This window comes from Setaria viridis, chromosome 5 (genome assembly GCF_005286985.2).
Source record: "Setaria viridis chromosome 5, Setaria_viridis_v4.0, whole genome shotgun sequence".
NCBI lineage: Eukaryota > Viridiplantae > Streptophyta > Magnoliopsida > Poales > Poaceae > Setaria > Setaria viridis.
The window spans coordinates 23,788,478-24,075,477 of NC_048267.2; the positions used below are offsets into that span (position 1 = coordinate 23,788,478).

The 287,000-nt window shown below is 44.9% G+C and overlaps 13 protein-coding genes, 2 long non-coding RNA genes, 1 other non-coding gene and 2 pseudogenes across 26 annotated transcripts; 11 read left to right on the top strand and 7 right to left on the bottom strand.

Annotated features, from left to right (window-relative positions):
* Nucleotides 1–10,435: 10,435 nt before the first annotated feature.
* Nucleotides 10,436–12,724, bottom strand: LOC117858540 (DNA damage-repair/toleration protein DRT102). Of its 2 annotated transcripts, none has more exons than XM_072293538.1 (2): nt 11,700–12,724; nt 10,436–10,687 (listed from the first exon to the last, which is right to left on the bottom strand). In XM_072293538.1, the coding sequence occupies exon 1, from the start codon at nt 12,628–12,630 to the stop codon at nt 11,701–11,703; it is 930 nt and encodes a 309-aa protein (XP_072149639.1). In that variant the 5' UTR covers nt 12,631–12,724; the 3' UTR covers nt 10,436–10,687; nt 11,700. The 2 variants fall into 2 exon arrangements, with proteins under 2 accessions (XP_072149639.1, XP_034597513.1); XM_034741622.2 differs by having other exon boundaries at nt 10,436–10,692.
* A 30,405-nt stretch (nt 12,725–43,129) lies between these two features.
* Nucleotides 43,130–51,593, top strand: LOC117855728 (protein kinase and PP2C-like domain-containing protein). Of its 2 annotated transcripts, XM_034738105.2 has the most exons (12): nt 43,136–43,434; nt 43,516–43,633; nt 44,167–44,333; nt 45,309–45,376; nt 45,483–45,706; nt 46,368–46,419; nt 47,660–48,185; nt 48,267–48,336; nt 48,411–48,630; nt 48,730–48,834; nt 49,706–49,801; nt 51,081–51,593. In XM_034738105.2, the coding sequence occupies exons 1-12, from the start codon at nt 43,314–43,316 to the stop codon at nt 51,273–51,275; spliced, it is 1,962 nt and encodes a 653-aa protein (XP_034593996.1). In that variant the 5' UTR covers nt 43,136–43,313; the 3' UTR covers nt 51,276–51,593. The 2 variants fall into 2 exon arrangements, with proteins under 2 accessions (XP_034593997.1, XP_034593996.1); XM_034738106.2 differs by lacking the exons at nt 49,706–49,801; nt 51,081–51,593 and adding an exon at nt 48,984–49,396 and having other exon boundaries at nt 43,130–43,434.
* Nucleotides 51,594–51,729: 136 nt separating this feature from the next.
* LOC117855729 (bidirectional sugar transporter SWEET2a) lies at nt 51,730–54,769 on the bottom strand. The gene is made up of 7 exons (XM_034738108.2): nt 54,377–54,769; nt 54,023–54,059; nt 53,676–53,892; nt 53,422–53,580; nt 53,137–53,256; nt 52,901–53,031; nt 51,730–52,153 (listed from the first exon to the last, which is right to left on the bottom strand). The coding sequence occupies exons 1-6, from the start codon at nt 54,459–54,461 to the stop codon at nt 52,918–52,920; spliced, it is 732 nt and encodes a 243-aa protein (XP_034593999.1). The 5' UTR covers nt 54,462–54,769; the 3' UTR covers nt 51,730–52,153; nt 52,901–52,917.
* Nucleotides 54,770–61,453: 6,684 nt separating this feature from the next.
* LOC140222969 (uncharacterized) lies at nt 61,454–77,112 on the top strand (annotated as a pseudogene).
* A 6-nt stretch (nt 77,113–77,118) lies between these two features.
* LOC117854981 (uncharacterized) lies at nt 77,119–80,011 on the top strand. The gene is made up of 5 exons (XM_072293965.1): nt 77,119–77,263; nt 77,360–77,667; nt 77,752–77,830; nt 77,926–78,038; nt 80,000–80,011. The coding sequence occupies exons 1-5, from the start codon at nt 77,119–77,121 to the stop codon at nt 80,009–80,011; spliced, it is 657 nt and encodes a 218-aa protein (XP_072150066.1).
* A 15,456-nt stretch (nt 80,012–95,467) lies between these two features.
* On the top strand, nt 95,468–98,299 carry LOC117854441 (uncharacterized). Its single transcript, XR_004640309.2, has 3 exons — nt 95,468–95,874; nt 97,425–97,495; nt 98,025–98,299. It is a non-coding gene; the product is annotated as an uncharacterized lncRNA (long non-coding RNA).
* A 10,949-nt stretch (nt 98,300–109,248) lies between these two features.
* On the top strand, nt 109,249–110,850 carry LOC117854468 (bZIP transcription factor 44). Its single transcript, XM_034736668.2, has one exon. The coding sequence runs from the start codon at nt 110,113–110,115 to the stop codon at nt 110,533–110,535; it is 423 nt and encodes a 140-aa protein (XP_034592559.1). The 5' UTR covers nt 109,249–110,112; the 3' UTR covers nt 110,536–110,850.
* A 19,197-nt stretch (nt 110,851–130,047) lies between these two features.
* On the bottom strand, nt 130,048–133,242 carry LOC117855760 (FBD-associated F-box protein At5g38590). Of its 3 annotated transcripts, none has more exons than XM_034738133.2 (3): nt 132,216–133,240; nt 131,933–132,118; nt 130,048–130,365 (listed from the first exon to the last, which is right to left on the bottom strand). In XM_034738133.2, exons 1-3 carry the CDS (start codon nt 133,197–133,199, stop codon nt 130,240–130,242), a joined length of 1,296 nt encoding a protein of 431 aa, XP_034594024.1. In that variant the 5' UTR covers nt 133,200–133,240; the 3' UTR covers nt 130,048–130,239. The 3 variants fall into 3 exon arrangements, with proteins under 3 accessions (XP_034594024.1, XP_034594023.1, XP_034594025.1); XM_034738132.2 differs by having other exon boundaries at nt 130,048–130,405; nt 132,216–133,233; XM_034738134.2 differs by lacking the exon at nt 130,048–130,365 and adding an exon at nt 131,652–131,836 and having other exon boundaries at nt 132,216–133,242.
* An 8,737-nt stretch (nt 133,243–141,979) lies between these two features.
* LOC140222842 (uncharacterized) lies at nt 141,980–145,362 on the bottom strand (annotated as a pseudogene).
* Nucleotides 145,363–148,021: 2,659 nt separating this feature from the next.
* On the bottom strand, nt 148,022–149,879 carry LOC117859354 (uncharacterized). Of its 4 annotated transcripts, XR_004641156.2 has the most exons (4): nt 149,444–149,786; nt 149,306–149,331; nt 148,753–148,832; nt 148,022–148,546 (listed from the first exon to the last, which is right to left on the bottom strand). It is a non-coding gene; the product is annotated as an uncharacterized lncRNA (long non-coding RNA). The 4 variants fall into 4 exon arrangements; XR_011898116.1 differs by having other exon boundaries at nt 148,022–148,832; nt 149,444–149,879; XR_004641154.2 differs by having other exon boundaries at nt 149,306–149,444.
* A 5,416-nt stretch (nt 149,880–155,295) lies between these two features.
* LOC117859327 (peroxidase 72) lies at nt 155,296–158,483 on the top strand. The gene is made up of 4 exons (XM_034742559.2): nt 155,296–155,821; nt 155,932–156,123; nt 157,106–157,271; nt 157,751–158,483. Exons 1-4 carry the CDS (start codon nt 155,582–155,584, stop codon nt 158,164–158,166), a joined length of 1,014 nt encoding a protein of 337 aa, XP_034598450.1. The 5' UTR covers nt 155,296–155,581; the 3' UTR covers nt 158,167–158,483.
* Nucleotides 158,484–164,595: 6,112 nt separating this feature from the next.
* LOC117859372 (small nucleolar RNA R71) lies at nt 164,596–164,702 on the top strand. The gene has a single exon (XR_004641170.1). It is a non-coding gene; the product is annotated as a small nucleolar RNA R71 (small nucleolar RNA).
* Nucleotides 164,703–184,521: 19,819 nt separating this feature from the next.
* Nucleotides 184,522–185,976, top strand: LOC117855647 (SPX domain-containing protein 6). Its single transcript, XM_034738031.2, has 2 exons — nt 184,522–185,102; nt 185,225–185,976. The coding sequence occupies exons 1-2, from the start codon at nt 184,715–184,717 to the stop codon at nt 185,596–185,598; spliced, it is 762 nt and encodes a 253-aa protein (XP_034593922.1). The 5' UTR covers nt 184,522–184,714; the 3' UTR covers nt 185,599–185,976.
* A 2,128-nt stretch (nt 185,977–188,104) lies between these two features.
* LOC117858658 (DNA replication licensing factor MCM4) lies at nt 188,105–193,429 on the top strand. Its single transcript, XM_034741763.2, has 18 exons — nt 188,105–188,256; nt 188,373–189,086; nt 189,187–189,315; nt 190,004–190,085; nt 190,183–190,315; nt 190,416–190,487; nt 190,620–190,739; nt 190,817–190,930; nt 191,016–191,228; nt 191,329–191,427; nt 191,509–191,669; nt 191,787–191,883; nt 192,037–192,198; nt 192,277–192,357; nt 192,446–192,524; nt 192,620–192,756; nt 192,853–192,903; nt 192,991–193,429. The coding sequence occupies exons 1-18, from the start codon at nt 188,223–188,225 to the stop codon at nt 193,063–193,065; spliced, it is 2,553 nt and encodes an 850-aa protein (XP_034597654.1). The 5' UTR covers nt 188,105–188,222; the 3' UTR covers nt 193,066–193,429.
* A 35,973-nt stretch (nt 193,430–229,402) lies between these two features.
* On the bottom strand, nt 229,403–231,558 carry LOC117855193 (myb-related protein Hv33). Of its 2 annotated transcripts, XM_034737489.2 has the most exons (4): nt 231,364–231,558; nt 230,860–231,269; nt 230,607–230,736; nt 229,403–230,395 (listed from the first exon to the last, which is right to left on the bottom strand). In XM_034737489.2, exons 2-4 carry the CDS (start codon nt 230,990–230,992, stop codon nt 229,675–229,677), a joined length of 984 nt encoding a protein of 327 aa, XP_034593380.1. In that variant the 5' UTR covers nt 230,993–231,269; nt 231,364–231,558; the 3' UTR covers nt 229,403–229,674. The 2 variants fall into 2 exon arrangements, with proteins under 2 accessions (XP_034593380.1, XP_034593381.1); XM_034737490.2 differs by having other exon boundaries at nt 230,860–231,558.
* Nucleotides 231,559–241,869: 10,311 nt separating this feature from the next.
* LOC117857965 (putative pentatricopeptide repeat-containing protein At1g64310) lies at nt 241,870–243,738 on the top strand. Its single transcript, XM_034740910.2, has one exon. The coding sequence runs from the start codon at nt 241,968–241,970 to the stop codon at nt 243,657–243,659; it is 1,692 nt and encodes a 563-aa protein (XP_034596801.1). The 5' UTR covers nt 241,870–241,967; the 3' UTR covers nt 243,660–243,738.
* On the top strand, nt 243,557–249,867 carry LOC117857964 (lysM domain receptor-like kinase 3). 2 transcript variants are annotated; one of them, XM_072293539.1, is made up of 12 exons: nt 243,557–243,698; nt 245,733–245,976; nt 246,096–246,730; nt 246,978–247,181; nt 247,410–247,549; nt 247,629–247,718; nt 247,822–247,927; nt 248,494–248,645; nt 248,721–248,818; nt 248,904–249,042; nt 249,165–249,263; nt 249,346–249,867. In XM_072293539.1, exons 2-12 carry the CDS (start codon nt 245,855–245,857, stop codon nt 249,508–249,510), a joined length of 1,950 nt encoding a protein of 649 aa, XP_072149640.1. In that variant the 5' UTR covers nt 243,557–243,698; nt 245,733–245,854; the 3' UTR covers nt 249,511–249,867. The 2 variants fall into 2 exon arrangements, with proteins under 2 accessions (XP_072149640.1, XP_072149641.1); XM_072293540.1 differs by lacking the exon at nt 243,557–243,698 and having other exon boundaries at nt 243,872–246,730.
* A 13,018-nt stretch (nt 249,868–262,885) lies between these two features.
* LOC117855372 (WAT1-related protein At5g64700) lies at nt 262,886–269,318 on the bottom strand. Of its 2 annotated transcripts, XM_034737713.2 has the most exons (7): nt 269,066–269,314; nt 268,927–268,989; nt 267,727–267,843; nt 266,851–267,103; nt 266,571–266,729; nt 263,345–263,493; nt 262,886–263,228 (listed from the first exon to the last, which is right to left on the bottom strand). In XM_034737713.2, exons 1-7 carry the CDS (start codon nt 269,236–269,238, stop codon nt 263,108–263,110), a joined length of 1,035 nt encoding a protein of 344 aa, XP_034593604.1. In that variant the 5' UTR covers nt 269,239–269,314; the 3' UTR covers nt 262,886–263,107. The 2 variants fall into 2 exon arrangements, with proteins under 2 accessions (XP_034593604.1, XP_034593605.1); XM_034737714.2 differs by lacking the exon at nt 267,727–267,843 and having other exon boundaries at nt 269,066–269,318.
* Between the last annotated feature and the right edge of the window lie 17,682 nt (nt 269,319–287,000).

The following is a 287,000-nucleotide window of genomic DNA, read 5'->3' on the forward strand; positions in this document are numbered from 1 at the left end:
AACTCTACAAAAATTACCAAAGAACACACGACTATGTACCTTGGTACTCTGCGACCTGTCAGGGGTCAAACTCGAGGTCGAAACAGACTTCACAGCAGCCCTCTTTCGAACTACTCGCTGCTTTTTTGCAGGAGGAGAAGGCTCATCTTCAGAGTCAGCCACAACTAACTCTTCCTCCTCAGACTGCGCCAGATAGCCAAAAAGAACCAAAGACTGCAAACGAATTGTTACTCGAAGATATCCTAACATCTCAAAAAATACAAGTCAAGCAAAAGAACATACCTCTTGCGACCCATACCAACTGTCAAATTGAAGAAGGACTCCTAGAATAACCGGTACTCCCTGATAATTCCTGAAGAACTTTGCCAGCAGCGCCTCCACATCATCATAAGATATATCATCAGAGGACATACGCGATAGGTCATCAAAACCTGAGTACTCCGAGCCTGAGTGAGCCCGCTCCTGCAAAGGCTGAACTCTCCGCTTGAGAAAACTGGCAGCCACATTGATGCCAGTCAAGCCCAACAACTTCAACTCGGCAATTTGAGACAGCAAGTTGGAAATCTCAGGGGTGTCTTCAGGCTCGCTCACCTAGTTCTCCGCATGCTTTGGGGCATGTCCAGTGACTACCGGCAAAGCAGGGTCATGATTCCCAATATAAAACCGCCTCCTCTTCCAGTCACCATACGAGTCGGTCAAGTTGTAGTCAAGATAAGCACCCGAGTTCCTAAGTTGGAACCAAGCACCTCCAAAAACTTCTGTCCTAATCGCACTAGGCTGCGGCTTACAGCGAAACAGCTTCCTAAAAAGCTCAAGACTAGGAGGAACACCCAGGTATACTTCACACAAGTGTACAAAGATAGACATATGAAGCACACCATTGGGGTTCAAGTGCACCAACTGAAGTTTGTAGTTCTCGAGGATACATCTAAAGAAGTCGGAAGCAGGCACTGCTAGTCCTCTCTTGACAAAGTGTGCAAGCATGACAGTCTCGTTCGGGTGCTTCTCGAACTGCCACGCATTGCCAAAAGCAGGCCTCCACACGAGTTCAAGCTTCGACTGCAGAATCTTAGCATCAACCAAAGCCTGAACAGCCGCTTCCCTCATCACAGAATTCTGCTAGGTGATCCCAGGCGGTGGCGGCGCAGTTTGGTTCATTAGACCACACTTTGGCCCGGCAGCACAAGCTCCTTCCCCTTTTTCAATTTGGATCTCACCTTACCGGCTGCCGCGGCCTGACCTTGACTTTTCTCGGGCTTCTTCCCCATCTTCTTGATGCGCATCAATCGGCCTCGCAGACAGCAATGAGGGGAAGAATCAACCTCTGATCTCTCTCAAAAGCAAGAAGAAAGCAGCAATGGCGGTGGCGGCACTAGAAATCACGACGGCTCAATGATGAACAGGAAAAAGGGTGGGAGAAGACAAAATAAATCTGCTAAAAAAGAAACGTAACCCTAACCATAAGGGCCCCACCCCGTTATATCTCCATCACCTCCGGATTCCAAGCGTCAGTTACGCAACGGTCAGATATAAACTAGATTTATCACCATAATATCCAACGACTACTCAAATCAAGAGGTTTGACCACTTCATCGACTACGGAAAAATCGACTAAGTGTTCAGGGGCTGCGGATACTGTACCCGCCAGACAAAGTTTTCTTTTCTTCGAATACTACTGAAGACAAATAACCAGAACACGGGATTGACCCTCAGCCTGATTCTGCGATTCAAACTAAGGCTCGGGGGCTACTCCATATGGAGTGCGATTGTCATCGCACTACCATATAATTTCTCAAGATAGAAGCAACTCGAAGCAAAAAAACAAAAGAAGAGTACCTTCCAGCCACACGACAGTATTCGAGTACTCGAAGACACTACAACCACTGCTAGGAACTACTCGGATAGTGGCTTCTGAGTACTCAGAACTGTACCGCTCGACTACAAAGTACTCGGGGGCTTGTCGGGCATGCTTCCCAGACCCACGAGTAGACCCTGTGCGGCCCACTAAGGGACGTACTCGGACGTAATCAAGACTAGGGGGCTACGTGGCAAGGAAGCGTATCCCACTAGGACTCCCGAAGACTAGTTAGGTATGCATATGGAAACTACTCTGTCTACACCGAGTAGAACACTGTAATCATACCCGACTAGGATTCTAGCTTCTAACCCTGCTGCCCCGACTATATAAGGGCGAGCAGGGACCCCCTCAAAGATAACCCTCTCAACTCACTCGAGTTCAATAGAATCAACTCACAAGACGTAGGGTATTACACGATCTAGCGGCCCGAACCTGTCTAAATCGTGTTCCTTGCGTCACCATCGACTCCTTGATTCTCGACGACACCCACCGCACAAAAGACCACCTAGGGTACCCCCTATGCGGGTTGCCGGTCTAAAACACCGACAGACAGTGAATAGTAATTTCTAGTCAACCACTTTAACTCTGAGTTTGGGATACTTATTACTTGAATTGAACTTCAAACTTGATTCCTTTGAATTCTAAATACCTTCAAAGCTTGATTCCACATTTTTTGTCAAATTTTTCCAAATTTGAACCTTGAATTTGAATTTTTAGTCAAATTTGACCCAATTTGACTTTGGCACATAATACTTCTTTTTACTCCAAATTTCACCACTAACATCTTAATGACCATTCTTAGGCTTTTAACAACCCTAGTTGTTACAACGGATAAACGCTCCATGGAGTATATTAATGGCTTACGTGGTTTTCTTGATCTGGTAGAGTCCAACAAGCCGCCGTCTGGTTTCATTTGTATCCATGCCGAATTTGCAAAAACAAGAAGGATTACTCATCCAGAAAGACTATTCACGCCCACATATACAGTTTGGGATTCAAGCCTAACTATTTGGTTTGGACCAAGCATGGGGAAAGAGGAATTATGATGGAAGATGATGATGATGAAGAACATGGTATCTACATTCCTCACTGGACTCAAGAAGGAGCCTTTGCAGATGCTGCGATGGGCGAGGCTGAAGAAGAGATGGTTGCAGAAGAAAGTCCTACCGATGATATATGTTAGGTGTTGCGAGATGCAAAGGAAGACTGCGAGAATGTGAAGGAGTCAAAAAAGTTCGAGCGTATGTTAGATGATCGTAAAAAATTGTTGTACCCAAATTGCAAACAGGGGCACAAAAAGTTGGGTACCACACTGAAAATGTTGCAATGGAAAATAAAAAATGGAGTTTCTGATACTTCCTTGAACGCAACAAATATTTTATAACTTCTTTTGCCATATATAGTGTTTGAGACAGAATTCGGGGAATAATTTATGCAGATACTACATATGTGAGATCATCCATGGCTTTGTAGATCCCAAGCGTATAACCGACCACGAATTCAGAGTACGTATACAAATTTCTTAACAATAAATTAGTTCTAATTGTGTAGATCCATTGATCTACTATATAATAACCTTTTCCAATGACACAGATGAGGGATATGAAGAAAGCACTCCTTGAGACGGAAAAAATCAGGGCAATTCAAGAACAACTTAGTAGATTTCTTCTGGATGAGGTAGTAAATCCAGCAGAGGAGTTCCATAATGATGGATCAAATATGCATCACCGTCAGGACTCGGGTTCAAAATAGTTAATCCAAATGTTGAACTTCAAGTGTTGATGCAATGTAATATTATTCATAAATATGAATGCAGAAAATGCTTATATATATAATATTATATCAAATGTAATATTATAGATAAATATAACTTTATATATATTAGCGTATTAGAACTAGTATACGTAAAGGAAACAAATACGAATTACTAATATAGAATAAAGAAATAGAAAAGAAAATGAGAAAGAAACATAAAAGAAACGACCTTTAGTACCAGTTATTTGACCCGGCACTAAAGGCCCCCCCTTTAGTACCGAAGTAGCAATACCGGATGCACAACTGGTACTAAAGGGGGGTTAAGAACCAGTACTGAAGGCGCTTTCCCCAGCAATGTGTTTACATCCCTTCAAATATTGGAGGCATCACATTTGCGCGAGGCAAGTTGTCTAGTTAGTTAGAGTGTTGTTAGAGTTGGACAAACTCAAAACCATCCAAAACAATCTATCATTTAACATGTTTTTACGGAGTTTCATGGACCCATACGCACAGAAAATTATTGAGCTAAACGGAGCTAAATGTAGTGGTCGATGGGAAATCAAGAAGATTGAATAGTAACCATGCACATACACATACAATCCAAAAATAGTAGAGGAGATGAGACAATATGAGAGTTGGCCTCGAGCGATGAGATCAATCCTGGCTTATGCTGCTAGCTATCGGTCCATTCATGATTGGCCTGTGTAATGAAAATGGCCTTAGGCCATAATAATTTTTGTGATTAATGACAACATAGTTATTGGGACTAATGTGTTTGCAAGATGTACCTTTGTAGATGTTTTATAGATCCAAGGATGAATTACAAAACCATCAAAATGAGAAGAAAAAGAAAGACTAAGAAGAATTCTACGGCATCAAAATGATAGTAAAAGATCCAGAGATAGTCTTATTCTAAGGCTTAGAAATGATGGTAATGAAGCCGGGATAAAGACACGCGAAGATTTGAAGCAAATCCTACTGAAAATATGCACCGACACATTCCACCGACTCATACTCTGGTAACAGTAACCGTCACCGAATCCGTCGGTAACCACAGGACCAAGGTAGGCGCGTGTACTGTTACCACCGATTTATACTCTGGTAACAGTAACCGTCACCGAATCAGTCGGTGACCACAGGCAGGGCCAAGGTAGGCACGTGCATACCACTGATTCATACTTTGGTAACAGTAACCATCACCGAATCAGTCGGTGACCACAGGCAGGGCCAAGGTAGGCGCGTGCACTATTACCATTGATTCATGCTCTGGTAACAGTAACCATCACCGAATCAGTCGGTGATCGTCGGCTCGGCTCAAAATCGGCTCTGGAAATTTTGGAGTATAATTGGGCCTCACCGATTCATACGGTGGCTACGATGACCATAGCATTGAATGAGCGGTGATGCGCAGAAAGTTGCAACGGCTAGTTTCTTGGCTTGGGGCTATAAATACCCCTTCGCTCGGCCATTTCAACTGTGTTAGAGCTTGGAGAAGCTATAGTTTTGGTTCTCACATACTCACAAGTGCTCTATCCACCAAAGTGCTCAAGAGAAGATTAAGGCAATTAGCATAAGGTTTAGGTCTTGATTAGTGCTAGTTTAGGCCTATCAGCGCATTGCTTTAGGGTTTAGCCTAGAGTTAGGCGAGGTTTGCACACCTCCTTTGTGTCGATGCTTATGCACACCAAGAGTTGTAAATCTGGAGCTTGTAAGTCTTGCGAGACCCTCCAACCGCGTTTGTGGAGTGGCCGCCAGTGCTTGTGATAGGGAGGAGAGGCCCTAGGCGTTTTGCCGAAGCTCTACCAAGTGAAGAGCGGCAAGGAGCATCCGAGAGAGCCTAGGTGGAGACCCACTTACGCGTGGGGAAGGCCCGTCAGCTATCCTACGAAGTTACTTGACAGGGAGGTTTATGCCCTTGCGCGGGCATTCCCTTTGAGAGGGGCTCCAACAACGAGAACCAGTGGAAAGCCTTGCTTTCCGATACATTAGTAGAAATTGCCTTGTCATCACGTTGGGAGTTTGCCTTCTCTACCTCATTTAGGTCCTGATTGTTTGAGCTTTTGCTTTTCGAAAGTGAGCTTTTGGCTTCTTGTCCTGGAATGCTGCCTTTCTGAAAGCCGGGGTCCGTTTGGCAACCCAGCTTCTCTGAGGATGAGAGTGACCGGAAGAGATGTACAATGTCTCTATTACCCCTATGTGTACGTACTGATTGTATTTGTTTCGTGTACAATTATTCATAGACTTTGTTGGCAATATAATTATAATAATTTGCATGTGTCATGATCCATGCATTTATAAGTCTGAGTTCAAGTGACATTACACTACTCTCTCATGACCATCAAAGCATCGGCAATACTATCATAGAAAGCATTCATGTTGCTCTCTTCATGTCCATGTGCTTGCGGCTAAGATGATGTTGCTTGACCAACACTTGGAATAAAGTCTTCATTTTGATCACACATGTCAAAAAGTTCATCAGTTAAAGCACTTTCTCTAATAAAGTTGTGTAGGGCCATACATGCAATTATAATCCTTGTTTGCTTTTCCATTGGATAACTTGATTTTTTTTTAATATTCTCCACTTCATTTTGAGAACACCAAATGCCCTTTCAATCACATTCCGTAGTGATGAATGCAAGTGATTGAATACTTCTTTTTTACCTCTTGGCTCAGGACCATGTCGAAACTCTGGTAGATGATATTTCTCTCCTTTATATGGTGAAAGAAAACCCTTCCAGTTAGGATAACCCGAGTAAACAAGGTAGTACTTTCCTACACATATTTCAAAGATGTTAGCAATAATATATGGTCCATATAATAAAAAAATTGTAGCTGCCATATTGTTGTACCTTATGGAGGAAAAGGAAATTTGTCAGCATAGTTCTGCAATGCTTCATTAAAAACCCTTGTGTCATGCACTGAACCGGGACATGTAAATCTCATATCGAAGCCAATACATTCTGAGTGGTACATCGGTACCGACCAAAATGCGTAATCTGTTCAATAGAAGGCACAACAATAGGGATATGAGATCCATCAATTGCTCCAATAGCACCATGAAAATGAGGTGAAAACCGATCCTCTTGTAGTTTAGGATGAACTAAGAAAAATCTGGATCTTTTGGTTTAATAATGTTTACAACCATTTTGTTCAAGCAATTCAACATTCAAGTGAACTTTCTATTCATGGTCTTTGTAGATCTCTGAAATCTATCCTCAACTTGGCTAAAAGGTTGAGAACCACCTACTGTCCATAAAAACAAGGCCAAACTTTCAATGGAATGCATACCCGTAGTTGATTTCAACCCATAGATGGTAACTAATGTTTCATGCAAACTATCAAAAACTGCCCTTGTCATCGTGAACATTCTATAACATGATCTATGTTTGTTCAAAGTGGTAGTAACCCATTGATAACCTATCACCTCAAGTTGTCTCCTTGCTAACTTGTTTAGGTAAGTTTGATCATAATACATACCAAACATGTTTGCAGCATTGATCAACCGATTCATCTTTTTCTGTTGCCCAACTGCAATTTCCAACAACTTGGAATATTCATCACCACTTGATTCATCACTTGCAGAACTCATCTACATAAAGATACATGGAGAACAACATCACAAGTCTGGTACAACTAGATAGATAGGATACAGAAATAATTCTTCCGTGGCTGACTACTTCTTCCTTTCTTCATAGCATCTCTTCAGCCAATTGAACCTTCCTTCATTGGTGTCAAAGCTAGACAAAAAAATTTCACGATTTGCAAAATGCTTGAACAACTATGTTGCAATGTAATGCTCATCACTCCCTTCTATAGCTCCACATTCTTTAACCAATGCCCTAACCTCTCTAACCAACTCACGTGTGAAGTCACTAGTCAATGCTTTGGAGGTCACAGAGTTGGAACTAATCACATCATCCACCATGCGTGACATCACCCTCACCATAGGATTCTTCCCTTTCTTCCTTGGGCTAATTTTCCTAGGGCTACTAGATTTCCCCTTCCTCTTCAGTTCGGTGCGTGCAGATGATGTGGGTGTAAATTGATCACTCCATATTTCATGAATTGGATCATCGTCCCCCTCTACTTCTTTGGGAATGTTGTCCCCACCACCTTCTTCACCAGGAATGCATGTAGAGTGGCATGAGACATGACTCTTCTCGAACATAATTTCCCATGTTTCAAACATGGTGGAGGAGCATAACGGAATGCCTTTTTCTCCCTCTTTAGGTGTCCCTATACCAAAAAAGATAGAGAAAATACAAACTGATTAGTCAATTCCATATAGTACAAAGAATTCCAATGAACATACACATGACAGATTGCTAACCTTTGTGTTTGTCTCCCACCATTCATCACTTGCTGTAGGTATCCCCAAAACATGCTGCCTTCCAAAGCCATAATTGCTCCAAAGCGATTTCCAAAACCCATACAAGGTCTTCAAATTATCCTAACGGTTTTTCAGCTGCTTTTGGGTATAATTTTTTCCTGTTTGAGCAAAAAACTTGTCCCCCAAGTTCTTATAGCCTCTTGCATTTAGTGTACCTAGAGGCCTATTCCCAGCTTCAATCTCCTCAAAAATAATGTTACAAAAAATTATAGTCATTTTAGGATTGTCCCAATCTGCTTGGCGTACAATCTTTTTAGTTTCGTTGCTCTTTCCCTTGCCCTTTCCTTTGTTCTCCATCTAGACAAAGAGTTGTTTGTTCATAATTGCATACAAAGATTTCATTTAACATATTAGTGATTCCAAATCCTAATCAAATTCAAAGCTCCTAAACCATGATTCTAGGCTACAATAGTTCATTTAACCATGATTGCATAATCTAGATTCTAGGCTACCATGATTCTAGGGGATGTAGTGCTCACCTTGCTGCAAATCTTGCGCAGGGAAGAGGATAGGAGCCGGGTGACGAGGATGAGCAGGGGCCGGGCGACGAGCAGGGGCTTCGGAGGATAGCGGCGGGCGACAAGGATGAGCAGGGGCAGGTGACGAGGACCACAGCTCGACGCGGGATGCGGAGGGAGGCGGAAGAGGATAGGGTTTGATGGGGAGAAGGGTACTGAGAGGAAAAAGAAACGTACCGATTCGCAACATTACCAATGGCAGACGGGTAAATAACGCCAGAAGCTTGTTTTTCTCTCCTTTCGAGTTTTCCATTGAACCGTGGCTTTCCAGAGCTTTTGGTCCATGAAAAGCTAGGCTTGAAAGCTTGCCGTTTGTTTGGGCTTTCAGCTTCTAGGGGACGAGAAGTTGGCTGAAAGCCCAAACAAATAGGGACTTACTTCCGCATTTGTTATTGCACTTACTTTCCGCGTTTATCTTTCCTAGAATTGCCATGTGTAGTTTATAGGGTTGGAACTTAGGGTGCAAAACTCTTTTACAGTAGAGATAGCAATGCATAGAAAAATCTAGTGGACATGTAGATAGAAATTGGAATAGATTTTTATATGTGCTTGGAGTGTTAGTTATTAGAACACCCAATTCACCCACTTTTAGGGTGTCACGGTCCCTTCAGCCTGCTACCTTGATCAGTTGGTCGTGGCAGGGTGGTAAAGGACCCTCTAATTTAGCCTAACAAGGATCGGACTCAATAAGGATCGGACTATAATATTATATAATTTTGAACTTAAAAATAGATAGTGCTGAGTTGGATTGTGAAGGAGATATGAGAGCCATGATCCATTACCACCCTTAGCCGTGGGTGCATAGATTTAGCTGAGTGGGTGCCGAAGTCCGTATTTGCGTAGGATACGCCGGCCGTACCGCGCGCGCTGCAATTTGATCATGACAATATAATGGACACGCACCTCCGCACCTTCCTCCCTGCAGAACAACAGACGCCTAAAACGATGGACAGCAGAAATATACCCTTGTCGCTGTCGTATGATGGCATGATAAATTTTCCCATCAACGATTTCTGGATGAAAGTCTTCACCATCGTGCTAATAGTAGTATAGTACCAATGATCTTCCTCATGCCTTTTGTGGTCTTCAAGGTTCTCCAGGAGATCGGAAGGATCAAGTTCTCCATGGAACCCGTCGTCTACACCGGGCTCGACTTGGCCTTGGCCGGTGCCAGCCCCGCCGCGACACCGTCCTTCAACCTGACTTTGCACGCCAAGAGCACCTACGGCCTGATCAAGCTCTGCACCAGCGGACGGCCTGCCATGGAGGTATCCTATTCTGGCACGACCATTGCCATGGCGGATATCGAGCCATTCTGCTTGGAACCAAGAGAGGAGAGGATCATCATCGCGACCGCATCACCGGGGTGGGCAGTTCTGCCCGTCGTCCTCCAGGAGCTCATGGCGAGCGACCGGCGGCACGGCGGGGTTCAGCTGGAGGTGGGCTTCGGCTTCGAGGATGAACAAGCGGCACGGTGGGTGCGGTGCAGCACCACGTTGGATGACAAGAAGGCTTCCCGGTGCAATGTTTACGTTACCTAGTTCCATCTCATTTATGGACCGAAGGGGGCTGGTATTTTTCCAACAAATCTCTAGCCAACCTTCCCCCAAGACGTTTTTCTTAACACCAACGAATTATATTAGTGCTAGAGGAAAATGACAGCTCCAAGGGGTTGCTAGTCATAGCAGAATATATTTGTACTGCGCCATTGAATTACCTGCTGTGTGCTTAAAGATTAATTACTTTATTAAGAAAATGATATAAATTAGCCACTTCTGCAATTCTGTGACGATCCTTGTCATGTTTTGCATGGCAAGTTTTCTCAAAGCCGATTGTTCCACCATATCAATGGCAGAATGGAGTCCAAAACAGGAGCTGGAGGCTAAACTTTTAAATTCTAAAGATATGATCGTCTATCATGAATTTTAATCTCAATAGATAATTTCACCACCAAGGTTAACAACAGGGCAAAGTAGGGGTTCCAAAGTATGACGCTATCATCCTCTCCAAAAAAGAGAGGAGCAAATAGCGGCTCTACCATTCAATTAATAATTGCCGGATAAGGTCTCTAGTGCTCTCACATTCATACATTTTCTTAGTACAGAAAAAAACTATGCCTGTCGAGTGTCTTTCACTATTTCTTCAGTTGAACTTGAATGTTACTTCCTGCACTATGGAAATTTAGAAATTATATCACTGACTTCAAATAGACAGTGATGTGGCTTTCATGCAATGATAACAAATTCAACTGGGTTCGGAGGTTTGCAAACATTGAGGTTTAGAGAACCAAATAGACTTCGAGCATAAGCACTATGTAACAAGCTTTTACAGAAAAGAAATTTGGGTTTTATGCATACAGACAACTTGGATCTCCTCTGAGAAAGGCAGCAATATTCCATATTTCCACATAGTATTGATAACCATGGATTTAATGCACTCAAAGTGTTCAACCATGTCGAGCAAATGCTAACGGATATAATCCAATTAAAAATTGTAAGTTGAAGGATATCGGAGAGAACAATAAGACATTGTAATTTCAGAGATACAGAAATCTCTGGTCTTCGCTACTTAACGGTTGAGATCAGATTTATTAAACTGCAGTGCTTCAACATCTTTTAACCAGATTTGATAAATTATAGCAGCCTTAAGGGGAAAAAAAAATCAGACAGCACATGAGTAAGGCTAGATTTGAGGAAGCACACCGCACACAACAAAACAAAATGAAGAACTGCGCCAACAAGAATGGTTCAGATAAGGTTGTGCTCCAAGTGGTGGTTGTTTTCCATTAATCATGTTGATCTTCTTTCTTAGGGACAGAATCGCCAGTATTAAACACATCTTGGATGTTGAAAGTCACAGAATAACACAGCTAATGAAGTTAGCACATCACAGGGTGACTCAAAAACAATGACATAAAACTCATAGCTTCCATAAACATGAAATTAGTTCAAAGAACAAAGATCAGCAACCTTGCATTTGTAGTTTTATTCAGTAATCATATTGTATTGTTTGCTATCATCGTTGTCGATAAGCATAATGCACAACATTGCAAGACAAGATGATCACACCAACATGGCAACATGATGACAAAAACAATTATAACAACCAAGATCGCAAGACAAGAGGAGGGCATGTAACTTCAGAAGCATTTGCCATTGCCACACATAGATGCAGTTACCTCACTTGCTGGCTGCTCCAAGCTCCGCATCAATTGCACTGCGTGCGGTGTCGAGATCCTCGTCGAGGAAGATGTCCCAGTGCCCATCCCATCGGATGAAGAACTCCGTGTCCTCGAAGTACTTCACCCTGTGCACGTCCCCGGCCGGAGTGAAGAGGAAATCTCCGTCCACCAGGTCGTAGCTCTCCTTCTTGGTGAGGTTCCAGACCTTCTTCTTGCCCTTGACGACCACCAGGTCGTGGCCAAAGGTGTGGTGGTGCGCCGGCTCCACGCTGCCGGCCTTGAACCGGACGTACGCCGAGGTGGGGCTCTCCCGCACGATCCGCATCTCGCCCCCGGGCATAATCCCCACCGGCTCGAACTCCATCCCGTTCCTGAGGCAGCAGATGGCGCAGGCAGAGTTGGGGGGCACCTCGGCCTCGGGGATGGCGGCCATCTCGTCCGGCGCGGTGTCGAGGAACCGCTGGATGTCCTCCGGCCAGGGCGCGTCGCCGGAGGCCGGGCAGGGGGCGCGGAATGGCGTGGCGAGCCAGGTGTCCGCGATGGCGGCGGCGGCGTCGGGCGGCGTGGCCATCCCCGAGAGCGCGAGGACGTTGCAGGCGTTGATGGAGCGGGTGTTGACGGCGTCGGCGGGGGAGGCGCAGTGGGTGGCGTAGACGCGCGGGTACTTGTTGGCGAAGATGCAGACGCCGGCGCCGGTGCCGCAGACGACGACGCCGCGGACCTCGGGGGCGTCGGGCGCCGAATCGGAGGAGGGGGAGGAGACTTGGCGAGCGACGGCTGCTGCGGCGGCGTAGTACTTGTCAACGCCGAGGTCGACGACCTCGGCGACGGCGGGGTGCGCGCGGAGGTGCGCGACGACGGCGTCCTTGAGCGGCTGACCGAAGCCGTCGGCGGCCGCGAAGATCTTGAAGCGGCGGTCGGCGGCCATGGGGCTGGCGAGTGATGTGATCTGAGGCGAGAGAGCAGCAGGGGCTACTGGCTAGTGGCCAAGCGAGTGAAGACGACCGTGAGGCGAGGAATCAGGCCTGGATGGATGCGGATGAGACGGTGCGTGGACTTCGCACGGCGGGAAAGCGCTTTCGCTTACATGCGGGACCCAGTGTGCAGTCCCTGATTCAGCAGCAGTGATGGATGCAACAATTTCATCAGTAAAGAACTGGATTGGAGGACACCCAGATCAGATCAAGATAGCTATACATTGCCAAATAAACTGAGGGGGCGTTTGGATATGAGGTGTTAAACTTTAACAGTGTTCATCGGATATTCGGATGCTAATTAGGAGGACTAAACATGAGCTAATTATAAAACTAATTGCAGAACCCTGTGCTAATTCGCGAGACGAATCTATTAAGCCTAATTAATCCATCATTAGCAATGGTTACTGTAGCACCACATTGTCAAATCATGGACTAATTAGGCTTAATAGATTCATCTCGCGAATTACACTCCATCTGTGCAATTAGTTTTGTAATTAGACTATATTTAATACTCCTAATTAGCATCCAAACATCTGATGTGACGGGTGTTAAATTTTAACACAAACAGCCCCTAATTCACGAGAGGGCAATTGGAAGAGACAATTCTATAGCTCATGGGATCAGTAAATAGCACGGAGAGGTCCAATGAGATGGCGACAAAGGTAAATGTGGAACATGACCAAGGTGTGTTGTAGTGTGCTAATTCTACTCGCTTAATTTTTTTTTGGATGCCGATATATCTTATAAAATCTTATGATCTTGCTGAATCATCGTGGTGTTGATCCCACCATTTATCTTAATTCGTAGTAATATGACATAGGTGAGAATTCTAGTTTTGCAAAGCCCAATCAATCTCTCAATCTAGCAAGAGAGTTTCCTCTCATAAGCTGACCACTCCAGGAGAGCTCCCACCCCCATTGCCGCACCCGCCCCCCACCACCGGTGACCACTCCGGTCCCGGCGTCCATAGCCTCTTGGCGGTGGCCCCAGCGCCGCTGGCCAATAACTCCTAGCCCCCCTCTCTTGTCTAAACCCTCTTCCCCAACCCATTCTCCTACCATGGTGGAGGTAGATCTAGATCCATCGGAGTCGCCCGTCGCCACACACCTCCCTACGCGACCCCTTCCTCCGGCGTGCGGCAGGTGCTGGAGCCTGGCTCTTCCGAGGCGGGGCCTCCCATCCCTTCGGCTGGGGAGCTCTAGGCCTTCGCCGCCTCGGGCTCTATGTCGTCTGCCTCGTCCTCATCGGTGGTGGGAAGATCCCCCTCCACCCTCATTCAGCAACGTCCTCCGCGAATCCGGGGTGCCAATCACGGAGCAGAGTCCACCCCCCTCGTTGATGCTCCTTCAGCATCCGGTGGCCGCAGCTTCCCAGTCAACTGTAGCGCCCGTTCCGCTCAAGGACTTCCACCCGAGGTCTTCCTCTTACTTCGGGCCAGGTGCGTGGCTCCCACTCCCCAGCGACCCCTCCCCTCCCCTCAGCTTCGCTTCTCCGTGGGCAGGCGCGCCTGCTGGAGATGGGGTGGGCCGGCGGCAAGCTACCTACTTTCTAGCTGCTGCGTCAGCCTCTCCCTTGTCTGGTCGCTCAACCACCGCAAACTGCCCTCTCGAGGCACCGCATCTCCGCCGCTGCCGCGTCGGGTCGCTGATCCTCATCCTCTGCCACCTCCTTCGTGCCGTGTAGCACAACCACCACCGCTGCCAGCCCATGGGGGTTTGGTCGCAGATCCACCACCGCCGCCACCTTCCCGAGGCTTCATGGCGAACGCCAGGCGCAGCGACACGGCGACGGTCAGTCGAATCACGGAGGATGGCTAGGAAGTAGTGGGGCCACGTAGGTGTCGGTAGTCCAACTCCTCCCCCCCCCCGTCCCCCTCACGGCCGCGCCACCAGGTCCTAGAAGATTTTGTCGGTCTGTGCTTCAGGTGCCATGTGATTGGTCACTGAACGGAGGATTGTCATTGCTTGAGAGTCGGGGGGTGGCACAAGAGGGTCGCTTGCTCACTGCGTGTGGCCGTGTGGAGACACATGCCGCGTCGATCACTGGCAGTAGGGGCATGGGGCCACGACAGCCTCCACCCATGTCTGCTTTGGCTTGGGCCTCTAGTCCGCCGCCTGTGACGCAGCGTGGGAAGCAGCAGGGTCGCCAGGAGCCGCACGTTGCCAGTCCTACATCTTGCTCTACGGCGACAGGTTCAGCGGCGGACTGCTCCACACCCTGGGAGGCATCTTCTGCTCGGGTAGACAATCCGGCAGGGACGAAACCTACCACGACCGCCTCCTCCCCCTCCCGCTTGTGCGCCGTGCAGGCGACCAAGGGTGGAGCTCTACGTTATCCCACGCATGGTGGAGGTGGCCACCAATGAGGTCGCTCTAGAACGTGCTCTGGTCACTGTGGTCGTAGGGATACGGCCGGACTTGACTTTGTTCGATGTCCAGGATTACATCATGGGCCACTTTGGAGTTGAGCCTGGCTTGTTCATGGTGCATCTGTCTTACCTAGAGGTCTTCCTGGTGCTATTTAGGGATGCCGACGTGATGATGTGGGTGCTAAACGCTCAGTGCCATTGGGCGCCGTCAGAATCATCTTCCGGCGTCGTGAGAACTGGGCAAGCACGGCCACGATGGATTTTCACCTCAAGGTTGGACTGGTTAGGGTGCCCACCCACTAGTGGCTCATGAGCACCGCACAAGAGATTCTTGGATCTTCCTGTAGCATAATGATCGCAATGGCACCAGAGATGGAGTTCAAGGCAAATCTGAAGAAATTCTTTGTCATGGTAGGGTGTATCCACCTTGATCTCCTGCCGATGGAGAAGGTCATGGTGGCCCCAATCCCTGCTGAATGGCTGGATGTGCAGCTCTATCTCCGATATCAAGCAGTCATCAACATTTTGGAGGTGTCGGATCTGCGTTCAAACGGTGGGGCGCCTCCTGGCGACAGCGGGACTGGACCGCGTTGGCCGGCGGCACCCGGCGGCCACCGGGGTTCGGGCCCCAGCTCCATCAATGGATCTTCTGAGTGGCCGATTGGAGGGCCGGTGGCACGTCCTTCCATGGGGCTAGTCGGTCGTCCTGCTGGGACTTCTAGCGCATCGAGCGGGGGTCGCTGCCGGACTAACCACCTAGTGATGGCCACGTCTGGCACCTCGGCTCACGCCCTTCCACCACAGCCGCACCCACGATCGTTCCCTGAGTGGGGCTTTCAGGGTATCCACCGCCCCGTGTCACACCTGTCTCATCGGCCTAGTTGCAGTGGGCTCTCCACCTCTGCTCAGCCCTTCCACCCCACTTTCGTTGTGGCTTCTGCGGCAACCGCCAGACCTTCTGCCAGGTCCAGGTTGATGGAGCCGGCCCGGACGTGTTGAGGACCTTTGGGTTCTCCTTTGCATCACGCCGCCCGCCTGGGCCTACAGTGCTTGAGCTGGCCATGTTGCGGCGCAGTGAGCTAGTCGCGGAGCAACAGATGGAGGATCCTTTGCGGTGGGAGGCTGCCACCGCCCAGCCGCCTTGTGTTGAATCACGGAGGCTGAAGGGTGCTCTGTCTGTCCCTTCCCACACGGTGTTTGCCAAGATCACGACAGCTCTGTCGGTGCCAGTCGTCGGCCACCTATCCACTGCCGGGCCAGCACTCGAGACAATGTCGTTCTCGGAGGTGGGTATGCCACAAGGCATCCTAGACAGGGCAGTTGGTTATCAGTTGCCGCTGCCCAAGGTGGAGGACGCTTGTCTCGTGCCCGTCCCTCTGGTTGCCTTCACGTCCTCACCGATGGGACCTGCCATAATTGACATGGTTGCTATGCTTTCCCCGGTCGTGCACCCCCTGTCCCCTGGGGCTCCTTTGTCCACTTTGCACCTGGGGCGCCCTCTCCACAGGTGGCTGGCTCTCCTCCTCTTGTAGTTGACCTCACTAATGTCACTACCAGGAGGGGTTCCTCCCCGGGTAGCCTAGGAGCATTGGTCGCTGACTTCTACTCTTCTTTGCAGAAATGGACGCAGGTACAGCAGCAGCTTATCTTGAAGAAGCCTCAGGGTCGTCATGCTAAGGCCCCGCCGCCTAGGGCATCCTACCTTCACCGTAGCAGCCAAATTGTTGCTCTGTCTAGGGGTCATGGGCCTAGCCCAATCACCGCGGACCAGAACATAATCATGCGGCGGCTTGGTCTGGTCGCTATGGACGAGGCCCCAGACACTGCTGCATTTCAAGAGTACATCCGTCTATTTGCGGTCGGGTTATCTGATGATCATTGCAGAGCCATTTAGGAGTTTTTCGAGGGCAGGTTGGGCGCTGCACTCCAGAGCTGCATCATCGAGGATGACGAGTTCCTTGCGGCCACAAAGGAGTTGTTCCCCGAGGACCAAGGAGGAGAGGGAGGTTAGTTCGACTAGGTAGTCCATGTCTAGGTCGCTTGGGTCGCATCCAGTTGTTGTAATGAGTGAACATTTAGCAGTTTGGAACGTGAGGGCCTGAACTGTCGCACAAGGCGCACAGCAATCCGGGAGTTAGTGCAGTCAATAAAGATTTCCCTTCTCTGTCTTCAAGAAACTAAACTTCATGATGTAAACAGATCACTGATTTTGGATATGCTAGGTCTTGATTTTGATTATTTTGCTCTCCCTGCCGTTCATACTCGAGGTGGCATTTTGGTTGATTGGGATATTAATGTTTGGAGTGTCTCATCTCCAACATTGGGTTCCCACTCACTTTCAGTCAAGGTCGCCTAGCTGAACTCCCATCTGCCACACTGGTGGCTCACGATGGTATACGGATCTAAGGAGGATGAGCATAAGGTTGCTTTCCATCAGAAGCTCTGCAGCACACGTGCTTCTCTGGTTGGCCCCTGTGTACTATGTGGAGACTTTAATCTAATTTATCAAGCTCAGGATAAAAATAATGACCGGCTGTCAAGAAGAATGATGGGGAGGTTTAGGAGGTTCCTCAACAACTTGGAGCTTGAGGAACTCCACCTTCATGGTCGCCTCTTCACTTGGAGCAATGAAAGAACACATCCCACTTTGGAACGTATTGATCGGGTGTTCGTTTCTACATAGTGGTAGGGACTGTTTCCGCGCTGCTCTCTGCAGGCCCTCGCCACTAGGTGCTCCGACCATGCGCCATTGCTGCTACAGTTGGATGACGGGTCCACCTGAAGCATCGTTTTCACTTTGAAGCTTTCTAGCCAAAGTTTGAGGGGTACCTCCAGGAGGTCTAATTAGCTTGGAGGGGGCCACGGTTGGACGCAGACTCGTTGAGGATGGTCGACAACCTGCTACACAAAACGGCGAAAGTGTTGAAGCAATGGAGTGCTAAGGCAGTCAGCAGCATTTGGACCCAAATTCAGGTCTCTAAGGAGGTCATTTTCCATCTTGAGTCCGCTCAGGACCAGCAATCGCTATCATCGGCAGAGCAAGTGTAACGACTCAGGATCATCAGCTGAGTTAATCTTAAGACAAGTTCCCAAATCCGCAGTTCTAATCAGCCCCGACCCCTGAAACCCAACCAAAACCGCCGGTTCTGTCTAAGTCCAAAAGCCAGTGTTCTTCCAAACTTTGGAGCTGTGGGAGAGCCAGACTCTGGAAGTTGGACCCACAACCAGATCCCACGGATCTCTCAGGTCAAGCGCGCCAGAGCAAGCGTGCGCCCTGCGTCAGAATCTCTCCGCTGCGTGGCTTAACCTCCCCGACGAGCCCCGCCTCGTCCAGTCGCCGGTCACGACTAGACGGATCAACGCGCCTCCTTCCCAATCGCGCGCAAAAGCGCCCTGCAGACTCTCTGCCTCGCCTCGTCTCGCTCGCAACCTCGTTGGTCGTGCCAGGCGCCCTGTCGCTGCTGCAACCAGAGATTGACCACTGTTGCGCCAGACCGCCTCGCCTCCCGCGCTCATCATCTCACCCGGATCCCCGGCCGCGCGCGCCCCTCGATGATGCCGCCTTCGCCAACCACGGCTCCAACAGTGACAACTCCTTTTCCCGCCTCGCCAGTAGCGTGCCCCGGCAAAGCCGCTAGTCTGCGCTTGCTAGCGTCACCGCTCGCCTTGTCACCTCGCATGCAGCGCTCTCGCCTGCAGTGCCCCTTCCTTCTTTCCTGTCACACGCTAGCCGAGTCGCCGCCCCCAATCCGCCTCTTGATGCGACCAGACCCGCGCTCGCCCCCACCAATCCTTTTCTCCGGCAAAATCGCGCCTGCATAAGCCTTGTCTCCAGTGCCCAATGGCCGAAGACGCTATCCCCGAAGCTCTGTTCCGCCACCCATCGCCGCTCAATCGCCGCCATGGCAGCGCACTCCATCTTTTTCTTCCCGATCTTCGTGCTGATCAACTCTCTCTCTTCCACACAGCTATAAAAAGGAGTACCAGAGCCCTACCGGAGTTCCCTTTGCCATCGTTGCCTTGCCGCATCTTCCTCTGTTTCGTGCTCAAGCGCTGCCACCTAAGTTCTTGAGGAACTCTCCTCTCCGCTCAACACCCGCCTTTCCCAACCCACCGGCCGCTTGTCTCCTCCGCACGGTGCTAGAGCTTACTTGTGTCAACAAGAAGCACCGCCACCGCCGGAGCACCGCCGGACATCGCCGCCGCCCAAGCCTTAGCACCTTTCATCGCTCCGCTTGAGCCTGTTCTTTCCGACCCCAAGACTTCACCAGTAGGCCTAAAGGTAAACGGCCGACCCCCTTCCCGGTTCGCCCGACCCCTTTTTCCGTCTCGCCCGACCTTGTCTGTTTCGCCCGACTTTGTCTGTTTCGCCCGACCCCTTTTTCCATCTCACCCGACCCTATCTATTTCGCCCGACTTTGTCTGTTTCGCCCGACCCCTTTTTCCGTCTCGCCCAACCCTGTCTGTTTCGCCGACCCTTATCCGCTTCACCCGAGGGCTCAGCTGTATCTTTTTCTTTGACCCAAAGGTATCTGTGTCAAATTTTGGGGACTTCTCTGTGATAAGTCTGAGGACCCCGGTACAGTATTCCTTAGGTCGGAGGGTCAGATCATAAGTTTCTTCCAAATCCGACCCTTTGTCTTGTTCTCTATCAACTAAAGCTTGAACCTCCACAGTTTTTCCGTAGCTTTGCTACAAGTTTCTGGGCTAAAGCTTGCAAGTGTTGTTGAAATAACCGTCTAAGTGTTAACTCATGCTTTTGCATTCGTGTAGAGCTAAATCTTGCCGACCGCACATACAAGCTGCATCTGGTGCCAGAAGACGGAGCAGTAGCTGAGCCGCCGACCGCAGGAGCTGAAGCAGAACCCTCAGAGGACCAGTTCGCCTCCACCCCGCTCGAAGGCAAGCCCCGGAGCATGAACCCAACTTTCTAAACTTACACATGCCTTCCTTCGTTTGTATGTGCATTTACGTAACAAGAGTTGTTTGAAACCCTAGATGCATGACTTAGTTTTCCTTGATCTGAACACTAGTCTGATGAGTCCGAGTAGTTGCATTGCTTAATAGGACTCGGTAAAAGTCGAGTAATTTCCTGTCACTCGCGAGTTATAGGAGTTGGTTGTTCTCCTTCTGGTTACAACTATAAGGATGATGGACGGGGCAGGGCCTGGTGAACTCTTTTGGTGGTCGGTGGATCGCCCTGTCTGTCTATATGAAATTGCTTAAGGTCGGAAAGTGTTGGTGTTCGTGATCAAGTGTTTGAAAGTACTAATCTCATACCTAGTATGGGATGGGGAAGCCTAGTACCTGATTGAACTAGGGCGTGGCTTATACCCCTGCTGTCCTTGGAATGAGGTTCCCATGGTGCATCATGTGGGTGCAAGTGCAGTCACAGTATGATGAGAGGTTGGGACTGTGGAGCATTGCATGCCAAGGGAAGTTTGGACCTGACATGTGCCTGGGAATTGATGGGGACGGCCGACACAGGAAGCGACCCTTTGTGGTGCGCGGATGTCGTGAGGTTAGGTTCACCATGCATGGTTAAGAAACTCGAATCGATTCGTCTGCCTCTCACAGTTTGAGACTGCTTGATCGCTATGCTACACTGAGTAAATATGGAACATGATGATGATATGAACTCGATGCTTGTTCTATACAAATTTGTTGGAAACTGTGGTTGTTTAGCATAAGTTGCCAACATAGACTGGTTAATGAACTTAGAATCTAAGCTAAAATATTGAAAGTAAGGAATCACTGTGGTCGCTTTTGGCAAAACAAACCCCTCAGCCAAAGAGTCTTGCATGTCTAGAAGTGGTGGAGTAGTTCTTCCCACCGGTCGGTTAAGTCTTGTTGAGCTTAGAAGCTCAGCCTTGTTGGTGGCTCTCTTTTCAGGTGAAGTTGCAGCTTCTGAGTTTGCTGCTGTTGGCACTTGGCCGCCCCAGCTTCCTCCTGGGTAGACGGTCGAGTGGGATCCCTCCTCGGACGGTGAGGAAAGGGATCATTGATGTCCTGATCGGCCTCATCATGGACATCCAACTCCGGCGCTAGCTTCCGCTATTTTATCTTTCCGCTTCTTTTGAATCTTGTAAAACTCTGAATTTCGAACCAATGTTGAAATAAATCGTCGAACTTGTTTAACTTGGTTGATCTATTGTATTCTCTGGAACCACTCACCTTCGTGTGGGTTATGCTAACCCGGTCCTGTTAAGTGGTTAAATCGGATGAAATCCGATGGCACTTCGAGTTAACTTGACTAAGGCATGAGTGTCGCGTGTCAAGCGGCTTAACCGTGCTTTAATTAAGTTAATCCGAGGTGGTTCCGCCACAGCGAGCCCTATGACGATTCCTTAAAATGTGATATCTGGGCCTCACCTCTCTGGAGTGCACTATTGCTTGGCAGCACTTCAGCATGCGCCGGCTACATGAGAGAGATGCAAACACGAAGTTTTCCATTTGCAATCCAACCACTGGCATAGGAAGAACCACATTACTACCCTAGAGGTCGAGGGGGCTACCCTGGTCGCTGAAGCAGATAAAGCAGAGGTCGCTTTTAACTACTACAATGCGATCTTGGGAAGTAGACATGATAGAGAATGTGAACTAGACTTCGCGGAGCTCAACATCCAGTGATGGGACCTCTCCTCCTTGGGTCACCCATTTACAGAGGAGGAAATTTGGGAGGTTATCAAGGACCTCCCGCTTGACAAGTCCCTGGGCCCATATGGCTTCACAGGTCACTTCTATCGATCAGCTTGGTCAATTATCAAGGGGGACATCATTAGGGCTTTCGATGCCCTCTCCTCGATGGATTGTAGGAGCTTCCATCATCTTAACGATGCCCTGCTAACTCTGTTGCCGAAAAAACCCGACCCCACTACGCTAGGGGACTACCGTCCAATCAGCCTAATTCACAACTTCGGGAAGATTTTCTCCAAAGTGCTGGCTAACCGCTTCGCCCCTCTCTTACATCCACTCATATCCCTAAATCAAAGCGCTTTCATTAAAGGTCGACAGATTCAAGATAACTTCCACTACATCCTGAGACGGCGAAGGTGCTAGCGTCCAAGAAGATCCCAAGAGTCATGCTTAAAATTGATCTAGCTAAGGCCTTCGACTCAATTGGTTGGGTATTTCTTCTGGAGCTCCTTTCAGCAATTGATTGCTCGAGAACTTGGACTAACTAGATTTCGACAATCCTTTCGACCTCTAGCACCAAAGTTCTCATGAATGGGATACCGGGGAAAGGATATGTCATGGCCGCGGGCTCAGACAGGGCGACCCTCTGTCACCGATGCTTTCGTCCTCATTATGGAATGCTTCAACGCAATGATCAGCACGGCGGAGAACAGAGGCATGTTCCAGCCTTTAGGAGGGTTGGCAATCAAACACTGGATTTCCTTTTATGCAGATGATGTAGTCATTTTCGTGTCACCAGTCACTCAAGATTTGGTCAACCTTCCACAAGGCGACAAGGTTGGCGACGAACTATTCCAAAAGCCAAGCCTTCCCTGTACGTTGTTCTACGGAACATATTGACCTTATTAAAAACATCCTCCTTTGTACAGTGTCCAAGTTCCCTTGTACATACTTAGGAGTACCCCTCTCCCCGGGCAAACTCCCAAAGGCAGCCATGCAGCCGCTGGTCGATAAGGTCGCTAAGCGTCTCCCAGATGTGGTCACTTAATTCTAGCTAGGTCCACCCTTTGTGCTCTTTCGGTACACATCTCGATGGCCCTAAAGATCAGCCTTGGGTAGTCAAGGCTATTGATACACTAATAAGGGGCTTCTTTTGGTGTGGGACGGAAATAGCCTCAAGTGGAAAATGTGCGGTCGCATGGATTAATGCCTGCTATCCTAAAGATCTAGGTGGTCTTGGCATCCCTAATCTACAATTGATGGGGATGGCCCTGCGGATGCGCTGGATGTGGCTCACCCACACAGATCCACATAAGACTTGGTTGAGGTTCAAATTCCCTTATGGGACGCAGGTAGAGAGTTTCTTCGATGCTTCGGTCTCTGTTGTGGTGGGTGATGGTCGCATAGCCCTATTTTGTTCGGACAAATGGATCAATGGGTGTTCCATTCAGTCGTTGGCGCCCAATTTATGGGCAGCGGTACCAGCTCTAATTAGCAACTCACGCAAGGTGAGAGATGGCCTCCTGGATAGACGTTGGGTCCGCAATATCTCACGAGCATGGACAGTGCAGGTAATAGTGCAATACATTAGAATCTGAGACCTTTTCTGAGATTGGATGCTAAACCCAGTCCTAGACAGGTTCATTTGGAAATGGTCGAGGTTGGGCGAGTTTTCTTCGGCATCTGCCTATTATGCTCTCTTCAGAGGTTGGTCACCGCTGTTGGGTGCTAAGCAAATTTGGAAGGTGCAGGCACTAGGCAAATGCTACTTTTTTGGATGGTTGGTCCGTAATGGCCGTTGCTGGACTTCAAACCGGCTACAGCGTCATGGTTTAAGCGACAGGGATGATTGCTCTCTATATGCGCAGGAAGTGGAAACGCTAGACCACTTGTTGAGCGGCTGTGTACATAGTCGTAAGACTTGGTTCTGCGTCCTCGGGTATGTTGGTCTCGGTGGGCTAACACTGCATATGGAATCACCGCTAGCTGCTTGGTGGCTACAAGCACGGAAATCGGTCGCGAAGATTCGTGAGAAGGGCTTCGTCTCCGTTGTTTGGCTGGTCGCTTGGTCGCTATGGAAGGAAAGGAACCGCGGAGTGCACGAGCACTCAGCACTACAGCTGGTAGCTTTGGCACCGCTGATCCTAGAGGAGGCAAGACTTTGGGCACAAGCGAGCTTTGTTGGCCTTAGGCATGTTCTGAACCCTAGATTGCTCTAGGTGGTAGTTTTCTGGTAGTCGCTGGCCGTTTCATTTTGTTGTTCCTTCTTTCTCTTTTGGCTCTGTTGTGCCTTTATATTCGGTTGTTTACCTATGTATGACTCTTTCTCTCTTTTCTTAATGAAAAACATGCTATGCACGTTTTTAAAAAAGCCCAATCAACCATCTTTTTTCCTTTATTATTTCTTTTTTATTTTACATATTACAAGATTGCATATAAATATAGGTTGAAACGGTACACTGGAACGCTCTGTTACGAATATGTTACGTCTCAAATACAAAACCGGAATTCCTACTAGAATGAAATTAATACCTATGCTCAGTGGCAGATGCGGCCCTTGAGCTTAGGAGCAGCTCCCTCTTCTTCCTCTTTCTTCCATCCCTTCTCTTCTTCTTCATTCTTCCTAAAAATCATGAAGGGGCTTAAGGGGGTTCCATTATCCGAGCGGCGGTAGGGGGCTTGAGCCCCGCCCGTCCCACCGCTAGATCCGTCCCTACCTATGCTATCAACCTTTATCTTGATACCAAAACACAATCTAACAAACCACGCAATGGAAATAGTTAGTTCCTTACATTGTTATTAATAAAAAAATTTACCATAACACAGGTCTAGATCATTCAGCTAGATGCTTACATACGTGCAGATAGACACACCAGTATGAATATATGCACGCACGCCTTAAACCTAGGCCCTAGTGTCTTATACATAGTACTTCCACCATTACACTTTGGATGTTGACGTAGCCACAAATATAATTTAAACCACCAGTTTTTGTTTAGCACATTAGTAACAAATAGCAAAAGTCTACTATTATGAAAACTACTCTTTGACACAAATCTACCTGTACCATTTTCAAATCTATAAACTTAAAAATAAAAATTAATTTGTAATATAAGTATTTGTCATTTTTTATGAATAGAATTTGCCAACATTTAATCCAATTTAATCAAGAATTGAAGTTCCCTTTAAACTTCTTCCATCTCTTGAATATTGAGAGTATAAAAATATATAAAATAAATTTCTCCCATATATGTAAATTGTGGCTAAGTATGATAATAGTTCAAAATAACTAATCAGTAGCAGGAACCGCCTCAGCATGATATATATCAAGAAGACAAATTTAATGACCGTTGGTTTATTTTACTCTTACTTTCTTCATCCCAAATAGAATGTTTATCTAGATTTGTTCTAAGTAAATTCATCAAAGCTTAACTAAATTTATTAAAAAAGTACCAACATTTATGGTATCAAATAAGTACCATTTTCAAAGTATACATGTTTGATGTTATAAATGTTGTTAGTCTCTATAAACTTTCTCAAATAGAATGGTCTAAGTAAATTAAAATGGTAAGTAGGACTTGAAGACTGAAATAGAAGCTTATGCTTGGACATCCTATTTGGGTGTAAGCAATCTGTCAATAGTCTGATCTTGCTAGGAGCTCTAGCTTGAGAAAATTCCAACCACCACGATATGTGCATTATGTTGCTCCCAATATTTAACATAAGAATTCTGATATGAGCACTTCAAACAAATTAGAAGACGTTATAAGAAAACACATGCCAAGATGTTATTAAAAGATACTGATACAGAGATGGACCGATGGACCGATCTTCTCGGCGTAGGATCGTTGAACCACATGTAGTGGTAGAAAGATAACTGTTGTACCCTCTGATCTCCATGGACCAGCAAGCACAATCTTGATAAGTTGCTATCGAACCATCAATTCCTAGCGAAAAAGCAAGCACGATCTTCGACGGAGCGCTCGATTTCCCTTCAATGATATGCATAGGACGAACAAACATGAGACCCTCATCACGGAGAAGCACATAGCTAAATTAATTCATAATTCGAGTCCCTAACTTATATAGTACCTAAGGGAACCTAAAACCTAAAAACTGGACTCTCAGAAACTTTGCTCAATTTGTCATCGTCTTCCCTTCTGAATTGAAGCGCATATTTAAGGAACCTTGGCTTGGGACTCCATCCATCGCATGGGAAATAAAATTAGCTTTCCAAAGAGTAGACAAATGTCCAAAACAAACTCCATACGTAGGAGATATGGATATCTTAATCCAGGGTTATCGGGCTGTGACGTGGCAATTCGAATTGAATTGAAATCTTCCAATCTTCGAACTCCTTAATTCCAAACAAAATCCTTGCCAAACTTGAAGAATGAAGTCTTTAAATCCCTTTTAAATTTATGATAGAGTCGGATACGATAAATAAGGACTTCTAGAACAGAGACTCCATGTTTTACAATCCACTTTCATCAACGTGACAGCCTGCATAGCCTTAAATGAAATTGCCATAATTCTTGGTACAAAACTCCAAATCTTGTAAGGTTTGATCCGTTGGAAAGAAAACTTGATACTATTTCTGAATCTCACCTTTTAAATCCTTGGAATCTTTTGTATTGGTGTGCACAACTCAAGAGAGATGACTGTTAGAACAGATGACCCTGTAACTTGCATTCCTGATCCTCATCATTCTCCCCTTCTTCAAAACGAGTCTTCCTCGACTCGTGCTAGTTGTTGAAGCTTTGGTCAATGACGAAGATTATGACTAACACACTGTTTTGAATAACCATGCTGCCATCCCAACATAGATTCAGCCACAAACATGACTTAAAAAAATACTGACTCGATGACACAACTTGTCAGATTTATAAGCCCGGCAGTCCACCAGGGGGTTACCCAAGTGGTTGATTTACAGGTGAGGGTGATTGTGAGACCAAGAACTCGATGGTGATCACGAGAACACAAGGGACACGGGAGATTTAGACATGTTCGGGCCTATTGAGAGTAATACCCTACATCCTGTATTTTGGTGGATTGTATTGCTCAATGGTTCGATGCCCTCGGGGGGCTCCCTCGACCGCCTTATATAGACTGACAACCTAGGGTTACAAGTCAATTTGAATCTAATCTACTCGGTAGTTACATGGAAGGTAATCTGGGTCGGACTACAACACACCTTCCACGATATCCAGGTAGATTTGGATTGTCTCGTTGCCTTGACGTGTACTCCAAGTATCTTCATGTCCTTAGCCCACACGCCCTGGTCAGGTGGGCCCATTTGTCAGGTCCAACCAGTATCCTGGTCGGTAGGGACCCATGGGGTACCCATATCCCTCAAGTACTCGAGCGATGTGTAGGCGAATAGGAACTTGAGATCCTCACAGCAAGACTTAAAATGAAGTCGGCTGAAGCTGCGATGATGTCATGGTGACGTAGAGGCTGCACAGTGCTCAAAAAAGAAGAAAATCCGAGTGAACGCAGAGCGAAGATGAGTATCGAGTTGATGGAGGTCAGGCATCCAATAAAGTCGAACCGAAGGTTATGAAGAGCGTCGCAAGACACACTCTGTAGGAGTAGCCCCCAAGCATTGAAGCGATTAGGGTAATTGGTCCAATGATCAAGAAAAAAGAATATTCAGCCCATCAGCAAGTCCAAGTTCCTGAACACAAAGACAAGCAAAACCATGGAGGTATGCTGACCAGAATAAGGCGGCCAGCCTTCACAAACGATGACTAGCAGAGCCACTGAGGCATGCCGACCTGAAGTGAACGCCTAACCCTAGAGGATAAGGACTAGTGTGATGACAGATACACGACAAAGATGCCTGTTCACGGGAGTGCTGCACCATCTGAGCAACTGCAAGATTTCTAGCAGTATTTGTGGATTAGGCCGAGCATCACGTGAACTCTGTAGAACCATAGCAATATGGGAGAGCCTTGTCGTGAACCCTCACGAGCCCACTGTAGCACCTTGGATGTAAGCTAGCGACCAGGCTATAAATAGTCCAACTTTTAGCACGAAGAGCCATGGCTCAAATGACAGCGCTTGTAGGCTTGAAACTTGTATTGTTTGATAGGAGTAGCACCCACCTAGAAGCATGGTGCTAGAAGAATTCTCGTGAGGAAATCCTAGATGCTCCTTCCCTTCGCAGTCTCTTCGATGAATCTTGGAGGTAACGATGCTAGAAGAATCCTCGTGACAAGGCTGTATCGTGAATCCCGTAGGTTCTCTAAGGCACTGCTAGGGGAGGTGTTTCGTGTAGCTTTCTTGTATTGTACTTTTTTCTTTTTCTGTGTTGTAGCTTCTTATCCTAGGATGTCAGCTATCTTTGAGGTGCTAGAGGCATTTGTAAGATATATTGCTAGTAATCTTTCCAAGGAATATGATTGTAGCCGAGTAAAAATATGCCCCTGCATCCAGATATGGGGATTTATGGGGCCACGGAGGCGCACCAACTTGAAACGGGGCATCTGGCCCCTGAGGACGAGGGCTAGCGGAGCCGTGGAGGCACGCCGACTGGAATTAGGTGCCCAGCCCCCAAGGACGATAACTGGCGAAGCCGTGGAGGCACGCCGACTAGAATTAGGTGCCTAGCCCCCAAGGATGAGGACTGGCGGAGCTGCGGAGGCACGCAAACTAGAATTAGGTGTCCAGCCCCATGGTTGAGGACTAGCAGAGCCGTGGAGGCACACCGACTAGAATTAGGTGCCCAGCACCTGAGGACGAGGACTGGCGAAGCCGCGGAGGCATGCTGACTGGAATTAGGCGCCCAGCCCCCGAGGACGAGGACCGGCGGAGCCACGGAGGTACGCCGTTAAAAGCGCAACGGAAAATCCGCAGATTCCATCCCACGCACACCGTGCTAATGAAAAAACCCGCATATTTCGCCCAGCACGTTGCCCCGTAATAATGGGAGGCCTGCAATTTTTGTCCATAAGTTACGCCGTCACACCTCTCAAAACCGTGAGGGGTCACATGGTCATTGCATTCCCATCTGAAACACTCGTAGCACCGCTGCCACAATCCACTGAGCTTCCTTGCCACCACGCTCGCAAACCCTTGGCCACGCCACCGCAAGTCACAAAGCTACTCGTGCGCATTTTGCCACCACCGCCCGAGACGCCGTGCCACCGTCACCTGAGCCGCCGCACCGCCGCATGCGTGTCAAAACCCTAACCACCATTAGATCTAAATCTCAAGGCGTAGAGAAGGATGTTCTGGCTTCACACATGAAAGGTAGGTTAGGCCAACCTGTTTACTTTAGCTTTTGACCTCGTAATCTTGATATTGATGTACACCTGTTTGTGTAAGCAGAGACTACAGCGGTATCTCAAGGAGTGCAAGGACTCCAATGTGTGCCTTCAGCAAGAGCATGACACAACGGTCAAGTGTGAGTATGCAGTTTCGCAGAAGCTGGCTTGTGAAGCCAACGCGCACAAGGAAATTGAGTGCTGCTTAGAGGCTGCTGTGAGTAATCTTCAGAATGACCAATGTGTGATTGCAGTGCTAGAGTTAGAGCTGGAGGATCTACGGAAGGCGGCTGACTATGTGATGGACATGGTCTACCCAGAGGCTGACCCAACTGCGCCAGCATTGTTGCTCAATCGTCTGAAAGCTGCACCTGTTCAGCTGAAGGCTCTGCTTAAGGACACCATGGTGGAGTGCGTGAAGAACATCTTCGCGTTGGTGGTGACATACTTCGCACGGCTAGCCCCGAATTGTGCTGCAACAGGAGTTGCAGCCAACTTTAATGCAAACTTGCTCCCAGATTTGGCTGACCAGTATCAAGACATAGCGGAGAGCATTGTAAATAATCTGGACCTGTAAAACCTGAACTTTGAGGTGTATTAGACTATTTCAAAAGACAAATCATGTGATTCACTTAATCATAAGTGGAGAAAAAGAGTCTCCAACCCTCTCTTGGTGTATATGACAGGATAGCATGTAGCTGAGGCCTGCAGCCGCTTAGTGCCTAGCCTTTCCTGACCAGCGTCCTGCTGAGACCGGATCTCGAGCTTGTAGGAGGGGTGAATGCAAGGTTTTCTAGGTTTTGCAGGCTGGGACGCTGACCACATGATGTAGTCGTATTGCCTTGAGAGGGGGAGGAGGAGCATGCGGGACTCGGAGGTCGGCGCCTGGGGGTAGCCCCCGAGTTTAAGAGCGAGCAGGCTGTTGAATAGGTCGGACAGCCCCCCGAGCATGAGGAACAGCTCGAGCAAGAAAGGACATAACGGTAGTAGGTACGCAAAGAACCATAAGGGTTTTATTTATTCAATAACAAAGGGAAACAGAGTACATAGCTTTTAAATCTAGGGGTAGAAATGCCGTAGATGCTCGATGTTCCACGGATTAGGGATGCTGGAGCTATCTGCCCCATGTAGTCGATAGGTGCCTAGCTGGATCACCTCTTTGACGATGAAGGGGTCCTCCTAGGGGGCAGCCAGTTTGTGCATGCCCTTGGTGGACTGGACCTGGCGCAGCACCAAGTCACCAATGTTGAAGGAGCGTTCCCTGACATTCCGATCGTGGTAGCGTCGTATCTGCTATTCATGGCGTGCATGCTGGATGAGGGCCGCTATGGCGGAACACCCCAGATTAACTTAGCTAAAGCACATTTAAGTCGCCTAACATGCGATCATATACTTTAATCAAGTTAACTCGACGATCCGTCGGATTTCATCCGATAAAACCACTTGTACAGGACCGAGTTAGCATAGCTCACACGAAGGTGAGTGGTTCCAGAGAATACAACAGATCATCCAGATTAAACAAGTTCAACAATTTATTTCAATACTGGTTCAAAAATCAGAGTTTTACAAGTTCAAGAGTAGCAGAAAAGGTAAAACAGAATGGCGGAAGCTAGCGTCGAGTCAGATATCCCTGATGAGGCCGATCAGGACATCAGTGATCCCTTTCCTCACCGTCCGAGGAGGGATCCCACTTGACCATCCACCTAGGAGGAAACTGGGGCGGCCAAGTGCCAACAGTAGTGCACTCAGGAGCTTCAACTTCACCTGAAAAAAATGCCACAAACAAGGCTGAGCTACTAAGCTCAACAAGACTTAACCGACCAGTGGGAAAACTACTCCACCAACTTCTTGACATGCAAGGCCTTTTGGCTGAGGGGTTTGTTTTGCCAAAAGCAACTACAGTAGGTCCTTACTTTCAATATTTTAGCTCCGGTTCTAAGTTCATTAACCAGTCTAGTTTTGCAACTTATGCTAAGCAAACACAGCTTCCAAATAATATATTATATATATTTATCAAGCATCAAGTTCATATATCATCATCATGTTTCATCTTTACTCAGTGTAGCATAGCGATCAAGCAGTCTCAAACTGTGAGAGGCAGACGAATCGATTTGGGTTTCTTAACCATGCATGGCGAACCTAATCTCACGACATCCGCGCACCACCAAGGGTCACTTCCTGTGTCGGCCGTCCCCAGCAATCCCCTGACCCGTGTCGAGCCCACTTCTCTTGGTGCAATGTTCCACAGACCCGGCATCTGCCGTTCTGTGACCACACTTGCCACCACATGCGGCCGCAGGGGAAACTCTATTCCAGAGACAGTGGATCGAACCGCTCACGTCCAGGTTCAATCAAGTACTAGGCTACCCCATCCCATACTAGGTATGAGATTAGTACTTTCAAACACTTGATCACGAACACCACCACTTTCAGACCTTAATCACATTCAAGTAGACAGACGGGGCGCTTCACCGACCACCAAAAAGAGTTCACAAGGCCCTGCCCCGTCCACCGTCCTTATAGTTGTAACCAGAAGGAGAACAACAAACACCTATAACTCGCGAGTGACAGGAAATCACTCGACTTTTACCGAGTCCTATTAAGCATTGCAACTACTCGGACTTATCGGACTAGTGTTCAGATCAAGGGAACTAAGTCATGCATCTATGGTTTCAAATAACTCCTATAGCGTAAATGCACATACATACGAAAGAAGGCATGCACAAGTTTAGAAAGTTGGGGTCATGCTCCGGGGCTTGCCTTCGAGCGGGGCGGAGGTAAACTGGTCTTCTGCGGGTTCTGCTTCAGCTCCTGCGGTCGGCGGCTCAGCTATTGCTCCGTCTTCTGGCACCGGATGCAGCTCGTATGTGCCGTCGGCGAGATTTAGTTCTACACGGAAGTGCAAATGCAGGGGTTAAACATTTAGATGGTTATTTCAATAACACTTGCACGCTTTAGCTCAGAAACTTGTAGCAAAGCTACGGAAAAAGGTGTGGAATTCCAACTTCAGTTGATAGAGACCAAGACAAAAGGGTCAGATTGTGAGAAACTTATGATTTGACCCTCAGACATCAGCAATAACTGTACCGGGGTCCTCAGACTTAACATAGAGAATTCCCCAAAATTTTACACAGATACCCTCGGGTCAAAGAAAAAGATACAGCCGAGCCCTCGGGCGAGGCAGACAAGGGTCGGCGAAACAGACAGGGTCGGGCAAGATGGAAAAAGGGGTTGGGCGAACCGGAAAGGGGTCGACAGCTTACCTTTAGGCCTACTGGTGAAGTCTTGGGGTCGGGAAGGAACAGAGTCAGGCGGAAGGACTTGAGGCGCTAAGGCTTGGGCGGCGGCGGGGTTCGGCAGTGCTCCAGCGGCGGCGGTGCTTCTTGTGGACAACAAGCAAGCTCTAGCACCGTGCGGAGGAAACAGGCGGGTGGTGGGTTGGGAAAAGTGGGTTTGAGCGGAGAGGGGAAGTTCCTTAAGAGCTTATGCGACAGCGCTTGAGTGCAAACAGAGGAAGGTGCGGCGAGGCAATGATGGCGAAGGGAACTCCGGTAGAGGCTCTGTACTCCCTTTTATAGCTGCGTAGAAGAGAAAGAGTTCGAACAGCACGAAGATCAGGTCGAAGAGGGTAGAGTGCTCTGCCATGGCAGCGATTGGGCGAGGCCTCCATTGGTCGGCGAAGCGGAGCTTCGAGGATGGGGTCTTCGGCCATTGGGCACTAGAGACAGAGCTTGTGCAGGCACGGTTTTGCCAGAATGAAGGGTTAGCTAGGGCGAGCACGGGTCTGGTCACGTCAAGCGGTGGATTGGGTGCGGCGGCTCGACTAGCGTGTGACAGGAAGGAAGGAAGAGGCACTGTAGGTGAGGGCGCTGCAGGCGAGGTGACAGGGCGAGCGGCGACGCTAGCAAGCGTAGACCAGCAGCTTTGCCGGGGCACGTTACTGGCGAGGCGGGAAAAAGGAGCTGTCTCTACCGGAGCCGTGGTTGGCGAGGGTGGTATCGTCGCGGGGCGCGCGCGTGGGCAGCGCGACTGTGGGGGAGACGGACAAGCCGGAACGCATCGGGGCACGCGGTCGGGGATCCGGGTGAGATGATGAGCACGGGAAGCGAGGCGGTCTAGCGCGGCAGCGGCCAATCCTTTGTCGCAGCGATGACAGGGCGCCTGGCGCGACCGGCGAGGTTGCGGGTGAGACGAGACGAGATGGAAAGGGCTGCAAGGAACTTCCACGCGCGATTGGGAAGGAGGCGCGCTGATCTATCTTGTCGTGGCCGGCGACTGGGCGAGGCGTCGCTCGCTGGGGAGGTTGAGCCACGCGGCGGCGGGACTCTGAAGCAGGGCGCACGCTGGCCCTGGTGCGTTTGACTCGAGAGATCCATGGGATCTGTTTTTTGGGTCCACCATCCAGTCCTTGGCTCTCCCACAGCTCCAAGATTTGGAGGAACACTTGTTTCGGGACATAGAGAAGAGCTTCCGTTTTCTGGGTTGGTGCGGTTTTGTTGGGTTTCAGGGGTCGGGCTGATGGAAACTGCAGATTTGGGGTTTGTCTTGAGATTAACTCGGCTGATTAAACCGGGGTCGTTACAGCCGCCATGCAATGCTCTTCAAGACTATCGATGTCGACCCACTGACTTGTTTCTGCCTCACCTTCCTCGTAGTATTGGATGTGTGGGGCGCCAAAGGCCACATTGGATGGTAGGATGGCCTAAGAGCCGTACACCATAAAGAAAGGGGTGTAGCCAGAAGCCCGGCTCTTCTGTGTTCATAGGCCCCATATGACATGGGGTAGCTCGTGTAGCCACTTGGTGGCATACTTGGATGCGTCGTCGAAGATGCGTGACTTGAGGGACTAGAGATCATCCCGTTTGCGCGTTCAACCTGGCCGTTGCAGCGCGGATGCGCTACTGAGGAGTAATGCACATCGATGAGGTTGTCTTGACAAAAATCCCAGATCTCGGAGCTTGTTAATTATTTTCCAAGGTCGATGATCATTCTGTTTGGCACTCCAAAGCGATGTGTGATATTCTCCACGAACTAAGCGGCTTTGGCCGACTCGATGCTAATGACAGCCTTGACCTCAATCCACTTGGTGAATTTGTCAACTGCCACAAAGATATGCATGTAACCGACCGAAGCGGTCTTAAAGGGTTTGACCATGTCCAGCCCCCAGCATGCAAAGGGCGAGGATGGTGGGATGGTGCGTAGGGCCTAAGCCGGTAGATGTTGCTGCTTGGAGAAGAATTGACACCCTTTACACATTTGGACGAGCTCCTTTGCATCGGATACCGTTGTTGGCCAGTAAAAGCCAGAGCTAAAGGCTTTGCCGACCAAAGTGCCTAAAGCAGCGTGGTTGCCACACGTCCCCAAGTGGATCTTATGCAGTAGGTCAAGGCCCTCGTTGCGTCAAATGCACTTCATCAGGATTCCTGTGGATGCAACTTTCCTGTAGAGCTCCTTGCCGATGACGACGTAGTTTGCACTGCGCCGAGCTAATTTTTCATGCTCTATCTTGTCCTTTGGCACCATCTGGTTAGTGATCAAGGCTATGAACAGGGCGTGCCAGTCATCTTCTGCCTCGATCATCATGACATGAGTGGGTTTTGGGTTGGCCGGGGCCTGAGCACCAGCGTCGTTGACCTGGTCCGGGTCCAGGAATTTAATAGAAGGTTTTCGAAGGTCTTGTACGAAGACGCCAGCCGGTATGTGCGGGCACTTGGAGCCGAGCATGGATAAGACATCCGCGGCGACGTTGTGGTCCTTGGGGATGTAGTAGAACTCAAGTCCATCGAAGTGAGCCACGAGCTTGTGGATTTCCGTACAGTAAGCGTGCATGGACTCCTTGGTGTAGTCCCAATTCTTGTTGACTTGCTCGATGATGACCTTTGAGTCATCATAAGCAAGGATGAGAGCTTCATACTCGGCGCCACTGTTGGTGGCCTTTTTATGGATTTGGAGCATCTACTTGAGTTGCTCGCCTTTGAGGGATATGAAGAGGACCCCCACGCCAGCTCCTTTAAGGTTAAGGGCGCCGTCAAAGTACATAGTCCAGTGTTCTGGCCTCTCCAGGGAGGGCGGCTTCTGGATTTCTGTCCACTCAGCCATGAAGTCAGCCAGGATCTGTGACTTGATCGTATGACATGGGCAGAAATCGAGGTCGAATTCACCACGCTCCACGAACCACTTGACAACTCAGCCATTGACATCCCTGTTATGGAGGATTTCGCCGATGGGGTATGAGGATACCACGTGGATCTTGAGCACCTAGAAGTAGTGGCACAACTTTCTTGACGATATCAAAACTACGTAGAGCAATTTCTGAACCTGGGTGTAGTGGGTCTTGGAGTCGCTGAGGACTTCGCTGACGTAATACACTAGGCGTTGCACCATGTGAACATGGCCCGCCTCTTGGAGCTCCACAACTAGCACGGTGCTAACAACATGCGTCGTTGCAGAGATGTAAAGGTACAACGTTTCTTGATCAGCCTAGGCCATCATGACGGTAGGAGTGGTGAGGAAAGCCTTGAGCTCTTCGCACTACTAGAAAAATGACCTCTCGTCCATGACCTCAGTACTGGTCACATTTGAATACAGTACTAATGCTAACATTAGTACCGGGTCCAAATTTAAGATCCTCCGGAGGCCCTTTAGTACCGGGAGGGGGCACCACCCAGTACTAAAGCTCCAACTACTGGCCCCTCCCCCCTCTCTCCCTCTCTCTCATCAATAATTCTTATCCTACTGCTCCCATCCGCAAATTCTCTATCTCTCTCTCTCCCGTCTGCTCCCCTCCCCTCTCCTCCCCACACTTCATCTCATCTCTCGCAGTAGCGTGGCACACCGCTGCCCACTGCCGCCCCTCCCCTCCCCCCTCCACGCACCCCTCACCGGCGGTGAGGAGCAGCAGCGGGACGAGGTGAGGTGGTGGCGGCCATCGGGGCGGCGGGGAGTGGCCGGCAAATCGGCAGCGAGCGGGAGCGGTTTCGGGTGGGCGGGAGCGGCCGGTGGAGCGGCGGCGGGCGGCTGGGAGCGGGCGTGGAGGCCGGGGGCGGGGGCGGAGGAGGCGGAGGGGGCAGAGGAAGGGCGGAGGAGGCCGACGGAGGCGGAGGAGGTGGAGGAGGGGCGGAGGCAGGGTGGAGGAGGAGGAGGAGCGGACGGGGTGGAGGAGGGGGAGGAGGAGGAGGCGGAGGGGGCCGGTGGTGGGCGGAGGGAGGCCGGGGTCGGCGGGGGCCAGTGTCGGGTGGAGGAGGAGGAGGAGGGGGCTCGCGGCGGGCGGAGGGAGGCTGGGGCTGGCGGGGGTCGGTGGCAGGCAGAGGGCGGGGCCGATGGCGGCAGGAGGCCAAGGCCGGCGGGGGGATTTGTTTTTTTAAATTTTTTAATACCCTTTGCTAGTACCAGTTGCACAACCGGTACTAGAGGGGGGTTACAGACCGGTACTAAAGGCGATTTCTCTAGTAGTGTCGAGTGCCTTGATGGCCTCATCATCCCACTTGAACTTGACCGCCTTTTGAGGAGCTTGAAGAAGGGCAGGCCTTTTTCTCCAAGTTTACTTATGAAGCGGCTGAGGGCTGCCATCATGCTGGTAAGTTTCATGACATCCTTCCTGTTAGATGGTTTTGCCATGTTTCTAATCTCATCTACCTTGACGGGGTTGGCCTCGATGCCACGCTGGCTAACCATGAAGCCCAGGAGTTTTCCAGATGGGACACAGAAGGCACACTTGCTAGGGTTGAGTTTCAAGCGGTAAGCCCAAAGGCTCTTGAAGGTCAATGCGAGGTTGACTATGAAGCTTTCCTCGTCCTTTATCTTGACAACCACATCATCAACATAGGCCTCGACATTCCTGTGCAGCTGTGTCACGAGGCAACCCTGGATTGCCTTCTGGTAGGTGGCGTTGGTATTTTTCAACCCGAAGGTCATGGTGTTGTAGCAGTAGATGCCGAAGGCCGTTATGAACGTCATCTTTTCTTGGTCGGCATGATTAAGGGCAATCTGGTGATAGCCCGAGTAGTAGTCGAGGAAACATAGTAGGATGCTGACCGCCATAGAGCCTACAACTTGGTCGATGCGCGGAAGAGGGAAGGGGTCCTTAGGGCAGTGCTTTGTTCAGGTCGGTTTAATCAATGCATATTTTCCATTCACCGGTTTTCTTTTTTACAAGGACTGGGTTTGCTAACCAGTCGGGATGCTTACACTCACGGATGAATCTGGCAGCTAAGAGCTTATTTAGTTCTACCCTATTGGCCTCCTTGCGATCTTGGGCAAAGTGACAGAGTTTTTGCTTGACCGGCCATGCAGTCTTGCTCAAGTCCAAGGAGTGCTCAGCCAGCTCCCTAGGGACACTAGGCATATCGGATGGCTTCCACGTGAATATGTCTGAGTTTTCCCGGAGGAAACTGGTGAGCGCGAGTTCCTATTTCTCTGAGAGGTCAGCCCCTATGAGGGTCATCTTGGTTGGGTCTTCTAGGACAAGGCAGATCTTCTTGACCCTGGGGGCTAGTTGCAGCGCCATGGGCATCGGCTCTGTCTCAGGGATTACGAGCTGGTCCTTGCTTATCTTCTAGGCCTCGGTTACCATGGCGATGGCCTTACCTGGTAACTCTAGGGCTTCTGCGAGCTGAACTACCTCAGTGTCTCATTTGTACGACGTCTCCATATCACCATAGACGGAGAGGACTCCGTTTGGGGCCAGCATCTTGAGGTCGAGGTAGGTGTGGTGCGGGATCACCACAAACCTCGCTAGCATGGGTCTGCCAAAGATGGCATGGAAGGAAGTCTTGAAGTTCGCCACCTCAAATGTGAGGTACTCCGTGAGGTAGTTGGCCTACCGTCAAAACAACTCGGCCAATCGGCTGGGACCCTTTGCCGGGGATGATGCCGTACAAGGGCTCTTCACAAGGCTGGAGCCGCTCGAAGTCAAAGTCCATGCACTTCAAGGTCTTGGTGAAGATGATGTTGAGGCTGCTACCACCGTCAATCAGCACCTTGGGGAGTATGACCCAATCTATGGTCGGGCAAACCACTAGCGGGTAGGACCCAGGATCTGGGATGTGGATCCAGTGATCTTGCCTGGAGAAGTTTATGGACTGCTCTGACCAGCACAAATACTGGACTGGCTGTACGGAGACAAAATGCACCTTTTGCTGGCGTAACTTCTGCTTGCGGTTGCTGCAAAAGGCGTTGTGTCCACCCACGATGATGTTGATTTGGCACTCCGGTCGCTGGAAATCCCCATTCTAGTCAGCACCGGGCCTCTGGGCGTTTGTGTGTGACTAGTCATGGCGCTCCTCTCGGTGTTGGTTCTCACGATCATTGCGCCTGCGGTTGTCATGGTCATCACGACCATCGCGGTCGTCGTGATGGTGGTCATCGCTGTAGCGATCGTCATGACGGTGGTAGTCGCGCCTATTGTTGTCCTGACGGTACTCATTGCGGTGGGATCACTTGTACTGCATCGAGGCGCCGAGCTCTTTCTTGAGGACTGTGCAGTCCCGGAGATTATGACATGCATCCTTGTGGAAGGGGCACGGAGCGTTGAGAGTGCCATCAAAATCTTCCCGGAGGAAAGTGGTCAGCCTAACGGGGTCGCCTTCAACAGCGAAGACCTCGGGGGCCTGTTTTTTATGTCGAGACTTCGGACGTGCTTGGGCTACATCATGGATTGGATGATCGTAGTCGTCAGCCGGGCGGTGCTTGATGTTCTGGAACTGAACTTTCACCGCCTCCTCAATGTCTACTTGCTTGTTCAACTTCCATCATCTACCCGACCGTCTTGGGGGCAGCCTCGTACATCTTACAGAACATTGTGTGGTTCATCAAGCTGGAATGAAAGCACATGATGACGTCGCAGTCTTCAACACTGGCCAACCTGTTGCGGTTCTCGAAGAAGCGGTTGGCGTACTCCTGGATGGTTTCGCCTATCCTCTAGCGGACTTGGCTGAGTTTCTCCATGTTGCCCGGTCTATTATAGGTAGCCTGGTAGTTTCGGGTGAAAGCTCTAGCGAGCTGACTCCAGCTATCGATGCTGTTCTGAGAGAGATTCTCCAGTCACAGAAGCGGAAAGGGACCCATCACCATCGGGAAGTAGGCGGTCATCTGGTCGTAGGTGTCATTCGCAGTTTTCACCGCAGTACTGTACGTCTTGAGCTAGATCGTGGGGTCGGAACGACCATCCTACTTTTTGTTGATGGCCGGCTTGAATGTGGCTGGCCAATCAACAGCCCTGAGGCGTGGGGTGAAGGCGGCGAAGCCATCGATTGCCGTGTTATCATCATCGTTGTCGAGGTAGTACTGGACGGGTGGAGCCCTAGGGCATCCGCCATAATCGCACCTGGGCGGGTTGTAAGCATCTTCAGGGGTGCCGTATACGTGGTTGTAGTTGGCACGGCGGCACATCTCATCTTCCTAGCGACGGCGGTCCTCGCGCTTTGCATCGCGGTTGGGCATAGGAGCGCCATAGTCGCAGTCGTACTCGGCGCGGCAGCGGAGCTTGGCCTCTTCACGCTCGTGGTGGCTATTGTTGAGGTTGGGACGGATGTCGCAGTGCTGATGGAGGTCACGCAACTCATCACGGAGATCTCATTGTCGTCTTGGTCGGCTGCGGTACTCATCATCGCCTCTCCCGCCGCAGCGGCGGTTGTCGTTGTTGTTGCGTTGTCGGTCTTTGTTAGCATTGTTTTTGACGGGTGGGTTGGCGTTCTTATCCACCTTTTCTTCACGTATTGGCGTCATCTAACCTCCCACGCGGTCGCCTTGACGGTGGTCGGATCTACTATGCCCGGATTGGCTTCGGGAGTACCGGGTAGCTGTAGACCGATAGTGTGCGAGCCGGCTGTTGGCCTACTCCTCGATCTGGGCATTGGCGACTTGGAGTCACGCCCGAATCCGCCGGATTTGGTCTGACTTTGGAAAATTTTCCAGGTCGGCAAACACAACCCCCAGGTTGGCCTAGTGTGTAGTGAAGATGTTATGGTTGGCCTGCTCGAGTTCGGCTAGTAGATTGTGGGCGTCTGTCCTGAGCAAGTTGGTCAGCATTATCGCAGTCATTGCACGACGGTTGGCGCTGGTCGCCTGCTGCCTCTGTGATAGCAGCAGGTTGCAGTTGGGCATTAGCTTGCTCCTGTTGGCGCCATGCCACGCGGTTCTGGTCTTGGCGTTACGACCTTCTTCCTGAGATTCCGTTTCGCCATCCCGGGACGGTTCATCAGCGGAGACCATGAAAGTTTCGCGATCGGACGTGGAGAAGTTGCTCTCATCGTTGCTTCCGTAGGGATTTGGTGTCAGGACGATGCGGGGCACCTGGAATTCACCATAGTCTAGAAACTGGGCGGGTTCGGGCGGGTCTCCAGATTGAATCTGGAAAACTTGGTCGAGCTTGGCGGAGTACACAGCAGCTGAGTTCCACAGACCAAAGGGACACACGGGATGGACCCTGTGCCGACCTTGTTGAGCATAGCGCCGCCTCAGACAGATCTATGCACTCAGTAATAGTGTTGCTGATGTGATCCAACCCCGCGATCAAATCAGAGGACGTGGGTGGGCGGGCAGCAGCTAGGATGCTTGGAATCCTCTTAGAGAGGGAGAGATTGTCGACTTGCTAGGCAAGCGGCGTGACGATCCTCGGATGGAGGACGTCCCCCATTGGAGCAGATTCGACAAAAGCCGAGCTGGAGCTGGATGCCGAGTCGACGGAGGACGCCGAGTCGACAAGAGAAGCGGTCGGATCAGAATCCGTCAGCATTGTCTCGAAATGAATCTGGATCGAGTTAGCGAGGAAGAGTTTCATGCTCTTGGGGAAAACAACACCGGAGCAGGATGCCATTGAGGTCGCTAGGAGGATCTCGCGATCACCCCTACATGGAGTGCCAACTGTCGGATTTATAAGCCCGGCAGTCCACCAGGGGGTTACCCAAGTGGTTGATTTGTAGGTGAGGGCGATTGCGAGACCAAGAACTCGATGGTGATCACGAGAACACAAGGGACACGGGATATTTAGACAAGTTCGGGCCTCCGGAGAGTAACACCCTGCGTCTTGTATTTTGGTGGATTGTATTGCTCAATGGTTCGATGCCCTCAGGGGCTCCCTTGGCCACCTTATATAGGCTGACAACCTAGGGTTACAAGTCGGTTTGGATCTAATCTACTTGGTAGTTACATGAAAGGTAATATGGGTTAAACTACAACACGCGTTCCACGATATCCGGGTAGATTCGGACTGTCTTGTTGCCTTGACGTGTACTCCAAGTATCTTTATATCCATGGCCCGCACGTCCTGATCGGGCGGGCCCACTTGTTAGGTCTGACCGTTATCCTGGTCAGCAGGAACCCATGGGGTACCCATATCCCTCACAACTGATAACTACAAACAATCATTACAAATTAGAAACAATTCCATCTAATGTGAAACAAATCCAATGACAATAGCACCTGATGAGAATAAACAAAAGTTCGGAGCTCATCCAATTCTATTCTACAACATCGGCATCTGCTCAACACCAACCTAAAACTGAATCTTCAATTGCAAACAAGCTTGCGAAGGATAAAGATTCTACCGAGTCAACCCAGAAAACTAATACCAAATGATATGGAGATGGCCTGATCTTCTCGACGTAGGATTGTTGAGCCACATGTAGTGGTAGAAAGATAACTATTGTACCCTCTGATCTCCATGGACTAGCAAGCACAATCTTGATAAGTTGCCATCAAACCCTCAATTCCCAGCAGAAAAGTAAGCACAATCTTCGACGGAGCGTCCGATTCCCCTTCTATGATATGCACAGGAAGAACAAGCATGAGACCCTCATCATGGAGAAGCACATAGCTAAATCAATTCATAATTCGAGTTTAAGGTTATATGGACGCACACCCTAACTTATATATTAGCTAGGGAACCTAAAACCTAAAAATTGGACTCTCAGAAACTTTGGACTCAATCTGCCATCGTCTTCCCTTCTGAATTGCGGCGCATATTTAAGGAACTTTGGCTTCGGACTCCATCCATCACATGGGAAATCAAATTAGCTTTCGAAAGATTACTCAAACGTCCAAAACAGACTCCATACGTAGGAGATATGGATATCTTAATCCAGAGTTGTCGAGCTGTGACGTGGCAATCCGAATTGAATTCAAATCTTCCAATCTTCGAACTTATTCTTAATTCCGAATAAAATCCTTGCCAGACTTAAAAGAACGAAGTCTTTAAATTCCTTCTAAATTTATGGTAGAGTCGGATACGAAAAACAAGGATTTTTAGAACAGAGACTCTCCATATTTTACAATCCACGCTCGTCAACGTGACAGCCTGATAGCCTTTAATGAAATTGCCATAACTCTTGATACAGAACTCCAAATCTTATAATGTTGGAATCGTTAAAAAGAAGACTTGATATTCTTTCTAAATCTCACCTTTTAAATCCATGAAATCTTTTGTATTGGTATGCATAACTTAAGAGAAATGACTTGTCAGAACAGATAACCTGTAACTTACGTTCCTGGTGCTCACCGGATACAATTGAAAAACACACCGTTTTATGCCATGTTGCCTGCAAAAATTCTGACACGGCATCTAAGATCAAAATCAAGTAGGAGCGTACACACCACAACATGATAACCATGGATAACATTTGCAACAGAACATTTACGTATCTTGCAGCAAAGTTAAATATTTTTAGAAAAATTCACAACAAACTCTTACACCATTAAATTTTATGAATGAATCAATACAACATATGAAAGGCCGCAACGACAGCAACAATTGAAAAATGTATATGCAATATACACATATCAAGATCAAGAAGACGAAACCTTGTGAAACAATTTCAGCGTGCGCTTTCAGCAAACACTGACAAAATAACACTTGCCCCATTGACCAATAATGTTTGGACTAAAAATGTTTTTTTGCAACATCTCAAGTCGTATTTTAGGATTTTTTATAATTGCAATATTAAAAACATACTAGTCCCTAACAGTTTGAATTACCACGACATAAATAGAAATTTAGAATGGGCAAATGCAACAAATTGCAAGGCCTAACGTTACAATTATCAACTTACATTCTTGTGGCCTTTGGGATGAAGATTTGCTTCTTCGTGTCCCTTGTTCTTTCCAAAACAAATTACCGGAGAAGTCGTCTGATTCGCCTCGTTGTAAGCAAAGGGGTACTCGGCGTAATAAGGAGGAAAAAGAGAGCGAGCCAGTCAACGGATTCTCCTACGGATTAATCGATTGATCACCCCGGGTCGTCCCTTGCTCGACTCGCGTTCCTTGGTTCATCCCCTCCACCAAACCAAGGCAAGAGCGAAGCCGCCGGCCGCACCGATCGCCCCCCTCCCTCGCGGCGGCGGCGGCGGCGGCGGTGGCGGAGGAGGAGATGGGGCTGGAGGTGCCACCGGAGGAGACCAACCGGTGCGTGCGCGGGTGCTGCCGCAGCGCTGCCATCCCGCTCCATCTCCCGCCCGCCTCCTTCTCCCTCGTCTCCCCAATCGCGCGAGGTATCCCCACGCCTCCCGTGTTCCTCTTGGGGTGGTGATTTCTTCAGAGGAGGGACGGCGTAACGGTGAAATGCTATGCAGGGTCCGAGAGCACGGTGTACGAGGCTCGGCTGGGCGGCAAACGCGTCGCGGCCAAGAAGCCCGTGCTTGCCACGTCCGAGGACCTCGACAAGTTCCACTACCAGCTGCAGCTCCTCTGGTCGGTTTCATGCTCTCTGTCGCACAATTCAGTATTTATTTATCGTGTTCCCATAGTTACTACCCAATTACTTAAAAAGGGAAAGATGGTTCCGATGTTCTGGTTGGGGTCGTGCCATTGGGGATAATAAGGAGGGCTGACATTCTTTGACAGCTTGATGGGGTAACCATTTGTCCCCAAAGAAAACATGAATTGGATAGAAGAATGTTAGTTCTTATGTGGTCCACTGAGTTACAGCTTCATGGTAGCAGCAGGAAATTCCAGCGAACAGAAACAATTTTCTTTTGTTAAGACTTATAAGACTAGGAGTAATGCTGCTTGCCCACAGCTGCTGTAGGCATTTATCTCATGAGGAAAGCATGGTGGGTTTACTTTTCAGGATGCACTCTGACACTTTGTCATTGTGGCAAATGATACCTTTCCTGCATGAGAAGTTCGTTGGAACTTGGAACAGGCGTTCGCATCATGAATAAACCACAAAGTTCCTTGCCTTGTTTATTTGATTAATTTTGGGATTTCTTATGTGTATGCAGTGAGTTGGATCACCCAGGGTTGGCAAAACTGATCGCAGCACATGCAAGCCCTCCGAATTACTTGATGTTCTTTGATTTCTTCGAGCCTCCAAACCTTGCAGACAAGATTCATGTCGAGGAATGGAGCCCTTCTGTCCAGCAAGTGGTCGCCATTGCCAGTGATCTAGGTCCAAGTTTGCTAATATCTTTTGATGCTCCTAATATCAAAACAAGTATAGACCTTAGGGGGTTACTCAGGGGTGGTTCCAGGCAATTTTGTCACTTGACAGCAATGGATTTTTTAAATCCAAGGCTAGATTATTGTTGATCTAATTAGGAAAAAAAAGACCAATAACCATGCTATCAACACATGTTTCTCTATTCTGGATCTGCCTCTGGGCTCATTATAGGGTGCATTATATTGAACTGGAGAGTGCTCTAGTTTGAGGATATAATTTAACAGATTTGCATGAATGGTACTTTGGAACATGCTTCAAGCAGAATGTCTTAACTAAAAATCATTTATTAGCATGAAACAAGGATATTCTGTTGAAATATGGTCTCCTGGCTTTATGCTTTTGAGTTTTGATCTACTTCAACCTTGCCCAGTTCTCTGTAAACATTTACCTTTTATTTATTCACTTGATTATGCAGACAAGCAAGCATACAAGTTGTACCCAAGGTCCCGTTATTTGTCTGGATATTTGTGGTTGTAGTTTCACCTGTTATTTCTGACCCACACAATATCATTCTTACCCTTATATGTTTTGGAAGGTTTTTCTTGTTTTGCTGTGATCAACTAAAACTTTCACACTGATAATTGCCTAATTCATTTTGTTCTGTGAACAAGACAAAGTGCTTCTAATGTCAAGGTGATGCATAAACATATTACTAAAACTTGTACTGTTAAATGAATAGCCAAGGAAAAAAGTGTGCCTAAAAGTTTGGGTATAAAGACAATAATATGGTCAGAATAAAATCCATGGGTCAAGAATCGTTGCTAATCCAAAGAAGCATCAGTTGTCATCTAATTGAAAATAACAGCACGCACACAAATATTGTTTGCCCTTGTTAGGTGGCAATAGCATGCTATATGATATTTGAGTTTCATATCTGTTTTTGCAAATACTAGTTTGACACCGTTTTGCATGATACCTTTTCAGCAAAGGCTCTTCAGTACCTGCACATCCTTGGGGTAGTTCACAGAGATATAAAACCTGCAAATATTTTGGTATGTGCCTGCATTTTTCTTATATCTGTTTAGAATCACATACTTCCGTGCACAACAGATTTCCACCTTTTTTCATACATTAATTGAAGCTTATAACTCTGTGCAGCTAGACAAAGACCTCCATCCACATCTAGCAGATTTTGGCTTAGCCATGTTTCAGAAGGATATTAAGTGTGTCTCAGTTGAGAACTGGAAATCATCTGGCAAGCCCACTGGTGGTTTCCATAAAAGGAATATGGTTGGGACACTAATTTACATGGCACCAGAAATTTTGAGAAAGGATATACATACAGAAAAATCTGATGTATATAGCTTTGCAGTATCTATCAAGTAAGGCCTCTTTCCTTTATATTATTAAATGTAAAATGACACCATCCACTTCAGTAACTTTATCATAACATTACAGTATAAACTATTTCTCCATAGTGTTTCTGTTGATGGTACATGTTATGTAGCAGCAGTAGTTTCACCTGATTGTAGGAAAATGGTTGTTCCGACACAGATGCCATATATGTAGGATAATTTTTCTGATTGCGTTTGGACACTTGATTTCTAGATTTATGTAAATAAGTGGTGCTACCATGGTTTGTCAGAATAAATTAACTACAGTGGTACTAGTGTATCAGTGATTCTGTAGAACTCCTTCGCCTGCCCCTAGCATGCAACCAGGTTGCATGCATTCGTATTGTCATTGCCCATTCTACTAATGGTGAATTGCTCTGATGTAACTGGGTCTACCAGTGATGCAAATAGGCAAGGGACGTGGAATTGGAATTGCAATTGCAAGCTAGAGCATAGCTGGATACTTCAGATAGAGAATCCATTGAAACCATTAGTTATGCTGTGATGGGCAAGGGTTTTGCTAGCATATTCAACTAAGTTGTGTCGTTTCTTTGTACATGTGAAATTTGTTAAGTACAAGGCAATGTATTTTGCGAGCATCATTATTCGTGACGCTTTAACACTTGCACTCTGTTTCACTAATTTACAGTGAGCTTCTTACTGGTGTGGTGCCTTACACAGATCTGCGAGCAGAAGCACAGGTATTTTATTGTTCTTTTATCTTCTTTGCTGGTTTGTGAATGCCAACTATGCTACCATGTTCTCTTGTTTATTGCAATTTTGTTGTAAAATTCATCTGACTACGGGCACCGATCATTCTACAGCATATAACGTATTCCATGATGCCCACAGAAAAGGTTTTTTTTCTCGAATACACAGGAGAGCTGCGTATCATTTTATTAATAGGAGAAGAAAGAGCCATACAGAGACTCACCCCCCCCCCCCCCCCCCCCCCCCCCCACACACACACACTCCTGGTGAATGTCCTCATCTTCCTGGTGACATAATGGGCATCGCTCCGGGTGGGGGAGAGCACGACGAGCCAATCGGTCTGCTGTCCAGCATCTCTTGTGGGCCACAAGCCACATGAAGACACGGCATTTAGGAGGAGCCCAAGACTTCCAAATCCGTTTATATGGCTCAAAAAGGATGGCACCCTGGAAGAGAGCATCATAGGCAGATTTGGATGTTTATTGGCCTGAGGAGGACAGCCTCCAAACATGTTTATCAGGAATATCCTGGTGAAGCACAACACCAGCTATGATGTCCCAAAGTTTCAGATACTCCATCAAAGCATCCACAGTTAAGTTTCCTTGAATATCTTGGAACCATTGTTTATTAGTCAGGGCCTCACGCACTGTACGCCTATTAACTCTTCGTTTAGATACAAAAATATACAGCCGGGGAGCAAGATCTTGGATGCTTTTTCCAGCCAGCCATCTATCCTTCCAAAATAGCGTGTTCGCACCATCCCCAATTTCTGTATACACTGCCAGAGAGAGGAGGGATTCAACTTCTTTACTAACTTGTAGCGGCAGACTTGCCCACGGCCTGTTTGGTTCCAACTTCTTCAGCCACGGCCATCTCACCCTTAATGCGAAACTTGGTGACTTTAGATCTGAAATTCCAAGTCCACCTAGTTCCTTGGATCGACACACTTTTGGCCATGCGATGAGGCAGTGGTTCCAATTCTGCCGCACCGCCGCACTTAGTATTTTTCTTTTAGTGGTTATAATGATTAATGAATAGTTCCAATTATAAGTTATTGATTGTTCTATTCAGTATTGAAATTTATAATATTAGCTTCAGATTTGTATTATTGGGAGTCACGCATTTATTCCTTTATTAGTTCTGTACAAATGTTTATATTGCAGTTCTCTGTATTTAACATGAAAGACCCATTTATTTTTCTACAAGCATCATTAACCATATTTTCTATAGGCACACACTGTTCTTGAAATGACTTACACTGAACAACAACTTACAGCAGCAGTCGTTTCTCAAGGATTGCGCCCTGCACTTGCCCTTCCGAAATCTGGTGTTCCACCGACTCTATTGTCACTTATCCAACGTTGCTGGGATCGTGATCCTGAAAAGAGACCATCATTTGAAAATATAATTGATGAGCTAAATATTATCCAAAAGCATTTAGTTTCAAGTGCTTGTCTTCCACCATCTCCTGTGAGCAAGAGTCAAAGTGGCAGTATAGAAGCACACCATTATCAAGAAGCATTAAACTGGTTCAACCAAGGGGAGCTTTTTGTTAAGAGATCAGAAAAATCTTATCTTACAGAGAATCTTTGGTCTGGCTCTTCCAATCAGTCCTCAGAGTATCATCCGACATTAAGTTGGGGCTCTTTTGCAACATGTGGTCGAAGGGAAACTATGGAAGATACCCATTTTATGCTTCCCAATGTGAGTGAAGAAAAGGATGTTTTTGCCTTCGGAATTTTTGATGGCCACAGAGGTTTGCTAGTCAAAGAAACATAGTTTGGTTTATCTTTACTAGCTTTTCACATTAAGATATCTTACACAACACTTTCCACAGGTTCAGCAGCTGCTGAGTTCTCTGTCCGTGCAGTCCCTGGATTTCTCAAGCAATTTGGTCGGGATACAAGGTTTGTGTTGAACACAAAACATCGGAAATGTTTTGCCATGCTAAAATTTCGATCTGAGTTCTGGCATTATGCAGCCCAACCGATGCCCTTGCAGAAGCATTTGTAAGGACTGACATAGCATTTAGAGAAGAACTAATTCTTCACCAAAAGTCAAAAAGGATAATCCGAAAAGACTGGCATCCTGGTTGCACAGCTGTGACAGCCCTGGTAGTGAGCAACAAGCTTTTTGTAGCAAATGCTGGTGATTGCCGAGCAATCTTGAGCCGTGCTGGTAAACCATTTCCCATGACCAAGGTTGGGCCTAATTGTTCTATATGATATTATGATTACTATATATTTTTTTGGGAATTGTGGCATCTCTGGCTCAAATTTATTTTCATTTTGTTGTTATAGGATCATGTTGCTAGCTGTCCGAAGGAAAGAGAACGCGTAACAAAGGCTGGAACTGAAGTAAAATGGCAGATAGATACGTGGCGTGTGGGTGCAGCTGCTCTTCAGGTGCTCAAATTGACTCCTTTTAGCAAGTATTGACTAGATCATTCATTGCAATGGCCAATGACTGGCAAGAAACTCCTTTTAGCAAGTATTGACTAGATCATGCTATTGGCTTCTAATACGTTTTATCGGCAATTTACTTGTTCCTTCAGGCTATAAGATGGTGCTTGACTGCTTGTTCACTACCTTACAATTTATTTGGGCATAAATATCGAATTATCTGTGTGCTTTTGCCAACAAGGAAAACTATCTAATCATTGTGCTGCCTACTGGTGCACATGGCTAGTTGCTATACGGCAATTACGTATGGAACTATACTTCTTGCACAGTGAAACCTGAGCTCACAAAAGAAATATCAGACATAGAAAAGAATTGCCATACAAGATTATTTGGATACAGGAAGACTTTCAAATAATCACATCACATGCTCAGCAAAGTCATAAAGTTTTATTACGTCCAGGGTGTTTACTGCAGCTATAAGAATCTTTAATGGTAAATATAAAAAAAAAAGAATCTTTAATGTTGCCTTGGACTTTCAGTTTGAATAAATTTTGCTTTAACAGTCCATACGCACCTCTTCAATTTCGTCATATCAGCATTCTGGTAGTTTTGCTTTATGCTGTATTATTAGGAATATAGTCCTCGCATTCATATAACTTCCGTGGATCCATAAAATAGAAACTAAGTGATGATTAGGTTGGAACCAAGGCCATAAGAAAACCACCTCTTTCTATATTACTTTTATGGCTTGTGATAATAAGTTGTACAAATGTTGAGGCGTTGGAGTTTGCATTCCTACAAATGATGATTGAGGATTTTATGTGGAAATTTGCATTCATAGCCCATAGGAATGTGGTGTGGTTTTAACTAACAGGTTACAAGGTCAATTGGTGATGATGATCTCAAGCCAGCAGTCACAGCACAACCTGAGGTTATTGAAACTGCTTTGTCAGATGATGATGAATTCCTGGTAGGTTTTCTTCTATTATGTTGCTTTCTGTAGTTTTTCATTGTAAATCAATGTGATACATTGAACTTCATTTATTTATTTAGTTGGCATCTACCTATTGCCTTGTATTGAATTGGAACAGCAGCATTTTTCTTATTTCAGAACGGAGAGTGTTTTCCTACCCCTGGTTTTGTTGCCTAAGAATAGAGTATATAGAGATGAATTACCTCTGTACACAATGCTGTATGGAAGGTATAGGTTATTTTTCCATAGTAGATGCTATCTAATAAAGGAAGTGATGAGGCCTGAATGCATCCTTTGGATAGCCCCGTGTTAAGTACATATGGTACTGGGGAACTTGCTTAGTTCTGATGATGATGTCCAGCCTGGCATTGTTCTATTAATTTGATCCAGTTGAGTGACTCAACACTGTAGGGCACTAATTTTTGTTAGTTAGCAGGTTAGTTTGCCTCTGTTAATCTTCTTCTTCAATAAAACTATAATTTATAATACAAAATGCAGTTATGGATATGCCACATCATCCCAAAATCCACTTGGCCTTGGATGGACCATGGCTGTTGTAAAATGGGAGCTGGCTTAGAAGTCTGCTTTCGCAAAAAATCTTGGACCCAAGGTGCTATTGGACCCAGGGTTTTGATTAGTCCATCTTCAATTCTAATTTTGAATCTGGTGGGGTCCTCATGAAATGACTGGAACCCGCCAGTTCCTACCTGAAATCACGTTTTGTCATAAACCAAAACTTGTGAAACTAATTTAAATGGTGCCGGCGTGTTGCCAACCAGACTGGTTCTGGTTCTCCTGGCACAGACTTGAGACCCCAGATCTAGAGGATATAAAGTCGAATGGCCAAACACACCCACACACTAACACATTTGTGACCTGTATTTTGATTGAGATAAAATTGAATACTGGGTAATAATTAATAAAGAACACCTGTCAAATCGTCAGCCAAAACATAGTGGTTAATCCAAGCATTTGGATTTGCATTTTAAGTTTTCAGAAATATCAAGCACTGCTTACTCTGCTTAACCTACGATATGCATTCAAGGGACATGCACACTTCTCTTGATGTTAGTTACTATGAAAGATGTTCATTGGGTAAGATGCTCCTAACATTCTGTTGCTTGTTTGCATCAACAAAGCCTTTGTTGAATGTAATGGTTTGCATGAAATCATTATCACAGAATTCCTACCGCACTTGATGATTAAGCAAATATCAACAGATCTACTGAAATGAAGTATCTAAAGCTTCACAATCACTCCATTCGGTGTCCTGTAGGTGATGGCAAGTGATGGCCTGTGGGATGTGGTAAGCAACGAGGATGTGCTGTCAATAATCAAGGACACGGTAAAAGAGCCTGGAATGTGCTCTAAGAGGCTGGCTACGGAGGCTGCAGAGCGTGGCAGCAAAGACAACATCACTGTCATTGTTGTGTTCCTTCGCCCGGTCTCCACAGCCGAGCGAATATACTGAGTGACCACCAAAAGTCCAAAACCCTTGCTCATGCTATCAGCTCACAACTTTTTAATTAAATTTACATCGGTACAAAAGAAAAGAAGCTACACATTCATTCTTGTGTTCATATATAATTTTTACCCTGTGGAGGCTAAAAAGAACAAAACATGTCAAGATAGCTGCCTCAGTTGCATTTTTTTTCTTGTTCTTTTGCAATACCTCATTTGTAAACGAGCCAAATAGATGAGCATACAAAAGCTTTTTTCCTTTTTCTGTTGTAAAGCAGAACGCAGCGAATAATCTCTTTGATAGAAATAAGTATACTAGCTGAGTACATTCGAAGTGTGCACATTCGAGGATATTTTATTTCTCTTGAAAACCATGGAACAGGCAAATCATTATCCTATATTGTATTAATAAAGTGCCGGTATAAATCAACTCTAGCCTGTCGTGTCGAAACAAGATGAAGAGATGACGAAACAATCTTTTATTAGCATCTCCTGTTTTTTAGTGTATACAAGAGGCTCCATCCATTGATGAATTCCACGCAACAATGCTGTACAAAACCTCATTCACTTTATGTGTATATATATTTAAACAAATGACTCCAACAATTTGTAGCATCTACCTTGTGGAATATACAGCGAAACTATGGACTCGTGTTGTTTGTACACGTAACAAAAAAACAGCGTACTTTTAACAGAAACCAAATGACTTGGACAACCACGGCAATTGGTGTCTTCTATCTTCAGATAACCTCGGCCTGGACTCCATCAATGTGACGCCTGAACTCCATCTTCAGATAGGCCGCCCATTAGGCACTGACAGGCATACAAAAGCAGAATACAGCAACGACTGTGCACGCCTGAAGAGTTTCAACAACTTCGACAATGAACCTGAAATTTGGGAGAAAATAACTAGATTATTTTGGTGCCAGCTCAGACCTAGCAACTTCAATGATTCTCAGTTGGAAATCGGAATGATATAAAATTGAACTGGGGCCATATTTTGCGTTCAAGAAAATGAAACGTGCAAGCCGTACCCAGACAGCAATATCTTGCAAGAAAGTGACACCAATTAAAAGCTACATCATCTTCATTGACCGGACATTTATATTTAATTGAGCAACATGTATAAACTTGAACTTGCTTCTTGTCTGTCTTTGGCAAAGTTTTGCGTCTATCTATGGAACCACCAAGTCGTTAAAATACACATGGGGGCATGGGGTTGCTTGCAGACAGACTTTTGTACTCCATATAAGCAACATTGCTTAATTGATGAATTAGTATGTGATGATATGATATGTTCTCTTTTTAATGGTTTAGACTTAGTCACTTCAGCATATGCTACGAGAACACGCCATTTACCTTTACAAAAAGAAATCCAGTTTTGCTTGTGTTAATGGTCACTTTCAGTAGAGAACAAATCTCTATGATGGATAGCTAGCGACAGAACTAGAGTGTTCCATTCACCAAATCCAAGTCCGTCTCCCTCTCTCTCTCCTAGTATTTGTTTGAATTTTAAACACCACCACAAATCATACAACCACTAGAACATCACTTAAAAGTTGTGGTACAGAGGTAGCCACAAGCCAGCCAAAAAAGAGAGGACAATACAAGATAACAGTAGATCATTTGTCGAACCTTGTTCTTTGGTATGCTCATGTGTGTGTAACTAGCAATGGCAGCCTGGCTTCCCCTCTTGATCCTTTTCTGAAGTAGGCATACAACAACAGCTGTATGATACCCAATATGGTTCCAATCCCATTTGGAATCTGAAATTGAGAAACAAACCAAGATGAGCACTAACAGACATACAGTTAGACACCCTTCCAAGCAAAAGCTACAACCAAACCAACAATAGGAAACTTGAACCGTACATATATGAAGAAATCATGCAGAAGCACCCCGTATACGAAGAACGATACACTCATCAGGAACATAGATAATGACAAATAGAAGGGCATGTACTCCACACTCTTTGTCCTGATGACTAGATTCTGTCAAACAAGAGTGGGAGAGAACAGGGAATAAGCATAATTGAAATGTCCTCAAAGAAACGTGGTCAAATCACAACTGCATTTGTATCAGTGAAATTATGAAACGCAATTAGGACTAGCAAATTAGGATACACGGAATAATCATGTCAATCTGCAAGAACTCACAATGATCGACAAGGGGGACGCAAACATGAATATGAGGGATGCGACGCTGAGATATCCAACGAATGTCTGCCGTGTATTGTGATCAAGCAACGCCAAACTAACATACATGATCATGCCAAAGACCACAAAGACGGCAGCCAGGAGACCAGAGACCTTCAACTGCAACAAGGATATCCCCATTCTCAGAAATTCAGTATGTGAATGTGCAGAAGGTTGCCGAAAAGGCAGTTGAGGAACAAGTGCCCGGCACCCACCCTCTCCTTTGCGTTGGCAAAGGCGATGAATACGGCTGTGTAGGCGAGCTGGAAGGCGGCGCCGATGGAGTTGACGGTGACGACGAGGACGACCCCGTAGGAGACGAAGGGGAGGCCGTACCACATGCAGATGAGGCAGTTGAGCAGCGAGTAGATGTATGGCATGGCCGAGAACTGCTCCGTGGATCCATTCCGAACGATCCGCCTGAATGTTGGCCTGCGAGACGGGCATTACAGCTTCTTCAGCATTGGATCGGTTGAGGATAGAAACAAGGGGAAAACTTGTGTTGTCGAGATTAATTTGACCAAGGAAATCCGCTTAATAATCAAGAAAAGGGGGAACTTACAGTGGGGAGATGAAGAGCACGAATGCGAAGACGTTCCCTGAAACGGATTGCAATCAAGAAGATTCTAAGATGAGATTAGACGAGGAACGACCAAGAAAGAACTCTGGCAATCAAATTCAGCCGTCTTCTTCTCGCCACCGTCCAGCATCCAATCCCATACCCAAGGAACCCAATAAAAGCTGACCCAGGAGTCCCGTCCCAGAACCAGAAGGGGAAGACGAACAAGAAGTCAGAGAAGAATGCTTCGCTTTCTCTCCGGACGGGTAACAGGGAGACAGGAACAGAGAATGGCTGGTAGCATGTGCTGATGTCCTACTTACTATCTACGGATAAGGATGGATATTAACTACTGACCTGCGATTCCGGCCCCGTAGCAGCAGAGGTCCCGGTGGGACGGGCCGGCTGCGGAGCTCATCAATGCCGGAGCACCCCAATCCATGGTGCTCCCAGCCTCCCACTACGGCACTACCGGTGCCTTTCGCTCTCTCGACGAGGGAAGATACGCTTTGCCGTAGTACTGATCTGCTCTGCCCTGCTCGGTTCGGCACGGCAATGAATATATTAGCAGGGGCGGCGGCAGGCCCGCATGCCGCAGGAGGCAGCGGCGGCCATGACAGGCTCGGTGGGATCTGGAGACGGAGGCGGGGGTGTTTGATTTGTTTCTGCTTGGTGGGTAGCGGCCTCGTTTCCTTTTCTTCCCGATCGGGGTCCTCGTCAGGGCAGGGTAAGCAGCACATGTGGGATTTGTTTTGTGGATATCCTCTCTCTCTCTCTCTCTCTCTCTCTCTCTCTCTCTCTCTTCGCCGCGATTGATCGGGCCGGTCGGCCTCTCGCGCCTCATGGAGGTGGCGCTGATGGCGACAGGAAGCGGCGAGTCGCGGTCCACGGCTCCATCCAGGCGTGCAAGAATATGATTCGTTCACGGACTAGTTACGTAATTTTAGGGGAAAGGTTCTCGAATTTTACCGCTTTCGTATCGTAACCATGATTACTATTTTAGCGAATGTAGTAAACCATGGGTTTTGAGAATCCGATTGAAACAAAATTAAGGTTCATGTATGCCTGTCTTTGTTTTTCAAAAAAAGATGTTAGTATTTCACCTCACAAAGCTGTTTCAAGACAGAATAATCAGACAAAGCAAGAGAACGCTACATAAATCTTTGGTTGGATACAAGTAAAGGGCTGGTTCAATTTAGCGCGTCTATAATGTTTGACAAAACTTAAAACTGGTGCAAAAGGAATACTAATTTTTTTTAAAAAAAGTGTATTTTTTATTCTTAAACCTTAAGTAGTGTAAAAGTGTAACATTAATTCCTCATGTTTCATTTGGTGCAAATAGCCCCCTTAACTACTGCATTTATCATCAATCTTAGTTTAACAATAGTTTAGTATCATATGACAACAGTTTTGGTCATGTAATCATCTCGCTAATCACTACTTATCCATATTTATGTTGAGTCAATTGCTATAACAGTTCGGTGGGAATCAGTTGCGTTAATTTTTCTTGGGTAGCTATTTTAGATGATTTACTGAAATGTTTTTGTGGGTTTATATTTTTGAATCATTGCATCGCTAAGCAGTGATTAGTTCATTAAATGGCACTAACCATTATGAAGTCGAGGTGAGGAGCTTAATGCACATATATAATTAGTAAGGGATCAATTTGTGCTAACTAAAATACGAGGGATTAATGTCACACTTTGAAAATACTTAAACCATGAAAAAAAACATTTTTTCCATAATATTATATTTTTATCCATAAGTTGCAATCAGAATTTCCGAGCCTCCGAGGGGTCTCTTGTCTTGTTTGAATGTTGGTTAGTCCTGCACTCCTGCTCAAGGTTTCGGTTTTTCAGGGTAGTTGTTTGCAGGTTTAGCTTGATGTCTGTCCGCTGCCTCTGGACTCTAGTGAGGGAGAGCGAAGTTCTATGCGCGGCTGGTGGGTTGTCAGACCTGGATTTGCAGTTTTGGGATGGCATGTTTCAACTCTCAAGATCAAACGCAACAATATTTTATCGAAACTCATCGTGCCATTTTCAGCGAGAAGCTAGATTGCCATCCAACAAGCGCCATCTTGTTATCTAATTACTGAATAATTTAGTAGTGAAGTAATGCGGTCAAAGTGGCAAATCTGAAGTTAATTGCGTACGCGCTTATTTAATGCTTGAATATTACAATTGAAGAGTGAATGTTCAAGATTTCAAACTTTCTAGTACAAAGTTCATAGGTCAATTAATTTAAAATGTTAGTAGGACTATTTGAGGGTTGGAACTTTTTGAACCTAGCCCTTGTTTACTTTGCGAATTTGGGAGGTGCCAAATTACTGTAGCAACACTGTAGCGTTTCGTTTGTATTTGTGAATTATTGTCCAAATATTGACTAATTAGGCTCAAAAGATTCGTCTCGCAAAGTACAATAAAACTGTGCAATTAGTTTTTGATTTCGTCTACATTTAGTACTCCATGCATGTACCGTAAGTTTGATGTGATGGGGAATCTTCTTTTTGCATAGTGCCAAAGTTGGGAGTTTTGTAGGAAGTGAACAAGGGCTAAAGATCAAAATTCCAAGCTCCGGCCATTCCCTTGTCCACATCTCCATCACGCGCGGCGAAGGTGCCGCTCTGCCACACCGTACGACGACGCCCCTCCGCCCCCACCACGCGACGGCTCCTCCCTTCCCGAGCGACGCCCACCCGACCCCTCCACCGGTAGCACCCCTCATCCCTACGAGCCTCCGGCCTCCCTCAGGCCGGCGCCCTCCAAGCCGGCGTGCCCAGGCGGCCAAGCCGGTGCCCCTGGACCGACTCCCTTCAGACCGACGTGGGCAGGCCATCGCTGGCGTCCACAGACGCCCCGCGTGCCTTTAGCCAAGCAGAGGAAACTTGGTTTAGCACGTGGTGCTCGATCAGATTCTTCTGTACATGCTTCTCCCAAATTTAATTGCAAGCAACACGGGAGGAGGAAGGTACCAACTGGCTTTGATGGGCAAGCGGAACAGCAAGACCGCGTGAGGCCTTGCCTGCTGGCGCACAACCTGATGGCGTCGGATGAGTGTGTGCAAAAATCAGAGGTAGAAGATGTACGGTTTGGGGTACTTTTGTCCGAGTTAGTAGAGGTGCTGGCAAATTCTAACGGAATGGTAGTTTCACTTAGAGTTTGCGTCTTTTCGTGGTATTTTACGTGGGCTAGGTGGGCGTGCTTTTTCAGTGGTACTTTCCAGAAGTCGTAATATAGAACTAATTTTTCCTTCCAGATTTCGTTCGAGAGCCACTATTTAATTGGACATTTATTGATAAGGGATTAGCTAGCTTCATCAGCTTTTCTACGGAAAATTGTACATACATAAGATTTAATAAGAGCTGATCGATACGTATATGCACTGCACGTGTTAATTTGAGTATTTGACCGATGACTCTAACTATTAAGAACTTCTTTGGTAGGGTTCCGGATGTTCCTAAAATGAGGAGCTACTTTTTTTTTCTACGGCTTCTCTCAAAACGGCTCCGACTCCTTGATCTATTGCTCCAGGTGTGGAGCTATTTTTGACCAAACTATTTGGTAAAGCTCCAACCGGAGCAGGAGAAGTTGGAGCTGGAGCATTGCTAAAGGGGCAATAAGTAGAGATATATTTTCTCTTATAAAAAATATAAGTTCATCTCTAGATTTATTCTAAATCAAACATCTTTTGTAATATTTTACTGTAAATGTAAGAAATATAGATTAGTATTACTATATTCACTATAAAAATACTTTCATAATATAGAACTCATCTATTTAAGATAATGTATTTTCTATAAATATTATTAGCCAAAGTGTTCTATCGAAGACTGTACTTAATATCCAATAGACCTATATTTCAGACAGGATCGGAAGGAAAAGTATTTAGGTCCCGTTTGGATCCTTGGAATTGAATTCCATTCTAATAATCATAATTTAGAAATAAATTAATTAAGCTAATATAATTGTATGTGGAATATATTTGTATATTATTGTTGGTCATATGAGAGAGATACTTATGTGCTGCATTTCTGCTACATGGAAGCGAGTCGAAGAGCGTGCTATAAGAATTAAATTCCATTCTAATAATCATAATCTATAGAATCAATTTCCATCTCCCACTCTATGAATTTAACATAAGCTTATATCTAAACTTTGGAAAGTTATGGAATCCCACATTCCAAAATAAATTAGTCTACTCCATTAAATAGATTCCAATTCCTTCAAAATGAAGGGTTCCAAACGGGGCCTTAATGAAATACTGTCCGCGGAAACTCAAAAGGCCGTCTGTATTCAAACCAAAACAAAGATGTTTTAGAAAACATAATCCAAGACGCCACGGAATCATTACATCGCCAGGTGGGGCCCCCACCTCATGATGCTGACTCGGACAAGTCGGAACAAGCGGATGATGATCCACTGCTCCGCGTGTTCAAAGTCCCAACTCCCAAATACCGATCAAAAGATCTGGGTCGTATGTAAGTTGTGGTATTTGTGGACAACGCTCCTTAGGCTCTGGTTAACCTATGGATTTGGGAAGAAACCTCATAAAGAAATGATGCAACTTGGTCTTGCGCAGGAAAATGAAAAAGAGCCCGAGGCAGGCAGGGAGGAGGAGTGGACTTTTGGGGAAGAATACTGTTCCCGGTTGGTCCAGAAGACGTGAACCAAGAACCAAGTCCTAATGTATGATCGTGCTACGTGGAGTACTTCTCTAGAATAGGACTATCAGGCATTTTCTGCAAAGCGTTATCCCTATCAACTTCGTTGATGTCATTTCTTTTTTGAAAGTTTATTATTAAGACATAGCATTTGTTTTATGTCTTCCAACGTGATTGGCGCGAATTTGTTATTATTATAATAATATTAATCGAGTGCTTCAGCAATGAGCACCTGATACCTGTTTGGCGGGACAAAGCTGTTTCAGGTGTTTGGATTTCTTTATGATTCGGTCGCCGTGACTGCATCAATCGTTCAGCAGTTTTGTAAATGTCTCGTGATGGCATGCGGGTGGTGACTAGGACAGCTGACGAGGCGCACTTGCTCCCACCGTGTCGCCTACCGGCCGAGCTGCTTCTGCGCCAAAAGTCATCCAGGCCTGCCCTCCCTCTAGTGCACACGTGGACGCTCCCTCTGCTTTTGCCGGCACTTCCAACGAATTTCCTTTAATTTCAACGGGTAGCTGTACGCCAGGTTGTTCTGCTCGTGCATGCCACGCGCCCTCGTCACCTTTTTATCCGAGCATGCCTTTTACCGGGTTCACACATCGTGCCTCTCTCGGGTCACAGTAGCTAACTTGATCAGGTTTACTGTTTCGCCTTTGCTTGCAACGTTAAAATCTGTTTCAATTAGGCCTCGTTCGTTTTGGTTGGAACGGCTCGGAACGTGGCCTGTTCCACCCGGATCGAATATGCCCGGTTTGAAGTCAGGTCGGATCAAGGATGGTCGTTCGGTTAGGTATGGCTCGGAACGAAAACGGTCCGGAATGAACTTTCCACCCTCTCCATAGCCCGGAACGCTTCCACTGGTCTCACCCCTAGTTCCGATCCAGGCGACGGATGTACGAGGCGACGCGAGGTAGCGGCGTGCGAGGCGACACGGCGGCGGCGTGAGGTGACGGCGGCGTGAGGTGACGGCGTCGTGGCGTGGGACATCTTCGACGGCCACCACCGCGACGACGGCTGCCGCCTTCTCGCCGGTATGCCACTGCCTTTTCCTCTTCTCTCCCTCTCGCCCTAGCAGATCGATCTGGCGCTCGATCGATGGTGCTTGATAGGGGTCAGCTTGCCGCCTCTGGATCTTGGCCAGCAGGTAGGGGTAGCACCATGGCGCTGCTCCCCTTCCTATCTAGCGAGTAGCGACCACCCCTGTTTCTTCTTTGCTACGGGTATCATCGGGGCTCGCCGGCTTTTCTTGTGGGGGTGAAGTTTCAGTTCTCGCATGCTTCTTTGCTCCGTCTCTTCCTGGGTTTTGCTGCAAGGATTAGTCCAACTATTCCGCGAATTTCGGCATCCTTTACGTGTTCTTGCTTAGAAAATAATAACGGGAGGGATGCACATGGTTTTTCTTGTTTCGTCAGGTGGTGTTTTTGTTGCAAGTTCAGGGCTGAAATAAATACAGGATGATTCTTGGTTTCTTGGGCTTCGCCTTGTTTGCTTCACCTTCAGTTCTGAGTGATCGATTCTACTGAGCATTTATTTACTAGTATATCATGTCTTTTTTCTTCATTGCTTATGAACTAGATGTACTCTGAGTAACAACTTGTTGCATAGCTGTATGCTTTGCTAAACAAGGAACATAATGTTTGTTGTTTAAGCCTCCTAAGATTCCAAAGGAAGAAATAATCTTTAGATCACAATACTGTGCCTCTTGAGAGCTTCAATTTTGGATTCAATTGGTTATCTGTCATTCAAATTTAACTGTTAAATCAACCTAGGAATGCATCAAAAATGAACCCCTATTGGCTACCAACCATGGATTTCCAGGGATCTTGGGTCCGCTTGCTCACAAATTGCATATAAGTATCTTGTGCAATAGTTTGTGACCCAGTGAGATCCCAGCTAACTGAAACTTGATAGCATTTCTTGTTTGATGTGGTTCTTGTTTGATAGTATTAGTTGAGGTGAAAAAGGATCAGGTAGATCTGCAGGGACACATGGAGTGCCCTCTACAGTTTCAGCTTCAGTGGCTGCTCCATCTAAATGTGCCCATTTAGTTCTAACACGGTCACACAACAGCTCTTTTTTCTAGAGTTTGTGAGGAAATCAGGCATGCAAGATCACTTGTACATTTTCTCACATGATGTATCATGTTAATCACAAAACTATAGAAATTTGGTTGTATGCTGTGTGGATAGTGAGAGAAAAATGATGCACGCCTTGCGACAGATAAGTGCCACATTGGATGTGATTCATAATGAGTAAACTAAGAGCTGGGTTATCTTGATTAATCAGTGGTTGCAGTGTCATGCACCTTTCAGTTATGCCACATTGTTGTATGAAGTAAAACTGAAGAGAAAACTGAAGGTGATGTCGCCATTAGCCTACCCTGAAATGAATAGCCCAGCTGCACACTTCACATGATCTTGGATTGTTGTAGTAAAGGCCAGTAGCTGCAAGCCTGCAAGTGCAACCTGCAACATCCTATATGAGTTTCTTTGCTATCAGGTAATTGATGCGTTTGAACAGTTGGTAGTAGGACCAATGCAGAGAGACAGCTTCTGCATGTTTGTTAGATTCTCCAGGTTCAGTATAACTGAGTATAGTGTCTTTAAAAAACTTCTAGGAACAATATGCTTGCTTTGTCAATCAAATTGCTCTTGAAGCAAAGATTATAGTCAGTTATTGCAGCCTTGTGCTATTTCGTCAGGTGCTTTCCCTTTATACATAACAATGACATGCCAAACTCACATCCACTTTGCTGCTTAGGGAATGTTTAGTGCAGCAAACACCTGACCTGTCATTTATATTTGTGCTGACTTGTAGATCCCACCAGCACCATTAAGAGTTGGGGAAGGTGAACCACCCCCTTCTTAGGATCCGGTATCAACTCCAGCAAGTACAGAATTCTATCTATCTTTAAGTCTTTCATTTTTTCTATTGCAATGAGTAAAATTGCCATGACAACCTGTTTAGCCTTCCATTTTATCTATTTAGCTTCTATTTGACTATAAATTTATATGCTTTAGTTCTACAATGAATATCTCATTGAGAGATCGTGTTAGAAAGAGGAGGGAGGAAGAAGATGATGACATGATGATGTTTCTATTCCCTGCCATATATCTGATGGGTTCTGCTAGAGAAGGGGGAGTAAAGAAGAAACGTCATACATCAGAAGAAACAGGAGGGGTTAAGGTTCGTCGACTCCTTGAGGGACATATCAAGAACTGTCAAGTTACATTTAGGATGGAACCCCACATCTTCAAAGAGTTGGCGACTTATCTTAGAAGGAAAAGGCTCGTTGTTGATACAAGGATTACGATGGAGGAGAAGTTGGGTTTCTTCCTATACATGTTAAGTCGCAACGCCTCATATGAGGATCTTGCAGTGACCTTTGGGCACAGCTGTAACAACTCTACCTAAATTAAGTGCTTTTAACTATAAACCAGTGATAAATCCCTAATTAAAGAAGTGAAATGACCTTTATAACCCTAAGAAGCTCTTTTTGGAGTTTGAAATAAATCTTGAATTTTTATATACAAACTTAAGTTTCTGCCCAAATAAGAGTTTTAAAACTTTTTAATTCAAACAACTTTTGTTAAAGACACTTTGACTAATTCGGAGCGAAAGGGAGTCAAAAACAGCAATCCAAAACCGGTTTACTAAGGAACCCTAAAAGCCTCTCGAGTCCTGGAATTCGAGTTTTCCTTCATCTTTGCAAGCTTTTATCTCACAAATTCCTATCTAAACTCAAGTCAGGGCCTGAATGAAAGTTGTAGTACCTAGAGTGTGTTCCAACTTTGTTACACAAACCCATATCCAAATCGGGCCCGAACCTGTTCAAAACCCCGGTCGAAGTGAGGTAAAACAATCAACTCACCCCTAATGCCTTAAAATCCTAAGTCTGGGATTCCAGATTTCTGACTAACTTTGGCATGAAATATCTTCAAATCCTTTCGCAATCTAAACCGACACCTCAAACAAAGTTCGAAGGACGTCCAGAGTTGTGCAAGTTTGTTTAAAGGAGTTTTGGAGGACGTGTTAAAAAAAATCGGGAGAAAGATCTCCCCAAAGCTGGTCGGGCTTGCTACCCGAAGGGAGCCTCGCACCCGTGTGCCAGAGCACGTTTGCTCGCGCGCCGCGTGGCCGCCGGCCACCGGCAGCTCGCCGGCGCCCTATTACTAGCGCGACAGCAACGGGACGAGAGCCACGGCGCCCAACCCGCGCCCGTGACAGGACGGGGCGAACGCCGGGCTCGCCAACCGCCGGCCGCGCGCGTGTCGCCTTCCGCATGCCACGGCTCTGCTCTGCCAACCCCGTTCCGCCCGTCCGCCAAGAAAGCTGCCACACCCACGGCGTCCCGCGCCTCCGCCTGCTCGCCCAATCCCCACGGTAGCCCTCCGCCTCGCCCGCCTGACAGACCGGAAGCCCCAGACGCGCGCCGCCCAAGGCCAATCGCCGCCGAAGACCACCCGGAGCTCCGCCTCCTCTGCCCAATGGCGCCGCTGGCCAATGGCCGCCTTGCCCGTGCACTCACCGCTCCCGGCCTTATCCCTTCCCCACCGGAGCCCCGCCTCGACCCTTCGCCCTACCACGGCTCTATAAAAGGGACCCCCTCACCGGCAATGCCACCCCTTGCCACCGCCCGCACCCGCGCCACCGCTTTCTCCTCTGCGCCGCCGCTGAGCTTCCGTGGAGCTCACCCCTTTGCGCCACCCCACACTCCGGCGACTTTGCCACCACACTCTTGAGGAAGTTCCCCTCTCCGCTCAAGCCGCTTCTCCCAACCCACTAGTTGCCTGTTCCTACGCACGGTGCTAGAGCTTGCTAGTTGTCCATAAGAAGCTCCGCCACCGCTGGAGAACCGTCGAAGCCTCGCCGCCGCCCAAGCCTTAGTGCGTACGACCTTCCACCCAAGTCTACTCCTTTTCGACCCCAAGGCTTCACCGGTAGACCTAGAGGTAAGCCGCGGACCCCTTTTGTTTCGGTTCGCCCGACCCTTTCTGTTCGGTACGCCCGACCCCTTTTTTTTTCGGTTCGCCCGACCCTTTTTGTTTTGGTTCGCCCGACCCCTTTCTGTTCGGTTCGCCCGACCCCTTTCTGTTCGGTTCGCCCGACCCCTTTTGTTTTGGTTCGCCCGACCCCTTTCTGTTCGGTTCGCCCGACCCCTTTCTGTTCGGTCGCCCGACCCCTTTTCTTTTCGTGTCACCCGATCCCTTTTCTTTTCGTCTGGCCCGACCGTGTCAGTTTCGCCGACCTTTCTCCGCCTCGCCCGAGGGCTCGGCTGTATCTTTTTCTTTGACCCAAGGGTATCAGTGAAATATTTTCGGGGATTTCTCTGTGTTGAGTCTAAGGATCTCGATATGGTTTTTCCTTAAATCTGAGGGTCAGACCATCAGTTTCTCCAAATCCAACCCTTTTATCCTGTTCTCCACCAACTGAAGTTGGACTCCCCCACCTTTCCTGTAGCTTTGCTACAAGTGTCTGAGTTAAAACATGCGAGTGTGTTGAAATAACCATCTAAAATGTTTAACCCCTACATTGCATTTCCGTGTAGAGTTAAATCTCGCCGACGGAACTTACGAGCTCCACCCGGCACCGGAAGAAGACCCCGCTGAGGAGCTTCACCCCTTCGAAGACGAGACCGAACCGAAGCAAGACCTCGAGGACCCACTAACTTTTCCTGAAGGCAAGCCCCGGTGCATGAATTCCCTGTTTTACTTTTATGCCACTTATTGATGCTTATGATTGTGCATTTACGTTGGTAGGAGTTGATTGGAACCGTAGATGCATGAACTTAGTACCTTGATTTGAATACTAGTTGCTAAGGTTGAGTAGTTGCAATGCTTAATAGGTCCCGGTAAAAGTCTAGTGATTTCCTGTCACTCGCGAGTTATAGGAGTTGAATGTTTCAGTTATGTCGCAACTATAAGGATGACGGACAGGGTCAGGCTTATGTTCGATACTTGGTGGATTGCCCCGTCTGTCTAAATGAAAATGGACTAAGGTCGAAACGTGTCGGCGTTTGTGATCAAGTGTTTGAAAGTACTAATCTCATACCTAGAATGGGATGGGGAAGCCTAGTACCTGATTGAACTGGGATGTGGCATACCCTCCGGCTGTCCTTGGAACGTCGTTCCCATGGTGCATCATGTGGGTGCAAGTGCGGTCACAGTGCAGCAATAGGCCGGGACTGTGGAGCATTGCACGCCAAAGGCAGTTGGCCCTGACACGTGCCTAAGGGATCGATGGGGACGGCTGACAAATGAAGTGACCCTTCGTGGTGCACAGATGTCGTGAGATTAGGTTTGCCATGCATGGTTAATAAATTCGAATCGATTCGTCTGCCTCTCACAGTTTGGGACTACTTGATCGCTATTCTGCACTGAGTAACGATGAAACATGATTATGAGATTAAGTTGATGCTTGTTAAGTAATTGCTTGGAAATCATGCTTGTTTAGTATAAGTTGCTAATCTAGACTGGATAAAGAACGTAGAACATGAGCTAAAATGTTGAAAGTAAGGACTGACTTTAGACGCTTTTGGCAAAGAAAACCCCAGAGCCAGAAAGCCTTGCATGTCTAGGTCTTGGTCGTGTTTTTCCCCCGACGGGTCAGTCTTGCTGAGTATTAGTTGCTCAGCCTTGTTGTGGCTAATCTTTTTGAGGTAATGTCAATAGTTTGGTTGCTGGTACCACTTGGCCTACCCAGCTCCCTCCAGGCTGGACAGTCGAGTGGGATCCCTCCTCGGACGGCAAAGGAAGGAATTTTTGATGTCATGATCGGCTCCGTCGTGATGTCACGTATCGACGTATTGCTTCCGCTGGTTTTATTTGACTTTCGAACCTCGCATTTCGGTCTGAATTTTGAAAACTCCGATGTAATAAAATGTTGAACTATATTGTCGTGATGGAATGTTGTAACCTCTGTGCTACTTACCTTCGCGTGAGCGATGCTTCTCGATCCTGTTTATGTGGTTAATCGGATGAAATCCGATGGTCGACCAAGTTGACTTGCTTAAAGTGCATAATCGCGTGTCAGGCGACTTCAATGCATTTTAGTCAGGTTAATTTGGGCGGTTCCGCCACAGCTGGCATCAGAGCTCGAAGCACGATACGGAGAACAACAAACCTTAAAACACTATTTTCTGACTAAAATTTGCAAGAAGTAAATCGAGAAGTTCGTAAGTTCGTTAAGGATGAGTTTAGTTCGAGGAGCCCTAGGGGATTTTGGGGTTGTTTTTAAGGTGGCTAATAGTTATAGGTTATCTTCTAACTTGCAGCACTTGTTGCCACGTCTATCATACGTGTGCCGAAATCCGCATCGCGAGTATGCGAAGGGTTATAGGAATTCGATTCCAACGAGCCTATCATCACGGTTGTTTCGCCCACGTCTATTATACGTGCGCAGGTACTACCATTTGGGTTGAGAGTTGTGATCAGTTTTGTAAGTTGTGTTAAATCTCCCAAGTAAACTGCTGAAAAATTTTCACAAGGTACTACCATTTGGGTTGAGAGTTGTGATCAGTTTTGTGACCCCCTGTTGGCTGTTAGCCCTAAGTGCACACTAGCGGAGTTTCTGCTGTTTTGACCACCTTAAGGACCTTTTCTGTGAGGAGTCCTTTAAGAAAAGTTTTTTAGAACTTAGTAAAGGACTTACTGGTAGAATTTCAGTTTTTTTAGGTCTCTGGTTTGGAAGATATGTTCAGTTTATCTTGACTTGGTCTGAAAAATTCCAGCATGTACACTTAATGGGAATCTGAGATTATCACCTTGTTAGGTTCTGTTCTAGCCCTACCTTTGAATACCAAACTTGTTACACACTATCTAAAGAACATGCTGGTAAAATTTAAGAAATTTTGGAGGAATACTTGCTGAGTTATGAGCTTTTCTCTAACTGCCAGAAATCTGTTTGATTTCCAAGTGTTAACTCCGTTTCTCACTTGACCTTCGGTTACAGATGGCGCAGCCCGTGCACGTTGCAGTCGGTACGGATGGCACCACCTACTCATGGTGCCTTCACTACGAAGGTTTTCCAGCCGTGTTGTGGGACACCCTGCGCTCTTTCGGGTACCAGTCGCCGCCGGTCTATGCGGGACGTGCGTACCAGGACCGAGGGATTCCACGGAGCCGCGTGCACGTGCGGGTACCCCCGCCTCCGGATCAGCCACAGTGGCCGCTGTTGGAGGTGGTGGCCGAGGGACACACGCTCCACGATACCTGGGAGTTTGCAGCCTTGCAGACCTTGACACATTTCTGCCGGGCACACCCTCTTGAGATCGCGCTGGACCCGATTGGGTTGTTCCCTGCCCGGGATACGAGGGACCCGGACTGGTTGGATCGTATGGATCATATGGACTTGCTCGGGCTTATGGATCCACAGCGCACGATTTTTTTTTTCAGCTCGTTGCCTGAACGTGTTCTACAGGATGGTTGAGCTGCAGAGCCGAGCGATGGCTACGGTGATCGGGATGGCAGTGGCTAACTAGGTTGCCTTGTCTACCGTGCAGAGTGGCATGGTGGACCAGTCGCTCGAGCTGGTACAGAAGGATGTCTAGATTGCTGAGATGCAGGACAAGATTACTCGTTTGGAGGAGAAGATTGTGAGTATGGAACACGATATGGAGATCTTGGCTGACCAGTTCTATGATGTGAACATGGAGCTGGCGAACGCCAATGAGCACCTACAGGAGCATCACGATGAGCTTAATGCCATCCACACCTTAGAGGTGCAGCAGGATGAGCCGATGGCCCAGGAGGAGGAGCCCGAGGAGATCGAAGGCTTTTCGAGCATGGACTATGAGGATGCCTCTCCGCAGCCTCCAGTGGGTGATGCTCACTCTCCGGTCCTTAGCTTTGCCTCCGTGGGCAACCTCGACGACTTCTAGTTGTGTTGGCTGGTTGTTGAGCGGTTCTCTGTTGTTTTTACTCCTCGGCGACCTATATTTTGGCCAGTGATGGAATAGGTTAGCTTGAGTTGAGTATTTGGGATGTTGAAACTGATGCTATGTAGGATTGTCATTGCTACCTCTGGTGTAATGTCTGAAAATTATGGCAGAATTGCAGTGACCATTTCTCCTTAGTTTTACCCCTGTCTCCACTCATTTTTGAGCCCAAGTTCGTGTACCAAAGTTGTGCGAAAACTTCTATCCTAGCTACTCGTAAAGTTTCAACTCCTTCGGTTTTGTCAAACGCCCGCTAGAGCCAAAATTCCACTGCTCAGCTTGCTGAAAAATCAGCTGGACAGCAACCTGCTAGAACATCTAAACGACCTCTTTCCCTTCCTTTTCGGTCAACAAGCGTAACATGAAAGTGGTTGTGAACGACATATGCTAACCCTCGCTTAAGGATGAGAACCATGTGCCCTTCAAAGAAGAGATATGCACCTGCTCAATAAAGTAGATTGTTGCTTTTGCACCATCGGCAAGAATAGCGTTATCCTTTCCGCACATAATGTTCCTTATGGTTAAACAAGGTTTTGGGGGCTATGTGGCTAATGGAAAGGTGGATCTTGCAGATGGCGCATCGCACACGCTCCGGCTCCGTTCCCAGTGGCAGCGAGGTGCCTCCCCCACCTCCGCCTCCGACCACCCTCGAGTCGATCTTGGCAGCTCAAACCGAGCTGTTGAGGCACATCGCTCAGGGGCAGCAGCAGCCGCCCCAGGGAGGAAGGGCCCATCAACAGCCCCATGTTGCTCGCTGCTAGGATTTTCTGGGGACCCAGCCTCCTTTGTTTCACAAGACGGAGGACCCACTTGACGCCGATGCCTGGATTCGCGCTATCGAGTCCAAGTTCTCCCTTCTCACCGCCCATTGCCCGGATGAGAACAAGGTTCGGTTCGCCGCGCAACAATTGTGTGGTTCTGCTCTCCTGTGGTGGGAACACTACCACGCCATGTAGCCGGCCGACCACGTCGTCGGTTGGGAGGAATTCAAGACGGCGTTCAGGGGCCATCACATCCGTGAGGGTCTTCTGGAGCGCAAGCTCAACGAGTTCCTGGCTCTCACTCAGGGAGGTCGCGATGTCCTGCACTATGCGCAGGCTTTCAATGACTTGTGTCGCTATGCAGCTATCATGCGGACTCCGATGAGAAGAAGAGGGACCGTTTCCGTAGAGGCTTGAGTTTGGAGCTCAAGGAAAGGCTGAATCCCATCAAAGTGGATTCCTACAATGAACTGGTGAACCTGGCAATTTCCCAGGAAGATTGCATGAGGGCCCTCAAGGCCGACATGAAGAGGAAGGCCCCAATGCCGGCACCCGGCCCGCCTGCCCAAAAATACAGAATGGTTCCCCCACAAGCGCCTCGCAGGCCCGCACAGCCTGGGAGATGGGTTGCTCGACCTCCACTGCAGGCAGCACCTCGTTTCCCCGGATTCCAGCCGCAAGGGCCCCGACCTGCTCTTCCGATGCTGCCGCGCCCAGTCACTGGAAACCGCTGTTTCACCTACGGGAACCCAGGACACTTTGCCAAGGACTGCCCCCGCAACAAGAATCAACGACCCGGTTAGAGCAATACACTAGGCAACAAAGGGGAAGAAGCCGAAGGTTCAGGTCCGACAAGGCCGGCTAAACTTCACCACCCTTGCTGAACTTCCAGAGGGCGCACCAGTGATGACGGGTACCTTTTCTATCTATGACCAACCCGTCCTTATTCTGTTTGATTCAGGAGCATCTCATAGTTTCATTGGGACTAGAATCAGTGCTAAGTGTGGGTTAGATTTCTGTCACACCAAAGGTACCTACATAATCTCTACCCCGGGTGGAAAGGTAGCTTCACACCAAGTGAGCCGCAGAGTACCTATCCAGTTAGGGAGAACCCTTCTTAAGGAAGACCTACTTACCCTTGGGATAGAAGGAATAGATGTTATCTTGGGTATGGATTGGATGACCCGACACCGAGTGACCCTAGATATCCCTGCCAGGGCAATCCATATAAATTCACCCAAGTATGGTAGCTCAACTATACACTTACCTCACCGAGAGTGCCAAACTTCTTGTGCCTATCTCGTGTCTGAAGCCCGATTGGAAGATATCCCAGTAGTGTGCGAGTATCCGGATGTGTTTCCAGATGATTTGTCGGGTATGCCGCCTGAGAGAGATATCGAGTTTGCCATCGAGTTGCAATCAGGTACCGCCCCAATTTCAAAGAGACCATACCGGATGCCACCAGCCAAACTGGCAGAAATGAAAACTCAGTTGCATGATTTGTTGGAAAAAGGTTTTATTCGCCCAAGTACATCACCTTGGGGTTGCCCCGCCTTGTTTGTGAAAAAGAAGGACGATAGTCTGCGTATGTGTGTGGACTACCGACCTCTCAATGCGGTGACGATAAAGAACAAGTACCCACTACCCCGCATTGATGTTCTGTTCGATCAGTTAGCTGGAGCTAGAGTGTTTTCCAAAATTGACCTCCGTTCTGGCTACCATCAAATCAAGATCCGCCCGTGCGACATTCCAAAGACTGCCTTTTCTACACGATATGGACTCTACGAGTACTTAGTCATGTCATTTGGGCTTACTAATGCACCGGCTTATTTCATGTACCTCATGAATTCGGTGTTTATGCCTGAACTCGACAAATTCGTCATGGTATTCATTGACGATATCTTGATGTACTCGAAGAATGAGGAAGAACATGCAGAGCACCTACATACTGTACTCCAACATTTAAGAGACCACCAACTCTATGCCAAATTCTCTAAGTGTGACTTCTGGCTGGACAGTGTTAAATTCTTGGGACACAACATATCCAGAGATGGTATAGCAGTAGATCCAAGCAAAGTGCAAGAAGTAATGGATTGGAAGCCGCACACTTCAATTCATCAGATTCGAAGTTTTCTTGGTTTAGCCGGTTACTACCGTCGCTTCATCCCTGACTTCTCAAAAATAGCTAAGCCAATGACGGAACTGCTGAAGAAAGGAAGTAAGTTTGTGTGGAGCGACAAATGTGAAGAAGCTTTCCACACCTTGAGACAATTATTGACTTCTGCGCCAGTTTTAGCTCAGCCCGACACCACTAGGCCATTTGACGTGTATTGCGATGCCTCTGGCACTGGACTTGGTTGTGTTCTTATGCAAGATAGCCGAGTCATTGCCTATGCCTCGCGAGCGTTACAGCCACATGAGTTGAATTACCCTACTCATGATCTCGAGTTAGCAGCAGTCATTCATGCTCTGAAAATCTAGAGGCATTATCTCATGGCAACCCGATGCAACATCTACACAGATCACAAGAGCCTTAAGTATATATTCACGCAAGCAGACCTCAACATGCGTCAGAGGAGATGGCTAGAATTAATCAAGGATTATGACCTAGAAGTGCTTTATCACCCAGGTAAAGCCAACGTAGTTGCAGATGCCCTCAGCCGCAAGATTCATTGTAACTGCTTATCGGCGGTTAATTATGCCGAGACCCTGTGTCACGAAATGGCTAAACTCAACTTGGAAATTGTTCCCCACGGCACCTTAAGTCATATTTCTCTGGAGCCCACCCTGCTTGACCAAATAATTCTAGCACAGCTAGAGGACAAAGAGATAAACCTTATCAAAGGGAAACTTGCACATGAGGATGAGGGATATAAACGTTTCCGACAGGATTGGAAAGGAGTGGTACATTATGAAGCTCGACTTGTAGTTCCAAATGATCCCGAGCTTAAGAAACAAATTCTGGATGAAGCACACCTTTCCAAGTTCTCGATTCACCCCGGTAGTACCAAGATGTATCACGACCTCCGACAAAATTTCTAGTGAAGTGGGATGAAACCCGACATTGCACGATATGTTTCAGAGTGTGATACCTATCAGCGAGTTAAGGCAAGCCACTTGAGGGTAGCTGGCCCCTTGCAGCCGCTGCCTATTCCCTTCCAGCACATTTCCTTATAGTCGGACTACCCAATACCTCCCGCAAGCATGACTCCATATGGGTTATAGTGGACCGACTAACCAAAACAACACATTTCCTTCCAGTACACACCACCCACGCCATACAGAAATATGCAGAACCGTACCTTGATCGGATTGTTTCCTTGCATGGTGTACCTAAAACGATCATCTCTGATCGAGGTAGTCAGTTTGTAGCACGCTTTTGGGAGCAGTTGCAGTTTTCACTTGGCACTAAATTGATCCGTAGTTCCACATATCATCCTCAGACCGATGGGCAAACTGAAAGGGTTAATCAGATTTTGGAAGATGTGTTACGCGCCTGTGCTATTCATTATGACAAGAATTAGGACAAGTGTTTGCCATTAGCAGAATTTTCCTACAACAATAGTTACCAAGCTAGACTGAAAATGGCACCTTTCGAGGCCTTGTATGGACGTAGATGCCGAACCCCACTAAGCTGGTCGCAACCCGGAGAGCGAACGGTGTATGGACCTGACCTGGTCATGGAGGCCGAAGAAAAAGTGAGAGTTATCCGCGAAAATCTCAAGGCCGCCCAATCTCGACAGAAGAGCTATTCCGATCAAAGAAGAAGACCCATCCAATTTAAGGTTGGGGATTTTGTATACCTACGGGTTTCACTGACCAAAGGCGTACAACGTTTTGGAGTAAAGGGAAAGTTAGCTCCGCGCTATATTGGTCCCTATGAGATCATAGAGGTGTGTGGACCCGTAGCGTATCGAGTTAAACTTCCAGAGAAGATCGTAGTGATACACGATTCCATGTCTCGCAACTCAAGAAGTGCATCCGGGTTCCAACTGAAATCATTGCCCCGGAAGAATTGGAGATCGAACCCGATTTATCATATAAGGAGTATCCTGTTAAGATCCTCGACCGGAAGGAAAGGCATACTCGTCGGCAGATGGTAAAAATGTACAAAATCCAGTGGAGTAAGCATACGGAAGATGAAGCGACATGGGAGACGGAAGAGTATCTCAACGCTAACTTCCGCGGTTTTCTTTTCGATCAGGGAGGTACGTTGCACCAGCCACACTAGTTCCTTCTGCACTTGAATCTCGGGGCGAGATTCCCTTAAGGGGGGTAGGCTGTAACAACTCTACCTAAATTAAGTGCTTTTAACTATAAACCAGTGATAAATCCCTAATTAAAGAAGTGAAATGACCTTTATAACCCTAAGAAGCTCTTTTTGGAGTTTGAAATAAAGCTTGAATTTTTATATACAAACTTAAGTTTCTGCCCAAATAAGAGTTTTAAAACTTTTTAATTCAAACAACTTTTGTTAAAGACACTTTGACTAATTCGGAGCGGAAGGGAGTCAAAAACAGCAATCCAAAACCGGTTTACTAAGGAACCCTAAAAGCCTCTCGAGTCCTGGAATTCGAGTTTTCCTTCATCTTTGTAAGCTTTTATCTCACAAATTCCTATTTAAACTCAAGTCAGGGCCTGAATGAAAGTTGTAGTACCTAGAGTGTGTTCCAACTTTGTTACACAAACCCATGTCCAAATCGGGCCCGAACCTGGAAGTGAGGTAAAACAGTCAACTCACCCCTAATGCCTTAAAATCCTAACTCTGGGATTCCAGATTTTTGGCTAATTTTGGCATGAAATATCTTCAAATCCTTTCGCAATCTAAACCGACACCTCAAACAAAGTTCGAAGGACGTCCAGAGTTGTGCAAGTTTGTTTAAAGGAGTTTTGGAGGTTGTATTAAAAAAAATCGGGAGAAAGATCTCCCCAAAGCTGGTCGGGCATGCTGCCCGAAGGGAACCTCGACGCCCGCGCGCCAGAGCACATTCGCTCGCGCGCCGCGCGCTGCGTGGCCGCCGGCCACCGGCAGCTCACCGGCGCCCTATTACCAGCGCGACAGCAACGGGACGAGAGCCACAGCGCCCAACCCGCGCCCGCGACAGGACGGGGCGAACGCCGGGCTCGCCAACCGCCGGTCGCGCGCGTGTCGCCTTCCGCCTGCCACAGCTCTGCTCCGCCAACCCCGTTCCGCCCGTCCGCCGAGAAAGCTGCCACGCCTACGGCGTCCCGCGCCTCCGCCTGCTCGCCCAATCCCCACGGTAGCCCTCCGCCTCGCCCGCCTGACAGACCGGAAGCCCCAGACGCGCGCCGCCCAAGGCCAATCACCGCCGAAGACCACCCGAAGCTCCGCCTCCTCTGCCCAATGGCGCCGCTGGCCAATGGCCGCCTTGCCCGCACACTCACCGCTCCCAGCCTTATCCCTTCCCCACCGGAGCCCCGCCTCGACCCTCCGCCCCACCACGGCTCTATAAAAGGGACCCCCTCACCGGCAATGCCACCCCTTGCCACCGCCCGCACCCGCGCCACCGCTTTCTCCGCTGAGCTTCCGTGGAGCTCACCCTTTTGCGCCACCCCACACTCTGGTGACTTTGCCGCCACACTCTTGAGGAAGTTCCCCTCTCCGCTCAAGCCGCTTCTCCCAACCCACCAGCTGCCTGTTCCTACGCACGGTGCTAGAGCTTGCTAGTTGTCCACAAGAAGCTCCGCCACCGCCGGAGCAACGTCGAAGCCTCGCCACCGCCCAAGCCTTAGTGCGTACAACCTTCCACCCAAGTCTACTCCTTTTCGACCCCAAGGCTTCACCGGTAGACCTAGAGGTAAGCCGCGGACCCCTTTTGTTTCGGTTCGCCGGACCCCTTTCTGTTCGGTTCACCCGACCCTTTCTGTTCAGTTCGCCCGACCTCTTTTCTTTCGGTTCGCCCGACCCCTTTTGTTTTGGTTCGCCCGACCCCTTTCTGTTCGGTTCGCCCGACCCCTTTTGTTTCGGTTCGCCCGACCCCTTTCTGTTCGGTTTGCCCGACCCCTTTCTGTTCGGTCGCCCGACCCCTTTTCTTTTCGTGTCACCCGATCCCTTTTCTTTTCGTCTGGCCCGACCCTGTCAGTTTCGCCGACCTTTCTCCGCCTCGCCCGAGGGCTCGGCTGTATCTTTTTCTTTGACCCAAGGGTATCGGTGAAATATTTTCGGGGATTTCTCTGTGTTGAGTCTGAGGACCTCGGTATGGTTTTTCCTTAAATCTGAGGGTCAGACCATCAGTTTCTCCAAATATGACCCTTTTATGCTGTTCTCCACCTACTGAAGTTGGACTCCCCCACCTTTCCTGTAGCTTTGCTACAAGTGTCTGAGTTAAAACATGCGAGTGTGTTGAAATAACCATCTAAAATGTTTAACCCCTGCATTGCATTTCCATGTAGAGTTAAATCTCGCCGACGGAACTTACGAGCTCCACCCGGCACCGGAAGAAGACCCCGCTGAGGAGCTTCACCCCTTCGAAGACGAGACCGAACCGGAGCAAGACCCCGAGGACCCACTAAATTTTCCTGAAGGCAAGCCTCGGTGCATGAATTCCCTGTTTTACTTTTATGCCACTTATTAATGCTTATGATTGCGCATTTATGTTGGTAGGAGTTGATTGGAACCGTAGATGCATGAACTTAGTACCTTGATTTGAATACTAGTTGCTAAGGTCGAGTAGTTGCAATGCTTAATAGGTCCGTAGATGCATGAACTTAGTACCTTGTGCGTTCGTGATCAAGTGTTTGAAAGTACTAATCTCATACCTAGAATGGGATGGGGAAGCCTAGTACCTGATTGAACTGGGACGTGGCATACCCTCCGGCTGTCCTTGGAACGTCGTTCCCATGGTGCATCATGTGGGTGCAAGTGCGGTCACAGTGCAGCAATAGGCCGGGACTGTGGAGCATTGCACGCCAAAGGCAGTTGGCCCTGACACGTGCCTAAGGGATCGATGGGGACGACTGACAAATGAAGTGACCGTTCGTGGTGCACAGATGTCGTGAGATTAGGTTTGCCATACATGGTTAATAAATTCGAATCGATTCGTCTGCCTCTCACAGTTTAGGACTACTTGATCGCTATTCTGCACTGAGTAACGATGAAACATGATGATGAGATTAAGTTGATGCTTGTTAAGTAATTGCTTGGAAATCATGCTTGTTTAGTATAAGTTGCTAATCTAGACTGGATAAAGAACGTAGAACATGAGCTAAAATGTTGAAAGTAAGGACTGACTTTAGACGCTTTTGGCAAAGAAATCCCCAGAGCTAGAAAGCCTTGCATGTCTAGGTCTTGGTCGTATTTTTCCCCCGACGGGTCAGTCTTGCTGAGTATTAGTTGCTCAGCCTTGTTGTGGCTAATCTTTTTGAGGTAATGTCAATAGTTTGGTTGCTGGTACCACTTGGCCTACCCAGCTCCCTCCAGGCTGGACAGTCGAGTGGGATCCCTCCTCGGACGGCAAAGGAAGGAATTTTTGATGTCATGATCGGCTCCGTCGTGATGTCACGTATCGACGTATTGCTTCCGCTGGTTTTATTTGACTTTCGAACCTCGCATTTCGGTCTGAATTTTGAAAACTTCGATGTAATAAAATGTTGAACTATATTGTCGTGACGGAATGTTGTAACCTCTGTGCTACTCACCTTCGCGTGAGCGATGCTTCTCGATCCTATTTATGTGGTTAATCGGATGAAATCCGACGGTCTACCAAGTTGACTTGCTTAAAGTGCATAATTGCGTGTCAGGCGACTTCAATGCATTTTAGTCAGGTTAATTTAGGTGGTTCCGCCACAACAGCAACGACACCTTCCATCATCACATCAACCACTTCTTCAAGAAGGTCATTCCCACACTTTCTCATCGTTTCCTCTAGTGCCCCGATCCTAATCAAGTGCATCCGAAAATCCAAGATAATCCTAGATTCTATCCATTCTTCAAGAATTGTCTTGGTGCCATTGATGGAACTCATATCCCCGTTTCCATATCCCCTGAGAAGCATTCTCCTTTTAGGAATAGAAAGGGCACACTAAGCATTAATGTGATGGTGGCATGTGATTTCGATCTCAACATCACTTTTATTTGTAGTGGATGGGAGGGATCAGCTAGAGATTCCAGAGTACTAAGATCGGCTATGAGCAAGGGCTTCCAGGTACCTCCAGGTAAATTCTATCTGGTTGATGGAGGGTATGCAAATACTCCATCTTTCCTCGCTCCATATCGAGGGGTTCGATACCATTTGAAAGAATTTGGAGCTGGACATCAAAGACCACAAAACTCAAAGGAGCTCTTCAACCACCGCCACGCACTACTGAGAAACCATGTCGAAAGGACTTTGGGAGTGCTTAAGAAGCGCTTCCCCATTCTCAAAGTTGCCACATTCCATACATTGGAAAATCAAGTGAAAATACCTATATGTGCAGCCATCTTCCACAATCTAATCCGATTACTTCATGGAGATGAGGAATGGTTGGATCATCAACCAGATAATATCGATCCAACACACTTTGTTTCTTTACCCAATGGCGATCAAAACAATGACTCAGGCATTGCACAAGGCAATGCTTTGAGAGATACCATCACCCAAGAAATGTGGGTTTAGTACCAACAACATGTAAATTAGTCTTCATGAATTAATAAGCTTGTATCATGAATAAGTTGATGAATAAGTTAATAAGCTTGTATCATGAATAAGTTGATGAATAAGTTTTTTCTTTGAAAAGGATGGTTGGAAAAGGCTCCCCAAAGCTCAATGTGATTGCAAGGGGGTCGCCAAAGTTGAGTAGATTCCTGCCTACGACAAGTACTACAAAAAAGAAGCCTTCTCCTAAATGCAGTGGGTCAAAAAGGAATGGAGGTTCACCACGAGGTACGGTGTTTAATGTTTCTTCATGCTTTCTTGTCAATTTTGTATTATTGATGCTATGAAATTTCTATTACTAATGCTTGACCATTGTTTATGTAGGAAAACAAAGAGCGGACTGGAACCCAACTCTTAAGAAATCACTTGTTGAAATTCTGCATGAGTATAAAGATAGTGGCTATAGAAGTGACAACGGTTGGAACACTGAAGGGTGGAACAAGATGGTGAAGGAGTTCCATCTGAGAAACAAGTCTGTCTCGTACACAAAGGCACAAATTCAAGATAAAGAATGTCAGCTTAAGAGAGACTACAAGATGCTCAAAGCGGCAAGAATGCAAAGTGGGTCAAAATGGAATGAACAAAGAAATATGGTTGAAGGATCAACAGCAATGTGGGAGAACCTCATGGTGGTAAGTTAATTTCTTGAAGTAATTCTATGGATAACCTCATAGTGATAACTTTGTATTTGATCAATGTTTTTTTCAAATATGCAGACTTTCTCCAAAATCAAGAAGTTTCAAAACAACAAGGCAAGCTTTCCGCTCTTTGATGCTTTGGGAGAACTCTATGATGGTAAGTTCTGTATAGTAAGCTCTTTCCTAGTCAGATCTCTATGATGTAAAATAGGTGCTGGTCCTATTTCTCTGAATGCATTGTGCCAAATGTAGGTCATCTGGCTGAAGGGACATACAATTTTACTTCTATTGAGTCACAACATGTGGAAGAGCCCCTTCAACAAATTGATGTTGTAGAGGAAGAAGCCCTACAGGAAATTCATAAGGTACATGATGAAGAGGATGAAGAAAAGGATGCAAGAGATAAAGAAGAGGAGGCAAGAAGTGGACAACGAAGAATGGCTGCATCAAGAAAGAAACCAGAAAAGGAAGGACAAAGGCCTAGAAAGAGTGCAAAAATTGAAGCTATGATGGAGAGATTCCTTGAAATGAGGACAAAGCAAACAGAAGATGAAGCTCAACAGCTAGCAAGAGAAAATGAGACAAAAGATAAGGAGGCTGCTAAAGGTGATGAATACTCCATCAAAAGGTGCATATCGATTATCAACACAATGGAAGTGACCAAACAGGAAAAGGCCAAAGCTTATGCAATCTTCACCAAGAGCAAAGAAAACAGAGAGACTTTTATTTGTGCTAGTGAAGAAGATGAAGAATCCGCTTTGATTTGGCTTAGGAATGTTATGCATTTATATTACTAGTGTGAATAGAACATAGAATAATAGTCTCCATTGGAAGGCCATTGGTGGTTTAGTTTGTCCTTGCTCAGATGAACTAAAAATAAAATTGCTGCGGAGCTATGCTTTTGCTAGTGATCTTTGGAATTGGCTGTGTGGTTATGCCTGTTAGTAGTGTGTAATTGCTACCTGTAGCAATATGTGCTTTTGATTGTCAACTACTAGACATTTACAAAGGATGTGATCCATCTTGTTTTATTCTATTCTGATGTGTAGTCGAAGAAGAATCGTCTGCTGTATTGTGGCGTAGGCTTCTCAGGATGATCACCCTGATGTGCTTCGGTGTAGATGCAGGAGATGTTTACCTTCTTGGGTTCTAATTTAATTTTCAACTCATCAAGACTCTGGTCATGTTCATACATGTAATTTAATTTTTAGCTCATCAAGCATGGTTTTATGTAATGTGAGGATAATCATATGTTGATTTGTGATTGAGATTTTTGGCACTAAAGGTTTATTCCCTGTATTAATTCCTGTCCAACCGAACAACCAATCCCTAGATTAAATCCAGTCGGATTAATCCCATGCCTGGATTGAGGGACACGCCTGGATTCACCCAATCCCGACCTGAACTAGATACAGAGCTGAAATTAATCCAGGCCAACCGAACGAGGCCTTAGGGGCCATTCGGTTTGGCCGGAATGGCCTGGATTGCAGTCTAATCCAAGCGGATTGCAATAGCCCGGAACGAATACGACCCAATACAAAAATTGTTGTTCGGTTGGCCTGGCCCGGAACCAAACCTAGGCCGGAATGATTTCAATCCTTCCTTCCTTGGCCTAGAATCAATCCCCACCTTATCCCTCCCGGATTGGTTCCTGGCCATGGATGCGAGGAGACAGATGCTCCGCTGGCGGCGCGTGAGGTGACGAGGTGGCGGCGCGAGGTGGCGGCATGGCGGCGTGGCACATCTTTGACGGCCACCACCACGACGGCGGTCGTCGCCTTCTTGCCAGTAAGCCGCCGCCTTTTCCTCTTCTCTCCCTCTCGCCCTAGGTTTCTTGCTTCTCATTTCCTCCGCTCGATCTAGCGCTTGACCTAGGTTTGGACTACGGTATTGTGCTGGATGTGCTAGTGATTTGGTTTGCTGGATGTGCTCACGATTAGGTTTTCAATACGAACTTGTTCTCCGTCCAAAAGAAGAGCCTCTAGTTCTCTTGTTCTTGAGGTTGCCGAGCCTAGGGTGTAGTGGTGGCGACGGCGGCTGCGCGCGGAAGGGTTTGTCTTACCTGGAACAGGGAGGCTCTGGCGGGAGTGTGTACGGCCGCTTCGTGCTGGGGGCAGGCACTGCGCGAGATCCGGACCGGAGGATGCGGGGGGTCTCGAGGGTGGTGTCGTGGCATCGGCGTGATCTGAAATGAGATTAGGCCCGGCGGCACGGTATTCGCAGCGAAGGTGCCGGCCATGACCACCAACACCAAGCGTGCGTACAAGCTCCATATCCTTGTCAATTTGTTCTGCTATTTCACTAACTTTTTTGAATTTCTTGTCAGGGTGGTGCATAGCTGGGAAATTGCTGGCATTTAACTAGGAAATTGCTAGGAATTTCTTCTCAGGATCTTTCATGAGCATGTCGCTCTTATTGATGGAAGAATTCTTTATTTTCTAGATAATGTGAATCTCCGGTTCTTGCCACATTGCCTTACTTGCTATTATGCTTTAGCTGTTAGCTGTTGTTGATCTGGAGACAGCTAAGTTGATCTAAAATGATAGGTGAATGCAGCTGGGTACTGTTTATTGCACATTGAGTTTGGTGCAATTGTAAACTGTCATTCTGTTAGTTGTGATTTAAATATATTTTATGTTATGTTTTATGATAGTTGTTAATTTCTCTCATCATGATAATAGATAGTTGTTCTTTTCTCCAATGGCCTAGGCTGAATATAAGTTACAGAATGGTTGCAACTAGGCTTGGTTGTGACATAGTAGTGACAGTCACAGTTGCTAAAGCAGTCACTATTTTTTTCTTTCTTGCTTGCTCGAAACTATTATCAATCTGTTGGACCTGCCTAACAGAGTGATGCTCTTGCCAATTTTCCATGCAATATATAAGCTGAATCCTTGTAGTAAGTCTTGTTAGTTGTTCCATCTCTTGTTCCATCTCTTTTTCTTTGAAGTTCAAAGCAGTTGATTAGTATCCCCCAAAGAAAATATGTTTCCAAACAGCACCAAGACAATGAGCTTCTATGACCTCACAAACTCTTCATTCTTGCAAGTTCTCCATCAGGTGGTGGCAGGCTAGCAGCACCTCTAGATATGTTTGTTTGATCCCACAGTAGATGATTTGCTATGATGTTTCTGAGATGGTGATCCTACGGCTATCATGATACACTCTATTCTGGCAGCAATGTACTTGTGTTAGATATCATGGTGCTATGACTATGCTTTTGTAGATCACATTCGCCTGCCGTGGTGTTATGAAGATGCGTTTGTTGTTCTTGCCGTGGTGTAAGTTACCTTGGGGACAAATTTTGTGTTTGTTCTGGATAGCAACAAGGTTGTTTACTATTCACTTTTTCTGGTATTTCTATGTAATAGGCGTGTACTTTGGTCATGGATTGTAGACGCAAGCTGACCTAGAAGTGGTGTGATATTTCTATGTTTTCTTTGCTAGCTTGATCTAAATTGATTCCACTTGTGCATGTTCGGTTTGAATGGATTGGCAGAATTAAATTCTGGCCGAATTAAGTGATACAGGTAGAATCACTTAAACTGGGCCTGAAAGTAATCCTGATCCGGACCAATCCGACCAAAATCAACTAGACCTTAATTTCGAGGAGTTAAGGTGACAAAAGATTATTAGACCAACAAACCATAAGACACGTTCTCAGTCCCTCGTCCTTATCCTCTGCCGCTACAGTAGACAGCGGAGAAAAGGTGACAGAGGAGGTGGAAGCTTTGCCGGTGCGATTCCACCGGCCCCTTTCCTCTCCGGCGGCCGGTTCGGCGCCGGAGAGGGAGGAGGGCCACGGGATCGACGTGCGGGCATGTATAGGGTAAGTAGTGTAGCATCTACTTCTAGGGTTGCTTGCCGTCAGCGTCGATGGTGGAGCTAGGGTGTCCGGGAGCGGCGGATGTGGCGGAGCTGCTTCGACTGCGAATAAGGTTTGCCGGAGGATTGCTGTTGGAGTTTCCGTTTGATTTTGGTCTGATCAAGGAGACGACAACGAATCCTATGCGGCTTCTCTTCCTTCTACTGGCTGCTGTTGGTGGTGGCGCGCGGTGGAGTGGACTTCTTGGTGTATTCGAGCTGTGTTTGGATGTCATCTTTGTTGTTTGGGTTTGGATTTTGGGTTGTCGGCTTTCACTCTATTTTTGCTTCAGTTGTGCGCTGTGGCATCTGGGTAGTGGTGGTTTACTTCCTTCGTGGAGGCAGGAGGGAGTAAGTCCAGATCGAAGAGACCAATGGCTGATGGTCTTTTACCGAGGATCTCTTGCAGCTTTCCAATGTTTGCAGTCCGTTCTTTGGTTTGGATAGGAGAGAAGGTAGGTTCGATGCTTTGGTGTGCACCTCGGCCAACTGGTGGGCAGCGACGGCAGCTCAGTCCAAGGAGGAAGAAGAACAGTAGGGATCTTGTTGTAATTTTAGTGTTGCCTAGGGTCCTTTCTGTAAGCATGGGATGTACTGTGCTAACTTTTTTCTTTTAGTACATGTTATATCCCTTCTCGTAGAAAAAAAAAGACCTGCAAACCATGGCCTAGATTTTTCTTTTATTTCGCTTTGCATGTAGTTGCCAGCAGAAACAACAAGCTCTGGAGAAGCTATTAAGATTAGAAGCTATACGTCTTTGGCAACTAGCTTTTCTACAGTCTTTTCATGAGCGAGGACTTGTGGGACTGACATGTAGCGGAAGTAATAGAGGAGCAGCAGTAGCCGGAGCTGCCTGATGATCAGCAGTGCCCTCGAAGCCGTCACAACATCGCGCCTCACCAGCCGTATCACATTAGGGAACTTGTGTGTTCCCTTCGGATGACCATCCTCATCGAGTCTCCGGATCGGAGCACAACTTCCTCGCCATGCGCCGACGCAGCCCATAACGAGCACGACATGGACGACGTGCAGCAGCGGCATGATGATCAGGGAATTGTATGTATAATAATTGTGAGGATCAACATCTTCGCTCAACTGGCTCTAACCATAGCTAAATTTTGTTAGGCTGAAATGCTAGCCAAGACCCAAGATGTATGAGCATCATATACGCGGCTCGTTATATAGCACATTGGCAATTTGGCATGATACGTCTGTCTCTCCTCCCTCCACCCCTTTTGGTTCAGACGTATCCGACAACTGGACGTGTGTGTGGCTATTTTGTTTACACGTAATGTTGATTGAGGCCCTATTTGGATAGCAAGTGCTAAACTTTAGCATAATTTAGCACTCTTAAATGTAGTGCTAAAGTTTAGCACTTGGGGCTATTTGGATTCTGTAAGTTTAGCACCTTTGGTGGGAAATGACTACATTGCCCTCATTTATTGCTCCTCTTCAATCCTATTCAAGGCTGGCACGTTTCACGATGGAGAGAGAGGGGGGGCAACCAGGGAAAATGTGGAGTTGGGGACCACTTTTAGCACTATTAGTAGGTTTTAGCACCCCTTGAGTGTGCTAATGAAAATGGGTGTGCTAAACTTTAGCACTCACCTTTTAGCACACCTGTTTGGGAGGACAAGTGCTAAAATGGTGCTAAAAAAGGAGTGCTAAACTTTAGCACCCCTCATCCAAACATGCCTTGAATAATAATTGTTTTGAGTCTGGTCCCGTACAATTATCATGCGATTCACGGTGAGTTCAGTACGTTTGGCCTTTTTTTAAGGACATGCAATGCACGTGCTTTGTTAATATTAGAATCAGTACGCCCTTGTTACGCGCTGCAGCTCTCGAATCTTGAAAGGATATTATGAGTACGACACGAGCTTGCACTGTATCAAGAACAACGTAGAAAGCTGTAGATAACGGTGTTGAAGCAACCACGACAAGAGAATAGGATTTTGACGATGCCGACCGCAAATTATTTAAACACAACTCCAAAAGAGTGATTGTCGCTCTCTCATAACCCTACTTGACCCTCTAAGACCCTCTGGTTCTTGCCCTGTACAAGAATTTAGTGCTATAGAACTGTCTATCTTATCCCTCTTGAACACTCCTAATTGCCTCTCACAAGCCTTGGATGAGACCTTGGTGTGTTGTCTTTGGCTGATTGATTCTTAGAGGCTCCACCCCTTGTTTATATAGTCCCCTCTAAGGCCCTCATACATGCAAGCAGAAGTCTTACACCTAGTATGATTCAACGCTCAAAATCCTAGTAAAAATAGAAGTCCTAATAGCACACGCCTATAGAGTCCTAATCCAAGTAGGATTTGTCATCGTACAACAATCTCCACCTTAACTATAATCCTTTAAAGTCATTATGCTCCTTCAAGAATTCCTCCCAAATTGACTTCTTTTTTTATACTCCCACCACAGGGCCTCATGCACATCGTGATGTGCGTGTTAGTGTTCAGGCTTGAGTGCCCGAACCATCCATCTAAGAGCTCCTTCATTGTGTAGTTTGGTTAACCACACCGCCTTCTCCTACATCCCTTCATGCCATAGGTTTGTACCACCTTCGAGCTCCACCGGCTCGATGGTACTGCGTGGTTGGTCCCACTACATCTTCCTCCTTCCAACAGCTCGCAACTTTGCCTCTACGACTTTTAGATTTTGCAACTACCTTTGCAGCCTTGCACTTTGATCGCAAATGAGATTTGAGTACTAATCGTTGACGAGATGACTTCCTTTTCCTGATCAGGATTTTTACCAAATCTTCCAATGGTTGCACCACTAAGGTTTCCTATCACTCGGTATCCTCCATTAATCCAGATACTTTTCATGATTACTTGCCCTTTGCAAGTAACTCGCGTAACTCCACCTTGAAGCGATAAGCCACAACTTTGGAGTTCTAGTGACCTCAAAGATATTAGATTCATTTTCAAACCCAGGATATACCGAACTCCCGCCAGTGTGCAATGTGTTCCATTATGCATCTCCAATGTAGCTGTTCCCACCTCAGTGACCGCATACTCCTTGCAATCCGCAAAGTGAACAATTCCATTCGCCGGGCATAGAGATCCTTCGTCAAACATCTCCCTCGCCAAAGATATATGGAAGCAACTCCCCAAATCTAATATCCATTCATGAGTAGTATCTGGTTGACTGACGATAGGTACATCACTTTCATTCTCACCTGCCACTGAGCATACTCATCTCATAGTCTTCAAATTTAGATAGTCCTTTATCATGTCAGTCTCTTTATCACAAAGATAGCATGCACGGCTCCACTTGCTCTTGCCTTTCTTCTTCCCGTGATTCTTGACTTTGCCTACTCCTCGTGAAATAGTCACTGCTTGATCATCTAAGGATGAAGAGTAGTTTTTTCGATGAGAATATTCATCACCAATTGCTCCCACGATGACGGTAAGGATGAAACCAGTATGATGACCTTATCGTTCTCCTCAATGTTCTCATCCACACTAATCATCTGCGTGACAAGCTTGTTGAAGATATTCATATGGTCAACGAATCGTGTGCCTTCCTACATGCGCAACCTGAATAGTTGACACTTCAGCACTCACCGATTTGTTAGCGACTTTGCCATATACAAGTCTTCTAATCTCTTCCATAATTTCTTGGATGAATTCTCCTTGATTACTGAGTACTTTACCTCATCGGAGAGATATAGTCGAATTGTACTGGCAGCCTTCCACTCCATCACCTTCCATTCTTCAGCAGTTGTGCTCTCTGATTTGATCCTCTCAAGAGCATCAATCAACCATTGCTGGACAAGCACATCTATCGCCACGCACTTCCACACATTGAAATTCCCTTTTCCATCAAATTTATCTACTTGATTCCACATCCCTGACATTGTCTTGATTTTGTGCTTTTTAGCACTGCTGACCTTCTCACAAAATCAAATCAATCCGACCTCAGCTCTGGTAACACTAGTTATAATTTGATACCCCTTGTTATGCGCAGCAACCCCCAGATATTGAAAGGGTATTGCGAGTACGACACGAGGTTGCACCGTATCAAGAACAATGTATATGAATCTCGTAGAAAATTGTAGATGACGACATTGAAGCAACCATGACAAGAGAATAGGATTTTGGCGAAGCTGACCGCAAATTTATTTAAGCGCAACTCCAAAAGAGTTCAAGTGATTGTCACTCCCTCAAGACCCTACTTGACCCTCTAGAATCCTCTGATTCTTACCCTATATACAAGAATCTAGTGCTATAGAACTGTCTAGCCTATCCCTCTTAAGCGCTCCTAATTACCTCTCACAAACCTTGGATGAGACCTTGGTGTTTGCCTTTAGCTTGATTGATTCTTAGAGGCTCCACCCCTTGTTTATATAGTACCCTCCAAGGCCCTCATACATGCAAGTAGGAGTCATATACCTAGTAGGATTCAATGCTCAAATCATAGTAGAAATAGAAGTCCTAATAGCACACCGAGTCTTAATCAAGTAGGATTTTGAGTCACCATGCAACATACAATAGTTGAGAAGAGTATATCCCAACCTATGCAATAAGATAGCCGAATTGCGTACTTAACACCCGTTGGTAAGTAACCAAACCAAATGTCCTGTACTTCCGACCCTACTGGCGCATACCTATTGTTATTTCAAAAATCGTGCTTGAGTACGTACCAATTGATCATGTTTATGTACATGTTCAAAAAGTTGATATCGTATCAATTATAAGAAGAAAAAAATCAAGAATCCAGCTAGCATGTGGTTTTTATTAATTGGAACAAGAAATAGGTAGCGCGGAGAAGATTGGCGTCTACATCATGCGGATTGGATAGTATACAATGTCTTTTCTCTCAGCTGGTGTGACAGTAGTGGATCTTTTCAATGGTGGAAAACTCACCTTTAGTTCCGGTTGGTAATGGATATAGATCCCGAAAAATCAACCGGGACTAACTATTCGGGAGGTCCCTTCTCTTTAGTCCCAGGTCATTCACCCGAGACTAAAGGGGGACTAAAAAGGTTAAAAAAATAAAAAAAAATGGCCGCACGCCGGCTGCCGTTTGCCCGATCGCGCCGCGCCCACCTGCAGTCGCCGCTCGACCAGCTGGCCCTAGCCGGCTGCCTGCCCGCCTGCTCCAGCGCGCCCGCACCGGCCGCGCCAGTTCGCCCGCCGCTCCGCCTAAAAGAAATTAAAGGGAGAGGAGGAGGAGAGAAGGTAGGAAGAAGAGAAAGAGGCATTGGTGAGGAGAAAGGGAGAGAGGAGGCCTGCGCGAGGAGAAGATAAGGGAGTGTTGCCTGCCACCGGTGGAGAGAGAGCGCTTTTGTCCCAGTTGGCCTAGTCCCGCTGGTAATTCCAACCGTGACTAGCTCAGATTTTTTTCAGCTCACTAGCCGTTACAACTAGGACTAAACGGGGGGCTTTAGTCCCGTTTGGTCTTTCCAACCGGGACTAAAGCTCCCCCCGTCGGTAGCTGTCGGTGGTTATTTTTGACCCGGGACTAAAGGTCCTTTAGTCCCAGGTCCAAAGATAACCCCGACAAAAATGTTGGATGGAAGGTGAGTTCTCTACCAGCATTTTTTTGAAATCAGTGAAGGACGGGACGCCAGGTGTAACATCCCAGAATTTCTCTGGAATGTTAATTTGTGCAAACATCAGAATTTCAAATACTTTCCGTGCCACATTTGAAAACTAGATAGCACACTCTTAGCACACCCTTAGAGTGTCTTCATTGCTTCTCTAATATCTTAGAATTTATTTAAATAATAAATTCGCTTGTTAAGGTCAATATATGTTAGTGTGAAATTGGAGTTTATTCAAATTTTGTTTGGATCTTATTTGAGTGTGGTTTGAATTTGAACTTAGAATTCAAATTCAAAATCCAAAACTAAATCTAACCTAACCCTTAGTTGAACCAGACCCACCTAGTTTGATGGTTGTCTAATCCATCATGCATGCGGTTGTTCACGTAAACCAAATCCCTTCCTTTCTTTTCTTTCTACACAAACACCAGAGGCACACACAGCTCGGCCTGCCTGCCCTTGCGTGTTGTACAACAGCAACGACGGGCCCAGAAACTATCCGGCCCAGCTTCCTTCACGTAAATGTCAACCCAACCCACCAGCCCCGACGTTGTAGCCGCGTCGTCTTCGCTGGCCACTCACACGCACCGTGCGTGCCTCGCGACAGCGACGTGCGCGGAGGGCACGACCGCCTGCGAGGAGAGCTCGCTTTTGCGTTGGCACTGGTGGAGCAGTCCATGCGCCCCTGCTCGAGCCCCATCGACTGCTGGCCATCCATATGCCCCGCGCCGCAGCCTTGCCAAACCCTAGCTCACGGGCATAAAAGCCCCGGCGCAGCACATCCCTGCCTAGCCGCCTCTTTGGGGTTTTCCCCATCAGCACCGCCACGCTAGGGAAGAAAAGAGAGAACCTGGGGGGAGGGGATATTACTATGGAATGGACCCCTCATCTTGAGACTCACTACCGGTCATTTTTTGCCCTTTTTTGCCCGGTATTAATAATAGTATTAGTACCGGGCCTAAAGAATAATCCCTTGTGAGCCCCTTTAGTACCGGATGGGGGCTCCACCAGGTACTAAAGGTCACCCTTTACTACTGCGTGGAGCCTCCACACAGTACTAAAGGGTTCCCTCCGTCCCCTCCACCTTTTTAATTATTGCACCGGCCCTCCGCTACCTTATCCAGTCCCTCCGCTCTCTCCTCACTGGCTCACTCTTCTTCTCTCCACCGCTCTCTCCTCGCACCTCCCTCAGCTTCCTCCACCGTCCCCCTCCCTCCCTCTCCCCAGCCTCCCCTTTCCTCCCCCTCTGCTCGCCTCTCACCTCGTGCCTGAGGCGAGAAGCGACGGTGGGGCGAGGCGCGGCGGCGGCCATCAGGCGGAGGGGCGTGCGGCAGAGGCGGGACGGGGCGGAGGGGCAGGCGACGGAGGCGAGGAGGGGACGGACGGGGCGGCGGCGGCCCTGGGCGGCGGGGGCGGGGGCATGGGCGGGGCGGGGTGGAGGGGTGGGGCGGCGGTGGCGGTGGCGGCGGTGGAGGGGCGTGGGTGGAGGGGTGGCAGCAGAGGGGTGGCGGCAGGTGGGGGCGGGCCGGGAGGTGTGCAGGCTGGCAGCGAGGATTCTTTTTTTTTAATTTTTTAATAGCCTTTAGTACCGGTTATCTCAACCAGCACTAAAGGGTCCCCCCTCTAGTACCGAATTCCCAGTACCAGTTGCGGAACCGGTACTAGGAGGGTTCCCAATCGGTACTAGACATGGATTCCCTAGTAGTGGGAAGAAGGAGAAGGGAGGGAGGAGCTCGGCGAGGAGAAGAAGGACGACACCGAGGCTGCCGCCGTGGAGCTGAGTATGCCGCGGGGCGCCACAAGGAAGAAGCTGGTCGCACCAATGACGACCGTGAGCCGAAGTTGCTGCCACCTACCTCTACGCCACAACGACAACGTCTACAAGGGGGTCGGATGAGGGACATGAGGAGATCGATGACGACGTCTATGACCGCGAGCTCGAGTCGCCCGTCTTCACCACGTTCTGCACCGAGCTGGCACCGTGTCACCTCGCCACGGCCCTGATGCCTCCCTGCATCACCTTGAACCCCCACGAGCCCACCGATGAGCAGCGCATCCCGAGACCCCACCTTTCATCCCTCACGTTGCTGTCCGGCATCACGGGCATGACCCGCGCGCTGATGAGCCACCAAGCCATCACCCTGCACCGCATCGCCGCTGGCCCGCTACTGTCCGGCCTTCGAGCCATGGTTTTAGTGCAGGTGATACCCCGCCATCGCTGTAGCCCCCCGCGCATGCCATGGCCATGCCGCCAACGTTGGCATCAACGAGCCAGCGTGTACCACTTGAAAACCGATAGTTAGTCCCGATTGGTAAGCCATATATGTCTTCAAGGACCAACTAGGACTAATCATTCGGGACAAAAGGTCCCACTCTTTAGTCCTGGGTCATTCACTCGGGACTAAAGACCCCCTTTAGTCCCAGTTGGTATTACCAACAGTAATACCAACTGGGACTAAAAAGGTCAAAAAAAAGTGCCCGCTCTGCCACGCCGGGCCCATGCTCGCCGTCGCCGCGCACGCCCGCCGGGCGACGCCGCCCCGCCCTGCGCCGGGCCCGCGCCGCTCGTGCCCCTCGCGCGGCGCTCCGCCTGCGCCTGCGCGAGATAAGGAACGAAGGGAAGAGGAGGAGAGAAAATAAGGGAGGGGAGAGGAGACTAAGGTCCTGTTTGGCACAGCTCCACTCTTAAACTCCAGCAACTCCATCAAAAAATTCAGCAAAACATCCCAACTCCAAAACTCCATGGAGTTGCCAACTCCATGGAGCTGTAGTGCAAATGGAGGTGGAGTTTTGGAGCACCTCTTTTGCTGCTCCAGAAACCATTCTTTTGAACGTCCTCGTGGAGTTGGTGGATAATTACCCACCAATGCCACTGGTTACATAGAAAAAACGGTTCGTTCTATTTTTCTCCGAGACTCCACGCGCTCGTCTCCATCGCGCTAGCGCCGCCCGTCGCTCCCGCCACCGGCCGCCGTGGCCCCTCCGTCCCGCGCGCTCCGGCCTTGGAGCCCCGCCGCTGACCGTCCCCACCGCCGCCCACCCTAGCCTCGCCGCCGGCCGCACCCCACGCCGCTCGCCCGAGCCCCCCCCCCCCCCCCCCCCCCGCCCGAGCCCCGCCACCGGCGGCACCCCCCGCCGCCCACCCGAGCCCCGCCGCTGGCCGCACCCCCCGCCGCCCGCACTAGCCCCGCCGCCGGCCGCACCACCCACCTACTAACGGTGCCTTCCCCTCCTCTTCCTTCGGGTGATCTCGGACAGCTTCGGTTGGAGGGAGATGGAGGGAGGAGGAGGGACGGAGGCAAAGGCGGCGCGGGTGGAGGAGCTCTCGTCAGCGGCGGCGTTCGTGGAGGGCGGCGCGGGTGGAGGAGCTCTCGTCAGCGGCGGCGTTCGTGGAGGGCGGCGTCCAGGACGCCTGCGATGATGCCTGCAGCATCTGCCTCGAGGCTTTCTCCGACAGCGACCCCTTCGCGGTACTAGCTCCTGCTTCCTTTGAGTTTTGCTTCTGCCTTGCTCGGCCTAACACGCTTGCTCTTTCTTGTTTCTGCTTTGGCGCAGGTGACCAGTTGCAAGCACGAGTTCCACCTCCAGTGCTCAGAAATGTTTTGTTGTCAGTTGCCAGCATTGGTGTATCACTCGTGGGCAACGGCAGAGAGAGGAAAAAGAAAGGAGGAAGAAAGGAGGGGGAGAGGATGACAAGTGGGGCCTGAATTGGGGGTAACAATGGCAATTAACACTGAAATCGATTTTTTTTGGAGCTGAGAGTACCCATCTAGCCAAACACCCCATTTTATTTCTGGAGTTCTGGAGTGGAGCTGACTCTACCTGGAGTTTTGGAGTAGAACAGCTCCACCCAGAGCTGGAGCCATGCCAAACAGGACCTAAAGGCCCCGGGGAGGCGTTTAATCCCGGTTAAAAATACAACCGGGACTAAAGCCCCCCTAGTCACGGTTGGTAATTCCAACCGGGACTAGGGGTCCGTTAGTCCCGGTTGTTGTTTTCAACCGGGATAAAAAAAAACCCTCGTCCCACTAGCTGTTACAACCAGGACTAAAGGGGGCTCTTTAGTCCCGATTGATATTACCAACCGGGACTAAAGTGTCCCCTGTTGGTGACCATCGGTGGTGGATTTTTGACCCGGGACTAAATTCCCTTTGGTCCCGGATCTAAAACAACCGAGATAAAAAAATGTTAGATGGAAGGTGAGTTCTAGTTTATCCTGACCCAAGCTGAGCCTTTAGCCATCGCCAGGTTGCCGTCTTCTCGGTTCGCCACCAAAAGCCACACCTTGAGCTCGCCGCGCGCCCTTGCTGCCGAGAGCCGTTGCCTTGATCTGCCACCTCGCGACACCGTGACATTCCCTTCTGCAGAGGGCGAAGTCTGTCTGGGACAATCGTCGGGCACCCTGCGTGCACCCGACGCCGCTTATCACTGGCCAACCCTTGAACCTTAACCCTTGCCCATGCCTTGTTGTGGCTGCCTGACCGGCCGTCGAACCACACGCGCATTCCTACAACCCAAGCCGCGACCTTTGGCTGCCTGTGTCGCTGAGCACCCTGCAAGCAAGCCTGGGAGCAGCTCTTGCTGAACCCGTAGTGCCAGTGCGTGCCACAACCATGCAAGTAGTGCTGCCTGCGAACCCAAGTGTCAAGACCCTGGCTTGCAAGCCCATCGTCGTTGCCAATCCAGCCACGGACACGGCCATGCCGCTGCTCCATGTGCTTGAACCTAGCTTGCCGCCGCCTTGCCCGGTCACCGCGCATGCCGCCACCGCTAACTGTCCAGCCATCACCTAGACCCGTGCGCGACACCGGAATGCCGGAGTGCCGCGCCGCCGCCCTCGTCGCCACGCCCTTGCCCTTGCCAAATCGCTGCCTTGGGACATCCGCAAGCTGCTCGCCGCCTTTGCCTCAGCCACCTGTGAACCCCACCTGGCCGCCAGCGCCACGATGCCGCGGGCGCAAGGCAAGGAATGCCTCTGCAGCATTTGATCGAACACCTAGTGTGCAGCCTTGCCTCGCCACCAAACACATCGAACCACCACCCTTGTTGCCACATCAGATCCAGACCTGCCGCAGCCGATCCCATAGACCCGTTGCACGTGTCTCTGTTTTCCTTTTCTTTTTCGAAATTAAATAAAATCCAGAAATTGATTTACATATTTGAAAATCCATAATAAATCAACCGTAGCTTAGAAAAATATGAAACCAGTTTTAGTATTTTTCTAAAATCATGGAGCACCTGTTAGTGTAGTATTTGGAGTTATTTGGTTCTTTATTGCTTCTCTTTTGGGCTTCATTTGGTATTAGAATATCATTATTTATTTATAATTCGTATAATAATAGGATTCACGGAAGACCCCGGAAGACTTTGACGACCTTGGATGACTTCGACTTCGACTGCGTTGAAGTGGAGGATGCCTTATATCCTTGATTGACCTACTACTTTACTATATATATATATATATATATATATATATATATATATATATATATATATATATATGTATGTATGTATGTGTATGTATGTATGTATACACGTTGTGTGATGCTCGTATGTGTATGGGATATCGTGATTAGGATTCTTGGCGTGAGTTGGGTAAAAACTGGCAGGAGAAGGTGATTTTGGGAAACTCGGTGGGGGTGAGCTTTACTTAACCCAATCCTCGGATGGCTTAGGGTTCGTTCTTGGTGTTCCCTACGGAGTACCTGTTGCAGGTACATTGGTATGGTTTGGAGCACAGGAGTTGGTGGTGATACCTGTTATGGGTGCAATTGCGGACCACGGTGGTGGTACGCCTTTGGGAGACAAAAACTCATCCCGGTCTGAAACCGAGTGGATCAACATGCTTCATGGGACTATGTTAAACGTGCACACCACTTACCTTTATGGGAAGGTTCCAACCATTCCCTAGCTAGATGGTACCAGGATTGTAGTAGTAGTGTGATAGGAGAGGGTAGGCCGGACACGCCCATGGAGGATTCGAGGTGCGCCGGGCCTGCTCGTTTATCGACCCTTGTTTTCGAGACTCTCAACACCAGTTGGCCAGACTAGAGAATCACAGTCCCGGGTCCTTTGGCTTGCCGAGGATCCCCAAGCCTAGGAAAACAGGATGGTACCGTACTAGTTAGATAGTTATGGTTGCTCAAGACGGCGGCCACCATCTGCAGCTCGAGTGGGTCCAGGTGTACACACTCTGCAGAGTTAAAACTATACGTATAGCTGCGTCCTCGGTCATGGACACCCATATGATTCATTATTCCTCATGTTTTGGGAAATCCCTACCTCCCCCTTTTAGCTACATTTTAGTGTTGTGAGCAACAATTGCGGTCGGGAAGAGGGGAAGTTGCTCCTTTTCCCTTTAGGATCCGGCTGTAATTGTTGAGATGCGAAAGGAAGGAGTCTTCGCATCGACCCTAATGATAGAGATAGGTTGAAGGTGATAGGGACCCTGGTGTGCCAGGTGCTCCCGATGTGATGAGTGATTGGTTGATGGATATGGAGTTTTATTCTTTATGCTTGCTGTTGCATAGGAAACCCGAGCCTATTCCTTGACTACTTTTGAATACTAGTATTAGGCCACTTAAAGCTTGCATACGGATGGTGACGTGGACCTATCCCATTCCTTGGGGATAGTTCGTGAGTGTGCAGGTCTGTACTTGAAGTGAAAGTCCGATCATGAAGAATTCATGAAAGAAGGGTTGCGTTGCTTCGCTCAAGGATGCCTGTGGTGAAGACCGGAGATGAAGACTTGAAGCCCTAGCTACCGCTTCATAGGATTTCTACTCGTCGTTTAGCCCAAGAGGCTTGTACTATACTCGTACTCCGAGTTGTTTCGGATGTAAATATTCAGTTTTGTACTCTGATTTCATTGTATGGAAATGATATTATGTTGAAATGAGTTATGTATGTGATAGCTAGGGACTATCACAAGGGTACAGAGAGTCGAATTCTCAGAAATGAAAATCCAAGAACTATCACAAGGGTACAGGGAGTCGGATTCTCAGAAATAAAAATCCAGTTCGTTTCACCACGACGCCAGCACCACGTCATTGGCCGCAGCTAGAGCCACATCACCGGCCACCGCCAGCCTATCTGTCATTCTGTTAGGACCCGTCACCATGTTTTACTGTTTTATTAGAATTGACGTGAAAAGAGCAAAAAAAAAAAGTTGTGGCTAAGGGAATCAAACCCGAGATCTCGAACTAAAGCTAAGCACACCATACCACTGCACCACTTCATTGTTTGTGACTTGCTTTGGCATACATTGTTCTTATCATATTTTCTGCATCAGAATATCTTGGCACACGGCAACGAGCTATTGGTTGAGCGGCTTCGCCACGGATCCTGCCTAGGGCGATCCGCGTGCCTCCTTCATGGCGACTTCAAATTTGATGATTCTTTTTTGTGAATTTTTCTAAAAATCACACTCTTTCATTTAATGGTGGTTGTTTATATGCTAATTGCTATTTCTTGGATTTTTTATATGGCTTGTTTTCTTCCACCTAAGTACAAATTAGAAAAATATTATTTTAACAACAATTGCTAATGTAATTTCATATTTTCTCATTCTAAGGTAATAATAAAATTGTGTCCAAATTCGAGGTCCATCTGAATTCGAAAATATTATGAGGTATGAAAAACTTCAATATTTAAGTTGAGTTATATAAAAGTAAGTGAGAGATATATCCATTTGTGAATAATGTATTGTACCAAGTATGTATATATATTACTTTACTATGTACACTGAGATGAAGAACATATAAAATGAGTCCATCCTAAATCGCATAATTTTTAGACCACTTTTAGATATTATTATTTTTATTTTCAATAAAGTTGTGCATCGAAGTTTGAATTATCCCTAACAAACATTTCAATCGTTAATATATTTTAGGATCTTTTTAGATACTATTTGAGATACTTGTAGTTCAAATTGTAATTACTTTCAACAAGCATGCAGAAATTCATTTAAATGGTAGAAAATACCAAATATGTTTGAAAATATTTGAAACTCTTACCTGACAACTTAGATGTTGTCTATTACATGTAAAAAATATATTGGAATCTATAAGATAGTTTTGCAATTTACTTCACAAGGTTGTCTTAATTAGTTATTTAAAAAAATAGAAAAACAACTTCTTTGCACAACAAGGGGCAATGTAAAATCTGCAAATGTTAATAGGAGGGTAAAGGTAGGATTGTGTCAACATTTTGGGCATATATGAGTAAGAAAATATTTTAGGGTGTATAAATTTCAAAATTTGAGTTGAGTTGTATGAAATAATACGAGAGATCCATCCATTTTGTCAACGTATGATCCAGTTTTTGCAAAATCTAATGAAACTTTTATGTCAAGCTTAAACATCAATAAAAGAATTCTATGGCAATTTTCAGGATGTCCTAGGCAGCGCACGGGTGCTGGCTGCTGGCCGGCGACAGATCCGGCCGCCGCGAACGCAGACGGCTCGGTGCTGCGGCCTGCGGCCACCCTCCCAGCCTCGCCGCGGCTGCCCTCTCCCGTCATGGAGACCTCGCGGCAGCGTCTGCTCGAGGAGGGAGGCCGGTCGTCCGGCGTCGGCGGCCGGCCTGGATCTGCTGCAATGGCCCCATGCTGCGCGGCCGGCCCGGGGCTGTGGCTACGCACCCTGCGCTGGTAGCCGACTTGGATCTGCGGTGGCGGATCTGCAACGTCGAGAGCCACGCCGGCGACCGCGGCGCCCTCGCACGCTGCTCGGGCGACTACGCCGTCGTCATCAGCCAGAACACAACGGCACCACCAGGTTAACTAGTACCATGACGCGTTCATTGCTTGTATGCGTGTGTGCAAATTAAGTCATTGATTAAATATCCGATAGATCCCTTCTAAAGTATTGCTTATTTAGTCGATTTGCTGCTCGATGCTTTGTTTTGGTATGTACTAGCCTGCAAGGTAGTTTCAGTAATGCTCTGTTCTATATTTAGCATGTCGTTCTGCCTGCGTTGTCTCTGCTAAATGATAGTAGTTTTGTTCCTCAGTGCTTGTGGTAGTAGCTACCTACTATTGATTAGTACTAGTAACTGCAACTTGTAAACCTTGGTGTATATGAGACATGAAGGTATTTTACTGAGCATGAGCTCATTGCAAAATTAATTATGCAACACATGTGCTCTCTGCAAATTTCTTCTGCTGCTGCCTTTCTAGTTCCTAACTCAGATATTTCATTGTGAGCTGTGATGCAGGATGTTGTCAGTTGCATCTGTTCATTTCTGAATGTCAATTTGAATACTACTGTGTAGTACATAACTTTCATCAGGCATGCTACTCAAAGAGTTTATCAATTTGAACTTTACTGGGATCAAATCTGGTTCTTTATCTATGCTTAGAAATAATTGAAATATGTTAAAACTTTACATATCTAAATTGTTAGTTTTTTTTTTGTCAGGAAATAGTACTTTGTCCCATGATGCTCTATTAATTTTGGTTTAGTATTTGGCAGAATAAGAAAACTGCTAACTTGCTTTCTCAGTATTTGCATAGTTCAGGAAATAGTTCAATTTGTTGCTATAGTTTCTTGCACTGTGCAGTGACTTGTACCTTGGTGTGTATGAGACATGAAGGTATTTCACTGAGCATGAGGTCATTGCAAAAGTAATTATGCAATACATGTGCTCTTTGTTTTAAGTGAGAGTCTGAGATAGTAGGACTATGTACACTTTGTTTTGCTACATGCATCTGTTCATTTCTGAATGTCAATTTGAATGCTACTGTGTAGGACATAACTTCTCATCAGGTATGCTACTCAAAGAGTCTATCAATTTCCTATGTTGACTACAGCTTGCTGATCTCTTTTTCTGTTTTTACTTAGCTTGTATCCTCTTCAGTTCGGTCTCTGTTTTGTTCTGCAGTGAACTGTTTGTTAAAAATATTTCATTTATATCTGGGAAGCAAATTGGTAGCTGCCGGGTACCTTGCAGTAAATAAATTCCAATTTATACTGATTGTTTGTTTGCATTGCTTGATAGAAAAAAAAATAGCCAAACAGCTCACTTATCCTTGCTGCAGTAATGTTAGTTAATCCTATTCAACTATTTGCTGCTGTGGCTGCCGTGCACCAGGATAGTTAATCCTATTCAGTACTGTTAGAGCACAATATATATGCATGTCTAGTATCCTTGCTATTGCTTTGTCATTAGGTATCCTTGCCGTTAAATTATTTAACATAAACAGCTCCTGCTATTCAGCATACAGATGATATATATTGTTTATTCAGTACATGACCTTAGTTTATTCAGTACTATGCTGGGTCTTATGGAAGTAAAATGTTAAATTAATTTTCATTTTCCTATACAGTTCCGAGAGGACCTAATTTGCTGGGAGAAGGTAGCCATGTGCATATTGATTCTGTTTAAAGCATTGCCCAGGTCAGTATTTTTCTTAGTGCCTTTTTTTGGTTGGTGTTCTCATCAAGGAGCACAGCATAATCTTAGTTTAGGTTGTGAATCGTGATTACTTTCTTATCCTGGTTGCTTTCTAGGTGAATACAGTTTTGGGAAGTTAAGACCGTGTTAGCTGTTGCTTAGTACCCACATTTCTTGCTAAAAAGTAATGGCAGCTTGTTTACCTAGTAGTACAAATGTTCTTGAACAGTTCATAGCTGTGAGATTAATCTCCAGACTTTGTTAACTATTCTATATGTGCATGTGTATTTTATTGATGATCTATTGCAGAATCACTTCTATGCTCTTCAGCATAAACATTTTAGCACTAGTGCACAGTATATTTAATCGAAACTATTTTATTTAATATAAAACTAGCTTGTTAACTAGGTTTGTATGTTGTATGCCATCACCAAATACCACGTGTATAGTTTACCTATGTCATAGAGCATTTTAGTACTTTCCATCCCAAATGTTTCCTGCTGATAAGTATTTGGTGATGTGCTCTTTTCAGGTTGAGGATCAGATGCAGCTAGGAACAAGCAGTTGGAACAGATAGGGAATTTGAATGACTAATAGTTTTGGTTGCTTGAGAACTCTATTTTTCCCTTCTGAAATGGCTTGTATCTGATTTGATTCCGTAAGTGGGTTGGCTTCTCTGAATTCTGAAAAATGGGTTGAAAATGGGCTGAAAACCGGCCCAACTTTGGTGGGCTGAATTTTTATGGGCTGCTAGTGGTCTAGAATTTGAATTGATATGATTAAAATTAATAGTGGTTGTTTGATCCATGACGAATATTTTCGTCACTAAAGTTGGTTTGGGCTGGGTTGCACGGGCCTAAGGGCGTTTTATGACGGTTAAGAAACGTCATAGATTGTGCTGATCTGTGACGATTATGAGGATGATCCATGACGAATATTTTCGTCACTAAAGTTGGTTTGGGCTGGGTTGCACGGGCCTAAGGGCGTTTTATGACGGTAGATTGTGTTGATTTGTGATGATTATGAGGAAACGTCGAGCGATTTAATCTGTGATACTCCATACATGACGTTATCTGAAATCGTCATAGATACTGCTTTAGATGGTTTTTCGGCGATTTGTGATAAATTTATTCTCTTACAGATTAAATAGTTTCTTATAGTGTTAATTATAATGTTTTTAGTAATGATAGAGGTTTAGTAATTTAAATTCAGGTTTATGTGTTACTGTAAATTATTTTTTATGATGACAATTTCTTATAGTGTTAATTATAATGTTTTTAGTAATGATAAAGGTTTAGTAGTTTAAATTCAGGTGTAGGTATTACTGTAAATTATTTTTTATGATGACAATGGTAAGTATTTCATGATTTTTAAGGTTTCCATAGGTTACTCTCGTAATGGTAGAGGCAATTAGCTTAGGGGCAAATGAGGTACAAAACTATTATATTGTTAATGATGACTAAGTCTACACAATACATGAGGAAATGTGCTCTTCTTTTTGCGGAAGCTTTTGTGATTTCTCTCCTTTCCTAGTACATCCTATTAGCAATAATAGTAATACTCCCTTCATTTCAAATAGTTGGTCATTTTGACTTTTCTAGTTCACCTGTACACTATATCTAGACGTATAATAATATCTATATATTAAAAAAATTAAAACAACCTACAATTTTGGAAGGGAGTACTTTAGTTCTATGATAAATACAGCTTGCATTTAAAACATTATACTTTTATTAATGGATAGTACAATTATTCTAATTGACACACAAAAGAGTTCAACAGAATGCGACGACAACACGATTTGTGCATGCTATTCGACTGGGCCTACGGACAATAAGGAAATGCCAAAGACATGGCTATGCAAATACATATGTTGTAGACAACGTGTAGGGTTTAGCTGTGTTAAGAGAGACTGACAGCTGTTTCCTCTCGGCTGTGCTGAGGATGATGGTTTCTGGGTGTCTCTTATGGGTGTTTGGATATGAGGTGCTAAACTTTAGCAGGGTTACATCGGATGTTCGGATACTAATTAGGACTAAATATGAGCTAATTACAAAACTAATTGCACAGATGGAGTCTAATTCGCGAGATGAATCTACAGTAACCATTTGCTAATGATGGATTAATTAGCCTTAATAGATTCATCTCGCGAATTAGACTCCATCTGTGCAATTAGTTTTGTAATTAGACTATGTTTAATACTCCTAATTAGTATCCAAACATCCGATGTGACAGGTGCTAAAGTTTAGCAGGGGGTATCCAAACACCCCCTTATATGCACCGGTGCGCTGGCTTCTTTTCAGGGTGGCTAGAACCTCGCTCCTCTCTTGTAGGCACATTTTTACACATGTGACATGCCATTACAAACCGAGTGCCTACAATTATTGGAGGCAGGTACTGTGTTAGGGAAGTGATTGGAAATGAATCTACTAGAAAACTGACCTCTCATCCCTAGTCTTAGTACCGATTATTTTTGAATCCGGTACTAATATTAGCATTAGTACCGGTTCCAAATTTGAAAGCCCTCGGAGGCCCTCTAGTACCGGATGCCGGTTGAAACCTCCACCCGGTACTAAAAGATTTAGTACCGGGTGGAGGCTCCAACCGGTACCAGAGGGTACCCAATCCGGTACTAGAGGCTCCATCCCGCGTGCCCCCACTAAGACTTAGATTTTTTCGGAGCATAGAAGCATACAGATCGAGCAGAGCACAGGCGCGGCGCCCCCTTATCTCCTCTCATCCTCTCCTTCTCTCCTCTCTCTTCCTCTCCTCTCCTCTCCTCTCTTCCTCTCCTCAACAAAGCCCAGCAGCGGAGGCGGTCGGAGGGGGGGGGGGGTGGTGTGGGGCTGGCGGGGGTCGACGGCGTGGGGAGGAGGAGGGGTGGCGCAGGCGGGGTCGGCGGTGGGGAGCCGGGGAGGTAGGGAGCCAGCGGAGGAGGCGGGGGCCGCCGACGGCGGGGAGGCGGGGAGCCGGGGAGGGAGCTAGGGAGGTGGGGGCCTCTGGCGGCAAGGGAGGCGGAGGGGTGGGGGGGACGCGGGCGGGGATGGTGGGAGGGTCGGTCGGGTGGGGGATTTTTCTTTTTCTTTTAATTTTTTAACACCTCTAGTACCGGTTGTTTCAACCGGTACTAGAGGACCCCCTCTAGTACCGGATTGTCAGTACCGGTTGGGCAACTGGTACTAGAGGGGTTCCCAACCGGTAGTAGATCCACTTTTTCTAGTAGTGAATTTTGAAACTCCAAGGGATGTAACGCCAAATTAAAGTGAGGGTTTCCTATTGTCCTGCCGTTAGTTCATGAATTCTTCGTGGACAAACAGATTCTTCACAGCAGTGCATGTCGATAGCATAGGGCAATGCGAGGCATGGGATGCTGTCATTCTGATGATTCATTCATTGCATTCTAGCTCTGACATGGCTACTACGAGACTTACTGTACCATGAAATTGTTCAAATGTTGACAATTTATCATGTTTCCTTTTTAATTTAAAGTCTATGATCTTTGCTGTGTGAGCGTGTAACCGTGAAATTGAGCAAGAGTGGGTTTAAACGGATGCTGTAAACGCTAAACATTTTGTCCTATGCAATGCAATGAGATCCCTAGAATTTAAAACGACTTACTGTTACCTGAAATCTGTCTGAAGAGAGAAACTGCTGTAGTTATTTGTGGCGTGGCATTGGATGGTGAGGAAGAAGGAACACCGAACACGAAGCATTAATTTTCATGCCCTACGTAATTTTCCAGGCTCGGGATATGGCGTTTGATTTGTGACAAATCTTGCACTTTCATAGCATCTCCATCAGACCATCCGTCTCTCCATATGCCTTTTCATCTCTATCTATGCCGCTTACCACTCACAAAAGACCCACCTATCATGGCAAAATGAGGTAAAATGGACGATGAAGGGGAGGGGAGAGACCGCATGTTCCCAGCATCCATTGAATATTGCTGCTCTCCGAAACCCTTCCAATTATGACCCCATGGTTCCACCAATCAAATTGATTGATTGACGATCAATCACAGTTAATCCGGAACAATCTGATCACCAATCAAGTCGAGTCCCTTCCTATTACATTGAAACACTTCCAATTACAAGCTCATTATCCCACCAATCAATTGACGATCGATCGCGGTCAATCCGGAATAATTAGATCATCATCATGTCAAGTCCCATCCAATTATATGAAAACCTTCTAATTATGAGTTCAATAACCTTATCAATCAAATTGATTGATTGATTGAAGCATGGATACTTTCCTTTCTGGTCTCTATCTCATGTATATAAGGTGCTTGTCGACCACCCAAACTAAATTCATCCCACAACCCACTACTCAAAAGAGCACAGACATTTGCGTTTATTTGTTGCTACATGCTGGTTTCGTATCTCTTAAGGTTGCTACGGCACAACCTCATGGGTCATAGGTTGACGTAGTAGTAGAGGTTGGTTTTGTTGCTTCGACATATCGTAGTTTACTTAATCTACGTGGAATAAGGGAATTATATTTGTGCGACGTTTGGTCAGTTATTTTCCATTCACTAATAATAAAATTGATTTTTTTATTCTAGCGTTTCTCTTCCTCTATCTATTATAATAACCTAGCATTTACCCATCTCATGATTCACAATTTAAACGTTATTTTTTGGATATCTTTGATATGTAAATAATAATAGCTTTATGTGTTTATCATATGTGTATTTGATATCATAAATTATAAATAATAATAGGTTTCAATCAATTTATTTTTTCTAAACCCGTACCTGTGCCACAGGTATCTCCACTAATTTCAATAGAAAAGGGACAGGACTATACTCCAGCGGATTCTCCAAAATTGCCAGCCTCATTTTCATCTCGTGGACAAGCTCGCTCTCGGTCCTTTCATGCAAGTGCAACACAAATGCGTGAACGGCCCGACAAATAGCCCCATGGCCAAAAGAAAGGGAATTTTTTTACTTCTATATTTTTTTGATTTTGCAGAAATATATAGTCGGATGGAAAAATTGCAAATCTAGGCTATTGCCGCCGGCCTAGGTGACGGAAGGGCCTTACCGCCACCTCAGCCGGTGGTAAGACCCTCCCGCCAACCGTCAGCAGCCGTCGTAACTGCGGCGCGCGAGTCGAGGCGTCACCGCCGCCCCAGGCGGCGGTAAGGCCCTGAGCCGGCGGTAAGGCCCTTCTACCGCCTGGGCCGGCGACAGTCGGCCCCTTTATAACCCGCCCGCGCCCCTCCCCTCCCCCCGCACCAGTGCGCACCAGCAGCGAGCCAGAGAAGGAAGAGGGAAGAGAAAGAGGAAAGGAGGGAAGGAAAAAAAAGAAAGAGAGGAGAGGAGGAGGAGGGAAGAAAAAAAAAGAAAGGAGGAGGAGGGGGAAGAGGGAAGGAATTTCTTCCGTCTTTCTCAGGTAAATTTTTTTTTTCAATCTCGTAGTTTAGTATAGTATACTATACTATAGTTTAGTTTAGTTTAGATCTAGATTTAAAAATATTAGTGGATCTGAGATTTAGAAATATTAGTAGATCTAGATTTAGAAGTAATAGTGGATCTAGATCTAGACTTAGAAACTTTTAGCTATTTTTAGATAGGAAAAGGTAGCTTAGTTAGTATAACTGATTTAGCTTATACAGTAAAATAGATCAACATTATTAGATTTATTTGTTATGGTAAATGGCTAGAATAAATGTAGTTAGTAAATTCTGATTTTTTGTTAGGTATTCGAATATAGTTTTTCGGTAACAATATTAGATTTGTTTGTTCTGGTAAATCACTGTGATAAATGTAGTTACTAAATTATGATTTTTTGGTTAGGTATTACAATATAATTTTTCGGTAACATTATTAGATTTATTTGTTGTGGTGCATGGCTATGATAAAGTTAGTTAGTAAGCTTGGTTTAGTGTTACATAGTTGTTTGTTTATTCAATTGAGGTCATTATTGTAGTTAACTTATGTATAGTGGTGAGAATAATTTGGACTGCCCGTTTCATGTATGTTGCCAGGCATGTCGGATAGTGTCAATATTCAAGTGTACTATGGGCCGGGGGAGGTTAGATATGGTCCAGAAGGGGTAGATTTGAGTGGATTCCCTTATATCACCAAGTGTGTTCCAAGAGCAAGAGAGAGAACTTTGGGGGGCATATGCAAGTGGCTCTGTAGGAACTTAGGTGTTGATAGAGATCAAGCGGATGTGTATGTGAGGGTTGCAGTGCAAAGACCGCCGGACATAAACTTTTGGGAGTTAGTTCCCCTTGAAGGAACTTTGAGATATCGGGCTTACATAGATGGTTTTACGAGAAGAGGTTTACCAATCATATGGTATGTCCAATTTTTCATGAGGGGTGGACCTAGCACTCATATTGAAGAACAAGTCGGAGGTGATGAAGTTGAAGCAGAAGAAGATGTGCAGAGTCCTGCGGGTGGAAACGAAGAATTTAATTATGAAGAACAAGAACGTGAAGATGCAGAACATGATGTAGCATCTCGGGAACCAAATGGAGAGGCTGATGAGGGCGAAGAAATTCCTGAGTTAGTAGAGCAGATGGAGATGGAAGGAGGGGAGGCCAATGGTGTCGTGGAGGAAGACTCGTCGGATGAGGAAGATGATTATCCTGTACCGCAAAATTGGTCAAATTACGACCATTCCACCCTACAGGTCAATGTTGGGGAAAATATTCCTTGGAGTACAGGGAGAATGAGGTATGCGTGGGGGCTGTGTACCAAAGTGGGGATGAAGTGAAGGTGGCTATTAAGAGATGGTCCACTTTGTGTTTGCAGTGTCAGTTCAGGGTGGAAAAGAGTAGCCTGAAGGTGTATGATGTCCAGTGTGTGCGAAATGATTGTCCATTCAGGGTGCATGCATACAAGGGCAAATGGAAGGATTACTGGGAGGTGACTAAAGTGGTTGAGCACCAATGCTTGCTGGCTGAATTGGAAGGAACATACTGCAACCTCACTGCTGAATTTGTTGCTCAATACATGTACCCTCAGATAGTGGAGAATCCAAGCTTTGAGCCCAAGTCCATTATCTGTGCCATAGAGGAGAAGTTTAAGTACAAGATCAGCTACAACAAAGCTTACCGTGCTAAGCAAAAGCCGCTTGAGATGAAGTAGGGTACGTTCGAAGCATCCTACGACAACCTCCCTGCCTTGTTGCATACCATTTGCTAGAGAAATCCTGGAAGCTTCTACGACTTGAAATCATATCCAGTTCTTCAGTTTCCAGGCAAACAGGTCCTACAGCGGTCATTCCTCGCGTTGGGTCCTTGCATTCAGGCTTTTCGGCTTTGTCAATCAGTCATTTGCATTGATGGCACATTTCTGACTGGAAGATACAAAGGGACAATGTTGACAGCTATTGGAACCGATGGCAACAATCAGGTGTTGCCGCTTGCGATCGCTTTTGTGGAGAAGGAGTCTGGAGATAGCTGGTACTGGTTCCTCGAGAGGGTAAATAACATGATTGTGTTGGACATCGAGGGGGTTGTCTCATTCACGATTGGCACAAAGGCATTATACAAGCAATCGACGACCTACAGAATGGAAGTCAAGAGCGTTTCAGGGCGCCAATATGGCCAGACTTGAGTAGGTGGTGCATGAGGCATATGGGTGCAAACTTTCACAGCCAATTCAAGAACAAGACCCTTACGAAATTGTTCAAGCGCCTGTGCAGCCAGAATCAGGAGAGGAAGTTCAACCTGATGTGGAAGAAACTTGAGGACGTCACAAAGAAGCAATGCGAGGAACTAGTGAAGAGGGCGGTCAATAGTGAGGCCGACCAACCTGTGTCTCTGGAGGACGTCGGGCTCGACGGGCCAAACGTCAGGCGAAGACGGGGAAGATCCATCAAGTCCTTCTCATAGTGGATTGAGAATGAACCGAAGGAAAAGTGGACATTACTCTTTGATGAAGGAGGTGCACGGTGGGGTATAATGATGAGAAACGTCAGGAGAATGACTTCTTATTTTTTATCATTTGTAGGATTATGATGTGTACAATTATCTTTATGTGCGAGGAATGCTCTATCTAGATAAGAAGTTAAATGCTTTTCATTGTTCGTGTGCGTTCACTATACAAGTCTAAACATTTCCCAATTAAGAATTAAAAGCACACAATTAAAATAATCGATCACTACGAATGAAAATCGTGCGGCAAATAACGGAGTACATGGCCTAAGCACAACACAATGAAAGGTCCAACAGCACACAACATTATTCATGAATAAACCATGGACACACAACGAAAGGTCCAACCGCACACAACGGAGTACTAGCCAATAACAGAGCCTACTGAGTACAACGAGGCCACTTTCCCTTCCTGAGGGCATCGGGGTTCTCCTCCATCGCTGCTTTCGCTCGGCGTGCACGCTCAAGCTTCCTCTCCCTCTCCTCCCTCTCCGCAGCAAGACGCCTCATTTCCTCCTCTTCCTTGTGCTCCTTCTCTGCAGCCTCCTTTGTGAGCCTCTTCTCCATCCTCTCCTTGTTCTCTGCCGTCCAACGCAACATGTACTACATCTCCTCCTTTTCCTCAGGCTTGATCTCAGTGTCAATCCACTGCTCAAAATCACAGAGCGGTGGAGGGGTCTGCAACAAATGTAATTATTACAAAATAAAAAAATCATGCAAAATATCATATGACACAAAATAATTATTGCACAACATCAATTCCTCACCATCTTGTTAAGCGGCGTGATGAAGTGTAGGCTCAAACGCAAAATTGGAGCACATCCAATACCTCTGCCTATACGTGTCCTCTTCATCGGACTTGGCTACCTTGCAAGGATCGTCGCAAAAGCACATGGGCACTAGAACACCACTAGGCAGAGGCAAAGGGTCGAAGGCATTTCCGGTCAACCGAACACCACTCCACCTTTACCATTTTCGTTGTAAGAACCGGAAGAACTAAGATTAAATCATACGACTACCAGTTAACATAATAACGTGCACTGAGATTACCTTGCTTTTCCACACCTTGGTATCCTACGGTTGTATAATAAAAATATTAAAATTTCATGAAACTATAATAGTAAATACTTCTAGATCTAAATACTAAACTATGAACTGAAAACCAAATCTACTATACTAACTAAACTACATTTTTAACATCTAAAAGCACACAACATATCTGTAGATCTAAATACTAAACTACGAACTAAATACCGAATCTACTGTACAAACTAAGCTAGATTTTTAGCATCTAAAAGCACAAGATATTTTTAGATTTACTATACTACGATATTGAAAAACTTACCTGATGACTAGGAGGTTTCTTCCCCTTCTTTCCTCTCTTTCTTTCTTCCTTCCCTTCCTTCTCTCCCTCTCTTGTTCTCCTCTCAAAAACAACAGGAGAGCTGGGTGGCCTGAGGCCTGGCTGCGGGGGGTTTTTGTAGGGGGAACCCCCGCCGGCCCAGGTGGCGGCAAGGGTCCTTACCGCCAGCCCAGGTGGCGGCAAGGATCCTTACCGCTAGCCCAGGCGGCGGTAGGGAGTTATCGCCGGCTGGGCCGGCGGTAATGACATACATGGGCCGACGGGGTTGGCGCTTTACCGCCGGCTAAGGTGACGGTAAGGCCCTTCCGCCGCCTGGGCCGGCGGCAATAGCCTAGATTTGCAATTTTTCCATCCCACTATATATTTCTGCAAAATCGAAAAAAAAATATAAAAATAAAAAAAATTCGCCGACGATGATGAAGCTTGGCCCACATGCGATATAATATGGCCCATACGCGCCAGAGAGCACACACTGGAAATGCATGCACTTTACCACATCTAACCTTGGGGCAAGTTTAACAAGTTGGCAAGTATTTGGTTGGACAACTAATCTTTAGCAAGATTCTTTAGGTTCCATATGTCATATGGCAAGATTCTTTGGGTTCCATATGTCATAGAGACAAAAAGTGTGGCAACATTCTCTTTGCCGTGGCTTCAAATTTATTTTCCATACTTTTTTTGACTTGCCATACTTGCCAAAGGTTAGGTGTGGCAAATGGTAGCTAGCAATCACCCACACGTGGAAAATTGGAAGACTGCAGAATTGACTGAGAAGCACGAGTGATTGTTGACTGAGAAGCACTAGTGATTGTTGGGCAATGTCTAAGATAACAACCAAATGATTTTTGTTTGAGCTCATCCAACCCCACATGCATTTATTTATTTCGTAGTTGGAAATTTTGATCGTCAAGCATGTGGGCATCAAGCCATCAAAATAGTTAAAGAAGAAGACTTATTTAAAGAGCAGGTCGAAGAGTTGCATGTTTGGATAGATATTCTTGTTCCTCGTTGAGGGATCCAGTATCAGAATCCTGATTCCACTGACAGAATATGAAAGATACACACAAAAAATAGACAAAATAAACAATCATTAACCCTTCCTTCCACTGCTAAAGAAATCACAATCTTCCTTGACCCAACTCCTCGAAAACACCATGAACCCTAACCAGCCAAACCACCTTCTAATAGTGTAGTCGTAAATGAAACCAAAGGAGAAAAAAAGAAAAAGGAAAAGGAAAAGGAAAAGGAAAGAAAAGAACACGAAGCCTAACTTTCTCTGGAGAGAAAATGTAGGATATAATTTGACCGACAGATTTGAGGACACAGAGGTGGAAATGCAATAATTTGATTAATTTCTAGAGCTACAGATCGAATTCGGAAAACCCACTAACATGCAGATCAAAGGCCAGTTCAGCGAGAATTGCGGGAAATCCAAAACAAGAGACAGGTGCGATGGGCCGAAAATTAAGAAATGAATGACACGCAGCACAAAATACGGCCCACATGTACCAAACAAACAGAACAAAGAAAAGTGATTGCACGAATCTACAGGAATCTTGAAGGAAAACAAACAAAAAGTCAAACCGATGATACATAAAAATTCCGTATTTTTAAGATAAATAAGCTCAGACTTAGGACATGTTTATATAGACTTTCTCTTTTTTTAAAGCTAGCTTTGGTGGGTTGCTAGTTGAAACTGAAAAAGGGTTATTTGGTCTGAATTCAAATTTGAAGGAATAATACATGTCAAATATGTGATGTATATACCCCTCGGAACAATATCCTACAGAAGCTAAAAATTCCCCTCCGCACCTGCTTTTTTTGCTTAACTTCTAGAAGCCCATTGCTTGTTTCACCTCTTGGCTTTTGACATGCACAAGAAGCTAACAAAAACTGAAATAAACAGGACCTGTTACGGTGCTTCTTAAATGGGTACCTTTGCAAGTTACTATTTGTGTGTGTGAGAGAGAGGGGGCTAAAATTAGAGAGATAGTTGTTCGGGCCAGCCCATACAAGACGTCCAGCTTGGTTGGCCCAATAACTTCTGAGAGAGCCCACCGCATCACATGCAATAAAAAAAAAATAGCACACATCTCACTGTCAGCAGCCCAGCCTTGACTTGCCCTACGGTACATTGAACAAACACCAGTGCAAGCGTGCAACAGCAACACATCATGTCATCATGACCCTTGAACGAACTATCTTCCTTAACCCTGGTTATCAACGCAGTCTAAAGCACCCAAACAAACCAAAGTCCCAAATAAACCCAATGGAATCCGTAGCGGACACCTAACCTGAGATTCCAACGCCCTCTGCCTCCCTCGGCCCTTCTCGCTTTCCCTGGCTGCTTTTTTCTTTGCCTGCCTTTCGCTTTCTCCTCCACCACCAGACCACCACCACCGCACACCTTTCGCTTAGTTTTCCCCCACCCACTTAACCCCTAAGCAAGCCAAGCTCGCCAAGGCTCCTCCTCCCCCCGCGCGGCTATAAATTGGAGGCCCCTTCCAAGCCCCAATTCCCTTTTCCCCTTCTCTCCACTCGCCTCTCTAGGTTTCCTTGCAGCTGCATGCTGTCCCGCTGCAGCTGTTGACCTCTGCCGCCCTCACCAACCCACTACCCTGCTGCATCTTTGAACACCCCGGCCCTTTACTTGCACCAGACACCTGCACCTTTAGTTCCCTGTGCCTGGGAGATTCCGTTCCGAACCTTCTCGTCGGAGTGGCTGTAGCAAAGTGTCTCTGTGCAGCCAAAACTCTGTCGGAATTTTCGGCCGGAAACCTTTCTGATCAGGGCAAGACTCTGCCGGATTGTTTTTCACACAGGAGACCTAGCTAGTTAGCTGTTCAGTCTGTCACTCTGCCGAAAATTTTCACCAGAAACCTTGCTGGTTAGGCCGTCACTCTGCCGAAATTTCTTGCCCAAAAACCTTGTTCTCCAGGCCGACACTCTGCCAAAATTTTCACCTGGGGTTAGTTTCTTGGTTTCTCAGAGCGCGATTCTGTCCTAATTCCGATCTGAACACCTTGCTTGTTCAAGGCAAAACTCTGCTGGATTTTTCTTTCGCGACAAGCTCTTTCTTCATCTGCTTTTCTGACTTGTGCCGTTGCTCGTGCCACGAACCTTTTAATGTTGCTGCTCTCCTGCTCCCATCCCCCGTGTTTATGATAACATCCACCGTCCTCGTCCAGTCCTTATCCGTCGTCTTCCTCTACTGGTTCTATGTCTTCTCATAATTAACCGACTGTACGTAGTAATTTTCTTGGAGATTCACGTTCTGATTTCTGCCAAGAACTGCCAGTAAAATCGAGCAAGAAAGTGATTTATATTAACCAGGTAATTGAATCGGTAAGACGTAAGAAGGAACATGGCCTCTCCTGCTAGCGTGGTGTCCGCTGTGACCATGTCGCCGCCGACCGGGTCCGAGGCGCCCGGCTGCGACCCGCAGCTGGCCGCGGTGACCGCGGAGAGGAAGCGCAAGCGCAAGGAGTCCAACCGGCTCTCGGCGCAGCGGTCGCGGGCGCGCAAGCAGCGGCAGCTCGACGAACTGACGGACCAGGTGGCCGCGCTGCGCGCCCGGAACGGCGCCATGGCCGCGGCCGCCTACGACATCGAGCGCCGGTGCGCCGCCGTGCAGGCCGAGAACACGCTGCTGCAGGCCATGAACCTCGAGCTCGGCGAGCGCCTCCAGTCCCTGACCGAGCTCATCCAGTGGATGGAGGGCGCCATGTACCACCAGCCGCAGCCGCAGCCGCAGCTGCTCGACGCCAACATGTACAACTACTACTAGTACCACCTCTGCTATCTGCTGGTCGTGTCTTGAGGTCGTTGCAACTTGCCAGTGATGTTAGCTGTAACTAGCTCTCGGGTTGTGTCCATGATCTATGTACCTAGCTGTGTGTGTATGTTTGCTTTGCCTCGCCCTGTCGTGTTGTTATTGGGTGGGCATTGCCGCAAGGGCAAAGTAGGGTTTTGTGGTGGTGTGTGGGGGTGCGTCACTTTATAGTGTGACAAGGACGGCAAAGAGCCAAGAATGTGGTTAATTGGATGCCCTTGTGGAACAAGCAACTGCCTTATATATATATCATGTGATTTTGTCAATTCATTCACACTTGCAGCTATATACTTTTCTCTTTGATGGTGAGAAAAGAACTAATTCGACGAAAGAGATTGATGGACACAAATTGAATGATTGAGCATCGAGTTCAAAAGGATTTGCACCAAGATTTTTAGGCCTGGTTTGGTTCACTTGCTTAAATTTAAGCACCCGTCACATCGAATGTTTAGATACTAATTAGGAGTATTAAACGTAGACTATTTACAAAACCGATTACATAAGTGGAGGCTAAACGGCGAGACGAATCTATTAAGCCTAATTAGTCCATGATTTGACAATGTGTTGCTACAGTAAACATTTGCTAATGATGGATTAATTAGGCTTAATAGATTCGTCTCGCCGTTTAGCCTCCACTTATGTAATCGGCTTTGTAAATAGTCTACGTTTAATACTCCTAATTAGTATCTAAATATTGATGTGACACTTGCTTAAAAATAAGCAAAGGGAACCAAATGGGCCCTAATTCTAGTCTATATGTCTGACAGGTGGCTTCTAGAATCTCACATCTGTGTGGTCTGCTAGTACGGCGACCACCTACATATTGACCATATATTCGTAATACTAGACAATTTGCATATGAATTATGTTGCGTTAACGCCGAAAGATTTGATGATCAGACTTTCAAGATTTTTTCTTCTATAATAAATGAGACTCAAAGTACAAAGAGTGAGTCTACAAAAATCATAGAAACTACAGCTGCAAAAGGTAGACCCGGTACAGTATGGCTAGCGTCTTGCAAGATTTTTCTTCATACTAGCTAAGCTAGTCTGTGGTCTCTGCTTGAGCCATGACATATATTTGCCCAAATTTCTTCTTGTATGATGAGCGAGTTTCACTAAAGGTGCAGAGATATGGCCACGATAAATACTGCCTATGGCTTGTGGGTACCACAAAATAATCCTGACCCACATGTCAAGTCTGATATTACTTCATGGACTGATTAATGCCACGAAAGAATCTAAGACCAGAGAAAAGCATGCAGCTGCAAGGAAGTGGTCTGCACGAGTGAAGAACTACCAGCAGCTTAAAGCTGTGGCTGTCTGGGGGATTCCTTTCTAAGCTTGGTGGGGCAGCGATGAGATCTTTGGAAAGCGGCGAATCATTTGCAAACGGGGAGCGAGGAATTAGCTAGGATGGACGTGATCAATGACGCTTTAGTTAAAGGGACAAAACAAAGGGTCCTCAAACAAAAGCCTTGCTGCCGTCCTTCCATGCTTAGCTTTTAAGAATTCCACAAAAGGTGAATGGAGTGGCTGTGGCTGGTGTCCGGTTTATGTGAGCTACTCAACTTCTTGTATGAAAATCTTTAGGCCTCTAGCAATCATGTGTGCTGGTGCATTCATACTTTTTTATATTTACATAGCAACAGAGATATGATAGTGAACGTAGATATCAGAATTGAGTTTGTTTGAATGGTTTTGCATTGACATTGTCATCTTATTTGACAGTATACGTGTGACTAGGGACAAGCACACAAGTTGCTTTTTCGGTTTCTTTAAAGAAAAGTGAACTTGTTTTGGTTTTAGTGGTGGATTCATCTTCTCGGTACTAATATGCACCAAGATATTAAAGTGAAACAAAAAAGTAAGATTGAATTTGTTTTGTACCTGAACTCTTATTTGGCGACAAGTGTGCGACTTGGGACCAGCATTCAAGTTAATTTTCATTCCTTAAAAAATGAACCTGTTTTGGTCTTAGTTTTGGGCTTGGAGACTTATTTGGCGACAAGTGTACGAGTACGGACAAGCATAGAGACTACAATAGCGCTTGATTTTTGGGTGCTTACAAATTGATGGGTGCCAACTCAACCGAATACTCCAAACTTTGCTGGCTTTAAATCAATTATGAGCCTCAAATAATCTTCACGCAACATTGCTCTATGACGTCATTTTTAAATGTGATCCCAACATGGAGGGCCCAAGCTTTATTTGGACTCAATTTTCTGGCCTAGAGACAAAGTTCCAGCAGTCGTATATAATTAACGTTTACCTTTATTTTAAACAGCTTGCTTATCTCCAATCAGGTAGCTGCTAGAATCAGCATGGATCACGCGCATATGGATGTCTTGCGCAGATGTGTTAGATTCACATTGAAAATCTGAAAGAACCCCGAAAGATTCCCAGCATATCCTGAAAACAAATACTAATCAATTGGACATAGTGCTGGCAACATGGACCTATCACACAGCACATGAAAACAACATCCACCACTCTGTTTTTAATACCATTCACCTTGCTAGCAACCGGTTTGATCTGGATGTTTACATCGCTGAAGACTTAGCAGTTGCAGCTCAAACAACCCAGGGCAGCATAATAATTTTCTAGGCATGCAAAGTTAGACCCGACTTGCGAAACAAAGCACTGGAAATTTTCTAGATGTGATAGAACAAGTTCCTGTTTGGCAGAGTTCTAGTACAGAAATTTTTTGGATCACTTGGAGCTAGGTGTGGTTCCAAAACATCATGGAACTAAAACTGAAGGTACATCAAATTAATGCATGGAGAATCATTTTATTCATAGTTTAGACTAAATACATATATTTAAATAACTATATTTTAGTTTTCAAACTACATCTCCAACCTTGATATCTCGGAACTGGAGTTAACCTTGCTGGTAAGTTCCATGGAAACTTATGTGTGGCAATGGATCGTACAAAGAGTAAATTCAGTGGTACTTTCATTTTTTTCTAAATTGTTCTAACTAGCTTTGTGTGGAGCTAGCCAAGAAATTCCAAGGCACAAGACAATACAAAGTAAAGTAATTTATAGAACAAGCATGGCTCTGTGACCAAAAGCGGGTGTGCATGTTCAAAACAAATGCAACGGCATTACCTTGAAAAATATACTGCACATCACAATAAGCTCCAAATATATCGTTTGGTATTCTCGGCATAAGTATATCCCTCAGTGACAGGTGCCTGACCTAACATTTCAAAACTATATCATGCAGTGAAATAGTAACTAGCACAATATAGTGCAACAATCAGTTAACATAAAAGGAAAATCCATACACGTCAACAAGGCATTTAGCTTACTATCCGTTGGTGTTTTATACCCGGCAACCTACCGAGGGGTATACCTCGACCCGGCAACCTACCGAGGGGTATCCCGAGGTAGTAGATTGGTTGGTGGGGGATCACCGGACCTAAAACTCGAAGGTAAAAGCGAGGACACAAGACACAGATTTATACAGGTTCGGACCACCAGAGTAGCGTAATACCATACGTCATGTTTGTGGTATTGTATATTGCGTCCTACGCTTGAGTGTTGTTTGGTATTAAGGATTTGATCCTCTATTGTGGTTCTATGAGATCTTCACCTCTATTGGTCTGCTGATCTAGGTACCCCTGTCGTCCTTTATATACTAAGGGGGCAGGATTACTAGTTGGTTACAAGGTAGGAGTCCTAAAAGGATTACATGGTATGAGTCCTAGTAGGATTATAGGGGAAGTCCACCTTCTTCCTTCCTTGTGGGTACTGGGGATCTATCCCCGACAAGCCCCCGAGCGCTTCATAGTTGAATGCAGCAGTCTTCGAGTACTTTTCAGATCCTCGCCGAGTAGTTTGATGCTTGTCGAGTACTTTGTCTGGCTGAATCTTCAAAGTTCTTCAAAGCTGCCATGAGGCTATGGTGTGCTCAATCCCTTGATCATCTTAATTTTGTAATCTTCATTTTTTGAATGTGATATGGAGGGCGGCAAAAGTCGCACTCCATATGAAGTAGCCCCCGAGCCTTAGGTTGAATCGAAGAATCAGGCTAAGGGTAAATAAAATCTTGAATCTTCTTCTTTCATCTTAAAAAAATCAACTGTCGGGTATAGCTTATTGGCCTCCGAACCTTGGAATGATTAAATAATCAACCTGAGGGTCTTTAGTCTTCACGCAAGTCATCATTCGAGTAGTTCTGCAGCATCCAGCCCCCGAGCTTATGCGCCAGGTGAGCTGTAGGAGCCACATCAGGTAGTTATTTATCGCTTAGCCCTCGAGCTTAGAAGTTAGCTGAGTTATTGGAGATATTACGAGTAGTAATTGGAGCTTAGCCCCTGAGCCTGGGAGCTAGCAGAACCATTATAGGTACGCTGAGCATCCTGGAGAGTCGTCGCTGAAGCTTGACCTGCAAAAAGAGATGCATATATTATGTAGAATATTTGGAATATTGAAACTACTGAAATGTATTCAGTGATGAATGTAATGTAAATGTTGTGTGTGTGTCATGTTTTTGTTTAAGCTATATTTTTCCGAGTAGTTAGCCTGTTACGTTTAGCCTCTTAGTCCCTATTTAGCCATTGCCATTGCGTGTGAGATTTTTATCTTGTATACGCATACTGGCACTGCTGCTACAGAGATCTTTATCTTGCGTCCTAGCGTTTAGGCATGACAAAAGATCTGAGGCTTTCATGAATTGAGGTGTGTTCTTCTCGAGTAGATTAACAACTGCTAAGAGAAGACTTTTAAAATAAGTAGTTGGCATTACGACAAAAAGACTGCACGATTGCTGTGAAGTAATCATTGAGACTTTTCTACCTTTTTAGCGAGGAGAGCGCGTGTTGCCGCGTATAGGATTTGTGTCTCCTTTAGGTGTAGCCGTTGCGAGCCTCCAACACTCAGTGCACCAAACCCGTGGCCATAGCCTCCAAAATTTGATGTACCAAGCCTGTTGGCGGAGCTTCCGGAACTCAGTGCACAAAACCCGTGGCTATAGCCTCCGTAATTCGGTGTACCAAGCCCATGACTGTCGGTTAACATGTCCCAAGAATAATTGGCAAAGTGTTGCTCTGGAGGGTAATTTTCGTCAAGAGGCGTACACATATAAGTAGTCGGTGTGTTGCCCTGCGTGCAAAAAATAAGCCGAAAAAGTTATATAAAATAATTAAAAAAGTAACTTAGCTTGATTCGTGGATGATAGTCGATGAAGTCGTGTCGATTGTTGATGAAGCTAACTAGTCGGAGTCAATTCCGACTAGTTGTTGATCATGTGGAATCCGCCCTCAACTAGTTTTCTGTGTTGGGATACGAGGTAGGCTACACTAGCGCAAATCAAAATTTCTACCGCGTATAACCAGGAAGAACTGCCGTATAAGGATCACGGGATTACCACTCGACGCACTACTGGTGCGGAAGATGTAGATATGCGTCGGTGCAGAGAAGACTATCACGTAGTCGTACGTAGTCGATCACGTCCAGCAGCTCCTCAGCAGCTCGTCCACGCGCAGCAAGATCGCCTCCGGTACCGCGGCTCGTCGTCGGCTCGTCGTGGCTCGTCGGCGGCTCGTCGATGGCTCGTCCAAGTGCTGCAGGCGCAACACCTCCAAGGTATCCACACGTGCAGGGAGGAAGCGTCGCAAGCCGGATTGCTAGATCCGCGAGTTGCAACAGGCGAGGGCGTGGGAGGCGCGGCAGGTGTGTTTCGCCAAAAAGGTGTCAACCCTAGGGCGCCCCCACCCCTCTATTTATAGAGGTTCCTGATGGGCCTCTGGATCCGAGGCCCATTAGTACTCCTAAACCTAATCCAACTCGGATCAGATCCGAATTGGGCTTCCAGCCCCTTAAGTGTGTGACCCTATGGGTTCGGATACGTATAGACATGGCCCGAGTACTCCTACTCGGCCCAATAGTCGGTAGCGGCCTCTAGCAAGATGTGCCAACTCCTATACGCATACGAAGATCATATCAGACGAACCATCACAACATAATATACATGCTATTCCCTTTGCCTCACGATATTTGGTCTAGCTTCAAGCCGACCGCTCTTTCTCGATCCTATGATTCGGAATCCCTTTGTAGGTTAACTCTTAACCGTACGTAGCATGGCCATGCATTTTCGGATCCGATCACTCGAGGGACCCAGAGATATCACTCTCAATCAGAGAGGGGCAAATCCCATCTTGATTGACCATGTCTCATAGCATGCTTCTTGACAAACCCGAAAGCTACCTTTATAACTACCCTGTTACGGCGTAGCGTTTGATAGCCCCTAAGTAGGTCGATCCACATCTAGAATACATGCGACAATCTCAGGTCTAAGGACAAAGCGTATATGTTGTTTAAAGAGAGAACTACTTCTCGTGTTGGGTCAGTCCTAACACATGTCTCCACATGTGTCCACATTATTAGTTCAACATCTCCATGTCCATGACTTGTGAAACATAGTCATCAACTAATACATGTGCTAGTCTAATATTCATGTGTGTCCTTACATGAACTCCGACTAGGGACAACTTTAGAATAACCATACAAGTAAAGAGTTTCACATACAATTCACATAATTGCAAATCAATTCAAGTAGCCTTTAATGGATATTCAATGAACACAACATACAAATCATGGATACAAATGGAATATCATCATCTCTATGATTGCCTCTAGGGCATACCTCCAACATTCTGGTCGAGACGAGTAGTCGAAGTAGGCCGTCCTCGACTAGTTTTCTATTCGAGACGAGTAGTCGAAATAGTCGTTGGTGACTTGATACGGCCGGACGTTGGGGTAGCAGTGCTCGCATAGATCTTCTATGTACGTTAGGCTTGAAGTCTGGTGGTAGCCTTCCATGTGCGTGTTGCACAAATCCCTCAAAATTGCTTTTCACGGAGAGTAGCCGGAGCTGATTATTTGCCTCAACCACGTGTGACTGTAACAAATATTTGTCATCTTGGGAATTATGGCGTGGGTCCCTCGGTCTGCCTAACCTCCTAACTCGAATCGGATTTGCCTCTACCTTGATCGACAAGCCGCATGCAGGAGCCTACAGTGGAAACCGACTCGGTCTTCAATTGGAACGCGAAGTGCATCGATTCTGTCTCGGTGTAGAGTTGTCTACTCGGAACTCCGACTCAACGACTTGCTTCTTGTTGAGTAGATTGATCTTGATGATGAGGTCCTTCAAGCTCGCTCGATGATCTTGACGATCACCCTTACCTGGCGTGCCTAATGTTAGAACAACCTACCGAGGGGTATCCCGAGGTAATAAATTGATTGGTGGGGGATAGTCAGATCTGGAACTCGAAGGTAAAAGCGAGGACACAAGGTACATATTTATATAGGTTCGGGCCGCCAGAGTAGCGTAATACCGTACGTCCTGTTTTGGGTGTTGTATATTGCGCCCTGCGCTTGGGTGTTGTTTGGTATTGAGGATTTGGTCCTCTGTTGTGGTTCTATGAGATCTTCACCTCTGTTGGTTTGCCGATCTAGGTACCCCTACCCTCCTTTATATACTTCCGGGAGCGGGATTACTAGTCAGTTACAAGGGATTACATGGTATGAGTCCTAGTAGGATTACACGGGAATTCTAGTAGAAGTCCGCCTTCTTCCTTCCTTGCAGATACTGAAGATCTATCCCCGACACTATCATAACTAGTTCGTTCTCCCATGCTCCCATAAAGTGCCAATAACTCAACAAACCACCGTTTCACTTTATCCACTATTCTATTAAACCTTTGTAACAAACTTACTACACTCAAGCAACAGTTAGACACGAATTGCATCGAATCCTATATAGCTACCATGAGAAAGCATATATGGATTACATATGTTATGCATGGAAAAAATAAAATGGATGATTTACAAAGTGTTAATTTTCATGGATCATAAACTTGTGTTCCACTGTCCTTGTTTAAAATATATTTACCATACAGTAGTTAGTACAACTTAAGTGGCTCTATCTTCCATCTTTAGGGCGACCATAATATTGCTCAAAAGTAATCCATAGCGAATAAAAAGTTCTACAAGCAGTCCAAATACTGTGGTTGCCCTAAGCTTAAGGTGGACTTTATGGTTCCATCCCACAATGTTTGTGGCCACTCGCCAGCAATAAAGCTTTATTTATTGCTTAAGGTCACTTTTTCATGCACATTGTGGGTGCCCTTAGGAGCGGTGGTTTTGGAACAGGGGATAAGGTTAAATTACTCAATGATCAACCCATGATGCAAGCATCTGTGGTAACTTACAAGATTTGGTTCCTAATTAGGTAAAATGTGGCAAACAGATAAAATGACTATACCTTTTGGTATGACGTTTGATAGAGATTTTGCTATGATTGGGCAACTCATCAGGCACACCTTTTATTATGATTGTAAAGAAATTAAAGTCGTTCATAATACCTAAAACCTGATGTCAAAGTCCATTACTTATGTTCAGCTGCTATGTAGGTGCGCTTTTATTGATGTTCATCTTATTTTTCTTAGAAAAATAACTAAATCTTGTTGGTGCATATTACGTACCAACAGAAGGAGTAATAAGAAGAGTAATTGACAATATTGCAACCCAATATGAACAAAGGTTGATAGTATTTGTATGAAACCTAATGTTCAAATTTTGTTTTCACTGAAACCCAAGGTAAGACACAGTTGCTTTATTTGTCAAGGCCAAGGTTCAAACCATGAACTAGGTGTAGTGGGATATTTTTATAATATACACTATTTGCATTCGGCATCTCAATGCTTGTAAATTTAGTTTTCAAGCCAGAGGTTGATCGATATCCCTATAAACAGTGCACCATTATTCTACACTTCAACAAAAAACAGGAATGATAGGAGAAACAGTAGCACATGATAAAGTTCAGCACATACAAATTTGCCCTAAAAAGTTCAGCATATACAATGGTGATCGACGAAGTTTCCTTTGGCATCAAGATAAAATTGTCCCAAGCATAGGGAATATGCTGGGTTTCAGTGGTTATTGTCGATCACATTCTTTTTAGGCCTTAAGCTGATGATGTACCCAACGATCTTTACCATGATAGGACAGCCAAGAGGTGCGCAGTTAGTTTTTGCTAGTGGATTATGATCGGTATTACATGGCAAAACGAAACCGATCTTACTGCAAGAAAATGATGAGATCAGAGTCCATTACACCCACTAAGTGGTGTGCCTCCTATTATGTTCCACTAATTATTAATCTTATATATAGCAGAGCAAAAGCATAGTGAATGTGTTCCCATGTTTAAATAAGGAGACCACCTTTTCTGTTTATCAGTTTTCTCAAAAACATTTCTTTGAAACGTGTACAAAAGCAACAGAAGCTTCTACCCAATCATTTTAGAGAGGGTACAACTGTAACCTGTACGACCCACACACAGGCTAATATAGATACTTCTCCGATCATAAATATCAGTCCATTTGGACATCAACATGCATGATCTCCAATTTGATACTTTGACTAATAATACCTATAGATGTCTTATATTCCAGGACATAGAGAGTACTTATTTGTTGATGTGGTTGTCTCTTAAAAACATAATTAAATTTGAAACGACAATTATGATTGCTATAATGAGGGTTTCATTTTTATTACATAGGCTGCCATGCCAATAGTTTTTAGGTCAGGTCTAACCCAAGACACTAACCATAGTTTCCATAAGCTCCACGTCAATAAGAAACTAGTACTAAACACTACTCTTTCAATACAAACACCACTATTCCATACTTGAATTTAATACTACTCATATCTTATATATCTTGGATGGTGTGTAGAAACTAGGTCTCATGCAAGACCTGGTTTCCTTCTCTTTCTTCATTTAATTACTTGCCACATCATCCTTTATCCTAGGTGGCAGCTCATTTAATTATATGGACATCATCCTAGTTATTGGGTTGGAACTGGCCTTATGAGGTGGCAATTAAAGAAATAACGGGCTTGCTAGCGCCCGGACGTCCGATGAGAAACTTCCCATCGGACGCTGCAATGACCATTCGCAACATGAAAATATGGTGACTGCAACTTCGGACACTAACATTTGAAAAAATAGAGAATATGGATAAAAATAGCTCGTTGATCCATAGAGAAAATCCACGGTGCAATAATTTTCAGCAAACCCTCCGTGACCAATGGCTTAAAATGGGTCCTAGATCATACGAATTCGAGTTTGGATCTCCTACATCATAAAAATTGCATTGCAACATCCAAAAATACATGTTGCAACAAACAAAAATATCTGATGCAACATCAAAGAAAGATAATCCAAAAAATAACGTGTAGATGCACAATCTTTAAATCACATTTTGCAACACCGAATTCACCTATTGCAACATCACAAATCGCATAATGTAATATCATAAACACAACGCAACATTAGAAAATCCAACCTCTCCAGAATAGACCGCGAGATCGATCTCTTCATAGCCCTACCACGAATATCAAATTATTAGCCGCCCAAATCGACAGTAGGCTGGCCGGATCCACCTCTTCATCGCCCTACCATCTGGATCGGGCTCTTCATCGCACTACCATCCGGATCAGGCTCTTCATTGCCCTATCTCCGAGATCGAGCTCCTTGTCACCTCAGGACATTACTGGGGATCGGCTCCTCGCTGCCGGAAGTGGCATCCTCTACTGGAACCATGAACTCCTCGACTTAGTTGGGATTGAGGTCTCGTTGAGCTGTGAAACAAGGGGAGGCGGCGGAGTATGCAACGGGAGCAGCAGTCAGCACAGGGTGACTCACGGAAAGAGGAAGAGATGGGCGGTTTTCACTTGGATGATAATGGCCCACGTGTTTTGTTTTTTCATGAGGAAGGTGGCTTTATGTCAAAGCGGTGGGCAGTATCCTAGCAAGCGGCGTTGCCCTACGTTTGGTGGTGTTATAGGAATATAGGATGCTCGGCTAGGAGCATTACCGAAAAAATAATGAAAAGAGAGAAGGCATACATTTCATTGTGAACTACATTATATTGGGACCTATTTCTAACATGAAATCCCCATTAGCTCCTCGCTATCCACGGACACGTAGCCTAACATTGGAAAAATAGTGCCAATTAATTCCTAGAATAAATCTAGGATAATACGAGTAGAGGACTATACTATATTTAGATGTATAATAATATTTATGAATAAAAAAGTTAAAACGACCTAAAATTTGGAACAGAGGGGTAATTAATTATCTCTCTACTTGCTGTTCTGTATGTCCTTCAGCTTGAAGCGGCTAGCTAGCGGCAAATTCGAATCCTGCAGGGCGAGTTAAAACAAGACAGCTCTGTAGTTTTGGGTGCAAAAGTTAATAAAGACAAAATTTGTGCTTGCGCAGTAAAGGTAGACAGCAACATCCAGGCGGCCTCTAGAAGGCGGCGGGTTGGAATGGTCGTGGTCTGGTGGGCAACAACTAAACGGCAGCTCGGAACAAAATCTAGTCTGGATTTCCTTTCGCATACAATCGTCGCTCTAAAATCTAACTATAGGCGCTGCTGCTTTATTCTACGATGCGCTGCCACATCCTTTGATTCCGCTGCGCTGCACTGGTCAGGATTTTACTTTTAGAAGCAGGAACTTTGTTATGAATTACATGTAATGAAATATCCGAATTCGAAGGATTAGAATACCTAACATAGTGATCGGGCAAAACATTGAAGGTGCTTTTGGCAAGGTTGCATGTTCCTCCCCCGTTATTGTTCCTAATGTCATGCTTAATAAATCGGACATTTTTTTCAAGAACTTACCTGACCAAGTGTTTCATCAAGAAGAAGCAAGAGTTTGTATAAAGGACCCTATGACCTCTTACTTACAACACAAACATCCATTACAAAGAAAAAAAAGAAAAAAACGACTTAGCACTAAAGAAACAATAAAACTAGCCATGGGAACTAAAGAAAAACGACAATCCACCATCCTGCTTGCGCTCCAACATCTTCCTTCTACGATGATGTCACTTAGTACCATTGATACCGGCGATGCCTTTCCATTGAAAACTTTGTTGTTCCATTCCAACCAAATCTTCCAAATTGTAAGCATAATCAAGGAATCAAATCATTTAAGGATTGCTTTATATAACCACTTACGACCTTGTAGTCACCGCTCCAAGAGCTCATCACATATGTTAGGTGTGAGGGCCTGGTTTCCAGAGGTATGTAGCAGCTTAAACCAACATTTCCTGCTAAAATCACAATCTAGCAATAGGTGATCGATCGTTTCTACTTCTTATGCACATAGTGCACAATTACCGTAGTTTGGCGGATCATGTCGGAACAAAGGGTATGATGTCCAACAGCGTTTATAAACTGCCAACCAAAAGAAGAATATGCATTTTAGAGGTGCTCGGGCTTTCCAAATTGTTTTCCCACCTGATAGATAGGTACGACCGTGGAAGAATGCTTTATATGTACATTTTGCCGAGTAAGCTCTATCCGTCGACCATTTCCACATGGAACAGTCAGGGGCTTCTGGGTTTAGGTGTACCTCCTGAAGATGGTCCCACAAGTGGGGGTATTGGACAATGACTTGTAACGTGAGAGCGCCTTTTAAATCTCTAACCCATTTACGACCCATCATGGCATCCTTCATGGTTCTGGATTTACAACACCGCTTGGTAGAGATCCAGGGCTACGTCCTTAATTGAGCATCCATTGATCCATCTGTCCGACTAGAATAAGGCGGATTGTCCATCACCTACGTCGATCAATATGGAGGCCTCGAACAAAGCAACCACCTCTTTGTCATGAGCTACAAGAAGGTCTATCCACGTCCTATTAGGGTCGGATCGACTAAGCTAGGACCACCTTAGGCGAAGAGTCCATCCCGTGACCCTAAGGTCAATGATGCCTATCCCTCCCATTTTAGTAGGGCTACAAACTATAGGCCAAGTGACAAAGCAATGACCCCGAAAACTACCGCCGACCCCTTCCACAAGAAACCTCGGCATATATAATTTATCAATTACTTTGATTGCCCAGCTAGGTAGAGTGAGCGACATCGAGAAGTACGTCATAATCGACGTAAGATTTACCTTGTGTTAGAGTCATGCGACCTCCAGAGTTAACCAAACATGCTTGCCGAATTGGTAATTTGTCAGCGACTTTGTCCACAAAAGGTTGTATGTGTGCTTTCCGCAGCCTATGTATCGAGAGCGGTATCCCTAGGTATTGAACTGGGAACTCCGCCACTTTACATGGGAACATAAGCAGTGCTAGCTGCAAGTGTGACTCGTCACATTGAATGGGCGTAAGATGGCACTTTGACATATTCGTCGCCAATCCGGAGACCCCTCAAAGCACTCTAGAATGCTCGAATCAGCCTGAGATCTTTGTTCCACAGGAGATAGAAACACGACCAAGTCATCGGCATATAGGGATGCCCTATGTTTAATGGCAATATGACCAATAAACCGGACATAAAACCTTTGCTGCCTCTCCTGATCTATACGTCAATACTCAGCTAACAAGCACGGTTGAATAATCCATTGTTGCTATTCGGTAGTGAGATAGGACAGAAGTGTTTACGCGCTCCCTACAACATACAACCCATTCATCAACACTTGAGTCTTTCTGACGATCCTGTTGGATTCCCAGAGTCGGCTATCCAGTGTATACGTATATCCGGTCCAATCCACATCGATGTTCGTCGTTCAGCAATTTTTCCAGCCCAGTTGAGTGCTCACTTACACCAAAGCCATTTGACAGGACACTGTTTATATATGGCTTGCGCTTCGGCGCGTTGAGCAGCTGCGACCACACACGGGCCCGGAATTATAGATGACTATACATTTTTCAGTTTATAGTTTTGCGAATGATCTTGGCATACCACCAAGTCGATAAACAGTGGCCTTGCTCAAATGGTGAGCTCATGAATTTCAGAAGGCCGTTGGAGGGGGTGTCCAGCTTGGAGAACAGGAGATAGAGTTAAACTCACCGCAACAAAAAGAAAAGAATATAAGAAAAGGCGATCGCACTCAAAGCAACACCGGCACTAAAAAACGACCAACCCAATACAAGCAAACCATGCAAACACGAAGGTCTTGCACTAATCAAGGCAGGATTGTACTAGCCTGGTCCTAATCAATTACTCCCATCCTGTTTATTAGCAATGTGACCACGAGCCGGAGCGAGGATATTGATCACGCAGGCAGCATCACTGTCAACACTGTTCCTACTCTAACCAAGTGTTGTGGAGATGCTCTCTTGGGTGACCTGCCTTCTACGATGCAGGACCGGCTGGCCGGTGCAAATTCTTGAGAGTGCAAAGCTCCTGCGGACAAACGGAAGCCTGCCACCACGCCCATGCTTATCGCCTTCGGATCGGATTTCTAGGAGAACGCGTGGTACGTTGCTTTCCTTCGCTGGTCAGCCCGTGGCTGCAACCGAAAATCTTGACCCAGAACCAAGTGAATAGCCATGGAATGCGGGCACATATATACGATCACGTGGTCCATCAAATTGCAACACGGATTATTCGTTAGTTTTTGCGAAAAAAAAATCTACCTTCTTTGGGGGTCAAGTTTCTCCGGCCGGGTGCTGCTAGAAGATGGGTGGATGTCGATCCTCAAATCCAGCAACGCGCACGAGATGAGGCAACGTGATTACGTCTGCTTAATTCAATTCCAGATCGTTTACAAATACACGTCTGATTCACATTGTAAAGCTTATGGATTTAGAAAAATACAACTGCAGTAAAACAGTAAACGCAGTCATTCTTAGAGCATCTTTAGCACATTTAGGAGATTTTGGAGATGAAAGAGAGCTCCAACAGACTACAATCTTTTCCCCAACCAAAATCTTTTTGGCAATTGCAAAAACCTCAGCTCCTTTCCCCTTGATGTAGGGGAGAAGCAGCCTCTCCACCCCCTCTCTCCTATCAACAGTTGGTTTTGGCACACGATACACGTCCACTCTGCCCGCGCGCCATTGCTCGGTCATGACGCTGCCGTGTTGAGGAATGTCTGCCATCCTTGGACACCCAAGCCTGCCCGGAGAGAGAGAGAGGGAGAGAGAGAGAGAGAGAGAGAGAGATGGCTACCCTCGGTGAGGGGGCACGTCGGTAGACGTTAGCATAGGGAGGAGGAGCGAGCGAACGCCACCACCGGAGGGGCATGGCTTGCGCGGGGGCTAGAGAAGGGTGTGGCGTGGATGCCGCTGTCTGGCCCTGCACGGGGGAGGATAGAGGGGGTGCACAACCAATGCGTGGGAAAGGGGCATGGCCGGCGAGTTCCGTTGGGCAAGCGCCGCCGTTGGGAGGGAGCGCGACTGCGGTGGTAAAGGAGAAGGGTACCGCCGTCAGGCCATGTGCAGGGGAGGAAAAGGGGAGCGCATGGCTGGGGCGGGAGAGAGGGGCGCATGGCTAGGAAAAAACAACAAAAAAATTCTGCTTGTGGACCCCACATGCTAGGATGTATTGGAGATTGGTTTTTGGTAGTCTACTACGGCGGTGATCACTAAAAACGCAAAATCAACTATTGGAGAGGGAGAGAAACTATTTTGGTAATGGGACATGAGCAATCTACTGGAGATGCTTGCGGGGACCACCCTTCGGGCGTTCCCACTTAATGCATCTCAGTGCCATTCCCTAGATCAATAACTAGCACTAGCATTAATTGGAATGATTATCAAAGTAGAAGAATAGAAATAGAGGGAATTAATGTGGTGCTAACTCACCTTTTAAGAAACAAACAAGCAGCAAACATAGATGGTACACAGAGCTTCTAGTAGATCTTGCAAAACAAGAAAAGTTGAGTATATTTGCTAGAAGTACTTAGCAAGTATCTTAACGTTGTACGTTAATGATATGCAATGGAGTCCACGGAGAATGCTAGGATTTATTTGCGGAAAGGCTATTTTATGCAAAGTGTTACACTGTTTGGAATGTTTCTAAAAAAATAAGTTTTAAGAATATTTGTTGTTTTGGCCCTGGAGAGGGAATCAGACCTCCCTTACCAGTTCCCAAGTTTTACTTGCAGCGATCGTCGGGGTCCTGCTTAAGGCATCTACTTTCCTGCATTCTACTTCTTTTAGAAATGGTGAAACTAATCAGGGAGAGCTTTGGGCATGTGGGTTCTTTACCGAGAACCTCGGCTATTTGAATAGATTGTTTAACTCTGTAAAGCTTTTACACTTTATCCATACGATCAGATAGCCATACCAAGACCTTTGGTGCTACCCTACGAGACTTGTACCCACCGGCGTCTGTTTCTAGACAACATCCTCTTGTTCCATCTAGGGACAACATTGGGATCTAAGCAAGAGTCATTCCTCATCGGCTCTCGAACATTATCCCGGGTAAGATGCATCATATCATGATATTCTATTGCAACAGGTCCTCCAGACCTTAACCAATGACTCATACTGACCAGATCTAGGACTAAGTGAAGGTCCTTCTCAGGTCTATCTGTTGCCCACCATGACCCCTTGGAATGATTTACTAGATTATTTGGCGGGGTGTGAATCAAGTCCTCACATAATGGGTACTCTTGAAGGCTGTAACATTTTGGCTCGTATGGTTACATATATACTGGAAAGACTTACTCAGTGAACCGGTCCTTAGGTGACCAAGGTAAGCCTTTGGATAGGAGCTTCCCACAAGGCTATCCACCTTACCTTATATCCTTCATAGTTTGTTGCTAGTCATTTTTATCACATCCTCTTTGTAGAAAACTCACACTTTTGTACATTTCGCTAGCAATAGTTTGGATGCGCAAATATGGTCCTAAGCCATCTAATTCTAGTGAGTGTTGAGTATTAAGTCTATTTCTATGTTTTCTGGTGGGGAATAGAAGGCTTATTTTATGGGTATGCCTTATCCTTATATTTTAAAATAGTTACAAATCATGCAACTTCATATTATTGGCATTATGAAATATGGGATAAAAAGTAGGATCAAGGGGTTGGTGTTAAGACTTGCCTTGCTTGTTGGATGAGAATCCAAATCTTTAAGTGAGTGTCTAGCTCCGAGTTAAAGCATTGTATTCTCGGAGAGGGCTTATGGCACTAATAATGAAACAATCACACAATCAATCACCAAGTAATAACAATTCAAAATCTACTAAGGGAGAGTTTTGGAATGGTTGGTGATAGGGTGGAACGTTTCTAAGGGGTGTGAGTGAAGCGGCTTCGTGTTCTATGTGGTTTTGCTTATATTTGATGGGGTTTTTCTTAAGCTTCACGTGATTTCTATATGTGGATACATGGGTTAAGGGAGGATTCGAGGATAGTTTCTATAATTGGGGGTCTAGGCATATTCTAAGAACTTCTAAGGTTTTATTTTGGAATTTCTATATGATTTCTAGAGTAAAAGAAATAGGTTTTCTATATATTTATTTGGGTAGTTTTTCCATTCTAGGTTCATATGATGTGAGTTTTGGGATGTGAGCTTATGGTAGTACTTAGAACATTTCCTAGTAGTTTTAAGAATTTATTGGGTATTTTTGGAGCTAAGAAATAGGAAAGGGAGGTTTTTGTGTACACTAATGGGGCTTTCTTATTGGCTGAAAGGGGTTTTATTTGGTTTAATATCTTAATGAAGTGCAACAAGAGATTGGATGGATCTAATAGGTTTGTGGATTTATCTAGTATTTTTGAGAATTTTAGTGGATTTTTTTGGATAAAAGAGTTGGGTGGAATAACTTTTGGTGTGCACTTTGCGGGGTGTACTCACGTTTTTGGCTCAATTGTGAGCCTGGTCGAGTCAAAAGGGTTAGCGGGGTGAACCGGTGCTCTACTGTGCTATGGACCATGTGTGTGGGCACATGGACTGGGGTGGAGCTTCGGGCGAGGCCAGGGAGTAGCCGGTGGAATAGCTGGGGTCATGGCGGACCTATAGGGGGTGACATGGACGTCGGAGCTAGGCCGGCGGTGAGCTCGCGGCTCGCCAGAGTTGCACGGCGGCACGGCCAAAAGGGAAGAAGGGGCTAGAGAGGGCTTAAGACTCGAGAAAGGGCGTGGATACGAGCAGAATGGCACCTTGAGCGTGCGTGTGGGTAGCACGACGGCCGGGAGGGATCATTGGAGTGCGGCGGCGACGAGCTCGCGGGGCGCAACCGGCAGAGCAGCACTGTAATGCAAGGGCGGGTGGCTAGGGCCGCGCATCGACCTCGGCTTCGACCCAGCCCAGCTCTAGGGTATAGAGCGCGGCGGCGGGTGGAGGCGGAGTGGCGCCATTCCTAAGTCCGGCGAGAGGGTAATTAGGGTGGAAGAGGAGTGGCGGAAGGTGAGGAGAGGCAGGGTGAGCTATTTATAGTTCGTCGAAGCTGTTGCGGGGCATAGAGTATCTCTCCCGAGCTTATCCGGCCAGGAGGGACGTTAATGGCGCAGCGGGGCTTAGCGACGCGTGGCACGGGTGATGAGGACGGGGAGGGCTAGGGAGCTGCCTCGCGCGGGGATGAACTTGGGGCAGAGGGTGCGCCAGGAGTCGGCGAATGTGGCGCACTCGGTTGGGGAGGGAATCCGACCGGGGTGTAGGAGATCAGGGCAGTGGCCATCGCGGCCATGCCGCAGCATCAGGCGCGCAAGCGGGGTGAGCCAAGGCTGTGAGGGGGTGTTTTGACAGGGGGAGTGGGGATGGGTGATGCACGGCATTGCGGCGCGCGCGGTGCTGGGTAGAGAGGTGGCCGGAGGGAGCGCATCCGCTGCGGTGGCATCGCGCGCCAGGGGGGATGGACGGGCGACACGAGGAGGGAGGGAGGAGGAAGACGATGGCACCGGGCAAGCCGGGCCGCGTCGTTGGGTGTACGCGGGCCTAACGTCCTGTTAGGCCATGCGGGAGGAGGAAGCAAGCCGGGCTGGCTAGGCTGGAGGAGAAGAAAGGGGGTCGGCGGCCTATTTAAGGGATAAGGGTTTTTCATTTGTTTGAATAGGTTTTTGACTTGATTTTGAATTTAAATTTGAATGGAGGTTGGGTTTGGGGTTTTAGATCACTTCTAGAACTATAAAGCACTCAAATGCACCCATATTAGTATATGTTTATACATAAATATTTATAATGACCTTTGAGTGTTGAGAGGAAAGGAGTTGACTTTTATAGTCATTTGAAAAAATTTAAAAAGTCCTCATTTTTAATTGTTTTAAATTTTTGGGGTGTTACGATGCTCGACCTCAAACGGTCGTTGATCTTTGGCTAATACCTCCTCCGTCACTGTTTGTTTTGGCTTTTCTAGATATATAAATTTTGCTATGTATTTAGACATAATATATATCTAAATGCATATCAAAAGATATGCATCTACAAAAGTCAAAACGAATAATAATTTGAGATGGAGGGAGTATCTGATAACAAGGTTTGGCTAATGTGCCGATGCTGCTTCTATTTGCGGTATGCATGATCTACGTTCCACGCATTACACTTGTCTGGTTGTCTCCGATAATATTGGGCTTCATGCAATTCAATGTCGTCTTGTAATGTCGAGAATATCAGACGCAGAATGGCAAAAAGTCTAAATTTGACGTAAACCTCAAAAGCTTCTGAACAATCCTCATAATTCAAACGGGTAAGAGCACGAATGCAAAAACTAGTGATGGCCATTATTACACAGTATTGTCACAAGCTTTCGGTCAAAACAGACACACCCGTCTCGTGCTAAGTAACATTGAATTTGACTTCAACATCTGGAAGAAACATTCTGCGGACCTTCTCTTGTATCTCCTTGGTGGGTGGACCATCGCTCCATCGTTCACAGTTGATGACTAATTTTTTCAGGCTTGGTGCATGGCATCCGGCAAGCTGCTCCACGAACTGCACTTCTTCATAGGAACTTCTAATGAAAGTGATTTTGGCCTCTTCAAGGGCGTCAAGAGTAATGTCATCAGCCTTGCAACTCTCTGGTAAGCGACAATGGCAAGACAACAGGCAAGAGTACCTCTGGAATTAAGAAATCCAATATATATTAATGAAAACTGAAAAGCACATACAGATGTGAAGAGTTCTGTATGAAGAGGTTCTGCCTATCGAGCTACTATGTTTCCCCACATAAACAAATCACTTTTCTAGGACGATAATTACAATGGAACATCCAATCGCCCAAATTCCTATCCCTTCTACTCTATTTTCATCCTTATCTAGCAATCCCAGTTGTGGCAAGCAGTTCTTTCATGTTGATCTGTCTTCATTACTCTTAGTACTGTAAACCCACGGAACCACCTAATTGTCATGGCTTCGTTGTCTCTGTCAGCTCCGCCTAAATTAACTTTTGCTAGCCAGACCAAATTTGTCTCCTGGTCTTCTACTGCTCTAGATGTCAATAATGCGGTCCCGATGTCACCAATTTGGTCACACCTCCATTTGTAATTAGTCTACCATAATCTACTACTCCATCGGTTCAAAATTGTAGGTCGTTTTAGTTTTTTAGTTCATAGATATTATTATGCATCTAGATATAGTGTATGTGTAGGTGCACAATAATATCTATGAATCTAGAAAAATCGAAATGACCTACAATTTGGAACAGAGCTACAATTTGGAACAGAGGGAGTATTATATGAAAAAAGAAGGTATTGTCTAAGTCACAAATCTTCGCAAATATTGAAGGTTGTTTACTGGGTAAGGTCATATTTTTATAAAATTTTAAATAAGGAATCATAAGCTCTATCCCCACCTAAAGGAAATAGATTAGGCAGGGGCGGATCCACTGTGGGGCTGAACCATAATCTACTATTCCCTCCGTTCGAAATTGTAAGTCGTTTTAGCTTTTTTTAATTCATAGATATTATGATGCATATAGATATAGTGTATGTATAGGTGCACAATAATATCTATGAACCTAGAAAAGTCGAAATAACCTACGATTTGGAATAGAGGGAGCATTATATGAAACAAGAAGGTATTGTCTAAGTCACAAATCTTCGCAAATATTGAAGGTTGTCTACTGGGTAAGGTCATATTTTTATAAAATATTAAATAAGGAATCATAAACTCTACCCCCATCTAAAGGAAATAGATTAGGAAGGGGCGGATTCACCGTGGGATTGGAGCAGTGGAGCTGCACCCCCCCCCCCCACCCCCCAATGGTAGTCATGGATGGAGAGGGGGAACTCTACCCCCACCTAAAGGAAATAGATTAGGAAGGGGCAGATTCACCGTGGGGCTGAAGCAGTGGAGCTGCAACCCCCCCCCCCTCCACACACACACACCCCAACGGTAGTCATAGCTCCAACCCCACTCCCCCCCAATGGTAGTCATGGATGAAGAGGGGGAAGAAGAAAAGGAGGAAAAGAGAGGAGGGAGGAAGAAGAAGAGGAAATTGAACCCCCCTTATCGTGTGATCCTGGATCCGCCCATGAGATTAGGAGCTCGCTCCATCCACATATAACAATCCAAAGTTAGCAATCAACCAAGCAAATAATCAAATCATTAAAACTAAAGAGACTCGTTCAAAAGCATATAAATTACCTGCATGGGAAGACCAGAATCGACTTTTACGGAAAGCTTCCTAGTACTGTTGCAGCTCCTCAAGAGATGCAACATGCTTGACGCTAAGTTGTGGTAATAATCGCCTAATGTCACTCGTAGTCGTAATGTCTCGCACTCGGGAAGCTTGGTCGTTTCATTCACGAAACTCGTGTATCCTTGTCTTTGCTGCAAGGATCAGACAAAAAAGGTAATCACAGGATCAGCAGGCAAAACAATTCATTTCTGAGGAACTAGTAGTTCATCGATACCGCCAATAACGCACCGTTTGATCGCAGAGGTTCAGGGTCAGTTTCAACACATCAACTTTATCGAATCGCTGCAACAGGGAAGCGACTACGCACTTTGAGCCCAGATCCAGCAGCCGGAGGTGACGGCCAGCATCAGCAATGCAGTGGCGGCGAGGGTCGTAGGCGATGTCACCATACCAAGTTACCTCGCTGAGCTTCGGTGCAGAGACATGTGCCTCGGTGGCGTCAGACACGGTCAGTTCTTCCAGGTTAGGGGCGACGACCTCTAGCCTCTGGGCGTTCTCGACGCGGAACAGCAGGGAACGGAGCGAATCGGAGCGTATGGAGACATTGGACGCAGCAACCAGCGTGACGAAGAGGTACAGGTTCCTCAGGAGCGGGCACTGCAAGGACACGAGGTCGCCAAGTTCTCTGGCTTCCATGGTGGCGAGGCTTATATACAGATCGGTCAGCGCGGTGAACACGCCGGCCGGACGGCGCCGGAGCCTCCACCGTTGCTCGAGCGTGAGCGTGATCCTCTTCGCTTCATCCCACACGGGAAGCTCGAGCTCCTCCTCTAGTTCCGTAGCATCAGCCCTGCGCCGCCTAACGAACAAGAACCTCGTCTGGGAGGGCAGCTCGATGTTGAGCTTGGCCACGCGGCGCTCCGAGGCGAAGCGCAGCCACGGGGCGACTTGGCGCGCCCGGACGCGGAGTCCGTGGCAGTGCATGGCCACGTCGAGGCGCCGGGCGGCCGGGGCGTCGTAGGCGGCGAGGGCGGCGTCGACGCTGTCCAGGCGCGTCGCCCCCGGGTGGGGGTCGTCGCAGGTGCCGAGGCGGATGTCGGGCATGTGGGGCCAGACGCGGCGCCAGCGGCGGGAGAGCACGCTGGTGCGCGCGGCGGCGCGGGTGGACCGGAGGCGGAGGAGGATGCGGCGCAGGAGGTCGTCGGGGAGGCCGCTGATGCGGTCGACGCCGCCGTCGCCCGCGCCGTGGCGACGGCGGCAGTCGTCGCCCATGTGGCAGGTGCAGCGGGCTGTGACTCGCTCGATCGGCGGAACAAATTGGTAGGGTTAGCGTAAGTGGCGCGAGGGAAGATCTGACGATCTAGCTCCACTCCGACTCTAGCTCTTTTTTGAAAATCGTTTGTCAAAACAGTTTTTCCGTATAGTTTAAAATGATCAGATAAGATGAAATACCACTAATACTCTTTCTTTTTTCTTTTATTTTTTTCTATTTATTTTTTTCCTTCCTATTTCGTTTTCCTATTTTTCCTTCCTATTTCTTTCACCTCCCACCGTCGGCTCTCTATCCGCTTCCAGCCTCCGTCACCTAGCTCTCATCTCCCACCGCCGGCCCACCCCCACCGCCCGTGGCCGGCCCCCACCTCCCGCCGTCGCCATCGGCCACCTCCGCCCCCGCCTCCCGACCATCGCCAACACCGTCTCCGCCCGCCCCCACCTCCCCACCGCCGGCAGCCTCCCGCCTATCGCCGTCTCCGCCTGCCCCCACCTCCCCGCCACCGGCAGCCTCCCGCCAGTCGCCGCCTCCCGGCCTACCTGCTGCCAGCTCCACTGCCTGCGGGCCCTTCCTCGAGGGCACGATGGGAAATGGTTGGGGAGGAGCTGCGGGAGTCGATTTTTTTAGCTCCGCCTCCCCTAAACATCTCCTCTCAGCGGGATTCACGAGGCTCCGGAACCAAAGCCAGAGCCCTTTCACCCGGAGCGCGTTCTTTGGTGGGACTTTGGGAGAAGTCGCTTGAGGAGCTGCTCCCGAAGCCCTGCCAAACAAGGTCTTTGTTAGAGGGGTGCGATGCAATCGTGCGAGTGATCCGGGTGCCGAGAATTACTGCTACGCGTGCGCAGGAGGATCGGCAGGGAGATCGAACAGGCAGCACCGAGCCTCCGAGAACGATTGCAACATGCTGCGCGTGCAGGGCAATAATGGATCAATATGCAGCCTGAGTATGGGTGATTGCAGTGCACGGGTGCGCTGCCTGACTGTTGTGGTGCGGTAGTGGTACTGTGGTGCAGTGGTAAACTTCCGGCCTTTGCTCGACATGGGCCAAAGCTACATGGGTGATTGGCTGGGTCAAGGGATGCGACATGCGTTTGATTGGACCGACCGAGCCTGGCCGGCGCGATGACTTGTTTGCTTGTAGATCCGGTAAAACGCGGAGAAATGCCTTTTTTACCTAGAAGCCCCAGCTGATCCAATCCTGGTAGGAGATCTTCCCTCGGTGCGCGTGACTGTTTGTCCCATTCACATGTATTCAAGGTGTATTTGATTTTTTTCTCAAGGTACAGACCCGGCCCACAGCTGTTCAATCGATGGGACTGCTGGAGGGAATCTCATCAATACACGGATTTTAAATTTTGAAAAGGAGATGGACAATTTAATAATCTTGTACATAAGTTTTCAGTTTTTTTATTATACCCTACCGCGGACGGCGGAGCTGGAGGCCCACGCGCCCCGCACCGTGCCTCGTCGGCACCCGGTGACTCGTGCCTCGTCCCGTCGGTACCATGCAACCCGCAGCCCGATAGCCCGACATGAAGCCTGATTTTTTGATCCGTTCCAACCCCAGTCCGCCCTGTAACTCTTCGGGCTCAGGCTGGCCCAGCCCGATGGCTCGTGCCGAGCGTGGGCTGGCGCCTCAACCCAACGAGCGGCACGGTCCGGCATGATTTTAGCATCCCGGTCCGAAATGGCCCGTTAACCTCCTCTCTACCGGCCCAACAACAACAAAAATGCTATCTGCGTTTAACTCCCACCCGTCAGGCCGTCACCCCATCCTCTCCTATCTACTGCCCTGCCCACCACATCTACTGCCCACCGCATCTCCAACCTCCCGTCAACCTCAAGACTCTAGTCCTCGACCCATCTCACGCATCTTCCCCATTGGCAGCATGGGGCCGGTGAGCAGCAGCGCGAGGGGATGGTGGCGTGGGGGGCTGGGAAGCGACGACGCGAGGGGACGGCAGCGGTGGCGGCGTGAGGGGACCGCGGCGGCAGCGCGGGAGCCGGGGAGCGGCAGCGGCGGTGCGGGAAGACGGCAGCGGCAGCGGCGGCGCGAGGGGACAACAGCGTGGGGGTCGGGGAGCAGCGGCGCGGGGGACGGCAGCAACGGTGCGGGGGGACGACAGCGACGGCGCGGGTGGACGGCACGGTAGGGCCCCTAGAGGCGGCGTGAGGGGACGGTAGCAGCGGCGGCCCACCGTGCTTCACGGGGCCCGAAGCTAGCCGGGCTCTTCGGGCCAGCCCGGCATGAAAAAGGCCTTACGGGCCCGTGCTTGGGCTACTGGTGAGGTCCGTGGGCTGACATGGATTAACGAGTCCTGCCGGACCCATGCTGGACCAGCCCGGACGGCCCGAATGTACATCTATACGGTAAGCAGGCAGCCCGCGCCTCGGTAGATCACGCCCCCGCGACGTACCGCCCCGATCCTTGCCCCTCGTCACCGCGGCGGCAAGGGGTGCAAGCAGGCGAGGGCATCGTGAAGCCTCACCCCGCACCTGCGTCAGGCAGGCAGGGGAGACTCGCTTTCAGATGAACTTGAAAGGGTGGGAAGAGACGGCAGGTACATTTATAATGTATTTTTCCAGTACATCTCCGCGTACATAATACGGTATGACATAAAGTTTGTATATGGACGATATTATGCTAAGCGCTCAGGTGCTGATTCAGATATCAAAACAGGGGCAGGACCACAAACCTTTGATCCAGATTGGACCTATCCTGATTGCCTTCACTGCATAATCTTTGGTTCGTAAAACGTGATGCAGTAGGCGCCTCAGCCTATCTTCGCGCATGCAAGAAAATTTCTCGTTTCCGCCGGGCCTGGCCGGCGTGAGCACGCGTGCTGCGCGGCGCATCTGCATATCCAGGCTAGAAGCCAACCGGCAACAAACAGCTGCATTTGTATCCACGGAGCATGGCTATCGATAGCCTGTTTTCACCGGTACGAGCTAGGCTCGCTGGACCAACGAACCAGTCACGCCCTTAGAGCATGGATGGATGGATGGCAGTTCCAGTGCGTGTGGCAACTGGCAAGTGGTACGTTGCTGCGGTGCTGCCTCGCGTTGTAATAAGAATAGTTTTTTTTCGAATAAGATTTGCATTATAGTGTTGCTCTCATGCTAAAAGGGACATTCAATGGTTTGATCAAGTACAGTTAATTTACAGGTTCGTTCTACTGGTCCTTTTTATCCTGGCACAAGAGTACAAGACAAGCCAGAAAACTGTGCCAGGTCACGTCATCAAACCTCAACTGATCCGGTGGGCATAATTATTAACCGGAACCGATGAACTGAAATGATCGGACTGAACCCAAACTAACCGAACCATTTTGTTTATCTCAGGTTTCTAATAAATCGAATTAATATAGGTTAATTCGGTTTTAGAGGTCAGGTAGCCAAAATAACCTATCTGACCAAATTATACATGGTCGAGCAAGTATCTCATGACCTCCACATATCAGCCCAGTACAGCTCATGTGGTCCAAGCTTACCTCAAAATTAAACCTAACACACCCACTGACCACCGCACTCCCTAGCCTCCCTCACCTTTATCTCTCTCCCTCCCATTTCCCTGTACTTGCCCGGCCGCCCGCCACCACACCCGCAAGCTACATGAGCAGGAAGCCCCGCCCGCACCTACTCGCTCTCCTTCCTTCCGTCCCAACTCGCACCTGCTTTCGTCTAACATAGCGGTGGGTCAGTGGCGGCAGCCCCCTTCCTTCTTTCCCCTCTTCTTCACATCCAGCAAAGGGTAGTGAAGCACGGCGGTTGGCAGGAGCTACACGTGGCGGCACGACACAGGAGCTCCGCCTTGCGCGGGTGCTCTTCGTGCAAGCTCGGCAGCCTAGCATCACCTTGGCATGCCGTGTGCAAGAGACGGAAGAACTAAACTACAAGCAGATCGAAGACAATGATGCTTCAAATTTTGCTATGATTCCTGCGATTTTGAATATGACTTGTGTGATCTTTGCTGTGTTTTCCTTGATTTGTAAATATATCGGTCAGTTCGGTTAAGATTGAAGACCGAACCGAGTTGATTGAAACCAAACCGCTCGGTCTTTGTAATTCTCAGGAACCGATCGATCTTGATTTCTAGATGACCGATTCTTTTAAGAAAACTGAGGAACCGAACCGGTTGGTCTCAGTTAACCAAATGCCCACCGACCGCCTCTTAAGAAATCATATCTGTATATCTTTCAAAGAAAAATACCTACATGTCTTCTTATGTTTGTGATAAGTGCAAACTAAAGATGGCAACGGGCACAAAACGCCCGCCCTCCCGCTGGCAAGAAATCCGATGGGCAACTCGGGCATGGATTCGGGTACCATTTTAAGCCTAATGGATATTTACTAACAGGCAAATAAAATCGATTTGCTCAAAATAAATTTGTCCCCCGCAACCGCGTACCCGTCAAACCCGCTCCAACAAGTCTGATGTGTGGACCATCGAGTGAATATGTATATATACTGCAATCCTAGGGTTTTCCATCCTCACCCTCATTCCTCACTCCCCATCCCCGCCGCCACAAGGGTACCCATCCCGGTCTCGGGCTCACAGTCGTGGGGCCGCACACGCGCCCAGCGGCCCAGGTGAGGAATCCCTGCCGCCGGCTGCTTGGCCCCCTAGCTACTCTTCCCATCCATGCACGACGGCTCCCAGCTCCTCCTATCCACATCGCCTAGAGAGAGAGAGTCACTTGATATGTATCGCGGAATGGAAGGTGTAGGTAACTTTTGGATTTCAAACTTAAAATGTCTTGCCCTTCTATACCGTGAACTTATTTTTGAATCCATTTAAATCACTATGTTAGTAATTAATTCAATACAATGAGATCTAGAATGAATATATATGTTTTATTATTTTTTAAATCAACATTAGGATGAACTAGTTTAACATTTTAGATATACTATTCTAACATTTTCATATCAAATATTGAACTAGTTTATCTGTAACATTGATTTAGGTTTCATGGATTGTTGCATATGTTTTCCTTATTTCTTTTACATTTAAAAAATCAATGATATTAAAACACTTGTGCAACACCATTTTTTTTTTGAAAAGTTGAGGCAACATTTTTTAAATATTTATCTAGATTTCATAAAATGTTCAATCAAGTGTTTCATAATTAATATTGATAGCTGTAAAAGCTAATCAAATCTTTGAATGTATAATTTCAACATTTTCAATTGACATGTGTAAACAAATGTTGAAATAGATTTTATAAATTGATGAATTGAAAATTTCAAATTGTTGAAACGCACATGTTCATAAACTTAATGAATTAGTGGAAGTATAGGAAGAAAAACGTATAAAGAAGGATGGAATGGAAAGGGGATAAAAGAAAAAACAAAAGTTTAGACCCAGCCTCTGTGTCCGCTAAGCTATTCTGCTCTTTTGCCCGACGACTCGGGGAAGGAATCGTAGGCCGTGGGCTGGTTCAACAGGCTTTAAATGTTCTCAACATTGTCAGACGGACAGCTTGAGGCCCATTAAGAAGCATTCGTGAGTAAGTCCCAGATGAAATTCGCTGCTCAGATTTTCCCTTCTTTTCCCCAGTCATTCACTCACTACGGCCCACTGGAAACTACTTCGAGGAAGGCCCAACCCAATGCCATTCGACAACCCAAGCCTAACCACAATTGCACACAAAACCATCTGCTACACGGCCCTATGACACCGTATATCAATCATGTTGCTCTAGAAACACAATCTCCCTGTTTGAAATAGATTATATAGGTTGGATTATGAGCTATAGAAAAAGATCACCTAGAAATCACATTAGGACCAAATCTAAAATAAGCTAGTCTTGGGCAACTTATTTTAGATTATTTGTAGTCCAATGATGATCTTTTACTCTACTACCCTTAGACTATAATCTAACTTATATAATTTAGGAGGGAAACAACCGGTCTCTTAGTCACCCCAAGTTAAATTGTTAATTAGAACCCTGATGATGAATGGATAGCTTGTACCACTTGCAGAGAACCACAGGCTCATATAGCACAACACAAATGTGAGTCTCGCTGCATCAGTGGTCCTTGGAGTTAAAGGTGAGCAATGACCATATGGGTTAAGTTCAGTGGCCGTTCTCATTGCAATAGTGGTCCCTAGTAACACTGATATAGTCTTTAATTGCTTGTTGAACACAGCAGTGAAGCTGTGTGCTTTCTTCTTTAAGACCAGAAGGACCTGGCTAGTATATGAAGCAAAATCCTCTCCAATTCCATTTTGTTTATAGTCTTTGGGGAGTGGGAATGGAGACACCCAACTATTTGACCCCACACGGACACCAACGCTGTGTGCATCTGGAACCCATTCCAAATTTGTTATCTATAGGGTTTGTGTGGACCGAATACGCATCTGTTCCCGATTTGTGGCTGGAAATCATCAGCACGGCGGGCGATTCAATCTCCAGAGCATTTCAAGATTCCAAGTGGCCCAACACATCACTTGCCGATCGGTATGAATAGTGGGATGCTGGAGAAATAAAATTTCCATCTGCACGAATGATGAAGGAGCCAGGGAACAAAATGATGGCTAGGCTGCACTTTGTGCCTCTCCTGCAACTGCTCGATCACATCTTGCAACTTTGAACCCACCATCTACTTTAGTGATCCGCGCATACAATGCTAGGAAACCGTCTTATCGGTTTCAAATCCCCTTTAGTACCGGTTGTGCAACTAGTACTGCTATATTGGTACTTAAAGGAGCCTTAGTACCGGTTGGTCTGTCCAACCTGTACTAAATTAGCTGCCACATTACGCGTGATAGAGACCAATTTAGTACCGGTTACTAGCACCTTTTTCTTTTCCTTTTCCTTTTATTTTATTTTCTATTTCTTTATTCTATATTCGTATTTATTTCCTTTACGTATACTAGTTTTAATACGCTAATATATATAAAGTTGTATTTGATCTATAATATTAGATTTGAGATAATATTATATATATAAACATCTTGTGCATACACATTTATGAATAATATTACATTGCATCAACACTTGAAGTTCAACATTTGGATCAACTATTCTGAACCCGAGTCCTGATGGCTATGCAGATTTGATCTATCATTATGGAACTCCCCCGCTGGATTTACTACCTCGTCCAGAAGAAATCCAGAGAGTTGTTCTTGAATAGCCCTGATTTTTTCTATCTCGAGGAGTGTTTCCTTCATGTGCATCATTTGTGTCATTGGCAAAGGTTATTATATAGTACATCAATGGATCTGCACAATTAGAACTAATTTATTGTTAAGAAATTTGTCTACGTACTCTGAATTCGTGGTCAGTTATATACTTGGGACCTACAAAGCTATGGATGAACTCACATATGTAGTATCCGCATAAATTTTTCCCCTCATTCTGTCTCAAACACTATATATATGGCAAAAGAAGTTATAAAATATTTGTTGTGTTCAAGGAAGTGACACAGGATATGCAAAATTCAATACATACCGGGAATGGTGGCTTGAAATCAAGTTCGTCCTTAAATTCACCTGCATCATGTCGACCGAAGCGAGCCCATGCTTTGTTAAGAATGTCTATAAGGTTGGTGTACTGATCTCTTGATTTTCTCAAAGAGTCCATGATATAAACCGCGCATCGATCAACCACGATAACATAATATACCCCTTTAGTATTGGGTGTACCTACCACCCAGTACTAAAGGGGTTGTACCCCACTGTTTCAGTTCCCGCCAAGACAAATGTTTTATTTTCTTTCTTTTAAAATTGCTATTATATTTATTTATTGTGTAGTAAATCAAATAATGTTCATAAAATTGCTATAAAAAATTTGTTATCTTGATTTTGATTAGATCTACACAATAAAAATATTAGATGCAGTTAAATATCAAACATAGTATAATTAATAATATTAAGTTATTAATAGGTCATAAATGGTCATAATACTAATGTTAACTAAAAAATTGGAAAATAAAATCAATATTTTGACCATGCAAAAATTTAGAAAAATAGTGCTTGTAGTGTTATTAACATGTTTACCATGACTATAGCACGTACTTGTTTAATTGTATCTAAATTTATTATTTAATAGTTAGTGGTGCTAAAAAAATCAAAATATTTACTATTTTAACCATGCAAAAATTAGTTCTTGTTTAATAGGGTGAGATTTTTGCAAATAGTATTGTTAATAAAAAGAAAATTGCATAAACCCATAGAATACATGACATATCATTACAATGCGTTATTACATTACTTTGTCACTTGAGCACGAAACACAGCATAATGGTTCTAATACATTACACATCATCATCTAACGGAATGTTAATAATCTTCCTCTTAACGAACATCCCTTGGTTGTGATCGCAGCGTAAGTATGGAGCATCCTCTTTAGCTAACAGGATGGTTGGGTAAACCTAGACTAAAAATGGAGGAAGATCATCGAACTGATCATAATCTTCTGAAATGTCAGTCTTGTTCTCAACTCCAATGATTTTCCTTTTTCCATGAAGAACTATGCAGCGCTTTAGCTGGTCATCTGACTTATTAGCACCACCTTCTATTTTGGTTTGCTTGACATGTCCTTCACATAGAAAACTTGAGTCAAATCATTGGCTAGAACGAATGGTTCATCTCTGTATCCAATCTTGTTGAGGTCCACTATTGTCATCCCATAGTTGTCTGTTGTTACACCTCCTCCAGTAAGTTTCACCCACTAGCACCGAAACAGAGGGATTTTTAAAGGTCCATAGTCGAGTTCCCAAATCTCCTCAATGATACCATAGTATCTATCTTTTTTTCCTTTATTATTTATTACATCTATACGGACACCACTATTTTGGTTTGAGCTCTTTTGGTCTTGGGCTCTTGTGAAATGTGTACCCATTTATTTCGTATCCTTGGAATGTCGATACTGAGATTGATGAACTCCTAGCCAACTATGCTAGTTGCTCTTCAATCGTGTCATTACCTGTCAATCGTCGCCGCAACCAAGAGACGAAAGTGTCAATGTGATGACGTGTAATTCAGGCCTCAGTCTTCCCCTAGTTTGAGGATCGTACAATGATCTGGTGCTCCTCCATATATGGAGCCACCAGGGATGATTGTTGTAGGACCGTGAAGTGTGCTTTACGAAATGTACTCTCATTGATGTCCATCCGAGCTTTCCTCCCTAGTGTGCCCTTTCCCTTGAGTCTCCCCTCATGGCGTGATACAGGGACTCTAATCAAACTCAGGTCATCAACAAAGTCAACACAAAACTCAATGACCTCCTCTATTCCATATCCCTTTGCGATCCTTCCTTCTGGACAGGCACAATTACGAACATACTTTTTCAGAACTGACATAAACCTCTCGAAAGGGAACATATTGTGTAGAAATACAATACCAAGAATAAAAATCTCTTCAACAAGGTGGACTGGAAGGTGGGTTATGATATTAAGGAAGAAAGGTGGAAAGACCATCTCAAAGCTAACAAGGCATTGCACCACGTCAATCTGCAGCTTTAGTAGATTGTTTGGATGGATTGACTTCTAAGAAATCATGTTGAGGAATGCACATTGCTTCACAATTGCCATTCTCACATTCTCTGGTAGAATACCTCTCAGTGCAACAGGCAGCAATTATGTCATCACGACGTGGCAATCATGGGTTTTTAGATTTATGAATTTCTTCTCTTTAATACTTATAATTCCCTGTATATTCGAGGGGTAGCTTGATGGGACCTAGATAATATTCAAGCAATCAAACATGCTTTCCTTCTCTTTCTTGCTGAGAGTGTAAATGGCAGGATGCAAGTAATGTCCATCATCTCTCTTTTCTGAATGCCAACCATCTCGTTGTTTCATACGTTTCGGGTCTCGACGTGTTTCAATTGTATCCTTTGCCTTTCCATATGTACCCATGAAGCCAAGCACGTTCACACAAAGATTTTTCGTCAGGTGCATCACATTGATTACATTATGGACCTCAAGGGCATCCCAATAAGGTAACTCCCAAAATATATACTTTTTCTTCCACATGGGTGCATGTCCGTCCTTGTCGTTCGGAACAGGTTGGCTACCAGAGCCCTTGCCAAAGACTATCCTCACATCCTTTATCATAGAAAATACATGTTTACCAGTACGGTGAATGGGCTTATTACATTTTTCTTCCTCCCCTTCAAAATGCTTCCCTTTCTTTCTTAACGGGTGCTTAGCAGAAAAAAATCAATGATTGCCTGTATACACGACCTTCCTACAATGTTTCAAAAAAATGCTGCAAGTATCATCTAAACAGTACGTGCAGACTCGATATCCCTTATTTGTCTGTCCGGACAGATTACCAAGCGTCGGCCAATCATTGATGGTTACGATCAACAATGCTCATAGATTAAAAGTCTCATTTTTGTCCTCATCCCACACACGTACACCATCTTCCTTTCATAACAGTAAAAGTTCATCAACCTACAGTCTTAGGTAAACATCAATGTCAGTGCCAGGTTGTTTTTGGCATTAGATAATTACCAGCATCATAATTAACTTCCACTTCATGCACATCCAGGACGGAAGGTTGAACATACATAAGGTCACAAGCCAAGTGCTATGACCACTACTAAACTCACTGAATGGATTGAATCTATCCGTACTTAAACCAAACCATATGTTCCTTGCATCCTTGTCAAACTCGGAAAATTCTCTGTCAACTGTTCTCCACTAGAACCCATCAGCGGGGTGTCTGGTCATTTCATCTTACTTACGTTCTTTTTTATGCCAACGCATCAACTTTGCATGTGCCTTATTTCTGAACAAACGCTTCAAGTGTGGTACTACAGGGAAATACCATATTACCTTCGCAGGAACTTTCTTCTTGCTAGTCTACCCCTCAACATCACTGGGGTCATCTCGCTTGATCTTATAACGCAGCGCTTCACACATAGGAGAAGTCTCCAATTTCTCATATTCCTCACCGCGATAGAGGATATAGTCATTACGACATGTACTTATCTTTTGTACCTCCAAACCTAGAGGGCAGACAACCTTTTTTGCTTCATACGTTGAGGACGGCAATTTGTTTCCTTCGGGAAGTATGTTCTTTATGACTTTCATTAACTCATCAAAACCCTTGTCAGAAACTCCAATTTTTTACCTTCCATTGCAGCATTTTCAATGTGGTACCCAACTTTTTGTGCCCCTGTTTGCAATCTGGATATAACAATTTCTTATGTTCATCTAACATACGCTCGAACTTCTTTGACCCCTTCACGTTCTCACAGTCTTCTTTTGCATCTCGCAACACCTGACCTAGATCATCGATATGACCTTCTGCCTCGCCCATTTCTTCTTCAGCCTCTCCCATTGGAGCATCTGCAAAGGCATCTCCTTAGTCCAGTTAGGAATGTTGTCATATTCTTCTTTTTCATCATCTTCCCTCATAACTCCTCTTTTTCTATGCTTGGTCCAAACAAAATAGTTAGGCATAAATTCAGAACTGTATATGTGGGCGTGAATAGTCTTTCTGGATGAGTAATCCTTCTTATTTTTGCAATTTTTGCATGGACAATAAATGAAACTGGATGGCGGCTTGTTGGATTCTGCCAGATCGAGCACGCAAGCCATTAATGTACTCCATGGAGCGTTTGTCTGTGTTGTACATCCATTGCCGATTCATCTATAAAGTATTACTGAATCAACGATATTCTGATCATGCAAAAGCATAGCAAACATCATACAAATTTCATAAAGCTCAAATGTTACTAAAAGTTTAGATAGAAATACTCAAATTTAAAGTTTAGACCCAAACAACATGATACACTACGATAAATTCAAATGTTGCTGAAAGTTTAGATAGAAATATACAAATTTAAATTTTAGACCCAAACAACAAGATACAGTACGACAAACCATCCATTGAGTACTATCTAGGAGGACTTTAAGCATCCTTGGGTGGCGAAGATGAAGGTTTAGCTGACCCAGTCTCATCCTGTGGATTATTTGTGCCTCCTGTGATGGTAGTACTCAGTGGACCTGAAACCCTCAGGACTGGTGGTGGAGCATAATGACCACCAAAAGGAAGTTCTTGACCCGCCACAATAGCATTTTTATGACATATTTCCAAATAATTAAGCATTGCTTTCTCCCACGTGCTCATTTTCTTCGTCTTATCATGAGGGCCAACTATGGTTTTCCCCTTACCGCGAGAGGAACGACGATCACCCTCACCATCGCCACTCCCTCCAGCAGAAGTAGCCATCTCTATGCACCACAATTTATTTAGCTCATATTTGCAAATGACTAAACTATGAACAAATTATATTTTTCCCACAATTTATTTAGCCCAAACATAACATATAAATGAAAAATTTCTCCATTGTAGCTTATTCTAAAAATGATTAATTACATACGTCTATTTAATCTTATTATCTCTACGTACCACAATTTATCTCGCTCATATTTGCAAATGACTAAAATATGAACAAATTATATTTTTCCCCCACAATTTATTTAGCTCATATTGTAAATGATTAAACTATGAAATTATTCCTCTAACCTTATATTGATCAATTTCTTTGACTAATACGAAACATAGCATCCAAAAAATTGTAGCTCAAACATATATAACACATGCATATAAATGAAAATTTCTCCATTGTACCTTATTCTAAAAATCATAATTTACTCCAACTCTAAAGTATAAAACTTAGTATACTAACCATGTATCAAGGAAGAATGAAGTTTCTAACCTAACCTTTAGAATACTTGAATGAGTGAAATCCCCATGAAATGTGTCAAAAATCCGGCAACACCTCCCTTATTTCGCCATGAATAGATGAAGCCCGAGCTGGAGGAAATGTCTCAAGCAGGAGGAACAAGATGCCTAATTTATAGGAGGGAAGTTAGTACTGGTTGGTGGCTTCAACTGGTACTAAAGGTTGACAATTAGTACCGGGTGAAGCCTCCACCGGTACTAAAGGGCCTCAGGCACATTAGTACCGGTTGGTGGCTTCAACCGGTACTAATGGGTGATCTTTAGTAGCGAGTGAAGCCTCCACCCAGGGGGTCACGGGAGCTCCTTGAGAACTAGCCGTTAGATCCGGTACTAATACTGACATTAGTATCGGTATCGGATCAAAAACCAACTGGTACTAAGCATCGGGAAGACTGCTGAGTTTTTCAGTAATGATGGGCCCGGCCGTGGATTCAAAAGGTGGCCTATCTGTCCTTTACGAAAAGTGCTGCTGCTTACTTTTGTCGATCCAAAAAGAAAAGGTGCTGTAGTAGTCACTTGTTTAGGCGATGTTCAATTTCATTCAAAATATTTCAAAGTTGAAGAGAATGATCCTCTAGTTTGAGAGTGGTGGACCAAGACCGGCCTATTGTTCAATCCTGCTGCATGTACCATGAGTAATTATATGTATGCTCTGCTTGCAACACCTGTCTCCCATCTCATTGGGCTCAAGGTTATGTGACCTCTGGGAATGTTCTAGCACACATATATTCTTGCGTTGTCGGTTTGATATGCCTGCCGCCCTGCCCATCAGAATATGATATTGCCCTCAGCTCGGAAAGAACGGGAAAGGGGAAGCATGGATGCATGGCAATCGGCCAGTGGCCGTGGTGGCGTCCTAAAGCTCATCGGGTTCTGCTCTTCTTTGTTTCCATCAACAGGACATTTGTCCATCATATTCCGGTGTCCAGTAGCACTCATGATCTAGTGTAAGGCACGATCTGATTATCAGTCGCTAATGAACGGTTCTACCGACAGTTAGCACTTAGCAGATCGATCGAGTTTGACATGGTACGGGCTTGAAAGCACTCGTCCACCTAAACAGGAGCAGGTAGCCAGAGGTGGATCTCATTGAACGATCGAGATGGTTCTGGAGAAGAAACGACTAGTGTAAAAACTGAGATCACAGGGGCAAATGAAACGGGCTGAGTAGATTAGTGCAGCCGACACAAATTTATACTGTGTATATAAAACCGTGGCTGCACTAATAGTATGCAACTCATGTTCCTTCGCCGAAGATGCTGGAGAAAGGCAGAGAAAACTTTCCGTTAAGTAATATATTGTCCCATCATGCATAATCCGTTGACATATGTTTTGTGTTGCACTACTAAAAGCAACAATAATAATTATTGACTGAAAGAGACAACGGGCTTGCAAATGATAATTTAATCTGCTTCTCTGAAAATGACAGCCAAAAAAAAAGTAGCATTGATATATTATTTCAGAGGAATATCGAATCATCTGTTCTAAAATGCATGTACTTGCGGTGTCAAAGCATCCCATAAACACAGAATTTGTAAAATAATCTAGTACTTTACAGTTCATATTAAAATGCATAATCGAAGGACAGACTGTAAACAATCAGAAAACCATGAAACATATATTGTCTATGAAGCTTGTAGATCTTCTTTGACAGCTTGAAATGCTTCTCTTGCTCCAAAAATCTGCAATTATCTCGCTGACTACAAGTGTGTACATCTCTCACGTTTCATAGTCTACGAAAATTCAGACAGTAGTACAAACATTTGTCTGTTTTAGTTTGTCACTCCTTTGATCAACCAATTCCATTCCCATTCCCATGCAAATATATTCTGTAACTACTTCATTCCCATGCATTTGTCCGATTCTACTGAAGATTAGTACTTTCATGTGTTCTTACACAAGCTAAAATATATTATGCCCATTGTTTGACTAATGTAGTCTATTCCTTCTCACTGGTCATGCATTTGTTCTAGATTAGCGAATGACCAAGCAAGTACAGTCCCAAGAGTAAGAGAGAGGTTTATTATATGAAGGCATATATAGTTGAGCCACACATATCTAACGAGATACTGAAGACAAAGAATGTCTTCATGCTAATAGCCAACACCTCACCACTTGTATGAAAGATTGAAGCCATCATATTTAGAGTTCACGGTACTATAATTAATGGTCACATGATAATTCAACAAATAGTTAGAGTTGTTCAACCAGAATCTACGCGAGTCATGAATTGTGTATATATCCTTTCGATAAAAAGGATGAAGATGTTAGAGCTTTGCTTCATGCAGTACTAAGGAAAATTTTACACTCATGCACCTGTCAATTGTAGTTTCACCTCTCTTCATTGGCAATGTACAGCTTCAGTGTGCTGCTTGGTTTGAGTTTCACGAGTATATATGACAGATCTAGAATATATGTTAGTACTTAGATGCTTGGCCAGCACATCCGATTATGCTTCTTGACTTGACCGTATAAAACCATCTCATGGTACTGGAAAATTTGCAGTAGCAACTTGCTTTAGTAAAACCAGGATGAAAGTAACCAGCAGTGATCTGTTTCTTCATGGCACTATGGAGCTGCAGTGTGCTTCCTTAACCTGATATTCAAAAGAATATGCATCAATGATCTCCTCCACTGAACCTGCAATTAAACATGGTTTTAAGAATAGGGAAGATGTTCTTCTCAAATCAGTATTTGCCACAACTGGAAAATTTATCAAACAAAATCAACAAGGCTGTAATTCTGAAGAATTGGGAAACAAACAAAGTTCAGTTAGCAGGAAACCTATTATGAACCAAGTGACCTTAACTATGGCACATAAGTGCATGCCAGATTACTTCTCATACCTAAAGTAGTTAGTTAGCTATGATTCAACTTGTTAGTGCTCTCACTTGCCGCTGCCACCTTAATTCACTCCATTCTAGAACTGAAAAGACATGGAAAGCATTGTAAGTTTGCACCTCCATATATATGAAAAGCATATAGTATGTTCATATACAGAGAACACACAGGATGAAGCAACACATTTGCTTAGCAAACATATCTGACGAACAAGCACCAAGGAAAAAAATGTGCTTTCGTAGTAATTACCGGTTTACAAAACATAAATGTGTCATAGAAAACAGGCTATATGTTTCACGGGAACGCTTTCTGAATTTGCCATGTTTGCCCAGATGATTTCACTTGCTCTCAAAATTTTGTAACCAGTTCCATATTAAAGGTGGCATTGTGTATGACTCTCTATCATAATGCTCAGAAAATTAAGATTTTAAGCTAGTTTGCACAATCATTAGAATCCATAAGTTATCACTACAGAGGTACAAAAAAAAAAAAAACTGAAACAGACAGTATTGTGATCTGAGGGAGAACGAAGCCCCATCACTATCTGTAATGCCTAACCTGGCACGCATCAATTCCTCCTCAATCTACAGAAGTACAAATGACAGATTTAGCTGATGCCCACTGCAAAGAAACACATCACAAGGATAGAGCTTAAATGGTGCAAGGTGTCAATCCGGAAGAACATGCGTGGATGACCTCGTCGACCGTGAACGAGCCGAGGGTAGGGAGCGGCCCTTGTAGGCGCGGACGTCGGCGTCGAGCACCACGGTGCGGAGGCGACCCCTGCCGTCTTCCGCGGCATGTGGGGCGACGAGGGTGGCGGCCGCCTCCCGCAGCTCCCGCGCCGCCTCGTCTACGGCTGCAGCCTCCGACTAGAGAGTGATGTGATGCGGTGGCGGGGGCGCAAGGCTTGCGGCGGAGGAGAGCGGATGGAGAGAGGAGCAGCAGCTTAGATGGGAAGATTCGTTCGGAAAAGGTCCGTAGAGGAGAGGTCAGGAGAGAGGGTGTGTTGTCAAAGTGTTTCATCGTACAGGGTGTTCCGTGCGAAATATCCAACTAGAGCGCGGGGTTTTAATCGCATGATGTGCTTTGGGTTTGGCGATCTCATCTGGATCGCACACTTCGTGTTTGACGGATGGAATTAGAGGTTCTATACGATTGCACCGGTAAAGTTTGCGCCCAATATTGACCCAGCCGCGACTATGCATGGCATATGCGATGGAAATCGATTTATCGTCTGAAGGATCTCCGCGTGGGACAGTTTGTTTTATTATTTATTACAGCCTAATAGTCATTTCAGGTCTAGTTTCTCTAACTGTTTGGTCCACCAAAAAGTGCAGGATGGAATGCTACAACTAGAATTGAAATGATGTCAGTCTGCAGTAGAAACAGTCTTTTTACGAATAACGAGTACCGTGCCTTACAATATTTTTTTCTTGGACGCTGACACTGGTTGAGCATTTTTTCTGGACATTGGAAGTGACTCATTTTATTTCTTTTTCCATCTAGCCATTTGTCCCGTGTTTTTTGTTTGTTTTGAATATTTTTTTTCTTGGACGCTGACACTAGTTGAGTATTTTTTCTGGACATTGGAAGTGACTCATTTTATTTCTTTTTCCGTCCAGCCATTTGTGCCGTGTTTTTTGTCTTTTTTACTTCCGTTCTCCATTTGCTTCATTTTATTCGGTATGTTTTCTTTCATTCTTTTTTCTTTTTATTATTTTTTTCATATTTTCTTCCATTCTTTTCCCTTTCTCTTATGGAGGATTTTCTTTTTTACTTGTTTCTTTTCTTTGCACGGCAACCTGGCAGGATCCATTTCGCGAGCTCACACAACTCTATTATGACCATTTTTTCTTCTTTTTCTACATTTATTTCCTTTTCCTTTTCAATTCATTTCACTTCTATTTTATTTTTCTATTATCTTTTCCCCTTCTTTCTCTGATTTGTACTTATATGTATTATTCATTCATACATTCCTTTCCACGTAGGACTATGATCATTTTCTATATTTTTCGTTTTCTAAACCAGAAAATGCATGCATATTTTTCTATTTTATTTCTCTTCTTCTTCCTTTAATCTTCCATTTCACTTGCCTTTCCTTACTATCAAATACTTCATTTCAATTTTCATTCTATTTGTTATTCCATTATTTATTTATTTTATTATTTATCCTCTTATTTCATCTTTTTGTGTAGTTTTTGATCTGCCCTTTCTTCCTCTATTAAAATTAATATTTTAATTTCTCATATATTATAATAACATGCTGCTTATACTATTTTTAATCTTGATAAGTGGTTCCTTTTGAGTTTCTACTCTATCATACACCAACTTATTTGGGACCGAAAAGGTTTTGATATTGCACATGTGCATAATGTATGTTTTTCAAGTAAAATTATTGATACATGAGTTAAATTTAATTGTGCGAGTCCGTACAATTTCTCGCTGTGTATAAATTTTACATTTATAAGTTTGTATAATTTATTCCATGTATAATATTTTGTTCCATAAATTCATGCAACGTGTTCTAGTTTTATTTAAATTTATATCATTTGTTCGATGCATATAATTATTTTGTTCGATGACTCGTATAATTTGTTCTGTATATACATATATTTGTTTTGTGAGTTTGCATAACTTGTTCTACGAGTATATATTTTTGTTCTGTGAATTCATATAATTTGTTCGATATGTATAATTATTTTTTTGCTCCGTGGGTTTAGTTTGTTTGTTCGATGCATATAATTGTTTTGTTCGATGACTTGTATAATTTTAACTGTATATACTTATATTTGTTCTGTGAGTTTGCATAACTTGTTCTAGGAGTATATTTTTTAGTTATGTGAATTTATACTATTTGTTCTAGGTGTATAAATACTTGTTCTATGAATTCTACAATTTGTTCGAGGTATATAGATCTTTTGTTTCATGAGAATGCACCAAAAATATTGTTGCAAGGAGGGTTCATGTATAAATACTTGTTCCGTGGGTTCTGCAATTTGTTCAAAGTATATAGATCTTTTGTTTCGTGAGAATGCGCCAAAAATATTGCTGCAAGGAGGGTGTCACTTTTGGGAGTGAGTTCAACCACCACTACACCACTCAATGAGTTGTAATTAGCATGATTTAGGAAAATATTTAAATAATTTCTCCCTGTTATGTCGATAATACTAACTCCTTCTTATATTTTTTATTTTCCTCCTCTGTCCCTCCCATGCTTTACTATGTAATTATTCTTTTTTATTTCTTATTTGTCTTTCTCTTTCCCCTTAAGTCTTGTTTTTATCCTTTATTTATTCTTTTCCTAGACAATCAAATGTTCTGTTCGTGAAGCTCAATCTTTTTGTTCGCATTATACTTTTTTTTCGTCGTGTTTAATTTTTTGTTCGCAGAAAATAGTCATTTATCCGCAGAGTCAGAAATAATTATTCTACCACCAATAATAATTATTTTATTCTGTGAGTTCATAAAATTTGTTCTAGATTTATATATTTGAGAAAAATTTCCAACTTGGTAAAAAGTTAATAAAAATATTTATCCAAATATACTAAGTGGGTCTTGTTTTGAAGATCTTGTTGTAAGAAACTTATTGGTGGAATTAGAATTTAATTTAGATGTAGGGTTCTATAGATTTTTTTAATTCAAACTTTTCTTTGCACGTGGGGTGATATCATCAATTTCGTCCTCTATTGCATTCCAAGCATGCACCGGTTATATTTGTTTTTGAGTTTGTATAATTTATTTTAAGAGTATACATTTTTGTTATTTGAGTTCATATATTTTATTCGATGCGTATGATTATTTTATTCCGTGAGTTTTTAGAATTTGTTCTACATGTATATGTCTCACAGAAAATATACAACCTTGATTAAAAAATATGAATAAAAAAAGTTCATCCAAATATAATCAAGTGGGATCTTATTGTGAAGTTTTTAGTGTCACAAATACAATGGCGCAATCGGAATTTATTTTGATGCTCAGTTTAAGATTTATAATTTTTTTTAAGTTTCAATTGGTTTTGCATGTGGAATGATATCATCAGTTTTATCTATTCTTACATGCATGCACTTACTCAGCGACAATCAACCGTGCTGAAACAGTATAGGACTGCATTGAAGAGCAGTCTAATTAATTGGGCTGACGGGCCAACACGCGGCCCATCGCTAGTGATTTCTACTTCGAGTGCGTTTATTGAGATGATGGTCGCAGATTTGTCGCCTTAGCCGCGCCCTATCTATCCACTCCTACTCCACTCCTACTCCTACCAAACAGGCTCACAGCTACCTACTATACTAGCCTACTAGACTAGGGGTCTTTCCTCTCTGCTGAAAGTAATTCTTCTTGGAGACTGCTAGCTGCGTGGTCAGGAGATGATAAGGTTCAGTTGACTTGCCCTCCTACGACTGGAATTTGTAACATTATGTCATGCTGGTGCCACAAGAAAAGAATAGCTTGATGCCATATGAATACTTGGCCTAGCAGTGAAACCAGCATATCTCATTAGTGTACTACCTAGACCGTTAGGTGTGAGTGGGTGAAGAACTGTAATCCGACATATATTATATTTCCATTTTACAAATAAGCAAACTACCTCTCTGAATCTCTCTGATGCTAACTTGTCCTTTCCTGGGGTGTTAAGTGATGTAAAATAAAATGCATTTTTCCCTAGTGTGCCAACCCTTGGGTGTCAAATAAAATGCACCCTGGGGGCCTTGTTAAGGTTTCTTAACTCTAGTGTGCCTACCTTTGGATGTGTTTTACTCTCCTCGAAAGATCAAAATTTGGCCACTTTATATTTTAGTGTTAATTTAATAATTTCCCCATGACAACTTTACCAATGTTTTATACCTGCGGAAAAATTTCTTAATACTCCCTCTGTCCCAAATTATAATTCATTTTAGCTTTTATAGATACATAACTTTTGCTATGTATCTAGACATACATATATATTTAGATGCGTATCAAAAGCTATATATCTAGAAAAGTCAAAACGAATAGTAATTTGGTACGGAGGGAGTAGCATCATGAGTTTGAAAACTAGGCATATGGTTCTTAATGTAAGGGGCCAAAACAGATGCAGGTCCAATTATGTTCCCATGCACAGCAACTAGTGAAGAATATACACGCGAAAGCAGTTTTGGTGCTCACCAAGTCACCATTGCTACATTAAAGTGTATCTTTTGGAATATTTGCAAAGATGAAAAAGCTCAGGCAATAAAACATGGAATTCTCTTTCTCCTTTCGATGCCTACAAATATCACTCATATAGTTTAAAAAGATTCATGCCATGCCATGCATCATGCTTTCATGAGAATATTCAGAGTTCTACCAAACATGTTGAATGGTACCGACACATGTCCCTTGAACACTAGGCTCTCACATTTTGCCCAAATGTAGTAGAAACTGATTAGTTATTTTTCGGGGTGAAACCTGGACTCAGCAAGTCTTTTGCATAAGCTAGTATAATTCATTTGCCTTTTCAAAAAAAATTATCAAAATTTGAACAACTTGTTAGTAACTTTTCCTTACATTTTCTTAAAAACTATCCATTTTTTAAAGTAGTAATATTATATTCTTTGTTGAATAACAAATATAGAAGACTTTACAATGGCTGCAGACAGAAATAAAATTTGAAAATATACTTCTTGAAATAGCTTAGTAGGTACATGCACGCTATTATTAATACTGCATGAAGAGAGATACCTAACCTCCTTAATTTCAGTCAGAAAGGGAAAACATTGTCAGTATTTAAAGGCTTCATGAATCGGTTCTGATGACATCTTTCCCCTTGGATAGATTTTCTTTCAGAACAAATGGACAGTTTAGCTTTCAGAAAAAATCTATCAAGAAGTGGCAAAACCTGGAATTTTATAAGCTTTATAATTCAATGTCAATTGGCTGGGTTGAAGCTAATACCTGGAGCTAGAAATGTAATGAAATTAAAGCTTATTTCGATCTGAACAGAAGGTGTCTTCATAGATTGTCTTGAAATAGTGTCTTCAGCATCTCCAACTACAGCAACTACTTAACAAAAATAAGATCCAACTTCGTACATGGAAAATAACGCCAGCATTTTTACTTGGTTTGCATTATGTTCTTTTGAATACGTTATCGCCACTCCGCTGCGCGTGGCTTTTCTCAAAGAATACGTGAAAAGAAGATAAGTACCACAAGCGAGACGAATGATTGCCACCTTCAAAATATTGGTTCTGCTGCACACGGCATGTCCAGTTTATGGCAAGGCCTTTCTTTTCTTTTCCTTTTCCTTCCTGCCTTTGGCCGATGTCCCTTTGCCTTTACATCCATGCACAAATAATAAATCTACTGCACACAAAAGAAGATGCTGATAGAATAACTTGGCCACTGGGGAACAAGGGTATTTGGTAGGTACCTCTTCGAAGCCCATACATACTCTACTGGTCGCTGCAGCAGACGGTGTGGTGGCCAGAATAACAGCTACCTAGGCCCGTCGCGTGTCTACACCTGCATCTATCTGCTCAGCTCAACGAATTATATTGCCACGCCCCACCGGCGATCAAAAGCTGCAAAAGGCAAAGAAGCTTCAAGGAGATGGCCAGTGACACCACCCTGTATATCATACTGCTTGTCCCACAAAATATTTGTTTGTCCCAAGAATAAGCTCACATGTTGCTCAAGGCAGCTGGATAGCTACGCGCAAGAAACCCTTGGGCAGGCTACGCCCCCTCTTTCCCTGGCTTATATAAACCCTGCCCTACGTCCCATCAGCATCATTGCAGCAAGCACACAGCACAAATCAAGACCAATTAGTGCTGTAGCTAGTGTGCTTTGGCATCAGCTGCCTGAGCTCGAGAGATGAAGGGTGCAATGGCGGCCTTGGCCTTGGTGCCTCTCGCCGTTGCGGTTCTCTTCTCCTCCCTGCCGTCGTCGGCGGCGTCCCCTGTGCAGTGGGGGAAGCTGGACCCCCACTTCTACGACCACTCGTGCCCGCAGGCGCAGCAGATCGTGGCGTCCATCGTGGGGAAGGCGCACTACCAGGACCCCCGCATGGCCGCCTCCCTCCTCCGCCTCCACTTCCACGACTGCTTCGTCAAGGTACACGAGATCGTGCCGCTGCGCGCGTCGCTTGTCTTGTCTGATGAACATTCCTTCTGCCGGCCGGTGCTTTATCGAGCTTGACGATGAGTTGACGATGTATCCATCAGGGCTGCGACGCGTCGCTCCTGCTTGACAGCAGCGGGTCGATCGTGAGCGAGAAGCGGTCCAACCCCAACCGGGACTCGGCCAGGGGCTTCGAGGTCATCGACGAGATCAAGGCCGCCCTCGAGGCTGCCTGCCCCGGCACCGTCTCCTGCGCCGACATCCTCGCCCTCAGCGCCCGCGACTCCACCGTCATGGTACGTCACGTGCAGAGCGCGGCACCTCAGCAATCTTTCAACCATTTCTCGCGCATCAGCTCCTTTGTGTTTCTTTCTCTGTTGCGCTTGCGCTATGCATATTCCCAATTTCTTATGTGTTTATCATGGCGATCCAATCAGGAAAATATATGCACGCAGCACGCATCGCATAAGATGCCTAGAGATTGGCATGCCTAGATGACAAGACCTTAAACGCTTTATTAAACTCTATTATGTGTGAAACTAAAGGACATGCCTTTTTTTGTGGAGTATTAATGCACAATTTATTCCAAAGACGTTTTGAGAAAACAAAAAAAATGAACTTAAAGATTGGCATGTCAAGCGAAAAGAGTTGTTAATTACCTGCAGCTGTCCACATAGCTACATGAACAAATTAGTTACATGCGTGCAATAATACTCTATTATTGTATACCCCTATCTAGTTTTTCTCCCATAGTTTCATTATTGACCCACTGTAGTAGTGTCGGTGAGCATACACGAGCGAGTGTGATTTCCATGGCCTATGTACCACAAGGCACATGCAAAACCCGGCCGCTCGCTGTTTCTCCGCCGGGCCCCCTGCACAATGATGTGTCCTCTCCAGTCTTCACTCTCACCCTATCCAGGACAGTACAAAATCTACATTGCTGATTCCTTGTGCCACACCGTAAAGAAGAGACAAAGTTCATGTGGGGGGCACGGCACCGTGCTCGGTAAAGCAGCGCCAAAGTGCATGTAGTTTCAAAGCCTCATGGCATCTCATGTCTGCCATGGGATAAAGACAGGGTAAACTAAAAGGGCCTCTCTAGCTACCATGCCATCTCTACTTTTTAGACTTGTCAACACTGTAGTATTAGCTCAAATGATACGCGAATTCTTTTTTACTGCCAATTTTAATTACATTGCGTCCCCGACTGCTTCACTGAAATCACCATCAAGTTAACTGCTGACATTTCTGATCATTGGCTGCACGAAATTGCAGACCGGTGGGCCCGGGTGGATTGTGCCTCTGGGGCGTAGGGACTCACGCGGCGCCAGCGTGCAGGGCTCCAACAACGATATCCCGGCACCCAACAACACCCTCCCCACCATCATCACCAAGTTCAAGCTCCAGGGCCTCGACATCGTCGACCTCGTCGCACTCCTCGGTATGTACACATCGATCACACGTACACACATGAATGTCTGTGTTGAGTGTGCCAACTGATTGAAAGCTGCTAGCTAGTAGATGATGTGTGGATCAGTGGGATAGATGTTGTGTGGCAATACTGGTAGCCACCATGCCACCATCTGTGTTGGCGTTGCTTTTTCCGAAGAGAGTACTGTGCCAACTGATTGAAAGCTAGATGAGCTGGCTAGGCAGCGACAACACTTGGCTGATTGGTCCAAAAAGTCATACCTCGCTGTTGTGGACGGCATCAGCCAGTACACAGTCCATATGTGCATAGTGTCCGGACAAGTACATTGTTGTGGTTGGATGATTTGACGGCATTGCCAGATTTGTTCTTGATGCTAACTGATTGTTACATAACAATATGATCGGTTTGCCGGACTGATTGTTACTACATTGCTGTGTGTAACAATAATAGTACATGACAAGAACTCTTCCTCTGATGATGACATACAGGTAGCCACACCATCGGCGATTCCCGGTGCACGAGCTTCCGGCAGCGTCTGTACAACCAGACGGGCAACGGCCTCCCGGACTTCACACTGGACGCGTCCTACGCAGCGGCGCTGCGCCCGCGCTGCCCCCGCTCCGGCGGCGACCAGAACCTCTTCTTCCTCGACCCCGTCACGCCCTTCAAGTTCGACAACCAGTACTACAAGAACATCCTCGCCAACCGCGGCCTGCTCGCCTCCGACGAGGTCCTCCTCACCGGCAGCTCCGCCACCGCCGACCTCGTCAAGCTCTACGCCGCCAACCAGGACATCTTCTTCCAGCACTTCGCGCAGTCCATGGTCAAGATGGGCAACATCTCGCCGCTCACCGGGGCCGACGGCGAGATCAGGAAGCACTGCAGGAGGGTCAACCACAAATGAACTGATCGCGGTTTGGTTCAGAGACACTTGGGAAATTAAATTGGCCGAGTGCTTCGATTTGCTTATTTCTCCAGCTTTTGATTGCTTGGTTTGTTGATTCAGTGCTCTCATCAGCTTGTTGAGATTTACCATTTGTTCTCTTCAACTGTGTATGTATTTTTCTTGTCCATGTGTTGTTATTTATTCCCTTATGGAAATGTTGTTCTTGCATTGCTAGAGTAATCCATTTCTATTGTAAGTTGGAGGGACATTATTGTTGGTTAAATCAGCTTGCAGCCAAGAAAATTTGGTGAATAAAGTAAATGTTTAGCCATGTACTTTCGAGAGCCCCATAACTTCCTCTGTTTATTTTGTAAGACACATATGTGTATCCATTGGGTCATACCAGCACAAATTAATTGGGCATTTGTACTACCAAATTCGGTAACCAATAAATTTCATGCTACCAAATTGTTTAGTTATAGGTATATTTTTAGGAAAGTAATTTGCAATTTTTTGTGATCCCTAACGAAGTTTCTAGAAAGCCCATCAACACTTTTCTTGGCCTAACACGGCCCATACTCTAAATTGGCACGCCCCACAAAAGAAATACTTGCGGCCCATTAAAACAAGGGAACATCGACATCACAAACCTTCCTATTACGATGGCAAGTTCGCATCCTCAAGTTTACTTCTCTGTCCTCTGATTGTTCTTCATTTCCTGATCTTGAATGCTTTGAGTTGCTTATTGTCTCGGTCTCTCGGACCAGCTAAACGAGCATCCTCGCAAATCCAGTAAATAATTGAGAATAGTTATGTCTTCAATATGGCACCTCAACTAAATTTGCCAATATTCTAAGCTTTATCTCACACAAGCTACCCAACTGTCTAAATTTGAGATTCTTATAAGGCGTCGCAATTCTCGGTTCAGGTGCACTCTGTGGTTGTGCTAGGGTACCAAACACACTACGCCACGAAGCATTTGTGCCAGCGGCTAGAACAGGTTTGTGCTAGCGGGTATCACACCTATCAGTAACCTTGAGCTAGCACAAATACCGTCTGTGCTGGCGGGTGCTTGCCTGCCAGCACAGACCACTCTGTGCTGGCAGGCAACATTAGCCACCCGCCACACAGATGGTTTCTGTGCTGGTGGGTGCTTATGCCGCCCCTCTAGGAATATGTATTTTCCTATTCAATATATTATTTCCTGTGAGTTATTTATAATTTTTATTTCCCGCCAGTTTTTAGCCATAAAATTAAAATATGTATCTTCAACCAGATAACAATAAACTTGAATAATAAATAATTCACATTATTCAAAACTGCATCATACATAATATATAATTCACATATTAAAAATCTAACATTTGGAATAGAGCTATTCTTTGCCACGCTAATATTAAAACTACTACGCCCATCTATGAAGATTTGTGCACTCATCCGCCATCTTTATCAAATAATGCTCCATCCTCATGACAAATATCGCATCGGATGAACCTCGCCATATCCGTGCAAATATTGTCGATTTGTTTGTCTTCTATCTTGCTATAGTTACTGTTGATGGTAGGCATCTGCAGGTATACAGTAAATGAAGATTAGGATGTATTACCATTAGGAATTGAGGTTAGCACATGGCAGTGTATAAGAGACTTACGTATTCAAGGTTCATCCAGTACCTCCCATTATTTCTGATGAACTCGCACACGTAATATCCGTATAGCATAGAGCTGGGAGGTTGCTTGTGGCACTGCCATCAAATAGAAAAATGATGAGTTGTTATTAATGATAAGTGTACATTATATGAAAAAAATCAAGTTTTTATGTTCTTACGAATTGATGATATATTATTTACATAGCTTTCGTCCTTTTTGGATTGTGGTCCCCGCCTTTTAGTATTAAAGCTTGTACGTACTTTGACGATGATATATTATTTACATAGCTTTCATCCTTTTTTTTATTGTGGTCCCCACCTTTTAGTAGGTAAAGCTTGTACGCACTTTAAAGATAAGAGTTAGTAATACAATTTAGGTGCATAGAATGTCAACATGCATTTAAGTACTGCCAAGAAATGTCTTACTTTTGTATAATGCCTATGAATTTCTTGTACCTATCTCTACGATAGCTAGCTGAATCGAGGACCATTGCTTCTCCTAGCTTGGGTAAAATAATGATGCAAATCCAGTGGTCCGTGTATTATATTAAAATAATTTATATTATAGACAGCATTAAATAGCACCTAGTGTGTATATATATATATATATATATATATATATATATATATATATAGTAATTAAAACTAGCTTACTCAAAATTGTAAGGAGCCATGATATAATTCTTATCAGCCTTTTTCTTCATTACTCTTGCAATGTATAAAGACACTTTGTGCATTTCATCTTTGTGGGCTTTTAATTTTATAGCATTTTTCTCCGCTTGTGTCTTTGTTGCTTCTATTTGTGCTTTGATCATTTCCGTCATTTTGAGCTTGTGCTCTGGCTCGCTTATTCGTGCTGGGTCAAGTTACGCTACCTTAAACCTGTCGTTCATCAATTCTTCTTCCCTCCATAGCATCCTGCAGAATAGGTCGCTCAGGTACTTGACATATAAAATATATACTTATGTATTTAAAACTCGTGTATGCAGTACATGTGGACTTACAAGCATTATACGGAAATAAGATTCACGTTGAGGTGTTCCACATGCACATCTGTTTGATCACTATTTTGATCTCCACGGTCATAATCATCATCCATCATAACATGATCATTTTCGTTTGCATCATCACCACCCACTTCATCAAAGCCAGTATCGATGTCTATGCGGTTGAAAGTACCTCCTGCCTCACCATGGTAGGACCAAATTATGTATCCATCCACAAAACTTCGCTTTATCAAATACCTCTTGATGACATCAGTATCCTCCCATACAATATTGTTGCTACAGTCAAAACATGGACAACGTATTTGCTTTGTCTTGCAAATACGAGCGTGCTTCTCCGCAGCTTCCACAAACATTGATACCTCTGACATGAAAGTATGCAAATGTCTCCGTATACCATACATCCATGCTCTATGATCCACATTTAACAACCTATGACTACAATTCTATGTTATATTAACTAACTTAATGAGCTTTGGATCATAATTCTATAAACTCAATTAAATTATGGATGTAGTAACTAATAAGTAGGAAGAAATATAATAAAAATCAATTTTATATTACCCTAAATGAAACTCAATTAAACCATGGATGTAATAATTAATAAGAAGCAGGAAAAAAATCAAACTCAATTATATATTAATTCAATTAACTTCATTAATTAAAAATATGGATGTAACAATTAATAAGTAGGAAAAATATAATCAAACTCAATTCTATATTACATTAAAATGACAAACATAGCATTGTAATGGTTATAATATGACCATAGAATTTTATTTAAAAAATAATCCATCTCTAGTTATTTTCTCTCTCTTCACTCCTCTCTCTTCTAGGTCTAGATCTAGATATAGATGATAACCTGATGAAGCTAGAAATGATTGATAGAAGTTGAAAAAGAAGGTTGGAATGGGACAAACTCACCTTATATAGCCACCTTCTCCAAAGAAAAATCAAGTGCAAAACCTTCCCCCTTAGATTTGGTGTTTTTGAAGCTTTCCCGAGCTCCTATCGGGCAAGCTCCAAATGGAAGGTTAGCTGGGGAAGAAGCTACCCGCGGCCTTATCTGGGCAAGGTCTGTGCTGGCGCCAGCACAGATGGGGTGCATTGTGCTGGCGGGTGCTTAGGTCGCCCGCCAGCACAATGGCATCTGTACTGGGGTGCTCCCCCGCCGGCCCAAGGAAGCTTTGTGCTGACGGGTGCCAATCACGCCTGCTAGCACGCTAAATTCCATGTGCCAGCATAAATCAAATCTGGCGTAGCGGCACGTGCAAAGATACCATCAGAAAGCAAATCTTAAGTCATCCCATTGCTATTATCAGTGAAAATGAAACTCATAAGAGATGGCCACCTTGTTAAACCTTGGAAAAGCAACCTGCTCGCACTCGTATATATTGCTCCAAGAAGATCCCCATGGAAGTGTCAAACAAACTCATGCATGGTGCATATGAGTAATAAGAAAACCATCAATCAGACAGGAACTAAGTAAAGCATGCAGGGGCAAATCTTCACCTTTTTATTTCATTGATCCATCACTCTGTTACAATCCATCTACCTCAAGCGAGGCAACTGGAAAGGGAGCTACATATGTATGTACTAGTACATATTCTTATCGATCATTATCAGAGAGAAGACGGAGAGACTCGCTCGCTCGCCGCATCAGCCAACAATTGGTTGGTCCTCAAGGCTTGAGACCACATTCTTCCAAGATCATCTTGAGACATTCGAGGTTACGCACCTTGAGGCACTCTGAAACGGCAATCTGGCCATAGTGGTTGGCGTACTCCTTGAGCAGGGCCCTAGGGACATCACGGATGTACCTCCCAATCCTTCACAAGAAGGAAGTCCTCCTCCTCCTCCCTTGGTTGAGCGGGAAGACCGTGCCGCCTGGGCCTGAGTGCTCACCACCAGCAGCAGAACCACCAGGGCCTTCATAGCCGCAAGCTTGGATGCCATTGCTTCCCCTTCCCCTCCTTCTAGTGGACACGCTCTGATGGTGGGTAGATGCACATCTGACTTTGGTGGATGGGGTTTAAATAGCGAAGAGACACCAAGAGGGAGAGCTAGCTGCTAGATTGCTCGTGCTCCTACCTACAGCATGGATACTGACATATGGTTTGGCAAGTAGTTATTAGGGGTGGCTGACGAGCCAGCTCAGCTCGTGGTGGCTCGTTAGATAACGAGCTAGCACGGCTCAGCTCGTTAAGGTTGACAAGCTAGAAATCGAGATTGGCTCAATTCGTTTGAAAGTTCGAGCCGACTCATTTGGCTCACGAGCCTAGCATTATTGAACATTAATGTTATGACCAAACATGATATTAACCAATATATGATAATTTAAGTATGCTAAAAATATTTAAAAGTTTAATTTATGATGATATTACGGAAATAAAGATTATAAGTCAATAGATTGGGATAATATAGATGTTTGGAGACTCAAAATAAAGTACTAGATTTGACTTACAAGTTGAACAACAAGTTTATTTTGTTAAAAATAATTTTGGTATTTTCATCTTTATCGAGCCTAATGAGCTAAATGAACATTTCGCGAGCAGTTCATGAGCTGACTCGTTATGAAAATGAGCTGAAATTTCTTATTGAGACTTGGCTCGGTTCGTTTAAAGGTCGAGCCGAGCTGAACCGAGCCAAACCTATGAACGAGGTGAGTCAGCTCACGAGCCTTGAGTTGCTCTGCCAGCCCTAGCAGTGTTATCTTGGTAAGCAATTATGACGACTATCTTTAACTTGTCCTGCTTAACCAATAGACTAGCCAATACTTGTTGACCCTCTTGCATCAACATTATTAGTCCCCCCAAAAGGATAATAATTTGGAAATCCATTTGCCAATAATTTACAAATAATAATGACCCCAAATAAGAAACTAAAACAAAGAGAATTGAACGATGAGCCAAAAATTATAAAATGATTAAAGGAGACGGTTTCTGCATATGCATTGCTCTTGCCTGCATTGAATCTTCAGAAACAAAGGCCAATCATTTCTATCATAGATCCACAGTGGTAACATATATAGGAAGGGGTTTATTTACTGGATCTTCTATTTCCTTTCCTGAGCGAGTTTGAATAGCTTTAGCTGACTCTGGATTCTTCAGTTGTCCCGACAATTTTCCTTCATTACTTGTAAAATTCCCAGTGTAACTTGAGTTTCCAGCATCTTCATCATGTTCATCACTTGGTGGTTCGAACTTTCGACCACTGTTACCTTGCTATCAATATTTTCAAAATTCTTGTCCATAGCCTTAAAGTTAGTGATAGTGTCTTTGTTGATCTTGCTTTGGTCCTCCATGAACTCGTTCAGCTAAATGCGTAGAGGCATTGTGTTCTAGATGGATGAGCTTGCATTGAATTGAGGTCTATTTTGTCCATACCGATAATTGAATGGTGGAAAGCACTCTCCCTTCTTCATGTAGTCTAGCAACTTTGCTTCCTATGGACAGTTCTTCCTGACATGGCCATAGTCGCCACACTCCTCACATGTTGATCTTGCTTCTGCTACCTTCAGGTCTATAGCATGAGCTTCGTTTATCTCTATCTTCTCCAGTCTCCTCATCAACGAGTCGATTTCCCCTTCGAGTAGTTGATCATTCCCCACTTGCAACACACCTTGACCAGGCGCCAGATGATGCCCATGCATCGTTGTTTGCAACTTTCTTGAATAACTTGAAGGCCTGAGTTGGGGTGAGGTCAATAATTAATCCTCCAGCCAATGCATTGATTATTACCCTTGATGCTGGTGTTAGCCCTTGATAAAACTTCTGGACTAAATCCTTCCTCGGGAATTTATGATGTGGAACTACACGGACATAGTCATTAAAGCATTGATAGGCTTCAACAATAGTTTCAGAAGCATATTGAGCAAAAGCAGCTATCTTGCTCCTCAGATTCTAAGTCTTGGCGGTGAATAATATTCTGTTATAAAAGCCTTCATCAACTCATCCCAATTTTAAATTGTTGTTGTAGGTAGATCATAAAACCATTGAAGCGCTCTTCCAAGTAGAGAGTAGGGAAACAACCTTGTCCTTAGTTGATTCTAGTTAACTCCATGCACGTCGAAGGTGTTGCATAATTGCATGAACGCTTGAAGATGAAGATTAGCGTCCTCCTTGCTAGTGAAAGGTGAACTCTGCACCATCCTTAGTGTTGAAGTTTGGATCGTGAATGGTTGCCCAATGCCACCCAACTCATGGATAGGTAAGTCAATGATGTTTGGGATGCACAGCTCCCCGATAGTACGCTTTGGCTCAGGTTGATCTCCTATTGCAGGTGCTTCAGGTACAACTGGCGCAACTGGCGCCCTCCTGGAGTTGCTAGTGGTGTCGACTTTGGAGTATATGATGATGTTCCCAATACTTTCAATTCTTCCTTGATAGCTGAAGCTTCGATCTCCAGCTTCCTTGCTTTTGCTAATCGTATTCTTTGCCTGTAAAGTTTTTCTGGATCATCCACAAATTTTTTTGGTTTGTTGGAGAGGTAGTCGTTCATGTCCTATTAGCGTTAGTGAAAGCAAAACACATATATACAAGAACCAGATTGAACTTTTGATTGATCTTCAATAACTTTCCAAATCTCCTCTTGATCTTCTTTGATTCCTCTTTGATCCCGAAGTCATCCTTACCATAACTTCATAAACTTAGCCCTTAAGTCATCTCGGAGGATTGCTTACCAAAGATGGGCGTCAGGGGGTGCTAGAGGACCCTAGGCCGATCGGCTTGGGCTCCTCTGGGCCGATTGGCCTAAGCACTTCCTAGGCCCGTTGGCCTTCGTCTTCGTTTGGTTCGATGCTCGTTCAGTGCTTTATCCAAAATTATGCTTTTAGGTCCGATTCCCTGCAATTACAGAATATCCTCCAAAATATGTTGCACATGTGAAAATGATCAGTTTATTAGGTGTGATCATTAATTTAGGTATTAAATTCATATCATTATTGAAGATAAATAGTGGTAAAAGTGTGTCAATAATGAGCGTCAGTAGAGGCCTTGTCGGTGGGCGCAGATGCCATTGATGCCTACTACAAAGAATGCACCAAGTACAAGAAGGAAGACCCCGTGCGCTTCGCAGTGTGAGGAGGCTTATGGCTTTGAAAGGGATGTGAGGAGGGGCTACAACATGACCAAGAAGTGCAATGAATTCTACCAGACCAAAAAGGATGTCGTTCAAATCAAGGCGTGCATGGAGCCCTGCAAAATCATCGACGACGCCACCAAGGTGTCCCTTGTCGTTGGTGCTTGCTATACAAAATGTGTCATGAATGTGAAGGACCCCACCGTGTTCGGCAAGAGCAAGGAGGCATGTGCTTGTCCGCATCAAGGAATGCAACGTGCTTGTCCGCATCAAGGAATGCAACAAGCGTTGCACCTAGAAGCTTGGGGCGGACATTGCTCAGGTCAACAAGTGCAAAAAGTCATGTGCCCCTACCAAACAGTAGACCTAATCAAGAATTACACCAACACCCCATGTCGTTGACGTAGTATATAGAGTCACTCATTACCACCATTCCGCGTGCCAATGCGTGATCGACCACCTAAAGTCATTGCATTTGTTAATTTCCCTACAAATAATGTGGTTTACTTTCATACATATATTTTGTAAAAATGTATCCATTTTGTTGTTTATTATTGAATAAGATAAAATGCATTGTGGCCTTTTATTTTAACTATTCTCCGCATTCATATATGTTAATATATGTTACCTATCTATCTATCTATCTATCTATCTATCTATCTATATCTATATGGATGGAAAATTCTGAAAAGAAAACACTACAAGAAATGTGCCGATCTATGATGAAAATTTTATGACACATTTGTTCTCGTCATAGATCTATGACGTTTCTGGCTGAAAATGTCATAAAATTTCACATCCGAGCAAATTTATTAACAAAGTTATGGAACAACATAAAAGTTGCCACTGTAGCCAAGAAGAAATGGACACTCGCTGTTACATGGTGGTTTTGTGATGATATAAGGTCCGCGAAAACGTCATAAACCAACCAGAATCCCACATGTAAGGTTAAGCTGATAAATAGAGCGGTAAAATAAAATGAAGAACGTGCTCCTTCCGTGGGTCGAACCTGTTATCCATCGAATAGGAAGTCTTCACCACGACTGGATCCCACATGTAAAATAAGTTTCAGGTGAGTATGGTAGTTGGTGGTAGAGAAGCCCGTGCTGCAGCCAAAAAATAGTTTGTCTGCTGCCACGTTTCCACGATAGGGAAAAAGAAGAACAGAGAGAAGGCGGCCAGGTTGGAGCACTCCGGCGGAGATCTGCACCTCCCCGCGGCAGCTAGGTCCAATGGCAGCACAAATCTTGTGCTTCCTGCTGAGGCGCGTCAATCTGGTCAGTAATTTGAGTTGAATTCGCCAAAATTTCATTTCGCATTAAAGTCTTTCAATCTAGTCAATAATTTTGAGTTGAATTCACCAAAATTTCCCAGATGGATAGATATTGGATACACGATTGTCGACTATTTACCCCCGAGCATGAGAAAGGGGTCAATGATTTCATGAAATTTGTGAAGAATAGATACTCTAACGATGAACAAATACTATGCCCATATCATTGATGCCTGATTCAATCTAGATGTACTGTAGAAGGGGTGAACAGCCACTTACTTAGAACTGGTATGACAAGCACCTACACTAGGTGGATCCATCATGGAGAAACATTCGAGGATAGGTTTAGGAAAATGCAAATCTGCAGGATAATGGGGTTTAGGAAAATGCAATTCTGCAGGATGATGAGGTTGAGGAAAATCTTCTCTCCTATCTAAAGGCTAGGTAGTACTATGTTATTCGCTCCCCGATTGTTCTCCCTCCGCCGTCCACATACGTACCTTGTTTTCTTGACCTACCTTGCGAAACCCCCATCCTCCCTCACCCCAGCACCCCAGACTCGTAAAATGCAACAGTGCTGGCACTCGATCAATCCCTGTCAGCGCTCAACCCCAATACTGGCCAATGCTCCTCCGCTCCATCACTAGCCACTACTGAAAAATTGAGCATTGGTCCTTGACCTTAATACCAGTTCATTTTTGACCCAATACTAATGTGAGCATTAATACCGGGTCTAACGGCTAGTTCCCCAGGAGACCCCTGTGACCCCCTTTAGTATCAGTTGGGGGCTCCAACCACTACTAATGGTCACCCATTAATACCGGGTGGAGCCTCCACTTGGTATTAATGTGCCTGAGGGCCTTTAGTACCGGGTGGAGGTGGAGCCTCCACCCGGTACTAATGTGCAACCTCCATTTTCAGTCGAGGTTGACCCTAGCATCTGGTTAGCCAAAGAGGATGCTCCATACTTATGTCGCACTCACAACCAAGGGACGTTCGTCAAGAGGAGGGTTATTAACATTCCATTCGATGATATTGTGTGATGTATTAGAATCATTATACTGTATTTTATGGTCAAGTGACAAATTAATGTAATAACGCATTGTAATGATATGTAATGTATTGTGGTCATGTGACAAAGTTTTTTGGTAAAGTGATAAAGTAATGTAATAACGTTCTATGGTGTTATTAAACAAGAACTAATTTTCGCATGGTTAAAACATTAATTATTTTGATTTTTTTAGCACCATTAAAAATTAAATAATAAATTTAGATACAATTAAACAAGTAAATGACTAAGTCATGGTAAACATGTTAATAACACTACGGGCACTATTTTTCTAGATTTTTGCATGGTCAAAGTATTATGATAATTTATAACCTATTACTAACTTACTATTACTAATTTTACTATGTTTGATATTTAACTGCATCTAATATTTTTATTGTGTAGATCTAATCAACATCAATATAACAAACTTTTTTTTTGCAATTTTATGAACGTTATTTGATTTACTATGCAATAAATAAATATAATACCAATTTTAAAGGAAAGGAAATAAAATATTTGTCTTGACGGGAAATGAAATAGTGGGCTACAACCCCTTTGGTACTGGGTGGTAGGTACACCTGGTACAAAGGGGTCACTTTCGTTTCGCGCACGGCTCGCCCCCTACTAAAGGGGTGGCCTTTAGTACCGGTGGTAATCACCACCCGGTACTAAAGGGCACTATTACCGGGTGGTGGTGAGGTCCGGTACTTGGCGCGCGGGGGGGGGGGTATAAAAACTCCATCCCCTTTCTCCCCAACACTTAGCAGCGATCGTCGTCCATCTCATTGGATCCTCCGCCACAGCCCCTCCTCCACGTCAGGCTCCCCTCGTCGCTGCCGTCCCCGACCTGGCCACCAGCATGTAACAACTCTACTTTAATTAGGTGTAGTTAAACTTAAGGAAGTCATTAGTCACTAAGAAGAGGAAGTGAAATGTCCAAATTGCCCCTAAAAAGCTTTTTTTGAGTTAAATAGGGAACTTGAGATTTTATATACAAACTTGAAATTTTGTCATAATAGAAGTTGTAAAAATTTTAATTTCAAACAACTTTTATGAATAGTACTTTAGCTAATTTGGAGTGAGAGAAATTCAAAAATAAGAATCAAATCAGGAGTACATCAAAATCCTACAAATGACCTAAGTCTTGGAATTCTTGTTTTTCCTCAACTTTGCAACCTGTTATCTCACAATTCTATATCTGAACTCGAGTCAGACCCCTAATAGAAGTTGTAGTGCTGCAAGTGTGTTACAACTTTGTTATACTGACCCAAGTCTAATTCACAACAAAACCTATTCAAAAGCTTGGTCAAAATCACTCAAAACAGTCAAACCAGCACAAATGCATTTCTGCACTAAGTCCAGAAGAACATCCAGAGCGTGCATCTTGGCAAGCCCGTTCCTCCTAAAAGTTGAACTGAACTCGAGAAAAGTCCCTAATATAAGTTGAAGTACTAAGATCAAAGAAAAATTCCTTCAATAACACCCTTGCCTAATTCAAATCCTAAACCCCTCAAAAGTTGCATCGAAACCGGCCAAAATTCCTGAAAATCAGCCAAATTGCTGAAACGCCTAAGTCCCACCAACTTTGGAGCCTCGTAACTTCAAATCTGTTTCGTTTCTGAGAAAACTCTTTTTGTAAAATTTTGAGCTGGACATTATGGCTACATGTTTTACTTTTGGAGTTTCACGAGTTCTTTTGAAAAGGTTTGAGCAAAAGGCCCCCAAACCTGACCCTTTTGGTCTGCCCCGAGGCACACCCTGCTCCAGCGCGCGCCTAGAACGCTCCTGGCATGTTCGCCCGTGCACCGCCCACCTCATGGCTCTCGCTCATCAGCAAGCTCGCCGATGGCCAATCGACGGCCACGATGGGACAACTCGCTCACCTAGACGCCCAATGACCGCGTGACCCTATCCTCCCCCTGCCCGTGCATCTCTTTCACCCAATGCCGCGCCGGGCCTCTGCCGCTTCCCTCCGCCATGCCATGGCTGCATGTTGGCCGAGATCTGCCTCCCCAATCCACCACTCAATGGTGACAGGATGACGCCTGGCTTGCCCAATCGCTCCGCCAGACAAAGAAGATCTCGAACACCTCCTATCTCTCCCGTCAAATCGCCGGAAGATCTTCGCACGTGTCTGCACCTTCCCTCTGCCAGTGAGCGCCACCGGCCAATGGCGCCACCCTGTTCTTCTCCGCCGCTCACCTCCAACCACGTCCGCCACCAACATTGGCTCCACCCTCGCCCTCCGCACCTCCCCAGCCCTATAAAAGGAGACGACGTGCCACTTGCGCAGCTCCCCGCACCCGCAAAGCTCTGCTGCCTCCTCTGCGCTAAGCGCCGACGCACCACCCCTCCATGGAGCCCCCTGGTCTGCGCCACCCCACGCCTCGCCACCTCCACCACCAGCTCCGCCACCACCACACGCTCCTACCCGAGCAACTTGTTGCCCTCCTGAAGCCCCGTCGTCGCCGGGACTCCGCCGCTGAGCCGCTCCCTATCCCCAAGCCGTTCTGCCTCCGCCGAGCTTCCTCCAACACCCCAACTGCTGCCAATCGCTTCTCGGTGAGCTCCCATGCCTCCCCCGCCTATTCTTGCCCTCGATTAACCCTGGGACCCGCCGGAATCGAGCCTAGCTCGCCGCCGGCCGCCACAAGGACCTCCTTGTGTCTCCCACCTTTTTTCAGGGGCTTTAGCGCAAAAACTAGGGACCCCCTGCGCAATTAAACCATAGCTGTAAGGCTTAGATTGTAAGTTTGTGTCGGTTAATTGATTTAATTTGGTAGAAAATAGATTAAACTTTGTAAATGCACCATAAATCGTAGAAAAACCAGAAAAATACCAAACCACTTTTGTTGGACTCAGTAAACTATCTAGTTTCATATAAAAATAATCTTGCACATGTTACTATTAGAAGTATTGTTTTATGTTTTATTCCTTGTCTAGGCCATTTAAATCATAGTAAATCAAAGAAAAATGATAAAAAGGTAAATCCAACTCTCAGGTGTATGTTTTAGAGAGTAGGAACTTAGAAAAATGGTTAGGAGTCTAGCATAGACTTTTAAGTCACTGTTTTAGTTTATTAATTGAAATCTGCGGGTAGACCTTTCTTTTTGCATAGGTTTTAATCCAAAGACAATAAAAATGTGAAACCAATTGGAACAGGCAGTGGTGAAGTGTAATTTGTAGGAAAAATTTAGAACCTGGTCAAAAATAGAAAGAAACCCACTTTTCCTTTTAGAGAAAAAGAAATAGGATTAATATATGAGAAATAGCTTTACTTCACTAAAAATCATGAAAAAATCACCAAAGTCTCTGGAACATGCCTTCAACCCACTACTAAAGTTTCACCCTCAGAATCACGGTAGGTTTTGAGATAAAAATGGTTAAGTATATGCTACCCTTGGATAATAAAATAATTTTAATTATTTTTGTACTAATCCAATGGATCCCAAATTTTTACAGTAACTCGTTGATGACATGATTCAGATACTACTAATTTATCAGTGTCATATGTTACTATTTGACTGTAGAAACAAATTTTGGATGAGGAATCGGCTTAAATGAATAAAGAAAATGTTAAGTCCTAGTGACCTTGCAAATGAACCCCGAATAATCCTTAAAGCGACCCCCACCTTCCTTGTGAAGTTCTAAGTTGTAAGAACCTTAAATATGTACACAATCACCATCAAAGTCAACCTCGAGTTTTAAACCATAACACACCTTACTTCATGAAGATAATGAAAGTTTAGAACCTTGTTTAGGTGAATGCGGCCGAAATGCAACTTTCACTTCAACAATAAGTCATGTCTCGTATCCTTCATATGAAAGCATGGAAAATTTGAAATTTCTACATATGCATGTCGTGTAGAAGCTAATATCGCCGACAGAACCTACGAGCTCCACCCCACGCCGGAAGAGGAACCCGCTGCGGAGCTACATCACACAGAAGTTGAGCCCGAGCCAGATCAAGACCCCAAAGACCTGCTAACTTTCTCTGAACCTGAAGGCAAGCCCCGGTGCATGCGTCCCTATTTTTAAATTATGCAATATGTTGATGCTTATGATTGTGCATTTACGTCTATAGGAGTTGATTGAAACCTTAGATGCATGAACTTAGTACCTTTGATCTGAACACTAGTTGCTAAAGTCGAGTAGTTGCTGTGCTAAATAGGACTCGGTAAAAGTTGAGTGATTGCCTGTCACTCACGAGTTATAGGAGTTGTTGTTTACTCATACTACCACTATAAGGATGACGGACGGGACTGGGAATGGTTCCAATGTGGTGATTTGCCTCGTCTGTCTAGTAATGAACTTGCTAAGGTTGAAACGTGTTAGCGTTCGTGATCAAGTGTTTGAAAGTACTAATCTCATACCTAGTATGGGATGGGGAAGCCTAGTACCTGATTGAACTGGGGCGTGGCTTATATCCCTGCTGTCCTTGGAACGTCGTTCCCATGGTGCATCATGTGGGTGCAAGTGCGGTCACAGTACGGCAAAGGCCGGGACTATGGAGCATTGCATGCCAAAGGAAGTTTGGACCTGACACGTGTGTAGGGATCGTTGGGGATGGCTAACAAGTGAAGCGACCCTTTGTGGTGTGCGGATGTCATTGGATTGGGTTTGCTATGCATGGTTAATAAATTCGAATCGATTTGTCTGGCTTTCACAGTTTGGGATTGCTTGATCGCTATTCCGCACTGAGTAAAGATGGAACATGATGATGATATTAATCTTGATGCTTGTCCTTTAATTGTTTGGAAACTATGCTTGCTTAGTATAAGTTGCTAATCTAGACTGGTTAATGAACTTAGAACTTGAGTTAAAGTATTGAAAGTAAGGACCAACTTTAGTCGCTTTTGGCAAAACAAACCCACAGCCAAAAAGCCTTGCATGTCTAGGAGTTGGTGAAGTAGTTATCACCTATCAGGCAGTCTTGCTGAGTATTAGTATACTTAGCCTTGCTTGTGGCTATGTTTTCAGGTAGTGCTGATTTCGAGGAAATGGTTACAAGTTTGACTTGGCCTAGCCAACTCCCTCCGGGTTGGATGGTCGAGTGGAAACCGTCCTCAGACAGCGTGGATCGTGGGAATTGATATCATGGCCGGCTTTGCCATGGTATTGTGTATCGTTGTGTAGCTTCCGCTTGTTTTACTTCTTCTTTGTCTACCACCTTGCAAACTCTGTTTGAATTTCGTAAACTCTGATGTAATAATTTGCTGAACTATGTTAATGTGATGGGAATGTTGTAATCTCTGTACCCACTCACCTTCGTGTGAGCAATGCTTCTCGATCCTGAGTAAGTGGTTTATCGGATGAAATTCGACGGACGACCAAGTTGGCTTGGTTAAAGTGCATGATCGCGTGTCAGATGACTTAAGTGCATTTTAGTTAGGTTCATTTGGGCGGTTCTGCCACACGGCACCTCCTCCACTCCGCCGTCCCTCTTCCACCGTCGTTGCCAACCTTCACCACGTCACGGCCGTCGCCCACCCTGACACCGACACCACCCCCTTCTAGGCCCCCAGCGCCTCCCGCGACCTTCGTCGCCCGTCCCCCACCACGCCGACCGCAGGCCTCGTCTATGCTGACGTAAGCCCGTGGTCGGATGACATTAGCTTTTTCTTTTTTATTTCTGGAATATGTTAAAATTGCTAGAAATTATAGAAAAAATTTTAAAATAGCTAGCACTAATAGGAAAAATGTTAGAATAGTAGAAATTTGTTGATACCTACTATAAATTCTTTGAATAATTCTTTTTATTTTATTTCGTAGATATTTGATGATGGTTGTCAATGACTAGCAATTCATTGTAAAATTAGAAAATTTATAAATTATGCTCGGAAATGTACATTATTGCCATGCATTGTTTTATTAGCGTAAGAAATTAGTGGATAGTGCTAGAAAATATATAAATAGTGCCAGAAATTGTAAAGTTCCAACTACTTCTTAGAATAATTCTTTTTGTATTATATTAGTTATAATGGCCTTAGTCATTTGTTTTTTATTGCTACAAATTGCCTTAGTCATTTGTTGTTACACAATTTATAAGTAGTGCTAGAAATGTGCATAAAATATTAGAAATTTGTTGAAGCCTACTAATTTTTAGAATAATTATTTTTATATTATATTAGTTACAAGAAATTTTATGATGGTTGTGAATGACTAGCAATTCACTATAAATATTTTTTTAGCCATTTATTGTAACAAATTGTATAATTGTTTCATTCCTTTTTTAAGTCATTTATTATAACAAATTGTATAATTGTTTCATTCTTTTTTTAGTCATTTGTTGTAACAAAATGTAGAACTATTTGTCGTTCATTTTTGTAGTCATTCTTTTTATATGATATTAGTTACAAAAATTTTGATGATGGTTGTGAATGACGAGCAATTCACTGTAACAAATTGTACAAGTGTTTATTTCTTTTTTGTAGTCATTATTTTTATTGTTGATGCCTACTATTTCTTAGAATAATTCCTTTTATATTATATCAGAGGACGAGCAGGCCCGATTGGACGAGGAATACCTAATGGACTTGATTGCTCAAGGTGGCACGAATGATCAACCAAAATGAAAAGGTCGATCACAGCTAGATTGACATCTACCTCAACATGTCTAGTGATGGCAACATGGAGGAACCAATTGTCAAGGAAGGCAATGTTGGGCAACACGGCGAGGTATAGAAATTATTATATATAAACATGATTTGAATTCTCTACTTATCAAGATTATTGGGAATTAATAGTTCTTTTATTTTTCAGCCATCTAGATCGAGCAGCAGGCCTAAACGGAAATGAGGCAAGAAGGAAAAGTTAGAGAGCCGTATCATCATCATGAAAATTGATGAAGATGGTGAACCAAATGCTCCACACAATGCTAAGACCAAATTGGTGAATCAAATTGGGTTTCTTGTTAGAGATTACATCCCAATAAGCTTTCAGAATTGAAAAAGCTCTGAAATCGAGGAGAGCGTCGCTTCCACAAGTACGGTCCCCATTAGCATGGTCCTTGAGCGAGAGAAGGAAATGATATGGGAATAGATAAAAGAAAACTTCACATTCGAAGGTGTAGACAAAGAAAAAGTGAAACATTGGAGCTTTCGAAAGGGTGCAATTGCTTTTCAGACGTACAAGAAGAACTTGAACAAAGACTACATAAAGAAGGGCCTTACACCAGATTTCACGAAGCATCCGAAGTTAAGGGATCACTGGGATTCGTTTGTGCAGTTCAAGCAGTCGTAAAAGATCACTAAAGCAACTAAAACCAACACCGACAATGCTTAGAAGAAGAAATACTTTCATCATCTTGGGCCAGGAGGTTACAAGAAGGGGATCATGAAATGGCAGATGATGGAAGATGACATAATTGCTCAGGGAATAGTACCACAGACTCTTGAATGGTCGAAGCAAGCAAAGCATTACTATTATGCTCATGTCGGCACTCTCAATCCTGAAGATGGATTATTTGTGTTCGACCAAGAATTAAGAGTAGCGGCTACGAGTCTTGTTGAGTTAATAAAGGCAACGACCGAAGGATCTTTCATGCTTGATCGAGAGAAGGACGAGCTGACTCTAGCACTAGGTAATCCAGAACACCCTGGACATTGTCGAGGCAAAGGAGTAATTCCATGAAAGTTTGCCTTTCGTGAGCACATTGATTCCTACAGAAGTCACCAAAGAAGTAAGGCTGAACACACACGACAGTTGTGAGAGTTGCAATAACACATAGTTTTGATAGATGCAAAAATGGAGGAAGCAATTGACTGGCGTGTGGCTCTAGCTCCTAGCAAACAAGCTAGTGAACAAGCAGTTGCATCATGAGGAGCTAATGTTGACATAAGCCCCTCTCAGCGTCGAAGCAGCATCGCTTCCACGGAAGCACCAGCTGGAGGATCTTCTGACATATTTGAGAACAACCAACACCACCCTATGGACAACAGCACCGGGCTAGCCCCCTGTGAGCTTGTTACTCTCGTGAAAAACAAACTCATCGTGATGGCTTATGGTGTGGTTTAACAACTGACACAAAGCCAAACAATTCATGGCGTGAAAATTCCAGCTCGCGATTACGCCAAAGTTGGGGCGGACCGAGTGGTCGACGGTTGGGATGACCTGGAACTGGAGATCCCTGGAGGTGATGGGAAAAAGAATCTAGGAGAAGCCATCCATGGTTGAATTCTATGGCCTAAGCGCTACATAAGGATTACGCAGCCAAATCCCCCAACCTTGGGATCATCTCCTCAAGGTTCAAGGGCAAGATCACCTACGCCATCTGCCAGGGCACCCTTTCCACTACCAGACAAGTCCACCAGCTAACTTGGATCCTAGCATGAGTCCACCAGCTGACAGAGATCCTAGCATGAGTCCACCTCCCTCTGTTATGAGTAAGGCTACACGGCGAAAGACACCTTTAGTTCCGCCTACAATGGCTACGAAGAAGATGCAGAATAAGCTAAAGGAGAAGCAACCGGAGCCCAAGAAACCTTATGATATGACTGATGCGGAACTCCACGCAGTAGTGGATGCTTAAGTTAAAGCTCATTTCGCACCAAAGTCTCCCATGAAAAAAGATCAACCACTTGATCAGGTTAAATTTTGGGCTTTCATTAGAAGCATGGAGAAAAAGGCAAAGAAACCACCGCTATCTGACTACGGCTGCTCAATAACAAAGGCTTTTCAGAAGAAGAAGAAAAGTGGGTCAAGTATTCCACAACTTAGAACCCAATCCAACCAATCGATTGCCCCGCTCTTGGTGATTTTGGAGGTTGATAAGAACCTGCTTCTATTCGCCAAAGATACAAATCTCACCCCAGCTCAACTTCGAGGGGAGGATCATGTCCCAAAGCACTCTAGGGCTGCTAAATGGAAATTTGAGTTAGGGAAACCGCTTGTGTGGCCGCAGTTGGTGGACCGTCTTCCAATGAAGATGTACAAATTGCACCAATGGTACATAGAGGCTTCAACCAATGGTTTACTCATGCTCGAAGTTCGAATTAGAGATCAACATTATTTCCATGGTGATGCCATTATAAATGTGCTGTTAGAGGAACTCTATTACCTCTACAATCAAGACGCACTTGATAAGTCACTCATCAGGTCCTGGGTTCTGAAAGTCTTTAATTTGCTCTAACTTCAAAATCCCCGCTCTAGTTATTGTGCGATGTCTTAACTCCTATTCGATTTTATATCATGCAGGATGGAGATTTAAACTTGCTGGAGGAAAGAATACGCATCGGCTTCATGGACCCGGATATTATAAATAAGTCAACTATAAGAGATAGATCAAATCGGACCTTGAAAAATATATATAAGTTCCTAGAAAACCAACATTACAAGAAGTACATACTTCTACTGTACAACTTCAAGTGAGCGTATTTCCCATCTCTTTTATTTTTCAAAATAGCAGTTAAACATAAGACTAACTAGCTTTGGTTATGCATATATGTATAGCTTCCACTGGATACTCCTTGTTATTGCAGTTGATCCAAGCGCGGTCTATATCATGGACTCTTTGAGGAAATCAAGAGATCAATACAAAAACCTCATAGACATTATTAACAAAGCATGGGCTCGCTTCCATCGACATCAAGCAGATGAATTCAAGGAGGAACATGATTTCAAGCCTAAATTCCCATTATGTGTTGAATTTCCACATCTTGTGACACTTCCTTGAACACAACAAATATTTCATAACTTCTTTTGCCATATATACAGTGTTTGAGACAAAATCTAGGGAATAATTTATGAGGATACTATGTATGTGAGTTCATCCATGGCTTTGTAGGTCCCAAGCGTATAACCGACCACAAATTCAGAGTACGCATATAACTTTCTTAACAATAAATTAGTTCTAATTGTGCAGACCCATTTATCTACTATATAGTAACCTTTGCCAATGACACAGATGAGAGACATAAAGGAAGCACTCCTCGAGAGAAAAGAAATCAGGGTGATTCAAGAACAACTCAGTGGATTTCTTTTGGATGAGGTAGTAAATCCAGTTGGGGAGTTCCATAATGATGGATCAAATCTGCATCACGGTTAGGACTCGGGTTCATATTTGTTGATCCAAAATATTGAACTTGAAAAGTTGATGGAATGTAATATTATTCATATATATGTATGCACAATATATCTATATATATAATATTATTTCAAATGTAATATTATATAGAATAAAGAAATAGAAAAGAAAATGAGAAAAAAAATAAAAAAAGACCTTTAGTACCGGTTGGTATAAACAACCGGTACTAAGGCCCCCTTTAGTACTGGTTATTTGACCCAATACTAAAGGCCCTCCTAGTACCGAACTAGCAATACCGGTTGCACAATCGGTACTAAAGGGGGTTAGGAACCGGTACTGAAGGTGCTTTCCCTAGCAGTGAGCCACTGCACGCCCCCATCAACAAGGTGTCGTCTGTGCCAATTATGTGAGGGACGCCGCATGTGAGGACAGCAGGAACTGGGATTCACATGGACCATCTACGGTAACAAATCGGCAATGCCTCAATCAGATCATATGGTGCTCATGCACTAGCTTTTAATAGCTATTGGAGCAATGACTCCTTTGAAGTGTTGGGCTATTTATACCCTCTACCACCCATTTAAGTTTGTTGGAGTGTGCTAAAGACCATTGGAATGCAGGGCCGTCCCAGCAAAAACTAGGCCTAAAGTAAGGTCTACTAAGTAACCAAAATAATTCAAAAAATGTATATGGTACAATTTATAACACAGCAACATGACATATCAAGAATTGTGTATATTTAATCTTGGTTGCATAATATTTACTTGAACATCATCGTTCTTTTCTCAAGTGCTATCATGGCAAAATCATTAAGTCTTTCTTGTGTCAATGTAAAACACAAATAGGACTTCAATAGCTTGAACTTAGAAAAGCTCCATTCCACAGAAGCAACCATCACAGGAATGGTCAACAGAACTCTATATGCGATAGTTGCATTGGGAAAACAATCATGTCGCTTCAAAAACTTTAGAATTTCAACAGGGCCCATATTTTTATTTGGAATGAAGTCTTGAAGAAACTCAATTCCACATACAGTTCATTAGCATCAATATCAGATTCCCTCTCTCTTGTAAGGGCATCCTCAAGATTTTCACAATAAGAGATTTCAAGGTCTTATTGTCCAATAATTGTAATGTGTTCGAAGTAAATAAGAAACCAAAAATTTTCTGGTAACCTTGATATTGTTTAAACCTTGTTGTAAGCTAGGAAATAGCTTGATCAACAATACTTAGAAAATAGTTGATTCTAAATGATTCCTCTGCAGACTACGCGTGGAAGCATTTGTATAATCTGGGTTCTCATCAAAATTTCTGTTTTTTTAATTTCTCATTTCGTGCGAAATGTTGCACAAGATTCCATATTAAGTGCTATTCCCTTGGCTATCTCCAATGCCTCAAAGAAACTAGTTTCCTGTTCCCTTTGAAGAAAGAAATCAGCCACTACACTTTCTCGATCAATAGCAATATCAATAAGCATATCATTTGCATGCAAGTGTTACTCAATTTAAATCATATAATACTTTATACCAAATAACTATCGCCACTATAAATTCATACTCTCCAAGTTCATTAATTGACAGACCTTTAGCCTCAGTGCTCCTTTTACATCATTATCTATATTAGATACCATAATAATCTGATAGCTTTAACACTTTTAACATGACTCTACCAACATGTAGCTAACACTAACTTAATAATCCATCATGTCATGTGATCTTATCTTCTAGAATCTGCCATTTCTTAGTGAAATTAGCAAATGTTGTGTAGATTCGTTGCATCATCCTAAATAAATCTTTAGCTGTACCACAATTCTTGGCCATACCACAAAGTGTTAGATTAACGCTATGGAAACCACAAGCAGAATAGAAAGATTTAGGATTTACATCTAAAAATTTATTTTGTACCCCTTTATTGCCTCCTTTAATATTTGACTCATTATCATAGCCTTGCCCTCTCACATCATCTATATCAAGATCAAATTGCTTTAGTTCATTCCATAGCACATCAAAAAGTCATTTCCTAGTCGTATCATTTACATCTACCAATCCTAGAAAGGATTCTTCAATGGAAACACGACTTGAAGATGTATCGACATATCTTATAATTATAGACATTTGTTCTTGGTGACTTGCATTAGGGGTACAATAAGGTATGACATAAATACTTTGGACTCCTTATTTTCTAAATAATTTTGAATTTAATAGCAGAAGCAAGCATGTGTATCAACTCATTCTAAATCCTAGGACCAAGATAATGAACTTGAGGTTCTTGATTTGAATACGATGAACATGCTCTTGAAAAATAAGGTCAAATTTAGCCATCATCTCTACCAAAACCAAAAAAATCTCATTACTATGATCATAGAGTTTGCTCTTACTACCATGAAAATGCTAGATTATGCTTCGCAAAGAAATTTTACAATCGAAACAATTCTGAATAAAAATTTTCTCTAGTGGTCTTTTCCTTTCTAGAGTTGTCCCTAAGGAGGTTTATCAATATTTTTATCCTTTTGCAATCTAGTACGCAACTCATAACATTTGGTTATATTCAAAACATGATATGCACTTGTCCCATGCTCTGTTAAGTCAAGTAGCAAGATGTGTCCAATCACTAAACCCCTCATTTGCCAAATAACCTTTTCGATCACCTTTTTAAATAATTTACAACTAAGAAAAAAATACTCTATTGAGCTCCTTAGAATACGCAAATCAATCCCTACTGCAATGATCTCCATTTGATAGTACCCAAGCATAGAATAGTGCAGAAAACCTTCTACAACATCTATCCTTAGGACCTTTTTGAATTGATAAGTCTCTTCTAGGGCCCATTTCTACTAAACTGTCAACTTGTTTGAAATTAGGGTATTTGTATCATTAATCAACCTAAACCTCAAAAGATGATGTGGCACTCATGGAAATGGCATGATGAAACACTCCATCAAACAATGGAGAGTTGAAGTAGAAACCATGAAATGAAACTGGTCATCATGAAATGAAATTGTATTTGTATCATTAATCAACCTAATAAACATCTTAAGATGATGTGGGACTCTTGTAAATAGCACCAAGAAACACTCCATCAAATTTGGTGGGGTCTAGTTATCAATGAGGGTAGCGATAGTGGAGACCAGTTGTCAATGAGGGTAGCGCATTGTCGAGCAAGCTACTTCTTCGTTCTTGCAACCATAAAAAAACCAGTCTGATAGCGTGCCTCTTCCTCTCCCCACCATGGCATTGTCTCCTAGAGCAGCGGCGTATCTCACAACGGATTCGGAACCCATCGCTTCGTTGTCGCCCACACCCAGCTCCTCCACCAATGTAATAAACAACTTCCATTCTTGAACCTTTTCCCACTTATGCTTTGATGTCTTCCTTCCCTTTCCTTGGAATTGGCATTATTAATTTAAAACTCATAAGGGTCTGAAAACAAATTGATGCATCCTTCCATTTTCTTGGAACCGACACTATAAATTTGAAATACTTCCACAGTGTCAAAAAATGATGGCTCAGAAGTATCATGTTGTATAGTGCTCTCACGGCCATACTAAGATTTGGGCAAATGATGTCGTCAGAAAACAAATGTTAGGGAATCCCCTTGCTTTTATGGTTTTATCAGCGAAAAGGTTAAGAATGAAACTCACAAGAGACTTGAACTTGAGAAAGCTGCCTAGGTGACACTTGAATAGCTCCAAAATCCCATGGTGGAATCATCCCATTCTAGAACCTTTGCCTCTAACTACAACAACTATAGACAGAAACTAAAGTCGCTGTTTGCCACCAATAGTTTCTGAATTGTTCGTGGTTGGGAATATGCTGTGTATATGCTTTGAATTTTCATCACCACTCTTTGTTTCTCTATCCGTCCTCCAAAAGATCAATCTCCATCTCCTCTTCACACAAGAAGTTTACTAGCATCCACTTGACCTCCTCGCCACACCTCATATGTTTTTTCCTCTAGATGGAAAAGGTCCAAATTACTCCCCTCAAGTATAGGTCAAGTCCAAATAACCCTTAAACTATTTTTTGATTCAGTTTACCCCACAAACTATACTATTTGGTTCAACTTACCCCATAATATGATTTGTCTTTTCTTTCTCTGTGCACAAGTGGAGTCTTAAGTTACAATTTTACAAGATGTTAGCAAACATCATAAGACATGTTAGAAAAATACATTATGATTTTCCTATAATTATTTGGATAGGATATGATATTCAATAATAAATTTATCCTTGAGATACAAAATATTATGAAAAAGAATGATGAAAAATTCATAATATTTATTTAACATAGATTGTGATGCCCACTATCACCCCACAAAATTTGTGCATGGAGAAACAAAAAGAACAAATTGTATTATAGGGTAAGTTGGAATTCCGCGATACTTGAAGGAAGTAATTTGTACTTTTTTCTTTCTTAGATATACATCTGCACTGCCATATGTTTGGGACTTGTATGATTACTACTTGACATTTTGGATATGATAATTATTTTAAATATATTTATCAAACATAGCCAAAACATACTTTTATGAAACATGTTCTCAAAATAATATTCATGCCATTTTCAAAGATCAAATTCAACCTATAGAAACTAATTTTTAAATAAAGTTAAGATGGATTGACAAAACCTCAAAACTATTGTGAGCAGTTACGGTTTAATGATCAGAATAGCTGATACACCTAAAGCTAAATCTAATGTAATGAAAAAGAAGTTACATAGTTTCTTAAATTTTGGAACAAAATATTTACAAGTGGCATAAAGCCAAGTAAGCGCCAAACAAAGACTATAAACAATGAGCTTGGGGCTTGCTAGTTTATGGGCGACCGGACCGAGGCTTTTGTCTGGTCGATTTCGGACAGCTTGTCGGTCCGACCAGTGCATTGACCCACGTGACGAGAGTCCATGCCTCCTCATTCACTTTTAAAATAACAAGAAAAAATAAATGAACAAAAAATATTTGCAAAACTTCTAATAAAATTTATATGACAAAACTCTAATACAAATTATTTGTGTGCAAAATGTTTGTTAACGAACTTTTATAGAAAAATTTGAAACAAAACTAGAGGAAAAAAATTGCAAAAAAATATTTGGGATAAAAGTTTTGAAAAAAAAAGATGTTTTGAAAATAAATATTGAAAAAAAATTGTGAGAAAATTTAGGAACAAAATATTCATGAAAAAAATCTTGAAAGAAAATTTAGAAAATAATTTGGAAAAAATAGGCCCGGCGGGACCGCTTGCAGAGCCAGCGGGAGAGCTCGGCCTCAAGCATGCGCCACCGCTCCTTGCGGAGGAGATCGCCCTAGGGACCGTGCGCTGCCACTCTCGGAAGGGGAGTTCTCCCCCGACCTGGCGACGCCTCCCTGCATGGGAGCTCGCCCCAAGAACAATGCGCCGCTACTCCTGGTGGAAAAGCTCTCCCCCGGCCTAGCGCCGCTACTTCCGGCATTGGAGCTCGTCGCAGGGGCCACGCGCCGCCGCTCTGGGAGCTCGCTGCGGCCCGCCGCCGCTGCCGCGCCTGATCACCGCGGCATGCTCGTTGCTCCCCATGGCCCCCCGCCTCTGAAGGTCGCCATCGTCATCAAGATGCCACTTCTTCGCCGAATCCGAGGTAGGGAGCCGTGGGGAATGGTTGAATGGAGGGCTTCGAGGTGAAGAAAGAGAAAGAGAAGAGAGAGAGAAAGAGGGGAGCAGTGAAACGGAAGAGACAGCTATTCCCCGACACATTGATAGTGGGTGGACGCGTGTGATTAGATCGACCGCTTGTTTCCAAACCGCCGATCGGCTGTAACATTAGCTTTGCACAAAAGTAGCCTTCTATACTTGCATATTCTCAAGTGTTTTATACTCTCTCCATCCCAAATTATAATTGATTTTATTATTTTAAGATTTATGATTTTTATTTTTTATCTAGATATAGCGTATATTTAAGTGTCGTAGCAAAAATTGTGAATCCAGAAAAATCAAAACAATTTATTTTTGTGAATCCAGAAAAATTAAAACAATTTATAATTTAGGACGGAAAGAGTATGATATAGTAGATTGTAGGGTTTAGCCGCAGCCTTCTCTCAACCCTTAGCCGCAGCTCGCAGGCGTTGTACCGGCGATAGTCTGCTACTTAAAATCCCTGATGTCAACCATGCTCGTGTTGCGGCCTTGCAGGTGAAGAAAACGTGGAGGCCCAAGTAGCCCGCTGCCCGCCGGGTGGGCGCGCCTAGCTAGCTATGCGCGACCTCGCGCAACGCACCGGCACGCGCCCTGTGCCCTCGTGAGCACACTTAGCATATGCCACTAAATATTCGGGGAACCGCGGGACGGCCGACAACCTCCCCGCCAACCGGCACTCCTCGTCTCTTCCCCTATATCACGAGCACCCCCACCACCCTTCACAATCAACAATCGGGCCAATAAATTAGTAGCCAACGATCGATTGTACTGGGGGATTATCAGTAATTACTAATTAGTAGGTGCGAGTCGATTGGCGGAGGAGATGAAGTTCGGCAAGTGGCTCAAGAGGCAGATCGAGCAGAGCCTCCCGGAGTGGCGGGATCAGTTCCTGCGCTACAAGGAGCTCAAGCGCTGCGTCAACGCCGTCTCCGGAGGCTGCCCGCCGTCGCCGGTGGAGGAGGCCGAGTTCATCGCCACACTCGACGCCGAGATGGAGAAGATCAACGCCTTCTTCCTCGAGCAGGAGGAGGAGTTCATCATCCACCACCGGGAGCTGCAGGAGGACATCAGCAGGGCGCTGGACCGCAAGGCCGCCGGGCTAGTGACGCCGGGGCAGCACGAGGCCGCGGTCGCCGCCATCCGCAGGGAGATCGTCAACTTCCACGGGGTCATGGTGCTGCTCCTCAACTACAGCAGCATCAACTACATAGGTAGCGTGATTGATTAACCAGAGCCATCAGCACAAAGATTCGTCTTCCTTCTTGGTTCGTTTTCTCATGAACAACTCCGGCCAAAAAAAAAAAAAAAAACTCCGGCGGCCATGGCTTTGCAGGTCTGGCCAAGATCCTGAAGAAGCACGACAAGCGCACGGGCGCGGTGCTCCGGCTGCCGGTGATCGAGGCGGTGCTGGAGCAGCCCTTCTTCGAGACGGAGACGGTGTCGCAGCTGGTGCGGGAGTGCGAGGCCATGATGGAGGCCGTGTTCCCGGAGGCGCCCGAGGGCCAGGCGGCGGCGCGCCAGGACCAGGAGGCGCTCGCCGTCGCCGAGCAGAGCATCTTCCGGAACACCGTGGCGGCGCTGCTCACCATGGAGGACGTGCGCGCCTGGAGCTCCACCAGAGGCCGACACTCGCTGCCGCCGCTCAACCTGCCGGACTCCGACTGGCTCCGGTCATTCCAGCAGGCGGCACCGATCCCCACCCAATGACAGTAGTCAATTGCCTTCCTCGCTCCTCTGTTTTTCTCGCCTCTTGGCACTTGGCAGCGCCCCGCCCGCCGGAGATGCTCTGCTTTCTTGCCTGTAATTTCCAAGCTTCTTAAGTTCTTTCTATTTATGCGGTACCATCCAACTTCCTAACAAAGTACTCCCTCCATTTTTCTTTACATGACGTTTCTAACAAAAGTTTTGGCCTGCTTCCAGTGCAAATCTGTAGTCAGAAACAGCAACTATCCACGAAGTACTAGCTTGTACTAAACTAAATAGTGGAAGTACCAAGGTGAGATGTGAGCGAGCATTCAAATTCATACTGAATTTGGTGCAAAAATTGTACAGTGTTGCTGTAATTTATGAAAGGATAGTTTCTCAGAGACTCTGCTTTTGCACTTTTCTTCTTTGATCACGGCTCCTACATTGTGCATGGACATCCGAACCCCTGACTAGGACTAGGGTGACACATTCAATCCGACACGGAACCAAGACAGGCGTCCGAATTCGTCCATGGATTCGATGCACGAATTCGGCATTTTGTTTTACTAACATGGACGTCCGAATAACACTAAAAGATAATGATATTAAATTCTAAAGAAAAATCGTTATTGATGGTCTGGACGGCATTCTGAATAATTTCTCATATTATCGAGACACTTGACACTTGCTAGGAAGATGAGTTTATTCCTCATCAATTAAAAAAAAGGATGAGTTTATCAGCAAAGTATGCTGCATAGACTGGCTTTTTTAGCAGGCATCAGAGGATTATGAAATTCAGCTGTGGGGCAGCTGCTTCTAATGGGTCAAAAGTCAAAATGAGATCTCGGAAACGCATTGCAGAAGCGGCGAAGCGTTGAACAAATCAAGCCGCCCTTGCTATTTCAGATCACGTCACACAGGAGTCAACCCATTGTTAGCAGCAACTCCTCTTCATTACTCTGCAGGCACTTGGTGCTTGATGACACACTGCTGCAAACAGATAATTACACAGCGATAATATAATTTACCTGAAAACATAGGCTATCTTCATAAAAATCAGACGTCACACTTGCAGTTGCAACGGGAGACTACGCGAGATCGATGATTCTTCGGATAAAAGAATATTCCACAATGTGAGTGCAAACTTGATGCAGGAGCTGGTTTTGCTTTCTTAAAGGAAAAAAAAACTTGTATCCGGTATTATCTGTGTATTATTAATACTAAAGTCGCTATGCATGTATATTGTTTAAACTAGGGTCAGTATCTGTAAGGTTTTTTATTAAGAACCTAAATGAAGCCGCCGGCACTGCTAACGCTGTTGATTCGCTCATGATCAAATATAAAATCTTTCAAATGCTTTTGCTATGCTAGTCCAGCAGAACATTCTTGGCCAGAGGGTGGATCTTTAGATGGCAGATGAGAACAGGCAGGTAGGTATAGTTGGACGAGAACCGACGTGCATGTCCAAGGTTTCGTGCAGGATATTCCTCAAAAATGCCCAGACTCCAACAGACATGGTGCCAAGTTGCTTCTTCAAAACCACGCACACATCTGGAAGCGGCGGAAAGGGCTAGAACACTTTTCTACTCTCGGTGAGTAAAGACTCAAAGAGTTCGGCAGGGCTTATGAAGTGACAGCGAATAGCGTTGGACAAGAGGTCTGCCATGCCCATATGACATTCTCACAAAAAAAGAATAGTACTATTCAAGGCGCTACACTATGTGAGGATGCACAAAGTTGTTCATTCAACCACAGGGACGTTCAGTAGTCCAAAAAAAAAAAGCAAACGCACCCAAACATGGTACAAAATAATAAAAGAACCTAAAGCACATAGCCTACTATTGAGCATCCATCCATACTTTTGCAAATATTTGTATCAAAGTGGTATTTGACACATTCACCTTGATGTGTTAGCGCCCCCCTTCCTTTTACAACAATGACCAGAAGCGGGGTGGAACTGTACCATTGAAGAACAACCGCGTAGATTAATTTGAAAAACGTGACTTATCTCATTTCAGCTAGCTTAGCTATATGTGCCCAAGACTCAACCCCGACCAAATTTTGGAACTTCACTGCTTTTTTATCCCACTCAACCAGTCCCACGAACATTTGTGTTTTATCATTTTAAAAAATAAATATTTTTTCGAATTTTTTTTTATTGATGTCCATGCGGAATCTAGCAGCTCCCTGCACCCACACCGAGGCTATGCATTTTTCGAGTCAATGCACGGTGCTTGGTGTCCATTGAATCAAACGTGGGCTTTCAATTACAAACCCATACTGTAGCAGCTATCTACAGTTCTACACACTTGAATACTTGATAGGTGGACTACCGCAATTCAATTCAGAAGTCTTGCCCCTTTAGAATTCAGTGGCACACAAAAAGCGTTTAGTAGAGCCCAATGTAAAAGAATAGAGCCCACTCCATCAAAACCTGAAACAAAAGGCCGAGCGGGCCCATTTCAGCGCAGCACTTGGCGGGAAACACCACGCTCCTTCCCGCCCTTCCACTCTTCCCGCCGCCGCCCCTCCCGCCATTTTACCCTGAAACCCTCCCCTACCCCCCATCCCCGTCTCCCACCACCTCCTCGGCTCCTTGTCGTCCTCTCTCTTCCCGCCGGTGCGTCCGTCTCTGCGCGCAAGCCATGGCGTCTAACGGCGGCGGCAGCTCCCCACCTTGTAAGATCCAATCGCCATTTCTTCTGAGAATCGCATTCAATTTTATTCCATTACAGATTTCTTGTTAAGATTTGGATTTCTGAGGGGGGAAATCTCATCTTTGCTTTTGGTTGCAGCCGCGTCGTCGCCGGATGCTCGCCCGTCGAGCCCGTTCCCGGTCACCAATTCCTCCCCTACCCAGTCCACGCGCCGGTCTGGCGGGCGGCGCCGCCGCGGGTCCGCCAGCCCCTATCCCTCGTCCCCCTCCCTCGGGGGATTTGAGACGCCGCCGCACCCCGGCCGCCGCACTCCGTCCGGCGCCGGGGCCGGCGCCGCCCGGCAGCAGCGCCAGAACTGGACTGGCCGGTTCCCGCCGACGCCCTCCACCCCCATGTCTACCGACGACATCCCGCCGTCCTCCGACGCTGGGGACGACGAGACCGACGGCGCCGGCGCCGGCGTCGACGCCACCCCGGTGTTCGTCTGGGGCACCAACATCAGCGTGCAGGACGTCAACGCCGCCATCCTCCGGTTCCTGCGCCACTTCAGGGACCCGCGCGACGCCGGCCGTGTCGACCCGGTAATGGACGAGGGCAAGTACATGCGCGCCATCCACCGCATCCTCGAGCTCGAGGGCGGGGAGTCGCTCGACGTTGACGCGCACGATGTCTTCGACCATGACCCGGACCTGTACAGCAAGATGGTGCGCTACCCGCTCGAGGTGCTCGCCATTTTCGACATCGTGCTCATGGACCTCGTAGCACGCATCGAGCCACTCTTCGAGAAGCACATCCAGACCAGGATCTACAACCTCAAGTCGTCCATTTGCTTGAGGAATCTCAACCCATCTGGTAAATTGATTATTATTTTTGGCAGAGCTGTCACTGTTCGAACTTCTTGTGTTAAATTCCACATTGTCTGATCTAATTTGTGATACCCTGTTTGTTTTAGACATTGAGAAGATGGTGTCGATAAAGGGCATGATAATTAGATGCAGCTCGGTCATACCAGAGCTCAGGGAGGCTGTGTTTCGCTGCCTAGTTTGTGGTTTCTACTCAGAGCCCATCATGGTTGATAGAGGTATGATGTTAATATCAACATGTTCATTGATGCAATTCTGGCTTATGGTTTCATTTTCAATGAAACTCCTAAATTGTATTAATCAATTTCACATTATCTTGCATTTTATGGTGATTTCTCAGGTATTATACAAACATGATTGTGCTCAGTCCAATTGTCCTTGTATGCTATTGTCAGTAGATAAATATCTTATGCAATTGTTCTCTGAATCAATTTGACCTTTGCAGCCAAAAATATGGCACATCGAAATAAAGATTCCACTTAAACATATCGTCGTGTCTGTTAGTTTTCCTTTCTGTTGGGCATCTTATTAGTGAATCACCAAATTCAGAAATTGTTCTTATTGTCTGTCCAAGGTTTGGGAGTGCTTAGATTGTGTGGTGGTAACTAGGTGCTGTTATTCACTTACTCATCTTTACTGAGTTCATCTGGGCAAATGTGGTAACTTGTAAACTCTATTAGTCTTTAGTGAATAAGTGAAGCTTTGACCTTTTACTTTGAAATAGTAGCTGCTTCTTTCTTATAAAAATAAAATAGCTGCTTTGAAAGTGCATACTGTCCAGATGCATACAAAATTTATTCAGTACTTCATGTTGGTAGAAAGATGCATGTCATAGACAGATAACTTAAGTTTGTTAGTTTGTATCATAATGCCATGGAACTAATGAAGTGGCTTTGTTTTCTTCAGGGAGAGTAACTGAACCACACATTTGTCAGAAAGAACAATGTAAAGCCACAAATTCTATGACCCTGGTGCATAACCGATGCAGGTAGCTATACTCTACTTGTTGCCATTTTTTGTCTTTGCTAGCATTCTTAACAGATTCATTATCACATTGCATGTAACATTTTTTTTTACATGACTAGATTTGCAGACAAGCAGATCATAAAGTTGCAGGAAACACCAGATGAGATAGCAGAAGGTGGTACTCCACATACAGTTAGTGTCCTGATGCATGATAAACTTGTTGATGCTGGAAAGCCTGGAGATAGGGTTGAGGTTCGGATTGAACTTTGCTTAGTGATCAGTATTATAAATCTTGGCATGTGGTTCTTGTTTATGCAAATTGTCAATTTAACCCCTTCTGCTTTTACTACAGATCACTGGAATATATAGGGCTATGAGTATTAGAGTTGGACCTGCTCAAAGGACAGTGAAGTCTATATTCAAGGTTAAAAATACAGAACTTTGTTGCATTCTCATGTTTGGATTTCTTCTTAGCACAATGGCATTCAATCTTGTAGTGAAGTATTGTTTGTTGATATTCCTTCTTCATTTTCTGATGGTAATCGTCTTCATTCAGACGTACATTGATTGCCTTCACGTAAAGAAGACCGACAAGTCTAGGCTTCACGTGGACACTATGGATATTGACAATTCCAACGCTAACAATTCTACTGAAGAGGACTTTCTTAGTGATAAGGTATTGTTTTGTACCTACGCCTTTGTTCAACTGCATTTGCTGAATTCTTGTTAACGCTCTTCTTTTCTTTGTTGCAGGTTGAGAAACTAAAAGAGCTTTCGAAGTTGCCTGATATCTATGACAGATTGACTAGATCATTGGCGCCAAACATATGGGAGTTGGATGATGTTAAAAGAGGCCTCCTTTGCCAGGTAACATCGTGGAATATTTAGATGTCCTTATAGAAAGTTTGTCTCATAGCTAACCGTAGCATACTTGAAACTGTTGTTTGTGAAGCTTTTTGGTGGCAATCCCTTGAAGCTTCCTTCTGGAGCTAGTTTCCGAGGTGACATCAATATTTTACTTGTGGGTGATCCTGGAACAAGTAAATCCCAGCTTCTCCAGTACATGCATAAACTGTCTCCTCGTGGTATCTATACAAGTGGTAGAGGAAGTTCTGCTGTTGGTCTTACTGCTTATGTTGCCAAAGATCCTGAGACTGGTGAAACTGTATGTGTGACATTATTTTTTTTGACATTATTGCTTTGGTCTCTTTTTTATCTTGTTGAGTTGCTCCAATGACTTAAGCCATGACCTGTTTACCTTTCAGGTTCTTGAGAGTGGAGCACTTGTTTTAAGTGACAAAGGTGTTTGCTGTATAGATGAGTTCGATAAGATGTCTGATAATGCCCGAAGCATGTTACATGAGGTCTGTCTTATTGAAATATTATCTACATTTGCATCACAAAATATGAATATCCATGTAAACAAACTGTTGCGATCATTGTAGGTGATGGAACAGCAGACAGTATCCATTGCAAAGGCTGGAATAATCGCATCTTTAAATGCTAGAACATCTGTGCTGGCATGTGCGAATCCTACAGAATCACGTTACAATCCGAGACTTTCCGTAATCGACAACATCCACCTTGCCCCAACACTTCTTTCAAGGTAATTAACTCAATGCCTGCATGTTTGTTTTTTCTTGAATACACAGGATGCCTGCATATTTCAAAGTGAATGTGTGACATGGAAATGTTTTAACTCTTGACACGATTCAATATGCAGGTTTGATCTGATTTATCTTATCTTGGACAAGGCAGATGAGCAAACTGATAGGCGCCTGGCAAAGCATATTGTTTCATTGCATTTCGAGAACCCAAATGTAAAACACCAGACTCAACATTTATACCTGAAGTTTCTGTTACTTCTCATTTTCAAGGAAATAGATGCAGTAGCTTTTAATAATTTAACAAATACAACACTGTTCTCAGCTTATCCTGTGTCTTATTAGTTGTGCATTCATCCTGTTGTGCAGTTAGAGGAGCTCGAGGTCTTGGACTTGCCCACATTAGTTGCCTACATAAGCTATGCAAGGAAGTATATTCAGCCACAGTTATCTGATGAAGCTGCAGAAGAGTTGACTCGTGGCTATGTTGAGATGAGGAAAAGAGGGAATAGCCCTGGGAGCAGAAAGAAGGTAGCATCTCTGTTCTACTATGCGCTTAGTTGTTTCAATAGCATTTAAGCCCCTAATACATTGCTGCTTGGTGGATAGGTCATAACTGCAACAGCTAGACAAATCGAGAGCTTGATTCGTCTCAGTGAAGCATTGGCCCGAATGCGGTTCTCTGAAGTGGTAAAACATTATTCTGAGATCCTGGTTAGTGTTAGTTACATAGCAGTTTTGGTTCCTATGACTGAATTTTTTATGTCGTTGTTTACAGGTCGAAGTGCGAGATGTTGTGGAGGCTTTCAGGCTTCTTGAAGTTGCCATGCAGCAGTCTGCAACAGATCATGCAACAGGTCAGATCAACTTGCTTGGTTTTGTTCTTCATGCTCAGTTTTCCCTTGCAACCTTCGTTTCTAGTGCTGATGGTATTTTTGATGGATGATAAAAGGGACGATTGACATGGATCTAATCATGACGGGAATATCTGCAAGCGAAAGGCAGAGACGGGAGAACCTCGTTGCAGCAACCCGTAATCTTATCATGGAGAAAATGCAGCTTGGAGGCCCCTCAATGCGTATGACAGAGGTAAAGAAACCTTTGCTTTGTGATCCTGCCTCTTTCCTTGCTATCATCATTAGTTGCCCCAGCTGTGAGCTGAGTATTGTCCTGACTGGTGCGCAGCTGCTGGAAGAAATGAGGAAGCAGAGCTCAATGGAAATTCAGCTGCACGATGTAAGTGAAATTCAGCTTGCACTACCTTGTATGTTTATACCGTGCTAGCTTGGCACACGCTAATGTCTGCATGGTAACTTATTACAGCTTCGCGGTGCTCTTGGCACCCTGATGACTGAAGGTGCTGTTGTTATCCATGGAGACAATGTGAAGAGGGTTTGATGCCGATACGCACCATCTGCCGCATTGATGTGGACTGGTCTACAATTCATCCACGGATTGCCAAGAATTGATGAAATGTAGAGCTGAGCCATGCAGAATGCTAACTTTGGTCTGAAGTCTAAACTGGTCCTGATTGTGCTACTCCCCTAGATAAGATAGCGTAGTTTTGTGGTAGTTGTAGTTTCTTTTTTTAGTATTAATATTAAAACATAATATTCTTGCGTTGCCTGAGTTTACTGAATCAATGTAACTTGTATCATTTACGTAATCTGGCTCAGGGTCCTACTGAACCATATGTCCGTATGTAGTGTGTACGGGTCATTGGTGATGAGGTTAAAGAATAGTCACCGGTACTTCTGAACCAGACTGTCGTCTCCTTTCATCTGGACATCAATCCTGCTTGGATCTATATGTTTCCGTTGCTAGCACCGTGACAGTCGTATTCTCGTATTCCATTCATGCGCGTGACATGATTAGACCTAAGCCACTAATCGAAAGCTTTAGTTGCTGTACCTGTTGCTCGGTGGGCTCCTTCCCACGGATCGAATGTCGCAGTTGTAGGCAGAGGAGCGATGAATGGAGAGTGATTACGACGCATTTTTCTGAATCCACTACCCATACAAGGTGGAGAAAAGTCGTCAGGCAGTAGACCCACTACGGGAAGTCTGTTGCAGCAGCGAGAGGAGAAAGGAGAATGCGACACATCGGGCGTTCGTGTCACAGCAAAAGCAAGGACGTACCAGTCAATGAGGCTAAACAGAGTGTCCATCAAGACGACTTGTTAACGTCGTATCAACAGGAACATTGCGTGGACAACTGATATATGGCAGTTGCAGTCAACAAGTTGATGCAATGCAACTGCAGCATTCACAATGCTGAGTTTGCAGTCAACCGGACGTTTCCGTCCATGCGGTCAATCCAAGCCGCTCCCAGCAGCCCATGGAGGTGGGCCCCGCAGCTCCCCTACAGATTTCTTTCTCCTTCACCACACACTCTCTCTCCCGGCCTCCCCCTTCTCTTTTTCTCTCTACTTCCTCACCTCCCACCCCGATTCCCTTTTCCCAGATCCGGCGGAGGGGCCGGCGTATCCGAGCTCCGCGGGGAGCGGCGGCGTGCTGGCCAGGGGCGGCCCACCGCCAGGAGCAGCGAGCTCCCCCGGCGGCGCGCGGTCCCTGGGGCGAGCTTCCATGCGGGGGAGCGTCGGCGCCGCGGGGTGAGGTCTCCCGCCGGGGGACGGCGGCGCGCGGGAGGGGCGGAGGCCCCGGGGAGCTCCGCCGCCGTGGGCGCGGCGGAGGTCCCTGGCGAGCCCCCAGGGCGGATCCCGGTGGCGGCGGGCCCCGGTTTGCTCCGCCGTGGGGTGCGGTGGCGGGGAGCAACCTCGGCACGCGGCTCCCTCCGGCGGCCGCGGGCGGCCGCCCCGACTTTTGTTTTTCTTTTCTTTTTTATAACTATTGGTGCAAAAGTTTTTTACACAACTTTTTTCCATTTTTTTGCATATTTTTTTAGAAATTTACCGCCAAAGTTTTGCTTCAAAAATTTGTGCCCGAAATTTTGTTTTAGATTTTTTGATAAATTTTGTTTCAAATCTTTTGACAAAATCTTTGTGCGTACATTTTTTTTCTAAATCTTCCGGTCGCACGGTTTGTTTCTGGTGCTTTTTTAATTTTTGTTTTTCGATGCGTTTCTCTGATTTTTTTTGCTTGCGGGACCACGCACATGCGCGCACGTGGGGGTTGGGTCAGATGGTCGGAGATCGACCGTAAACTTGACTGCCCCTGGTGCATATGGATCTCCTTCCCACTGCCTGTACATTGCGCCGTCAGATGTATAGATCCAAACATGAATGGCGTGCCCTCTCCTCGTGTAGTTTGAGTGTTTGACATTTACATCCAAACCAAAATGAATGCCACATTTTTCACAGAACTCTAATTTGTACACTATTTTTATGGTAACATGAATACTCCCTGAACGAGGGGCTGGGATCCCTAATCTCCAGTTAATGGGATATGCTTTGCGCATGAGGGGGCTCTGGTTGAAAAGAACAGACCCGTCAAGGCCATGGTTCTACCTACCTGACAAAATTTAAACACTAAAATTTAAACACTAGTAGCACAGCTGTTCCATTACTCCACGGTTTGGACAGACAGATGGATTGAGGGACTCTCTATAGCAGAGATCGCGCCATGCCTCCTTCAGACAGTCGGCCCACGGATATGTAAGAAGAGAACGGTATATGAGGCTTTGTAGCACAGGAGGTACGGTATATGAGGCTTTGTAGCACAGGAGGTGGGTGAAAGATATTTCTGGAGCACTCACGGTACAAGTCCTCCTTGACTATCTGCACATCTGGAACATTGTAGGGGTGTTTGGGAGAGGGGTGCTAAATTTTAGCACCTCCATTTTAGTCACTTTTAGCCACTAGTGCTCCCAAACACCTAGGTTAAAATGGAGGGGTTAAATTTTAACCCCCCCATAATCCATTAGCCCCTCAAGAGGTGCTAAAATGGACTAAAGGGGTTAAAAGTGGTCCCCTTATCCAAAATTCCTCCCCTTACCCCTCTCTCTCTCCTCCTTCTCACTCCTCCAACATGGGTAAATAGGTCTTTTGTCAACATAAGTGCTAAACTTTAGTCCCTTACCTAAACACCCCAAGGGCTAAACTTTAGCCTCAACATTTGAGAGGGCTAAAGTTTAGCCAAGGCTAAATTTTAGCCCCTCCTCCCAAACAAGGCCGTAGAGGTGATAACACTTCAAGGGGTTTCAGACAAGATGCTTTGGAAGTGGACCAGGGACCATTACTTCACAACAGCGAGTGCATATCGAGCTTTCTTCATTGGCCAGCATGGGATTCCAGGAGTTAAGATTCTCTGGAAAGCAAGCGCTCCAGGTAAATGTAAATTTTTCCTTTGGCTTGCACTACATGGTCGCTGTTGGACTGCGGCAAGGCGTAAGAGGCACAACCTCCAGAATGACGACACTTGCTGCTTGTGTGGATAGGAACAAGAAACTATCAACCATCTGCTACTACGCTGTTCCTTTACAAAGAAAATTTGGTATGCATATCTTTCACGACTAACCTGGCAGGTGCTATCTCCTTCATCTGGTGAACAAACCTTAGCCGACTGGTGGATGAAAGCTAGAAGACGGGTGAGCAAGGAGGACAGGAAAACTTTCGACTCCATGATCGTTCTTGCGACCTGGTGTATCTGGTTAGAAAGAAACGCTCGCACTTTCAACAGCACGGAGAGGAACGTAATACAACTGATACAAGGGATCACCGAGGAAGCTTTGATGTGGGTCTCTGCACACTTCGGCCTGGTTTGGTTAGTTTGCTTATTTTTAAGCACCCATCACATCGAATGTTTAGATACTAATTAGAAGTATTAAATGTAGACTATTTACAAAATCCATTACATAAGTGGAGGCTAAACGACGAGACGAATCTATTAAGCCTAATTAGTCCATGATTTGACAATGTGTTGCTACAGTAAACATTTGCTAATGATGGATTAATTAGGTTTAATAGGTTCGTCTCGCTGTTTAGCCTCCACTTATGTAATGGGTTTTGTAAATAGCCTACATTTAATACTTCTAATTAGTATATAAACATTGATGTGACACTTGCTTAAAAATAAGCAAAGGAACCAAACGCCCCTTCAGCTGCTTAGCGCCTTTTGCTTCGCCAGGTTCGAATACTGCTAATGCTCTAGGCCCTCACCAGGCTGCTGCTGTTAGTTCAGGTCACGCCATAATGTCTATGTAACAGCAGCCTGCTTTGTAACGCTCGCACGGTCATCTCTCCAGATGACCACCATGTAACTCTGTGGTTGTTTCCTCCTCTCTTCTGCTTAATGAACGTGCCAAGGCACCGTCGCAAAAAATAGTAACATGAATACTTAAAAGGACTACACACTTCTGCTCCATATATAGATTCTTTTACTATCTTTATTTTTATCAAAGATTTTTTTTTCTGCCACATGAGCTTATATAATTATTCAGTTTGATGTGGTAGCCACATTCATTCCTCGACAGGGTTGTGCTGAGGCATCATCCTAGGTAGATTTAAAGAAGCAAGATATTTCTGTTAAATCTGAAACAATTCCACAAAATATATCCTTTGGTCCTAACATGTCCTGAACGTCGCATTTCCCGGCCAATGCAAGGTAGGCGAAAACATTATCTGCTTCTAGAATGTATAAATTAAACGATAACATTAGCATTGTAGAATGTTATTAGCTTTCCAATAACCAGTGATAGTCGATACCCTACAGAAGGACAAGCACAGTCTATTTAGTGTTGCCAAAGGACATGATGAAGTAGCTAGTGTGAAGCTTTGCATACATCACACTTAACTTATACTTTGCATTAGTACTCTTCATCAGATTACACAGTTAGTTCTAACTAAGCATGCGTGAATGCATCCTTGTTAAAGAGAGAAGATGCGCAAATTAATAGTCACGTGCTATATATCTTTTTTATTCGTCCCTTCCTCATTTCTCGTAAAAATTCTTTCTTTTGTACCTAACATATAAGCTTGAAGACGATCGGGGATGCTAAATTTTACAATTGAATCTCTCCGGATGTTACTGGCTATCAGAGCATCTCTAACTATTTTCATTTTCCCAATCCAACTATCGTGCTGGAAATGTTCGAAAAAACTAGTGCTCTAGCAGATCCTCTTTATCTTTCCATTTTCTCAATAATTATTGAGACAAACCAATAATCCATCCCAACTCTCCTAAATAAAGAGAGAGTTGTGAACTCTTCCAATACGGTAGTTGGATTGGGATGAGAGTATTGGAGAACTGCAAAAGCAACTCTCCTAAAAACAGTGAATGGAATATTAGGATATCCCAATCAACTAGTTATTAGGAAAGATTTATTGGAAAACTGCTGGAGATACTCTTATAACCACACAACTAAGTAACGTGTCAGAAGAAAAGCTAAGTTTTGAAATTCAAAATTTAGCTCTATCATTACAGCCAGCATACATCGTTCTCGTTCTTTCGCCAGCAAAACACATATGCGTACAGTACACCATGCTAGCTCCAACAGTACGTGCACGTGGGATACGCACACGCAGACCAGACTGTACACACACCGTACCTGCATTGAGGTCAGGACAGGAGAAGGGTTTGCTCGCGCGCGCATTAAGCCACGAGGGTGAATGACGGCTGTTGCATCCTAGGCAGCACGTACGCATCGACCAGGGAGCAACACGAACGATGTCCAATTGATCCATGTGCTGAGCATCATTGGTTGCTTTATTGATATTTTTCTATACCTCCTTCAGTCTCGGAGAGTGAAGACTCTGAAGTTCTCAAACATCCATGTGAACAAGGCACAATAGTAACCGTTAGGGTTGAGCAGTTTTTTTCTAATGCGGTTATGCGTTGCTGAAGGTGGTGACGGATTCACAACCATACTGAAGAAGCTCGGAGGTGGCCCAACACGAGACGGCCTAGTAGGAGGAGGTCGTCTTCATCTTCCTCAGTCCTCACAGACGAAACGATGCCGCTCCTCGCCGCTTTTCCCCGTGCCGCTTTTCGCCGCGCCGCCATCCTATGCATCTCATGTGGTTCGTGCTGTCGGATCCGCAGCCACTGGCCACCACCCTCACCTCCGGTCAACTCAACCCCTTCCCTCTAGTCGCCCGTGCGCCACTATCCTCCACCGTCTCTGGTGGCTCCTGCCACCGGATTTGCTGCCACCGTCCACCGCCATCTTGACCTGGTTCTGTCGAGAAGCTCACCATCACGCTCCCCCCTCCTCCACCACCCCACCCATTGACCATTGTCCTCCACTGTCTGCGACCGGTGGCGCCCTACCGTCTCACTGCCCCTACCCACAACTTGTCGCCACCACCGGTCCGCTACCACCCAATGTCCTTCCTCTATGGCTAAGCCTTCACCGGAGACAATCCCGACTCCAAAACCCTAAAGGCGCATCGTAGCAGTAGCATGAGTGCAAGGAGGGAGCTGACTGATGGGGCTCGCTTGCCAGTGGCTCGCGCGCGGCGTGTGGGCAACAAATAATAACATTATGTCATGCACGCGATATATAGTTATTAACGACTTTTTTGGTGGAACTTTCTTTGGCTATCGAGCTCTAAAGACGATCCTTGGGAGCTGGTAGATGGGACTGATAGTAGATACGTGCAGGGGTAGGGATGCAAGGTAGTGGTGGTGTCACTGTGGGTGGTGGGAGACAACCGATGGGCTATGTGATGTGGCCGGGGAAAACGACATAGGGTCGATTTGGCATGGTGACTAGGGTGCGTGAGAGTTGATCTAGGAAATGGGATGGGGCAAGGATGTGAAGAAATAAAAAAAGAGGAAGAGAACAATGCTTCTAGGAAGAAGAAAGACTTCGGGCCATCCAACTCGATGAAGGTGGAGAACATCTACTGTAGGAAAAAAACCAGGCATTCAGCTAGCTTTCCCCTTTTTTGTCTATTGATTCTTGGTCATATGTATAGTTGGCTAAACGGGTGGTCTGGCCTGGGCATGATTTGGCTCAGCACATTTAAGCTCGACCCGATTATCGGTGTTTATACCCGGCAACCTACCGAGGGGTATCCCGAGGTAGTAGATTGGTTGGTGGGGAATTGTCAGACCTGGAACTTGAAGGTAAAAGCGAGGACACAAGACACAGATTTATACAGGTTCGGGTCGCCAGAGTAGAGTAATACCCTACGTCCTATTTGAGGTGTTGTATATTGTACCCTGCACTTGGGTGTTGTGTAACCTGATTGTTGGCTATTGATGATGGTTCTGAGCTCGCCATCTAGGTACCCTTGCCCTCCTTTATATACTAAGGGGGCGGGATTACTAGTTGGTTATAAGATAGGAGTCCTAGTAGGATTACATGGTATGAGTCCTAATAGGATTATAGAGGAATCCTAGTAGGAGTCCATCTTCTTCCTTCCTTGCGGGTACTGAAGATCTATCCCCAACAAGCCCCCGAGCGCTTCATAATCGAATGTAGCAGCCTTGAGTACTTTTTAGATTCTCGTGCGAGTAGTTTTGGTGCTCTTCGAGTACTTTATCTGTCTGAATCTTCAAAGTTCCTCAAAGCTACCATGAGGCTATGGTGTACTCAAGCCCTTGATCATCTTGATTTTATGAGCGGAGGAAGTCGCACTCCATATGGAGTAGCACCCGAGCCTTAGGTTCAATCGAAGAATCAAACTGAGGGTCAATAAAATCTTGAATCTTCTTCTTTCATCTTGAAAAAATCAACTGCTGGGTGTAGCTTATCAGCCCCCGAGCCTTAGAATGATTAATTAATCAATCTGAGGGTCTTTAGTATTCACACAAGTCATCATCCGAGTAGTTTTGCGGCGTCCAGCCCACGAGCATTTGCGCTAGGTGAGGCGTAGGAGCCACGTCGAGTAGTTATTGGCGCTTAGCCCCCGAGTTTGAGAGGTAGCGAAGCTACCAAAGGTATTCCGAGTAGTAATTGACGCTTAGCCCCTGAGCCTGGGAGCTAGCGGAGCCATTATAGGTACGCTGAGCGTCCTAGAGAGTCGTCGCCGAAACTTGACCTGAAAAAGAAATGCATACATTGTAAGTATATTTGTAGAATTTGGAACTACTGAAATTTATTCAGTGATGAATATAGTGTGAATGTTGTGTGTCATGTCCTTGTTTCGACCATATTTCTTCCGAGTAGTTAGCCTATTATGTTTAGGCTCTCAGTCCCTGTTTAGCCGTTGCCATTGCATGTGTGAGATCTTTGTCTCATGTACGTGCACTAGCACTGCTGCTACGGAGATCTCTGTCTCGTGTCCTAGCGTTTAGGCATGACAGAAGATCCGAGGCTATCATGAATTGAGGCATGTTCTGCTCAAGGATATTTGGCGACCGCTAAGATAAGACATTTAAAATAAGTAGTCGACATTGCGACAAAAAGACTGCGCGATTGCGCGTAAGAGTTTGCTGCCCTCCAGCGAGTAGAGCGCATGTTGTGCGCATAGGATTTGTGCCTCCTTAGGATGTAGCTGTTGTGAGCCTCCAGTATTCAATGCATCAAATATGTGGCTATTTCCTCCAAAATTCAATATACCAAACCTGTGGCGGTGCCTTCAAAACTTAATGCACCAAACCCGTGGCTGTAGCCTCCGTAATTCGGTGTACCAAATCGGTGATTGTCGGTCAACATGCCCCAGGATAAGTTGGCAAAGTGTAGCTCTGTAAGGTAATTCCTGTTGAGAGATGTGCACAAATAAGTAGTTGGCGCGTTGCCCTGCATGCGGAAAACGAGATAGAAAATAATTAAAAAAGTGATTGATTTGTGGATGATTGTCGACGAAGCCGTATTAATTGTTGATGAAGCCAACTAGTCGGAGTCAATTCCGACTAGTTGTTGATCACGTGGAACCTACCCTCAACTAGTTTTCTAGTCGAGATGAGTAGTCGAAGGAGACCGTCCTCAACTAGTTTTCTAGTTGAGACGAGTAGTTGAAGGAGTCGTCGGTGACTTTCATTATTTGCTTTAATCTGCACGTGACTTGATCGACGAGCAGTATGCAGCAGCTTGCGGCGGAAACCGACTCAATCTTCAATTGGAACATAGAGCGCATCAATTCTGCCTCGACGTAGATTTGTCTGCTCGGAACTCCAACTCGGCAACTTGCTTCTTCTCGAGTAGATTGATCTTGATGATGAGGTCCTTCAAGCTCGCCCGATGATCTCGACGATCACCCCTACCTGGCGCGCCAGATGTCCGTGTTTATACCCGGCAACCTACCGAGGGGTATCCTGAGGTAGTAGATGGGTTGGTGGGGAATTGTCGGATCTGGAACTCGAAGGTAAAAGCGAGGACACAAGACACAAATTTATACAGGTTCGGGCCGCTAGAGTAGCATAATACGCTACGTCCTGTTTGGGGTGTTGTATATTGTGCCTTGCCCTCCTTTATATACTAAAGGGGCAGGATTACTAGTCGGTTACAAGGTAGAGTCCTAGTAGGATTACATGGTACGAGTTCTAGTAGGATTACAGAGGAATCCTATTAGGAGTCCGTCTTCTTCTTTTCTTGCGGGTACTTGGGATCTATCCCCGACACCGGTGAAGCATGAACCGTAACTGTGCCGGGCTAGCATTAAGAATGTTAGCAGTGCCGGGCCGACCGGGAGGCCCGGGTGTTAGCAGTGCCGGGCCGGTTGGGTGGCCCAATGGGCCCATGAGGGCACACCTTGCCTATGGTAGCCCGACTCAACCATAAAAAAAATCCTTCACCAAATTAGATTTTCAAAGGCAAAAAATTAGTCATTGCACATACAAAGTTACAAACACATACATATATACTCCCTCCGTCCCCAAAAGAATGCAATTCTGGAATAGTGTCATGATTTACTGTGTCAAGTTTGACCTATTATAGATGAAAAAGTATAAATATATATAATATCAAATAAACATCATTAGATTAATTACGAAATGTATTTTCATAATAAATTAATTTGGAGCCATAAATGTGAATACTATTTACTACAAACCTGGTCAAACGTGAAGCACTTTAACTGGCACGCATACCATAGTTGCATCCTTTTCAGGACAGAGGGAGTACATTCAGAGGTATTGCACATACGAACATATTTAGAAAATACAACTACATTCTTAAAGGCATTCTTCACAAATACATTCAAAGGCTTGCGGCCGTTAGACGTGCCTCCAGCGGGCCGCAGCGAGCTAGCCGTTAATCATGCAGGGTCGAGTCAGCATGGGCACAGCGAAGACTGTTCCAGACCAGACTTGTATCGGGCCAAAATTTTGTGCCGTGGCCAGCCCACGGACCTCGTGCCTTAGGCCAACTATTGTCTTATGTAGCAGAATCATCAGCATGAGGAAACTTGAGTCTCGAGCTGACAAGAAGCTAGCTAGGATTCAGCTCATACGAAGCAAAAAAACCGACAGAAAAGTATTTTAAAAATGGCAACCGATATGAAATATATCATAGAACAAACGGGCCTGACTGTATTCACACCAAAAACGGATTTCATATATAGCTAGCAGTTTTCAGAAAGAAATGAGCTAGGCAGATAGGAGCGGTGCGTTGCGTTCGCTTTACCCGTGGTCGTGGAGCCATCATGAATTCATGATGCAGTGATGTCCTGGTGTCCGGGGGGAACCGGGAGTGGTGGTTGGTGGGTTCCGAAACGGGTACCGCAATGCCCGGACAAGGCCCAAAAAGCTGCCGCGACGCGCTGTGAATCTCATGGCAAAAAGTGGCTTTCCGATGACTATGATGTAGCTTGCAGATGCAGATGCAACATGCAAGCATGATATATAGGCGGCGGAGCGCGCCAAAACGTACATTGGTCTGCCATGAGCCTACCGTAAAATTAATAAATTATTCCCTGATGACGATACTGCACCGTACTTCTTTTCCTGTTATTCCTCAGTGATCCAAATGCATGTCAGCCCTTGTTTACTTCCCAAGTTGAGAGATGCCAAATTAGCATTTTGCCATAAATACGACACTGTAGCGTTTCGTTTGTATTTGTGAATTATTGTCCAAATATTGACTAATTAGGCTCAAAAGATTCGTCTCGCAAAGTACAACAAAACTGTGCAATTAGTTTTTGATTTCGTCTACATTTAGTACTCTATGCATGTACCGCAAGTTTAATGTGATAGGGAATCTTCTTTTTGTATAGTGTCAAAGTTGGGAGTTTGGAGGAAAGTAAATAAGGGGTCAGTAAAGCTCATCTCTCTCACATAGCCGTTGTACTGGCGGACGGCACACCAAGACTCCCGGCGGGTGCAGACAGACCATGGGAGCGTTTGGATCCTTGAACCAAAATAATATTATTAGAGGCACTAAATATAAATTGTCAAATTATGGATTAATTAGGCTTAATAGATTCGTCTCGCCGTTTAGCCTCCATTTGTACAATAAGTTTTATAAATAGTCTATATTTAATACTTCTAATTAGTATCTAAACATTCGATTTGATAGGGGATAAAGTTTAGCCATGGAACCAAACGGCCTATATATAATCGTAGGTCTTGTTTACTTACCAATTTGGGAGTGGCAAAATTGGCATTTTGCCATAAATGCGACACTGTAGCGTTTCGTTTGTATTTGTGAATTATTGTCTAAATATTGACTAATTAGGCTCAAAAGATTCGTCTCGCAAAGTACAACAAAACTGTGCAATTAGTTTTTGATTTTGTCTACATTTAGTACTCCATGCATGTATCGCAAGTTTGATGTGATGGGGAATCTTCTTTTTGCATAGTGCCAAAGTTGGGAGTTGGGGGTGAAGTAAACAAGGGCGTAGTTTTGTATACTCTTGTGCACAGTATTGGCGCGCGCGTTGTACTGTACTACTGTGTGCTTTTATCTCAGGCACTGCACAACAGTAGAAAAAGGGCACAAAAGGCTACAGTGGACATTAGTAGGGACCCTGATGCAGGTCAAGTGAAGGAAAAGGGACGAAACAGTCTTGTTTAGCATTGAACAGCGCAGTCGCTTTCAGGGAAAAAAGATCGATTCAAGCTGTTTAAGGGCCTGTTTGGCTCCAACCTGTTAAAGTTTAACACCCGTCACATCGGATGTTTGGATGCTAATTAGAAGTATTAAATATAGACTAATTACAAAACTAATTGCACAGTTAGAGTGTAATTCGCGAGACGAATCTATTAAGCCTAATTAGTCCATGATTTGACAATGTGGTGCTACAGTAACCATTTGCTAATGGTGGATTAATTAGGCTTAATGGAATCATCTCACGAATTAGCACAGGGTTCTGCAATTAATTTTATAATTAGCTCATGTTTAGTTCTTCTAATTATCATCCGAATATCCGATGTGATACTGTTAAAGTTTAGCACCTCGTATCCAAACACCCCCTAAATTTGAAAGACGGCAACGGAAAACGTACTAGAAACTTGTGCCATGTTACAACTCGTGCCGGTATGCAATAATATAAATCTGTCCTTCAATTCAATCGCAAAATTCTCCGAGGAAAAAAGGAAAAAGAAGTGTAAGCCTTGGAAAAAAATACTACTCCCTCTGTTCCAAATTATAAGTCATTCCAACTTTCTTAAAAAGTCAGAGCATCTTAAGTTTGACCAAATACAATAAAGTACTAACATTCATGATAGTACCATTAGTTTCTCATTAAATATATTTTCATAGTATATCTATTTTGTGCAATAAACCTTTGTGAGCCTCTCTATAATTTTGATCAAATATAAAATGATTTAACTCTCCAAGAAAGTTAGAATGACTTATAATTTAGAATGGAGGGAGTACCTCCATATCAAAATATTGTCGCTGTTAACTTTTGATCACGACGTTTAACTATTCATCTATGTAAGTATCATTTATTTTATTTGTGACTTACTTTGTAGGTATTTCAAACATGACTTATATTTTTTACATTTGCAATGAATTTTTGAATATGACTTATATTTTTTACATTTGCAATAATTTTTTAAATAAGACGAATGGTCAAACGTTATAAAAATATCGACAACCATGAAGCTTACCCAAGATGAATTGAGGACGTCCAAACTGTATCTTTACATGCATGTAGAAAGGGATAGTACTAGCAAATATGCATATGCGTTACTATAGACGAACACTACTGCGGAAACCATGCATATGCGTTACTATAGACGAACACTACTGCGGAAACCATCATATGCGCTGGCGCTTAACCCGACCTCATTCTTGCCGGTTTCTTGAGCTGGCACTATGAGGGACGCACAGATGAGGAAATTTATCTTTGCCGGGTAAAAAGCCATCAAGGAGTCTATCGATGCAGGAGAGGTCAGCACAAATACTGATCATGACCTGTTCGCTTCAGCTTATTCAGCTGGCTTATCAGCCACCAAATAGTATTTTCCTCTCACAACACATCAGCCGTTTCAGCTTTTCAGCCGGCTTATAAGCTGAAGCGAATAGGTCCTCATCAATTATTAGTGCCGTGCTTTTTAAGCATTGGTGTAGGAATTTGATCTTATCGCTGCTATTTTTTTTTGACATCGGTACAAGTATTGTTACCGGTTGTGTTATCGTTCCAATAGTGGTATTAGGGTATCCATAGTACTTTGCTAATCTACGAGCCGGCAGTGTTAATGTTGGTTGGTAAAAGACTTCATAAATTTTTTATTCTTTTATATTTATGCTTGGTCTAAAACCGTACCATATATATAAAACTAGTTCGTTGCTTTTGTGCCTCTGACCAAAATTCAGAGATTGCAGAGGTGACATCTTGAATTTCAAAGAAGAAGTGTATAATCTAGATTGAAAATGTAGCTAGTAGTTATGCATACATTTGTTCAGCTTATCGGCCACGCCAAAATGTAAATGTCGAATTATTTCTTCCCAACATTGGCAGTTCCGAAATCGTCCCCTAGGTTTAACGGCATTTTATCCAACTTTGAATTATTAGGATTTCATTCATATTGACAAAAGAACTTGCTTAACATACTCCATCTTTCTGAACTCATGCTTTCAATGGAAAGACTCCCTTCCCAACGCCTAAACGTGAGTCTCAGTTACTCGAGAAAAACTTATTTATAGTTGGAACATAGAAGAAAAGATAGAAATAAATTTGAAATATTAAAAAATATCAAAAGAAATCCACCAATCTTAAACTGACGTAAATATACTACATTAATTAGTTAATTTATTGTGTGTTCTTACCAAGTCATCACCAGAAGCGCGCTTAAGCTGGCCGCGCCACACACTTGAGCCAGTTGCATTACACTCAGAGCCGCAGCTCCTCAGCAGGGGAGTCTAATTTACGGGCGATGGGATGGAGGCTTGCATCTGGTCGATCTGACAGCGTGCAATTCTTTTTCTCTAATGACGCATGTTGTGACATGCCGGCCTCCCACGTAGTCCTCTTCCATCCACCGGCAGACCACCAATCCCCTGGCTCAACCAACTGCACCTCGCCCACCTAGCATAAACTCAAAAAAAAGTTATACATAAAAGTTTGAATAAAATCAGGAACAAATTTTTTTTTAGAAAATGAAAAAGCCCACTGCCAAGCACTAGGTCATAAAGATTTGTGCTGGCGGCTACAAGTGGTTTGTGCTGGCGCTTGTGCTGGCGGGTGCACGCCCACCAGCACAGACCGCTCTGTGCTGGCAGGCAACGTTAGCCACCCGCCAGCACATATGCTTTTTGTCATCACCCGCCAGCACAGATGGTTTCTGTGCTGGCAGGTGTTTATACCACCCACCAGGAATAGGTATTTTCCCATTCAATATATTATTTTCTGTAATTTATTTATAATTTCTATTTCCCGCCAGTTATTAGCAGTCAAATTGAAATATGTATCTCCAACCACATAACAACAAACTTGAATAATAAATAATTCACATTATTCAAAATTGCATCGTACATAATATATAATTCACATTATTAAAAATCCAACATTTGGAATAGAGCTATTCTTTGCCACGCTAATATTAAAACTACCACGTCCATCTACGAAGATTTGTGCACTCGTCCGCCATTGCTCCATCCTCATGACAAATCTTGCGTAGGATAACCTTGCCATATCCCTACAAATGTTGTCAATTTGTTTGTCTTCGAGCTGGGCATTGAGACTGTTGATCCTAGGCATATGCAAGTATACAGTAAATGAAGATTAGGATGTATTACCATTAGGAAGTTAGCACATGACACTGTATAAGAGACTTACATTTTCAGGATTCGTCTGGTACCTACCATTGTTTCTAACGAACTCGCACACGTAATATACGCATAGCGCAGTACCGGGAGGTTGCTTGTGGCAGTGCAATCAAATAGAAAAATGATGAGTTGTTATTAATGACAAATCTACATTATATGAAAAAACCAAGTTTTTATGTTCTTACGAATCTATGATATATTATTTTCATAGCTTTCTTCCTTTTTGGATTGTGCTCTCTGCCTTTAGTATGTAAAGCTTGTATGCACTTTGAGGATATAAAGATAAGAGTTAGTAATACAACTTAGGTTCATAGAATGTCAAGATGCATTTAAGTACTATCAAGAAATATCTTGCTTTTGTATAATGCCTATGAAATTTTTGTACCTATCTCTACTAAAGCTGGCTGAGTCGAGGACAACTGCTTCTCCTAGCTTGGGTAAAATAATGATGCAAATTTAGTGGTCTCTGCATTATATTAAAATAATTTATATTATAGACAGAATTAAATAGCACCAAGTATATATATAGTAATTAAAACTATCTAGCTTATTCAAAATTGTAAGGAGCCATGATATGATCCTTGTCAGCCTTTTTCCTCATTACATTAGTAATGTATATGGATAATTTGTGCATTTCATCTCCGTGGACTTTTATTTTATAGCATTTTTCTCCACTTGTATATGTGCTGCTTCCATTTGTGATTTGACTATTTCCATCATTTTGTGCTCGCTTATTCATGCTGGGTCAAGGTACCCTACGTTGAACCTACCGTTCGTCAATTCTTCCTCCCTCGCTTGTATCATACAGAATAGGTCGCTTAGGTACTTGACATATAAAATATATGCGTATGTATTTAAAACTCGTGTATGCGATACATGTGGACTTATAAGCACCATACAAAAATGAGATTCACGTCGAGGTGTTGTCGATGATAAAGTCTGTGCAAATTTCTCAAAATCAATCACAATCTGCTAATCAAGAACGCCAACGAAAACCTTAGTTGGGACATGCGCGATGATTGCTTGAATGCCTTGCTTCATTGCATTCATGATCCATCCATGCAGCTTATTCGGTTCCCATGAGTCCTCTAGCAGATCCCACCTATACAAGAATAGTTTGCCATGCTCATAATCGATTGGGACTTCATCTGATGTAAAGAAATTGAGGTTTTGATCCTTTTTGTTTTGCCGAGAAGTACTGCAAGTTATAGATTTTTCACCAGAAGATGATGCCTTCTTCTTCAATATGTTTAAAAACTTGTCAACTTCTGTTGATGGAGCCTTTTGATCATATATGCTGATCATACGAGGTACCGCTAGCCTCTGGGGAGTTGGAGATGCAAGCGAAGGTGATATTGGATCAATAACTTCTAAACCATCTACCCGTTCATCGCATTGGAGTGCTAATGTCCCATCGTCCTCATTGAGAGCTTCTCGGATAGGTGATAGCATTGGCTGCTTGTCCTCATTGGTAGCTCCCTGCACATGTGACAACGTCGGCTGCTCCGTGTCAACATTTGAATCTAGAAGGGGTAGTTCTTGACTTGACCGTGAGGTTTCTGGCGATGCATTATTCAGAATGATATCTAGGCGATGCCACAGTATGTACTGGTTCATTGCATCACCGAGAACCTCAATCCCCTTATCAGTAAGGATGTCTATCTCGCACGTCTCATCCAACATCGTAACAACTTGCACCTAGGCGTATTCTGGTGAGGGTGCCTTTGGGAACACATGACCTGTTACTGCCCTGCTGGTTGTGACCTCTTGAAACTTATTTTGTTTCCTTCCATAAGATATAACCAACCTGCATGGTGTATCCACTTGTATGTCATCAACGGGATACCTCACGTTTGTAATGGAGCCAGCACTACTCAGAGCAACGAATCCTGTATGGGCAAGCAGCATGGTTGGTTCTGCCTGTCATTGACCATCGGATACTGTCGGGTCAGCCATTGTTGCTATGTGCTAGCTGGCCAAGAAATCCATGAACTCCTGCTTGGCGATTTCTCTCATCTTCTTCTCAAGGTTTTTCTTATAATGGTTGCGCTTCTAGTAGCTTGCTTGGTCGTTGGGGAATGCTTTACCCCAGGGCAATGTTGATGACATCCCTCGAACACGCCCATAGTGCTTCGCGGTTCCGATCGTGGCGGTTAGCTGATCTTTCTCCCTGTCCGGCTTGAAAAGACCCTTCTTTTGCGCCTCGACAAGCTGTTCAACCTCTTGTAAATTTGGTTTGTTTTTGGGTGTTTGAATTTAACCTTGCCGTCGGGTGTTACTTTCGGAATTCGAACTAGTACCGAATTCTTGCTGCGCTCATCCAAACCTTCAAACATATCCGGTAAACCAATTCTCCTCCATTCGTTTCCCTCTCTTCTCCATTTAGCAATCTTGGTAGCGTACCCTCCCGCACCCAAGTGATGGGGGTTCTGGGTGGCTTTCATAGCCTTCGTGGTATTTTCTTCCCTCAAGGATTTTGCTTCCGGTGTGTTCTTCTGTTGTTTAAACTCTTCCCACATTTCTGGAGGAATCCTACTGAAGTCATCCCTAGCATTCTTGCCTTTTTGTACATATTCTTTATTAAGAGTAGACCTCCAATTCCTGAAACATCTCCCAAGGAGGTCCTCAGCAAAGTTTCTTGCGAATTTCTCTTTACCTGCAGGAAAAGTGAACCTTTCTTTCAATGTGGCCCAGAATACACCTTTGCAGTGGTAGGCACATTCTTTCAATTACTAGTCATGATCCAGGTCTGCAATTTATCCCTAACAATAGCTCCACATACGTTCCGAAACCTAGCAGATATCACCTCAGGTAATATGGGCTCACCTTTAGCGCCAAGCTCTTCTATTTCGAGAATACCTTTTTTAGAGATTTGGTTTTGGCTTTGTTTCCTTTTCAAATTACTACTGCTTCAGTAGCCAAAGGTTGTGGTGTAGAGGCATCTACCTCCTCTTCATGGAGAGCAAATGTTATACGATGTCGCGGCGGGGAATGAACCGGGGATTCGTTATCGTTCTATAGAGAAAACAATAGTTGGAGTTTATCATCTTCATGTGCACAACATATCACTAGCTAGTATATGAATGTGCATGCAGGTACCTGATGATCCGCGGTTGGATCGTATTCAGGGTCATCTTCATCTAGACTCCTGCGAGACCTAGGTGGGCTTGGTTTGTACTCAGGTGGAGTAGAATATGATCCATAATCATCGTCAAAATCAGAATCCTCCTCGGAGGATTCAACATTGTTCTCATTGTTGTCCATCACTATTAATATGCAAAATTGTAATATTTGCAATTAAAAATTATTCATGAATTTGTTCATATCAATAAATATTTGTACACCAAACTTTTCCTTCCACAATTAATACATGTTTATTATTCATGAATTTATGCATATCGACAACAAACTTTTCCTTTCAAAATTTCATTTAAACACTGCATTTATTATTACATTTTCTTTTCTACAATAATTTGCAATTAAGTAATTATATTTACATGAAAAAAAACTAACCACGTGGCCCCGGGGAGAGGAAGAGGTGCTTCTGCTCGGGGAAGGGCAAGTAGGGGTGCGGCAGCCTCGGGGAGGTGCAGCGGTGGTGCGGGGGCCTCGGGGACGGGTGGCACCTTGGGTAGGAGCGGCATGCCGGTGGTAGGGGAGGAGTCAGGGCTCAGGGAGGAGCGGTGGCATAGCATCAAGGAGTGCCGGGGAGGAGGGAGGCGCGGCGGCGTCAAGCATCGGGGAGAAGCAGAGGCGCGGTGGCGTCGGGCGTCGGGGAGGTGGTCGGCGATGTCGGGAAGGAGCGGAGGGGTGGGGCCTATGGCTCGAGCTCACGGGCCGAGGGGAGGAGGGGCTGGCGGTGGAGAGAAAGAGGTAGATCCATGGTGGAGATGGGGATGCTCCTAGCGGTGGAGACGAGGTGGTGGCGGATGATGGCACACGGGTGAGCAGCGGCGGTGTCGAGGAGGAGGCGGCGTCGGGGAGGGGGGCCACGGTGGCGCTCCGGGAGGAATGACAACGCACGGGTGAGCGGCGGAAGCATCGAGGAGGAGGCAGTGTCGGGGAGGAGACCGAGGTGGTGCTCCGAGAGGCGTGACAGCGCACGGGTGAGAGGCGATGGAGTCGAGGAGGGCAGCAGTGGAGATGGGCGTGCGGCCGGCGGTGGAGATGGGGTAGTGGCGGATGGCGGCGCACGGTTAAGCAGCGGCAGCAGCGAGGAGGAGGAGGCGTCAGGGAGGGGGCCACGGTAGTGCTCCAGGAGGCACAACGGGGCTCGGGCGATCGGCGGCGGCGTCGAGAAGGGCGGCGGTTCTGGCGCGAAATTTTGGCAGCCTGACAGCGTAGTGAAAATTTTGCACCAGGAGCTAGAAATTTTGGTGCCTGACCACAAGTTATATGGGGCTTCCTCTGTACTAGTGGGCGCTACTACCGCCCACTAGCAGTGAGCTTTTGTGCTGGCGGGTGGCATTAGCGCCCTCCAGCACAGACTTTTTACCAAATTTTCAACAAATTTAAATACTTGATAAATGATTTTAAAATTATTTCAAACTTCTACACCTGAACATAAATGTTATATAGTGAATGTAAAAAATATAATTTCATACATAATATAAATGTTTTGACCAGTTAGTTCACATGTCACTATAGGTTAAAACACCTCATGAGTTATATAGTGATTATGACATAGATATCCATTTGGGAAAGATGTACTGTTACACTATCTCAAAATTATGTTATTATTTTTGGTCCACGTTGGTGCACTGCTAAAATGGTTACATGCCAAATATCATGATTGTTCGACAAATTTATATTTTATTAAAATTAAAAGAAACCTAGGTGGAATGGCACAATCCACCTTCCCCCTTGGATTTGTTGTTTTCTTGTTAACATACATTTTAGTTTTTTATCTCAAATGATCAAATTTTCTTAAATATGGATGTTTTTCAAAGGTTTAACATGAAAATCCATTTACTTTTCGATTTAACTAAATTTTAATAAAATATAATTTGGTCCATATTTGGTATGTAACCACTTTACCGGTGCATCAACATGGACCAAAAATAATAAGATAATTTTGAGATAGTGTAACAGTACAACTTTCCCAAATGGATATCCAAGTTATAATCACCCTATAACTCATGAGGTGATTCAACCTATAGTGACATGTGAACTAACTAGTCAAAACATTTGTGTTATATATGAGCATTCACTATATAACATTTATGTTCATGTGTAGAAGTTTGAAATAATTTTAAAATCATTTATCAAGTATTTAAATTGGTTAAAAATTTGGTGAAAAGTCTGTGCTAGCGGGCAAGCCCTAAGGTGATATGGGATGCCCGATCTTCTCGAAGTAGAATCTGGATATGCCATGAAATCCAATGAATTGGGTGAACAACACGCTGCCCGTGCAACACACCTTTCACCTCAAATTCGCAAAACCACACGGTTGATAAGCAATCCACTTGACCACGCAGAAGTGAATTGAATTGCTCCCTCAATTCCCAGTGGAAAAGCAAGAACAATCTTATGGCAGGAACTCCCAATTCCCTATCTAGTTGTCCATTTGCAAAAGGCTAAACTCTAGATGAGGACAAGAGCATAGGCTGCAAGTTTTGATGAATAATAAACGTGGTCTGACCTCTCAGGTCATGTACATGGTTATATATAACCCTACAATAGTTTTGGGCCGACTTGGACTCGACTATGTTACAAAACAGAAAACCTAAGTTAAAACCGACACGTTGCTTCGATGATTGCGGCCACCTCAGAAGAAATATGACAGCAGGGCTAGATCTGTTGGAAAGGTTATGAAATAATCTTTCCAATGAGTATTTACTCACCCCAATCTGACTTAATATGGAGGAGTTATGCTATTTTTACTCTGTGTCTGTCTGGAGAGTCCAAACCGAGTCCGAACCGAATTAAACTCCTTCTATCTTTTGTCTTCGGGCCTGTTTGATTTCAATTGCTTATTATAAGAAACTTAAAGTTGCTTATTGTAGTTACTTATTTTTAGCTCTAGGTGTTTGGTTTGGGTTGCTTATCTGATTGCTATTGACATATTTGCCCCTGCCATCCCATTTCCCTCTACCCCTAATAATTACCCAGCTCCTAGCCCTTAGCGCCAGAAGAAGCGGGCCGTGGCGGGTTGCGAGCGGGGCGCGAGCTGCGGGCCGCGGCGCGAGCGGCTATCCGGGGAGGGAGCGGTGCGCGGAGGCCGCTGGCGGCGGCGAGGCGCGAGCGGCGGGCGGGCGGCGGCGGGCGCGCAGCGCGAAGGCGGGTGGGTGGCGGGCGGGTGGGCGGGAGTGATGGCGGCGGGCGGGAGGACGGGCAGGAGCAGCGGTGGGCGGCGCGGAGGCGGGCGGGCGGCGGGCGGGCGAGAGCGGCAGCGGCGGGCGGGAGCAGCGGTGGGTGGCGCGGAGGCGGGCAGCGGCAGCTGGCGGGAGTGGCAGCGGGCGGGCGGGAGCGGCGGTGGGCGGCGCGGAGGCGGCCGGCGGCCGGCGCAGCGGCGGCGGCGGGCGGAAGCGGCGCCATGCCTGAGTGGTGACGGGAGAGAGGAGAGAGAGAAAGGGGTAGGGTGCATTGAATGAGGGTAGGACGTGTAAAGTGCCCCATAAGCAACCATAAGCAACCCAAGAGTTGCTTATTTGCTTATGCATAAGCAACTTATAAGCAACTCTATAAGCAAGAGTGATTGGTTCATAAGCAACTTATTTGCTTATTTTTAAGTTGCTTATGCATAAGCAACTCAAACCAAACAGGCCCTTCATGATTGGCTCGGCTTGAATCCATGTAGGACCACAATAGGACATCTCCCACAGCCTTTGAACTTTCCCTCTAGTGTTGGAACCATACTCCCTCTCCTCCCTCATGATTCCAACATCAGATGCTTGTGTTGTTAGGCACAACTTCATTTCAGCAAGCGTCTTATTTTGTTCCTTGGTCTTGACCTCCGATGATACTAGTCCTTCAAACCTGAGAACAAGTAAAGTACATGCATTAGGTAGTATACTATCCTCATCAAAAATATGTACATTACTAAGGAACATATTCACCTTATTTTGTATTTCCCGTGCACGTGCTCGTGTTATTGGCCCTTTGTATGCATTGGAATTATTGTCTTGATCATTCGGTGCAGCAGCCATAGTAGAAGAATGTGAGGAGCTTGGGAGATCCTCATCATGAGGCCTCCTACAAAATCTGGGGAACCGCCTGATTTTCTCTGACTCACTTCATCACAGCCAGTATGATGTCTGTGTTGTTGAAACTACCTCCTGCCTCACCATGGTGGGATCAAATTGTGTATCCACCCACAAAACCTTGCTTTATCAAATGCCTCTTGATGACATCAGTATCCTCCCATACAATATTGTTGCTACAGTAAAACACGGACAACGTATTTGCTTTGTCTTGCAAATGCAAGCGTTCTTCTTCGCCGCCTCCACAAACTTTGATACCTCTTACATGAAAGTATGCGGATGTCTTCGTATGCCATACATCCATGCTCTATGATCCATCTTTAACAACCTATGACACCAATTCTATGTTATATTAACTAATTTAATGAGCTATGGATCGCAATTCTATAAACTAAATGAAATTATCTATGTTATATTAACTAATTTAATGATCTATGGATTGCAATTCTATAAACTAAATTAAATTATGGTTGTAGTAACTAATAAGTAGGAACAAATATAATAAAAAATAATTCTATATTACCCTAAATGAAACTCAATTAAACCATGGATGTAATAATTAATAAGAAGAAGGAAAAAAATCAAACTCAATTATATATTAATTCAATCAACTTTATTAATTAAAACTATGGATGTAGTAACTAATAAGTAGGAAGAAATACAATAAAAACTAATTGTATATTACCCTACATGAGACTCAATTAAACCATGGTTGTAATAATTAATAAGAAGGAAAAAAATCAAAATCAATTATAGATTAATTCAATCAACTATGGATGTATTAATTAATAAGTAAGAAAAATATAATCAAACTTAATTCTATATTACATTAAAATGACAAACATAGCATTGTAATGGTTATAATATGACCATAGAATTTTAGTTATAAAAATAATCCATTTCTAGTTATTTTCGCTCTCTTCCCTCCTCTGTCTTTTAGATCTAGATCTTGATGACATCCTAATGAAGCTAGAAATGATTGATAGAAGTTGAAAAAGAAGGTTGGAATGGACCATCGTATTTATCTTCCGAAAGCTCTATCTTGTAAGCATTATCATTGATCTTCTCAAGAACTCTGAATGGACCATCACCACGTGGCATAAGCTTGGATTTGCGCTTCTCAGGAAAATGGTCCTTGCGAAGGTGCACCCAAACTAAATCACCTGGTTCAAACAACATCTTTTTTCTAGTTTTGTTAGCTTTTTCAGCATAGTAACGGGCGTTTCTTGCAATTTCTTCCTTAGTCTTCACATGTATTTTCTACATATAATCAGCCCGTTGTGATGCTTCCATGTTAGCACGCTCTTGATGTGGCAGCGGTAATAAATCTAGTAGCGTAATTGGATTGAAGCCATACACCACCTCAAACGGATTGAGCTGAGTAGTAGAATGCACCGCCCTATTATATGCAAACTCCACATGCGGCAAACAATCTTCCCACTCTCTTAAATTTTTCTTGAGCATTGTCCGCAGCAACATTGAAAGTGTTCGATTCACCAGCTCGGTTTGTCCATCGGTTTGTGGGTGACAAGTTGTCGAAAACAGCAACTTGGTCCCAAGCTTAGCCCACAAAGTCTTCCAAAAGTAGCTCATAAATTTGACATCACGATCTAAAACAATAGTACGTGGTACTCCATGCAAACGAACAACTTCCCTGAAAAATAGATAAGCTATATGCGATGCATCGTCACTTTTGTGACAGGGAATAAAATGTGCCATTTTTGAAAACCTATCAACAATAACAAATACTGAATCCCTCCCCCTCTTAGTCCTAGGTAATCCTAAAAAAATCCATGCTAATATCTTCCCATGGTGAATTAGGAACTGGTAATGGAGTGTACAAGCCGTGAGGGTTCAGTTTTGATTTTGCTTTATGACAGGTGACGCACCTCTGCACATACCTCTCAACATCACGCCACATGTTAGGCCAATAAAAATTCTCGGATAGCAGCATGTAAGTCTTTTCTCTCCCAAAATGTCCCATCAAACCACCAGCATGTGATTCCTGCAGCAATAACAAATGCACGGACGATTCTGGAACGCAAAGCTTATTAACTCTAAACAAAAACCCATCACGCAAGTGATATTTTTCCCAACCTTTCTCGGCCTTACATATTGAAAATAGTTCTAAAAACTCACGATCAGCAGCATACAATTCCCTCAAAGTCTCTAGACCTGGAACCTTAACTTCCAATTGATTTAGAACTGTACTTTTCCTAGATAACGCATCAACAACAACGTTCTCCTTTCCCTTTTTATAACGCACAACATATGGAAAAGATTCAATGAATTCAACCCACTTAGCATGTCTACGATTCAGATTAGCTTGACCCTTTAAATATTTCAAAGCTTGATGATTAGAATGTATAATAAATTCTTTTGGCCAAAGATAATGTTGCCAAGTTTCTAGAACACGCACTAGAGCATACAGCTCTTTATCATAAATAGGATAGTTCAATTGAGCACCACCAAGTTTCTCACTAAAATATGCTACCGGTTTACCGTCTTGCATTGAAACGCCACCAATACCAATTCCACTAGCATCACATTCAACCTCAAAGGCTTTAGTGAAATCAGGTAAAACAAGCAATGGTGCTTCAGTTAATCTCCTTTTCAGTTCATTAAAAGAATTGTCTTGTGCCTTACCCCATATAAAAGGCACACCCTTCTTTGTCAATTCATGCAATGGGGCTGCAATAGTGCTAAAATCTTTCACAAAACGTCTATAGAAGCCTGCTAGACCATGGAAGCTTCGCACTTGACTAACATTAACAGGTATAGGCCAATTTTTAATTGTTTCAACCTTAGATTCATCAACTTCTACACCCTATCCAGAAACAACATAACCAAGAAATACCATTTTATCTTTACAAAAAGAGCACTTCTCAATATTAGCAAACAAGCGTTCAGATCTGAGCACTTCTAGCACTTGCCTAATGTGATCAAGGTGTTCATCCATTGTTCGGCTATATATCAGAATATCATCAAAATACACAACTACAAACTTCCCTATGAAAGCTCTCAAAACATGGTTCATTAAACGCATGAATGTACTAGGTGCATTAGTTAAACCAAAAGGCATTACTAACCACTCATACAAGCCAAATTTAGTTTTAAAGGCTGTTTTCCACTCATCACATTCCTTCATTCGAATCTGATGGTACCCACTACGTAGATCAATTTTAGTGAATATAACAGCACCACAAAGTTCATCTAGCATATCATCAAGTCTAGGAATAGGATGACGGTATCTAATTGTGATGCTATTAATTGCTCGACAATCGACACACATGCGCCATGTACCATCTTTCTTAGGAACAAGAATAACGGGAATAGCACAAGGACTAAGGCTCTCGTGTACATACCCTTTACTTAGTAGCTCTTGTACTTGTCGCTGGATTTCCTTTGTTTCTGTGGGATTGGTGCGATAAGGTGGACGATTGGGAAGTGATGCTCCTGGAATCAAGTCAATTTGATGCTCGATCCCATGAACTGGTGGCATCTAGAAATACATCCTCATATTCCTGCAACACATTAGAGAGAGCACTAGGAAGAGATGTTAAGTCGTTAGAGAAAGCAATGTGTCTTTGTACAGGAGTACCAAATGCACTAAATTGGGGTCAACTCGCATCTCTCTAATATCAGATTTGGTGGCTAGCATTACTAATTTACCTCTCTCATTCTTTCCTTTTCCGCTCAGTTTTGGCTTGTGGCTCTCACTCACCGGTTCTGGTTTGGCACTCGTTTTCTCCTTTTCTTGTGTGCTCTCTAGCTTCTGCCCACTCTCATGTGAAATTTGAGAAGGAGTCATTGGACGCAACACTATATCTTTGATGTTCCACTTCAACTTGTATTCATTACTCCGGCCTGAATGTTGTGCATCACGATCAAATTCCCACAGCCTTCCCAACAGCAAGTGACACACAGTCATTGGCACCACATCGCACTCTACCGTATCACAATAATCTCCAATCTGAAATTGTACTTTCACCATATACTGAACTTTTAGTTCTCCACTATCATTCAGCCATTGCACATGATAAGGATGAGGGTGTCTCAAAAATCTCAGACCAAGCTTCTCGCACATTTCTTTGCTAGCCAAATTGTGGCAACTACCACCATCAATTATAACGCTGCATACCTTGTTATTGACCTTAGCTTTAGTATGAAATAAATTGCAGCACTTTTGCATATCAATCTTGTATTGAACACTAAGGACAGTGGGTGCAACGATAAGGGTAGGTCCTTGCTCAAAATCACAATAAACAGTACCTGGTGCCTCCTCTTCATCTTGTGCGTCGCTGAATCGCTCCGGAGCAGCTATTGTTTAGATTCGTCTTCACTAGCAGAATCATATTCCCCATTGTCCATTGCTAACATTGTCTTGTTGTTTGGGCAGTCCTTAGATGTGTGCCCACGTCCTAAACACTTCTAGCATTGAATTGAACTTGACTTAGCAGTTGAACCAATCGAAGATGATGCACTAGCAGCAGGTTCAGCTGACTGTTTACTAACGCTTGGGGTATTTTCTTCTTTCTTGCTTGCTGTACCACGTGCATTGGATCCACCAGAAGTGAAGTTCTTGCTCAAGTTGAATTTAGGAGTAGAGTTTCTAACTCCACTTGATGTGATGCATGCAGAAAATGGAGTAGATCTTGGCTTTGCATCTTCTTGCACTTGTCATTCAGCCTTGGTAGCTTGATGCACCAGCTGCACCACATTGTTGTATGGATGAAAATTGATAATTCGCTTGATAGAGTAATTCAGACCAACAAGGAAACATGCCATGGTTTGCTCCTCATTCTTGTACCTTGGCTCGAATCATGGCCTGTTCCATGTCTTTGTAGTATTCCTCCACAGAGCGAGACCCTTGCTCAAATTCTTCAATTTATTAGAAAGGTCACGTTTGTAATAAGAAGGAACAAAACGTGCCCTCATCTCTTGCTTCATCTCTACCCATGTAGCAACAGGAGGTTCATTGTTCTGCTCTCTTTGGTTCAACACTTATTCCCACCAGATCAACGCATAATCATCAAACTCAAGTGATGCCATCTGTAACTTGGTGTCTTCGGTGTAATTGTGCATTCAAAAAAATTTCTCTACTTTCAACTCCCAAGTAAGATATGCTTCAGGATCATTAGTCCCACAAAATTTAGGAATAGTAATCTTAAGCTTCCCAAATCTGTCTTCAAATCTATTAGTTGTTTGATTCCACTAAAATCCACCATCACGATGTTCACCCAAAAAGGCGTTGCGATAGCCAAAACAACCAAGACCTCTTCCGTTTCCACTTCCCTTCCCACCTCCACATCCATGTGGATGGATAGAATTGGTAGCATCTTGTTCACGACGTTCTTGTTCTTCTAATTGTAAACGAGCAGCACGTTCCTCATCTGTTTCACCTCTAGGAGACCCATGAACACTTGCTTCCTCCTCATCAGCTTGGATTAGATTCCTCACATCAGCGATAATGTCACGCCTTAGCTTCACCATGTATTCATTAGCTTGCTCTTCAAAATCCTTAACAATTTTCTTGATTTCTTTAGATAGCTCCTCTGTCTTGTCTCGTGGTTCATTCAGCCCTGAAGTCATCTCCTTTCGTAGCACATCTCGCAATGCATTGTACTGGAGATGGGTCATAGGTTCATTATCATTGCCTTTCCCATCAACATCTTTTGCTCCGCTAGTTCCTGTCATAGTTAAATTCCTATCTACTACAGCAAATGTATATGTGCAAAAAAAATATGTGGAAAGCACTCAACCTCACCCCCTTACCACTTGAAGCTCTTACCTTCCGATGAGATAAGGGGCTGATCAAACTCTGGTGGTATTGATAAAATCAAAAGGTGATGGTTAAGCGAATTCAACGTTCAGGGGTAATTGCACGAGTAGTAAATATGTGGAGCTTGGAGGGCTGTGTTTATCCTAGCAAATCTGCACTCTTGATGTTGTCTCGTTAAGTAGTAATCCAAATTAGAACACAATGCTTAGTTGCTGATCAAAGATATAAGTGGAAAAAAAAGCAACACACACGCAAAGATAAATTGATCTTGATGCAACCAATGAACGAGCTATACAATCTGAAATCAAGAAATAGGAGCTCACGTTGCACACGATATGGAGAGACGCTAGCTAATTGCTCAAACAGACAATTAGGGCTACAAGATTTGCACAGTGTCACAGCAAATTAAATCTGATCAACAGCAAATATGTAATATATATGGGACCAAAGCATGTTCTTTGTTTCTTTTTTTTCCTTACTGAATTCTTTTCTTCCTCTTTTTTTTGCTACTATGGTCAACACAGCAGATTTATAATATGATTCACAAAGGTGATAATGTGCAAAGCCCTCGAGCAACTTCCTACAGCTAGTCTCAATAGGTTCAAAAGTTGTCACAAAGGATAGATGTTGGCTCACTATTTTTTTTGTTTTTGAATTTATAGACTCTAAACAGAATAGAAAACTTAACACGATGAAATAAGATAAAGAATGGCACAAAAGGGCACGCAAAGGAATTATGATCAGCAAGCTAAACACGATTCCAATGGACTAAAACTTAACAAAACTCACAAGAACAACAAATTGCAAACTAAGGGTTGATAATTTTTTTTTGGATTTTGTATAGGACAATGAACAAATATGTAGCTAGGGTAAAGATCCTACCGAGAAAACCTTGCTCTGATTACCAAGATGATACGGGATGCCCGATCTTCTCGAAATAGAATCTGGATATGCCGTGAAATCCAACGAGTTGGGTGAACAACACGCTGCCCGTGCAACACATCTTTCACCTCGAATTCGCAAAACCACATGGTTGATAAGCAATCCACTTGACCACGTAGAAGTGAATTGAATTGCTCCCTCAATTCCCAGCAGAAAAGCAAGAACAACCTTATGGCAGGAACTCCCAATTCCCTATCTAGTTGTCAGTTTGCAATAGGCTAAACTCTAGATGAGGACAAGAGCATAGGCTGCAAGTTTTGATGAATAATAAACGTGGTCTGACCTCTCAGGTCATGTACATGGTTATATATAACCCTACAATAGTTTTGGGCCGACTTGGACTCGACTATGTTACAGAACAGAAAACCTAAGTTACAACCGACGCGTTGCTTCGACGATTGCGGCTACCTCAGAAGGAATATGATAGCAGGGCTGGATCCGTTGGAAAATTTATGAAATAACCTTTCCAACGAGTATTTACTCACCCCAATCCGACTTAATATGGAGGAGTTATGCTATTTTTACTCCGTGTCTGTCTAGAGAGTTCAAACCGAGTCCGAATGAAATTAAACTCCTTCTATCTTTTGTCTTCGTGATTGGCTCGGCTTGAATCCATGTAGGACTACAATAGGACATCTCCCATAGCCTTTGAAATTTCCCTCTAGTGTTGGAACCATACTCCCTCTCCTCCCTCATGATTCCACCATCAGATGCTTGTGTTGTTAGGCACAACTTCATTTCAGCAAGCGTCTTGTTTTGTTCCTTGGTCTTGACCTCCAATGATACTAGTCCTTCAAACCTGAGAACAAGTAAAGTACATGCATTAGGTAGTATACTATCCTCATAAAAAATATGTACATTACTAAGGAACAGATTCACCTTATTTTGTATTTCCCGTGCTCGTGTTATTGGCCCTATGTATGCATTGGAATTATTATCTTGATCATTCGGTGCAGCAGCCATAGTAGAAGAATGTGAGGAGCTTGGGAGATCCTCATCATGAGGCCTCCTACAAAATCTGGGGAACCGCCTGATTTTCTCTGACTCACTTCATCACAGCCAGTATGATGTCTGTGTTGTTGAAACTACCTCCTGCCTCACCATGGTGGGATCAAATTGTGTATCCATCCACAAAATCTTGCTTTATCAAATGCCTCTTGATGACATCAGTATCCTCCCATACAATATTGTTGCTACAGTAAAATACAGATAACGTAATTGCTTTGTCTTGCAAATGCGAGCGTTCTTCTTCGCCGCCTCCACAAACTTTGATACCTCTTACATGAAAGTATGCGAATGTCTTCGTATGCCATACATCCAAGCTCTATGATCCATCTTTAACAACCTATGACACCAATTCTGTGTTATATTAACTAATTTAATGAGCTATGGATCGCAATTCTATAAACTAAATGAAATTATCTATGTTATATTAACTAATTTAATTAACAATGGATTGCAATTCTATAAACTAAATTAAATTATGGATGTAGTAACTAATAAGTAGGAACAAATATAATAAAAAATAATTCTATATTACCCTAAATGAAACTCAATTAAACCATGGATGTAATAATTAATAAGAAGAAGGAAAAAATCAAACTCAATTATATATTAATTTAATCAACTTTATTAATTAAAACTATGGATGTAGTAACTAATAAGTAGGAAGAAATACAATAAAAACTAATTGTATATTACCCTACATGAGACTCATTTAAACCATGGTTGTAATAATTAATAAGAAGAAGGAAAAAAATCAAAATCAATTATAGATTAATTCAATCAACTATGGATGTATTAATTAATAAGTAAGAAAAATATAATCAAACTTAATTCTATATTACATTAAAATGACAAACATAGCATTGTAAGGGTTATAATATGACCATAGAATTTTATTTATAAAAATAATCCATTTCTAGTTATTTTCTCTCTCTTCCCTCCTCTGTCTTTTAGATCTAGATCTTGATGACAACCTAATGAAGCTAGAAATGATTGATAGTTTCAACAAACCACAATTCCACAAGTATATGTTCGAGATTAAGTTCACAAATAATGCACAATTCAGTGAGGTGGCATCCCTGCGAACCGCTGTGACAAATCTAGGTCTTTAACTTGGGAATTAGAGGCCACCGATTGATTCTGCACATAAAAGAAGACGTGTGAGACAAGATTGATATCATTTGAGCTAAATAAGTCATCTTTGAGCTAACTAAGTCAATTGAGGTAACTAAGTCATGTTTGAGCTAACTAAGTCAAGTATTGAAACTAAAGTTCAAGGGACTCACAGGAGTATGTGTGGGTGGCTGAGGTGGAGGGAATATCATCGGTGGTTGTGGCAGTGGTGTACCCATACTCGTAGCAGTAGTAATATTTTGCATGTATTGAAACATTTGTTCCATCCTCAACCAATTTTCTTCGTCCATCCTCTGCCGCTCAGCCTCCATCCTCTGCCAAACCATCCGCTCCACCCTCGCCTTTATCTCCTGTTGTTGCTTCTCCACTTGGGCCTACAATTTTTCATCGCAATATTACCATGCAAAGGTAAAGTACGTAACAACCAATGAACGATGAATGAAATAGAAAGAACCTGAAGAGCCTCCATCTGAAACTGTGCAGTGGTCGGCTGTGGGCGTATTGCTAGGCTCGAGTCTGTGCTCCTTGCTCGGATCTGGGAGAGAGTGGGAGTAGAGGCCGTGTCGATTACACTATCGCCAATCCAATATCGGCCATGCTTCTTCCCTCCTCCCACCCTCATCACCACTTCTCCATCTAGATCCTGGGTGCTCGGATCATAATCTGGCCCATGAATCTCCCTTGCCATCGTTGTGTAGGAGGTGATGTGGCTGTGGATGCTAGGATTGGAGTACGCCTCGGACGGGTCGTCCAGGTTCACATCGATGTTGGCCGTTGCCTTACCCTTTTTGGATAGAATCCATCCCTTGAACTGGGAGCAAGGCTGGCCATCATGTGAGGATGACTACGGCAAAAATACAAAATCATTAGAAATTTTGCTGAATTGAGCATTAGACAAAAGAAATGAATTCGCGTACCCATTTTTCCCTATACTCATCAAGGCTCAAGCTTCCCTAATGGTGTGATGCACCTCGCAACCAGATCTGGGTCTACGAACCCCTTGCCTCCCCCTCCTCCCCCTCCTGCTCCTGCTCCTGCTCCTGCTTCTCCTGCTCCTCTTCCTCATCACCAGAGCCGTGCGCGGAAGGTAACTCCTCCTCAGATGGCGACTCTATTTTAGGCGACGGGTGCCTCGGCCCTTTACCCTTCCCTTGACCCCTGCCTCTAGTCTGGACCTCTTCCTCGACCTCTGCCCCACCCCTACCTCGACCCATGCGTCCACCCTTCCCTCGACCTCTTCCTGAAGAAAACCCTGAAGAGGACCCTGAAGCTTTACCTGTAACTTTTTGATACAAAGCCACGACCTTCCTCATACCGCCCACCATTGCTCAATCACCTGCAATTAAAAGGAGTAAATCAATCGGCATAATATAAACAAAACATATTTAGAAACATATGCAAAAGAAACTAAACATTCTTGAAAAAATAACATGGTATGACAAATAAAAAATCGTACATGTATTAGAAGTAATCATCATGATCGGGATTAACTGGATCATAAGTCTCATCATCACTATCACGTGTGTCGATATAATCGTGCCCGTGCTCCAAAGGAGGAATGTCGTCATCACTATCATAGCCTAACTGTAATCATTGAAATAAATCTAAGTCCTTCGCATTCTAAACCTCATCTCCAGTGTCCTCGTCAGCAACCCTTTCATTGTCTACTTCCATTCCAATCCCTTCGGTTAACTCTATCACAAAACTCCCTTCGAGCCCATCTTCTTGGAAGAACTCTCCGTCATACGTGTTGAGGTCTATGTTGTAATCTTCATTATTTGGTACAGGTAATTTGACCCTAGCAAACGCCCATTCCAAGAATGCATCGGTCTTTTCAATCCATTCATCGGTTAATGAATCCTGACTAGAGCAGCCCGTGTACATCTACTCACGGTCATCCATCCTCTAGCATAACAATGAGTAATATAAAAAATCACGTTGTATCTACATGTTCCTAAGCTGTCTAATGGGTGAAGATAGGTCCTAATCCCACCCGAGGATGTGTAGGTGCGGTTAGTTTCCATGCCCTACTCCGATCCGAGATAGAATTTCAGCAGCACCTCCCCGCTGTTCTCCAAATACACATCTAGGATCGGAGATTGTGTATCCGGAGAACAACAGGAAGGTGCTGCCAAAACTCTATCACGGATCGGAGTAGAGCATGGAAACTAACCGCACCTACACATCCTCGGGCTGTCCAAAAAATATGGACAATTCAAAACAGATATGGTTATAGATATGCAAATATTTACATATTTGCATCCGTATCTCTTTCGAACGGGAGACGCCTAACTAGGTTACGTGATATACGAACATCAAATGGAAAGAGATGTGTAAGATATCTCACCTTGCTATCCTGCAAAGTGACGAGTCGAGGACGGTCCTTGTGAGCCTCTCCTGCAAGAAAAGAAACATAGTACTGTTAAGTCAAAATTTCGGCAGCAGCTCCCCTGCACGGGGAGGTTTCCAAACCTGCAACAAAGAAAACGGCACGATGGCTGACAACCACATTCTCACCAAAGAGATGGCATGATGGCCAACAACCACAATCTCACCAAGATATGGCACGATGTCCGACAAATACATCCACACCAAAGAAATGGCACGACGGCCGACAACCACATCCTAATTTCTGAAAAAAAATCCTACCACCTCTCTAGACATCCTACCACCTCTCTATTTTCTAATTTTCTAGTTTCATGCCTCTAATTTCTGAAAAAAATCCTACCACATCCTACCACCTCTCTATTCTTTTCAACATTTTCTAATTTCTAATATCAATCACCTACTGTAATTTTTTCTAATTTCAACATTTTCCTACCTTGGAGGCCGCCAGTCGCGGGCAGGGAGGGGCGGGAACCGACAGGGGGCGGGTGCCGGCGCAGCGGAGCAGGGGTGGCTGGAGCGCCGGGCGGGGAGCCAGCCGCGGGCAGGGGAGGGGCGGCCGGGCCGGCGCCGATGGCGGGCTGCAGGGGCAGCCGGGCGGGCGGTCGCAGGGAGCGGGGCGGTGGCCGAGGGGAGCCGGGGGCGGGCCGCTGGAGGTGCGGGGCGGCGGGTGCTGCAGCGGCGGGTACGGGGCAGGGCAACGGCGGGTGAAGGGAGGTGGAGGTGTGCTAAGTGCTCTGAGGGAGTGAGGTGAGTGTGCGGGCACTGTGGATAGGATCCAGAGTTTGCCGAGTGTCAACATCCAAAACACTCGGCAAACCATATTTTGCCAAGTGCCCGGATCTAGAACACTCGGCAAACACTTTTTTTATATATTTTTTTAACCAATTGGAAACAGTATATGCGCTGTTGTGGGCCCATACACTAAGTTTGCCGAGTGTATTCCCCGAGACACTCGGCAAACCGTAAAACACTCGGCAAAGTACTTTAGAATTTCATGTACAAATACCTTCCCTAACGTGCTTTACTAAATTTTTTCCGATGTACTTCAAAAAACATGGTCAAATTCACTTAACAATACATATTTGATTTTTCTACGAATATTGTTCCATTATTTTACGCAGTTATAGCTCAAATTTAATTTATCTCAATTTAAAGTCTATAATTGAAGTTAATACATTAAAATTATCAAAAGGATACGAAAAATTCGGAAAATTTGAAAGGAACCAATCTATGTTGTCCATTGCCTATACAAAAAGTTTTGAAGTCCAACTCTAATTCGACCGTCACTTTGACTCCAAATCTTAACAGATCATTCTAAACTTCTAGACTCTTCTCTCGAGATGCTCCGGTTTGTAAGAGTCGTACGTGACAAAAGGTGCGAAACCTTCTCAATTTTTTCCAAAGTCTCCATGTATGACATCATGAGATCTTGAAAAATCTCATGATTTTCAGAGTTCGTTTGTTTTTTCTAGACCACACGTTCGTGGTCGTATTTTCTGATCAAGATGTTCGAACTTTCTTTTCATTTTCTGGGTAAGGCCCCAGAGTGGAATCATTAACATGAATAGGATTTTCCCACTGACCTTATTCCATTATTGAAAATTCTTGCAGTTCAAATTTACCCGTAACCGCAAAAATCCTATTTGTGCTATAAATTTATTAAATATAGCAAACCGATCCACAAATATATCAAATTTGAACATGTAGTATCACATGTTGTGTGTGGAGAGTGGAAAAAGTTTGGACGGCAGGGAAGAAAAAAAATGTTATTTTGCCGAGTGTCTACAGAAAACACTCGGCAAACATAAACTTTGCCGAGTGCCTTAGGAGCAACACTCGGCAAAGAGCAAACGTCCGGCACGCGGCTACCGCACGTGCTAGACACGTGTTAGAGATTTGCCGAGTGCGGCTTACTAACACCTGGCATCTCTGTAATTTGCCGAGTGCCTCGAGACGGACACTCAGCAAAGCTATGATTTGCCGAGTGCCGCTAACGGGCACTCAGCAAAGTGCAAACGTCCGGCACGCTTCGTAACGGCTGTCGCGCGTGCTAGTCACGTGTTAGAGATTTACCGAGTGCGTTCTGTTTGCCGAGTGTCGTTGTCGTTTTTGCCGAGTGTTTCATTCATGACACTCGGCAAACAAGACGTTTGCCGAGTGTATTTTGAATGCCGAGTGTATATGTGGAGACACTCGGCAAACATGTCCTTTGTCGAGTCCTGATAGATTGCACTCGGAAAAGATAAAAACACTCGGTATTGTCACTGTTTCCGGTAGTGTGTGTTCAGACAGACCTGGTTTTTGTCTTTGTTTGATGTGGATGCATTCTTTTTTTTTGCGAAATTGATGTGGATGTATTTTATACCTTCTTAGAGAGTGCCTGCGTCTACTGTTCATCTTAATTAATACTCCCTCCTGGTCGTTTACTGGTTTTGGCTTTATACATGTAGACATAGACTATGTCTAAATGCTTATTAATCTAATAAAATCATAACGATCTAGACGGAGGAAGGGAGTAGTTATAATATATATTTTCGTTATAAAAAACTAACATTTAATTACTACGGTGCATCCAACTCAAATGAATGATGCTTATTAAAATACACGTAGTCAACCCAATTTCTTTATTTGGGCCGCACGCCCGCACTTATATAGATACACGCACTGACGCACACACTGACTTCAAAGTTTTTTTTGGGAAAATGATATATCCCACGAGAACTAAGATAAAAGCAAAAGTAGATTTTGTCATAAAAATTCATTTCTAACAATTTGTTAGCATGTACCCAACACACTGTAGTTTGCACTGGAGACAACCTCTATAATAAGACTCCAACCTCTATAATAAGAGCTTGTTTGGCGTGGCTTCCCGTGAAATGGCTTTGGCTCCTGCTGTGCACTACTGTTTTTCCCTGTAGGAGTGAAAAAAGAGCTCCGGCTCCACTCTTTTTTGCCTAGGGAACAAGAGGAGCTGGTGGTGTGTTGGAATGGCTCCCGCAGCTCTGTCACAGTGGCGCACAATGCCAGAGCCGGAGCCGGAAGGAGCCACGCCAAATGCACCCTAAGACTCTACGTGCATATATAGCAACTAGAAGTGAGGGGATGGGCGATACCATATGTCCTATAGGTACCCTGAATGGTTTTTGCTAGTGTTGCGTTGTTCTTCATCATCCAAAATTAAATAGCTCGATTGCAGCTATATTACGATTGGATTCCCATACAATTTTCGGTCCCCAGGAATTGAGGTATATAGTATATATAATATCCCTTATTATGGACACATATTATACCAACGTGTGTGTTAAGTAAACAACTTGATCCAAATAAGTAGGACCAGCAGATGAAAAGAGAAGAAAATAACGAACATGCCAGGCAGGATGCTTTCTGGAGTATCTTTTGTTGGGTGATCTTGTGATGAGGTAGTAGTGAAGTGTGTGTGTATATCTGTGTGTCTGTCGGGTGACCGATGGAGACAACGACCTCTCGGCGTGGGGGTCAGAGGAAGTCGACGCTGAACTCGTCCTCCAGCGCGCTGCGGGCGAGGTCGAAGCAGGAATCCGGCAGGTCCCTCGACATCGACCGGATCGGGAAGCTCGCCGCGCCGCCGACCCCGTCGTGGAGCCTCGCCGCCTCGTGCTGCTGCCAGGGGCTGTACTTGGCCGGGTCGAACTGGTGGTACGCCGCCTCGGCGGCGTCACGGCCGAACATGTCCATGTGCGGCATCGGCTCGCCGCCGCCGACGACATTGCCGCCGCAGGTCCAGGTGCCGTTGCTGTTGCTGGAGCTGTCGGCGCCGCCGCCCGTGTAGGCGCTGTATGTGGCGGCGTCGGAGGCCACGTCCACGCCGCCGTAGTCGCAGAGGTTGTCCGCCGAGCGGAAGGAGTGCGCGGCGCCGTAGGAGCCCTGCATTGCCGGGACGTTGGTCACGGACAGCGGGTCGAAGCTGACGGTCGGGGAGTGCGGCGCGATGGGGTCGCTGCGGGCGCCGCCCATGGCGAAGCAGCGGTCGTCGGTTGCGGCCGGGAGCTGGTTGCAGTCGTCCCGTGGCGCCTCGGCGGCGTTGTTGGCTGCGGCGGAGGCGTCGTCGTCGTCGAGCGGCTTGTGGGTTGCCGGGTCGATGCCCCGCTGCCGGAGCTTCTTCTTGATGCACGAGTTCCAGAAGTTCTTGATCTCGTTGTCCGTCCGGCCCGGCAGCTGCGACGCGATTTGGGACCACCTGATGATCACATGTGCTTTCGTAAATGGGAGCGCGACAAGACTGTGTGATTGCTTCCAGAAGCTCAGGGCAGGAGGATTGCCGTTTGAGTGGTTGAGTAGTGAAGCACTAAAATCGGCAAGTGTACTTAAGTGCTAACTAGTAACTGCTTGCCATTTCTTAATTAAGAAGAAAGAAGCTAGTTTTACTAGTTTATTAGTGAGTAAATTACCTGTTGCCTAGCATCTTGTGGAGGCTGATGATGAGGTCCTCCTCCTGCTGGGAGAAGCTGCCCCTCTTGAGGTCAGGCCTCAGGTAGTTGATCCATCTCAGCCTGCAGCTCTTGCCGCATCTCTCTAAGCCTACACCAACACATACAGCACAATGCAAGAGAGGCAACAGCAAATGATTTTTCAATCAGATCAGGCATTATCCAAGAGACTAATTAACTGAAAAAATGCAGGTTAATTACTAAATCCAATCACCTGCGAGCTTTGGGACTGAGCTCCAGCAGCCGACGCCGTACCGGATGATGTGGTTGTAGAGCTTCTCGTCCTCCTCCGGCGACCACAGGCCCCTCCGCAGCTTGGGCCTCGTCGCCGCCGCCTCACGCCCCATGTCGGTCGGTGGACTGAGACTGCAACGTCCTCTCTAGCTGCCCCCGCCGCCGGCCCGACCGTTGTGCGCTCGGAGCGAGCGATCGATCAGTTTCTTGACGACTACTACTGCGGGCTGGCGCCCGGCCAGCTAGCGGCAGGTGATGGCAACAATGATGATGAGACGGCCTGGCGGGCGATATAAAAGCGATGGCTGGCTCGCTATCTCAGCAGCTCAGCTGAGCTCAGGCGACAGCAGGCAGTTCGATGCTTGAGACTTAAGCTAGAGACGATAACAGCTGCAATTTTAATAAAGTGAAGATGAAGAAACTAGCATGTAAATAAAAAAAAAGTAAGCAGTGGCATCGCAGCAAGCAAGAGAGAGAAACTAACTGTTTAGAGAGAGAGGGAGGGAGATAAAGGCATGCAATGTGGTCTCATCTGCAGGAGAGAGAGACGATTATAGACCAAGACAGAGAGAAAGAGGGGCACTATGATCTGATAAAGTGGGGTTGAAGCAAGGTAAGGGCAAGGCCCCCGTGGGCTAATGGATGGGGGTGGGTTGGGGGAGATTTAAGGAAATAAAGCAGGTAGCTTGAGGTGCGGGGAAGAGGCGATCAAGTACATTAATCCGATGCGGCAACAAACTCCCAGCCAGCAGCAAGGGCAAGGGCAGTGGCAAAGGCTAAGCTAGCTAGCTGCATGTGGGGGCAAGGGCGAGCACACCACATGCATTATCGCCGTCTCGTCATCATCGCCAATTCGTCCGCTCTAGGCAACAGTACCGGCCGGTACGGGGTAAAGGTGCTTAACCTTTTTAATTATTGTCATTAGCTACCCTCCGTTGCCTTTTCCCTTTATTTCCCTTCTCCCATCCCGGGTGGTTGGCTGGGATATGACACAGTGTTTTTTTTCCGAAACGACACAGAGTGATTGTGGGTTATGCATGTACTCCATGTATATATATGTTTGTCTAATGCAATTTATTCCCATATCATGCCTTGATGATCCTCTCTTTAAATTTTAGGATGGCATGAAAACAACTACCCTATCAAGTAATAACATATAAGTGGCGTTTTACACATGGATACGATCATTATTAAAAAAATTTACCTCTAATTTTTGTTGCAAGATGTTGTAATAATACATAGAAACAAAAATACGCTACCATGAAAAGTACAAAGAACATCCAAATTCAACCCACAAAAGAGCAATGTGTGATCTAAGTTTCAAATAGCTGGTTTTAGAAAAATAAAATCATCACGTGTTTTTTAGAGTATATATTTTCATCACTTTGTTTAAGTATGTTGGTTAGTGACCTAGCATCTACTTTACTACAAAATCACTTTTATAAAAAAATTTTGAGCGATGCAAGTAGGGAAAAATAGCATTGTGTACAAACAAAGAAATTAATACTTTCCAGCCTAGAAAAGGAAAAAGTCTTTATTAATAAAAATGGAAATAAAATTCTGGGTGAACAAATGGGGGGAGAAAATTTTGGTACACGAAATAAAGTTTAACCTTGATGAAGACGTACTAGTAGTACAAATTAAAGCATAGAAAATTGCTAAGATGACATGCATAAATTAATGGTTGCAACTTGCAAGATGCAACTGAGCATAGAACTAGCAAAGAACGCTCAGAAGTCTTTACTCTAGAACCGTCCGGTGATCCGAAACGGCTCTGGCTTCTTGGGACTCTCTGAATTCAGGTGAGGTCACGCACCCACGCGTATATTTACCATCACACATAAGGGTGCTTTTCTAGGCGAAGATCGAATTTGTTTAGATATACGATAGTTTGCATAATTATTGTTATTATCATTTGAAAAGAAATACTAGTACCTCTACTTCGAGTACTGTTGGCCGTGTTGTTCAATGCCTATACGCGTGCAGGTCTGGTGCCTCCATCGCTACCGGAAACAGGAAGTTTGCTGAGTATTTTTTCTTTGCCGAGTGTGTTTTTCGAACACTCGGCAAACAAGGTCTTTGCCGAGTGCCAAGCTAAAAACACTCGGCAAAGAAACAACACTCCGCAAATCAAATCTTTGCCAAGTGTCAAGAAAAAAAAATACTCGGCAAACCCGTCTCTTTGCCGAGTGTCAAAAAAAAACACTCGGCAAAGAGGGGGATTTGCCACTCGGCAAAGGTGGGGTGGGGGGGTTTGCCGAGTGTTTTTTTTTGACACTCGGCAAAACAATAAGTTTTTTTTCTCATCTCACCTTGAATTTTTTTTCTACTCCCCACATACAACATGTGGTACTTCATATTAAAATTTGGTATATTTTTAGATTTATTTGCTATATTTAATTAATTAATTGCATTTCAAGGGAATTTTTGGTATAAGTCAAATTTGAACCGCAAGATATTCAAATTATAGAATAAAATGAGTAGAAAAATTGTATTTATGTTATTTAGCCCAATTTGAGGCCTTACCCATAAAATGAAAAGAAATTTCAAACATCTGTTCAGGAAACATAACCACAAACATGTGATCGAATGATTTTTAAATTCTAAAAAAGGCAAACGAAGTCGGAAAATCATGAGATTTGTCATGATGTGATGATATCATACGTGGAGGTTGTGGTAAAAAATTGAGAAGGTTTTGCATATTTTGTCACGTACGATGTTTACGAACCAAAGCATCTCCGAAGAAGAATTGTAGCGTTGAGAAGAATTCGAATAGATTTAGAGTCAAAGTGACGGTCGAGTTTTGATTTGACCACAACACTTTTTTTATATGCAATAGAGAACATATATTGTTTCATGTGTCATTTTGCTAATTTTTTGGAACTGATGGATATTTTTAATAATGCATTAAAGGTAATTATAAAATATTTGTCGAGTGTTTTTCTTTTCACACTCGGCAAAAAAAAAATTTCTTTTTTTTTGCCGAGTGTCCCACATCGGACACTCGGCAAACGTCAAAAACATATATTTCAACCCCGGCCCCCAGACCCCAGCACCCCCGGCCTCCTTCCTTCGCGACACGCCCGACGCCCCCTAGCTCCGCGCAACATCGGCCCCCCACCTCCCTCTTCCCGCCGCCGGCTAGTCGCCGTCGCCGCCCCTTCCCTCCCTCCCTCTCCCTCTCCTGCCGGCGCCCCTTCCCTCCCTCCCTCTCCCTCTCCTGCCGGCACCCCTCCCCCTCCTCTCCCCGGCGACGGCGTGGCCCGCCCCTCCCAGCCGGATCCAGCTGCGGCGCGGCCCTCCCGATCGGATCCGGCTGCAGCGCGGGCCCTCCCGGCCGGATCCGGCGGTGGCGCGGCCGCCCCTCCTTCCCCCGCTGAGGCCCCCTCCCCTTCTCTCTAGTAGCGGCGCAGCCACCCCTCCTTCCCCCGTCGAGGCCCCCTCCCCTTCTCTCCGGCGGTTGCCCCTCCCCTCCCGGCTGGATGTGGCGGCGTGGCGGGCGGCAGCGGGCAAGGCGGGCGGCAGCGGGCGAGGCGGCGTGGTGGCAGCAGGTGAGGCGGCATGGTGGCGGGTGGCAGTGGGCGAGGCGGTGTGGTGGCGGGCGGCAGCGGGCGAGGCGGCGTGGTGGCTAGCGTGGCGGCCGGTGGCGGCGTGGTGGCCGGCGGCCGGTGTTTTTGTTTTTTTATTTTTTCCGAAAATGTTTGCCGAGTGCTTTTTGACACTCGGTAAACCATTTGCCGAGTGCCCGACGTTCGACACTCGGCAACTCCCCTGTTTGCCGAGGGAAAGTTCGCCGAGTTACACTCGGCAAAGAGTTTGCCGAGTGTTTTTGGACCTTCGCTGAGTGCCTGGGGCACTCGGCAAACTTCCTGTTTCCGGTAGTGCATGATTGTGGTTTGGGTGAGGTTGACTTGACAAACCAAGTGGCAAGTACTCCCTCCGTCTTAAATTATAGATCATTTTAATTTTTTAAGATTCGTAGATTTTACTATGCACTATGACTAGATGCATAGTAAAAACTATGAATCTAGCAAAGTCAAAACGATCTATAATTTAGGACGAAGGGAGTACGTACGTACACTACTTGCCCTGAGCACTGTGTGTTTTTCATGACCAATAAGTCAATAACCGTCGTCCCTTCGAGAGGCATCATAAATCGTGTTGACTCACCATTGCTACAGTCGGTAGCGACAGCGTACGTCGCCAAAGGCAGGCTGCATTAAGCACTAGCTTTGGCCCATGCACGCATCAGGGTGTTGCGATGCCTGCTACAGTTACTAGATTTAAGCCATTTGACGTCATTAGAGATGACACAGGACATTGCTTCTTCGATAATCCAACTCTTAGTACAATACTATTTCAAGTTTTAGAGAACGACGTCTTAGTACTCCCTACTAAATTACAGGTGGTCGTTTGGTATTGTCTAGGTTCATAGTTTTTGACATACACACCTAATCATCTATATATACTCTATGTCTAAATACGTAGCAAAATCTATAAATCTAAAAAGTCAAAACAACGTACAATTTAAAATAGGCATGGCAAAATTGAAACATGTGGTCACGTGAGGAAACGTCTGGTAGAGTGGTACGTTCACTGCACGCTTGCACAAACTTAAAATTTCAACGAGCAAACACCATGCAGGTAAGAGAGCTGTCCAACGCTTCCCTCATCCCTCCTGCCTGTACGTCCCTGCCGCAAGTTGCCAGTACCTCAGGCCACGGAGGCTTGGACAAGGGGCAGAGAGACTCCTGACGCGCGAAGGCCGCGAGAGACCTGCGGATCAAGGCAGCGAATTGCTCCATGTGCGAACGTGAAGCTAGCACACGCGTAAGGATCAGCGCGTGTGATGCTTCGCTGCACAAATATCTCGGGGAAGTTATTGTTGCGATCCAAATATAATCCATGCATGGTTCCTAGCTCATTTGTTGGCGTGGACAGGTAGATTCAGTGCTTTCTCGGAACCATGTGAGCTAGTCCTGCCGTAGGCTATTACACACGCAATACTAGAGAACTGATCTTCCATCCAACCCTTTTTGTCCCAGATGACTTTGGACCTATAACTAAAATGGCTTTAGTCCCGGATAAAAAATGAGACACCGAAAGGACACCGACGGGAGGGGCTTTAGTCCTGGGTGGAAAGCTCTGGCACGAATGCGTCATCCTTTTATCCCGGTTGGTAATTACCAACCCGGATAAAAGATTTATTCCCAGTTGGAAATACCAACCGGGACAAAACACAGGGGTGCAGTTAGTCTCCACGTGCCCAGGTCCTTATCTTCTATCCACTCTCCTTCTTTCTTCGATCCTTATCTTTTTCTTCTCCACGCGCACCTCTCCCTTTCTCCTTCCTCCTCATCTCCCTCTGGCGTGGGTGGGCACCCCCTCCCCTGCTTCCCCTCCCCTTCCCCCTCTGCTCACCCTTCATTGGCAGTGAGGAGCGGCAGCAGGGTGAGGGCCAGTGGCGGTGGGCGGGCCGGCGGAGCGGGACGGGCGCAAGCGGGCGGCATGTGGGGGAGGTGGAGGCGGCATGCGGGGGAGGCGGAGGTGGAGGCTGAGCTCGGGGTAGGTGGAGGTGGAGCGAGACGGACACGGGCGGGCGGCGCACGGGGGAGGTGGAGGCTAGGTGCAGCGGAGGCCAAGCAGGCGGGCAGGAGGCCAAGCAGGCTGCGGGTTGGGGCGAGCGGGCGAGCGGCGCGCAGGCAGTGGGCGGGCGGCCAGCGGGCGTGGGGCGGCTCTTTTTTATTTTTTTTCGAAATTTTTTAGTCCCGGTTGGTGTAACCAACCGGGACTAAAGTGGGGTTTTAGTCCCGGGTGGATGACCCGGGACTAAAGGATCCCTTTAGTCTTAAAAAATTTATCCCGGATGGTTTTTAGAGAGATTTGAGGCCTACCAACCGGGACTAAAGGTCCATTTTCTAGTAGTGACGTCTGATTATTGCTCTGCTAATTGGTGGAGAGGCTAGCCATCAGATAGGTGCCGATATATGTCGCTCAAATATCCAGCACTACTGGAAAATAGGTCATCACCATCGGCCCCCAAACCCTGTCATCGCTGGTTTGGGATTCGGTGGATAAAGGTCAGCGGTGATAGGGTACCCATCATCGCTAGACCCGGAACCGACGGTGAAGTCTTATTAAAAAAACCAAAAAAATCCGCTGCCCCGCCGCCGCCACCACGCTATCCTGCCACCACCGCCACCCCGCTGCCCTGCTGGATTGGGCCGCCGCCAGAGCCCAGAGCGCCATGGCAGCACCAGATCTGGCCGCCGCGCACCGCCGCTAGAGCCTGGAGAGAGAAGTACCGCAACCCACCGGAGCATGCCGCATCCTGCAGCCCCTACGTTGATGGAGCTCGCCATCGCCGTCGCTGCATCCCGCAGCTTGTGCCCGCCGCCTGTGCCCGTACCTGGTCCTCATACGCCGCCGACACACCTCGCCCCACCGCCGCTCCTCACTGCCAGTGAGGGGCGAGCGAGGGGGGGGGCAACAATGGGAGCGGAGGGGCTGGGGGAGGGAGGTGGAGGAAGGGAGGCGCGCGGTGGCACAGGGAGGAGAGAAGCAGACGGGAGGGAGGCGCGCGGGAAGAGAGAAGAGAAGGGGCTAGGAGGGAGGCACGTGTGGATAAGGCCGACGCGAGCTGGACCAAAATGCCAGTTTAGAAAAGTTTCGGGTCTGGATGAGAGCCATCACCGCCTATCACCGCCGGCTCGTAATACAAACTGACGGTGATGGTAAATTATCACCGCTGGCTCGTAATACAAACCGACGGTGATGGTAAATTATCACCGCCGGTTTCAATTTTCACCGCCACGCCGTATCTAAGTAAAAATCCGTTCGCTGAAAACCGGTGATGATAAGGCAGCTGGGATGGCTAAATCTGTAGTGGTGAAGATTCCCGGGACGTGACTGTCAGGGCTGCAACGTAACGTCTCCAGGGTTCATTCTTCATTGGCCACGGAGCTGAGATGGTCAAGATCAAGAGCTGGGTGCCTGGGTCAGTCAGTGTAGTTAGTAGCTACCGGTGGTAAAAGGCTACCTGGTTCAGCTCACAGTATTTATGGCACCCATGGGCCATGGCATGGTTTTCATAATGCATGTGTCTTTGCTTCATTATTCTCTTCTAAACTTCTGGTTGACGTAAATATTGCGTGCTTCCAATTATTGTTGCTAACATCTCATTATCAACGGAAAACCAAATGCTGCAGAAAGAATAATCTCAGACGGCTCTGCAGAAGAAGAGTCATCTCAAATGATATGATCCCCGGGCTGTCAATATATATAGGTACTAACTCTAGTTATTAATATATGACGTTTTAGACAAACAAAACACACTATAGTTTAGTCTGTTTTGGTTCTCCAAAACTCCATGCGTGTATTCATGACTGTATAAGGAGTACGAGATTTTCCAATATATGTCCTCACACAGTAAAAAGAAACTATCTAATTAAATCTAAGACAATGAGCCTTGTCACTTATGGTCATGGTTCATACATGTAAATAGACATAGTAAAAGTAGGATACAAAATATAGTAATTTGCTGCCCGCGTACCCTACTAGCCAAACAATAAAATTAAATAATAACATTAATTTCAAGTGTTTTGCAAATATGAGGATTCGAACTCTCGTGACCTTCCGGTCATGAGGCAAAAGAACAAATAATCTCAAAGTGTGTACTGTGTGTTGGCTAATATGACAAAATGATAAAAGTATTTTTATCCATAATGATGTATTTGAATCATACATTAAACTTGCAATTTAAATTAAGCTACATTTTGAAATCCAAAAATTCCATGTGTTTAATGAATTGAACTAAATTAGTGCATTTAATAGGTGACAGTTTTGTGGAGTGGGATGAGAAAGGGGAGAGCCACATATGGTGGTGGTGTAGGAGTAAAACAGCGTCGTTAGTGTTGGAGTGATGATAACGGCAACAATCTTGGGGCTGTGGTGATGATGTTAGGTAATGGAGGGTTCTTGCTGAAGTTTTCTTAGGGCTGTGTGGGGACCTGATAGGGAACTTGCTAGATAGAAAGCTGCATTGAGACAATGAAGCATTTAATCACCTAGAAGTCACGTGTGAAAATATATAGCTTGGATCTCTACTCCTTTTGTCTAGGTTGTTTTAGCTTTTATAGATACATAAATTTTTCTATGCACATAGATATACATCATGTCCAGATACATAACTATGTATCTAGAAAAGTTAAAATGAACTACAATTATTTGAAATAGAGGGAGTAGATGCAAGGTCATTTCTGGAGTATTTCATGATGGGCACATTCGTATATGTTCCTCTCACCGTTCTAGGTAAAACCATGACAAAGTAACCACTTATTTGTCATGGACACAAATTCCCCAACCGTCAAAGAGAAGTACCGCAAAGAGGAACCACGATAGATAAATTATCTCGGTTAGATTTAGCTACTACCAACTGTGCTGTAACACAATTAATGTTTAACTCTCATGGTCCAAAAATAATTGAGACAATTGACTATGAGCATTTTTTAGTGAAGAATACTATGGATTGCAAATTATAAGTTAAATGCTGACTTTAGTAAAATGTGCTAATAAAAATAGAGAACTGACGTTTCTTGACAATATTTTCTTAGGTCACCATCACATACAATTGGATTAATGTTTGACCACATATGTATGTGTTCAGGTGTTAAATATTCAACCCCCTGCTCCGCGTACCAGTTTGATACTTTAATGCCTGGCACCTTATTTCCAACTTTATGAGTTCTAGGAATGCAGCAACCTAGCTTTCGGAGACTATCCTTGCGAGCTGGTGCGTCTCGATTGGGACAAAAAATATGATTCTCCCGGCGCATGACAGTCAATTCAGATTGGTCATCATCGTCCCAACATCAAGAGGTGGAGAGATACCTCGAGACAATAATGTGAGGGTTAGGGTTCATTCACTAAGCGCTTGAGAGCCGCGGGGGGGGGGGGGGGGAGGGCGGTTTTGGGGTCAATCTAGTGGTGGACGAGTTGGAATTGTAGGTGTGTGTGGGGTGGGGGGGATGGAGGTCAATCCAGTGGTGCACGAGTTGAAATTGTAGGTGTTAGGTGTTTGATTGAGGCGGGTGTTGGCCTCAGCATTAGTGGTTTCATAGCATGAGGACGGCCTTCGAGAAGAGGCACCAATGTTAGCCAAGAACAAAGGGTAGAGGCGATGGAGGTGTAATGTTACATACATAATCGAAACATGTGGAAGAAATGGACACTGGTAGAGAACTGACCTTCCATCTAGGTGCATTTAGTCTCGGATCAAAAATGTGCCACCAAAGGCCACCGCCGGGAGAGGGGGGGGAGCTTTTGTCCCATCAGTTGTAAAGATCAACCGGGACTAAAGGAGGGCCTTTAGTCCTGGTTGTAACGGCTAAAAAATCTGGCACCAACGCCCTCCCCTCTTTTGTCTCGGTTGGAAATCCCACCTTTTGTCCCGATTGGTACTTCCAACCAGGACTAAATCTTTTTCCCGGTTAGGGACAAAAACGCCCTTCCCACGCGGCCCCCCTCTCTCTCCACATTATCTTCTCACACCCTTCCTTCCTTATCCTCGCGCAGCACTCCTCTCTCCTCTCTCGCGCAGCACTCCTCACTCCTCTCTCCGCAGTACTCCTTTCTCCTCTCTCGCGCAGCACTCCTTTCTCCTCCACTGGCACCTCCTCTCCTTCCTCTCCTCCTTCCTCCTCTCTGCGCCGCCACCGCCCCATCCCCTCCCTCTTTTCTCTGCCTTCCTCTCTCGCCCTCCCCCCTTTGCTGCCCCTCCCCTTCCCTCTCTGCTTGCCCCTCATTGGTAGTGAGGAGCGGCAGCGGGGCGAGGGCAAGGCAGTGGCGCGTGGGGGAGCGGCGCCGGCTAGCCGGAGGTGACCCCGTGAGCTGGTGCGGCCGGACGGCGGGCGGAGGCGGAGCCGAGGTGGGTGGCGGCAGCCGGTGGCCCATTTTTTTTAATTTTTTAACCTTCTTCATTCCTGGGTGAATGACCCGGGACTAAAGGACCCCCTTTTATCTCGAAAATTTAGTCCTGGTTGGATTTTCGGGATCTATGGCTCTATCCAACCGCGACTAAAACCGCGTTTTCCACCTGTGGGAATCGGAGTTCACCCACTTGGTCCTATATATGTACCTAGTGGCGACTTGCATGTAATGAGCCCCGGTACCATCCTGCACCGGCAGTGGCTAGCTATCCAAAGGCCACAGCATACTTGTTCCATCAGAACCCTTCAAATGTAGCATGTACACATGTCCTTGTCAAGCACGGATTAGAGGACCATCGCATCAAACCTGTACGCATCTTTGCTGAACCAATGGAGGAGTGAATGTCAATACAACTGTGCCAACCAAGTGCTGTGGTGCCCTAGTTAGAAAAGAAAAATTAAATGAAGATGCATGGTAATGATGCGGGAGGTGGATCGGAAAGTTTATAGTGGTGGGAAAATGATTAAGATCACGGTACTGTTTCTGTTAGGTGGCCTTTCGGACTCTGGGACCCTAGACTGTAGACAAACACCACCACCAGCTTATAGACTGTAAACCCGGCCCGGATACTGGAAACCATCACAAACCGATACACACAGATGGTGAGATGGACAGACATAACAATCAGCCAAAATATTCTGGTGGGAGTATATTTCCATCTGTCGACCATGACAGGCCTTCCAGTTTCGGCCTAGCAACCCCGGGCCCCTGAAGCACACAATGGGCGCAGCCCGGTCCAAATTGAAATAAGGCCTAACCCTGATGCCATCATTTGAGCACAGCAGCGCCGCGACCGCAGCGTGCGTGATTCTCTCATAGAAGGCCGTCCTTGGACCCGAGATTGCCGATCCACTTTTGAACCCGAGCTTTGGAAATTGGGTTATTTTGCAGGCAGCAATGGGCTATTGGGCCATAGAATCATCGAATTCAGGCCGGCCCATCTAAAACGCACCCCTTCGGCCTTCGCTCAAGCCAGTTCGCGTCATCGTTTTCCTCCGACCGACGCTCGACAGGGCCGACGCCGCAGAAAAACACCGACGCCGGCGCCAGGACGACAATTCTAGGAGGAAAAGACTGCCCTATTGCTGCGCCCGACACTGTATGCGCGGGAAAACACCGTACGCCGCCGCCGCAATCGCGTCCTGCAATGGTGCCGTCCTCCCTCTATCCATCCCCCACACTAAGCAGTTCCACGCGCGCCTCATTCTCGCTCCCCCCTCCGCCGCCCACGGCCCCGCTGACCTCCGTCTCCTCCTCCTCCGCTCCTACGCCGCGCGCGGCGACCTCGCCTCGGCCCGGCGCCTGCTGGACGAGGCGCCCCGCCCGGCCTCGCCGCTCCTCCACAACGCGCTCATCCGCGCCCACGCCCGCCGCCTCGACCTCCCCGCGGCGCTCGCGCTCTTCTCCCGCATGCGCCGCTCCGCCACCCCGCCCGACGCTCACACCTTCGCCTGCGTCCTCCGCGCCTGCGCCGACTGCTTGCGCCCGGGCGCCGTGAAGGTCGTCCATGGTGTCGCGTCGTCTCGCGGCATGTGCTTGCATCCCATTGTTGGGAGCGCGCTTGTCAGCGCGTACGCGAAGCTTGGCCTCGTGGACGATGCTCGCCGCGTGTTCGATGGATTGCGTGAGCCGGACTTGGTTCTCTGGAACTCCATGATTTCTGGGTATGGGTACCGGGGAATGTGGCATGATGGTCTCCAGATGTTTTCTGCAATGCGGAGAGCTGGGGAGCAGCCGGATGGGTATTCAATGGTTGGCTTAGTGTCATGCTTATGGAACCCTGAAGTGCTTGTATTTGGTCAAGCGGTTCATGGAGTGTGTGTCAAAGGGGGTTATGACTCCGGACACCATGTGAGAAGCGCACTTGTTTCCATGTACATGAGGTGTGGGTGCATGGAATCTGGCCAAAGCCTGTTTCATAACTTTCCAGATGCAGATTTGGTTACCTGGTCATCACTGATTACTGGGTTATTGCAAACTGGCAAGTACATGGAGTCATTTGATTTGTTCAGACAAATGTGCTTTACTGGGAGGAGGCCTGACAGTGTTTTGATTTCTAGTGTTCTCTCAGCATGTGCTTCTACAACTGCTATCAACCATACCAGGGAGGTCCATTGTTATGTGCTTAGGCTTGGAGCTGATAAGGACGTTACAGTCTCATCTTCACTAATGGATGCATATGCAAAATGTGGTTTCGCTGAGCTCGGATATTGGGTGTTCTGCCAAATACCTAATAAGAACTCAGTCATATACAACACGGTCATATCAAACCTTGGAACTCATGGTTTTGCAACTAAGGCCATTGAAGTCCTTGATGAGATGGTCAATGATGGGCTCAGGCCTGATAGTGCTACCTTCTCTGCTTTACTTGCTGCTTGTTGTCATGTGGGAAACTTGGAGGAGGGATGGAAGTTGTTCAGGAGAATGAGGGATGAGTTCCAGATAGTGATTGAAATGGAGCACTATGTGTACATGGTGAGGCTTCTCGCAACATTTGGCCAGCTGAAGGAGGCATATGATCTTATACAGACAATGCAAATACAACCAGATTGTGGTGTGTGGGGTGCATTGCTTTGGGGTTGCTGTGTCCATTGTGATTCCAACCTTGGCAGGATTGTTGCTGAAAAGCTTTTTCAATTCAATCCAGACAAAGCTGCTTACAGGGTCATGCTCTCAAACCTTTATACCTCACAAGAGATGTGGTGGGATGCTGAGGAGGTTAGGGAGGAATTGTCAAAAGAAGAAATGTACAAGAACAGAGGGATAAGTTGGGTTGGCAAAGTAAAGAAATGATGGTTGGCATCAGTCACTGAAAAGCACGTCAGATATCAAGTACTCCCTCCATCTCAGAATATAATGCGCGGTTTGACCTGATGCAATCTCTAATGTCACATTTTGACCATTTATATCTCATATTATAATGTATATAATCATAAAATTGACATCGTATGAAAGTGTTTTCAAATACAAACCCACTGCTATCAAATATTTGTGGTATAATGTATAAATTCTTAGACTAAGTATTGTCAAAAGTTTAAAATGTTTGAATCTTGGATTGGTGCGCCTTACATTTTGAGATGGAGGGAGTACATATGAACTCTATGTTCTAATATCATTATGTTCTGGTAGAGAAAATCTGCTGAAACCCATGAAATGTTATACTTGTTCAATTTTAGCTTAATATGTTCTTTACTCTGTCCTCTGTTATAATCATGCAAGCGTTAGTTTGCATGCTGCTTGTTACTGCTTTCATGTTTGTTGTGGTATAAATTTAAATTTGGAACACTAATTACTTACTCCTTTATCTCCGTGGTTTTCAAAATACTAGTTAATTGACAAATCTATTGCTCATTTTCTGATATGGTAGTCTTACATACAGATCACTGCTGTGCCCGTACGTTGTAATTGTAATATTTAATATTTTTATTACCTTCATTACCTTTCTCGTACAAAACTTGATCAATGACAATACCAATCCCATGTCTATGTTTTGTAGCTCGACCCGTCAAATCCCCCAGTCATTTCCTCCACTCTTTGACAACACCAATCATTTGTGCTACTGTTAAATTAGCAGTTTTACAATATTTATATTAATTCTACCCTTGTTTTGTTACATTTTTTTTTCTTGAACTACGCAGGAGAGCTGCATGTCATTTCACTAATAGAGAGAAGAAAGTACAAAGAAAACGGAAAACCCCTATCCTTAGCACAGAACACCCCCAGAACTCACACAACACAACACAAAACACACAACCCACTATTAAGCTAGGACAAGCGCGCCGTTTAACAACAGCGCGAAACAAGACCCAGAACACCACGCCTAGGCGGCTGGTGCAAGCGACCTAGCCAGCAGTTCCCTAAGTTTAGAAGCACCTGCCAAGCACCAAAGGGTGCTTTCATTTGTTATTGCCTGAAGGAGAAACTGAATGCTAGGAAGAGCGCCCTCAAAAACGCAGGAATTACGATGCTTCCAGATTTCCCATGCCACCAGTATGATGAGGGAATTTATTCCTTTCCACAAAGCTTTTGGTGCTGCTCTGATGACTTGACCCCAGCAAGCTGAAAAACTAGATGAATCAGCCGGCATATCAACGACCAAATTTAGATGCAGAAAGATCAAAGACCAGATGTGCCAGGTGAACACGCAAGATAACAATAGGTGTTGGGCTGTTTCTTGTGCCTGGTCACACAATGGGCAGGCGGCCGGGTGCTGCAGTCCCCTATTGGGGAGCCGTTCTGTTACATTTTTTTTAAAATATTGAGCATTCTAAGGGCATGTTTAGCTAGGGGCATTTGGGTTCAAATCCTAGGGCTTAGTTTAAATTCGAAGTAAATCCTGGAGAAATTTCCCTCAGTCAAACAGGGGTAGAAGTTAAAGTAGACTACTGTTAAATTTTGTTTGTCTGCGCCAGCACACAGCACTGGTAGTTCTAGTTCTCTTATTGGCACAATCTTTTTAGTAAGACAAGTGGATAGTACCTGTCAAATGATACCCTTAGAAGTACAGCCTCTCTAGTCACTACCATTTTGTAGCTCTGTCGTGACATGCATTTGGCTAATGTGAAATAAATGATATATTTTGGACTATGAACTTTGTAAAAGATCAGAAACACAGTACTTTCTTTCCAGGCTTTATATGTTTTGTTATTTGTACAGTAAAGTTGTCATACTTTCATGCCGTGCTGCAGTATTATTGAGAAATATTAATAGCACATTTTCATCCGTATCCATCAGTGTTGAATTTAATGACTGAATAGTCAACATGCTCCCTTAGCAAATAGCCTATGCCATGCTGTCCTTTTCAGTTTTATTATGTTCAGGTTTAAAAGTATAATAATTAACTCTAAACCATGCAAAATATGCCAGATGTTGGAAGCCAAAGACAAGCTTGACTCCTTCATAGTCCATGAGGCCTGCAGCTAGCTGGCCAATTTCTTTAGTATTGGACTAGAGTTGGTGGACATTGTGAAAATCTCAAATACTCTATAATGTCATTTTCCTATGGTCCAAATCATGTAGAGCTTCAGGGAAGCGGATTTAACAAGGAACAACAGTTACAGCTGTACGATAACTGGTTGTGCCAGGCAATTGACATCCCAGGAAGTCCAAGGTATCATACAAGCACAAGAAGACAAGTTTGTGCTACAAATAAACATCATCTCTAACCAAATTTCATTTGCCTCTCCGCTTGCCCACCATGGCCAACCTTTGTTTCCTGTTCTTCCTCAGCTTGTTTCTGCAACACCACCATACTAGCGCTTCTTTGATTGATTCGCGAAAAAGCATAGCATCAACTGCAGAATGGCAACCCATGCACTGTAATGCTGTGTCCATCAACCCTTCATGCAACTCATTCCTCTATGTCACTCCTGAAGGGCGTAACTTGTCAGAGACAATCTCTGTCTTCAATGGGAATGCATCTCTCATCCAGCCTATCAAGCGACTCTCTGGTTCAGAGGACCTGTTGATGGGTGTGCCATGCATGTGTGAGGCTATCAACAACACACTGACTGCTTTCTTTCATGATACTCAGTACAAAGTGGAGGAGCACGATACACCTGATACTGTCAAGATCAACAAATTCAGTGGTCTTGCAATGGATGTTGGTGATGGCAAGGTACTGATTGCAAATGACACGGACACGATAACTGTTCACCTTCCTTGTGGGTGTTCCTCAACAGCGTCAGATGGAGTCTTGTCCTATGCAGTACAGGAGGAAGATACCCTGAGCACTATTGCAAGCTTGTTCAGATCAAGTTCACAAGATATCTTAAACTTGAATCCAAGTGTAAAAAATCCTGATTTCATTAAACCTGGGTGGATCTTGTTTATCCCGATGGGAAGTTCTGGATCTTCTAAGAAAAGTGAGTCATTGATTATTCCCAACTAAATATTTTCATATTTACCTTTTTTAAAATACTTAAACTCATTCATATGGTTTTTGCTACAAGATATTTGTACCACTGGCATTCTACATTTGATATAATATGAGAAGCAGATGATTCTGTTCTGTGAAATTTAATTTTCTTCTATCAATAAGTGTGATTTTCTGCCCCGTTCACTGAAAGTTAACGTTTTGCCTTCTCTTTTCTTCATTTTGATCACTTTTAGAGATTGGTAGTTTGTCAATCATAATAGCAGTATCCATATCAGCTGCAATACTGCTCCTCTGTGTGTTCACTGTCATCCTTCGGCTGAAAAGGAGGTCTTCTCAGCACAATGTTGAAGCACCGGAGATTAAAATGGAGAGAGCTCCTAGCAACACAAGCATTGCTGCTCTGGAGAGCCGTTTCTTTCCTTCTATGAGAATAACAGGTCTTGTGTGCTACCTTACTCTGAAAATAGATATTTGCTAAACATATACTCCCACCGTCCCAAATCACTATTCGTTTTGGCTTTTCTAGGTACATAGCTTTTGATATGCACCTAGATATATAATATGTCTAGATACATAGCAAAAGTTATGTATCTAGAAAATCCAAAACGAATAGTATTTTGGGACGGAGGGAGTATATCTCATTACTCAGAATTGATTGTTTGCAGATATTGATCCATTCCAAACAGAGAGGCCTGTTATTTTCAGCTTGAAAATAGTTGGAGATGCTACTGCTAATTTCGATGAGAAAAGAAAGATCGGTGAGGGAGGATATGGGAGTGTTTACCTTGGTTTCATAGGAGCGCATGTAAGATTCTCTCTGTAATCATATGCGGGATATTATAATCATGAATTAGAAGGATCCTTATGTGTGATTTTGATCGCAGGAAATTGCAATTAAGAAGATGAAAGCAAGCAAATCAAAGGAGTTCTTTGCAGAGCTGAAAGTTCTGTGCAAAGTACATCATATAAATGTGGTATGTACTTAAATTCATAGAATCTAGGAGGGAATGAATATCTTTGTGTGATGATCATTTACATGCAAACTGAAACTTTTCTTAACACTTAAATTACACAAAGGTTGAGTTGATTGGTTATGCTGCTGGGGATGATCACCTGTACCTTGTGTACGAATATGTCCAGAATGGTTCACTTAATGATCATCTGCACGATCCATTGCTGAAAGGTATGCAACAGAAAGACAGTGATGGAGTTATGTCAAGTTTAGGTAGCGCTCCCTCCAGTAAATAGAATTTAAGACTAATATAGTTTTAACAATAAATGTTTTTAGGGATATTTAGGCGTGCCATCTAGATAAAGTTTTCATAAGATTATTATTTATTAGGTCTCATAAATGCATTACCCAATTAACTAGAGGCCAGAATTATTTAAAATTGCAAACGATATCTGTTGTTATAATTTTGGAACTAGAGGCCAGAATATCCGTTCCAAATTGTAGGTTGTTTTATCTTTGTCCTAAGTCAAACTTGTCGAACTTTGACCAAGTTTATAGAAAAATATATGAACATCTACCATATCAAATAAATACGCTATCAAAATATTTTTCATGTTCTATCTGGTGACACTAGTTTGAAGTTGTAGGTATTTTGTGCATTTTTCTATAAATTTGTTCAAAGCTATAAAAGTTTGACTTAGGATAAAGCTAGAACGACTTAGGATGGAGTATATGAACCAGTGCATGTCATTGAGTTTAAACAGAAACAAACTTGCTTTCATGAGAATTTCTTTTAGGTCACCAACCTCTTTCGTGGACTGCAAGAACACAGATAGCATTGGATTCAGCACGTGGTATTGAGTACATCCATGACCATACAAAGGACTGCTATGTGCATCGTGACATCAAAACTAGCAATATTCTTCTTGATAATGGATTAAGAGCTAAAGTGAGTTTCTTTTGAACCATCAAATTCTAGTGTGCTTGCTCAGATACCACCACCTTATTATTACCTGTTTAACAGGTTGCAGATTTCGGGCTAGTGAAGCTTGTTCAACGCAGCGATGAAGAAGAATGTGTGGCGACTCGTTTAGTTGGAACACCAGGCTACCTTCCACCTGAGTTAGTTTTCTTTTTAATTTGATGTGCACTTCGACCAGCAGATGGAATTTCTTTAGTACTCACTCGTATATATATAATGCTGCAGATCAGTTCTTGAACTTCACATGACTACCAAGTCTGACGTGTACGCATTTGGAGTAGTTCTTGCAGAGCTCATCACTGGACTCCGTGCACTTATGCGGGATAATAAAGAAGTGAATAAGATGAAGTCACTAATCTCAATTGTACGTGCCCATGAAAACACTTAAGAATGTCTGATGTTATTCATTTTTGTGGTTTGCTTACTGATTTTCAGCACTATCGATGATACAATGAAAACAATAAATATATGTCATTCTGTGAACAGATGAGGAAAGCCTTCAAATCAGATGATTTAGAGAGCTCTATGGAGACAATTATTGATCCCAACTTGAAGGACAACTACCCCATTGAAGAAGTGTGCAAGGTTAGTGAAAGGCGAATGTGTATACCTTATATTTCATGGAAACATCTCATTTAGTTGAATCTGTCCTTTATCTGTTTTATAGATGGCAAACATTTCGATGTGGTGCCTAAGTGAGGATCCACTGAACCGGCCTGAGATGAGGGACATCATGCCAACTCTTTCTCAAATCCATCTGACCTCAATTGAGTGGGAAGCGTCACTTGGTGGTGATGCTGAAGTATTTAGTGGTGTCTCCACCGGTAGATGATCAACCGTCATGCTTCCACGCAGGGAAGAAAAATGCACTCCTTTTATTTTTATTTGAAGGAGAATGGTTCTTGCACTGCCGTGTGTGAATTTATTACATTCCTTGTGAATTTTTTGTATGAGGCTCTCCTTTCAAGTTTGTTCTCAAGGACATTCCTACCCATTGTACTCGCACAACTGTACGCGTATACACTTGTGTTATTCTTTCGGGATTTAGTTTTCACAATCCCTCGTCAAGCTAAAATCTAGACTGGAATCATCGTAATGATGAATTATTGTAATGTGTATGCTGTTGAAAGCAAGACTGCTAACTTGAGCTGTTAATGTCCATTGCATAGGTCAGTTGTAATATTGCTAACTCTGCTCCCTATACCTGTCGTTGCCAATGGTCGCTGCTTGGTACTCCCTCTGTTTCAAATTACAATTCGTTTTAAGCTAGTTGGCACTGCTACAGTCGATTTTTCACCTGCCCTGAAGTGTGTGTACTAAGTCTAATATTTGTATGAGGCGGTATCATAAAAAGGATGCAGGCCTGCCGGCCGGCCGGTCACTCAATTCGTCTGTTTCAAGATGGACCTCGTCTGTTTGAAGATGGTCACTCAATTCGTCTGTTTCCCAGGCGGGGGCACGGGACAAGCCGTCGCTACTTGGTTGAATTTAGGCTCTCCAGAGTCCAGAAATGATGAGTAAGTTGGGAACAGGCCAAACTTTACAATTAATTCGACATTGTCCACCAGGCGTCGTTGAGCTTGTTCTTTTGTGCCGTTTGTTTCTAAATTATTAAACGTCTCTAGCTAGACTAATTCAGCATCGCCACCTGCCTACTAGCTAATACATTTTTTTTAAAAAAAAATCGTCACCTGCTAGTTCATCCTTCAACTACACTACGTGGTTGCATGGCGTATGCACCCAAAATATATCCTGCACCGTGGCCGGCCGCAAATATTAATCACGTCCGGCCACCGGTCTCCGGTGACCGGTGGTTTGATTTGTCGTTGGATATAAATGCAAAAGGTCTAATTCGGCTATTTCTCAACTGGAAATTACGTTCAACTTGAATCAGGTTTAGATGTTTTGTAATGTGATTTTTGTTCTTCTACCCGTTGGAACCTCCTTAGAGCATCGCCTTTGTATATACAAGCTCATCGTCATAGGCTTACACTGCAAGATGTATAACCATATGTCGAGAGTTTCTAGGAACTGGCCGATGGGAATCCTATAGTTTTCTGTCCTCTCGTCTAGTATTTCTCAACTGGGAGTTACGTTTAATTAATTCGAATTAAAAACTTTCAGGTTTAGATCTTTTGTTCTGGGATTTGCTCTTGTAGTACCCGTTGGAATTTCCTTAGGGCATCGCTTTTATGTACACAAGCTCATAGGCTAAATGTGCATCATTATTACATTTTAAGAAGAAAAAAAATATACTTACACTGCAATATGTAACAAATGTTGAGAGTTGCTAACAAGTGACCGACGGGAATCCTATACTTTCCTGTCTAGTATTTTTGATCCGAAAAATTCTATAGGCAATTCGTTTTTTCAATCTTGGAAAATGCTCCTATGCATTATACTAAAATGCTGGCAACCTTTGGAGAAGGAAATAGTAATGAATGGAATCTTGTAGTGTTAAGACTACAAAACACACACGCCCATCGAATTTTACTGAATTACATACGTGTCACCAAAGAAAATAAAGTTATTCCAAGTGAACTCTACATTTGGATTTTGTGGGATTCTCTAACTTAGGGGTGTTTGGATACGATGTACTAAACTTTAGGAGGGTCACATCGGATGTTCGGACGCTAATTAGGAGGACTAAACATGAGCTAATTATAAAAATAACTGCAGAACCTCTGTACTAATTCACGAGACGAATCTATTAAGCCTAATTAATCCATCATTAGCAAATGGTTACTGTAGCACCACATTGTCAAATCATGGACTAATTAGGCTTAATAGATTCGTCTCGCGAATTAGACTCTATCTGTGCAATTAGTTTTGTAATTAGACTATATTTAATACTCCTAATTAGTATCTAAACATCCGATGTGACAGGTACTAAAGTTTAGGAGTGGGTTGCCAAACAGGGCCTTAGCCTAACTCTTCTAGCCGAGGGCCCCGTTGTCATCGTCCAGGTGACTCGGCGGGCGCCGCAACGAGCCCTGGCGGCGGCCGCCGCCACTAGGTAGTGGCGGCAGCGGCGGCGGCTTGCGGCTGCGCTGCGCCCCCCTCCCTCTCTTTCCTCCTTTCTCTACTCCTCAATCCTAGAGCCCAGTCAACTCCGGTCGCGATTTTCCTGCCAGTCGAGGTAGACGCCAGTCGCCGGAGGCTTGATCTGCGTCTCCCATGGCTGGATCGATACCGAATCTACGCGCTAGGCCCGCTGCTGCTGCATTGTCTTCGCCGGCGCGTCGCACCGTGGCCGTTGCTGCGCTGTGATCCTGCCGCCCCCCCTCCAATGGGAGCGTCTAGGCCTTGGTTGGGGACTTTCCCTCTCTGTCGATGAGGGTGGCCGGAGGACTGGCCCACTTGGTGCTTCCCCAAGTGCCCGCCTTCGCTTCTGCTCCACAGGTGGGGGCCGTGCCATCCTCCGCTTCTGGGAGGGCTCCTTCTGGTGGCTGGCTCTGCGTCCACATGGCTTGCTGTGTGGCGGCGGTTTGACTGCAATTGTTGGCATGTGGTTACTGCCCGTGCATCCGTTTGTGGGATTGCCATCCCTATCTGTCTTGGGACACCGGGTATCAGCTTGGTGGTGGTGGTGGTTGTCGTCAACTCTTCTCTAGGAGATTCTTCTTCTGTGCCTACCTCGCATCACATTGACCATCGTCGTCTTGGTTGCTTACATTGGGTTGTTGTCGTCTAGCAGATGCTTTGCCGCCCCGTTACGTTGGATGATGCTTTCTCCGAGCGGATGCTTTGCTTCTCGGTTTATGCTCTTCGGGTAGATGCTTTGCCACTGTTGTTATGTTTGGGTGGATACTTTGCCGCCGTGTGCTTAGGCGGATGCTTTGCCGATATGGTTGTGCTTCTTGAGTGGATGCTTTGCCATAATTGTTATGTTCGGGTGGATGCTTTGCCGCCGTGTGCTTAGGCGGATGCTTTGCCGCCTTGGTCATGTTGCTTGGGTGGATGCTTCGCCACCTTTGGGCACCTTTAGGCAACTTTATTGATGATGTATCTTTCTTTTGCAGGTTCAGTTGTTTAGGTTATCTTTAGTTTTTTAGGTTGCAGGGTCCCTTCCCCCCTTTCTTGCTGCTTGCTTGCTCTGGTTCGTGTTGTGTCAGGTTACTTGCCACCTTCTTGGTGGTACTTTGTAACTTTGCGTTACGAGGGTTCTCTCGTAGTAGTGTTGTTGTAACTCTCTTCCTCTTAATGAAAAACTTGCTAAGGCACGACCGTAAAAAAAAAGATTTTGTGACGTGGCAATGTGGCAAGAGTAATAGATGGACGGGATCCCACCATTACAAGGTAGTAAGAAAGGTTGAGGCTCACGAGCTACTCAAGCTGACCCATCTCTAGGCACAAATCGAGCTCAACTTGAGCTTGGAATAAAATAAGATCAAGCCTTGAGCTCAAGATCTGAACCTCTAATATGCTTGGTTATGGCCTGACCTTCAGATCAACTGGTCAGCCTTATTATTTTTTACTCAAGCGTTTTTTTTTTCAAAACATCCAAGAGACTGGATTGGGGCAAATCTTGATCTTGATGACGAAGTCACCACGTGAACCTATGGAATGTGAGCAACCATATGCTGCGTCAGAGACTAGCTAGAACCCAGATGGTTAATTTCCACCACAAGAACGTAACAAATTAAGTATTGCTTAGTTTACTTAGGGATGTTTGATACGAGGTGCAATGTCACATCAGATGTCCGGATGCTAATTAGGAGGATTAAACATGAGCTAATTACAAAACTAATTGCACAGATGCAGTCTAATTCGCGAGATGAATCTATTAAGCTTAATTAATCCATCATTAGCAAATGGTTACTGTAGCACCACATTGTCAAATCATGGACTAATTAGGTTTAATAGATTCGTCTGGCGAATTAGACTCCATCTGTGCAATTAGTTTTGTAATTAGCCTATGTTTAATACTACTAATTAGTATCCAAACATCCGATGTGACGGGTGCTGAACTTTGCACCCTGGAGCCAAACATGCCCGATTTTTTGTTGAGCTTTTATATAGGTTTTTTACTTTTGCATACAACTGCAATATTGTTGGGCTTTCACGAGCCAAGCTTGAGCCCTACTTTATGTGGAGCCTCTGCTATGCTTGATTCTAGAAAGGTGGGCTTGCTCAAGTTTTTCTTGTTTGGAACAAGTACGCTATTTTTTTGAGGGTTTATGTGGCTACAACACTTCACTACTTTGCATGCCGCTATCACAGTTGTTCTTTTTAGAATATGCTACACATGCTTTTGATTAAGTAGGGGAAGGAGTTTTACAAGGACCTGGACAAGGCTTGCTGGTCCGCATATTACACTAAGCTTGCTTGCTATCTCACGGTTGAATTTCGCGACCTAAAACTATCTCAACCAGGGACTTAGCCCATATTTCCCTTCGGCTCAGATTTTCTGCACAAACGATGCAGGCGTGTCAAGGCTGATCTTTCACGCAGGCTGCGTTTTCTCCAAATCGACTTAGGGTGTTGAACTGCTTCATGTTCTCCTTAGCGATCCTCTTGCGACTACTCATCCACCATACGTGGAACTGTATTTCTACGGGAGTTGTATCAAATTTTGTTTAATACCTATTCCCACTGTTCTGGTTTCGAAAGGAAATTTTGAGATCCAATTCCTTATGATTTAGAACAAACTGTAACTTCATCCAAGATGTTCCTGTGCAAACCCCCTCTTTAATTTCATGGGAGTGTCCATATATCTGTCAACAGATTTTTTAAGTAAAATTGGTGGAATTTTATGATGTTGAATATGTTATTCTCGATGTTACAGATGTTATTCTCCCATGTTGCATCTGACTGAAAATATGAAGTACTATACAACATTCAAGAACAATACATTGAAACATAGTAAATAGGATCTGTAACATTAGGAGAATCTACCATATTTCCTCCCCTGAAATGACGAAATATTTTGAAATATCGAAGAATAGTGTTTGCAACATCAAAAATTCGATAGATTTTCTTCTAAAAATCTGTCAACAGATAAATAGCAAAACTCTTAATTTAAAGGACCCTAACTAACATGGTGATCAAACATGATCCTCTAGCCTTTGATGATAGACCTTTTACCCCTATAATGAATTGTATTTCTTTTACTTGTAAGTGGGAGACGAGAGAAATGATGCCATCTTTTGTCCCTAGCTTTTGGTAGATCTTTTATCCCTTCGACCAATTGTATTTCTTTTACTAGCAGGAAGTGGAATATGATGTAAGTAATGATGCCATGCATCTTAATAAACAAAGTGGCGCTTTGCTACTTTCCATTCTTATATTCATTGGCCTGGTGTGTTCCATTTCCCATTTATGTTTAAATATTCCATTAGTGAGTACGCCAGTAAAGTTACATAAAGCAAAACCCATAAAAAGCCCATAAAAAGTCATGAAATCTAATTCCCTGATTTCCACCCTAAAGCAGAAGATTTGGACTGGGTAATGGACGCTCCGTTAGCACCCCAGCAGACCTAACTAAAGCAAATTCCTAACCATCATGGAAGTCAAAATCATATTTTGCACCTCCACTAGTTGCAATTAATAAGATACACTAGTGGATGGGCCCCGTTGCTGCTGTAACAGAGCTTATTTGATAGACATCACAATTTCATTTTGTGTAAGGTTTGCCATCTAGAGCAAAGCATAATAGCAACAGGTTAGATTAATAGGAAACATTAGACCAGAGATAATTTTCATTTCCCGGGTCACTGAAAAACCATGAGATCATAGCATAAATGAACTCCACAGTTCGTTTCGTGCATTGTTGGTCTTACAGCCAAGCACGTTCTCTTTTCATTCAACACCTTCTCAGTCATAACCTGCACATGGATCCATCAGATCTGCCTCATCGTGCCTCTAGCATCTGAATTGACCTTCGACTCTGCCTCAGAAGCAAGCACAATTGGCTCTGATGTGCCCTTTAAAAGGTCATTCTTAAGGCAGCAGAGCTTCACAAGAGGTGTTGTGTTGTTAAGGGGATATGGTTGGGGAGTGAGAGGCGGCGACATAGAGGATGGGAAGAAGGCTCCCGTAGAACACATTTTTTTTTACTGAATTGATCATTGTTGGAAAATTAGATAACTGTATGATTAATTTTCGAACTAGATTTATCATGACAAGAGTAAAACCTAGCATGCAATTCTCTAACATACTAGGCAACAACAAGCACAACTTTATTATCTCAGAAAACATGCAAAAATAACAGATCGGATCACGGCGTACATTCTTAGTGGGTGCAGCCGTGACAACAAGCAGTGCTAATGAAACGACAACGGTGTTGTGGATGGAGTACAATAGACGACGTTGAAGATGATGGTACGCCACAACGCCGAACTTGGATGGAAGACGAGCTGTGGTGAAGGCCTTGAGTAGTCGCGCGGAGCGCTTCCCAAAAACCTTATTCGCCCTTATTGGAGGTATGCCCTAGAGGCAATCATAGAGATGATGATATTTCATTTGTATCCATGATTTATGTTGTGTTCCTTGAATATCCATTAAAGGCTACTTGAATTGATTTGCAATTATGTGAATTGTGTGTGAAACTCTTTACTTGTATGGTTATTCTAAAAGTTGTCCCTAGTCGGAGTTCATGTGAGGACACACATGAATATTAGACTAGCACATGTATTAGTTGATGACTATGTTTCACAAGTCATGGACATGGAGATTTTGAACTAATAATGTGGGCACATGTGGAGACATGTGCTAGGACTGACCCAACATGAGAAGTAGTTCTTTTTTTTAAACAACATATACGCTTTATCCTTAGACCTGAGATTGTCGCATGTATTCAAGATGTGGATCGACTTACTTAGGGGCTATCAAACGCTACGCCGTAACAGGGTAGTTATAAAGGTAGCTTTCGGGTTTGTCAAGAAGCATGCTATGAGACATGGTCAATCAAGATGAGATTTGCCCTTCTCTGATTGAGAGTGATATCTCTGGGCCCCTCGAGTGATCGGATCCGAAAATGCATGGCCATGCTACGTACGGTTAAGAGTCAACCTACAAAGGGATTCCGAATCACAGGATCGAGAAAGAGCGGTCGGCTTGAAGCTAGACCAAATATCGTGAGGCAAAGGGAATAGCATGTATATAATGTTGTGATGGTTCGTCTGATATGATCTTCGTGTGCGTATAGGAGTTGGCACGTCTTGCTAGAGGCCGCTACCGACTATTGGGCCGAGTAGGAGTACTCGGGCCATGTCTATACGTATTCGAACCCATAGGGTCGCACACTTAAGGGGCTGGAAGCCCAATTCGGATGTGATCCGAGTTGGATTAGGTTTAGAAGTACTAATGGGCCTCGGACCCAAAGGCCCGTTAGGAACCTCTATAAATAGAGGGGTGGGGGCGCCCTAGGGTTCACACCTTTTTGGTGAAACTCATCTGTCGCGCCTCCGACGCCCTCGCCTGTTGCAACTCATGGATCTAGCAGTTCGGCTTGCGACGCTTCCTCCCTGCACGTGTGGATACCTTGGAGGTGTTACGCCTGCAGCACTTGGACGAGCCGCTGATGAGCCACGACGAGCCGCCGACGAGCCACGACGAGCCGCCGACGAGCCGACGACGAGCCGCGGCACGAGGGAGATCTTGCTGCACGTGGACGAGCTGCTGAGGAGCTGCTGGACGTCGACGTGATCGACTACGTATGACTACGTTGATCGACTTCGCTGCATCGACGCGAATCTACATCTTCCGCACCAGTAGTGCGTCGAGTGGTAATCCCGTGATCCTTATACGACATTTTTCCTGGTTTACGCGGTAGAAATTTTTGATTTGCGCTAGTGTAGCCTACCTCATATCCTAACAGCCCTCTCCCGGTGCAGGATCATAAGAGCGAGAGGTTCCGGAGACCTGCTCTCCCATTCGCCGGTGCACACCGGCGCTTGAGATGGAGTTGACTAGGGTGGCGGCGTAGCAGTGAGAAGAGGCAAAACCCAACTCGTATAGACTACCTTGGATACCCTAACCTGGGGACCTTCCCGTATAGTAGTCTATGGTGCGTCTTTTCCATGAGGGAGGTGGTCTGTATATATGGGGAGGAAAACCCTCACACCCTCGTCTATTAGCAATACAGAACTAATAAATGATGTACCCCCTCTTAACGCTAATGGGCCTTTGAGATTTATTAAGGATATTATTTATATGGCCAAGCCTATATATCTAACAATCTCCCACTAGATCTCAAATACCCATTTAGGTGTTTTGCATTTTTCTCAGTACTGTTTGATATACTAGTGTTTCAGCAAGGACTGTTGAGTTGAACTCTCGCCTAGAGTTTCAAGCTACATTTATCCACAACTTGACCAATGGACTAAGCCTTGAATTGCAAGTTTTGTGGGGACAAGTTTCACTCAAAGTCGGAACTAGTACCTGGTTGCCAGTAGCCTACCTGCAGGTGGAGCATATACGTCGTACTCCCTGGTCTCTTTCATGAGCTTACTAGAGATCACCCAAATCTCATAGACTGTAACATTCTACAGTCAGGCTCATATAGGTGTGTTCTTTCAAGAATGTTGTGTAGGACAGCATCTTCGCTTAATCAAGCCAATAGAAACACATTAAAGGATATTGCTAAACTTCCTTAAAGCACTTGAAAGTATTGCATCTTCACATAGAGAGGGTTTAATAATCACTCTCCTCAGTCAATAGACAGCTTGTTTTTCCCAAATCCTAATTCACGGGATCTCCGATCACATAGGTTAGGTTACCGCTGCGGCAACTCAAACGGGTCTCATACCCATCTCCCTTGATGCACATTCTATCACATTCCGTGATAGCCCTTTTGTAAAGGGGTCTGCCAGGTTTTTGTCTATTTGAATATAAGTCACACTTATTACTCCGGAGTTTCTCAACTTCCTGACAGACTTCAGTCGTCTCTTGACATGTCTTGATGACTTCGCATTATCCTTAGCACTGTTCACTTTGACTATCACCATTTGATTGTCACAGTTCATAAGGATTGCCGGCACTGATTTATCAACCACAGGAAAGTCCATCAAGAGACCACGCAGCCTCTCTGCCTTAACAGTGGCTGTTTATAAAGTAGTAAGTTCTGCATGCATGGTTGACCTTGTTAGAATGGTCTGTTTGTAAGACCTTCATAATATTGCACCACCTCCAAGGGTAAACACATACCCACTCATGGCATATAGGTCATCAACATTCAAAATCCAGTTCGAATCACTATATCCCTCAAGCATAGCAGGGTGCTTGGAATAGTGAATCCCATAACTCATAGTACCCACCAAGTAGCGCATAACCCTTTCAAGTGCATGCCAATGATCAGAACCCGGGTTTGACATGAACCTACTCATTTGTTCACAGCAAAAGCTATGTCAGGTCTCGTTGTGCTAGCTAAGTGCATGAGTGAACCGATAATCTGAGAGTACCTCAGTTGGTCTTTAGCACTTTTTTTTTTTGAGTATCATGCTGGAATCATAAGGTGCTAGAGAAGGCTTGTTGTCTTGTTGTTCATATAACCAAAATGGTTTAGGAATTTCTCCACATAATGGGATTGCAAAAGAGTAATTACATTCTCATCCTTAATCAGCTTGATGTTCAGAATACCATCAGCTTCTCCTAGATCTTTCATATCAAAGTTCTGTGATAGAAAATACTTGACCTCATTGATCACATCAATGGTTGTGCCAAAGATCAGTATGTCATCCACATACAAGCACAATATAACTCCTTCACCCCCACCATGGTGATAGTATACATATCTATCAGCCTCGTTAATGACAAAGCCCGCAGAGGTTAAAGTTCTGTCAAACTTATCATGCTATTACTTAGGTGCTTGTTTTAGGCCATACAATGACTTCAACAACTTACACACCTTACTTTCTTGATCCTTCACCACAAACCCATCAGATTGATCCATATAGATCTCCTCATCCAACTCTCCATTTAGGAAAGCTGTCTTTACATCCATCCAGTGGATGATAAGACCATATGAGGCAGCGAGAGAAAGTAGTGCTCGAATAAAGGTCAGTCTAGTGATAGGTGAATAGGTATCCAAGAAGTCTTCACCTTCTTTTCATGTGTAACCTTTCACCACAAGCCTAGCCTTATACTTTTCAATAGTACCATCAGGCCTAAGCTTCTTCTTGAACACCCATTTACAACCATTGGTTTGCAACCATAGGGTCGTTCAGTGAGCTCCCATATCCCATTAGAAAGAATTGAATCCATCTCACTTTGGACAACTTCTTTCCAATCATCTGCATCTGGAGATGCATACGCCTCAGTGATGGACGTGGGAGTATTGTCCACAAGATACACAGTGAAATCATCACCAAAAGATTTTGCAACCCTCTGTCTCTCGCTCCTTCTAGGTGCTTCACTGTCATCCTCTTCTAGGATGTTCTCATGCTCATGCTCATCGGGTTGTTCAGAAGACTCAACAAGTGCAGTAGGTTTAGGAGTTATTTCAGCAGAAAAGCTAGAGTTGCTCTACATATCCTTAAGAGGAAATATATTCTTAAAAAATGTTGCAGCACGAGATTTCATAATAGTATCAACATGCATATCAGGAACCTTAGATTTAACCACTAAAAATCTATAAGCAATACTCCTCTGAGCGTATCCTAGAAAGACACGATCCACTATCTTAGGTCCTAACTTGCGCTTCTTCGGAATAGGTACATTGACTTTTGCCAAACACTCCCAAGTACGCAAATAAGAAAGTGATGGTATTCTCCAGATCCACATCTCATATGGAGTTTGATCTTTATTCTTGTTCGGAACTCTATTCGGGACATGACATGAAGTCAATAGAGCCTCCCCCTACCATGCCTTAGATAGACCAACAATATATAACATGGAATTAACCAAGTTAGTCAGTGTGCGGTTTTTCCTCTCAGCAATCCTGTTGGACTCAGGCGAATAGGGAGGCATCCTCTCATGAATAATACCATGTTCCTCACAGAATTCATCAAAGATTTTTAGGAAGTACTCGCCACCACGATCAGACCTTAGACGCTTGATCTTTCTCTCAAGTTGATTCTCAACCTCAGCTTTATAGATTTTAAAGTAGTCTAATGCTTCATCCTTAGTTTGCAACAAGTAAACATAGCAAAATCTAGTCGCATCATCAATCAAAGTTATGAAGTATCTCTTTCCACCTTTTGTCAACACACCATTCATCTCGCACAGATTAGAATGTATGAATTCTGGAGGTGCCAAGTATCTCTCCTCAGCCACCTTGTGAGGCTTCCAAGGTTGCTTTGATTGCACACAACTATGGCACTTAGAACCTTTGGCAATGGTGATGTTCAGAATTAAACACATGCTGGAAAGCCAAGACATTAAACCAAAATTTATATGACACAAATGTGAATGCCAAATACTCGGATCATCACTAACGTTGCCATAAATATATTTCACGGACTTATTACAAAAGTTTGCAAGGGAAAAGTGGAACAAGCCTTAGCCTTTACCAACAAATTGTTCATGTTTCGACATGACTAATTTATTGGACTCTAACACTACCTTAAACCCATCCTTGCACAGGACTGAGTCGCTCACAAGATTCTTGTTGATAGTAGGGACATGCTGCACGTTTCTCAGCTGCAAGATCTTTCCTGAAGTAAACTTCAGATCTACCATACCAACACCATGAACATCAGCATGTGACCCATTCCCCATCAGCACGGAGGAATCATGAGCGACTTGGTAAGAAGAGAGCATGGATATGTCAGCACACAAATGAACATTGGCACCCGTATCAAGGTACCAACTGGTAGATTAAAAACTGAAAGAATAGTAGGTAATAAATTACTATAGCTATCTCCAGTGTTGCCTATGGTCACTGTATTGACATCCTTGGATACAAATCCATGGTTAGCCCTTTTATGCTTGCGATCTGGACAATCCTTTGAGAGATGTCCCAACTCACCACAGGTATAGCAAGACAACTTGTCTTTGTTCATATTCTTCTTCTTGGTAGTCTTAATGACCTTGTTTTTCCCTTTATTCTTGTTGAGGTCCTTCACAATGCACTGCACCTTATGCTCATGCTCTACCACAGAACGGTTGTTCACCATCTTGTAGTCACGGGAGCTTTCTATGAGGTACAGTTCACTGTCTGCATCCGTTGCACCATATTTTGTAACCGAAGCATCCCACAGTGCCTTCGCATCTATCATGTCTATGTAGACATCGACCAGATGGTTAGATAATGCTAATGATACATCTCATGAAAAGATTATTGGCATCCGCGAACTTCTGCTGCTGCTCAGCAGTCAGTTCGCCTTCTGGTTTGCCTTTTCTCGTGTCCCAGATGTGCATCATATTAAGCCACAGATGAATCTTTGTTTGCCATCTCTAAAAGTTTACACCGGTAAATTTATCCAGCTGCAGTGACTCAGCAAACCAGCCATACCAAAATCAACACATTGCCAATAATAAGGTTTTTGGATTGTTGAAAAATTAGACAACTGCATGATTAATTTTCGAACTAGATTTATCATGACAAGAGTAAAATCTAGCATGCAATGCTCTAACATACTAGGCAACAACAAGCACAACTTCATTATCTGAGAAAACAAGCTGAAATAACAGATCGGATCACGACGTATCGTACTTAGCGGGTGCAACGGTGACGACAAGCGGTGCTGATGAAACGACAACGTGTTACGGACGGAGCGCAGTAGACGACGTCGAAGATGATGGTACGCCTCAACGCCAAACTTGGATGGAAGACGAGCCGTGGTGAAGACCTTGAGCAGTCGCGCGGAGCGCTTCCCAAAAATCTTATTCGCCCTCTCCCGGTGCCAAAACCCAACTCGTATAGACCACCTTAGGGATACTCTAACCTGGGAGCCTTCCCATATTAGTAGTCTATGGTGCATCTTTTCTATGAGGGAGATGGTCCGTATATATAGGGAGGAAAACCCCTCACACCCTCGTCTATTAGCAATACGGAACTAATAGATGGTATACCCCCTCTTAACGTTAATGGACCTTTAAGATTTATTAAGGATATTATTTATATGGCCAGGCCCATATATCTAACAATCATGACCGCCACACAAGAATAGGTGCACCAAGCATACATATATACACATTCTCGGAAGAACGTGAAATATATTTCAAATGAATCTGGAAGATCAAATATCTTTTGTTTAGTTAACAAACTAAAATTCCTTTTTCACCAATAGAGGTTGCAAAAAAATTATGCTGAACTTAAGAGATTGAAATTTTAAATTAGAATCCTCCAATATAAGATATCAAAGTACATAATATGGCTGATAACACCAACAAGCCAAACGATAAGTTTATATCAAACTTTAGATTAGAATCCTCTAATATAAGATATCAAAGTAAAAACTAAAAGTTTAGAGTGTAGACAAAAGCATATTGATCAAAAATATCGTTTGGCTTCTGGAATACATCCAGAATGGCTGAAGCTTGATCTAAACTTCTGTTTCTTGGACTGGAGCAGCCATTTGTTCCTTGCTGACATCTACTTGCTCAGTTTTCTTTGCCCAGAGAACACAATACAGGCCACCAACCATGACAACTCCACCCAAGATACTGCAGGGAAGATGACGAATTTTGGGTTAAATTTTTGTGAATTATTCATCATTGTCAATGGAAAAATTGAAGGAAAAATGGACTGGCTGGGTAACAGAAGGAATTTAAAGAGAGACCTGCCCAGTGTGACTGCTTCACCCAGAAGTGAAGACAGAACTATTGTGACAAGAAGAGTTATTGGCATCGTCATGGCCAAGAATACGGGTCCACTCTTGTCAATCACCCAGATTTGCATGTAATATCCAACTCCGGTAACAAGTACACCCTGCATGACGTCTAAAAATTCAGAGAAGACACCATCACATTCCTATTATTATTGTTCTTCTTACGTACCAAAGGGTTTCTTTGGCACACGGAAACAAAAGAAAAAATGAAAATTAACATTAAGTGACACTAAGGATTCATTTAAAATCTGAACATATAGCCTTTTGAGGTTTCGACACCTGATACTATCATACAAAGGCATGACTTGATGCTTTCTTTGAAATAACAAAACATAAATTGAATTGAAACTCTGGCATAGAAATCTGAAAGTCGATCTCGACTTAAAACAAAAGCTGAATTGTTCCATACAAATGTAATTATGTCCCTAGATGAAGCTTGAGATTTGAGAAATGCACTGTGTTGATTGGTGCATTGTTTCTGTTCCATTAGGATCAATAGGTGAAAAGTTACCATCACTATCAGATGGATCCACTGCCAGAAAACTTCATCTGGGCATTTTCCTAGTTCATAGTTATTATTACTAATCTTTCACATGCCATTTTTTTACACTATATGAAACTATATCTGGCCAGACAACTAACTGTTGCCAAACATAACTGTTATAATTGTTAGAGTATATTTGGTAGTTATAGATATACATATCGTAGACTGCCGTATGTATCCGGGGGAGCTTTGCCCCCCAAGTCTCTGTACTCTATATATATCGGCCGAGGCCTCAATGCAATACAATCCATCCATTATACCCAATCTATTCTTTCTACATGGTATCACGAGTTTAGGGTTTCGTATCCTAAGCTAAACCTTCCACTTTCGCTCGTCCCCCCGCCTCCTGCGTGCTACCGGCCGTCCTTCACGGAGCGCATTCAACACACCCCTCGACGGCCTTCTAGTGCGCCCCCGGGGAGGTTGCCCATGACCTCCACCGTGGGGTAGCGCCCTCCATCTCCGTGGCGGATCCGTTTAATTCGCCGCACTCCAGTGTCAAGCAGCAGCAGATCGAAGCGTACCTCACCATCCGCCATGGAAACCGTCACTGACGACCCCAACCCTCGCTGCCGTGGTGGCAGCCACAGTCTCCATGCGGCGCCCGTGTCCTACCCCGTGCTGCTGTGGTGGCAGCAGGGGCCTTTGCACGTTGCATCCACCTCGTCGCTGACGGATGGTGTGGCGGCACCTTAGCACCGCCTTGTCATCTTCGCCGCCCCATCGGGCCGCAGCTTGAGCCCCTCCTCCGGATCCCGTGTCGCACAGGGCCCTCCCCCGCCGGTCGCGTCGCCTACTCCGGCGGGCTCCTCTGCACCCGGCGGTATGGCTCCGCCCCACCCGCCTCATCTGCCTCGCGCGGGCTCTCGCCACCGTCAGCCAACACATGCACTGCCCAACACGATGGATTTCTCCACCGCCACCAGCTGGGACCTACGCCACCTGACCTGGCGGAATCCTCCGCTGCCTCCGGTTGGGACTCGCAACGCCCGACCGCCGGAATCCTCCACCGCCCTGGTGCGGATCCGCCCCACCCATACCCACGCCCATCTCAAGCCTCTATCTATTCCTCTCTCACACGCTGTTCAAGGAAAGAGATAAGAGGAGGATGAGGGTCTTGTGCTACACACACCTAGAGGTACTACACGAGATGCTACTGTATCTTCTTCTTTTGCCCAATCAGAGATCGGGATTACGTCGCCCACCGCCCGTCGACCTCTCGCCTCTACTTTGACATCAGCATCAACTTCACCAGCTCCTGTCCTGTCTCCGACTGTGCGGTTGGTGAGATGGACGGCGCCCTAGCGGACGCCCGTGTGCACCGCCCTCCTCATTGCTTCATCCGCGTGTCGACCTCCGCCAGCTCGTCGTCGCCTCCACCGATCGGGACGCCTCCACCGACTTTTCCCATTGTCGTCTCATCTCGCACATACTCAGTCTGATCAGCCGATGTACGTGATCCACCCGGCTCCCATGACATTCATCCTCGTATTGCGCGCCTCTTCTCCGAGTATGGAGGGCTACCGCTACATCACCTCTTCGGGCAACAGCGGTGCCACCCGTGGTCGCCTTCACCATTGCATCCTCACCGCCGCCAACCACATCAATGACCTCGTCATCGACTACGAGTCACTGTGGCTTGCGCGCATGGTCTTCATCATGATGTTTGAGTTCTTCGTCGTCTCCTTCGAGCTCCGCCGCCACATCATCCGGATCATCAGGCCTCGCGTCAAATTGTTCGGGTCTACCTCCTCACTTCGTCCAGCACCACCTCGTTGCCAGCGCCACCGTCTAATCTCCACTTCGTTCGTCTACTCTAGCAACCGCGGGCTGCATCAGTATTTTCTACCTCGCCGTTCTTCTGCGCCTGCGACTGCCTTGGAGGCCTTCTCCGCAGGTCCCTTAGACAACGGCGCCTAGTTGTGCACTCTCCCTTGCACGTCTGGTATTGACAACATCGGTGCATGCCATCATCCCCGATGCGTTCCCAGGCCTGGAAAACCTGGGAATGTCTCGCCTAATGGTTAGACTGCATTAATTTTGGCATCGACCCCCTCTACGATTGCCTCGACGTGTCACAGTCTTCCTTTGGCATCTTCCCCTACGTGCCACCATCCTCACGGCATCTCCTCATGCGCCCGCGGCTTCATGTGCGGTTCCCTCATCTTCGGCAACCTCGACAGCTACGTTGACCACGGCTACTCTAAGCACAACATCCTCGACCACGGCTACTTGTCCTCATGCTCGGCTACCTCAACATCAGCACAAAGGGCTATCATGTGCATGAGTTACTCATCGGTTTTCTCTCCAGTCGCAATATCTGCACCGCATCGACATTATCACTGCGGGGGATGTCAGTCCGTCGGCTTTTGCCTTCGACTTCTTCTCCAGTCTCATCATCTGCGGTGCTCCCACTATAACTGCAGGGAGATGTTAGAGTATATTTGGTAGTTGTAGATATACGTATCATAGATGGCCATATGTATCCGGGGGAGCCTTGCCCATCAAGTCTTTGTACTCTATATATATCGACCCAGGTCTCAATGCAATACAATCTATCCATTATACCCAATCTATTCTTCCTAATAATCAAGACACTGGTCGACATATTAGGAAGACACATATCGAGCTTACACAGTAAAGCACGGCAATGAGACTGATATCCAACTTTAGCTTCCATCGTGAAAAATCTCTCTCCACGACAAGGGCAATGAAGAAGGACTGGATAGTTGCAAAGACAATTTGGAGACTTGTGTTGAGCAGCTTAGATGGGTAAGCGTCCAATATAGGCCCCTGAGAACAAAGTAATGTATATATAGGTAATACAAATAGAATGCACAACCCCAAGAGTACTATTATTTGATCAGCTGCGAATATTTAACCTTTTTTAAAGCGGCTATGAAGAGATTCATACCTGTAGCACTGTCCAGAAAGCCCAACATATAGTGCCTAAAGTCATTAGGAAAATTCCTAATAACCAAGTTCTTACTGAATGAACAATAACTGTGGCATGTGAGTTACTTGTTTGGTGAAGAAGACGGTGGTGGTTAAACGATTTCATTTCAGGCCCCTGATAAAATGCAAGTACAATGACACCGGCGAAGCAAAACACTATACCAGTAACTTTTACAATTCCTTGGAATCTCTTCATGTTCAAAGACTCAATCCTACAAGATAAAGAATAGTGAGGTACCAAAAACTTTTTTATCAAAATAGTTCTTGAACCTTTTCTTTTAAAAAAGCTATATGCATATATATATATATATATATATATATATATATATATATTTGTCTCCAAATCAAAATAAGGAAACCAGCATGCATAGCGTGGTCCTAATAAGTAGACAAGGTGTGATGCTATCATTATTCGCAGAGAGAAAGGCATGGTGGTATCAACAGCCCAAACCCTGGTTCTCATAGAAAAGGATCTCACTAAGATACACCAGTTTTAGTCCTAGGCAGTCTGGCCTTTGGCCTCGAATATGACCCTAATCGTTCTTCTGGGATTGTTCTAGTACGATGGATCGAAGGGGTGCTGCCAAATGAGTACGGATGGCCGATGCGCGTTCAAAGTGTTGGATGCGTCTCGGCAGGAGGACAGAGGTGTTGGGGTTGTACTGTGCCAAAATTTTAATATACATCTATCTTTATTTTTCAAAGAAAAAAAAGAAGATGCCTTGGCAGGTTGTATTCCCCCATGTGTCAGAGTTTCTTTCTCAAATACAGAAACTATTAAAGTGTCATGCAAACTTGCTGGGAAAGTTCCCTTATATTTCATAGAAACCCTTGCCTCAAAAGAACTGCCAAAAAGAAAGCCACCACTGGCAGAACATTAGATATTGCGGATGATGATGTTGCCGAAGCATAACTGAGACCAATGCTGTATACGTTTATAGAACCAGAAATCCTTCAAAAAAGAAACATAAATATAAAGAATGATTAGTGAATTCTCTGCTAGTAGTTATTAGCACAAATTGACAAAAACCTACTAATTTTTTACCATTTACAATGTATTTTGTCACACATGCACCATTATGAGTGCAAATGTACTCCAACTGATTCAAAAGACATGATCTATAAACATTGACAAGGTCTATGAGGTGACAATGACTTTTTGAATAAAAAACTTAACAACGAGATTCATTCTAATAAGAAGATGATGTGCTTCGAACTCGAGTTGGGGCAGGAGTTTCAACGACTCTCGGAGTTCAATGTTCTAACTGGTCCACTGCGACAAGCTTGGCACTTTTACAATAAAGATAACTAAATATTGTGATAGTACCTTTTATGATGAATCTATTTACATTGCCAATCTATGTAAGTTTATATATTGATGATTTTTTAAATAAGTTTGGTTAGAGGGATCCTAATCAAAGCAACATATTTTCTGAGTTTGAAGGGGTACAGTACATATATACGCTTACTAACTCTAACCCATAAGAGTTAGAAATATACGAGTTCAACCTATTTGTCAATAATTGACCGTTATTTGCAGTTATCGAAATTTGTTATCTAAATTCTCTAACATGATTTTGAACTTCCAGAAAAATTGGCTATAGATTTTTCAATATCCACCAACAATAACTGAACTTTATCGGCTAGCGAGTCTTATAAATTTGTAAACTGATACAGTTAACTCTTAATCTAAAGCAAGACACAGAAATGAGTGGAAATATTAGCAAACATCATAACTTAAACCAAGAAAAGAAAGAAATAGGAATGACTCCATAGCAGTTTTTGTAGAATTTGCACAGGTGTATATGCATTAAAAAGAATCTCAAACACAGATATCTTCATTAGAGCTTCGTTCTGAAATAAGGAGGATGGAACACACATGGTTAAACATTAATATGCGAAGTAATGGAGATTTGTTTGAAGAAATTTTCAGCTAGCTTGTTGGCCTGTGTGATGGTTCAGGCATTCAGGTTAACACATATTCAATTCATAAAAAATTCACACAAGTACAAAATAAGATCCCACTAACACATACCCGTATAATGCATGCACAAATAATTTCAAAGAGGCTTTGAATGTCAGTGCTGGAGAAGTTTTCCTGAAGAAAGAAGCTTCATTTCATTCTTCCATGATAGCTTTGCAAGAAACTAAGTTACAAAAGTTGTGTTACATACCTTTCAAGCATGTAAGCAATTGGTAGCAAGAACGGAATGGCAATTGCATGCCTGTATAAAACGAAGACAGATGTGCTCATGCCTTCATCAAAGGCACCTTTGGCCACTATATTCATGCCTCCATATATGGATCTTAGTATTAGTGCTACCACAAAAGCTGCTCTAGTGGCCATGATCACAGCAGTATGTTGGAACTTCTGAACTTGGTAGTTTATATAGTCAAAGAAAGGACTGGTGTGAGGAAAATGCACCCATTTAGGGGGGCATATGTGATTTAATTTGGTGATTGATAACAACATAGTCGATGGGAGCTAACATGCTTATTACTAAGAATGTGTGAGGTTACGTCTTATGATAGTACAAGAGAGAACCCAGCAAAACTGGAAAAAGATAATAATGAACGGAACTTATGGATTTCATACAATCTTGTAGAGCTCTTTGCAACGTTTCCATGGAGTCCAAAATCATTAAAATTGGAATCCAGAATGAAAATTTTTCCCCAAAAATGCACTTTAGCAGACAATCTCGCGTTCACAAAAATGAACACGTTGGGTCATCCGGTTTTCACAGCTTTTCACAAGATGCATGGTCATTTGGCAATCACAAAATGATCACGCCAGCCGGAGACCTTATTTCACAAACAGTTTTATGCCAGAGTTTTATCAAAAGTGGTTGCGAATGGCTAGGTTAGCATCTTTATACACACGGGATAATCCAGTAGTTACAAAAAAGGGAAGTGAAGGTTGCAATGGCTAGTTTGAGAAACGGACAAATTGGATGTTTTGACACTGGTAGTTATATTCATGCTGGATTATCCAATGAGTACAGCAAAATTAATAGATCTGTCGGAGCAACAACTAGTTTGTGCTTTTGAGGCTATGAATACACTCCCACTCAGCCATTTCAAGGTACTAGACAGAAGGCTACCAAGCCACCAAAGTGCTAAAAGTAATTATCCAAGGTAATTAGCACATGCTTAGTTTGGTTAATGCTAAATTACAATTCGTTTTAGCTTTTCTAGGTACATAGCTTTACATATGTACCTAGATATATACTATGTCTAGATACATAGTAAAAATTATGTATTTAGAAAAAGCCAAAACGAACTGTAATTTGGGACGGAGGGAGTAGTTGGCACTACCTCGATTTTTCACCTGCCCTGAAGTGTGTGTATTAAGTCTAATATTTGTATGAGGCGGTATCATATAAAGGATGCAGGCCTGCACCTTAGTACCGGGTGGAGGTGGAGGCTCCACCTGGTACTAATGTGCAACATTTAGTACTAGTTGTAGCTTCCAACCGGTACTAAAAGGGATCGCGAGGGGCTCCTAAGGAACTAGCCGTTAGACCCGTTACTAATGCTCACATTAGTACCGGGTCAAAAATGAACCGGTACCAAGAGATAGGACCAATGCTGAGTTTTACAGTAGTGAGTGGAATATGATGTAAGTAATTATGCCATGCATCTTAATAAACAAAGTGGCGCTTTGCTACTTTCCATTCTTATATTCATTGGCCTGGTGTGTTCCATTTTCCATTTATGTTTAAATATTCCATTATTGAGTACGCCTCTAAATTTACATAAAGCAAAACCCATAAAAAGTCATGAAATCTAATTCCCTGATTTCCACCTTAAAGCAGAATATTTGGACTGGGTAATGGACGCTCCGTTAGTACCCCAGCAGACCTAACTAAAGCAAATTCCTAACCATCATGGCAGGTTAAATCATCTTTTTCACCTCCACTAGTTGAAATTAATCAGATGCACTAGTGGATGGGCTCCGTGGCTGCTGTAACAGAGCTTATTTGATAGACATCACAATTTCAGTTTGTGTAAGGTTTGCCATCTAGATCAAAGCATAATAGCAACAGGTTAGATTAATAGGGAACATTAGACCAGAGATAATTTTCATTTCCCGGGTCACTGAAAAACCATGAGATCATAGCATAAATGAAGTCCACAGTTCGTTTGGTGCATTGTTGGTGTTACAGCCAAGCACATTATTCTCTCTTCATTCAACACCTTCTCAGTCATAACCTGCACATGGATCCATCAGATCAGCCTCATCGCGCTTCCAATTTTTGCATTCTCACCGCCTCTTGCATCTGAATTGACCTTCGACTCTGCCTCAGAAGCAAGCACAATTGGCTCTGATGTGCCCTTTAAAAGGTCATTCTTAAGGCAGCAGAGGTTCACAAGAGGTGTTGTGTTGTTAAGGGGATATGGTTAGGGAGTGAGAGGTGGCGACATAGAGGATGGGAAGAAGGCTCCTGTAGAACACATTTTTTACTGAATTGATCATGACCGCCACACAAGAATCTTGCACCGAGCATACATATATACACATTCTCGGAAGAACGTGAAATATATTTCAAATGAATCTGGAAGATCAAATATCTTTTGTTTAGTTAACAAACTAAAATTCCTTTTTCACCAATAGAGGTTGCCCAAAAAAATTATGCTGAACTTAAGAGATTGAAATTTTAAATTAGAAAACTCCAATATAAGATATCAAAGTACATAATATGGCTGATAACACCAACAAGCCAAACGATAAGTTTATATCAAACTTTAAATTAGAATCCTCTAATATAAGATATCAAAGTAAAAAATAAAAGTTTAGAGTATAGACAAAAGCATATTGATCAAAAATATCGTTTGGCTTCTGGAATACATCCAGAATGGCTGAAGCTTGATCTAAGCTTCTGTTTCTTGGACTGGAGCAGCCATTTGTTCCTTGCTGACATCTACTTGCTCAGTTTTCTTTGCCCAGAGAACACAATACAGGCCACCAACCATGACAACTCCACCCAAGATACTGCAGGGAAGATGACGAATTTTGGGTTAAATTTTTGTGAATTATTCATCATTGTCAATGGAAAAATTGAAGGAAAAATGGACTGGCTGGGTAACAGAAGGAATTTAAAGAGAGACCTGCCCAGTGTGACTGCTTCACCCAGAAGTGAAGACAGAACTATTGTGACAAGAAGAGTTATTGGCATCGTCATGGCCAAGAATACGGGTCCACTCTTGTCAATCACCCAGATTTGCATGTAATATCCAACTCCGGTAACAAGTACACCCTGCATGACGTCTAAAAATTCAGAGAAGACACCATCACATTCCTATTATTATTGTTCTTCTTACGTACCAAAGGGTTTCTTTGGCACACGGAAACAAAAGAAAAAATGAAAATTAACATTAAGTGACACTAAGGATTCATTTAAAATCTGAACATATAGCCTTTTGAGGTTTCGACACCTGATACTATCATACAAAGGCATGACTTGATGCTTTCTTTGAAATAACAAAACATAAATTGAATTGAAACTCTGGCATAGAAATCTGAAAGTCGATCTCGACTTAAAACAAAAGCTGAATTGTTCCATACAAATGTAATTATGTCCCTAGATGAAGCTTGAGATTTGAGAAATGCACTGTGTTGATTGGTGCATTGTTTCTGTTCCATTAGGATGAATATGTGAAAAGTTACCATCACTATCAGACGGATCCACTGCCAGAAAACTTTAGCTGGGCATTTTCCTAGTTCATAGTTATTATTACTAATCTTTCACATGCCACTTTTTACACTATATGCAACTATATCTGGCCAGACTAACTGTTGCCAAACACAAAAAGTTTTATGCCAGAGTTTTATCAAAAGTGATTGCAAATGGCTAGGTTAGCATCTTTATAGACACGGGATAATCCAGTAGTTACAAAAAAGGGAAGTGAAGGTTGCAATGGCTAGTTTGAGAAACGTACAAATTGGATGTTTTGACACTTGTAGTTCTATTCATGTTGGATTATCCAATGAGGACAACAAAATTAATAGATCTGTCGGAGCAACACTAGTTTCTTGCTGTTGAGGCTATGAATATAATACACTCCCACTCAGCCATTTCAAGGTATTAGAGAGAAGGCTACCAAGCCACCAAAGTGCTAAAATTAATTATCCAAGGTACTTAGCACATACTTAGTATGGTTAGTGCTAGATTAGTCCTAGAGAGTGATTGCTAGGTATTGTTGCCTTGGATTCATTGAGTGATCCAACCTTGTAATAATAATTCTAGTGTTGCTAGCACCTTGAAGTCTTGGTGGCTTATCAACAACTTTGTAAATTTTCGGACTTGGTGGATAGGAGTAGTGAATGCTATTACAAAGACATGGAGGCTATAGCCCTTTTGGCTAAAGCTCCACCTTTTAGTTGAAAAAAGAGGCGCCATCCTTGGTAGATGTGCTAGCTTAGCCTTTACTGGGTGCTCCAAGGTGGACTAGAGATGGTCTTTGTTAGTATTAATATTGTTGATAAATCGGTGCCCTCAGCTTAATACTGACATCCAAGAAGTGGTACCAAAGTAGTGTGCTACCACTTCTTCAGTGGACCCTATACACGCACTACTCCGAGGAGACCTTCGTAGTGGCACTAATACAAGAGACCAACACTATATAGTAACCTAAATCGTTATCCACTACAACAACCTGATACAACACAAGGACTTACACTTTTGTGTGGCTATCCTAATACACTCTACTCATGGCATACTACCATGTCATGTCACTCTTAATATGGCGGCTACCTATGCCATCTCCAAATGGCTTCCAATTGGCATGGTATGACTTGGGTTAGAGGTCACCCCCCTTTATATAGAACTCAATGTCTCATGTGGTGTGACAAGTGTCCACCTTATACACTATTCTGCAAATCTGGAGTTTTCATCATCCTTATCCATTTCCTAGATAAGTTCTACCATGCAAAATATCATGCTTTTAGAGTATTCTTAACTTTGCAAGAAGCATGGCAAATCTACTCTCTTGCCATTTCCCAATTATTCTACAACCTTCTCAAGTATGCATTGCTTTTATTCAACACTCCCCTCAGTACATACTTATCTCTGATGGTTGGATCATTGTCTACGTTATTCTTGGATCTTATATGCTCTACCATTCTGAACATTTTTATTCTCTTGTTCTGTAACACCTGAGGGATATGGGTACCCTATAGGTCCCCACCGATCAGGATATTGGCCTGACCTGACAAGTGGGCTCACTCTACTAGGCCGTGTGGGCTGAGGACATGAAGTAGTACACGTCAAGGCAACCAGACAGTCCAAATCTGCCCGGATATCATGGAACACGTATTGTAGTCCGACTCAGATTGCTTTCCATGTAATTACCGAGTAGATTAGATTCAAACCGATTTGTAACTCTTGGTCGTCAGCCTATATAAGGCGGCCAAGGGCACCCCCGAGGGTATCCAAACATTGAGCAATGCAATCCACCAAAATAGAGGGCGTAGGGTATTACTCTCTAGATGTCCGAACCTATCTAAAACCCTCATGCCCCCTTTGTGTTCTCGCGATCACCTTTGACTTCTTGGTTTCACAACCGTCCTCACCTACAAATCAACCACTTGGGTAACCCCCCGGTGGACTGTTGGGCTACGAAATCCAATAGTTGGCATGCTAGGTAGGGGTGGTTGCGAGATCCTTTTTGCGACCTCAATGGCATCCCATCCCAACGTAGTTTTCCCCGAGAGCATGAAGGACCTCCTCACCAACCCAATCCAGATTCGCTTTGGGACCATGCTGACGGATTCCGACCCGACCACTTCTCTCGTCGACTCGGCGTCTTTCGTCGACTCGGTGCCCGCCGCCAGCTCGGCTTCTATTGGATCCACCCCGACGGGACAAGTTCTCCACCCAAGGATCATCACGCCGCTTGCCTAGCAGGTCGGCGACTTTCACTCTCCAAGAAGGTTCTAGATCTACTCACCGTCGCCCGTCCACCCATGCCCTCCGACCTGATCATTGGGCTAGATCGCATCAGCCGCACCATTGCTGAGTGTATAGATTTGTTTGAGGCGGTGCTACACTCAACAAGGTCGGCGCAGGGTCCGTCCCGCGTTGCCTTCGGTCTGCGGAACTCTGCTAGGCTTGACTAGATTTTCCATATCCAATCTGGTGGCCTGCCCCAACCCACCCAGTTTCCGGACTGTGGCGAATTCCAGGTACCTTGCATTGTCCTGATGCCAAATCCCTATGGAAGCGATGATAAGGGTAATTCCTTCACACCCAATCGTGAAGCTTTCATGGTCTCCGCTGATAAGCCACCCTGTGATGGTGAAACGAAATCTCAAGAAGAAGGTTGTAATGTCAGGAATCAGAACCACACACCATGATGCCAACAGGAGCAAGCCAATGCCCAGCAGCAACTTGTTGCTAACGTAGATCCAGCAGGCGACCAACGCCTATAGCCGCGCAAAGACCGCGACAATGCCGAACAAGGCAGTGCTTGGGATAGACGCAGATGCTCTGTACGTGCCTGTAATCTACTAGCCGACCTCGAGCAAGCCGGCCACAACATCTTCGCTACACCCTAGGCCAACCTGGGGGCCGCCTTCGCTGACCTGGGAAATCTTCTAGGTTCGGACCAAATTCGACAGATCCAAGCACGGCTCCAAGTCGCCAATGCCCACATCTAGGAGCAAATCAATAACCAACCCGCACATTCTTGGTCTACAGCTACCCGACACTCTCAAAGCCGATCCGGGCATAGCAGATTCAACCACCAATGAGGCGACCACATGGGAGGTTGGATGGAGCTAATCCATAAAGAAGTGGTGGATCAAAATGCCAACCCACCTGCCAACAACTACGCCAAACCTCCTATCGACAGCAACGTCAACAACGGCCGTCTGCACGATGACAACAACAACCGCAGCCGTGGCAGAAGAGGCGATGATGAGGATCGTGGCCGACCAGGATGGCAAAGTGATCTCCGTGATGAGTTATACGACCTCCATCCGCACCGCGATATCCGTCCCGGCCTCAACAACTGCCACCACGAGCATGAAGAAGCCAAGCTCTACTGCCGCGCCAAGTACATCGCGACTATGGCGCTCCTGTGCCCAACCGCAACGCTGAGCACGAGGACCACCATCGCCAAGAAGATGAGATGCGCCGCCACGCCAACTACGACTACATGTACGGTGCCCCCGAAGATACCTACAACCCGCTCGGGCACGACTACCGCGGAGGCCCCAAGGCTCCACCCATCCAGTACTACCTCGATGATGACGATGATGACACAGCGATCGACGGCTTTGTCGCTTTCACTCCACGCCTCAGGGCTGTTGACTGGCCGGCCACATTCAAGCCGGCTATCAACAAAAAGTATGATGTTCACTCCGGTCCCACCATCTGGCTCAAGACATAGAGCACTCACCAATGGCACCTACGACCAGATGGCCGCCTACTGTGCCACGATTATAAATAACAGAGGAACTTCATCCCTTCCATTTCACTCGAGATATTGTCCCTATTCACCTTCTGCACTGTAGCCCTAGCACCACTGCTTGCCATTCTCGAGCTCAAGCACCGCCATCCCCCACTGTCTAGTGCTCCAGCTCATGTGCAAAAGACCATAGGAGCAATGGCACTGAAGAAAGCATCCTCCAGCAAGGCGGCAGAGAGCAAGGCTACCAAGAAGGAGAAGGAGATCCAGCTGCCGGTGCTAAAGTACGGCAAGATCGATCAGATGGCGTCACCAAATCAGGCCTATGCCTGGAAGAAGTCCATCATGAAAGAGGCGGATATCCAGGCGTTGGTGGATGCCAACCTTCTCCACGAGCAGGAGTTCACCTACTGGAGGGAGGCCCACGGCAACCCGTGGCCTATGGTGAGCTTCGACAACAAGACAGTCATCTTCGCGCACTTCATCGAGTGCGGACTGGCTCTCCTATCATCCGAGTTCTTCCGGGGGTTGTTGAGGTACTACAATATGGAATTATTTCACCTCAACCCTAATTCTATCTTGCATATCACCATCTTTGTGCATCTCTGCAAAGCCTTCTTCGGTATTTAGCCACACTTCCAATTGTTTAGGAAATTTTTTAGGGTTAAGCCCCTCCCATTCTAGCAGGAAGCAACGGTGGTTCTACATTGGAAACCATGAGCCCTATCTTCCCAAGATAACCATCCACCGTCCAGTATGAAACAACCATTGGTTGGACGAGCCGAGTACTGCAGATAGCTTCCAGTTGCTGGAGCTGATCCCGAAGATTGCCGCGCTCAAGATGGAAGGTCTGACCAGCATCAGTGTAGCCTTCAGCTTTATGAGAAGGTGAGTCCAGCCCCTGTAGTTGCGCTGTACATGTGGATATGACTACTCAGGTCCAAATGACCCATCACGGATGATGTTGCAAGACTTGTTCGTGGATGAAGTGATGGCACGGCTGAAGCGCTTTTTCAAGCACGTCACGAGCATCCCTACAGTCTTGAGAGAACACTGCATCAACAACTCGCCAAACCCAGTAAGTACCCATGGCCTACGGCCCACGGCCCACGGGACTAATTTAGGTGTTTGTCAATGTATGGACTTGTTTTCTGTTTGCAACAAGAACTCCACTTGTACTGCTCCAACCCTCCTCCACCTAGAGCTAATGTTACTCCACGTGCACAGTCCCTTATGGATGTGTAGAAAGCGATCGAAGGGGAGGAGGAGAAGGAAGAATCGAAGGATTGGTCCTTCTTCGGCCGCTCGAAGTCAAAGGCTGCTAAAGAAGTACATTGTGAAGCCCCATCTTTCCGACAAGGCGGGGTCATCTTTGGGGATGTCCAAGCGTGAAGCTGAAGATGTCCTGGAATCTGACTTGGTGCCACCCTCGAAGAAGGCGCGTAGTGTTGCTGTCAAGCGGGTGGTGAAGAAGTCATCCGCCGATGAAGTCCCACCTCCGATAATTTCATTTGAAGATGAACAAGATCTTGAGGATTGAGTACCTATAAGTTGTTTGCTTTATCACCACACCTAACTTTGATTCTAACATGGACGATTTGTAGGTAGTCGAGGTGGAGACAGAGGTGAAGAACACGACTACTGAAGTCGTGCAGCAGAAGCTGCCGACGATTGTTAAGCTGGAGGATGACAGGGAGTCTCCTACCAGCAGGGCCAACCCTATCCCGACGCAGACTACTCGAGTGGTGGAGACGCCAACTAAGACTGGCAAGGATCCGTCTGCAACCCAAGGAGCCATGCCGAAGAAGTCATCGCCCACCGTGAAGTCACTACGTCTGGGTGTCGGGCCCTCCATCAAGATAAAGAGGTCCACCAAGTAAGTATCCGAGTACTGATTTTGACTTGATGTTGCTACGTAATGTGTTTCTGATACTTGTCTTGTTTCAGGAAATCCACCATCGTGGATATTGTTGGTCCAAGCCCGAAGCCTAGTGCTGCTGGCAGTAGCCACTTAGCCCTAGAGCTTGCCTTAGAGCCTGCAGTGAACCATCGAAGGAGAAGCCCACACCGGAAGTCACTCCAGGTGCGGTATCCCTTGTAGCAGCCCTTATGCATGATGTCTTGTCATCTTTTAACGTTTCTGCAGTGCCAGCCCCCAAGCTACAAGAGGTCGAGCCCATCACGGAGAGTACTTCCGCGGTGATGACAAAGTTGGTGGCTCTTATGCTAAATCCTGAAGCTGAGCCGGAGCCAAAGGCTAACGTGGAGGTGGCGGGGGCGCTCCAAGTGCTAGCCGTTGTCCCGCCATCCAAGGTGGGGCCATCGACTACTCGCGGTGCAGCCTCCCTCTTGCCTTCATAGGTAGGTCCATCACCTAGCCGGGCACTGGTTCCTCTCGGTGCGCCGGTTGCCAAGGAGCAGGAGGAGCATGAAGAAGACTGGATCGCTCCCAGGGTGGACCTGGAGAAGATCTAGCTGATAGCCGATCCTCTGGCCACCACTATGATGGAGGCAATGGTCATGGAGATGCATCGCCGTGTAGGAGAGTACATTTTGGTAAGTTTTACTTCTTGTAGTTGTTGTTGTCTTTGAAATTGGTACTCATAGTTTACATAAGTACTTCCCCTGTTTTTACAGAAATTGATCGAGCGCTCTCACGAGAAATCCAAGATGATCCAAGGCTATGGGGACACCATTATGTGGGCCCAGGCACTGGAGTAGAAACTAGCCAAGGAGTGGCAGTACTCCTCCCGGCTACTGATGAAGTACAAGCCACACAGCAGAACATTGTGCAGAAAGCTACGGAGGAGAAAGACCACCTACAGAAGTGCAACAAAGGGTTGAATAACCATTTGGAAGGTAAGTTGTCTCTTGCCACTGGTCTTTGAATACCAATTTGTTGTCTTTATGATCCTGACTTGCTTTTTGCTTTGTTCTTGTAGCTCCCACCAAAGAGAAGGAAAATCTCCAGCATAGCATCATAGATTGGCAGAACTCATATTACCAAGTAATGGATCAACATGACAAGTTGACCGCTTAGTACAAGACCTTGGAGCATAGGCTGGAGAAGGAGAAAAGGTTGCAGGTCGATAGAGAAGTCGAACTGGTAGATCTTATGATGAAACTCCAAGCGCAAGAGGTTGAGTTGGTGGTGACCAAACTCACTCTGAACGAGCTATTAGAAGCCACTCAGCCCATCGCCGATATGGTGGAGCCCCTAGAAGAAGGAATGGAGCCCTATCCTTTGATGGAGATACTCAAGGAAGTACCCAAAAGGATCACCGGCTACATCCAGAAGATGGCAGAGTCGGTCTCCAAGTAGTTGCTAGTGACAGTGAAGTCTTTCTACTTGCAAGCCAACTTGGTTCCTATGATGGAAGACATCACCAAGGACTGCTCTGAAATGTGAAGGAAGTAGCCAGTCAAATAGAGCTTGAGTAGGTACAAAAAACATTAAGTTATTGTAATATATACAAGTTATGTATGTGAAATGTGAATTATTTGAAGTCTTGTTGCAATTTGTATTTGCTTATTGACTTGTTCGAATCTTTTCGGTGTAGTGCATCTCACGAACTACCTTGATAGTTTCTTGTGCGGTAGTCGTGAGTGTTTGCACACAAGGCTACTCTTGGAAGCCTCTTCCGATACACGATGTTGAGTACAGTTAGGATGCAGCCCCTTTTGTAGAGTACAAGTACTCTAGTATCTGGGTAGTCAAAACTCCTTAGGAGAGGAGACTCTTCAGGATTTTGTGAACTGGAGCCTACCTTTTGCAACCTCTCTAGGTTGTTCGGGTGTTATACTCCGAAGGCCTGGAATTTCCAGACATGTTATTACAAGTTGCGACTAGACATACTTGTCTAGATAAGATCTCGAGTAGTATAGATAGCTCCCAAGTTGCTTGATGACTTCTTTTTGCGAAGGCCACCGATAGACAGATTTGTCCAAGGAGCTGATTAGCTTAGTGACTTTGTATGGAGGCTTGCCTTTGCAAATTGCTTGTTTTGTCTAACGAGTTGAATAACCTAAAAGATATATGTGAAAAGTTGTGAATACAAGCCGCGAGTGGGCAGAGACTAGTCGTTTACAACAAAATATAACTTTGCTTTATTAAATTGTAATTAGACAACTGAGGCCGATAGCCAATTTACATGAGTATGTCAACTACAGGTAGAATCGACACAAGTGTTCAATGTTCCACGAGTTGTCGACTTCTTCACCAGTGAGAGTTTGGAGCCTATATGACCCAGCTCTAGTGACCTTGGAGACGATGAAAGGACCCTCCCATGTTGAGTTAAGCTTGTGTAGCCCCTTGGTGTCTTGAATACGCTTGAGGACCATGTCGCCTTTGTTGAATGAATGTTCTTTGATGTTACAATCATGATAGTGGCGAATTCCTTAAAGGTATCTTGTTGACTAGACGAGTGCTGCACAATGAGCTTCTTTGAGGTTGTCTAGGTCTAGATGCCTTGTCTCTTCTGCCATGCCCTCCTCGTATTGCTCGACTACTAGAGATTTCTACATGATGTTGGCGGAATGAATAGCTTATGATCTGTATACTAGGAAGTAGGGCGAGTACCCTGTAGGCTTGCACGGCTGTGTGCGAAGCCCCAAGAGGACATTGGGTAGCTCGTTGAGCCACTTGCCTCTTTCGTGTTACCAATGTCATGTAGTCTCTTTTTGAGAGCCTCTAGTAACATCCTGTTAGCGCGCTCAACTTGGCCGTTGGCCCGCGGATGAGCGATAGAGACATACCAGACGTAGATCCCACTATTCTCGTAGTATTTCCAAAACTCGTGGTTGTTGAAATTCGAGCCCAGGTCTGTGATGATGCGATTGGGGGAGCTATAGCGATGGATGATTTCATCGAGGAAGTTGAGTACCTTGTCTGCCTTAGGATAGGCTACTGGCTTCACATTGATCCACTTGGTGAACTTTTGATCACCACAAGTACTCGCTTGAAGCCCCCGGGTGTCATAGGCAGAGGGCCAATCATGTCTAGCCCCCAGCATGCAAAAAGTCCGGAGGGTGGTATGGTAATCAACTTGTAGGTAGGAACATGTTGTTGCTTGGTGAAGAATTGACAACCTTGGCACCAGCGGACTAGTTCTTCAATGTTAGTGAGAGCTATGGTCAATAGAATCCTGCTCTAAAATCTTTACCCACAATCATTCTGGATGATGCGTGGTTGCCGCAGATGCCCTTGTGGATCTCCTCCAATGTGTCCTTGGCATCTTGTTGTGAGACGCACTTCATGAGTACTCTTGTGATGCGCCTCATCTGTAGAGCATATCTCCAACTAGAACGTAGTTCATGCCATGCTGTAAACTTGCTCTGGTCCTGTCTTGTCAGGAGGCAACTTGTGCTTCTTAATGTAGTTGATGAAGGGGGTTCTCCAATCTACATCTATCATCATAACCTCCTGATCTGGTGCATCCTTGCCTTGATCAATGATTTTTGATGGTATCGGCTCCATTATTGATGGCTTGTGTAGTTCATGGATGAAGACCCCAGCTGGAACATGGGCACGAGCAGATCCAAGCTTGGACAAGCGTTTGCGGCTACATTATTGTTACAAGGCACATGATGGAACTCCAGACTAAAGAACTTGTTCTCTAGCTTACGTACTTCCAGGAAGTACGCATCCATATTGTCCTTGTGGAGATCCCACTCATCATTGACTTGGTTGATGACTACCAGTGAATCGCCGTAGACCAACAACCGCTTGATTCCTAGTGAAACTGCCAGGCGGAGCCCATGCAAAAGCGCTTCGTATTCAGCTTCATTGTTGGATACCTCCCAGAAGATTTGCAACACATACTTGAGTTGTTCACCTTTGGGAGATTAAGAGTACTCCTGGACCGACGCCCTCAAGCTTGAGTGATCCATCAAAGTACATGACCTAATGCTTTGGCGTTCTGCTGATGTGGGTACTTGATTTTCCGACCATTCTACCATGAAATTGACCAGTGCTTGCAACTTGATGGCAATCCTTGACTTGAAATCCAGAGACAAAGCTTTAAGTTCTACTGCCCACTTGGAAATTCTATCGCATCTTGATTGTGGAGGATGTTTCCCAAGGTGAAATCTATGATGATAGAGATATTGTGTTCCTGGAAGTAGTGTTGTAGCTTCTGCGAGGTGAGTAGTATTGCGTATAGCAATTTTTGAACTGGCGGGTACCTAGTTTTGGAATCTGACAACACCTCGCTAATGAAGTAGATGGGCCTCTGTACTTTGTATACATGGTCTGGTTCTGGTCTTTTGACCATGATTGTCGTGCTAACGACGTTAGTAGTCGTGGCGATATAGAGCAGCAAGTCTTCATTGGGAGTAGGCGCTGGAGGACCGGTGGCTTTGATAAGAAAGTCCTTCAACTATTGTAGGGCTTGGTCTGCCGGTCCACTAGAATTTATCTTGCCGCTAGAGTAGTTTGAAGAAGGGTAGTCCCCATTCTCCAAGTCCTGAGATGAATCTGTTGAGGGCCGCCATGCATCCAGTCAGCTTCTGGACGTCCTTGATGCACGATGGGGTGTGCAAATTTGTGATGGCGATGATCTTCTCGGGATTAGCCTCAATTCCTCAATCACTAATGATGAACCCGAGTAGTTTTCCGGAGGGTATACCAAACACGCATTTTGTTGGGTTAAGTTTTCACCAGTATGCTCGCAAGCTTGTGAAGGTTTCTTCAAGATCCGCAATCAAGTCATTGGGGTTTCTGCTCTTTATGACCACATCATCCACATACGCTTCTATGTTGTGGTGTAGTTTCTTCTTGAAGCACTTCTGGATGGCTCGTTGATATGTGGCGCCTACGTTGTTCAACCCAAAGGATATTGTAGTATAGCAGAAAGCTCCATACGTGGTGATGAACATTGTCTTGATTTAGTCTTCTTTTTTGAGAGCTATCTGGTGATACCCCAAGTAGCAATCAAGGAAACAGAGTAGAGCACATCTAGCTGTCGAGTCGATAACTTGATCAATCCTAGGGAGCCCGAAGGGGTCCTTTGGATAGTGCTTGTTGAGGTCCGTGTAGTCGACATACATCCTTCACTCGTTGTTGTTCTTCTTCCGGACCAAGACGGGGTTAGCCAACCACTCTGGATGATAGACTTCTTTTATGAAGCCGGCCGTGACTAGTTTGGCCAACTCTTTTTTGATAGCTTCTCTTCTCCCTTGGGCGAATCGGCGTAGTTGTTGTCGCTTCGGCATAGCTTTAGGATCCACATTCAATGAGTGCTCAATCAACTCCCTAGGCACCCTCGGCATACTAGTTGGCTTCCATGCAAAGATGTCTCAGTTGGCCCGGAGTAAGCTGACGAGTGCATCTTCCTATTTCAGGTCCAGCCCTAAGCCAATCAAGGCTGTCTTGGAGCTATCGCCAGTCTCAAGATCAATAGCTTTAATATCGACCTCACTTCCCAGCTTGACCTTGGTTGTCCTTGATTTCTTCTTTGGGATCTTGAGTTCTATCAGGGATAGTTTCTTGGAGGTAGTGAAGACTTGCATCATTGAGTTTAGCACCTAAGTAGTCACTGCAAGCTCCACAGCTTCTGTGTTGCAGTCGTATGATCTTTTCAAGTCTCCGCGCAAGGAGAATACTCCCTTGGGTCCTAGCATTTTGAGTAGGTACATGTAATGCAGGATGGCCATAAATTTGGCTAGTGCTGGTCTTCCGAGGATGGCGTGATATGATGTTTCGAAATCAGCCACCTCAAATCGCATGTACTCGGTCAGGTAGTGATCTTTGGTCCCCAAGGTAACTGGAAAAACCACCTGGCCAAGGGGTATAGCTGTGTTGCCTGGGAAAATCCTGTAGAATGGAGAGTTCATTGAGGTGAGAATATCCGTTATGTCGAGGCCCATCTTCCTCAAAGTCTTGGTGAAGAGCATGTTGAGGCCACTGCCGCCATTGATGAGTACTTTCGTGAGATTGGAGCCTACGACTACTGGATCCAGGATGAGAGGATAGCATCCTAGGTCGGAGAAACTAGTCCATTAATCTATTCTTGAAAAAGTGATTGACACCTCAGACCACTTGAGGAACGTAGGCATTGGTGCTTCAATGGACATGATCTCTCAGAGGGCTAGTTTCTGGGATTGCAGGGTAGCAGTACTCGGTGTGCCGCCAAAGATAACATTGACGGTGTTGGAAAGGTTCTGGAATTTGCCATTGTCGTCATTGTCTTTGCCTTCTTTTTCCTTGCCCTTGTCCTTTGGTCTAGAAGGCTCCAGTAGATCTTTCATGACTCTGCGAAGGCTATAGTAATCCATCACAGAGTGTTTGGACTGTCGGTGCCACGAGCACTACTTCTTTAGGATCTTCTTGAATGGAGTCCTCTCTTGACTTTCGCCGCTCTTCTTGGAGGACTGGGACATCACCGCGACAGTATTGTCTAGTTTGCTCTTGTGATTTTGACCACCTGAGTAGCTGCCTCTATTGTCGTTGGGGCGATCATTGCAGTTCTTATCGTTGTGTTGGCCGTTGTTCTGGTTGTTGTTGCCTCTCTTATGACTGGACTCGAACCACTCGATCTCTTTGTCTTCTTCATCTGCCTAGGCTTGTATCATAGTCTCGAGAGACTTGATGTCCTCCGAGCATCTCCTGCCAAACCATTGGAACATCCGGTGGTCATACAGACCGTTCTGGAAGCAATCTATAACGTCCCACTCCGTGATGTCTATGATAGTGGCTTTCTTATCGAAGAAACGGCGTAGATAACTATGCAGGGTCTCGCCTTGTTGCTGTTTGATTTGCGACAAGTTGATCCTGTTGTCACGACGTTGCATTGCTCCTACGAAGTTGTTTGTGAATGTCACCTTCAATTGCCTCCACGTGTCAATGGAGTTCTCTTCTAGAAATTCAAGCCATGTGAGTGGCCCTTCCTCCATGCAAATGGGGAAGTAGATGACTTTGGTGTCATCGTTTCCTCCAACCGCTTGAACTGACAACGAGTAGCACCATAGCCATTGGACTAGATCCAACTTACCATCGTACTTGGTAATACCCGAAAGTTTGAACTTGTCAAGTAGAACCATCAGAATCTTCTCCCGAGTAGTTGACTTCCTTCTCGCATTCGTGATGGCATCCTTTGATGATGTCACGAGCATCGTGATTCTTGTTGAGTTTCTGACGGAGATCGCGCACTGGTTGCTCAGGCTCTGGCTGGGGCCCATGGTGGCCATGGCCTCCCTATGGTTCCTTCCGACTACCTTCTACCTATGTTGACTTGGTTTGGGGTTCTCACTTCTGAGAACCTCGTTTTGACTATGCCTACCTCCCTCGTTGCGACTTGGCCTGGCGCTATTGCCGTGGTAGGATGACGTGCTCCGAACTGAGCCGATCGAGCTCTATTGATCGAGCTACTCATACGCATGCTCTACCAATAGAGCTAGTTGCCTGTACTTGGTTTGCGACATTGCCCGAGTGATCAGGTTGATGGATGTGATGGTGGCGAGAGGAGTGTGATGGTGATGCAATTGAATGGCTTCAAACGCGTGGTCCAAGTTCATGGTGGGTATATCAGATGTAACGCGGTGGCGACGATCTGCTCGTGCCGTGTTTCTTGCTCACTACTTATCCCTTTGACTCTCGGTCTCTTCTCCTTGTACGGTGACAGTGAGCTCATTCGCCAACATGTTGTCTAGATGATGTTCGCATCGCGGATGCCTTTCTGGTGGCTGTTCACCTTCGCCCTCTTGAGGAGAGACAATCACGAGTAGTTCTTGCTCCGGAGAAAAACTACCCGAGCTTGATGTAAGAATCTCTGCAGGGCCATCTTCTTCATAGATAGGAGACCGAGGTGTTCCCTCCTAGTATGGAAGGTTGTCTAGATAGGCAACAAGGCGTGACTCATCGTCCTTGGTGAGAGCAGATGGCTTTATGTTGGGCCAGTAGATAAATCTACCTTGTGGAGTAGATGTGATTACCAGGCTCTGCTGCGGACATGATAAAGGGATTTCCTCATCCGGATCTGAGTAGTAATCAAGGTCCTCGATCGAATCTAAGTTGGACAGTGATCTGGACATAGTAGCTTGGTAGATAGCACTCGAGTTTCGGAGTCTGAACGGGAACCGACTTGTATCGTAGACCGATTCACACGATGGCTTAAGTGCCCGCTCATAGGAAGCCAGTTTGACTGGTGAGAGAAGTCAAGATGCACTCGAACTCGTCCCTTGAACCTCGGAAGAGGTCAAAAATTTAGTTGAATTTTTCGATGAAATCCTCCAAAGCTTGGCAATGAAGGTTGATGTCGTAATGCTTCTCTTCCAGGACCGGCACTATGTGGCGGTGGAAATTTCAAGCGCTGTCCACGATGTAGACTCAAGAGTCAAGGATGAATGTCGCGCCCCCTTCGAACGCTACAGTGGGCTTGATGATGACTTGAGCCATCGAGTTCACTGGTGGATCTTTGGCGAAAGTCCCTTCCTGGTGTGCCAACTATCGGTGTTTAGACCCGGCAACCTAACGAGGGGGTACCCGAGGTAGTGTTTTATGTGTGGGGCTCGCCGAAGACCTAGAAATCGAAGGTGAACTCAAACACACAAATTAGATAGGTTCGGGCCGCTTATATCGCATAATACCCTACGTCCTGTGTGTTGGTTGGATTGTATTGATTGAATTTGTTTGGAGGGGGTCCCTGCCTCGCCTTATATTGCCAGGGGTAGGGTTACAGGTCAGTTGCTTTACAAGAATAC

Coding starts and splice junctions, on each gene's coding strand:
- LOC117858540 (XM_072293538.1), bottom strand. CDS start 12,630: ATGGCCGCCGACCGCCGCTTCAAGATCTTCGCGGCCGCCGACGGCTTC.
- LOC117855728 (XM_034738105.2), top strand. CDS start 43,314: ATGGGGCTGGAGGTGCCACCGGAGGAGACCAACCGGTGCGTGCGCGGG. Junction 45,707..46,367: donor AGCTTTGCAGTATCTATCAA/GTAAGGCCTCTT, acceptor ACTAATTTACAG/TGAGCTTCTTACTGGTGTGG. Junction 48,631..48,729: donor AACCATTTCCCATGACCAAG/GTTGGGCCTAAT, acceptor TTGTTGTTATAG/GATCATGTTGCTAGCTGTCC.
- LOC117855729 (XM_034738108.2), bottom strand. CDS start 54,461: ATGGATTGGGGTGCTCCGGCATTGATGAGCTCCGCAGCCGGCCCGTCC. Junction 53,893..54,022: donor GTGCTCTTCATCTCCCCACT/GTAAGTTCCCCC, acceptor CCCGTCTCGCAG/GCCAACATTCAGGCGGATCG. Junction 53,581..53,675: donor TTGCCAACGCAAAGGAGAGG/GTGGGTGCCGGG, acceptor TCCTTGTTGCAG/TTGAAGGTCTCTGGTCTCCT.
- LOC117854981 (XM_072293965.1), top strand. CDS start 77,119: ATGGTTGGAAAAGGCTCCCCAAAGCTCAATGTGATTGCAAGGGGGTCG. Junction 77,668..77,751: donor TGTGGGAGAACCTCATGGTG/GTAAGTTAATTT, acceptor TCAAATATGCAG/ACTTTCTCCAAAATCAAGAA. Junction 77,831..77,925: donor TTTGGGAGAACTCTATGATG/GTAAGTTCTGTA, acceptor TGCCAAATGTAG/GTCATCTGGCTGAAGGGACA.
- LOC117854468 (XM_034736668.2), top strand. CDS start 110,113: ATGGCCTCTCCTGCTAGCGTGGTGTCCGCTGTGACCATGTCGCCGCCG.
- LOC117855760 (XM_034738132.2), bottom strand. CDS start 133,199: ATGGGCGACGACTGCCGCCGTCGCCACGGCGCGGGCGACGGCGGCGTC. Junction 132,119..132,215: donor TGAACCTCTGCGATCAAACG/GTGCGTTATTGG, acceptor TGATCCTTGCAG/CAAAGACAAGGATACACGAG. Junction 130,406..131,932: donor ATTCTGGTCTTCCCATGCAG/GTAATTTATATG, acceptor TCTTAATTCCAG/AGGTACTCTTGCCTGTTGTC.
- LOC117859327 (XM_034742559.2), top strand. CDS start 155,582: ATGAAGGGTGCAATGGCGGCCTTGGCCTTGGTGCCTCTCGCCGTTGCG. Junction 156,124..157,105: donor CCCGCGACTCCACCGTCATG/GTACGTCACGTG, acceptor ACGAAATTGCAG/ACCGGTGGGCCCGGGTGGAT. Junction 157,272..157,750: donor CGACCTCGTCGCACTCCTCG/GTATGTACACAT, acceptor GATGACATACAG/GTAGCCACACCATCGGCGAT.
- LOC117855647 (XM_034738031.2), top strand. CDS start 184,715: ATGAAGTTCGGCAAGTGGCTCAAGAGGCAGATCGAGCAGAGCCTCCCG. Junction 185,103..185,224: donor CAGCAGCATCAACTACATAG/GTAGCGTGATTG, acceptor ATGGCTTTGCAG/GTCTGGCCAAGATCCTGAAG.
- LOC117858658 (XM_034741763.2), top strand. CDS start 188,223: ATGGCGTCTAACGGCGGCGGCAGCTCCCCACCTT. Junction 190,931..191,015: donor AAAGAGGCCTCCTTTGCCAG/GTAACATCGTGG, acceptor TTGTTTGTGAAG/CTTTTTGGTGGCAATCCCTT. Junction 192,199..192,276: donor GCCCTGGGAGCAGAAAGAAG/GTAGCATCTCTG, acceptor CTTGGTGGATAG/GTCATAACTGCAACAGCTAG.
- LOC117855193 (XM_034737489.2), bottom strand. CDS start 230,992: ATGGGGCGTGAGGCGGCGGCGACGAGGCCCAAGCTGCGGAGGGGCCTG. Junction 230,737..230,859: donor CTCAGTCCCAAAGCTCGCAG/GTGATTGGATTT, acceptor GTGTTGGTGTAG/GCTTAGAGAGATGCGGCAAG. Junction 230,396..230,606: donor CACAAGATGCTAGGCAACAG/GTAATTTACTCA, acceptor TGTGATCATCAG/GTGGTCCCAAATCGCGTCGC.
- LOC117857965 (XM_034740910.2), top strand. CDS start 241,968: ATGCGCGGGAAAACACCGTACGCCGCCGCCGCAATCGCGTCCTGCAAT.
- LOC117857964 (XM_072293539.1), top strand. CDS start 245,855: ATGTCATTTTCCTATGGTCCAAATCATGTAGAGCTTCAGGGAAGCGGA. Junction 247,719..247,821: donor AAGTACATCATATAAATGTG/GTATGTACTTAA, acceptor AATTACACAAAG/GTTGAGTTGATTGGTTATGC. Junction 248,819..248,903: donor CCAGGCTACCTTCCACCTGA/GTTAGTTTTCTT, acceptor ATAATGCTGCAG/ATCAGTTCTTGAACTTCACA.
- LOC117855372 (XM_034737713.2), bottom strand. CDS start 269,238: ATGGCCACTAGAGCAGCTTTTGTGGTAGCACTAATACTAAGATCCATA. Junction 266,730..266,850: donor CTTTCTGGACAGTGCTACAG/GTATGAATCTCT, acceptor CTTTGTTCTCAG/GGGCCTATATTGGACGCTTA. Junction 263,494..266,570: donor TCATTGCCGTGCTTTACTGT/GTAAGCTCGATA, acceptor GACGTCATGCAG/GGTGTACTTGTTACCGGAGT.